At 42.2% G+C, this 288,358-nt stretch overlaps 5 protein-coding genes, 1 non-coding gene and 2 pseudogenes across 9 annotated transcripts; 5 read left to right on the top strand and 3 right to left on the bottom strand.

Moving 5' to 3' along the window:
* Positions 1–1,519: 1,519 nt before the first annotated feature.
* On the top strand, positions 1,520–27,332 carry Lca5l (lebercilin LCA5 like). Its single transcript, XM_071615024.1, has 7 exons — positions 1,520–1,850; positions 7,174–7,682; positions 9,598–9,735; positions 19,364–19,448; positions 20,863–20,969; positions 23,446–23,563; positions 26,500–27,332. Exons 1-7 carry the CDS (start codon positions 1,577–1,579, stop codon positions 27,231–27,233), a joined length of 1,965 nt encoding a protein of 654 aa, XP_071471125.1. The 5' UTR covers positions 1,520–1,576; the 3' UTR covers positions 27,234–27,332.
* A 6,224-nt stretch (positions 27,333–33,556) lies between these two features.
* On the bottom strand, positions 33,557–45,958 carry Get1 (guided entry of tail-anchored proteins factor 1). The gene is made up of 5 exons (XM_027929217.2): positions 45,804–45,958; positions 38,818–38,983; positions 37,795–37,862; positions 36,291–36,405; positions 33,557–34,579 (listed from the first exon to the last, which is right to left on the bottom strand). Exons 1-5 carry the CDS (start codon positions 45,903–45,905, stop codon positions 34,506–34,508), a joined length of 525 nt encoding a protein of 174 aa, XP_027785018.1. The 5' UTR covers positions 45,906–45,958; the 3' UTR covers positions 33,557–34,505.
* Positions 45,959–60,401: 14,443 nt separating this feature from the next.
* Positions 60,402–65,919, top strand: Hmgn1 (high mobility group nucleosome binding domain 1). The gene is made up of 6 exons (XM_027929248.2): positions 60,402–60,602; positions 60,881–60,913; positions 60,986–61,015; positions 61,095–61,145; positions 63,776–63,901; positions 65,532–65,919. Exons 1-6 carry the CDS (start codon positions 60,588–60,590, stop codon positions 65,577–65,579), a joined length of 303 nt encoding a protein of 100 aa, XP_027785049.1. The 5' UTR covers positions 60,402–60,587; the 3' UTR covers positions 65,580–65,919.
* A 24,351-nt stretch (positions 65,920–90,270) lies between these two features.
* Brwd1 (bromodomain and WD repeat domain containing 1) lies at positions 90,271–206,809 on the top strand. 3 transcript variants are annotated; one of them, XM_071615025.1, is made up of 42 exons: positions 90,271–90,686; positions 90,761–90,819; positions 90,896–90,925; positions 91,040–91,099; positions 98,226–98,376; positions 100,410–100,508; positions 101,049–101,209; positions 102,511–102,732; positions 109,488–109,588; positions 110,599–110,669; positions 111,610–111,710; positions 113,677–113,717; positions 114,762–114,860; positions 117,998–118,148; positions 118,391–118,525; positions 121,000–121,128; positions 121,292–121,517; positions 126,248–126,433; positions 130,138–130,321; positions 135,381–135,474; positions 143,953–144,084; positions 152,933–153,027; positions 155,385–155,574; positions 156,799–156,924; positions 157,024–157,131; positions 162,013–162,137; positions 162,749–162,831; positions 163,618–163,729; positions 164,681–164,742; positions 171,956–172,111; positions 172,296–172,416; positions 173,615–173,740; positions 175,145–175,217; positions 176,097–176,138; positions 177,716–177,862; positions 178,450–178,602; positions 181,131–181,297; positions 187,927–188,153; positions 190,831–190,998; positions 191,226–192,110; positions 192,914–193,828; positions 203,485–206,409. In XM_071615025.1, the coding sequence occupies exons 1-42, from the start codon at positions 90,638–90,640 to the stop codon at positions 203,874–203,876; spliced, it is 6,954 nt and encodes a 2,317-aa protein (XP_071471126.1). In that variant the 5' UTR covers positions 90,271–90,637; the 3' UTR covers positions 203,877–206,409. The 3 variants fall into 3 exon arrangements, with proteins under 3 accessions (XP_071471126.1, XP_071471127.1, XP_071471128.1); XM_071615027.1 differs by lacking the exon at positions 203,485–206,409 and adding an exon at positions 206,492–206,809 and having other exon boundaries at positions 90,272–90,686; XM_071615026.1 differs by lacking the exon at positions 176,097–176,138.
* Positions 115,148–115,221, top strand: Trnaa-cgc (transfer RNA alanine (anticodon CGC)). Its single transcript has one exon. It is a non-coding gene; the product is annotated as a tRNA-Ala (tRNA).
* LOC114087706 (U6 snRNA-associated Sm-like protein LSm8) lies at positions 166,832–167,124 on the bottom strand (annotated as a pseudogene).
* Positions 185,073–185,385, bottom strand: LOC114087704 (cytochrome c, somatic pseudogene; annotated as a pseudogene).
* Positions 206,810–207,087: 278 nt separating the features above from the next.
* Positions 207,088–215,891, top strand: Psmg1 (proteasome assembly chaperone 1). 2 transcript variants are annotated; one of them, XM_027929271.2, is made up of 7 exons: positions 207,088–207,244; positions 208,221–208,327; positions 209,170–209,321; positions 209,998–210,060; positions 212,847–213,045; positions 213,888–214,024; positions 215,647–215,891. In XM_027929271.2, exons 1-7 carry the CDS (start codon positions 207,108–207,110, stop codon positions 215,719–215,721), a joined length of 870 nt encoding a protein of 289 aa, XP_027785072.2. In that variant the 5' UTR covers positions 207,088–207,107; the 3' UTR covers positions 215,722–215,891. The 2 variants fall into 2 exon arrangements, with proteins under 2 accessions (XP_027785072.2, XP_071471129.1); XM_071615028.1 differs by lacking the exon at positions 208,221–208,327 and having other exon boundaries at positions 207,181–207,244.
* Positions 215,892–288,358: the final 72,467 nt, after the last annotated feature.

Raw genomic sequence — 288,358 nt, forward strand, 5'->3', positions numbered from 1 at the left:
GTCCTTTAGTCCCAGCAATGAAAAAGCTGACTAAAACACTGTGTTTAAACCACTTTAAAATGTACTCGATTTGAAATGAATCCACCCTAAGTGAAAGAAGCAGGACGGCAGGTAGGTCTGAATTGATTTTTTAGTCATGGCCTTTGGTTACAGGGACCTTTAACTATGTGGTAACATATGCTCCTTATTAAACCATCAAATTTTATTCATTTTTATCTGTTAGACATTTTTCTTTGAAGTCTACTTTACTATTTAATTCTCAAATTAGATTTTGAGTTTTCACATAAAAAGTTCATTTTGATTTTCCCAAACCCATTATTTATATAAGCTTGGTTTTTGGTGCAGATGAAAACATGCTCAGTTCTTTATGTTGTTGTTTTTTTGTTTTGTTTTTTGGTATGGGGATTGAACTCAGGGGCACTTGACCACTGAGCCACATCCCCATCCCTATTTTGTATTTTATTTAGAGACAGGGTCTCACCTAGTTGCTTAGTGCCTTGCTTTTGCTGAGGCTGGTTTTGAACTTGAGATCCTCCTGCCTCATCCTCCTGAGCTGCGGGGATGATAGGCGTAGGCTACTGCTGCGCCCAGCACTCTCAGTCCCATGTTAGAGAAAGGTCGTTTTCCATTTGTGCACTTCCAGAAGTTCTAACTCCTAGAGGATCTTCCCCTGAAGAGCTGCATGTTTTCCTGAATTGCTTTCTTTGTCATTTTGTGGTATATAATCATGGAAATCATATTCATGCTATGATAGTTAAATTAGGCACAGAAAGAAAAGCAAATTTCCTGAATTAAAACATATAATCTTATGATCAGTAGATAAAGTTTATGTCACTGGAACACTATCACTCTTGATTTTATAACAAATACTAGCTCTATAAAACTAGAAGATTAGTTACATTGTGCTCTACATGTTTAATCTCAAAACTATGTGATCTTATCATTATTAAATGAAAGTGAACATCTTCATGAATATGTCCGAATGTCATGAGCTACATTTCAAACCAGTTAGCCAAACTTACTGAGAACTGTCATTTTCTTCAGTTCTAATGAAGGCAAAAATACCCAACAAATAACCAGCCTTTAGAAATAAGGATGTCATCCACTAATTCATAAACAATTGTCAATATTATTACCCAGTATGATTCTATCTCATATCACTTGTATATGGTACCAAAGCTTGGTCTCAGGGCTGGGGTTGTGGCTCAGTAGCAGAGAGCTTGCCTTGCATATGTGAGGAACTGGGTTTGATCCTAAGCACCACATAAAAATTAATAAACAAAATAAAGATATTTTGTTCTTGTAAAACTTAAAAAAAAAACAAAGCTTGGTCTCAGCAATCTTATATTTTATGTAGAAATAACATGAAAACTAAACTGAAATTCTTCTGGAAAATACTTCAGAATAATGCCTTGTTTCATGTTCATAATTACTCATGTAGTCACAGAAAACATAGTAAAGCATGGTTCATCTGAAAGTCAATAGTCAAATTCAAAAACACCTTTCTATTACTAGGTTGCCTACTGTGTCTCTGGCTGGTACAACAAAAGTGCATACAGAAGAGCACCTCGCCAGCATGGCCCTGGAAGACAGCAGGAGGCCTGCAGAATGCAGAAGCCCAAGCCCCGACGGCTTGTCAAGGAACAGCACGGCTTCCAATGGGAGTGTCGACTACAGCGGGTCTCAGTGCTCCTGCAGGAGCCTGAGCTCCCACTATGACTATTCAGAAGACTTTGTCTCTGAATGTTCAGAAGTAGCTGCTAGCAGGAATTTTTTAGGGCAACCTATGGCAACAGAAAAGAAAGAAGAGAATAAAAAGTATACTGCTTCTAAAACTGCCCAGCCTGCAGGTAAGAGGCAAGATTTCTCAGCCAAGGCTGGATTCCTGGTTATAATGATGTTATTATTTAACAAACTAGTATTTTGAAGCAGTCCATGTTGTGTTTTGCTAACTTTCCATATTATAAATTTGTATTGTAGGTAAACTTTTATGGAAGGAAATGGGAAGCGAAGAATTAAGGATAATTACAAAATAATAGAAAGTTTTAGCCTGGCACAGTGGTGCATGCCTGTAATCCCAGCAGCTGGGAGGGTGAGGCAGGAAGATGGCAAGTTCAAAGCCAGCCTTAGCAACTTAGGCCCTAAGCAACTTAGCGAGACCCTATCTCAAAATTAAAAAAAAAAAAAAAAAGAAGAAGGGGTCAGTGGTTAACCACCCTCTGGATTCAATTCCTGATATCAAATAATAATAATAATAATAATAATAATAATAATGTTTAAAACATGAAGTCTACTCCTCACATGGCTTACCCAAATGGAGCCACCTAGTGAGGCTGGTTCCATTTTCAGTTAACAGGTGGCCTTGTTACAGAGTACCACAGTACTTGGATTTCACTGGCTTCTTGCCTTTCATCTCAGCTGAAGAACCAAGGTTTGAACTGCCAATGAAATACAAATGCCTGTCTCAACACCCCAAGAGGACGGTCGCCAAGACTGGTGAGGCATATTGGCGAGGCAATCTTTTGAACCAGAAAGGTTCAAAAGGCTGTTGTTAATAACTACCAAGTCCACCAACTCCTGCCTGTCCCAGTTGGAGTCAGCCTTGTGACTGACCCCTCCCTCCTGCATCCCTGTCCCAGCTTGCATTCCTCCTGTAGGAGCAGCTGGGACTTTGTCACTCTGGCCATCAGTGCACCCTGGCCAACAGCTGGAAATGCTTGAGAGCCTACCCTTGGGGGGCTCACCTGCCCCTGCCTCGCTTACCCAGGGCCTTTCCTCCCCAGCTGCTATGACCAGGTGTGTCCTGGATCCTCTGAGCTACTTCTGGGACATCCAGACTGTTCAGTCTGGAGACCCTGGCTCCAAATAAAGATCATCCTTCTTCCTAGCTGCAGAGCAGAGGTTCTTCAATGATCTTTTTTTTTTTTTTTTAAATCTTCGGGCATTTGTTGTCTTTTATAGGGAGAAGTGTTTCTCCAGACACCCAAGAGGTTAAAAGTCCCTTTCTAAGATGAGGGAATGGGCCTTCAAGGCCCATCACAAGGCTCTGGGCAGAAGAGGAAAAGTCTTCTTCCCTCTCATGGTGTGGCTCTGTCCAAGAAGTCTGCTATGGCATTTGGAAAAGAGAGCACAACAGAACACCTGCTGGGTCCTGCCATTACACAACCCTTATCCACATCCGAAATTTCAAATCTCTAAAAACCCAACCTCTAGAAAAAATATTTATTTGGAAAAAAAATTGATTTGAATTTACATGAAAGTGATCTTCATTTATCTTATTTGGTGAATAGTTATATATTTTGCCATAAAAAAAATTGTTTGAGCTAAGCATGGTGGCAGTTGTCTGTAATCCCAGCCATTCAGGAGGCTGACAGGATAGCAAGTTTGAGGCCAGCCTCAACAGTTTAGCAAGACCCTGTCTCAAAATAAAAAATAAAAAAGGATTGATGATATAGCTCAGTGGTAGAGCACACTTGGGTTCAAGCCCTAGTACCAAAAAATAAGATAGATAGAGCAAGCCCAGGAGTTAGGGACCACCCGTGCAACACAGTGAGACCCTGTCTCAAAAAAAAAAAAAAGATCTAAAACAGCCTGTCCCAAGGGCTTATGATAAGGGATCCTAGATATATACATTATATTTTACATCAATTCTAAGCTTTTAAGGAACTATTTAAGAATGCAGTTGGCATCCATAAGACTATTTCTATAAGAAACTGCACCTTATAATTTAGCTTTTTGAAACTGGTTTCTTGTTTATTTATTCTACAAATATCTATTGAGTACATTATGCTCAAGATACCAACTCATAAACTGAAAGCAACCCGAATTAATTCAGTCACTTCTCAGGAGACGAGAGTCGTAAATTCCATTATCCAGAAGAGCAAAAGATTGACTCGTACTTGGGCATCATTGCATGTTTATTTGATATTCAGTTATTATTTTAAACAAATCTTGTGTGCATCTTGAGGACCCTTGCACCAGTATATAAAGAACTTGAAACACTAATTGTAACTTAAAGTTTTGTCAGAGTGATAAATTATTTTTTGGTGGTTTCTTTTATTTTTCTATTCCCATACAGCTTGTGTTTTACAACTGTTTGCTGAAGTAACTTAAATAGCAAGTAATTTGTTCCACTCTAGGGTAATACAATTCTAACCGAAAGCAAAGAGAGGCTTAATGTGTTATTAGTCAATGTGGTCTCTTCCCCAGTGAATTTTCAGTGTCTTTTAAGTTTTCTGATATTAAAAGTAGATCTCTGAGTCTTGAGGGGTGGTAACATAGGATTAGAATCATCAATATAGACCCAGGATTCACTAAAGAATAGTAACATTAGAGAGAAGTTTCAATTCCCAAATAAGAAAATTGAGAAAAGCAAATTTCATGGTATAAAAACCATTTCTTAGATAAAATCTTGAGAATGAAGCGAGGATTTCAGTTTGATAGGATTTTTGCTTTGGTCAAACACTAGAGATTTACTTAAATGATTGTAATAGCAAGAAACATATTTCCACAGTTTGCTATTCAAAAACTGTTTCCTTCTTTTGTAGAGAAATATACTTTCAAAATGTATTCAATTAACATATCCTGTTAATTAGAATATTGCTTCCTTTGATATATGTCCTTGTCAAGACAGTGCCAAAATGTGTGATTGTCATTCAAATCATTGGTGTGCCACAAAAGGGACTACTGCACTAAATTGCTCAAGACCCCTTTGCTGTGGTCCTTGGCCAGGCAGAGTGGAAGACCACGATCTGTGGGAAAGACACCCTCTCTCAGACTGAACACAGAACTGCAGAGGCCCTCCCTTTGAACCTCTCCATCCCGGGTCCACGGAGGAAGTGGATCCATCCTTTTGTAAGGGGAAATACAGTGTAGATCAGGAAGAGGGAGAGAAGAGCCTAAATAAGGCCCCAGCCAGCCCAGGAGAATGGGAATGTGATTCAAGATACCAGAACAGCAAAGGTGTGGGGACCAAGGGGCTGCAGGGGGACACTGTGACAAAAGGGAGAGGGACCAAGGAAGACAAAAGAGTGGCCCCACAGAGTACAGGAGGACAGCAGCACTTTACAAAGAGGGGCTGGGCCAGGCGACCCAAGGAAGGGGCTTGGGAAAGAGGCCGGCAAGAACAGAGAGGGAGCTTGGGGGCAAGGTGTTGGAGCCCATTGTAAGTAACGTGAAGTGCCTTTGGGCTAATGTATGTATTTTTGTGCATTAAGTTAATCTGAGTGAGTGTTTTAGCTCAGCGGTTTAAGAATTAGTTATCCTAAGAGAAATATATTTGGTTCAATCTGCCTCATTGTGTGAAATAGGATCAAAACTATGTATCAGGGCTGGAGTGTGGCTCAGCGGTAGAGAGCTTGTCTCACATGCGTGAGGCATGGGTTCTATCCTCAGCACCACATAAATAAATAAAAGAATTGTACCATCTACAACTAAAAAAAAAAAAAAAAAAAGTCTTAAAAAGAAACTGGGCTAGGGATATAGCTCAGTTGGTAGAGTGCTTGCCTCTTGTGCACAAGGCCGTGGGTTCAAACCTCAGCACCACAAAAAACAAACAAAACTATATATCAAACCATTCTTATTATGTATAGTTAATAATAATTCGATATAAAACCATTAAGGATTAAACCCTATTCCAGTTTTCCATAACCTCTGTAGTCAACAAGTGTGTGCCATGTATATACAGTATGAACTTGCTGTATACCACCAAATGCCAGTGGTACCTGAGGGCCGCTGACAGACAGGAGCACATGGGGAAGGCAGGGCCTCTGGTCTGCCGTCTTCGTCACTGACCCTGTGCTCTTCAGAGCACCCACACCTCTGTGCACATCTTGACTCCTGGGGCCTGGGCCGCAGTCCCCATGGCCGTGGGGAGCAGTCTCCAGGCACTCTCACATTCTTCTTCTACCCTCCAGTCATTAAGGTGGCGTGGAAGGGGGCACGAACCCCCATGCCCACAGAGTGCACTGCCCACCTCCTCGTCTCAGGGATTCCTCTCGCTGCCCAAGAAGTGGAAGACATGACAAGCTGCTGGCAATGGCACAGGATGTGTCGCCCCGTCCATCCCTGTTTTAATCCAGCCTGATCCACACTGCCTTGGTCTGGGACTCCCCTTGTCTCTGCCCAGGGTACTAAAGCATGTGGCCTCCACACAAGCACAGACACCATCCTCCTAGCCGGGTCCCAGAGGCTGCCTGTGCTCTTTTCTACTTTTTAATGTGCTCTAAATCGACTCTAAAACACTCAAATATTCAGCCACAGCCGCTTCCCAGTGAGAAAACAGGTGCCTCAAAGGCACTGCTGCAGACAGTCCATCAGTTATTGACAGGATATCAATGCTGTGATTGCTGTGAATCTCCTCAGAAAGCAGGCTTTGTGTCTGCCAGTTGACTTCCATCACGGGCAGAACTGTCCGTCCCACCACCCAGGCCAAACACAGTAACCATGTCTCAGTGTGTCCCTGTGTGTGCCAGTAGCTTCAGGTTAGGACTCATGACCCCGGCCACTAAGTACCCTTCCCTCTCCAGAATGAGGACCAGGTTATCTTAGATTTTAGAATCCATTTCCAATTTCCCTTCTTCAGAATATGAATATGTTTACAGGTATACAAATGAAAACATATTTACATATACAGGGGCACTTGGACGCATACACATATAGCATACAAGTCCACATGCCCCTGGGGCAGAAGCATGGGCATGTAGACTGTGGGTTCTCACCACAGTGCTGAGCAACTCAGTGAGACCCTGTCTCCAAATAAAAAATAAAAAGAACTAGGGACAAAATTGCATTAATGATTTGGCAGGGGGAGGTGCCAGGGACTGAACTCAGGGACACTCAGCCACTGAGCCACATCCCCAGTCCTATTGTATTTTATTTAGAGACAGTGTCTCACTGAGTTGCTCAGCACCTCACATTTGCTGAGGCTGGCTTTGAACTTGTGATCCTCCTGCCTCAGCCTCCTGAGCTGGGGCCTGGGCCATTAATGATACTCACACACACACACACACACACATACATAGCCTAAAAGCATATATATTTATTAGATATTAGCTCTTTCCCCTTCTAGCTATGCTTATGTTTGTGCATGTATATTGTGGGGGGTACACATATGTATATATTTGCATATCTACATATATTACTAGTAATAAACTGGATTGTCTGCTTACACAGGCCGGAAGGAAATCTCAGTCGAAAAAAAGCACAATTCATCTGTTTTTAATTCTCAAGTCAATATGATTGGCCAGAGAAGAGATGCCATTGCCCATCGAATACTCTCAGCCAGGCTTCACAAGATTAAAGAGCTAAAAAATGAATTAGCTGATATGCATCGGAAATTGGAAGCCATCATTATAGAAAATCATTTTTTGAAACAACTTCAGCTTAGGCACTTGAAAGCTATAGGAAAATATGAGAATTCACAAAACAATCTGCCTCAACTCACAATCAAACACCAGAATGAAGTAAGAAATTTAAGGCAATTACTTAGGAAATCCCAGGAGAAGGAAAGAGCTGTATCCAGGAAACTCAGAGAAACGGATGGCGAGTTATTAAAGACCAGAGATACCTTGCAGGCGCTACAGAAACTTTCCGAAGACAAAAATCTTGCAGAAAGGGAAGAACTGACTCAAAGATTATCTGCTCTTACGACAAAAATGGAGGCAAATGACAAAAAAATACAGGTCTGTATTTCAGAAGCCTAGAAATGTTAGGTCCTCACAATTAATACAGAGAGCACCCATTGATCACGTTGGCCCCTGTTACAGAGCATCACCAACTGCTCAGCATGGCATGCTGCAGATGGTGTCTGGTGGAGGCCAGGGCAAGGGAGAGGCTTAAAGAGAAACAGGAAAAGCTCTGATTGGAGAGGTCTGCTGCCCCATTGCAGGGAACGCGAGTTCACTCTGGAGCTAGACTGATATAACTGAAAACCAGGCTGCCCCCATGCAGGAGGAAGACTTGGCGAGTGTGGAAAGGCTGACCCGCCTTGTGCAAAACCTCCCTTTCAAATCAACCCTTTATGAACTGTTATTAAAAGCCTGCCCCACCAAAATCTGAACGCGGCACCCGTTCAGCCCATTTTCTTGTCTTCTCCCTCATCAGTTTGGCCCATCATTACCAAATAGACATTTTTAGTTGTTTTTTTAAATAGGAACTTTTCCCAGAATTCTCCCTGGAACAGGAAAGAAAAAGGAATTAAAATAACTGATGAGTGAATTGACTTCTTCAACAGCCCTAAGTTGTCAGAAGGCTGGGTACATTAGAAGGAAAGAGTTGGGAGAGGGCCCTGATCATGTAGAGAAGTGTCCTGCCATATTGCATTGAAGGAAGTTTGGGTTTCTATGGACATAAGTGGAATTCATTTACTGCTTAATTCTTTGATATTTGATGGCAAGAGACAAATATTTTCCATGATCTTGAAATAAGTAAATATCAAATTCATTCCATCCATGTTTTTTTTAATCTCAGTTATTTCTTCCTTTTTAAAATTCTCTACTTCCAAAGAGAATTGTCTCAATAAAATGGATGTACAAGGTATAATAACTAGTGAGAAACCTCTGTTTCACTATTGTATACCAAAGTCATATATTTTGCCTTTTGGCTAATATTAGATCCATCTTAGCATATGTCTTTCATGTAAAAGTAAATGTATTTTTATCTTATCTATGTATTTTATATATAAACATTTAAGTAGGTTATTTTTATACCTATAGACAAAAGCAAAGCAAACTTCAGAATTAGCTACTTCTTGGCTATCAGAAGCACATGATAATGTGGGAAATTTTGGTTTGGTCACAGGGCATTTAGTGGAGGAGAAATTTCTGTGAATCAAAACATGTAGGTATTTTTTAAGTATCAGTATTTTAGAGAGTGGGATTTTTAGTGTGATTTCATCTTTTGAGCTTTCTGTTTTCCACTCTTCTTTAATGGAAAAGTATCATTGTCATAATGGGAGGACCCCATTTCATGTAAAAAAGAAAAAGCCCTTTGGCCAAGCCTTCTATCAAAAGTTCAGAACAGTTCTCTATTAAAACAGTGGCAGGAAGCCCGTGAATCCACGTGTAGATGATGACCAGGTTACCTTGCTGTTATCCATCTGTGTGGACACACAGTGAGTCCCCCTTACACCTTGTAGCATCTGGTTTCTGTGAATGGCTGAGACCGACAGTCTGTGCTGAGCTGATCCCCCTGTAAGAAGGGTAGAGAGGTTCTGAAAGAGGACCCCATGCAGAGTTGGCAGAGTAGTTCAGTTAGGCAGCACTACTTAGGTTTTTATCTAAAGTATGACATGATATTTATTGATTTTTCAGGGTATGTCCAAATTTTTGCCAAATTCCAGAATGGTTAAAAAAAAAAAAAAAAACCACTGGGACATCAAACTTAAAGCATGATATTTATTCTCTAGAAATAAGATCTGAGAATTTGGAGGAGGGCCAGGGTGATAATTAATTTTAATCTGTGCCTGCTAAGCAAGCCATTTGCTAAATTGTATTAAAAATTTGCAACTTCTTGTAAATGTACTTAGTTCCATTGTAATTGAAGTTTTTCATAATGCCAAATTGGTTACAGAATAGTTGAAATATATACTGCTTTCAGAGCTTGGAAAAACAGCTGAGGTTGAACAATCGAACCTTCAATCGGCAGCTGGCTATCGAAAATCGGAAGACTTTAGCCGCTTTTGCAGCCACAAAGACTCTGCAGATGGAAGTCAAACGCCTGCAGCAAAAACTCAAGGTATGTCTTTCAAAACAACACATTAGAACACTGTGAAATTCTGTGTCCCAAAATATCAGAGCCATTTGTATCTATTATGTCTTCAGATTGTTTAATATCATGTGTTTCCTAAGATATTTCTTTCTTTCTTTTTTGGTACCAGGGATTGAGCCCATATCCCCAACTACTTTTTTATATTTTATTTAGAGACAGGACCTCCCTAAGTTGCTGAGTCTGGCTTTGAACTCACAATCATACTCATGAAGTATTACAGGTGTGCACCATTGCGCTCAGCCTTAAGATCTTGGTCAGACAGATCTACAGCTGTTAGAATGAGCTCACATCCTGGTGAATATGTACTGCAATTAGAAAAATTAAAGCCCTGTTCCATTCACTCATAAGACTTCTTGTTATCATTTTCATTTCATCACATTAAGTAATATTATTGCATTTTGTTAACATTTTAATGTAGTTCAAAATAAGTCTTTAAATTTAAAAAAATAACTTATAATATCATAGTATTAAGGGTACATGTTAATGGTCCATAAATTTATTTAAGGTCTCACTTGCAAAGACCTTTGCAAAACTGTCTTTTGAAGTCTGCACAATGCTTTAAAAATAAGATTTAAAAAAAAATTTTTTTCCTGGGTTGGGGATCAAACACAGAGCCTCACACATGCTAGTCAAGTGCTCTACCACTAAACTACATCTGCGGCTAGCCTCAAGAATTTTTAAAATATTTCTTTTTACAGTTTGCTATCTTTCTGCCTTGAAGATTTCTAAAATGTCCAAAGATTTGGAAAAGCTAGAGAAGACAATGAAGAAATAACCTATTTTGAACCTCCACTAATAAAAGTTAAGCTTCACTCTTTGGGACAAGGATGTTTGGCCTTTATAGGCAAGTAGGGAATTTTGACTTCCTGGGAGCCTTAGGTGGGAACACCCAGAGACAGGGAAGGAAGAGGGCTTGTAGACATAAATTCTCCTTTGTAAAGTAGAGAAGAGTTTTTCTGCTCTTTTTTTTTTTTTTTTCTGTAGTTTCAGGAAACTTAAGAAAGAATGTGCCAGAAAATGGGCATGGCTGAAACAACTAGCTTAGAAGTCTGACAGAGAGGCTTCAGGACCCACTGGTCAAGGCAAACATACATGTGGAGACATAATCAGGGGATTTTTAAATAAATTGTGTGCTTCCTTATACAGTATATGAATATAAACAGTATGCACTAAAAACCCTTTCTGACAGGAGAAATGCTTAGTACTTACTGAGATGCTTAGTGAAAAGAAAACCACAAAATTCTATATAATAAGATCCAAATTAATATTTAAAAAGGAAAGTAAATGTACCCTGCATAATGTATTTCAATGCATCTGTGAAAAGGAAGAGGTTTGGGAATGTAGCACAGTGGTAAGAACTTGCCTAGAATACCCAAGGTCCTAGGTTTGATCCCCAGCACTGCCAAAAAAAAAAGAAGAAGAATCTTTATGTACTATTATGAAGTAATCTCCAGGGTATATGGGTAAATAAAAAAAGGAGGAAAGGGGCTGGGGATGTGGCTCAAGCGGTAGCGCGCTCGCCTGGCATGCGTGCGGCCCGGGTTTGATCCTCAGCACCACATACAAACAAAGATGTTGTATCCACCAAAAAATAAAAAATAAATATTAAAAATCTCTCTCTCTCTCTCTCTCTCTCTCTCTCTCTCTCTCTCTCTCTCTCTTTAAAAAAAAAAAAAAAGGAGGAATGTTGCAGTATGCTACCATTATGGTTTGGATGTGAGGTGTCCCCAAAAAAACTCATATTTGAGACAATGCAAGATGATTTAGAGGAGAAATTATTGGGTTATGAGACCCTTAACCTAATCAGTTAATTAATCCCATTATGGGATTAACTGTTGGTAACAGAAAGTAGGCAAGGTATGGCCAGGGGAGGTGGGTCAGTGGGGGCATGCATGCCTTTGGGGCATATATTTTGTATCTGGCAAGGGGTCTCTCTGCTTTCTGATCGCCATGTCCTGAGCTGCTTCCCTCCACCACACTGCCATGATGTTCTGCCTCACCTCAGGCCCAGATCAATGGAGCTGGTTATCTATGAACTGAGACTTCTGAAACTATGAGCCCCCAAATAAACTTTTCCTCCTTTAAAATTGTTCTTATCAGGTCTGTTAGTCACAGCAGTGAAAAATTGACTAAAACAGAAATTGGTACCAGAAGTGGGGTTGATGCAGTGACTAATCTGATCACATGGTTCAGAAGCTTTTGGAGCTTTATGGAATTTGCAGGAGGAGTTTTGAGATGCTTAGTCATTCAACTGGAAATGCTTTAGATTGCTGTAAATTGAGCTTAATGGCAGATTCTGGTGGGAGCTCAGAAGACCAGAATGTCAATAGGACTGCAGACAGTGAAGACAGGGCTCCAGAAGGTTCAGAGAAGGACTTTATTGGAAATTGGACTAGAGGCCATTCATGTTATGTTCTGGCTGAGATGTTGTCTGCATTTTCCCCATATCCTGAGACTTTCTATGAGGCTGATTTTGAAGTAACGGACTTCTTAATCTGGAAGGAGAAATTTCTAGGCAACATAGCATTCAGGCAGTGCCATGAATGATGCTGGTGGCTTTTAACCAAGTTTATTGTGTTATTCAGGAGTAGAAAGACTTGAAAAACTTGGACTTCAAAGGTGGGAGCAATACTGGGGCTAAGGAAATTGCAATTATTAAAGACATTATTGCCACTAAAGAAATTCTAAAGACTTTGCCCAGAAGCAATAAGAAAGATGGCTTGAGGCCATCTCAGGAGCTGGCAAGACCATACCCATCTCAAACTCAAGGGAGTAAAGGTGAACATTTTCTTGAAAAGAGACCAGTAGGGTACCCTTCTCACACAAGGGGGCCTATGAAGGTTTTTCAACATGCTCAGCTACCCAGGCACTCAGAGGCTGCTGCATCTAGTATCCCTAGAGGCTTGGCTACTGCTGGAGATGGCAGCAGACCTTGACATAAACCATGTGGTACTAGTTCTTCAGGAAGGAAGGGTGCTGGGGGCTTCCACCATGATTTCAAAGGAAGTCCTGGGAAGTCAGGCAAAGTGCAGCAGGGTCAGAGTCCCTGCAGGTACCCCCCTGAGAGGGCAGTCGTGGAGATGTGAAGAGGAAGCTGAAGTTGCAATGGAGACCCCAAAATTAAGAAATGCCAGTAATGTAGGACATCATCCTAGGAAAGCTACAGCAATTGGGCAGAGACAAGCCAACATAGAGGCCAAGTGGGCTGCAACCAACAAGGCCACAGGGACAGATCTATACAAGCCCTTTGGACAGAACATCATGATGCCATGAGCTCCGGATGCCAGTGAGCTACAGGACTTGTCTGCCCAGCTGGGTTTTGCTCTGTTTTGGTCTCAGCATCCTTCTTTCTATGCCCCCATTCTTCTGAATGGAAATGTTTACTCTGTATCTTCACAACTGGATACTTGTAAATTGTTTTTGATTTTTACAGAACTCACAGCTGAGTTTGCCCTTAGTCCCGAGGAAACTCTGGACTTGAACTTTGGGGCAATCTTGGAACTGTTTGGGGATCTTGGAATGGACTAAATGTATTTTGCATTGTGAGAAGGTCACGAGCTTTTGGAGGTAAAATGTGATGGCTTGAATTTGAGGTGTCCCCCAAAAGCTTTTATGTGAAACAACGCAAGGTTTAGAGGAGACATGATTGGGTTATGAGAGCCCAAACCAAATCCGTACATTAATCCTCTGCTGGATTAACTGAGGGATAATTGAAGGCGTGTTGGGTGTGACTGGAGGAGGTGGGCACTGGGGTGGGTGTATATTTTGTATCTGGTAAGTGGAGACTTTCTGATCATCACATAAGCCACTCCCTCCACCACACTCTTCTGCTAGAATGTTCCTTCAAGTCCCAAGGAATGGAGCCTGCTATCTGTGGACTAGGACCTCTAAAGACGTGGACCCCAAAATAAACTTTTCCTCCTCTAAAATTGTTCTTGTTGGGTCTTTTAGTCACAGAAGCAAAAAAAGCTGACTAAAACAGCTACCACTTTAGAAAGGGAAGGCAATACAGATTTCCCATATATTTGCTTATATTTAAAGAAGAAAAAGAATGATAAGAATAGAAAAGGCAGAGAGGATGGGATAGAAGAAACAGTCATAGAATCTAGATTTCTTGAATATATTTTTGGTAAATTTGACTTTACAACCATACTAATATTTTGCAAAATTATAAAGCAGAACTAAATGTTAAAAAAAAAAAAAAACTAAAAACCTATCCCCCAAATCCAAAGTAAAATGAAAAAATAAAATGAACTCAAATTTATATTCCTTTGATGGCATAATGTCATAGAGTAAAACAATTCCAAGTGATTTCATTTATTGTATGTATACTGTATTACATACATACATGAATTGTTTTATATTACAATCAAACATTGTATTATATATTGTATGTGATTTATTGCATGCAATTAAATATACTGAGATGCACTGTAAGGTAAAAAAAATCACTGTTCTTAGTAGTGATAGTGTTGATATTGTTATTTTGAGAATGTAGTATTAATCCCTATGGAGCATGATGAATTATGTTGGTATCATTGAGAACTAGGATTTGGGGATGTAAGAAAGAAAACACAAAAGCAAGAAAAGGTAAACTAAATTAACTAAGGTTAATTGTTTTTGACCTTTCCTATATTGAACTCTTCCTCTCTCTCACCTGACAAAGTTCCAAAGTTCTAATCAGAGACAGATCCCATCCACAAGAACTTCCCATTTAGAACTCTGTATAGGCCCCGCCCTGGAAGTGCATCAGTCTAGTCTGTGCAGACAAAACTCCAATGAACAGCCATGGCCCTTCCATCCTGCTTTGCACTGGTGAGAAGGGAAGCTGAGAGCCATCCCAAACAGCTTCGAACCCAGACACTCCACTGGCAGCTTGGCAAGTGACACAAGAGGAGGAAAGGTTTGCCAATCCCCAGCTCTTGCTCTAAGGGGTACACAGCCCAAGAAGAGACTCTGGCATAGACTTTGAATACCCACCACTGTCCATGCTTTCAGCTACCTCAGTGGAGACAACACTTTTATTTATTTTTTTTAATAATTTTTATTGTAGATGGACCCAATACTTATTTATGTATTTATATGTGGTGCTGAGGATCGACTCCAGGGCCTCATGCATGCTAGGCAAGTGCTCTACCACTGAGCCACAACCCCAGCCCCACTTTCAATTTTCTTTAAAAATTTTTTGTTGGGGGGCTGGGGATGTGGCTCAAGCGGTAGCGCGCTCGCCTGGCATGCGCGGGGCGCTGGGTTCGATCCTCAGCACCACATACAAATAAAGATGTTGTGTCCGCGAAAACTAAAAAATAAATATTTAAAAAAAATTCTCTCTCTCTCTCTCTCTCTCTCTCTCTCTCTCTCTCTCTCTCTTTAAAACAAAAAAAAAAAGTAAAAAAATAAAGGTCCATTGACAACTAAAAAAACAAAAAATAAAAAAGGCTGCTTTTTATCCCTTCCTGCCAAAGCTCTATGGAAATCACAGAAAATTTATTTTTAAAGTAGTGATTCACCCCAAAAAGGATACCATGATTGTACCAGAGCCACCAAAGAACTTCAAGATGATAAAAAACAGGTGTTTTCAGATTGATGGAGACGCCAGACAGACAATGCCAACCTAAAATGCACATAGCTAGAATCCTAAAGAAGTGACAACAGGACATGGAAAGAAACCCCAAACAGAACCCACAGAGTGAATGAAAGCACTAAGTGGAGCTCAGCAAGGCTCTGGGGAGGAAGTCCACTGCCCGCCTGCCCCACCCCTCTGCCATCAGGCCCTCAGGTGGCCCCTGGGCATCAGCAGCCTTCCTGCAGTGGGGCGTCCTGAGAGCTACTGGCCTCGCAGCAGGCAGGTGTGGAGGACAAGAGTGAGAACGTGCAGGTGGGTGACCTGCACAGCCGCCTCTACAGCCTGCACAGCCTGGAGCAGCAGTCACCAGCGGCAGAGTGCTGAGGAGTGAGTACACTGCTCCACAAGAAATGGGGTACTGGCAGAAACTTGGGTCCCAGCGAAGTCCTTCACGACTGGAGTCTGGAATCCAGGAGGAACTCAGTGAATGAGTCACCTCACAGTGAGGCCTGTCAGTCAGCACCTTCCTTCCCATTCAGAAAGAAGCCTCAGAAGCACGTTGCCACACAGCCCAGCAGGACATAAGATAGCCCAGGCCCACACTCTCACCTGTGTTCAGGCCAGCAGATCTCTAGGAGGAGCAGCGCGTGAAAGAAAGCACAGGAAAACAAGCAGGGCAGCGACCTGGAGTCCAGTTTAACACCCTGGGAGAGAACATGATAAAATCTACGTAAAACATGACGTTCCCACAATGGAACAATAGGAGATGAGTAAAACTTCAACTATGCAGGATGCGAAAGTCAGCAGAAGAGCTAGGAAACAAACAAACCTAACAATATTGAGAAAATCTCCCTAAAAAGAACCAGAGGTCAAAGAGATAAAAAATACCCAGAAGAAAATAAAAGCCAGGTTTGATAACACAAACCTATGAATTCCCAGTGACCCCTCTGAGGCGGAGGATCATAAATTCAAGGCCAGCCTGTGCAACTTGGGGAGGCCCTTTCTGAAAATCAATAGGGCTGGGTGTAGCTCAGTGAGGGAGCGCTTGCCTAGATGTGTGAGGCCCTGGGTTCAGTCCCCAGAAGCACAAAGAAAAAAGCAACACACGCAGAGAATATGTTGCACAAAATAATTTTTTAAAAATTCATTCATACCTCACTTCTCATACTTCACTCATTAAACCCCTAGCCTGTCACCTGGGGTTTCTTCCTGCAGTCAGGATACACTCCCACCTCCCACCAATGCTATCCACTGGAAAACTAAGGTTGTCCTGTAGGCCTCTCCAAGGTCATTGCTAGCAGTAATCCAAGTAGGGAGAAATAGAAACTTTCTGGATGTTTTAGAATCTATTCCTGTTATAATGCTGCATTGAAATTACTCCAAAACGTAAATAACTTCAGAAATGACACTGATTTTGGTCACAAATCTACAGTTTAGGACCGCTGGTCTCTGCCCCTCTCATCCTCAGCTCTGACGGTAGAAAGAGGCTGGAATTATCTGGAGTCTTACTCATCGCTGCAGTTGGTGCAAGCTGACAGCTGAGGGCTTAGCTGGGTTATTGGCTAGAATCCCACCCTTGGCCTATCCAAGGGGTGTGAGCTTCCCCTTAACTTGGTGGCAGCATTCCAAGGGCAGGGATGGGGAGAGAGGGAAGAGGGAGGGCTCTGCAGCAGCCATGTTGCCCCTATGGCCTAGCCTCGCCAGTCATGCAGCATCATCTCCTCCTCGCTCCGCGTGCCAGGCAGCCCAAAGCAGGAGACTGCACCTCCTGTGGAGCCACAGGTTCTGTTAGAGCACAGAGAACAGAAATAATATTGTAACGATTTTAAGAAAATACAACCTGCCACATTAACATGAGCCATTATTGTTTGAGCTTGGGAGGGTCCCGTCCCAAAGATCGAAATATCTATCTCTATACCTTGAAACTCATTTTCAAAGTCATCCTTTACCAAGTCTAGGCCCACTTTGGGAGTATGGGCCGAAGTAAGAAGACAGATGTCAGCCTTACTCAGCTCCCAAATGAGGCACTGCAGCCCAGCTTACACGCTGACTACCATCTTACTCCTGGCCAAGGGATGGTGTCTACTGAAACATTGCTTCCTGTCTGATTTTTGTAAGCCATTTACACGAACCTTACCATGGTCCCACACCATGACCTAACTTCCCTTTTAAGTCCAACCTGATGATATCCTTTGAACTTGTGAATAGTCTTTCCTATGGGCATTCCACAAGAATCCATGAGCATTCCTAACTATGGGTTTTCTTTCTTATTCACTTAATTAATGAATTGAACAACCATCCAAGTATTCTGGATTGCGTACCAAACCTGTTGTTTTAGATTTTTGGTCCAGCTCTGTAGTAGGTAGCTGACTTGAACCTCTGTTCCAGTCCTGAATGACTGTCCTTCATATAGCTTCCTAATGACCCCCACCATCCCTGTACTGATTCCATCAGAAACAGTCCTTGACCTGCTCCTTCCTGCTCTCTGCCACTGAACCACGTACTACTCCTGAGTGCCAGACCAAACCAAAATATGCATGTGAATTTTCCAGATAATCAAAACTTGACCCTCTAAATGTCAAAATCTTTGTCTTAACCAGCATGAGTGAAAAATCATTCTGAAAATCCTTGTACTGTATCCCTCCTCTTTAACATAATATCCAGAAGATCCTCGATCAGCTTTTCACCATGCGGAACTGTCAATATTTCCCATCTTTGAGCAAAATATCACTACAATTAGAAGGAAGTAAAAGGGAGAAGACTGCAGCATTTTTGCTTCTAGAAACTTAAATTTTAGAATAGATTAGTATTCTTATGTTTTATCCATGTATGCACATCTCATAATAAACTAATTTTAATATTAAAATAAGAGCCAAGAGGCTGGGGTTATGGCTCAGTGGTACAGCACTCACCTCACAATACAAGGCCCTGGGTTCGATCCTCAGCATATAAATAAATAAAGTTATTGTGTCTAACTACAACTACAAAAAATAAATATTTAAAAAATAAATAAAAGGTATCTTCAAAATAAGAACCAAGCCTGTATTCTACAATTCATATGTACAGATGTATATAATGTTCTTTATTTTCTATAACTGAATTACTCTTCCTTATGAACCCCATTCCTACAAATTAAAGTGGGAATGGAGGTGGACAAATGGACAAAAACTTAACTCAGTCTCCTCCAATTAAAATCAGTCTCCTTGCTGGGCGCGGTGATGCCCGCCTGTAATCCCAGCAACTCAGGAGGCTGAGGCAGGAGGATTGCGAGTACAAAGCCAACCTCAGCAAAAGTGAGGCACTAAGCACTCAGTGAGACCTGTCTGTAAATAAAATACAGAGTGCCCGGCTCTTCAATATTCAGATTTAAAACTTAACATTGATGTTCTTGTTCTAGGCTCCACCAACCCTGCCCTTGTATCAACGCAGCTGTCTGATGGAACTTACTGGGGTGATGGGACTGTTCTATCACTGCAGCTCACTTGTGGTCACGAGTCACAAACAGCTGAGCACCTGAAATAGGGGTCGTGTGGCTGAGGAGTGAATCTTAGATTTTAATCAATTTAAATCACAATATGTGACCAGTGTGTACTAGAGTGGGCAGTGAGTGCAGAGGAACAATAAACAATAAACTTCAGGCACAGAAAGAAGACAGGGAAAGAAGTTCACTTGCAAGGTTCTTCAAAAATATGGTCCCCATTGCCATAATGCGCCACTTCGTCAAAAAGGAGTGCTTTTTGCTGTCTAGAATGGGATATATGGCCCATTTGTTTCTTCTAGGACCTATACATTTTGTTCAGAGCTGACAAACCTCATTATTTTTTAGAAGAAATCAAAGTTAATAAAATCAAATGGTTGGGGCTGAGGTTGTAGCTCAGTGGTAGAGCACTTGCCTAGCACATGTGCGACACTGGGTTCGATCCTCAGCACCCCATAAAAATAAAGGATTTGTGTCCACCTAAGACTAAAAATATCTTCTTACAAAAGCAGATGGGTCATAGAAAAAAATGGTATTGTGATTCTTTTTAGGAGAAGGATCGTGAGCTTGAAATTAAAAACATCTATACCAATCGAATACTTAAAAATTTACATGAATTAGACGATTACCCAAAAGGTATGCTTTATTAAACTTTTCTCAAAATATATTTTAACTATAGTTATATTTTTCTAATTTACATAACCAAAATAATGGATTTGTGTGTGTGTTTGTGTGTGTGTGTGTTGCTGGGGATTGCACCTGGGGCCTTGTGTGTACTAGGCAAGTGATCTATCACTGAGCCACATTCCAGTCCCCAAATAATGGACATGTTAAAAAGCATCTTATTAGTTACTGAAAACCATTTTGTGATTTTGGAATAAAAAAACTGTGATATTGTTGAGCTAAAAAAAAAAAAAAAATGAAAATGCCTTCCTGTTTTCTCATTTTCAGCTCAGTATTTTATGTCTTAAGGTGGAAGAAAAGGATAACTTTTCAGCTTGAAGCAAAATCTGCCAAAACCCGAACTTTCTACATCTGTTAGTCAGTGTATGGTCTCTGACAATTAACTTTTATTGAGGTATACTCTACATCAATAAAATGCACCTGTTGTAGCTTCTCAGCTCAGTGCATTTGGGCAGATGCTCATACCCACGTAGCCACACCCTGATCAAGATCCCATCTCCCCAGGAAGCTTCCTCAGGCCCCTCTGCAGTCAGCAGTCCTCACCCCTGGCCCAAGCCACCTTCCATCTCCCTCTGTCACAATAGCTAGTTTGCCTGTTCTAGAATTTCACACCAGTAGAATCTCAGAGCATGTATGTTCTCCTCTGAATCTGGCTTCTCCTGTTCAGCATAGCGTATCTGAGATTCATCCATGTTGACGCTACTATCATGAGCTTGTACCTTTGTATTGCTGAGTAGTATTTTTCCTTGACGAAAGTACATACTCACCCTCCCACCACCATCTCCCAGCATAAGATTCTGCTCAAGGGAGGTTCAACAGGAACATGCACCTCTATTTTGGCAGAAAAAGTAACTTCACATTTACTTTCAAAGGCAGCACCTACGAATTCCTTGCCTCTCTTTGTTTGTTCTGGTTTATAATCCAGAATAACAGCCCCCAGAAAAGACGATGAACAGCCAGGGAGCGGAGATGAGAAAGCGTCTAGGTCTAGGTACTCCAGCACGGGCAGTGCACCCGCGCACAGGCCCTCCCGCAGGAGGCTGCAGGGGCTGGGCCACTCCAGTGCGCAATGCGCGTCCGCAGTTCTGAACCCCTCCCACCAGGGCCAGCGTGCTCTCTTACCCCAGCACTGACCTGTTTTCACTCCACACCATGATGCCTGTGACCCCTGTCACCCAAAATAAGACAAAATGAGCGAAATGGCAGGAAAAAGAAGAGGAAATTAGTAAATGTTATACTTCAATTGAATGTTTAGAAAATACCTAATATACTGTGATTTATTATTACATTGCATATTTCAGTGGTATTTTATGTTTAAATCAATATTGCCTCCAAATGTAAAGTATGTGTCTTACCTATCCTATAGTTTCTTCAACAAAATCAGTTCAAGCAGACAGAAAAAGTGTGTCATTTACATGTATGCGTCACCAGGAAACCCAAAAATCAGAAGATGTTCAGTCTTTGAAAACTAAGGTACAGCAAATTTGTATTACAGTGTCCTTTTTTTCTGTATTTTTTAATTTTCTCACTTGGGGATTAGAATTTTTAAGAGTTCTTTTTAGATACACACGATAGTAGAATGTATTTTGATATATTACACATACATGGAGCATAATTTCCCATTCTTGTGGTTGTACGTGATGTGGAGTTCCACTGGTCATGTATTCATATATGAACATAGAAGTTATGATGGACTCATTCCACTGTCTTTCCTATTTTCATCCCCTTCCCTTCCCTTAATTCCCCTTTGTCTAATCCAATGAACTTCTGTTCTTCCCACATAGAACTTATTGTGTGTTAGCATCCACATGTCAGAGAGAACATTTGAACTTTGGATTTTGGTGGATTGGCTTATTTCACTTAGCATGATAGTCTCCAGATCCATACATTTACCAGAAAATGTCATTCTTTTTATGGCTGAGTAACATTCCATTGTGTATATATACCACGTTTTCTTTGTCCATTCATCTGTTGAAGGACACCTAGGTTGGTTCCATAGCCTAGCTATTGTAAACTGAGCTACTGTAAACATTGATGGGACTGCATCACCATAGTATGCTAATTTTAATTCCTTTAGATATATACCAAGGGGCTGGGATATAGCTCAGTTGGTAGAGTGCTTGCCTTACATGCACAAAGCCTTGGGTTCAATCCCCAGCACCACACACACACACACACACACACACACACACACAAAGATATATACCAAGGATTGGTATAACTGGATCAAATGGTGGTTCCATTCTAAGTTTTCTGAGGAATGTCCATACGGCTTTCCAGAATGGTTGCACAAATTTGCAATCCCACCAGCAACGTATGGGTGTACCTTTTACCCACATCCTCAGAAACATTTATTGTTACTTGTATTTTTGATTGTTGCCATTCTGACTGGAGTGAGATGAAATATCAGTGTAGTTTTAATTTACATTTCTCTAATTTCTAGAGATGTTGAACATTTTTTAATATATCTGTTCACCATTAGTATTTCTTCTGTTAAGCGACTGTTCAGTTCCTTATGGATTAGGTTATTTGGTTTTTAGTGTTTTTTTGAGTTCTTTATATATCCTGGAGATTAATGCTCTAAATGGCAGGTGGCAAAGATTTTCTTCGATTCTGTAGGCTCTCTCTTTACACTCTTGATTCTTTCCTTTGCAGTGAAAAAGCTTTTTAGTTTGATACCATCCCACTTACTGATTTTTTTTAAGTTGTCAATGGACATTTATTTATTTAGATATATACCAAGGGGCTGGGATATAGCTCAGTTGGTAGAGTGCTTGCCTTACATGCACAAGGCTGAGAATCGAACCTAGTACCTCACACATGCCAGGCAAGTGTACTACCACTGAGCCACAACCCCACTGATTGATTCTTGATTTTACTTCTTGCATTTTAGAAGTCTTGTTGAGGAAGTTGGTCCCTAAGTCGACATGATGGAGAGTTGGAACTACATTTTCTTCTAGGGGCTTAGGGTCTCTGGTCTAACGCCTAGGTCCTTGATCCACTTTGAGTTGAGTATTGTGCAGGGTGAGGGAGATTGTGATGCCTCCTCTTTCACTTTTCTCTCTGAGGATTGCTTTGTCTATTCTGCCATTTTATTTTTCCAAATGAATTTTATGACTGCTTTTTCTATTTTTATTTTTATTTTTTTGTAATTGTAGATGGATAGCATGCCCTTATTTTGTTTGCTTTTTTTTTTTTTCTTTAATGTGGTGCTAAGGATCTAACCCAGTGCCTCACACATGCAAGGTAAGTGCTCTGCCACTGAGCTACAGCCCCAGCCCTGCTTATTCTATTTTTATGGAGAAATCATTGGAATTTTAATAGGAATTGCATTAAATCTGTATAGGGATTTTGGTAGTTTGGCCATATATGTTATACATGGACACAATGTCTTTATTTTGTTTATTTATTTTTGTGTGGTGCTGAGGATTGAACCCAGTGCCTCCCATGTGTGAGGCAAGCTCTGCTACTGAGCCACAACCCCAGCCCCAGTGTGGCCATTTTGACTATACTAATCCTACCTTACCCAAGAACATGGGAGGTCTTTCCATCATGTATGGGAGGTCTTCTTCAACTTATTTCTTTAGTGTTTTGTAATTTCCATTGTAGAGGTCTTTCACCTCTTTTGTTAGATTGATTTCCAAGTATAATATTATTATTTTTTAGTATAATATTATTTTGAGGCTATTGTGAATGGGGTAGTTTTTCTAATTTATCTTTCAGCCAATTCATCATTGGTGTATAGGAATGCAATTGATTTACGGGTGTTGATTTTTTTTTATTCTGTTACTTTTACACTATTTTAATAAAACGTCTTAATAAAAAGCACAGGAAGCTACAAAATAGACACTTGTTCTATACAAAAGTACTTGTATTCTTTAGAATAAAATACAATTCAAAATTATCTAGACTCCCAAAACTGTATTTTTGATGTTTTTTGAAATTGTAGGGTAAAATGGCAACAGGAAACATCAGTCATAAAGAAAAATCAGTTGAAATAAACCATGAGATTGCTCACCATATTAATAAACTACCAAAGCAAGAAGATTCTAAGAGGAAAAATGAAGGTAATTTTAACAACTTTAGCAGGTCCTGCTTAGGGCTGTGGGTCTAGCTCAGTGGTAGAGTACTTGCTTGCCCAGCATAAGTGAGGCCCTGGGTTTAATGATACCAAGAACTAAAAATAAAAGTCTCCTTTATTCTTACTTGTTTTTGAACTGTGAATTACTAAGATGTGTATAGAGGCATACACACAACAAAAAGAGTTTACAGAATCAATCCAAGGAGCACCTTATACTCAGTACATTGGTTAAGTGTAGAAGAGGGTTGGGAGAATATAGCTTGGTGGTAAAAGGTATGCCACGAGGCCTTGGGTTCAAGTCACAGCACCAAAAAAAAGAAAGAAAAGAGAACATTGGCACTTCTTAGAACACCCACGGGCCCTTCACAACCTAAGCCCTTGCCCGCCCACCACAAAGGACCGCCATCTTGGGTCATTTCCTTGCAATCTCTCTCAGCTCCCTGTGCTGCTTGTGTCTGTTAATCCACTTGGGTTGCCAGAGAAAGCACCATCAACTGGTGGCTTGAACAACAGACATTTATTTCTCACAGTTCTCGAGGCTAAGAAATCCAAACGGAAAGTTCTGACCACTTGGTTCCTGGCCTGCAGAGCCATCTTCTCACCACATCTCCATATGTTCTCTGCTCAGCGCCTGACTGGAGGAGGAGGCCAGGAAGAGTGCCAAGGCCCTGGGCTTCTTCTTAGGTCATAATCCCGACACCAGGCCTGCCCCATCCTTAGTACTTTTTTAATCTTAATTATTCCTTAAAAGCCCCCTCAGGGCTGGGGATGCAGCTCAATGGAGGTGTGCTTGCCTAGTATGTATCACACCCCAGTCTTGGGGGAAGGGGTGGGCAGGGAGCTCCACGTCAGATACAGTCCTACTAGAGGTTGGGGCTGCAGCGTATGAAATTGGTGGATAAGGGGAAATATAATCATCAACCCATAACAATATATCCTTCCAAACAAAGTGTTCAGCTTTGAACAACTGAGTCCCAATCTAGCTGATTAAAGGGCAATATTTCCAGGAAAAGATGAGCTAAACAGAGCCCCAGCTTCAGCTCCCCAGAATGAACAGGGGCTCCATAAGCAGGCGAGGGCATGAATCGTTCTTGGAGACAGACAGGAAGAGCCTCTGCCAGGACAGGTGAGGTGAAAGCCATGGGGCGATGTCCTCTAACCTGGACAGGTAAGGGCCAGAGGGGCGAGAGAATGGGCTGCTCAGAGCGTCCAGCCCTAAGATCACCAAAGCTTACCTCCAGCTTTCAGGAGGCGGCCAAAGGAGAATGCTTCTGTGGGTGCAAGGAGAGGCCGCAGGCTGCAGGGGACAGTGGCAAGTGCAGCACGCATCAGCCATGGACGAGGCAGGCCAAGACCCTGACGTACCTGGCACTGGGCCCTGGGGACAGCATGGAGCGGGGTCCTGGTCTATCTCTGCCTCTGGGTGCATGGCTGGGATCTCCATGATTTCCTGCAGGCTTCTGTCACCACCTTCTCTACTAGATCTTCTGTTTCTCAAACCAGGTCCTCCTCCTCCTCAGTGAACCCCATTGTGTGTTAAAGAGCACAGCCCAGCCTCCACGAGCTCCTGGAGAATGGGTGGGTGGAAGGTAAACCTGTTCCTTTCATCAGGAAATGTCATTATTCCATGAGTATATTTGATTAATAATCACTTGGAAAGAACATTCCAGGCTGGAGATCATTTTCTTTTTGAATTTTGAAAACATTACTCCCTTGCTTTTGCTTTACATCACTGCTAACATGCTATCTGGCTGAAATTCTGCAAGGTTGGGCAAAAATAATTTCTGGGGAAAGAACAGTGAACTATTTGCAGAGACCACTCGGGGCTCCCTCAGAGTGGAGAGCCCTTGCTCAACACATCAGGCACTCCGCAGACCCTGCAAGGCCCACACCTTAGTTGTGGGGCTAAAGAAGGTTTAAATCACACAGTTTGTCAGTCCCTGTCTGCAGTGTGGTGGACACTGATCGTCATCTGCACTTTCACTGTGGTCACTGCTCTACTAAAGTCTTGCGTTTATTTTTTTAATTTATGTGTGTAATTCATATTGTCCTAGAAAGTTTATTCATTCAATTGACAGATTCTATTTGGGCCTATAGTACGCACCTAGCACTGGTCCAGCCACTGGGAAGAGAGCAGTGAACAAATGCAAAAGACCCAGCACCAGGCTAGCGGTGCAGGCTAGCGGTGCAGGCCAGCGGTGCAGCCGGTGCTGAGTGCGCAGGGAGCCCTGGGTGCAACACCCAGCACCCAAAGGAGAAAAAGATAAACACACTGCCCTGCGGTGCTCGCACTGTGGCGTGGGAACCACTTTCCCTGTCAGCTCACATCACCGCCTCATTCTTCACAGTAGCCCAGAATCCACAGACGCATGACAGGCTTGATTAACCACCACTCCTCTGACAAGTCTCTAAACCGCGTCGCAGTCAACATCTCTCTACCTACTTTTGTGCATTTCTGTAGGCTTGGTCCTAGAAGTGAGGTGGTCAGGCCTATGAGTATGTGCACTAGGAATGTCACTGGTCACTGCCAAGTTGCTGTCCAGTGAAGCTCTACCAATGACACCCCCGCCAACTGGAAATCACATGTAACTGGATGTGTGAAAAGTGTTCTCCTTGTTTAAACTGGCACCGCTTCCAGCTAGTATTGTCAAACATCTGTTAGTAACTTGTCAGCAAATTTTGTCTATGAATATCATTTTTATTTTGGTTTCATGATTTCCATTTATTTGGGATCTCATAGGAAAGTAAGACTTTTCAAGGGGGTCAATAGAAGACACCCCTTTCTGTGTTGTAGGATCTGTTTTCTTCCCTCTGCCGTGGTGCCAATGTGCTTGTCAGGAAGGGTCAGCGCACCAACACGCATCTTGAAAAAAGAATCCACTGATTTTAAAGGGCACTGCCTTGTCTGCTTTCCCAATACAGATTTACCAAAGGAAGAGGAACATTTGGAAATACAAGCGCCTCTGGAGAATACTGGAAGACAGAAAGAGAAAAAGGAGGATCAAGAAAAGAAAACCATTTTGCAAGAACAAGAATTACCAACAAAAAGAATCCCAGTAATTCACCCTGAAAGAGAAAGCAGTCCGGGAGGTGAGCCGGTGAAGGACAAGTTCAAAGACAGCGTGCAGACGCAGGACAGCGAGCAAACGGCCGACAAGTGCGCCCCTCCCAGCTCCAAGCTGGCCTGCAGACAGCGGAAGCACTACTCCTTCACCGAGGCCACCGAAAACCTGCACCAGGGGCTGCCCGCGGCGGGTGGGCACGCGGACACGGGCAGCACGCGGTGCGGGCACAGCTCCAGCAGACACCAGGGCAGCACAGAGGACGGGAAGCTCGTGAGCAGGTACGAGCCCTCCTTCGGAAAGTCCTCCAGAGCGAAAGCCAAAGACACGAGCTTCAAAGAGAAGAAGAGCAACCTCATGGAAGAGCTCTTTGGGTCAGGCTGTGTCTTAAAAAATGACCAGATCAGTCCAGCTGCTGTGGACAGATCCCAGGAGGCTCTGAAAAATAAGGCGGCACACCACGTGCCTCCCGGTCAGGCCTCCGCAGGCAACACTTTCGGAGATTCTAACCTGACTGTAGTCGATTCTATCCAGTCATCTTCACCTACAGAAGGAAAAAGAAAAGTAATTAAGTATAATCAATCAATATCCTGATACATGCTTATGTCATATACTGCTGCTCATGTGCTTCTAATCTCACCATTCCTAACAGGAGAGGTTGTGTGTGTTAGTTCTTAAATTGACCTTAGATAAGTAGGCTGTTGCTTTCTTGCTAATTTTTAAAATCCATTGTATATTATCCAATGGTAACATTTTAAATACAAATTTACATCTTTTTTCTAAATTATTTTTTGAAGACGGGTTTATTACACAGCTTTAGTATCCCATGGACTCCTGGCTGCGGCCCTCTAGTCATTGTGTGAGTACAGAAAGTTATAAGGAAACATTAGAATGCTACTTTTAATCTCCGAGGAATAAAATTGTGGCCAACTTTAAATTTTTTTTTTAGTGTTTTCTACTTTGACTTTCTTTCATATGTTTTCTGTCATGAATAAAACTTTACAGTCAAGAAAAAAAATGATTTTTTAAATAAAAACAGATTCATCACCTGAGGATGCATATCTACCTTCTGATAGAGAAGGTACTTGGACACTCTCACTGTAAAAGAAAAAGAAAAAAAGGGGGGGGGGGAAGAAGAAGCTAAAGATGCAGTACAACCAAATCCACAGAAGAGGCCAGAAGTCAACGGGTCAGCCGCAGACAGGTGGGGGCGAACACCAAGCAGGGAGGGGAGGGAGGCTCTGCAGCCAGCGTCCACCAAAACCCGAGAACCTGAGCATCAGGCAGACATCCAGGGCCCACCTGGGCAGCCAAATCGGGTCCCTTCCCCACCTAATCCTGACACTCCCTCCAGAGGGTCTGCAGCCTCAGCAAACTACAACCCTGTGTGTATAAAGATGCTGAGATTTTGTGGCCAAAGTCATCCCTCATCTTCTGGGACAGCTTGAAACTGGATCACCCCAGGATCTGTATACCTAGAACTGCAGGCTGGCAGGACCCCATGGCAATAGAAATGCAAATCCTCTCTGGAGGAACCTAGGCCTTAGGAAATCCTAGAGCTCTGGGGCTTGCCGGGTGGGCACTAGGGTGGTGGGTGAGAGAGAGAAATGGATCCCAAGCTCACGACACGCAAAAATCAATTCCAGGTGGATTAAAGGCTCGACTCTGGCCAGGTGTGGTGGCACACACCTGTAATTCCAGTGACCTGGAAGGCTAAGGCAGGAGGATCATGAGTTCAAAGCCAGCCTCAGCAACTTATCAGACCCTGTCTCAAAATAGAAACACACTGGGGCTGGGGCTGTAGCTCAGTGGCAGAGTGTTGGCCTAGCATGTGTGAGGCACTGGGTTTGATCCTTAGCACCACGCAAAAATAAAGGCATGTTGTCCATCTACAACTATAAAAAAAAATAGTTATTTTTTAGTTGTAGTTGGACACAATACCTTTATTTTATTCATTTGTTTTTATGTGGTGCTGAGGATAGAACCCAGGGTCTTGTACATGCGAAGCAAGTGCTCTACCACTGAGCCCCACCCCAGCCCACAAAAAAAAAAAAAAAAAAATTAATAAAAAAAGTTAATGGGGCTGGGGCTGGGGCTCAGCGGTAGAGCGCTCGCCTACCACATGCCAGACACTGAGTCCGATCCTCAGCACCACATAAAAATAAGAGCATTGTGTTGAACTACAACTAAAACAAACCAAAAAAAGTTACAAAATAAAACATACAAAAAAAGGGCTGGAGGGGCTGTGGCTGTGGCTCAGTGGTAGAGCACTTCCCTGATAGGCGTGAGAAACTAGGTTCGATCCTGGCACCACATACAATAAACAAATAAAATAAAGATATTATGTCCATCTACAACTACAAAAATATTTTTAAAAAAGGGGGGGGGGGCTGGGGATGTGGCTCAGTGATTAAACGCCCCTTTAAAAAAAAAAAAAAACTGCGCAGTTTCCCCATTTAAAGTCACTCTTTTTTCTCTGTGTATAAGTATTTTATGGAGAGGTCATGAGACAATGCAAATAGCTTGCTGGTACATTTCCATCCATACATTGTAGCATACCATTTGGCCATCCTTCCTTCTACATTCATTAATTGAAATCTTTAGCAGGGGGGGAAAGGTTCCCTTTTTTTCTCCTTATTTATACTAACATGAACTTTTAGGTATTTTATTTTATGAATTATAATCCTTACTTATTTTGTTCTCAAGTTGTTCCAGACTAGGCCATTGGGAGCTTTTTCTTTTTCTTTTTTTTGAGAGAGAACTTTAACATTTATTTTTCAGTTATTGGCGGTCTCAACATCTTTGTTTGTACATGGTGCTGAGGATTGAACCCGGGCCGCACGCCTGCCAGGTGAGCACGCTACCGCTTGAGCTACATCCCCAGCCCCCATTGGGAGCTTTTTCAAGTGGGTTCCCAAGACCTTTCAACAGGCCCCCATCATTAACCAAGTAATCAACGTTAACATCATTACCACTGTGAGATACATCGATGTACTGCATTAGCAAGGTGGTGGTCTTGTCAAAATGCCTAACCTGAATTCAATTGTAAATGCACATCAAACCACTTCAAATTGAGGTTTTTCTATAAAATAACTAGCCAGCAATCTTCAAAACTGCCAAAAATCTTGCAGGAAAAAGACTGAAAACCTATCCCAGGTTGGAAGAGATTCAGGAGACATAAGCAGCAAATGTAATGTGGATTCCTGGACTGGATCCTGGATCACAAAAGACTTGTGGGGCAATGCACACAATTCAGTAAGACCTAGAGGTTAGTTCTATTTTATCTCCTGATTTGATAGTGGCTTTATAGTTAAGCTGTTAAAACATTTGTGGAAACTAGATGAAGGCTATGCAAGAATTATTTGTGCTATTTTTGTAAACCTGAAATCATATTAAAATGAAAAGTTTGCTTTGAATGTAACTATGAAAAGTCAAATAGTACTAATTTTACAAGACACATAGGGAAAAGATCACTTTATGATCTTTGGCTAGGTCAAGATCCTGAAGATACAAAAGTATGAATCACAAAGGAAAAGTATAGGTTATGAATGATATCTGTTCAACAGATGATCTATAAACAAAGAGAAAAGAGAAGACCCAAACGTGCAGAAGACTTGCTTCACACTAGTGAATACAGCTTAGTATTCAGAATATATAAGGAATTAAATCAGTAAGAAAGGTCTAAGAAACGGGCAACCAGGATCAGGAATTTCAAGAACAGGACTAGACAATATATCTTGTTAGTAGTCAGTAAACACGAATAAAACCTCTCAAAAAGTGAAAAAGGAGGGGCTGGGCATGGTGGTGCTCCCCTGTAATCCCAGCAGCTTGGGAAGCTGAGGCAGGAGGATCGTGATTTCAAAGGCAGCCTCAGCAAAAGTGAGGCACTAAGCAACTCAGTGAGACCCCATCTCTAAATAAAACACAAAATGGGGCCAGGATGTGGCTTAGTGGTTGAGTGCCCCTGAGTTCAATCCCTGGTAACCCCCCTCAAAAAAAAAAAAAAAAGTGAAAAAGGAGGCCAGTATCAAGCCTTGGCAACAGTATGGATCAAGTGGAATTTTTTTGTACACCAACAGGAGAGCATATATATTGGTTCCCCCACTTTGGAAAACATTTTGGCATTACTTAGCAAAATTAAATAGACCTATAACCTATGAGCCAGCAATTTGAGTCCTGGGCATATGCCCTGGAGAGGCTCTAGCATAACACCTGCCACAAGACCTGGCTGAGAACGCTATGACAGCACTGTCTGTAATGACAAAAAGCCACAAACAGGGGGCTGGGGATGTGGCTCAGTGGTAGAACACCCCTGGGTTCAATCACCAGTACCATGAGGAAAAAAAAAAAAAATCAGGAAGAAAATTTAGTGAACATGAAATAATAGAGTCCAATGTCTTTAACTACAATATTCATTCATGACTGAACTCCTTGGAGAAGACAGCGCCGTCAAGGTTGAGAGAGGAAGCATTAGGCCCCAAACATGCAAGCAGAAAATCTGTCCCACAAATACCCACACCCCCAAAGGCAGCAGGAATGGCCTGGCCTGGGGGTTGCCTCAAACGTCGCACCCTGGAAAATTCTGACAGTTAACTGGTATCACCTCAACTATGAAGAAAACACACTTTTTTATGTCTTATGGTCCTGGTAGAAAATCACTGCATGATTTTTTTTTTTCTTTCAGTTATTCCTGACCTAAATATGATGGGAGGGCCAACACAGTCTAAGCAACTATCTCTAGCCCTGAGGGCACGTAGGGCATCACTAGAAAGGAAATCTTTTATAGGCTGGAGCTGTGGCTGAGAGGTAGAGTGCTCACCTAGCATGCGTGAGGCACTGGGTTCCATCCTCAGCACCACATAAAAAAATAAAGATATTGTGTCCACCTATAACTAAAAAATATTTTTTTTAAAAAAAGAAAGTAGACATTACCAAAAAAACAGGATCTAAAACATAAGCAACAAAAGTGCACAACAACAGACATCATCGGTTAACACAAAACCACACAGATCTCAGATGTCAGGGAGCAGGAGAAGTCTCGTCTCAGGTGGTCAGAAGCAGCTCCCTGGTGTTTCAAGTCCAGGCTGGGGGCAGTGGGTTCCCACAGCCCCCGACACACACACCCAGCACAGGAAAAACCACGCAAGGCCAGAGCCCAAAAGCGCAGGGAAGGGAAATCAGGTCCCACCAGCTCTGTCCCTTGTGGTGGCAAGAGAGGAACCACAGGAGAGTGACTGTCGGTTTGTCATGCAGAGGTTTCCCAGCTGGTATACCACAAGTTTATGACCAAACTGGTAAGAAGAGAGTTTGAAGTATATTTTGAAGCAGAGGTGTCTGTTTTTATGTAAAGCTGTTTTAAAATATGTAATTTTAATAAACACTTTGTGTATATTTCCAAATATATACAAAATATTTTGAATAAAAACCCCATAAATATGATACACACCACAAATAGGAAAAAGCAAAATTCAGCAATCCTAGTCCCATGGAACCAGAGGCTGTGCTTTCTCACTCTTTTTCTGTACTTTCCAAGTTAGATTTTTAAAGATAAACAGGGATGGGGTTGTGGTATAGAGCACTTGCCTAGCGTGTGTGAGGCCCTGGGTTCGATTCTCAGCACCATATATAAATAAAAAAAATAAAGGTCCATTGACAAAAATAAATAAATAAAATGAATAAATAAAACAAGAATTATTTTCTTTTCAGGTTTTACTTTTATAACTTAAAAAAGTTACTTTACAAGCACATACATCAGTATTCATAAACACATGGATATCTTGGAGAAACCATAAGAAACTGATAACATGAGAACTCTGAGAAATTGCTTTACAAGATGGTATCCCTTTCTGTTATCTTTTTAATTCAACCCCATACTTATTATTTACTTAAAAACAAAAATACTTTTTGAAAAAAAAAAAAAAATGATGTGCAACATAAAGGACGTTTCTATTTCCCTACATAATCTCCCCAGACCCTTCATGAACTCTCAGTCTTTCCTCAGTGAGACTCGCCACAATTCCGGCAGCATCAACTGGAAGGCAGAGGGTCTTGCTGGGGCACTTCACACTGATTGGTGGTCCGCGGACGCCCTGGGGTGCTGCACCTGGCTGCCCACTGATTTCCGTATGACCATCACTTGAGGCTGTAGCTTGCTGGGAAGGGGAGGGAGGCAGGAGCCTCCCTGTGCTAAACTCCGTGGAGGCTGCCGCACTCTGGGCGGCCTCCTGGGCCACTCTGTGCTCCTCTCCTGTGGGCTCCTCCTCCTTTACAGCCGAAGCATCTCCTGTGTGGTGTGAGACTCCAGAGCTGCCATCAGGTCCTCCTGATCCTATCTGCTATGAGCACTGCTGAGTTTCCAGGTCTGCACGCGTCATGAAGTAAGGTGGGTACTGGGAAAGTCTGCAGTGTCTTGTGAGTTTAAGTTAGTGGAACCTCAAACCCACCCTGGTGGGCCTCAATATGACAATAAACTAAAGGACCAAAGCACTTTGTCTTTTCACAGTGTAATCAACTAAAATAATAATGATCTACTTATTAGATCATGAGAAACACAAGAATTAAGAATATGATCTTTGGGCAGGGGGCAGTGGTGCACACCTATAATTCCAGCAGCTTGGGAGGCTGAGACAGGAAGATTGCGAGTTCAAAGCAGCCTCAGCAACGGAGAGGCAGTCAGCCACTCAGTGAGACCCTGTCTCTAAATAAAATACAAAATAGGGCTGGGATGTGGCTCAGTGGTCAAGTGCCCCTGAGTTCAATCCCCAGTACCCACCCCACTAAAAAAGAATATGATCTTCTGAAAACCAGTGAGAGAATTTAGCTGTACTGTGCTATAGTTACACACCAAGTTAACAGCCAAGCCTCTCACCACTTGTCAGTTACAAATCGTTTACAGCAAGTAAGTGGTGACAAGGAAGTAAGTAACGCCAGCACTTGCAAATATTTTAATTAGAAAATGTGCCTCAAAAAATAGATTTAGCAGAATTATACTTTAGAGGTCAAAAAGTATCAGTTCAGATTAATTTAATCAGACTCCCTACTTTGTGTTTTAACTTTGTTCCATTCTACTAAGCATAAATATTAAATGCTTACAAAACATACTTAATTTGAAATGCTTAAATACAAAACAATTCATTATGGTCTCATCAGTACATTTATAAAGCACTGTAATGAAAACTAACAGCTCCAAATAAGTAGATAATATACACTATGCAAATGTTTATCCAACAAACAACATTTAGACATAGAAAAAGAACAAGCAATGTCAATTAGTGTTATTCTTTCAGTTATACTACATGAGGCAAAAAAAACAAATGTTCAAGTTCTAGTAGTGATAATAAGATTAAGCTACTTTCTAAACTGAATTAAAAAGTACTTAAATTGTTAGAAAATTTTGACTTTCCAGTTGGCAACAAAATAATGTGCCAAGAGACCAAATCAGTGTTTTAAAGCCAGCGTTAGGTGGTTGATGCACACGTCCCCAACTGCAGAACACTGGGATTCTCACAAGAATCTCACAAAAAGCCCAAGAACATATTCAACAAAAAAACTACCCTGTGTACTCTGGGGTTTTTTTTTTTGTTGTTGTTGTTGTTTTTGTTTTTTTAAGTGGCAATCAGACTTTTAACCTAATAAGAGAACTATTTTTGTAAGTCATACAGCTAGGCCAGGTGTGGTGGGGCACACTTGTAATCCCAGCAACTCGGGAAGGCAGAGGCAGGAGTTTGAGGTCAGCCTGGGCAACTTAGCGAGACCCTGTCTCAAAATTAAAAATAAAAAAGGCTGGAGTTGGGGCTCAGTGGTAAGGAGCCCTGAGTTCAATTCCCAGGACAACAAAACAGTCCCCCAGCAGTGTTCATCTCCTCTTCAGCTGAAAGGGTGAAGTACAATCGCCACAACCTTGTTACAAACTAAAATCCAACAGGTAATTCCAACACCACCTGAAAATAAAGAAATTGAACATGAGAGCACGCAGACAGGCTCGCCACACTTCCTGCCTGTCACCTTCAACTTAATTAGAAGAAATTACAGGACTGCAATTCCTTCTGAGCAGTGCAGGGTGAAGAAAGGCTAAGTTCATGGGTTGAACTCTGTCAGACTTACACAGATCCACAGGGCAACATCATTACTAAGCAGAAATTACACTGAACACAGGCCCTGGTTTGAGTTCCCTTTCCTGCCAGAAAGATGCATTACTATGTATTATAACAACAGACTGGAAGAACTCTGCTTAGTAAAGAAAATTCACTAGTAAAAAGTGAATTGATACAGCGCCATGATCTACATGCTTGTACCGCCCAAACCACATGCTGAAACCCTAACTCCAGTGACAGTGTAGGAAGGAGGGCCTTTGGGGTTCTGAGACCTGAGAACTCATTCTTGCATTCATAACAACACCTGAGAACAGGCAAGAAGGAGCCACCTATGAACCAGAAAATGCACCCTCAAGCCAGGCACAGTGGTGCACACCTATAATCCCAGCAGCTCGGGAGGCTGAGACAGGAGGATTTCGAGCTCAAAGCCAGCCTCAGCAATGGCAAGGCTCTGGGCAACTCAGTGAGACACTGCCTCTAATAAATAAAACACAAAATAGGGCTGGGGATGTGGCTCAGTGTTGAGTGTCCCTGAGTTCAATCCCCAGGAAAAAAAAAGCACTCTCATCAGACACAGAACCTGAAGCACCTTGACCTTGGACTTCCAGCCTCCAGGAAACAGAACAGTAGGATGATATGTACCAGATGTTCTTAACTACATCAGATACATGGAAAAAATATACTTCTATAAGAGGTGTTATCAATAACTAACGGGTTGTTTGGCTGTTTTTGTTTGGTTGGTTTTTTGGGGGTACCAGGGACAGAACCCCAGTCGCTGGGATTACAGGTGCATACTACAATGACCAGCTTGGGTTTTCAATTGTTCTTATATTTCTTTTTCTTTCTTTCTTTTTTTTTTAAAATAAATTAACTCCTGTATTAGGACTACTTAGGAAACAATGTATTCAGTAACACAAATACTGATAATTGCAGATGACTGATTTGGAAGATCATTCAATTTTTTGTACATCATCAGTGTTCCTGTATTTCTAATCATTCTTCAATAACATGTACTATTTTTTAAATTTCTTTTTAATATTTAGTTGTAGATGGACACAATACCTTTATTTTATTTATTTATGTGGTGCTGAGGATCGAACCTAGTGCTCCACGCGTGAGAGGCAAGTGCTCCACCACTGAGCCCCAGCCCAGCCCAGACATGTACTACTTTTAACATCCAATAGAGGTTATCTTTCAAAAGTAAAAGAAGGGTTGACAGCAGCAAGTGTGCAGAAAGGCCAATCTTACTACAGACTGAAAAGACAGAACTTGGGAACAAGAGGTAGTGTTTAATGAAGGGTGCATCAGAATCCCCAAGTTGGGCCTGGTTCCTAGAAGCAGACCCCAGCTGATTCGAGTCTGTTCTTTAACACTGCAGTGACCATGGACAAGTCAAAGAGCTTCTCTGGACTTCAGTTTCTTGTCTGCAAGCCTTGTACAAAGCTGAGACAAACCACAGATCGCCAACAGATGGTGAGTGAGGACGATGTCAGGTAACTCAATCTCCCACCACACACCTCTGCAGGGTCTTCCACTGTGTTTTCCAAAAAGTTCTTACCTGCTACTCTGGTAGGGAAGGCTACCAGGCGGTCTAGCGGTGTTATCCATTTACTTGGCACAACAGCCACGGGGACAGAATAATACTTCCAAATGAGCGAGATCATCAAGGCTGCCTGGAAAGACACTTCCAGTGAGTAAAGAACACGTGCCATCACACAGATAATCACAGGGAAGAAGGCGGAAATGTAATGAACACTGAGACACTGACAGCCCCAAGCTCTGTCAACCCAGTCCTCAAAGCCAACAGAACAGACATACCAGCTCTGCTGTCCAGGGCTGCAGCCTCGAGAAGGAACATCTAGCTGAGGAGAGTTCATAAGCACATCCAGAATATGCTGCCAACAAGCAGCTGAGCGCTCTCCCGGGAACTGGCATCTTACTATTTCGTTATGAATCCACATATACACTATGTAAGTTAGCTGATAAGCTAACCAAGTCCTCGCTTAAGACAGGTGTTCTGTTCCCACTGCCTGTCTCTGACTAGATGAACTACAGCTGAATACAACAGAGAAAGACAGAAGCACACCCTTGCCTCTAAGACCCTTGAAAAATGAGCTAATGCCCCCAACAGCTGTGTCAGTGTAGGAGTGCACAAGTGAACCCCAAGTTTCAAAGTTGAGTGGAAAACTGAAGAGTGGCTTTCTGTCCCATTCATGATCTTGAATATGCCATGAAAATGAACAGACTTAAAAGGGGCACTGGGGTAACTCCTGTGTCTCTGAATCAATGTGGCATCAAATACAGTGCCTCAGATCATTTCACTTCAGTGTACCCCAAAACCTGGACTTTGCAAGGTAGGTTTTCGAATACTTCAGCTCAGTAAAGACCATACATAATGTTAAACTCCTCTCAAGCAGCCAGAGGCCTGCCCTGTCAGCACACAGCCACAGCCTCATACAAGCAGCAACAGAGGTGGCAGCCCCAAGGGAAGCCTCACAGCAGAAGTCTGCAGCTAAGAAGCTGGGGCCTCGGAGTGCTGTCTGTGCACACCAGGGAACAAGCACTATCCAAAATGACTGCAGATATTAGAAAATACAAGTTTTGTAAACTTCTTACAACATCCCCGGGCCCTTAAAACTGTACTGGAACAGAGGCAAGGTGGGAACTCCCAAGAGGTCACTTCAGGGTTCATTTGCCAAAGTCCCAACCTCTAACAACTCGGCCCCAGAGAAAGGCTCTCTATCAGTGTAATTAAAAATTCACAGGTGGGGCTGGGGATGTGGCTCAAGTGGTAGCATGCTCGCCTGGCATGCGCGCAGCGCTAGGTTCGATCCTCAGCCCCACATACAAATAAAGATGTTGTGTCCGCCGAAAACTAAAAAATAAATATTAAAAAATTCTCTCTCTCTCTCTCAAAAAAAAAAAAGAAAAGAAATTCACAGGTGTCAGAGTCACATGCTGGAGGACCCCATGACATGGCAGCTTAGTGTTCTTAGGCCCAAGTTCCACAGGCCACAGCATCTGGAGACAAGTCACAAAGGCCCTGGTGACAGTACACTTACTTGCAATATGTAGAAAGCAACACTCATCACCCATTTTATCTTGGCTAGTTGAGCTGTCCGTGCTTTCACTGAAAGGAAAAAGAGAAGCAGGATGAACCGTGATGCAGTCCTGACAACAGGAGAAGACACTTCGACCACAGACACTCTGCCTCAGGAAGTACCTCCAGGTAGAGACAAGAACGATCACCCGAGACATTTAGAAATATAAGACAGAACTTCTTAAAAGTCACTCAGATTGTGAGGTCAGGACAGCTTCACTTTTGAGAACCCTCAACATTATTCACCTCCACCAGAGGTTCTTTTTATAATGCCTTGTCAACAGTAATAAATTCTCTTCCCTACTTCCTGGTCTACATCACACAGAAACCCCAAGCAGGAGTCTAGATGGTCCCCAGCCTAAAGATGTGCTTTCCGTACCTTGAAGACAGCTCTCTCACCACGCACAGGCCAGCAGGGCCTTCGGCACATGGCTGTCCTTCACTCAGATCACGACAGTTTTGGGCATTTTCCAGAAAGCAAAACAACCCTACAATATGTTTTTCTAGGATTCCTTTCTGAGAACCCACTACAATATCTTTTTCTAGGATTCCTTCAGAAAAATGCTGAATTTGAAAATGAAACCCTAGGGCTGGGGTCATGGCTCAGCTGTAGAGCACTCGCCTAGCATGTGCAAGGCCCGGGGTTTGATCCTCAGCACCACATAAAAATAAATAAAGGTATTGTGTCCAACTACAACTAAAAAATAAATATTTAAAAAAGAAAATGAAAACCTACAAAGATACATTGACTCCAAAGAAAATCTAAAAGGATTCTTAAATGTTTCTGTGTTTAGAATGCAAAGCTTCACCAGCAAATCAGGAGAAAGTAATATTTATTACTGGGTTTCTTCCAGACAACATAAAAAATTTCTATCAACATTTAGAATGCCTAAGAAGCAAAGCCTGTGTCCTACAAATCCATATATAGAGAATTCTCTATTAACCAGCTCTCGCGACACTTTCCAGGTGCCACTCACTGCAATACCATGAGTCTTGAGCTTGTCCGTCATCTTGTTGATCTTCCTTTCCAGCCTGGCGTATCTGGCAAACTCGTCCATCATGTTGACCGTGGAGAGCTCTTGCTTCATATCCTGGATCTCTGCCCTCATCTGCGACTCCTGCTCTGCATCCTTCTGCAGCACCCTGGACATCTGGCAGGGTGGAAGGCCGAGATCAGTATCTTCCCATGTGGGGTAGAGAACGGCTCCACAGCCCTCCCCTTTCCTTATATGTTCTGACTGAGAAACACAGTGTGCTTTCTACTGTGACCCAGCCAGCTGCCTATTTTCCTTGCAGGCTTGAACCCAAGATGTGGCTTTGAACATTCCCAGATCCTTACATGGGTCAGGCTATTGCTGGAAAACACTGGGTGATTAGCTTTGTTGCTCAACATGTAGAAACCAGCCACCCTCAGAAAAGCCGCTCACGCTCAAACACCCACATAATGGGGGCTGGGGCTGTGGCTCAGTGGTAGAGAGCTCGCCTAGCATTCATGAGGCACTGGGTTTGATCCTCAGCACCACATAAAAACAAAATAATATGTCCATCTAAAACAAAAGATACATAAATCAATAAATATTTTTTTAAAAACACCCACATAAACTCTGTAATCCAACCCCCTTGTGGAGGACATACCTAGGAAAAACATATCTTATTTCTTTCTCACTGTCTGTCACAAGGATGGCTATGTTAATTCCCCTGAGAAAAGCTCTGCACAGATTATCCCAGTGTTTAGAGCTTCTTTCTTTGGAATCCCACCCAGCCCTGTCTTCAGATGGTTTGGAACAGCCTCTTGAGGGAACCCCCCTGCCAAGGCTTTTGAGGTGACTCTGGCCATGTTTGGCTGCACAGGACAAACCAACATCATATTGCTGTGCCTTTCAAGCTGCCCATGACCTACATGGCCAGGCTGTGGCATTTTCCTAGCCTTTCCAACAGCACAAAGAAAGCCCAAAACTCTGAGCTGAGGTTGACACTCAGTGGCAGAGCACTTACCTCTCACGCGTGAGGCCCTGGGTTCTATCCTCAGCACCACATAAAAATAAATAAAAATAAAGACATGTGTCCATCTACAACTAGGAAAAAAATTTAAAAAAAGAGAAAGCCCCAAATTCCCTTGAATTTGAATGACTATACAAATGACATTTTTCCTTCTGCAGATATGCCATAGATTACTACAGTACAAATGTGTGTATTTTTTACTTATAAGAATCCAATTAGCATCATAAAATAAAAATCAATTCCATCATCACAGCAGCCATTTAAGTGACAGGGAACATAATCCTGTTCCCGTCCTGAAGAACTGAGTCCTACATTAGATGGGGCTGAGAAGGTGGGGGTGCAGGGCATCAGTGATGAGGTAGAGGCCTAGAGCAGGGTGTCAGAGCCCAGTGGGGAGGGTCTTCCCACACAGGGGCACCTGATCAAGGCAGATCAGGGCCAAGCATAGTGATAGAGGACCCCCAAGACAGCGCTGCCAGACAGGGAGTCAGAATCTGAACAGCTGAGGAATACAGATGGCAAATCATAAAACAGGAACCCCACCAAACATGGCATCAGAAGCCAAGCAGGAATGAAGCAGCCATCCACACTGGGTACAGGTGACAGAGGAGATGGGAGATTATGGGCAAGGACATCACATAAGCATTAAAGGTAAGGAGAGTCGGTCTTCTGTCAGAAAAAGACAGAAATGGGTATTGGGAGAGAACTAGAACTTAGAACTGGAAATATGGATATGAACTCGTGGTTTGAGAAAAAGTACTCTCCCCAGCAAGACCCAGAGGACTCCACGGGCAGAGGAATCCTGTATGGAACTGTAGCCCACCTAGACTGACTGCCACCCAAAGGCCTCTCCCCCTCCCATATACCTATGCCAGTGGGCCAGGAACATGAGGATGAGATGACAGTGGCCGCCAGGTGGCGCCCACCAACTGTTCAAGATGGGCCTGGGTCAGAGCACTGCAAGGGCACACTGAGGCAGAGAGGTCCTAGTGGGGGAGCGCTGGCCTCCAGCAACCTGCCCGGCGTAATGAGCAAACACCCCAAAATGGAAGTCCTGTGCCAGTGGACGAGAAGCAATGAAAACACAGCACCCCTCCTGAGAGAGCCAGGCCAACACTGAACAAAACCAGCAAGCATGGCCCTGATGCTCAGTCAAGGCCAGCCCCATCTGAAAATCAGCTGGTGGGAGGATGACACAAGCTGCCTGGCTCCTCCCTCCAGGACTTCTGGGGACAAGCATGGGAACATCCCTGGACACAGGATGGATGTTCTTCCATCTAGGGAAGGGACCAAGGCCCCTACAGAGCTCCAGACCCTGAAAAGCCCAGATGCCACTCTCCGCCAGGGCCAGCACCACCAGCTGGAACCTGAGCACTAGCAGAGCTCCAGGCCTGCAGCTGCTCCTCCTCCTAGGACACTGGTCCCCTCATAAGAGCACCCCAGACAGCTGTATACTGTTCTCCACCCCAGGGACCCCAGGCAGGTCCTGTGAGTCGGCTGTGTCCTAACGCTTGGAGACTCACGGCAGGGACTCGCTGAGAGCCTGACTGCTTTGGAAAGGAGATGTCTAAGAAACATGCCACTTGGGCTGGGGATGTGGCTCAAGCGGTAGCGCGCTCGCCTGGCATGTGTGCGGTTCAATCCTCAGCACCACTACAAAGATGTTGTGTCCACTGAAAACTAAAAAGTAAATATTAAAATTCCCAAAAAAAAAGAAAAAGAAAAAGAAAGAAAGAAACATGCCACCCACACAGATCCTGCAGTGTCCACCTCTCCCTCAATCCTCTAGTGCAAAGGGAGATGGCCGCGTTTTCCAGCAAAAAGTGAAGGATGATTTTGAAAATGCTAGGGCTATAAAACAGTGGTAGGCCCCACAAACCTAACCCAGAGGCGGCCTGCACCATACCCAACTGTCCGCAAAGCTAGGTATCCAGGACGAGCTGCTGGCGGCACCTACACAGTACCTGTGGCTCGCCAGGACCCTCACCCCAGCCTCTGCCACACCAGGCCCCAGGAGCTACCCGTAGTATGAGTCTCTTGCACCTACACAGCAAATCAACAAAGTGGACTAAAAGGGCAAAAGACTTGCCCAGACAGCCTCCAAAGAAAATATGCAGCTGTGAGGGTAGAGATAAAGATGGTTTCTCTTACTGCACCCTCACAATGCAGGTACGGCTGTTGATACCAAAATGCACAGGGACTTCCGACCAGCAAGTAGCAATCAACTCCATACCAGCGAGGTGTCCTCTAATTCATTCAACTCTGACACTATCTACCAAGAAACAGTGTCAGATCCCACAGGTATAAGGCTTAGTCCCACAGGACAATCCTCACCTCAAACACTGGTTACAAGTTCCAGCCTCTGGAATTTCTGGCAGACAACTACAAATTAGAGTTTCCATGAGTCGCTCTTTAGGTTCCATTAATTTGCTAGACCAAGGCCTGGGAGTGTAGCTCAATGGTAGAGGACTTGCCTAGCATGCAAGAGGCCCTGAGCTCAAGCCCCAGCACTGCAAAAAGAAAAAAAAAAAAAAAACTTGCTAGCCCAGCTGGCAGAACTCAGGGAAACACTTGCCGATTTTACAAAGGATATGTTAAAGGATACAGATAAGCAGCCAAGAGGTATGAAAAGGGAGGTCTGGAAGAATCTAAGCATGGGCACCCCATCCCCAGTTGAGGAGGACCCTCTCAGCACATAGATGAGTTCCTGTTCACTCTCCTGTGAGAACTTCACATGTTAGGCTGGCCAGAAGGTGCCACACCTTTCCTTTGGGAGATCTCACTACACAGGCATAACTGATGAATGGACAGCCACACAGGAATGAGAGTGGACATAAAGAGTAAGGCCTACTGCTAATGAGCTGAGAAATTTCTTTGTGCTCAGCTCTAGACAGAAAAGTGGAAGAAGATTATATTTTTGGTTTCTATGACCTGTCTCAGGAAAGAGAATCTTGATTCCTATGGCCTGCCTTGGGGAGAAAAGACAGGTGAAAGGAGGATGGGAGAAAATTGAGAGACACAGAATTTGCTTTCTGAGGCCTACAGTGCCCCCAAATTATTTAAAATTAAAAAAAAAAAAAAGGTCTTTAATCTTCATTGCTCTGAAGCCATTCCAAAATAACATTCGTGGATGTTATGAGCCAGGAGCCACAAACAAAAAAACAAAATAAATGAATCATAATGCCACAGACTTCCATAAGCACATGGAGAGATGCTGGGAAATGCAAGTCAAAACTACAGTGACAGACCACTCATCTATCAGGATGGCAACTGGTTAAAAACAACAATAACAAAAAATAACAAGTGCACTGAGTGGGAATGCAAATGGCCTGGCCACTGCGAAACCAGTGTGGCAGCTTCTCAGCAAAACTAACCAAACAGAATTCCCATCTGATCCAGCAATTCCACTTTTACCGGGGATTGAAAGCAGGGGCACTCTGCCACTGAGCCACACTCTCTCAGCCCCCCCTTTTTTAATCTGGAGACATGTTCTCACTAAACTGCCAAGGCTTGCATGGAAATTGCAATCTCCCTGCCTCAGCTCCCTGGGATTACAAGCGCGCACCACCATGCCCAGCTCTAGCGATTTCACTTGTGATTATACCCAAAAGAGTTGAAAGCAACTGGGGTTAGGGTTGGGGTTCAAGTGGTGGAGTGCTCGACTAGCACACGTGAGGCACTGGGTTCGATCCTCAGCACCACATAAAAATAAAATAAAGATATTGTATCCACCTAAAACTAAAAAAAAATTAAATATTAAAAAAAAGAATAGAAAGCAAGAACTCAAACACAGATTAATACATCCACTTCTAATAGCTTCACTTATAATAGCCAAAAGGAAGAAATAACCCAAGTGTCTATAAACAGATGAAAGGATAAATAAACAGGTGCACGCATGTAATCCCAGCAACTCAGGAGGCTCAGCACTTTAGCAAGGCCCTAAGCAACTAAGACCTAAGCAAGTGAGACCCTGTCTCAAAATAAAAAATAAAAAGAACTGGGGATGTGGCTTAGTGGTAGAGCACCCCAGGGTTCAATTCCTAGTACCAAAAAAAAAAAAAAAAAGATAAATGGATAAACAAAATGTGGTACCAATATACAGCGGAATATTATTCAGTCTTTAAAAAGGAAGGAAATTCTGACATATGCTACAACATGGATGAGATAGTATGCTAAGTGAAATAAGACAAAAGAAAAAAAGCTGTGGTTCCATTTACATGAGGCTCCTAGAGTAGCCAAACTGAGACAGCAGAATGATGATTGTCAGGGACTGGGGGAAAAGAATAGAGCTATTTTGTAATAGGCAAGAGTTTCAGCTAAAGGCTGATAAAAGATTCTGGGATAGGGATAGAGTAGTCTGCAAAACAATGAGAATGTCCTCCTGCCACTGGACTGTACAGCTAAAGATGACGAGGATGATGATGATGAATTCTATGTTATGTGTACTTTACAACGAAAAGAAAAAAGACAAATGTTTTAGTCAGTTTTTTCACTGCTGTGACCAAAAACCTGACAAGAACAATTTCAGATGACGAAAAGTTGGTTTGGGGCTCACAGTTTCAGAGGTCTCAGTCCATAGATGGCCAACTCCATTGCTCTGGGCCTAAGATGAGGCAGACCATCATGGCCAAAGAAAGCAGCTCAGGACATGGCAATTAGGAAACAAAGAGCTCTGTTCACGGGGGACAAAATACATACTCCAAAGGCATAACCCCAGGGACCCACTCTTCCAGTCACACCCTACCTGCCTGCAACTATCACCCACTTAATCCTTCCAGTGTATAAGGCGCTGATTAGGTAAAGGTTCTCAACACCCGATCATTTTACCTCTAAACTTTCTTGCATCATCTCACACATGAGCTAAACCATAACAAAAAGGAAAAGACAGCTCTTCAGCAGTCTTTCGTGCAAGGTTTAGAACCTAGGATATTCTCTTAATCATCAGGTGGCATCAGGAAAGATTCTGAAGGGGAGCAGGGGTTAACAGAAAATCCTCTATACTTCAGGGTAAGGGGTTAAGGCCCTAGAATACAGTTTTGCCCCAAACAGACACTCAACCAATCCTAGTAGAATAAAGCAAAGAAGCAGAAGTCCTGCCTAGTCTTAAATATGCCACCACCACCAATTTTTATTAGGAGAGAAAGAGCTGTTTCTAGTCTGAAGTCTCAGTCTGAGTCAGACAGCCCCTCACTTTTGCTGTGAGCAAAGAGAGGGTGCCCCGCTCCCCGAGCCCCTGCCCTACAAATCCCTTACTATGCTCCGGTAGGCAGGAGTGCAGAACTGGAAGAAGCACAAGGCAAGGCTCCAACCTCCACCCAGTAGTCACTAGGTGGATGACTTAGTGCAACTACTACACTTTTATCGGGTCTCCTCCCCCGGGAGGTGAGAGTCGTTGAGGACATCCCCCCCTCACAGCAGCCGGGACACCTGGCCGCCAGGCTGAGGCACTCACTGCCGGGCGACACGTCGCGTTGCCCCCTCGGACCCCAAAAGCATCACACTGTACTAGGATTCTCTCTTCACCAGTCTCCCCGCCCCGCTCGTCCCAAAATGCGGGCCCCTGCAGCTGGGCTCCGTCGCTCCGGGACCCGGCACGCGGACCATGCAGCGAGGCCTCGGGAGGCCCCGTCCCTGCAGCCAGGGCCGCTCCAGGCCAGGGACCAGGGCTAACCGGACGGCGGGGCTGGCAGCCGCGCGCCGGGCACCTTCTCCGGTCGCCGCCGCCACCCACGGCGGGAAGGCTCCGGCCACGTGAAAGCCGACCAGGACTGCGGCGCCTCCCCGCTCGGGAACCGGCTGCGGAGGGAAGACTCTGCGCCTTCAGATGCTGGGAACCAAAAACCAAATCACCTCACGACGGCGGCCGGCACGGCGCTGCGGCCCCCGGGCGGCCGGCCTGGGACCCCCGAGCGCGCCAGGGGGCCCTGCGGCGGCATCCCCACCGGCCCGGGAAAGGCAGGCAGCACTTACGAAGGAGGACAAGGACGGAAGGAGGATCCGCAGGACATTGCACCCAAACACGAAACAGAGCACCAGCAGCCACGCCCAGCGGTCGGCCTCGGCCGCGCTCATCCCGAACGCTCCCCGCCGCGCCAGCACCGCTACGGAAGCTCCATAGGGACCAAGCTGGCTGGCGCGCCCGCGCCTGCGCAATGTGTCCCACCGGCCGTGCTGCGGCGTGTCCGTACGCCTGCGCACTGCACCGCCTTGGGGAAGAGGCGGGGTCGACTTTTCCTCCCAGTCCCGGTGGAGCGCAGGATATGCTGACCTTCCCCTGGCCTTCCTGGGTTCCGTAGTGGTGTCCTACCCATCCCGCTACCTGGGGTAACCAGTCTTCCAAAATTCCTGTTGGGTCATCGTCGCAACTGCAATTTGGTCATATATACAAACCATTTGTGTTATCAATACTTTATTTAAATTGACCCACTTTTGTTCCTAAGTAAACTTACTTTAAAACAAAATAAGCCTTTGGTTAAACAAAAACTACCTTATGGTGACAGGTAACTAAAAAATGTTTTCTCAGCAGTTTTTCTATGTAAAATGTCTTGAGTGCACATTTCAGAAACTAAACACTAATAAATTTAAATGACGTATAAAATTGCACGCTTGAAAAATAAGTTCATGAATCAGAAGACAATGTTCAGACACTGGAGACGTATTCAGTGGTAGGGGCTTGCCTAGCAGGCACCATGCCCTGGGTTCAATCTCCAGCACCAAAACAAAATCATTTACAACCAATCTAATAATAAAATTTAGGTGAAGATCAGGTTTTGCAACAAAAGAATCACAACTCATGTCTGTGTAGTGTATAAAGCAAAAGATCTTTTGTTGTCTTTTCTGTCATGGTTAGATTCTGAGAACTAATTCCTATCCAAAATAATGCAAGGATCTGTGATTCTACACATTTGTTTCCAGAAAACACGTGAAGCACAGCTATTCAATAGCAGTAGAATGAATTATTTTCACGAAAAAGCATATTAAGTTGATAGGTGACTGCTAAACTAACCAAAACAAAACAAGCTTGGGGCCTCTCCCCATAACCTTCCCCTCCAGCTGGACCCCCCAAAACGGCAGCTAGGCTCCAGGGTCCCCCAATCCCATGAGACTTCAATCCACACGGAAAAGGAGAAGCTGTCTGCTGAATAGTATGGCCATGCCTCCCCCTCCTTCAATCAACCCCAGCTGAACACCTAGGAATTAGTAGAAATCGGGTTTACTGGCTGCAGCTAGGTCCAGAGGAAGGCTTTTGCCTAAATCAATTCATTCCTCCGATCCCCAAGTTCAGAAATGTTTAGAATTTTATGCGCAGTGTGTATGCGCAGTGTGTAGGGGAGAGGGCACTAAGAAGCTCACCATCTGCAGAAGTCCACATAAAAGTAGGTTTCTTTTTTTTTTCCTACTGTTCTGGACAATCAATCCAGACCTGGAAAATAAATCAAGGACACTCTCTAAGAAAATCAGTGCCCGGGAAAGGGAAATTTACCTTCCCCTCATTTGTACCATTTACTCCTATCTTTGGGACTGTAAGGACTTTCCCTAGGATCCAACTACTGTCCTTTGAAAAGCAAACGATTCTGTGAAGGCTCAGGCCAACTAGAGGCCTTGAGTTAGTCTCCCTTATCGCAGTCTGCTTCTGTAAACATATTTCCCACCTGAAAACTTTTTTTTTTTTTTACAAAAATTCTTGCTCATAGTCTAAGAACAGTTTGGTGAGAGTCTTTGGAAAAGCTTAATTAAGATTTTCTGTGGAAGAGAGGTGCCATAACACAACTTCTGCTTTTCAGGCTGAAGAGGAAAGCATCTGATGTTCCCCACCCCTACCCACAGCCCATGCTGCTGTCACATATTCCCAGGAGAAAGACCCCTCCATTCCTAGTGAACAAAAATTCTGAGAAAAGAACACTGGAGAATGCCCCTAGACTGATGCAGCAGAGGTGGGAGAGACCCAGTGCTGCATGGCCTTCAGAGGTGACTCAATTTTAAAACCTCGGCTCTGCTGTTACTTCATTTGGGCAACTTTAAAAAAAAAAAAAAAAAGCAGTAGCAATAAAAGTTTGAATTCTACTAATTTGTGGAAAGAAAGTAGAAAAGCGGGCACATCTCAATATGAATCTGAATCAGTCAGTCTAGATCTGGTACAGGTTACAGTGGTTACAGAGGCTCATAGAATGACTGTTAGTTTTTTGATTCTGCAATCACAAGCTACCACAAAATTAGTAGCTTAAAATGCATACATTTATTATCTGACAATTCAGAAATCTGAAATGCATCTCACTGGGCTAAAATAATGTTCTTGAGTGTCATGAGCCGTCCATGGGCTGTGTGTGGACTACGTTGCGTGTCATAGCCTCACGAGGGGATAGTCTGGCATTGGGAACCTCCCATTGGACCCCTACAGTGATTGACCACCTGATGCAAGTGAACTTCCCCCTCAAACTCTGCCAAAGATCCCACACAGCACCTGAGATGGGTATGACCTGAGAAGATGCCAATCAACCTGCTGACTGCAAGACACCAGGAAGCAAGACTCCGCCCTTGAAACTTTATCCCTGCCTTTGAGGCACCCCCTTAAATAAACCACCAGAGCCATCTTATCTTTGTCTAGTTCCAGTGCCCAAGTGGACTAGGTATATCAGGGACTTTGCTTCTGTAAATATATTTCTGGCTATTTGTGTTTTGTCATTCACTAATTATTTGAGACTTTAAGTTTTAGGATGGCTTACATCCTCCTGGGCAGGAAGAAGTGAGATGCTGGCCATCGCCCCTGTTACATGAGGACATTATGGCAAACAAAATAAACCAGTCACAAAAACACAAATCATGCATGAGGGCTGGGGCTGTGTCTTATGGTGGAGTGCTTTCCTAGCATGTGTGAGGCATTGGGTTCCATTCTCAGCACCACATAAAAATAAATAAAGGTTCATCCACAACTAAGTGTGTGTGTGTGTGTGTGTGTGTATATGTATATATATATGTATATATATGTATATGTATATATATATGTATATATATATACATATATATATATATACATATATATATACACAAATAATGCTCGATTCCACTCCCATTAGATCTCTAAAGTAGTCAAACCCTCCAAAACATGGACTAGAGGGAGGGGGAGACAGGTAGTCATTGTTAAGTGGGTGCTGAGTTTCAAGTTTGCAAGGTGAAAAAGTTCTGAAGACCTGGTGCACAACAATGCAAACATACATGACACTACTGAACAATACACTATAAAATATTTACAATAGCCGGGCATGGTGGCCCACACCTGTAATCCCAGTGGCTTATGAGGCTGAAACAGGAGGATCGAAAGTTCTAATCCGGCCCCAGCAAAAAAGTAAGGTGCTAAGCAACTCAGTGAGACTCTGTCTCTAAATAAAATACAAAATAGGGCAGGGAATGTGGTTCAGTGGTTGAGTGCCCCTCAGTTCAATCCCCAGTCCCCCCGCCCAAAAAAAAAAAAAAAAAAAACTACAATGGCAAATTCTATTACCAACATCTGTGAACATCTGTGCCTCCCATCTTCATCATTGGACTTGACAATGAATAAATTTACATCAGCAGTTTGCATCTAGCATTTATGCAGTATAATAAAAATTTTTGTTGTTTCAGAGGTTTTCCTTGTTTTGTCTTTCAATGAAGAGGCTTGGAAAAAAAATTAGGGATGGGAGGAGCACTAAGGATTGAACCCAGAGGTGCTTTACCACTGAGTTACATACCCAATTCTTTTTATTTATTTTTAAAATTATTTTATTAGTTGTTGAAGGATATTTATTTATTTATATGTGGTACTGAGAATCGAACCCAGTGCCTCACACATGCTAGGCAAGTGCTCTACCACTGAGCCACAAACTCAGCCTCCTTTTTTATTTTTTTATTTTGAGACAGGGTCTTGCAAATCACTGAGAATCTTGCCAAGTCACTGAGGCTGGCCTTGAAATTGGATCTGTCTGTCTCAGGCTCCCAAGTCACTGGGATTACAGGCGTGCACCACCACATCCAGCAAAAGGAAGAATATTTTTAAATGGACAATGGACCGTCTCACATATGTCAGATAAATAAGTTTAATAAGATTAGTAATACACATTTGGCTCACCTTTTAATTTAATGAAATCAAAATTTCAAACTGGAGAAAAATTATACCATAAATTTGCCATATATGAATTTTTTTACCAGAAATTTAAAAAAAATGGGGGGCTGGGGATGTGGCTCAAGCAGTAGTGCGCTTGCCCGGCATGTGTGGGGCACTGGGTTCGATCCTCAACACCATATAAAAATAAAAATAAAGATATTGTGTCCACCTAAAAAACTAAAAATAAATATTTTTTTAAAATTTGCAGGCAGGGAGCTCTTAGGGATTGAACCCAGGGCATAGCACATGCAAGACAAATGCTCTACTACCAAGCTACATCCCAAACCCTTTCTTATATTATTTCGATACAGGTTTTTGCTAAATTGCTGAAGCTGGCCTCAAACTTGTGATCCTCCTTCCTTAGACTCCCAAGTGGCTGGAATTACAGGCAAATGCCATCATGCCCAGAAAAAAAAAAAAAAAAAAAAAAAAAAAATATATATATATATATATATATATATATATATATATATATATATACACACATACATATATATATTTTAAAGGTATTAAATTATTCTGTGTATCAGATATTTTACCACCTGCAGATAAAATATGATGATGAGCCGAGCACACATCTGTAATCCCAGAGGCTCAGGGAGCTGAGGCAGGATCATGAATTCAATGCCAGCCTCAGCAACTTAGCAAGGCCCTAAGCAACTCAGTAAGATCCTGTCTCTCAATAAAATAAAAAAAAAGGGGGTCTGAGGATGTGGCTCACTGGTTCAGTAGTTAAGCTCCCCTGGGTTTAATCCCCAGTATCAAAAAAAAAAAAAAAAAATATATATATATATATACACACACACACACACACACACACACACACACACATAGATGATGATGATGAATCAAATGCTTCCAGTCCTTGTTCACTTGGAGCTTAACTAAACAAATAACTGTAAGTCCTGTAAATAATTACCAGCATGCAAAGTGTTCTGAAAGGATACATAGGTTTAAGTAGGTAATTGTCTGTCCTGGTTCCACGTTGTAGGCTTGTGGGTGCTCATTACGTTGTTGTCAGTAAATAATATAATATGAAGGAGGACTGTGAATGAAATAAGGGTGGTTGCATCATTTAAGATATTTTCCCCCAAAAAAAGTATGGGTCACTATAAAATATAGGAGGCCTTATCTAAAGTGAGGGTTGAGCATGAGGGTCAACAAGGATTTCCTATACTTCATTCTTTTCACCTCACTCTCATGGAAAAGTACACTGCACTAATTCAATGGTCCTATGTTAGAAAATTCGAATAGAAAACAAGAAAATCAACTTTCTGATCGTCTTGCATCCCACAGGACCAGAACTCACTAGTGACACACTGAAGAGGCAATTCTCTGTTCCCTTGAGGTTGGATCAGAAATGAGAAAGAACACCGGACTGTTTCACACCAAGTTTCACAAAGAATCTGAACATACTCAAGACCAACAAGTGAAACAGATGAATCTACAAGTGTGAGATCTGTCATCTCACTTTGAGCTATTAAGGAAAAAGTAACTTTGCAGGCCCAAAGTTATTCATTTAGATAATAAGAAAGCCCATTTTAGCTCAAACATAAATGTCTGATATTCCATACACAGTTAAGAACAATGAGCTGACCACATAGCATGATGCCATTGAAAGAACATTTTGCAATGTGTGAAAATATCACTATAAACAGCAGGAAGACATTGAAGAACCACGTGATAATAAAGATTTTAAATCACAAATTAAACTACATTGTAGTTATGTTCAAGAAACAGGGAAAAATATATCTGACTCATCAATTTTTGTCAAGCTGCGTTTGATTTCTCTGAAAAGAGAAAATGACACTCAGATAGAAATAATATTTTATATTATTTGATTATAATGAAAGGTCACATTGTTTTTTTTTCCTGTTTTGTCCTTAAGAAAGTTAAATGACATCTTCATTAGTTACAATGCTTTTAAGAATTCAGAAAAGAATCTTTTTTTATTTTAAAAAGACTATTTAAAAAGAGTTACTCTTAAAAAAAGAGTAACATAAAGAGATCATTTTTTTTCAATTTTGATAGTTACTCTCACCAACACTGCAAACTACAGATGTGGGTTAATCAAACCTAAGATTATATCCTCCTCTAGGTTTATGAACCGGTTTGCCTCAAGACATGTCAGGTAAACACTTCTATGCCATTGCCTCTGATTTTAGGATCCACATAAGCTGGGAAATCTTTAACTTCTTAATGTGATCTCAACAGTCAGAACAAGTGCCCTTTTTCAATGCAGTAAATATTTTTAAAACATATTTTTAGTTGTAGATGGGCACAATACCTTTATTTTATTTATTTATTTTTATGTGGTGCTGCGGATCAAAACCCATGCCTCACACATGAGGCAAGCGCTCTCCCCTGAGCTACAACCCCAGCCCTCAATGCAGTAAATACCTTTTATTCAATTCTTGTCTATTAAGTAGTTGTCCCTTGAGAGAGGACTTCTTACCTGAAGTACAGTAGCTGAGCAATCTGGAGGAGAAACAAGCAGTCCTTTCTTTTGATGTTTGGAAAGCCATGATTCACTCCCACGCATGAGAATGATCTGACCAATCTCTGGCTGGCTTGGTGTTCTTTCTAAAATAACAATCAATGCTATGGACTCCTAGAGGGGAAAGCTTGTAATAATAGAAATCCCAGTGATTTTATTATTGGCAATTAATTTTATAGTCATATACCCATAAAATTTTGAGATGATTAGAAATATGCTGCATGTTGAGTTCTGCGTCTGTTGCTCATGCCTGGGCTCTTCCTCTGCATTCTGGTGTTTCCAGGCAACTCATTCATCATAGTGGCAGCAGACAGCTCCTGTACTTTCCCTTGTTTGCATCCCTTGCTCCTCATGCTTCGGAAACAGTGCAGATACCAGATGCAGCAGTGAACTAAGTATTCAAGTGCTCTGACTGTCATGCCCCCATACCTTCTCTTTCACTCACAGCCTTGTACCACACCTACCCTCATTTATCTCCCATCTTCACCACGGGACAAACTGGCTCAGAGGCTGGGCTTTAGGGGACACTGTATCATACAGCACAGCACAGCAGTCTAGAATTGTTTCCATTTCTTCCCTTCCTCTCTGACTTTGGTCTGGATTCTGCCCTGCCACTCACTGAAATTGCTTTCAGTATATGGGTCATGGGCATGTTACAATCCTACTTGACTATCCACATCTGGGCTTTCAACTCTCACCTGCACAATCTCTTCTTTGAAATATGTCAAATGTATTTTTCTGCAGCTATTGAGATAATTACACAACTTTTATCCTCCATTCTGTTGATGTCTTATATCACAGTTGATTTGAATATATCAAACCATCCTTGTGTCTCAGGGATAAATCCCACTTGATCATAGTGTATGATTCCTGTAATGTGCTGTTAAAATTTGTTAGAATTTTTTTTTTAAAGAGAGAGTTTTAATATTTATTTTTTGGCGGATACAACATCTTTATTTTGTATGTGGTGCTGAGGATCGAACCCAGGCCGCACGCATGCCAGGCGAGTGTGCTATCGCTTGAGCCACATCCCCAGCCCCTTTGTTGAAATTTTTGCACCTATGTTCATCAGACACACTAGCATGTATGTATGTATGTATGTGTGTGTATATATATATATATATATATATATATATATATATATATATATATAAATACATTTCTTGTAGTGTCCTTGTCTTGCTCTGGCATCAGGATATACTGGCCTTATAAAATTAGTTTGGAAGTGTTTCCTTTTCAAATTTTTAGAAGTTTTTTTTTTTTCTTTTTTTAATTACTGATCCAATCTCCTTACTAATATTGATCTCTTTAGATTTTCTATTTGTTCTTGGTATGTTTTTTGTATCTAGGAATTTATCCATTTCTTCTAAGTTATCCAATTTTTGGCATATTCTTGTTCACACTAGACTCTTATGATCCTTTGTACTTCTGTAGCACATGTTTTATTGCCTCTTCTTTCATTTATTTTTATTTATTCTAAATAAAGTTTTGTCAATTTTGCTTTTTTTTTTTCTTCTTATACCAGGGATCGAACCCAGGGGCACTTAACCACTGAGCCACATCACCAGCCCTTATTTATTATTTTGAGACAAGTTGCTTAGAGCCTCACAAAGTTGTTGAAGCTGGCTTTTTTTCCTTCCTTTTTATTGGCGCATTATAATTATGCATAACAGTGGGATTTGTTATATTCATACATGCACACAATAAAACAGTATAATTTGATCAATTTCACAGCCCAATATCTCCCCTGACCCCCTTCTTCTATTCTACTGGTATTCCTTCTATTTTTTTTTCAATTTGTTCAAATTAGTTATACATGACAGTAGAATGCATTTAGACATATTGTATACAAATGGAGCATGACTTCTCCTTCCTCTGGCTGTACATGGTTTAGAGTCATACCAGTAGGGTAATAATGTCTCTTTCTACCATCCTTCCCATACCCACAGCTCCACCCCTCCCCTCACTCAAACCAGAGTTCCTTCATTCTTCCCTATCCCACCCCCCCAGCAGAGGTTGGCTTTGAACGTGCAATTATCTCCTGATTTGCTAGAATTGTTTTTAAAAACCAACTCAGTTTCATCTGTCTGTTGTATTTTCTATTCTCTATTTATTTAAGTTCTAATATTTCTGTCACCCTCACTGCTAATTTGGGCTTAGTTTGTTCTTCCATTTCTTGTTCTCTGATGTATAAACTTAGGTTGTTTGAGGTCTTCTTTTTTTTTCCCACTTACTGCTACTTTAGTTCCTCTTATAACTGCTGTTACTGCATCCCATAAATTTTGGTATGTTGAGTTTCCACTTAATCATTTGTCTTAAGATCTCTCTCTCTCTGAGGCAGGGTCTATCTAAGTGGCCCAGGCTGTCCTCATACTTGCCTTCCTCCTGGCTCAGCCTCTCAAGTCACTGGGATGATAGGCATGTGTCATTGTGCCCAGCTTAAGATTTTTACTTTGATTTCTTGGTTGTTCACAAGTGTGCTCCTTAATTTTCACAAATTTGTGATTTTTTCTCCTGTTATTGATTTCTAGCTTCTCCCATTGTATTTGGAAAAGATACTTGGAATTATTTTAATCTTCCTAAATTTGTTAAACCTTGCTTTGTGGCCTGATACGTGATCTATCCCAAAGAATGTTCCCCGTGTACTTCAGAAGAATGTGTATGGAATGCCCTGTTTGTCAGGTCCTTTTGGTTTATGGTGTTGTTCAAGTCTGCTCTTCCTTATTGATCTTTTAAAAAAGATATTTATGTATTTTAGTTGTAGATGGACACAATACTTTTTTTATTTTTATGTGGTACTGGGGATCGAATCCAGTGCCTCACGCATGCTAGGCAAGTGTTCTACTACCACAGAGCCACAACCCCGACTCCCCTTATTGATCTTTTGTCTGTATGCTCTGTTCATTATGGTAAGTGGGTACTGAACATCCAGACTATTGTTTTATCACTATTTCTCCCTTCATTCTGTATTCACTTTTATATTTAGATCATTGATGTTGGGTGCTATATCCATAGTTTTCATATCCTCTTAATGAATCACAACCCCTTTGTAAAATTTTCTCCTTAGTTTCTTGTGACTATTTTTGACACAAGAAACATATTTCGCTAATAAAAGTATAACCACCCCTACTCCCTTTTGGTTACTTTTGTATGGACTATCTTTTCTCACCTCTTCATTTACAACCACAATGTGGACAGGTGTAAATGCAGAGGTGGAGAAAAGATATCCATGCAAAAGTGAGCATACCGTAAGCAGCATATAGGTGCATGTTCTTTTTTAATCCAGGCATTCTCTGCTTTTTGACTTATTTAAATTGTTGTTTAAGGATTTATTACTGCCTTGTTGTTAACTGTTTTGTTTTGTAGTTTCTTTGCTTCCTTCATCCTCTCTTGCTACATTCTTTGTGGTGTTATGTTTTGGGTACATATATTTTGGTAGTACGTTTTTATTCCTGTATTCACTTATATATTTGCTACAGGTCTTTTTAAATTTCCATATGCACATCTTATCATCATGAGAGTCTGACAGCTTAGTTTCAGTTGCACATAAAAACTGCACTTATACTTATGCCTCCCATTTATGCTATGGCTATCACAGTTTACATCTTTTTTTTTTAAGAGAGAGTGAGAGAGAGAATTTTTAATATCTATTTTTTAGTTTTCGGCAGACACAACATCTTTGTTTGTATGTGGTGCTGAGGATCGAACTGGGCTGCACGCATGCCAGGCGAGCGCGCAACCGCTTGAGCCACATCCCCAGCCCCACAGTTTTGAATCATTAAGTCATTAACAAAGTATTCATACCTTTGTGTTTTATGTTTATACTAAAGTGATTTACATACCACATCACAGTGTTATTCTGATTTTTATTATGTACTCACCTTTACCAGTGAGTTTTATACCTTTGTAAGTCATTTGCTAATGTCCTTTCATTTCAGCTCAAAGAATCCCTCTAGCATTTCCTGAAAAGCAGATCTAATGGTGATAAACTCCTCAGCTTGTTTTTCTGGAAAAGTCTATCCCTCTTTCATTTCTGAAGAACAACTTGGATAGGTGTAGTGTTCATGGTTGGCACTCTTTCCTTCAGCACTTGGAATGCGCCATGCTACTCCCTCCTGGCCTGCAAGCTTCCCACTGGGAAATCCACTCATACAGTAGGATAATGGCAGCTCTCCTGGAATTGAGTGGCGATTTTTTTCTTACTGCTTTCAGAATTCCCTATATTTAATGACTTTTGACAATTTGATTACAACCTGTATCAGTGAAGATCTCTTTATGGTCAACTGAGTTCTTTAAGCATTATGGATCTGGATATTTCTCTTTTCATATTTGAGTAGGCTTATCATTCTTTCTTTAAATAAGCTGTTTCTTTCCATGCTCCTTTTAGAACACACAAAATATGACTGATGGTGTCCTATAAGTTCCATAAGCTTCTTTTACTTTTTTCATTCTTTTTTTCTATACATTAAAGATGGCAAGATGGCTAATATGTTTTACTACAAGCTTTAAACAATAGTACATCTCTACAATGGAATGCAATGCAGTCAACAAAAAAGAAGGACGGGTCTTTTAAGGACTGATAGGAAACACTCTCCTCTGTTAAGAAAGGAAACATTCAAACAGTGTGCGAAATAGGGGGGGAGAAAAGAATAGAACAAAATCTATGACCTGCTTCCTAAAGTTCTCTATTGCTCTCTCCTCCAGTCACTACCTCCCTACCTCATGCCAGTCAAGAATCTCTACCCTGACTCTTCTATTTTTTTTTAGCTGTAGATGGACACAATACTATTGTTAGTTCTTTTTAATGTGGTGCTGGGGATAGAACCCAGTGCCTCATACATGCTAGGAAGCGCTCTACATTGAGCCACAAACCCAGCCCTCTTTTTTTTACTTTTTTAGTTTTCGGTGGACAGAACATATTTTATTTTTATGTGGTTGTGAGGATCGAACCCAGCGCACCCCACGCATGCCAGGCAAGCGTGCTATGGCTTGAGCCACATCCCCAGCCCCCAGCCCTCTGACTCTTAAGAGACTAGTTCACATGGTATGTACTCTTAGACCTGGTGTCTTTCTCCTTATATTGTATGTGTAAGATGCATCCATGTTGTTGAGTGTGGTTGCACATGGCTCATTCTCAATGCCAATAGAGTTCCATTTGTTTATCCATCTTTCTGTTGACAGGTATTTAGGTTGCTCTGTTTGGGCTTCTGACAAATAGTTCAGCTATGAATATGGTACCTTCATGTTTTGTGGTGAAAGGGTATAAGCATATTTATTGAGTACATTTCAAGGAGTTGAATTAGGGTCACAGAGTGTTTACCTTTGAAAGGCACTGCCAAATGGTTTTTAAACTAACTTCTAGTGGCTCCAAGTGCTTCTTGTTGACAACTCCAAAAGCAAAACAAAACAAAACCAACCTGGGCCAAAACCAACAATCATGGGCTGCCGGTTGTCATCTCTGGCCTACTGCATCTTCAGCTTATAGAAGAGAAGAGCTTCATGAGGTAAGTTTAAATTTCAGCATGGCATGCCCTTAATCCTTTGCAACATCCCCAATTCCAGGATAATATCAAACTCCTTACTCCTTTCACAGGCAGCCTTCCTCTTTTGTCCCTTTCCTGAATTGTCTTGTTTTTGTGGCACTGGGAATTGAACATAGTCTCATACATGCTACGCAAGCACCTTATCCCTGAGTTACATCCTCAGCCTTTTCCTGATCTTTTTTCTTTTTCTTTTTTTTTTTTTTTTGACACCAGGAATTGAATTCAGGGGCACTCAACCACTGACCCACATCCCCAGCCCTATTTTCTATTTTATTTAGAGACAGGATCTCACTGAGTTGCTTAGTGCCTAAGTTGCTGAGGCTGGCTTTGAACTTGTGATCCTGCTGTCTCAGCCTCCTGTGCCACTGAGATTACATGCATGCACCACTGCGCTTGGCCTTTTCCTGATCTAAATGTGGATATTTTCCACACCATTCCTGCCATTTTGAAGGTTCTGGAAAGCTGCCAGGCTCTAGCTAATTTGCATGCACTGAAAAATGCTGTCACCCCTGCCTGTGACTTCCCTTTCCTCAATCCTTGGTAAATTACAAGCCCCAGTGATAAGATACAGGGCTGACACAGAGCAAGTGCTCGGACCAAATTTGTGCAAACTCAGGCACTCTTTGATGCTCAATTTTTTTTTTAAGGTAATGGGAGAAAGCGCCATTAGACAAAAGAAAAGGTACATTTTATTTCCACCTTCCCCAGAATAACTGATACCACTTTCTTTGAATATATGAGGAGTGTGTATTTGTATGCCCCACTGCACCCCACCCCAGCGCCCCCAAAGGCTGAGAATAAATGGTGAGTAGCAGGAAAGGCCCACTAACAAGTTAATATCCTGCAAAGATGAAGTTAGGGAACCTCTGAGGCATTGCATTCCAGATAGAAAGAGGGCAGGTGATAATGCCTGGAAGCAGGGAGTGCCTGGCCATTTGGAGGGGCAGAAGGTGGAAGAGGTGAGCAGGGATCAAAGTTGTGGACTTAAGCTGGATGAAACTGCAAGAGCTTTTATAAACTACTCTTGAGAAATGTAGTCTCGTGAAAAAGCGAGGTATAGGGCTGGGGTTATGGCTCGGTGGTAGAGCACTTGCTTAGCCTAGGTGAGGCACTGGGTTCAATTTTCAGCACTGCATATAATAAAAACATTAAAAAAAAAAAAAAAAAGCAAGAGTTTTTGACCAGGAATCAAAAGGTCTAACTTATGGTTTTAAAAATCCACTTCGGGGTTGGGGTTGTGGCTCAGTGGTGGAGTGCCTGCCTTGCCAAAAATTTGTGTCCACCAATAACTAAAAAAAATTTTTAAAAATCCACTTCAGAGGAGCTCTGCCCCTCTTTCTTTTTGCAGTTGCTGAGAAGGCGCGATAGCTTACCTAATTGCTACCAAATGATGGACATTTAGCATACTTCCAATATTTTACTCAAAAGCACTTCTAAGTATTTTCCCTTCCAAAAATTCCAGCTGAGAATTTTCAATTAAATTTCCCCCCCCCCCTACGGTAAACCAACTAAACCAGGCCTCTTAAATGTCTTCATTAAAAAAAAAAAAAAAACAGTAGCGTGCAATCCAGGGTTACCAGCTCAGACGCCAGGCCTAAAGCCATTTTCGCTTAAAACTGAGCTTAGGCAAGCACCGAGTTTAAAAGAGACGGCGTGCTCCTTCAGCACAGATGGAACAGCTAGGACGGGTTCTCAAAAGCTAGATCCCTAGAACTATCCGGCTCCAGACCCAGAACCCACGCTATTATAGCAGTAGGCACCGGAGGACCGAAGATTCAGTATTAAATATTCAATATTAAACAGAAAATCAGACCAAAGCAACCACGCAGGGAGGGGAGAAGCACGGGGTACGCGCCGGGTAAGTCTTCCCACGACCCGCGCCAGCGCCTGCGCACTACGCCCACCCCGTAGGCCTGATTAGCCTTTCTTGCCGACTAACGTAGGGAACAGTTGCTCGTTCGTGAAACCGTTTTCCCTCTGCCTTTCCAGTCTAGGAGACCACTTATGAAATTCCGAATCGAGCTACACAGAAAGCGAAGGCTCCACGCTCGTGGATTTCAGGACCTGCAAACCTCAGGTGTCCAGGGGCATGGTGGGTGGGGGCACCCGCAGCCACGTGACAAGCTTCCGCTAATCGGGGCGAAGACCGCACTTTGCGGCTTGGCTTCAAACGAACTACCGCAAGGCCGAGCGGCCTCTGGGTCCTCCCCCCTCCGTCTGGGTCTGGGGCCCCGCGAGACGCCGGCCGGGGTGGGGGCGCCGGGGGCGGGGGCGGGGCGGCGGGGTCGAGTGACGACCGGCCTCACCTATTCCCGGCGCGGGCCGAGGCGCGCGCGCGGTGCGATAGGCGTCGCAGCCAATGGGGGTGGGGGGCGGCCCGGCCGGCGGGGGCGCGGGGGGAGGAGGGGGCGGGCTCCCAATCCGGTTCCATCCGGTTCTCCCACCGCCCCCTCCGCGGGTCGCAGCAGCTCCGGCGGCCCGAGCAACAGCAGCAGCAGCAGCTAGGCAGCGCAGCTTCGGAAGGCTTCCGCGCTCCGCGGCTCGCAGCACTCGCACGTGCTCCGCGCGCCGCCACGATGCCCAAGAGGAAGGTGAGCGCGGCTGCGGCGCGCCGAGCCCCAGACGCCCCGCCGGCTGCGCCAGGCCCCGGCCCGGCCCCGCCGCACCCACGGCGGCCGCGCCGGGCCGGGCCGGGCGGCGCGCGGACGGGCGCGCAAGGCCTGGGGGGCGTCCTGGAGGGTTTTGTGGTGGGGGGGGCGCGGCCGCGGCGGCGGGAGCGCTGACGTCACGCGGCCGGGCATTGTTCTCTGTCGCGGGGCGCGGGCGCAGGCGCGGCGGGCGGCGCCCACTCGGTGTGCTTCCTCCACAGGTCAGCTCGGCCGAAGGCGCGGCGAAGGAGGAGGTGAGCGCGCGCCCGGGGCGGGGGGCGGGGTCGCGCGCCGCCGCGCTCGCTGACGCCCTTTCTCTCCCACAGCCCAAGCGGAGGTCGGCCCGCCTGTCGGCAGTAAGTATGGCCCGCCCCGAGGCCGTGGGGTGGCCGCGGCTTGCGCGGCCGCCGGCTGAGCGCTGCTTTTGCCTTTCAGAAGCCTGCTCCTGCCAAGGCGGACGCCAAGCCTCGGAAGGCGGCGGGCAAGGTGGGTGCGGCGCCTGCGCTGTGGGCCTCCGGTCGATGGTGGGGCTGCGCGTGGATCTTCGCGCGGGGTAAGGGGAGTGGCGCGTCCCATTAAGGCCGCCAGCACTTAGGAAGTCTGAGCTGGAGGAGCGTTGGCTTCAGGTTCAGAGGAAAGCTGGGCGGTGCGGTAGGTACTGGTTCGCTCCTGCACCCCACGTTCCCACTCCCAGGGACACGGCCTGGTAGGGACACGGCCAGCTAGGCACTCCGGCCGGCAGGAAGGACGGGTAGGTTTGTGCACGGTTTCCAAGCCGAGATCCCCTCTTTTCACCCTGGATGCGGGCAGATCAGAAGTGTGTGTTCCCTGAGAAGTATTTTATTGCCAGTGCAGTTGCTGTCCTAACAGCCTTTGGGTCAACGGGATGATTTATTGCTCCAGAATAAATTTATGACGCACCATTCAGATTGTGGTTTGCAAGTTTTCAGAATACAGGTTATTCTTAGGTGTATGTAAATCTGATGACTTTTAAGTTAAAAGCAAAATATATGGAAGTCATTCATAAACTTTCACATTTGGGCATATCGTTGAAAACCATCCTCTGCAAGGCTCTACCTGTATCTCATGATGGGAGTGATGGTGGGGAGTGTTTGAAAATAACGCCTACGTTCCATTCCCAAAAGTGTAGATGGAAGGTTGGCACTGCATGATTGTCAGAAGAGGCAAGCTGGTTGGTTTTTTGGGCTTTGAGTTTTTTCAAGCATTGTATAGAATTGAATGTAAAAATAAAAGGCATGTTTTTGTAATCTTTTTAAAGATAAATGTGCAAGGAAGTAATAAGTATAATACATCACTCCAGCAGGCAATTAAGTAGTTCTCCATTCACACAGTACCATAGAAACTTTTCATGAGTACCTGAAAAAAAGTGAATGTTGTTATAAAATGTTGGTATAAGTATCGTTATTACCCATCTTTTTGATTATCCACTTTTTAAACAGGTTAGCTAAAATACTTGCTTGTTTCACTCTTTTTTTTTTTCTTCCCTTTGTTTATCTATATCTTGATTTACCTGTAAAATATTTTAGATGCAAACAGTTTTACCCCCAGTGGGTTTGGGACAGCAGATGTAATCTTTCCCCCCCCTTCTCAAGGTAAGTCTAACTATCCCTATTTGAGGAAAAAACTTGCGATTAAGTTTTCTCAAAGGAAAAATGGGAGAAGAGTTTCTTTGTTTTTATATTTAGTTTTAATAAGCCTTTGTCTTAGTCTTTGAATACAGTCCAGTTCTATTCGGTAATGTGGAGTAAGCACTACTTCGTGCATTGATTATCAAACTGTATAATGCATACACTTTTTCAAGTTACTTCTAGTGTGAGCTTCTGACTTGTATCATTTCTTTAGGAGTAAATATTTCAAAAGCTGAAACATCATACTTAGGAAAATTTGATTTTTGGTACTGGGGTTTGGACCCAGAGCCTTCTCATTGCTAGGCAAGCTCTCTGCTCTCTCCCTATTCCCCACTTAGCTATCAATGGTTACAAACATTATTATTTCAAGTCAATGATAATGTGTATTTTACTTCACTTTTTTTAGCTTTATATTTGTACATTATTGGGACAGTGGTTCTGAAATTAATGACATTTATAGAAATCAGGTTACAAAGAAGTTCCTAAGTATAGAAGTAATTATAACACTTCATGGTAACAATGTACAGCCATGTTATTCCACATGTATCTGTTTATAAATATATTTGTAGGATTAATAGTCATCATGGTGTCATATATGAAAGGCCACCACTGGCACAGAATACCTTGCAGTAATTTTTTCCCCCACTTAGTTTTGAAGATGTGAAATCTGCATGCATGTCTTGTGGCCATTTAACTTAAGTAATTGGTCAGTACTCATAGGAATCTTTTATACAACCTACTGGTGACCTAACTTAACTATTATTACAGTCTTTATTTACAGGGAACTGTGTGAAGTTTTTATAAGCTGCTGCTTCCTCATTGGTAGATGATATCCAAAAATACTGTTTTATATTGCTTTAAACTAGTATTTCGGTTTACAATATCATACTAATACCTGTGCTTTTCAGATTCTTCAAACACCTAAATGAAAAAGATAAAATTGATCCTTTTATAGCTACTCATTAAAAGATATCAAGGGATTAACTGTAGCAGAATAGTCAACATGACCATACAACATGGTGCTTTTTCCAGGTGAATGGTCTTCGTGTGAGGGTAACAGTCTTGTCAGGACAGTGATTATCTACCAGATGGATTATTATTCAGGCTTAAAAGAAAATTGTGGGTTGGTAGGGTTATACTGGGAAGACATTCTTAAAGCTCTTCTGCTTGTTTTGTCATGTAGAACTTAAAAGAGGGTAGGGGTAATGGTGGCTGAAAAAGTGAAGCACAGGCTCTAGTTTTAATCCTATGGCTAATGAGACTTGATGCGCAAACGCTCTTATAAATCTCCTTAGCATATTATGTCTTCATTACTGGGGGTGGATCTTAAGTTACCTTGTGGATGAGGTAACTCAGGTTGATGTGTGCTTAGCATTGTTATAGTGGTTACCATGGATGTAATCCATATTGAGTCAGACAGTGGAAGTATGAAGTTTATACTTAGAATATTCTCCTAATCTGTTTTAGGATAAATCATCAGACAAAAAAGTTCAAAAAGGGAAAAGGGGAGCAAAGGGAAAACAGGCTGAAGTGGCTAACCAGGAAACTAAAGAAGATTTACCTGCAGAAAATGGAGAAACGAAAAATGAGGAGGTCAGAAGTGTTGTGTTTGGCATTGATTTTTTACTCTGAATAATAGGTTTTCTTTATAAATTTATAAATAAATTTGAAAGTATATATATATAAACAAGTGAACACAAAATTTTAAAGTACTCAGTATCATCAGTACTGTGTCTGTCCACCATCTAAGTCATACAGAGAATTCATTCATAATTCTTGGTATAAAAAATTTTAGGAAAGAATTTACAAAATGCTATGCAGCTTAATTTCTTTCCACATGAACATGTACCTTATGTAGGTATGCAGTTTCTTGTTTTAAAATTGTGTACAGATCTGTCATATTGACTAGGACATGCTTGAATCTTGGGTATTTGTTGATTGGGCTGTCCTCAATTTCTTGAGTCCTCCTACCTCTTTTTTTTTAGGGGAGGTTGTACTGAGGATTGAGCTCAGGGTACTCCACCACTGAGCTACATCCCCAGCCCTATTTTGTATTTTATTTATTTATAAACAGGGTCTCACTGAGTTGCTTAGGGCCTTGCCATTGCTGAGATTGCTAAGGCTGGCTTTGAACTTGTGATCCTCCTCAGCCTCACAAATTGCTGGGATTACCAACATGTGCCACTATACCGGGCTCCTGCCTTATCTTCCCTAATAGCTGGAAGTAGTATATCAGACATGCCACTGTCCCCAGCTTTGGTTTGGTTTTGTTGTTCTTGCGACATGCTAGGCAAGCACTCCCTAAACTACATTGCCAGCAACTGTTTTTGTTTGTTTTGTTTTGTTTTAGTACTATGGACATTGCTTGAAGTTTTTTTTTTTTTAAAGTGAAGTATTTTGATTTTAGTATGCCTTTATGTTAGTTACATTGGCTAAACTGGAAAAAGTAAATTACTGCCGGGCGTGGTGGTGCATGCCTGTAATCCTAGTGGCTCTGGAGTCTGAGACAGGAGAATTGCCAGCAAAGTCGGCCTCAGCAATGGCCAGGCAGGAGCCAAGCAACCCAGGGAGTCCTTGTCTCTAAATAAAATACAAAATAGGGCTGGGAATGTGGCTCAGTGGTCAAGTGCCCCTGAGTTCAATCCCTGGTACCAAAAAAAGGTAAATTATTTAGTTACCAGCTTTTAGACTGATTTTTTACAGATAAATTCTTAGTGATCAAATATTTCTAAATTAGCTGGGTTTTAGTTTTTTTAACTTCCTGATTCTAACCACATGTCAAATATTACATGAAAATCTCATTGTTAATTACATTTAAAAGGAATAAAGTTGACCTTCTGGTACGTGTTACCAAGTATAGTTAATTCTCCTTATTTTTAGTATTTGTTTTATTAAGTTTTCTCAAATGCCAGACCATCACACCTGGGGAAATACAGGGTTAGGTTCCTGAAATTGTAGTTGCAATTGTAGAATTGCAACATTTTTTCAACTGATGTGTACATTACTTTGTTTTGTGTGTATTATATATTATAAGTCATGCCTGGATGGTGAAGCTATCCACACCTTTTCTCTGTAAGGCACATCACAGCCTTCTCGGATTTAGCAACACTAACTAGACATCACTTAGACAAAGTAATGGTTAATTTAAAACCTATGTGTTAAATTCTGAAGATCAAAGATGCCCTGGAAATCAGATGTTTAATTGCTTTTCTTTGATTTACAGAGTCCAGCTTCTGATGAAGCAGAAGAGAAAGAAGCCAAGTCTGATTAATCATACACCATGTCTTTTCAGTGGTCCCGTCTCCCTTCTTGTACAATCCAGAGGAATATTTTTATCAACTATTTTGTAAATGCAAGTTTTTTAGTAGCTCTAGAAACATTTTTAAAAAGGAGGGAATCCCACCTCATCCCATTTTTTAAGTGTAAATGATTTTTTTTTAGAAGTGAAATCATTTGCTGGTTGTTTATTTTTGGGTACAACCAGAAAATAGTGGGATATTGAATTATGGGAGGCTTGGACTGTCTTTGGTATCAGCTTAACATTCCATAGGTGGGGGGTTAGTTTTATATCCTACAATACAAAGCATATTAAATGGCAGTTTGGAGTCACAGTATTGCATTTAATGTCTTGAATATTTTAAATTACTTCTATTCCTGTGTTTTTTAGTAGAATTGTTTCCTAAAGAAGACCACTACTGGATCATTGCTGTCAGAATCGTATGTACTCTGTAACATCTTTGGTTGTGGAAGTCTAGTTTTCCTAATATTTTTAATGTGCTGTGAAAGATGAAAAATTTGAGTATGTTGTGTGTGACAAAGTTTTGAATTAGTGGGACCTAAGTAATAACATTCAAAGATACTGGTACTTGATATTCTATTAAGGAAAAAAATGCCTCCAAATTAAAAGCTGGAAAGTCACTGGAATAACTGAAAAAGAATCACAGTATAAAGCTTTTTAGATTTCCGGTACGTGTGTTAAGAATTGTGTACAAAGTGAAATGTCTGTGTACTGATTCTCAATACAGCCAATAAAATCTCAAACACGAAAATGTTTTGAATTTTATTTGGAGAATTTGAACATCTGTGTACTTAGAAGATATTTGACTTTTAAATGTCTTTAGGGGTAGATGGACACAATAACATTATTTTCATGTGGTGCTGAGGATCAAACCCACTTCTTCAAACGTGCAAGGCAAGCACTGTGCCACTGAGCTACAACCCCAGCCTAAGATGTTTCTTTTAAATTAATAATGGTAAACAGTCCAGAGTTGTTAATTCCTCCTTCACATAAGGCAGGATTATAAGTACAGAACAGGCTCCAACTAAGTATAATAAGGTTTCTATTGTTCATTTTTTTAAAGACCACTTCTTCATGTTTTTCATGCGGGGCTCAAGTGATATTACTGCCTCAGCCTTCTGGTTGGCTGGGACTGTAGGCCTCTTCCTCACACTTGTTAACTTTCTCCCAATGTCAGTGAATACCCTTCTGTAGCATTTACCAGTGCTGGGTAGTATTTATTTCAATAACATGATATAGCAGACATTTAGACCCCCCACACACACACACACAAACAAGTATAGTGGTTCAATCCCTGCACCTCATTCTTTTAATCCACAGCCAAAGATGTATCACAATCTCCACTTTGTGGATTTACAAAAAAAAGAGGTAGTTGAAAGTTACTAAACAGAAGTAGCTCAGTAACAACTGGTTTTATTTTAAGAAAATTAAAATTAGGATTACATTTTTTAAAAAGGACTGAAAAATACAAATAAGTGTTTATGTTTAAAGTTTTTTTAATTGCAAAACTTTTTAATACTTGACTAATAGTTTATTATGTGACTACCAGGTATGGTGGCACAACACCTGTCAAGGACTTGGGAGGTAAGGCAGGAGGATCACAAATTCAAGGCCAGCCTCCGCAACTTTGCAAACCCCTAAGCAACATCCTTAACATATAAGTGCAAATTATACTAATCTTAAATTTTTTATCACTGAAAGCATTTATTTACCTTTGGAAAATTACAGTTAAGCAAGGTGCCATGGCACATGCCTGTAATCCCAGCGATTTGGAAGGCTGAGGCAAGAGGGATTGCCAAATTAAGAGCCAGCCTCAGGGCTGGGATTGTGGCTCAGTGGTAGAGCGCTCGCCTAGCACAAGTAGGACCTGGGTTCAATCCTCAGCACCAGATAAAAAACAAAGGCATTGTATTGTGTCCATCTACACCTAAAAAATGTTTAAAAAGCCAACCTCAGCAACTTGGAGAGACCCCCCCCCTCCTTTTTTTTTATATATGTGGTGCTGAGGATGGAACCCAGGGCCTCATGTACAAAGCAAGCGCCTGATTGCTGAGCCACATTCCCAGCCAGAGTCTTAGAATAAATAACCCAGTGGTTGGGGTTGCTGAACCTGGAGGATTGGGAATTCAAAGCCAGCTTCAGCAATTGCAAGGTGCTAAACAACTCGGAGCCTGTCTCTAAAAAAAAACAAAATAGGGCTGGGGTTGTGGCTCAGTGATTGAGTACCCCTGAGTTCAATCCCTGGTGCCAAAACCAAAAAAGTTAAACTAATGACAGTAAGTTCAACTTACTTATGAGAACTTAAAAAATACACTACTAATCTGTTATGCATGATTGATAGAGAAGAAAAGTTGGAAGCCCTGCATGCTTGGATGCATGTTAAAATGTGCAAGACTCATTTCCACTGATGCTGATTTGGGTTTTCAGAAACAATTTTTTTTTTTTTTTTTTTTTTTTTTTGACACATACCTTTGTTTTCTTTATTTTCATGTGGTGCTGAGTATCGAACCCAGGGTCTCACACGTACTAGGCAAGCACTCTACCACTGAGCCACAATCCCAACAGGGAAACAAAATATTTAAATAAAGACAGCTGTTGCATGAATTCTCACTTTCTACTTCTTATTTTGTTTATCTGAAACCATTGTGAAGTAGGAATTCAACAGATTTATTTGAGCTGATAAGCCTGGTACTCTGGTGAAGGAGTGCATGCTGTCTCCCTTATGCAGGTCTCAACATAGTTCTTGGTCACCATCAAAAATGAGCATTTATCTCTATAAAGAAAAACTATGATTAGAATCTTTGACACAAAAGAAGATCTGAGTAAATGAGATGCACACAACATTTCTAGGAAGAATCACTAAGGGGTCAGTTCTACCTAAAAAAGTAATGCAGCGAGCTGCAGGGTTGCACACCTGTAGTCCCAGCGACTGGAGACTTGATGCAAGAGGATCATAAAGAACAAGAAGGAAAAAGCCAAATATTTGACCTAATAATATCTTCTCCCCACAAAAGAATCCATTGTCATAGGTCCATATATCTATCTGTAAAGCTGTCTGAAGCCACTTTTGCAGTGGGTAGCCACGGCTATTCCCAGGGTAGGAAGGGAATTTAAGCTTTTTAATACATTTATGTCTGCATGCTTTGAGTTTTTTTTTTTTAAAACAAGCATATAATCATTTCAAAATTTTGAAAACAGGGCTGGGGATGTGACTTAGTGGTAGAGCATTTGCCTAGCATCTGTGAGCCTCTGATTTCAATCCCTTGGGCATCAAAACTACAGGAAGAAAAAAATTCAGGTTGGGATCAGCTTATGTCTGTTTATAGTTGAGCTAGAGATTCTTAAGGGACTTCCCAGGGAACATCCCTCAGTGGTTAGAGCACTTGCCTGACATGCTCAAGGTCATGGATTTGATCCCCAGAGTTTAGAGTTGCCCTGTGAGGGCAACTTGAACACACCCCTTAGTGTGCAAGGCCCTGAACAAATCTGAAGTTTGGAGCTTCTCTGAGGTAATCTGAACCCTCCCCAGTAACTTTAATCCCCAAGCATGCCAAGAATCAGAGGCTAAGTAGTAGGATCCCCAACTTGGAACTCTTGCATGCAGTTCCGGAGTATGCAGGGGCATGGATAATCTATTGAAAAGGTTCTGGAAAACATCTTGCAGTCTGCTCTCGATGATCCATGCCGTGGCAGCAAAGGAACAGCATGTCAAAACAGTACACGGGCAAAGGGCACACAAGATGCACTCTGCATCTGAGTAGAGACAACTCACCCTGTGCTTTGTCAGCCAAGCCCCTCTGGGAGGGTCTTCCCACATCTGCCACCTTGGGAGGGGTCAGGTGAGTGAGGGCTTTGGAGGAGACAGAGTGCCTCTAGGAGAGGCTCCTTCTACCTTTTCACTGTCTTATGCTCTCCCTCTTTACTTCTGGGAAGAAATGTTTCCAGAGAGGACTTTGTCCACTTGGGGTGATCAGAGTGGGGAAGGATTTAGCCTGACTGAGGAGGTGGTAAGGTCTTTGAGTTGTCTTGTTGTTTTTCTCAATCTTCAGTTGCATTATGTAGGGAAGATAATTTGGATGGGGGTCCTGGTTTTTAGTTCAATACTGGCTTTGGGGTTTCTTGTACAATTTTTTTTAGGGGAGTGATAATAGGGGTTGAACCCAAGGTGCTGTACCTCTGAACTATACCCCCAACCCTTATTTTTTGGAGACAGAGTTTTGCCAAGTTGTTCCAGGCTGGCCTCCAATCTGTGATTATGATTACAGGTGTGTACGGCTGTTCTGTGGCTTTGGCTTTGGGACTCCTTGCTGGTTTATCCTCAGGTTCTCCAGGAAGCACAGGAAATAAAAGCAACCTGATATGCCTGACTCTCCAGTTCCCCCTCGCATTGCATGAACAAGGTTTATATGTGGGGGTTCTATCAACAACTGATGTGGGTATCAGGGGTAAATACAGAGTCTGACTGTTCGTTCACTCATTCAGGTGTTAAGATAGCCCATGGGGCATACTCAATTTGCCTGGCAGTCTCCCTGTGGGGTCCCAGTGCACAGACCTTTTCTTCATCTTGAGAAACAAACTTGAGAGGCCCCTCCTTTCACCAAACCTGCCTACATGTCCTCACTTTTGTTTCAAGGCCTTCAGCTTTTTCTCCCTCTGGGAGTGCTTTCAATTTCTTCTGTCTAAACTGTTTTAAAATGACATCTCTTGCTGGGCATGGTGGCGCACGCCTGTAATCCCAGTGGATCGGGAGCCTGAGTCAGAAGGATTGCAAGTTCAAAGCTAGCCTCAGCAATTTAACGAGGGCCTGTTACTAAGAGACTCTGTTACTAAGAGACCCTGTCTCTAAATAAAATAGAGAAAAGGGCTGGCGATGTGGCTCAGTGGTTAAGTGTCCCTGAGTTCAATCCCCAGTAACAAAAATATAAAATGACACCTCTTCCATGAAGCTTCCTTAGATTTTCTTGGTTCACACCCAGGTGTACTGCTGAATTCCTCTCTCATTATAGTCACTAAGAGTTTGAAAGCTCCCCTTCCTTGCTCACCTGTTATGTTCCCAGTAGGCCACAGGCTCCTTAAAAAATAGATCACCTCATTTGAGTGTCAGATAATCCTACTAGAGAAGAAGCATCTTCATGTTGTACATGGAAAAATGGTAGCAAACTCGGACTGACCAACAGAAAGCCACATGTCTAGAATCGGAACTTGATTTTATCTGGCCAAATATTTTCAGTAAAAGGTTAGTCAAGTTTCTACAATTTGTGTTACTAGTTTCATTTTGTGTCTTTTTTTGTTTCATTGTTGTTTTATGGGGATTGAACCCAGCTGCACTTGATCATTGAGCTACACCCCCAGCCATTTTTATCTTTTTTTTTTTTTAAGACAGAGAAAAAAATTTTTTTTAATATTTATTTTTTAGTTTTTCGGTGGACACAACATCTTTGTTTGTATGTGGTGCTGAGGATCAAACCTGGGCCGCACGCATGCTTGAGCCACATCCCCAGCCCTGCCATTTTTATCTTGAGACAGGGTCTTGCTAAGTTGTTGAAGCTAGCTTCGAACTTTTCGATCCTCCCATGTCTGGGGTTGTAAGCTTGAGCCACTGCAGTTGGTCTTTCTATCCATCCGCTCCTTCCCCCACCCATCATCAATCCTAGTTTGGTTTTTGGTTATTTCAAATTAAATGACAAGCTTCAGTACACTCCCCCCAAAACTTCAGCACACCTGTTATTGAGGTGTTGAATATTTGTATATAATTCTATTTTTTTCCCTTTGGAGGTAAAATTTGCATCTGATGAGATGTACAAAGTTCAAGCTTCCTGTCTGATGATACACACCTGTGTCCCCCAAGCCCCATTCAGACAACAGAAAATCACCCTCACCCCAGAGGGTCCTCATGCCCACTTACATTCAGTCCCCGCTTCCTACTGGCTTTCGTTTTTCCACCATAGGTCAGTTTGCCTGTTTTAGAGCATCATATAAACATAATCAGAGCATGCACTCTTTTCAGAGTAAGGTTTTTGAGATTCATCCACACTCCTGCACACATTCCCTGTTCATTCCCTCTCATTGTTGAGTGGGACTCCTGTATGGACATACCACAATTTGTTCTTTTACAGCTGGACACCCAGGCCATTGCCATCCCCCCACCTTTTTTTTTTTTTTTTTTGCTACTAGGACTAAAGCTTCATGAATATTCTGGTGCAAAGTTTTGTATTTTGTAAACATGCTTTTATTTATCTCTGATAAAGATGGTTACAATTTTGAGCTTCTGGGATTCTCTTATCATGGACTATATTGAAGATGATATTTTTAGACAGTTAACAAGTTTGCTTCTACTGATGGGAAAACTATTTGTTACAACCAGTGAACCAAGAAAGGCTATGTTGTTCCCAGTAATATCAGTGTGAATACAGGCGTGCTGGAATTGTGGGGTGTGCTGGAATTGTGTTGTGGATCATGCCCCAGAGAGGGACACATCTCCAAAAGCAAGAGTGCTTTTTTAACGTATATTTTTAGTTGTTGATGGGTCTTTATTTTATTTATTCATCTATTTATGTGCAGTGCTGAGAATCAAACCCAAGTGCCTCACACAGGCGAGGCAAGTGCTCTGCCACTGACCATGGCCACCGCTCCACATCAGCTGGCAGTCTGAATTGTGCCCAGCCAGACTGCGGCAGCTCCGGGAGCACAGGCTCTGAGCCAGTCCGGCGAGCTCTTTCCACCTCTTCATCCTCAGGGCGTCAGAGCTCCAGCACCTAAGGGGTGTTCAGAGATGTGGCCTGAATCGCACCTCCAGGCTACCTGCCCAAGCATGCTCTTAGAGCTTCTGGGAAATGAGCTCTTGGGCTCTTGTGGCGACAGTTTTGGAAGTTTTAAGAATTAACAGAGGAATTTGCTGGTACCTATTCAGTTCAAATGTAGTATTTTCCATGTCCTTGCAGTGCATTTTCCAGCACCTATCCTAAAGAAGTCCAAAATGGCACAAAGAGATGGAGACAAAAATGTTAATGACAGAATTGTTTGTAATGGTGGAAACTGAAAGAAGTCTAACCATCTCAACAATTAACAAATGAAATTAGTTTGAAATTAACATTATCAAATTCTTAGTCCTGCTAGGCACAGTGGCAGGCACAGCTTGGGAGGCTGAGACAGGAGAATCATGAATTCAAAACCAGTCTCTGCAAAAAGCGATGTTACCGCTGTTGACCGGTGACAAGTTCTTGCTTCCCCAATGTTGAAGAATAACACCAAAGAAGCACGCCGAGGCAAGGTCAGTAGAAATTAGAAGTTTATTAAAGGACAGCAGAAAAGACTTCTCCCGGAGGAAGAAGGGGACCCAAGAGGTGGAATCCGTGGAAGGGATGTTGTCTCCCCTTTTTATAGTTCTTTCAGTGATGGAATGTAGGTGGGAAGGACCGAGGGGTGGGACACAGGTGGGCCAAAGAAGTAATCTGGTCAGGAAGGACTTCTGAGTCAGCACCTTTTTGCTGGGGGCTGTTCATTAACCTTTCTTTGAGGTGGACTTTGGCCTAGGGCCTTTTCGGGACTTCATTAACATTCCATGAGTTGTCCTGTGTTTTCCCTGAGTCATTCTCCGCACGGCCTCCATTTTAGATTTCACTGATATTAGACCCATATTAGACCCGATTTACCTAACTACACTGACTACCTAACTTTAAATCTGGCTTCAGTGAGACGCTAAGCAACTCAGTGAGGCCCTGTCTCTAAGAACAAATACCCTGTCTGTAAAATAAAAAATAAGGCTGGGGATGTGGCTTAGTGGTCAAGTGCCCCTGAGTTCAATCCCTGGAACGCCCCCCTCAAAAATTGTTAGGCCCAAAACCTTTAATGTTTTGGTATACCTTTAATGTTACTAACCATTAGTAAGTTAATGGTTTGGTTCACATTTGGGGGAAAAAAACATGAACATAAGAACTTGTATCCTCATTCTCAATAAATACCATTAAGATTTTTTTTTTTTTTTTTTTTTTTTGCTATTAGGGATAGAAACTTGGAGCACTCTACCACAGAGCTATATCCCTAGCCTTTTTTTACTTTTTACTATGAGACAAGTTCTAAGTTGCTGAAGACCTCACTAAGTTGTTGACACTGGTTTCAAACTTGGAATCCTTCTGCCTCAATCTCCTGGGTCCCTGGGATTGCTGGCATGCATCACCACACCCAGCTTCCACTAACAACTGTGGGCCCCTTTTCTTAAATAAATGAAACTGTGGCAAATGAAACATATTATAGACATAAAATTTGCAGGAGAAATCTTAATTATGCCAGCTAAATTCTTCAATCTCACTATTTCAAGATCAGTGATAGCCTGAGTGCCACTGAATTGTATGCTAAAAGTGGTCAAAAGGGTAAATTTTATGTTCTGCATATTTTACCACATGGAAAACTTACTAGTGAATCCCATCTGGAGCGAGGCAAGGTGACCAAGGTGGGTCAGTGCTGGCCAGGAAAGGTCATAAAAAGCATAGGACATCTCGCACCATGGTATGATGGTGGGGTGCAGGCCAGCCTGGCACCTCAGCAAGAGCCTGTCTCTCAATAGATGATAAAAAGGACTGGGAATGCAGCTTGATGGTAAAGGTAAAGAGTGCCTGGGTTCAATCCCTGAAACTATTTTTTTTTTTTTCTTTAAAAAAGGAAGAAAAACAGTTTAGCAGTTTTAAGTTAAACAGACCCTTACTCAAGTGCAGGGTAGGATTGCTCAGCTCTCCCATATTCCCCAGGTCTGCATGGCTGGCCCTTGGTCCAGCTTCTGAGACAGCCCCTGAGACCTTGGAGTCTCCTGACAGCAAAGGTATACTGGCTGCTTCTTTGGAGCTAGCATCTGAGGAATGCTGCAGGCATGCATAATAGACCACCCAGTAAAAATCTTGGGCATGAGAACTCAGGTGGGCACCTTGTTGGCCACATCGGGAGGAATGAGGGCTGCCTGCAAGACTCCACTGGGAAAGGATAGCTGGGAGCCTGAGCCTTGTGTCTTTCAGACTCCACTTGACAGATTTTCCCTTTGCTGATGTTAATCTGCACCATTCACTATAATAAACCATAAGCATGAGATTGACAGGTCTTCTGAATGCTGTGAGTCCTTCTGGCAAATCATCAAGCCTGAGGAAACATCTCAGGTGTCTTGGGAACCACCTAAACTCCTTGGGACCACCAGAAGAGTGGACCCATATTTCATGACTAGATGGAAATATATCTTCTAACAAAAAAACTATATATGTAAATATGTATAAGGATCTTTGTCATGAAATAATTAAAGAATGGGAACATCCCAAGTGTCCCTCAACTTGCAAATAGATAAAGAAATTGTGGTTCATTCACGTAACACAATACTGCTCCATAATAAAAAGGAAAGAACTGATGATATTCACAAAATGGATGAAGTATTGTGCTAAGAGAAAAAAAGCCAGATATGAGAGGCTACATATTTGATGATTCTATATATGGTATGTTTTTACAAAGGCACAATTATAAGGACAGAGAACAGATCAGTGGCTGCCAGGGGCTAAGAAGAGGATGACCACAAAGTGGTAAAGTTGCCTAAAGCTCTGTCCTTGTCTCTGATTCAAAGCATAAAGTGGACCACTGTTCCCGTCAGGGAACTTTCAGGATCTGATTGAAATATTCTGTCTCCATTGTGATGACATGGCTGGAATGTGTTTGTCAAGATGACTTCAGCTGAGCCGGACATGTTGGCACATGCCTGTAATCCCAGGGGCTCAGAGGCTGAGGCAGGAGGATCGCAACCCGCCAGCCTAGGCAACTTAGTGAGGCCCTAAGCAATTCAGCAAGATCTTGTCTCAAAATAAAATACAAAAGGGCTGGGGATGTAGTCGAGTGGTAGAGCGCCCCTGGGCTCAATTTCCAGTACCAGAAAAATAAATAAATGGGTAAATAAGTAAGTTCTAAGTGGAGGAGAAAAGCAAAGCCACATGGAAAGCTCTCCGACTCCCAAAGACACTGTCAGTCTGTGCTTCGCTCTTGCTAAAATAGCCATGTCATTTATTTGGAATCTTGAAATAAGCATTTACAAAAATGTTGATTCTTTTGCTGAGGTATCTAAATTTGGATTGCAGGGCTGGGGATGTGGCTCAAGTGGTAGCGCGCTCGCCTGGCATGCGTGCGGCCCGGGTTCGATCCTCAGCACCACATACAAACAAAGATGTTGTGTTCACCGAAAAATAAATAAATAAATATTTAAAAATAAATAAATAAATTTGGATTGCAGAGTAGCTGTGGAGAAATATTTGCCCCTGGAATCAGACGTTTAAAAGACAGAGCTTGGGGCTGGGGATGTGGCTCAAGCGGTAGCGCACTTGCCTGGTGTGCGTGCGGCCCAGGTTCGATCCTCAGCACCACATACAAACAAAGATGTTGTGTCCGCCGAAAAAAAAAATATTAAAATTCTCTCTCTCTCTAAAAAATAAATAAATATTAAAAAGCTAGAAGAACATGTTCCTGTGCTGATCTTATTTGGATTTCACAGAACAACTGCTCAGAACGTTTGTCATTTACCGAAGAGGAGTTAGGGCAGAGGAGGAATGGAGGAGTATGGGGGCCAAGAATATGGAATATGGAAAGAAGAGAACAAAGGACAGAGGGGGTGAGACCAGTATTTTGTTTGGGGAACAGAGAGACAGGATGTGATTAAATATTTGTTCATCCACAAAGGAGTAGAATGAGGACTTTGAATGGAGTCAGGGAATGAGCCTGTTAGGCCAGGGTGCAGCTTGGGCTATGAGGCCTGCCTAGCATATATGAGCATGTAATAATAATGGTCCTTTGACTTAGCCGTGTTGCTCTACTCCTGCAACTGATTTTTAAAATGGACGTGTTTCTCCCCCGCCCTCCCTAACCTCTCTCCCTCCCTAACCTCCCTCCTCCCTAATCTCAAGGGGGACGGGTCACCTTTCTTCCCCACCCTAAACAGAATTATCTGTCCCTGAACACACACCCACCATAGGAATGTAGTAATCCAGACTTCAGGGATGGCACCAGAAGATCTCAGAAATGACTTATCTCCCAAATTAACAAGTGATTACAACTCCAACAGAGAACACGAGGAATGTAGCCCTTGAGTCACTTCTTGAAAACCACCCTGCTCCTGCTGATAGGCAGAATCACAGACTCTTGGACAAGAGTCCCTGTGCTTCTCCTTTGCTAGCAAAGCAATAAAACTTCTCTTTTTTCTCAAAACTGTGTCCTTGTTACTGATTTAGCATCGGGGACAAGGACCGAGCTTTGGACAATAAAACCATGAGTCTAAGAAACCTTTCCTCTTTTACAGTTAATGATTTTCTCTCAGTGACGGAGCACTGACCAACATAGTAGATAATTTTGAAGACACAGAACAGCACAAAAGAATATAACCCACCTGACCTCCCACCAAGCAGGCTAGCCATGTCTGTACATACTTCTAGGTTGTTTTTGACTCACTGCTTAAAAAAATGGCAACAAGTAAACATTTGTTGTGTACTTACCACATGTTAGCACATGACAGGTTCCTTTGTTGGTTTTTTTTTTTTTTTTTTTGGTACTGGGAATAGCCCCCAGGACACTTTTTATTGTTTATTTTGAGGGAGAATCTAAGTTGCTTAGTGCCTTACTAAATTGCTGAGGCTGGTCTGGGACTTGCGGTCCTCCTGCCTCAGCCTCCCAAGTCATTAGGATTACAGGCCTGCATCATAGTGCCTACCTGACAGGTTCTATTTTAAACAGTCACTCAGATTTTCTCAGTAGATACTCATGCCAAATTCTGGTGGTAAGAACCGTCACTCTCCTCTTTTATTAAATAAAACAGTTGCTGTGTTCTTCTAATTTGCACATATCACTAGCACAGGTAAAGCCCAGAGAGAAACCCAGGTGTTTGATCAGGGGGCCATTTTGTATAAAATAATTTTTACAAAAATGGAACCACATTTTGAATTCTACTTTGTAACCTTTTTTTTTTTTTTTTAAATGTGGATGTGTAACCGAGAGAATTTTTTCTTCTTTTAATATTTATTTTTAGTTCTCAGCCAGCGGACACAACATCTTTGTATGTGGTGCTGAGGATGGAACCTGGGCCACACGCATGCCAGGCGAGCGCACTACCGCTTGAGCCACATCCCCAGGCCCTATAACCTGCTTTTTAAAAAGCAGTTATGAGAAGATGAAATTTAAGTATGGGAACTTATAGCATCAAGCTTTTTGATCTACAGAAATGGATAAAAGATTTATAATTTTATTACTTGATCCTAGATTTTCATGTAATTATTCTTAACATTTTGTAAAGTCCTTGCTTAGCATCTGGATGGCCATCTTAAGTGGCAGGCGCCATTTTAAGAAAAATTTTGCTTTCCCACCCAAGGGCATTTCTGAGAAAGGCTCACCACTGTCTCTTAACAACTCTACCCTTAACTGCCAGAATTAAGGCCTACCCGGCTCTAATCCCTAAGTCTGCCCCATAAAAGTCCCTAACCCCAAACTGGTCTTGCCTCTCATTATCTAGGGAGAGATGTGCCTTTATTTGTCATTTCTGACAAATAAACTCTCCTGTGTATCTCTGCCTGGTCTCCATCTTTCATTTCTCCCGGTTCCTCTCTTTCCTTTCACATTTTAAAGGACTAATGATCTTTGTTGAGTTCAAACCAAACGCACATTCTTTTTTTTGGACACAATAGCATTATTTTATTTATTTATTTTTATGTGGTGCTGAAGATCGAACCCAGTGCCTTGCACATGCCAGGCAAGTGCTCTACCACTGAGCCACAACCACAGCCCAAAAAAGCACATTTTTTTTTTTTAATATTTATTTTTTAGCTGTAGTTGTCAATACCTTTATTTTTTTTATTTATTTTTATGTGGTGCAGAGTGTTAGGTAGGTGGTGGCGTCTTGGTGGCAACTTAAAACAAAGCAGCCCATGGGGAAAGGAACATGCGGAAATGCCTGTCAATCAGCAGGACTCCCCGGCCAATCCTGGAGTTAGCCACCTCCCCTGACCAACTCCAATGGGACAAGGGACCCTAAGAACACCTTTTCCTGTCCCAAGCCCTTCCCTTCCTGCTGTGAGCCCCATAAAAGTCCAGTCTGGTCAAGCTCCCATGTGGTTTCTCCTCAGATCCTCCTCCTGTCCACTCTGTTGGGCTGATTGAGTTCCGCCTGGGAGTGAGTCTCAAATAAAGCCTCGTTCAGCTGTCTTTTTAAATCTGCCTCCTTTGGTCGCTACCTGCCTCACCTGATCTGACACTGAGGATCGAACCCAGGGCCTCGCACAGGCTAGGCGAGCGCTCTACCGCTGAGCCCCAGCCCCAGCTCCAGCCCACCCAAAAAGCACATTCTTGATCATCTAATTTAGTAAAGGAATCAACTCACTCAACAAAATTAGAGTGTTATATTCTAGGCTAGAACACATTATTTCATTTAATTCTCCTGTCCTTTCATAGGTGATTGTCATTCACATTTCAAATGAGATGAAGGAAGGTGCCTAGCTAATAAGCCAGGTAGAGGATCTGCGAGGTGTCAGCTTGTGAGCTGGTTCCGCCACACTTTCTGCACTGTTGGGAAGGCAGAAGAGAAGCAAGAAGCAGACTGCTCTCCTCTGTTCAGCATCCCAAGGCAAGGCCCTGGCACTAGTGGATACCAAGGGCACATTTGTCAGGTGGCTCACATCGGCCTGGGCCAGCAGCTGGCCTGAAGCTTCCCTGCGTTCGTTCCTCTTCCTCTCCAAGATTTCCTGAGGTGTCTGACTTCCTGGCTAGGTGTGATTTAGCTCTTTGACAAAGGATACTAGCTTCTCCTGCAGCAGGACACCCCCAGTCTCAAAGGCCAAGTAGTAACTGGGCCTGCCTTTAATTCCAGTGACTGAGGAGGCTGAGACAGAAGGAGCACAAGTTTGAGGCCAGCTTCAGCAATTCAGCATTATCTCAAAATAAAAATGAACAAATAACAAATAAAAAATGGCCAGGTGCCGTGGCCCATGCCTGTAATCCTACTGGCTTGGAAGGCTGAGGCAGGAGGATCTTGAGTTCAAAGCTAGCCTCAGCAAAAGTGAGGCACTAACCAACTCAGTGAGACCCTGTCTCTAAATAAAATACAAAATAGGGCGGGCGGGGTGTGGCTCAGTGGTGGAGTGCCCCTGAGTTCAATCCCCAATACCCCCCCCCCAAAATAAAAAATTATTATGACTGGGGATGTAAGTGGGTAGTAGAAAACTCCTAGTTCAAATCCCCAGTACTGGATAATATAATATTATTTCATGAATGTTATTGACACACCCTTGCTCCACTCCCATGGGAAGGTTGCTCATGTCCTGGCTTCCAGCTCTGCAGACCACTCGGAACCACTTGAACCTTGAGCGCCACAGCATGCACCCTTCTGGATCTAGCATTTTTTTGCTCAATTATTTTGCTCATGAAAGTGTCTGTGCACCTTCGTTCCTACTGATCTCCCTGTGATGGGCATGTGGTAAATTCCAGTTTGGGGCTTACTGCGGTCTGAAAATGGTTTGTCACCCCAGAACCTCATTTTGAGGTGGTGTTCCCCACCCCCACCCAGTACTGGGGATTGAACTCAGGGCATTCTTACCACTAAACCACTTCCCAGCCCTTTTTAATTTAAGACAAGTTCATGCTAAATTGCCAAGGCTGGCCCCAGTCTCCTTGCCCAGCCTCCAGAGGAGCTGGCTAGCCTCCCAGCTTTCTTGTTGAATTGTAATCCCAGCAATGAGTTATTAAGAGGGCTGAAATTTAATCCACCTGTGGTATCTGGAGATGGGACCTTTGAGAGAGAAGGTTAGAAGAAGTCAGTGGAGAGGCCCCGGGATGGCATTAGCAGCTTTATTAGAAGAGGGAGAGAGACGCAGCTTATTGTTTTGCTAGATGACACCCTGTGCCACCTTGGGACTCTGGAGAGTCTCTATCACTAAGAAGGCCTTGCCAGATGAGTCTCCTCAACTTTGGAACTCCAGAACCTTAAGTCCAATAAACCTGTTTTAAAAATATTTTATCTGGTCCAGGAATAGTGGCTCACTCCTGTAATCCCAGTGACTCTGACTCGGGAGGCTGAGGCTGGATGATTCAAGTTTCAGGTCAGCCTCAACAATTTACTGAAGCCCTAAGCAACTTAGGGCTTATTTTGAGACCCTGTCTCAAAATAAAACACAAAGAAGGGCTGGGGATGTGGCTCAGTGGTAAAGTACCCCTGGGTTCAATCTTTTTTCTTTCTTTTTTTTTTAACCCAGTCTGTTGTATTCTTTTATCAGTAACAGAAAGTGGACCAAGTGCGAGTGTCATCTGTGCACATCACCTAGGGAACAGAGGCAGTGGATGCAGGGCTGCCAAGTGCGCTTCCTGGACCACAGAGGATGCACTTAGTTAGCTACTGTAGGAACTTCCCAGCAGTGTTCCTAAGGGACCCTGACTCAGTGAAAAGCAGGCACCCAAGCAAACAAAAAGGAAATTGGGGAGAACCAAAGCTCTTCTTTACAGTAGAAGCACAGAAGAAATGATGCAAGTGTATTCAGCACAAGCACTGCTGAAACTACATGTGGAGTTTTTAACAGTTGGGGGTATGGGGTACTTTCTGCTAGTTCCGCCCAACCCCATACTGGGAATCAAACCCAGGGTGCTATACCCCTGAGCTACATCCCCAAACCTTTTATTTTGAGACAGATTGAGGGTTAGGGTTAGCTTGCCAAATTGCCAAAGCTGGCCTCAAAATTACAATCCTCCTGCTTTAGTCTCCTGAGTCAGTGGGATTAGGGACATGGGCTACCATACCTGGCCTCTTTCTGCTGTTCTTTTTTAATATTTATTTTTTAGTTATAGGTGGACACAATGTCTTTATTTTATTTTTATGTGGTGCTAAGGATCGAACCCAGTGCCTCACGCATGCCAGGTGAGCACGTTACCGCTTGAGCCACATCCCCAGCCCCTCTCTTTCTGCTATTCTTGAATCGACTTTTTTTTTAGTTTAAAATTATTTTAAAATTCAAAATTGAAAAAAAAAATTATATGATGATTACTAATCAGCAGAGCAGCTGGGGCTGTAACTCAGTGGTAGATCACTTGTTTAGAGTGTATAAACCTTGTGTTTAATTCCCAGCACCAAAGAGAGGTGGGAAGACAGGGAAAGGCGTGGAGGAGAACAAAGACAGAAAGGGAGGAAGAAAGCAGAAGCTTTGTGAGGTAGGCCATTCAAGGGACAAAGGGCTTCTCAGAAAAAGCACAGTGGTAGAATGATGCATACCCTTTCTGTGTAAATTGACAAACACAGGTGTCCTTTTATAGGAGATCTACCTGCCAGGTGAATGCATCTCAGATTAAGAAACAGAACAGGGCTGGGGGTGTGGCTCAGTGGTAGAGCACCCGCCTAGCACAAGTGAGGCGCTGGGTTCGATTCTCAGCATCACATACAAATAAATAAATAAAATGGAGGTATTGTGTCCAACTACAACTAAAAAATATTTTAAAAAAGTAAAATAAATAAAATAAAGATATTGTGTTCAACTACAACTAAAAAAGAAAAAAACAAAAAAAGAAACAGCACACAACCAGAACTCCGCCAACCCCACCCTATCCCCATCTGGGGGTAATACTGTCCTGCTCCAGGATCATCCCTGTCATTTGATACCTTCCCTTTATCCTTGTCCCCATCTCTTGGTTATCACTACCCCTGAGTGAGTGGTATATTCTACAGCCTGGGGGGGTCTTGCAAGGAATTCAGGAGACTCTGGAAAATGGTTTGATTGGGAACAAGTGGGTGGATTGTCTGCCTCCTGCTTATGTAGCTGTCTGTGTTCTAGGCAGCTGGAGAAGATTCATAATTACCTGTCAATCCATCCCTCTTTTGTTCAGACAACCATGCAACTGGAATCCTTGAAACATTGTAAGATCGTAGATAACTCAAAGTAGTGGGCTGGTCATTACTCTTTGCTAGAGAGATAAAAAAGAATGTTGAAAAACTTGTATTTTGAAATTCTGAAAATATTAATGAGAAAACATGAGCCTTGTGGGACCAGGATGTAATTCAGGGCAAGTCTGTGTATACTCATTTCTTTTTGAGCATGAAACAGAGTTTCTGATTTGTTTATTTACTGCAAAGAACAAAATGTTCTATTGTAGTAATCTGTTCTTTGCAAAGGCTTTATAATTAAATTCTGTGGAATGTGTAACCTTCTTGAGGTTAGATTTTGGCAAAGCTTGTCTTGTAGGATTGTATTAGGAAATTATATCATTAAGTTGTATGGAAAAATTAACCTACTCAAAAATGTTAATGAAAAAACCCATTTGTTGATGATTCTCAGCTACCTCTGATTGCATGAATTTTGTTCTTTTATTTCCTTTGTTTAATATGAATATATAGGCTGATCAATGTGCTGGATTCTGCGGTCTTGAAAATCTATTGAAAACCAACCAACCCATATCTAACCATATGCAAAGTCTAGTGCTTCCGGAGCAGAGGTGGGGCTTTGTGAGGAGAGGTTCATCTCAAGTGTTTTGCTTTCATGCATCTGAAAAGACAAATGTGGGGCACAAGAACCAGGCCTCTAGAAGTCCTAGCCTTGACAGCGATGGGGCTCTCAAGCCTGGGGTGCACATACCAGCTGTTGAGATGTTGCCATTTCTGGGTGGTTTTGGTCAGTCTTCAGAGACTGCATGACCTGAACAAATAATTGTTTACGCATGGAGTCTAGCTCACAAGGAAATAGGCTCAGGTTGATGAAGAACTTTCTGCAGCCAGTATCTTCTATGCATGTATTGCCATTGAAGACCTTTGCTGCAAAGTGGGTAGTTAAAGACAATATTTGAGATTCTGGATTCTGCAGTCAAAAATCATCTCAACCTCATTTCATACTAATATTCATATCTTACATCTTTGGAAGGTTTGGTTCTTCAATACTAAAGTGATTTGGGGTTAGACTGTGTGGTTTTTTACCCTGCTCTAGGCCAGAAGTACCCTGTAAGTAAAAAGAGGGACCAGGAATCTTTCTCCAGTTACCAAGTGGAGAGTTATTCCTGCAAATAAACATCATCAAAGGCTCAAATAAGCTGGGAGACTTATCCTAGTGTATGCCTGTCATCCCAGCGTCTAGGGAGGCTAAGGCAAGGAGGATCACAAGTTCAAAGTCAGCCTTAGCAAATTAGTGAGGCCATAAGCAACTCAGCAAGTCCCTGTCTCTAAATAAAAATTAAAGGGCTGGGGATGAGGCTCAGCGGTTAAGCAGCGCCCCTGGGTTCAATCCCTGGTAAAAACAACAACAACAAAACTCAAATAAACATCTTCAAAGGTTCCACAGTATTCAGTGGTCACCACCAGCATACAGACAAGCCTTCTAGCAACAATTCATGATGATCCCTCCAGCCTCTCCACTTAGCTCTTCCTTCCCTCTTCTGTTCTTCCCTCTTTAGACTTGCTGGGATTCTCCCTCCCCTCACTGCAACTCCAAAGGCTCACCTTTGGGGCAGACAAGGCCAGATTCCTGTCTCCTAAGCTTTAGGGTCAGTGGCCCCTGGGGAAACCAGAGGGCACTATGTCTGCTTAGGGGAGAGACTGGGGTGATGGAGCCTGGGAGGTTGGAAGCCTATGAAAGAGGCAGCTAGCAGTGGAGGTGAAGCAAGGTTGTCAGGAGGAGGCAGGAATGTTGTGTGCCAGGAGGCCAGGCCCAGTCCCTGGGAAATGCACTGACAGACTGCCTGTCCTCATAGCACTGAAATCCTCTCCCCCAGGCAGCTTCTGTTACTGCTCCTGAAAATGCTCCCTGGTTTCATGGTAGCAATGGAGATTCCTGTGGGGCAAGGTCACCAGGTATATTGGGGGCTCAGGTTTTTGTGGGCTGTCTTCGAATCTAACCACTACACTGGTGGCCAGGAGGCTGGCGAGTGAAGCTGAGAGCTGACTACCTCACATTTGAGGACTGTCCAGACGAGTGATTTTCATTAAGTATCCAGTACATTTCTATCATGTGCCTACTATATGTCAGGCTTTACAGCAGCTCTGGAGATGTACTGGTGAGCAAAACAGGCACAAACCCCAGCCTGCCTTCATAGAGTGGGAGGGGATATGCAATAAGTGAGAGGTGAGCAAATTTTACAGTGGGTGAGGTCAAAGGTGCTATGGAGGAAAAGAAAGCAGGAAGGAGAAAAGGGAAGTGGGGATGCAGAGTGACAGGGAGGGTTAGTTTTATTGAAGGTAGGAAAGATCTCGCTGAAAAGTGAACTTTGGGCCAAGACTTGAAGCAGGGAGGGACGGAACCACGTGGGATTCCTAGGGGAAGGAGCATTCCTGTGCAAGAGCAGTAAGTGCAAAGTCCCCGAGGCAACTGCATTCCAGATGTGCCTGGAGCATAGCATGAGAGGGAGAAAAGTGGGAGAGGGGTCTGGGGAGTGAGAGGCCATATCATGGGGCTCTTTGTGGGGCCTGGGCTCACTTGGGAGCCATTGGTGAATTTTGAGAGAGGAGGGACTGAGCTGACCTAGGTTTCAACAGGCTCCCTGCAGCTGCCTTTTGAGAACAGATAGGAACAGGATAAAGGTAGAAGCAGAGTGACCAGTAGGAGGTTGTACTCAGGGTGGTGAGAAGCAGTTAGACACAGACACACACACAGTCTTTTTTTCTTTGCAATGTTGGGGATGGAACTCAGGATCTTGCACTTGCTAGGCAAGGGCTCTACCATGAGTTACAGCTTCACCCTAGCCCCTTAGACACATTTTGAAGGTAGCCTCATCGGAAGTATTATTGATGGCTTGCATGTGTAAAATGGAGACAGCATTAAGATTTTCAAAGAGCTGGGCATGGTGGTGCATGGCTGTAGTCCCAGCAGTTTGGGAGGCGGAAGCAGAGGATCACAAGTTCGAGACCAGTCTCAGCAATTTAGTAAGGCCCTGAGCAACTAAGAGAGATAGATGCTGTATCAAAAATGTAAATAGGGCTGGGGATGTGGCTCAAGCGGTAGCGCGCTCACCTGGCATGCGTGCAGCCTGGGTTCGATCCTCAGCACCACATACAAACAAAGATGTTGTGTCCGCCAAAAACTAAAAAATAAATATAAAAAATTCTCTGTCTGTCTCTCTCTCTCACCTCTCTCTTTAAAAAAAAATTTTTAAAATGTAAAAAGACTGGGGGGATGTGGCTCAGTGGTAAAGTGCTCTGGGTTTAATCTTCAGTAGACACACACACGTAAAGTAGTGACAGGACTGGCTTTGAGGCTTGAGGGCCTAAACTAAGTGGAAATGCATGGGAAAAATTATTTTCATATAAATGCTTCATGTTGAGAGTTAGGCATCAAAGAGCTTCACAGGCACCCTCTGGAAATGCTCACAACCTGTGTATTCTAGCCATCTCATGAGCACCACAGATGGCTTAGCAGTGTCCATGACATGAAAACATTCCACAAATGTTATCTGTCAGTGTTCTCCTCACTTTAAAGATTATTCCTGGGCCACGGAGGTTGCTGAACTCTGCCATCTGAGCGCAGACGTTCTGGACCCAGCCCCCACATTCCCCAGATGGTCTCCAACCGCACTGTGCTCCTGGTGTTGTGAGAAGAATTTCAAAGTGAGAACTGGTAAGACTTGGAGACAGATATGGGCAGATGCCTGCAAGCCAGGAACAAACAGGGACAGACGCCAGTGACAGGGAGAGGCAGAATTTGGAGAGGGAGCAGATAAATGTGGAAACAATTTGCTGAGGGAGGCAGGGACAAGTCAGTAAGGGGACAGCTGGCTGGGACAGACTTAAAGGGGAGAAAAGATCCCGAGGGAAAGATGACACCCATAGCGGGTGGAAAGGGGCCTCAGGAATTAGAGACAAGATCTGCAAGTGACAAAGGGGCCAGGCCAGAGATCAGAGGCCTCATGGTCCCTTCTCAGTTCTCTGTAAACCTGTCAGGAAGTTAACTAGGGGACTTATCCCAGGGGAACTCAGAGCAGGCCTTCAGTTCTGTTGAATGAAAGAAATGGTCAGAGTTTTCTGTGCACTCGTTTCTCCCCACGTGCGGACTCCTGTTTGTGCTACAAAGGCTCCATAGGTAGGTTCAGCATCACATCTACTTCATGTCTCTAGAAGCTCTGCTGATGTGATGCAGAATCATCAGTGCCTCCTGAATAAACCTGAATTCAGCTAACATAAGGCCACATCAGCACATCATTAGACTTTGGTGGGGTTCTTTTTTTTTTTCCTTTGGTCTTTTTTGGAACTGGGGGTTGAACCCAGGGCTTTGTGAATGCAAGGAAGATGCTTTGCCACTGAGCTACATCCCAGCCTAGACTTTGAATTATCTAATTTCTTTGTGAGGTCTGCACTGCTTGTGGATTTGCTCATCTCTGCCTTTCTGCAGTGCTGGCATTGGATCCCAGGCCCTCACACATGCTGGGCAAGTGCTCTACCACTGAGCTACACCCTACCCTTTTTAGAGACATGGTATCTCTTGCTAAATTGCCCAGGTTGGCCCTGACCTTGTGATCCTGCCTCAGCCTCCAGAGTAGCTGGGATTACAGGCTTGTGCCACTTTGCCTGGCCTTACCCCATTCTTCAGTCTTTCACAATTGCCCTAATCCACATTTTTGCCTAAGTCCTCATTTCTGACCATCCTTGGAGCCAGACTGGTTTGTGCATCATTTTCCACATAAGCTTTTCACACTTCAACTTTGGGTCCTAAGAGGAAGGCCTGTTTTTTTTTTTGTTGTTGTTGTTGCTAAGTTTTCCATTCTTAGGCAAATTCTTTCTAAAAACTTTCTAAACCTCAATTTCTTCATCCTTAAAATGAGAAGAACCAGAACTAAGAGTTGTTTGTGATACATTACCTCATGTGCGTACTTATCACATGGATTTTCAAATTCCAGCTCTCCCAGGTACTGGCTGTGCAACCTTGTGTCAATCTCTTACTTTCCAGGTCTGGTTTCCCTCCTTTGTGAAACAGCAAGGGGAGAAAGACTTTTGTAGTGCTTGTGTTCTAAGGCAGGGCTGTCATACCCAGACTTCAGCTGGGGGCTGTTTACTAGCTATGTGCCCTCAGGCCTTTCTCAGTTTCACTGGGCTTCTACTGAAGTGAGCACTGTAGATAACCAAGAGCTACTTTCAGGACAAATAAATTTATTTAGGAGAGGAATTGCTGGCCAAAAGCTTAATCACAGTGTTTTTTCCTTTAAGATGTAACCCTATAGTGGAGAGGGATGACCATATTATAGCTTAACATCACCAGTTAAGATTTTCTGACCCTTGTTTACTAACCGGTTTTCTTCTTTTTTTGAGGTGCTGGGGATTGAACCCACAGCCTTGTGCATGCGAGGCAAGTACTCTACCAACTGAACTATACCCCCAGTCCCTACCAACCAAATTTCTGATAATTTAGTTCTCTATGTAATTTCAAGTTATTTCCACTTACTCAAAAACAAACTTTAGCATGCACATTTAGGACAGCTGTTACTCAAATGTATGCGAGTTACATACCTGAGTCCAGCCTTATTTGGAGGGCACTTCCGGCAGGCACCCATTACCTAGTTGCTGGTGGACAGTGTGTTCCCCTTTCTTCTTCTTGGTAGGCCTATATGAGTCCTATCTGAGTCTCTGACACTTGGGAGTTGAATGGGGAGGTTATGCCTCTTTGAGTGTAATCCTGGATGAGCATTTGTGACAGGTGTCAGACTAAGCTGTAAAAGGACTACCAGGGCTCTTGCAAAGATTCATGCCATCATTTCTGATCTCACATTAACACAATGCTGCCCACTCCAGACAATGACAGGCATTTGGGATATAAACTCCTGTAATATTTTTTTTGGGAGGTTGCATTAGACCACACTGTCCCACAGGGACAGTTGTAATTTCAAGTTCTTCCAAGAAGTTATACTTCTTAACAATTTAGCTACAGCTTGAATGCCCCATTGCAGTTGGTGGCACAACTTTAACCCACCAAACCCTAAACTCTAGATTTTTGCGATTATGCCCCCACTACAGGGGACTGAACCCAGGGCCTCTTGCATGCTAAGCAAGTGTGCTAACACTGAGCTGCACTCCTAAGCCCAGGACTCTTTTCTTTTCATTCCACCTCAATACTGCCATCTTTTCCTATCCTTATAACCACTATTAAGATGCTTGTGGCCACATCCCACCTTTTTTTTTTTTTTTTTTTTTAAAATTTTAGAGACAGGGTCTCACTAAATTGCTGAGGCTGACTTTGAATTTACAATCCCCCTGCTTTAGCCTCTGGGATTACAGGCGTGGGCCATTGGGACGACTAAAATGCTATTTGTCTTGTCCTGTTGTTGTTCATATGCCTATAATCCTTTCCCACAAATTGTAGTTTGGATGACCCAAACTTTCCCATTTCCTCTAGCTCAGGCAAGAACAGGTCTCTTCTACCTTTGCCCCAAACCTTGTCGTTATTTGCTCACATTTTCCCTAATATGCTAAAAAATATTTGTAATAGCAAAATGTGGTTTTTCTTCTTTTTTAACCCATGATTTGATTGTGTTTGCTGCATTAATTGAGCACCACCCTGAACATGTTTGGATTGTTAGAAAAGAACTCCAGCTACTTAATGTTAATAACACAAGTCAGCTGGGCATGGTTGCACTGGCCTGGAATCCCAGTTACTCAGTAGGCTGAGGCAGGAGGATCAAAGTTCCAGGTTTGTCTGGGCAATTTAGTGAGAACCAGTCTCAAAATAAAAAAGGGATGGGGAAATAACGCAATGGTAGCTTATGCCTGAGTTCAATCCCTAGCATGGGGTTGTTAGCTCCAATATGGTGCCTACTATGTGCTAGAAACTCTATCAACTCACAGGCCTATGCTCATAGGCCTATGATGTAAACAAAAATACTAGCTACTGTTTACAGGTGAGGAAAATTGAGACCCAAAGATTCTGCGTCTTGCTCAAGGGACACAACTAAAAGCTGGTGGAACCAGGGAGCGGTCCAGGTGAGTCCAGGTCTGATCCTATACTGTGCAGGTTCTCTCCCTGAGCAGGAAAGAGAATGGTAACTCACACTCACTGCTGTACTAATGACTAAAAGGGCACACTGAACGTGCTAAAGGCACGAATCCATGTAGGTCAGAAGCCCAGCACAATTAAGGGCTTTCCTGGCCCTTGTCCACCTCTCCGACCTCAAATCCTATCAGTGTTTTCCCAGAGGATACAAATGATCCTCTATCCCGTTTCCTGATCCTCCTCCTCGGAACGGGCTGCTACTTGCACGGCCCTTCCCCCGTCCAGCCGTCCTTTGAGAATCCGGCTAAGTCATCGCCACCCGGCCGCCTCCCCACGCGGACACCCTCCGCGGCGCGCTGCATCTTATTAACCTCCCCGCGGGACAGCAGGCGGGGGACTGCGGCTGGGTCTTATTGATTCTTCCTTCTGCAGCGCCGCTCGTGGTGACGCAGACTGGGAGCTGTTTGCCACGCGCTGCGGCCAAGAGGGACAGCGTTCGGGGACCCCGGTCGGGCAAAGCTTCGCGTCCTTCGAGCGATGGCTCTCTGGCGGGGGGCAGACACGCTGGCCTCGGGTGACCGCCCGTGACTCGTCCCTTCCGAGCGGCGACCAGCAGAGTGGGCGGCAGCGTCTGCCGCGCAGCCCCGCCCCTCCCGCGCCCCGCCCACGCCCGTCCGCCCGCAGCCCGACCTCCGCCCCCGGCTCCCGCCCTCCAGCAGCCGGGCCGCCGCCGCAGCCGCCGCACAAAGGCCGGCGCCGCCTCACCGCGCAGGGATCCGGGGCCACGCGCGCGCCCCGCCCGGCCCGGTCCAGGCCCCTGCCTGCCGCCCCCGTCCGCGCCCCCCAGCCGCAGGAAGCCATAAGAGGCAGGCGCGCTCCCTCGGCGCGGCCCCGAGGCTCGCGTCGCTTAGCCTCCGGAGGGACTACTTTGCGTCCCCGCGGCGGGGCTACTTCCTCCCCCGCGGAGGCGTCGGGCGCTGGCGGCGCGCACGGCATGGCGGCGGCGGCGCGCGCCTGAGGAGAGGGGACGCCGGCGCGGTGAGGCCTCGGCGCGGCCTACACGCTTCGCAAGCCCGCTCGCTCCCCGCCCCGCGCCCGGCCATGGCGGAGCCCGCGCCCGCCCGACGTCCGGTGCCGCTCATCGAGTCGGGTAAGACGCGGCGCCGCGCCCCCCGGGCCCCGCGCCCAGCGCCGCCCTGACCGACTCCCGTCTTCCCTCCGCAGAACTGTACTTCCTCATCGCTCGGTACCTATCGGCCGGCCCGTGCCGCAGAGCCGCCCAGGTGAGCGCGGGCGGCCGCGGGGGGCGGGGGGTGGCGGAGCGCCGGGCCCGCCACTGACGGTGCGTCTCTGCCGCAGGTGCTGGTGCAGGAGCTGGAGCAGTACCAGGTCGGTGCCGCCGTCCCCGCGCGTCCCGCCCCCGGCCCCGGGAGGGCCCCGCCCGCGCCCCCGCGGCCCCGCGCCGGAGCGGTGGTCACGCGGGCGCGTTTCGTGTCTTTCCAGCTGTTGCCGAAGAGGTTGGACTGGGAGGGCAACGAGCACAACAGGAGCTACGAGGAATTGGTGAGCACCGGACGTTTCCGCCCGCGACCTCTGCGCCGCCCCTGCCCTCGCCCCGGCTCTCCGCGACCGGAGCGCTGGGCGTGCGGCCGGGACGGAGGGCCTGTCCCCGGCCAGGGTTTGTTTTGCTTTGGAGGCGGCGGGGTTTGTTTTGGCAGGAAGCGGCCTCCGGGGGCGGTGGAGGGGGTGCCGCGAGCTCGGGGCTGGGCCGAGCCTCCAGGTGCGGCTGCCTTCGGGGGCGGCGTGCGCCCGCCAGCCACTCAGTGGGGCGCTCTCATCGCCTGCTACCTTGGCCCGGCGCGTAAGGCGAGCTCTGATTGGTCGCTGCTCCTCTGCCCCGCCCAGGTCTTCCGACCACTTGTTCCCTAGGAATAGAGTCTTGGTCTCCGAAGGTGGCGAAAGGTTTCCTTGGAGGTTTTTTTTTTTTCCTCTTTGCAACGTGAGAAAAGTATTGCTGATGCGTGAATATTTCACTCCAATGCTTTTGCTGTTCTGAACAGTACAATTTTTGAATGCCTTAGGAAGTTGATCTACTTAATTTTATAGTTGATCTCGCTGTGTATAAAAAACAGGCTTAGAATTAGTAAATTTTTTATTTTTCAAGCATTGTTAACGTGAATACATTTATACTTTATAATTTTTTTTTTCTATTATTAAGTTATAATTAGGTTTTCTCCAGTTACAGTAATGCAAGGATTCATTTGTCCTTGGTGGAATAAACATTTTCCTGGGAAATATTTTTGGAAATTTGTATATTGGGGTAAAACATGTTTTTGGTTACCAGGCCATGTTCAGTATCATGAGTAAGGAAAATAATGGGGGAAAAAGAAACGTCTTAATTTCTATCACGGTTCTAAGCAGAAGGTGGTGAAATCTTAACATTCTTGTATTAAAAGTAAAAGGGGGGACTGGGGTTGTGGCTCAGCGGTAGAGCCCTCCTCTAGCACGCGCAGGGCACTGAGTTCCATCCTCAGCAACACATAAAAAATAAAAGTATTGTCCCATTACAACTAAAAATAAATGATAAAAAATAAAAAATGTAAAAGAATTAGCCAGGGGATTTGTTATATGCATGTATGAACAGTAAGTATTAAATGTATGTTTTATACATGTATGTTTTGGGGGGTTGGAATTTGTAAAATGGCTTTATCCGTGAAGCAGAAAAGCATTGTTGATATGACACTAGGGTCATGCTTTTGGAAAGAAAATTACTTGTGAAATAATTATAGTGCTGTAACTATTGGGAAAATTACTTTTAAAAAACAGGTTTAAGTTTAAACAGAAACAAGTTTTCTTTTTTTTTTTTCCAAAAAAAAAAAAAACAAAAACGCTTAAAACCCTCCTTGATATAATTCTGTTTAAAATTATTTAAGATATCTATCTGGTTTTGGAAGATTTCATCTCATCTGGGTGGTTTACTGATTAGAGGGTATCCTCTTCTTTTATCTCTGTCCCCCACCCACCAAGTGGTGGACAGCATACCACCTATGTACTTTTTTTTTTTAATCAAATATATTAAATTTAATATAATTTAAATTAAAATTATAAAAAATGTGTAGGTTGTAGATCTCTGAAGTCTTCATTTTTTTTTTAAAATAAATAATGCATGTTTATTTGGCTCACAGCCCTGGAGGCTGTGAAGTCCAAAACACAGGGGCTATAAGAAGTCTTCATTCTTTAATATTTTTATTTTTATTTTTTTTGGTACTGGGGATTAAACCCAGGAGTACTTAACCACAAAGCCATATCCCCAGCTCTTTTTTGTGTTTAGACAGGGTCTTGATGGGTTGCTTAGAGCCTGGCTGAGTTGCTGAGGCTGTCTTGGAACTCTCATCTTCCTGCCTCAAGCCTCCCAAGCTGCTGGGATTATAGGCATGACTGCACCTGGCTCTTTAATATTTTTTTTTAAAAAATTAAGTAATTCAAATGTACCTAAATGAGAATGTAATGATCCCCTATATACCATTAACAGATTTGAATTTGTTGCCAATTTGCTGTTTACTTTGGTTTCTACTTGAGGTAGTCATTTTTAATATAAAGTATTAATTAAATAAAAAAAAAATAGAATAGTGGGCTATGGTGGCACATTCCTGTAGTTTCAGTAACTTAGGAGACCGAGGCTGGAGGATTGAAAGTTTGAGGTCAGCCTGGGCAAACTTCTTAAAAGAGGTAGGGATGTTACTAGGTGGTAAGACGCACCTGAGGTTCAGTCGCTAGTAACAAAATAAATAAGCAAATAAATAAGAAACCCACCACCAGGTACCCTTTATCCAGCCTTAGTGATTAATCAAAAAATGTTGCATCTGCTAATCTCTGCCTCACCGTGTTGTTTTTAAGCAGATTCCAGATAGCCATTCATTTTTTTTTCTTGTTTATTTTTTTTGCAGTACTGGGGACTGAACCCAGGTCCTTAGCATGATAGGCAAGCATTCTGTTACTGAGTTACATCCCCAGCCCCTTAAACATTTTAATTTTGACCCAGGGTCTTGCTAGCTCAGGCTAGCTTCAAGCTTTCAATCCTTCTGCCTAAGCTTTCTGGGTAGGTGGGATTAACAGGCATGTGCCACTGTGCCTGGCTTCAGATAGCCATTTATTTCAATGGTTAATATGCTGGAGTATTTTAAAGCAAATTGTTTGGACTACATCTCTATAAAGGCCTATTCAGTGGTAGAGCATGTACTTAGCATGCACAGTACAAGACACTGGATTGGATCTCTAGGACCACAATGAAAAAAGGATCCTTTCTTTTTTGAACTGTGGATGGAACCCAGGGGCACTTAACTATTGAGCCACATCCCCAGCCCTTTTTATTTCAGACAGGGTATCCCTAAGTTTCTTAGGGCCTCCTCAGCCTCCTGAATTGCTGGGATTATAGATGTGCTCCATCACATCTGGCTTCACTGAGTGTCTTTATGTTTAGTTCAAATTCAGGTCCATGCCAGGTGTGAGGCACTCCTGAAATCTCAGTGTCTCTGGAGCCTGAAACAGAAGGATCACAAGTTCAAGGCAAACTTTAGAAGTTCAGCAAGGCCCTAAACAACTTAGGAAGACCTTGTCTCAAAAAAATACAAAGGGATGTGGCTCAATGATTAAGTGCCCTTGGGTTCAGTCCCCAGTACAGGGGGAAAAAATGGCATTGATTATATAAAATTGTGAATCATCATTTTCCTACGCTATTACTGAAGAGACAGATATTTGTCTTATTCTGGATATGTCATTGTTTCTTCTTGAAGTTATTCCATTTTCTCAATGGTTCTGAAATTTTGGTTAGAGTTATCTAGGAGCTTTGTATGTTCCAGATGTCCAAACCAGTTAAATCAGTCTTTATGGTGGGACTGGGCATCAATTTTTTCCCCATGGTGAAATGCAAGAAAAAAACCCAAAACTTTTAATGGAGGATATAGCTGTATTGGAAAGGCACAGTGAAATCTAGTGTTTTAATCTTGTCTTCCTGAGTGTTAGTGGCACTTTTGATTTAAAGAGAGGAAGATCATGCACCAGTTGCTCTTTAAATTCTTTTTTTTTTTTGGTCCTGGGGTTTGAATCCAGAGGCATGCAACCACTGAGCCGCATCCCCAGCTCTTTTTATTTTATTTCTTAATTTTGAGAGCAGATCTCACCAAGTTGCTCAGGGCCTTGCTAAGTTGCTGAGGCTGGCTTTGATCTTGGGGTCTTCCTAAGTGTCCCAACTTGTTGAGATTATAGGTGTGTACCGCCACTATGCCTGACTTTGATTGACAGATTCTTAAGCCTGTGATTTTTCTTGATTCTGTTGGAATTACTTTTCTAGCTCCACTCCTGTTCCTGTGTGCTGTGCTGATTACTTGCAGCAGTGTTTGGGAGGTTAGGTACTGACATTTGAAGCACAAAGTGCTAATTACTATTACGAAGCTTCTGAGGTCTACCTGGTTTTGATACTTTTCAGTTTTGTGTTGGTATATCTGCCAGGAGGTGGGGAACATGAGTCCAATTGGGAAATCAAAGGTATTTTATCAAGCTCTTGTTGTCACCAGGGCTGATGAATAAAAACTTTTATATTGAGCCCAGGATTATTTTATATTTGGATTAATGATGAAGAACAAATAGTGACAAAAGTGATCTCAAAAGTGCTTTTTTTTTTTTAGTGGTGCTGGGGATTGAACCCAGACCCTTGTGCATGTAAGGCAAGCACTCTACCAACTGAGCTAAATCCTCAGCCCTAAAAAGTGATCTTTACCAATAGTTCGATACAAGGTTATAACTATGGTATAGATCTATAATTATGTGTTTGAGATTTTCTTTAGAGCAGTGTTTCTCAGTTTGAAACATGGAGCATGTTGATGTTGCAGTGCCTTGGAAGTGCTGCTGACATTAGTGGATGGGGGCTGAGGACACTGTAGGTCTGCATGTGTGGGTTAGTCCTGCACAGTGATGTTTTCTCAATTTTCAATTTTTGAAAAGTTGGACCAGTTGTGATTAATGTCTTTAATATTGTATAATTCTACATTGAAAAATTAACACTTATTTGGCATTAAATAGTACTTGAAAAAAGATCTGGTTTTATGGCCCGTTGTTACTAATCATTTGTGGTAGATCTCTTTAAAGGTCCAGCCCTTAGTCATCCCTTGAATGCTGGTGATGTTATGATTGAGATCCCTTAGGGATGCACCATTAAATTTTATGCCAGTTACATTCATATCAGGTAACACTGTACATACATGAGTTAAAATTACATACTTTACTGTTTTTGTGGTTTATTTTTCTTATGTATAATTAACATAAAATGCACATGAACTAAAATTTTAGAGTGTTCTGATAAATACTGGCATATGTTACAGCCATGAACCCATCACAGTAGTGAAGATGGTGAGCATGTCTCACTTCCAGAAATCTCCTTTCACTCCTTGGAAATTCCTCCCTGTACTCTGGCACTACCTTGTCATCCAGCCTTTTGATATGTCCTCTGTGACTATATGTAGTTTGTATTTTCTAGAGGTTAATGTAAGGGAAATTATGCAGTTATATATTTGTTTCCTGGCTTTCAAGATAGAACACAACAGATGAATTTTTGAACTATCAGTTCATTTCTTTTTATTGCCTAATTGTATTCTATTGTGCAGATACATCACAGTGTATTATTCATTTATTCATCAGTTAGTGGACATTTTTGTTGTATTCTTTTTTTCTATTGGAGAGAAAGCTGCTAACATTAATACGCAAACCTTTACGTGTCTGAGTTTTTTTCCCCCCATGCTTAAATACCTGGAACTTAGCTTGGTATCACATACCTGTAATCCTAGTGACCCTGGAGGCTGAAGCAGGAGGATCTCAAGTTCAAGGCCAGACTCAGAAATTTAGTGGGACTCTAAGCAGCTTAGCAAGACCCTGTTTCAAAATAAAAAAGGACAGGGGATGTATCTCAGTGATAAAGTGCCCTTGGACTCAATCCCGAGTATTAAAAAAAAAAAATCAAGTCTAGAAATGAAATAGCTGGATTATATGACAGGGATGTATGTGTACTTTTTTTGGTGGGGGGGATACTGAGGATTGAACACGAGGATTTTACCTCAGAGGTATATCCCCAGTCTTTATTTTTATTTAAATTTAAGTTACCTACATTGGCCTCACACTGGATGTGTTCTTGCCTCAATCTCCTGAGTGGCTGAGATTACAGGTGTATGTCCCTGTGCTCAGCTTATGTGTAATTTTTTTTTTAATCTTATTTTTTTTTGGTGGGGTTCTTTTTTTTTTTTTTTTGTATTTTTTGGAACTGGGGGTTGAACCCAGGGCTTTGCAAATGCAAGGCAGACGCTTTGCCACTGAGCTGCATCCCAGCCCTTATGTGTAATTTTTAAAGAAACTGTTAAACTATTTTCAGAATTTGTGGTAGTGTTGTATATTTCCATCAGCAGTTTCTCCACATTCTTGCAACGTTTGGGCTGGTCAGTCCTTTTAATTTTAGCCATCCTCACAGGTGTGTGGTAGTATCTCCTTAAAATCTTTTTTTTTTTTTTTTTTAAAGAGAGAGAGAGAGAGAATTTTTTAATATTTATTTTTTAGTTTTCGGCAGACACAGCATCTTTGTATGTGGTGCTGAGGATCGAACCCGGGCCGCACGCATGCCAGGCAAGCGCGCTACCGCTTGAGCCACATCCCCAGCCCCTCCTTAAAATCTTAATGTGTATTTTACTAAATAATGTCAGTCACCTTCACATGTTGACTTGCTATTTGTATTACCTTCTTTGGTGACAGGTCTGTTCAAACTTTTTACTCTATTTAAAATGGGTTGTTACTGTTGAATTTTGAATGTCGAGTATTGTTGAGTTGAATATTGTTGGGAACTCAAAAAGAGTTCTTTATTCTGGATATAGGTCCATCGTGAGATACATGCTTTGCAAATATTTTCCTTCAGTCTTTAGCAATCAACATTGCTTTTGAAGAAAGGAAGATGTTTTGATGAAATCTGATTTATCATTTTTGTTATTTATGGTTTGTGCTTTTTAGGTGTCACATTAGAAATCATTAGCTGGGCACAGTGGCAGCCTGTAAGCCCAGCAGCTTTGGAGGCTGAGGCAGGAGGATGGCAAGTTCAAAGTCAACCATTAGCAAATTAGCAAGGCACTCGGCAACTCAGTGAGACCCTCCTGTCTAAATAAAATACAGAATAGGTCTGGGGATGTGGCTCAGTGGCTGAGTGCCCCTGGGTTCAATCCCTAGTTTAAAAAAAAAAAAAATCAGTGGTCTAAGTATACATAAGTCTTGTTTTGGACAATTTGTTCCATTGATCTCTTTATATACCAAGAATACCAGACTGTTTTGATTTCTGTGGTTTTATAACAAGCCTTGGAAGCCAATGTTGTTAGCACTGCCACTTTGTTCTTTTTCAAAGCTGCTTTGGATTTTTTGTGTTATTTTCATACAGATTTAAGAACAATACTGTTGATTTCTATAAAAACAAATTCTTGCTTGAATTTTGGTTGGGATTGGTTTGAATAGGTAGTTTAGTTTATTGTTTTCAGCTGTCTTTTATTTCTTCCAGCATATTTTGTAGTTTTCATTGTGTTTCATATGTGTTGTCAAATTTATCCCTAAACATTTATTGTTTTTTTTGGTATTATTTAGTGTTATTAAAACTTAACTTTCCAACCAGGTCTTGTCCAATAAGCATGTGGCTCCTGATCATCTGTTGCAAATCTGCCAGCGCATCGGCCCTATGTTGGATAAAGAAATTCCACCCAGTATTTCAAGAGTCACTTCTTTACTTGGTGCAGGAAGGCAGTCTTTGCTACGTACAGCAAAAGGTACCTTAATTTGAAGAAGTGTTCTGCTTTGTATTAATAGCTTAATAATTACTATAATTGTGACGTAATGTAAGTATTGTGGAAGAAAGGTGATATGTAACTAAATCATGCTGTGGACTATAAAATTCTCTGCATTTAGCATAGAACATTGAATCCTATTACCTAAGTGTTTAATGGGTTTTTCTGCATTTAAAAAATTGCTCAAGATACAGATGTTAAGCTAAAAAGCTTGAATTTATTATGAGATGTGTTTGAGGTTTTATCAATGTGAGTTTTTTATTTTTTCATTTTGTAGCTCACTCGTAACTTATTGAATGTAATTGTATGTGTCTAATAAACTCTTAAAATGCTAGAAGTATTTCCTTTGCTATTTAGATTCCAAGAGCCCTTTGTTACCAGGGGAAGTGATTTTCTAAGGTTGGTAGCGGTTTGAAAACAAGCACCAAAAATGTAAAATTGCATGGTTCTTTTTTTTTACACTATTTTTTTGGCAAATTATGTGCTAGTAAAATGTTTGAAATTGCTATTTTTCTGTTAGCTTGGTACAAATGACTTAGACTTAAGTATATGTATGTGATACGATCTATGTATAATGTGGCTAAACTGCTAATGGGCAAGATGGTTGGTTCCTCCCATCCTGAGGCTCCTCCCTTGACTCTCTAAGAGCAGTCGCTGGGATGCTCCCTCTTTAGAGGCACCATGAGGATAAAGCTTGACTGAGGAAGAACAGCCTCCCTCTTGGTTCGCTGCCAGACTGGTTTGTCCAGGTAGCTGTTTCCTAGTGCTCTGTAGCCATGCCACATGTTGGCTCTAATCAGGAAACTGTTGGTATTCTTCCTCTTCTGTGTTCCTATTCACTTGTAATTACTCTGTTGTAGGCTGTTACTTAGTAGTTACTTGGGCAGCATGTTTTCCTCTGTTTTCTGTGTCAAGCTCAATGTTGTTCTGTGATGAGCACTGTTTTAGAATTGGCAGACCTTGGAAGAGACTTGGTCAAGTGCATAGGGTAGGGCCCTGTTTCTCTATTGTTTTGTACTGGTGCCATGAGAGGATGCCTGGTAACTGCTCTTTGGTCATGATAGTGGTAATGGATCCATTCATGTAAAACTCTATATGCCTGTTAGTTTGGGGCACCCGAGGCTCATGGAGGTTAAGTATGCTGCCATCCCTCCTTTGTCTTTGAGTTGTGAGGTAGCTAAACTTGAGCACAGCAGACTGCCCATGACTTGTGTTCTGCTGCTGTCTCCTAGGAGGAAAGACATTTTTTCTTCAGTTCTTTTCTTGTAGGTCAGGGAGGGATGGGGCTTTTTGAGTTCAGACTCACAGATCCTACTTATATGCCCTTCTGTAAAGGATTATCTGTGATCCTAAAATAAAGGGAAAGCTATTTAATGTGTCAGTACTTCCTAAAGAGACCAAAGTCATGGCAGTATTGGCCAAATTAATTTTAAGACTAAACATAGGACTTTTATATGTGAAAGAAATTAAAATTTTTCTCAATTTTCAATTTTTGAAAAGTTGGACCAGTTGTGATTAAGGTCTTTAATCTTTAATATTGTATAGTATAATTCTACATTGAAAAATTAACACTTATTTGGCATTAAATGGGACTTGAAAAAAGATCTGGTTTTATGGCCCGTTGTTACTAATCATTTGCGGTGGATCTCTTTAAAGGTCCTGAAATCTTTGAGCCTCAGTTACCTCACTTGTAAATTGGCGAAAATACCTACCTCACAGGGTTGTTGTGAGGGTTTAATGAGATCATGTATGTGGAAAGCACTTTGTGAACTGTAAAGTGCTACACAAATGTTAGTTGTTGTTGCTGCTGTATCTGAGATGTCCTAAGTTTTTTTTTTTTTTTTTTTCTCCCTTCAGAAATAGTCTAATAAACCTCCAGGGCTTTTCTGTTAAAGTATATTATAGTTGGTAAAACTTTGAATAAACAGTTTATTACAATATACGTAAGTATTCTATAAAATCTTTCTTGGGGTTAACTTTCAAGATTTTATGTGTATCTAAAATTCATTTTAAAGACTGCAGGCACACAGTGTGGAAGGGCTCTGCCTTTGCTGCTCTTCATAGAGGAAGACCTCCTGAAATGCCCGTGAACTACGGCTCTCCTCCAAATCTTGGTAAGTGAGGTGGGCCTTGGTGATGCCTAAAGTTCTTTTAATTTCTTGATAAAATTTGTAAATGTCAAATTTAAAAAGGAAATACCGGCAAGGTTGTTTTTTAAGTAGTAACACATAACAAATTTCAAACTACTGTTTTCTTAAAATAATTAATAAAATTAATGAAAACAATCATTATATTAAGAAGTCTGAGCTGGGCAAGGTGGTGCACATCTATAATCCCAGCAGCTTGGTAGGCTGAGGCAGGAGGATCCCAAGTACAAAGTCAGCCTCAGCAATTGCCTAAGCACCTCAGCGAGACCTTGTCTCTAAATAAAATATAAAAAAGGGCTGGGGATGTGGCTCAGTGGTTAAGTGCCCTTGGGTTCGACCCTTGGTACTGGGGGCGAAAAAAAAAACAAAAACGCCTGCATTAGTGATTATGGTAGAACAGAATTGGAAAGAAATTTGTGTCCTTAGGATTTCCCAAACAAATTTATTTAGTTTTTCACAAAAATATTTGCTTTCCTCTTAACCATTTTCATTGTTTTTATTTCCTAGTGGAGATACATCGAGGAAAACAGCTCACAGGGTGTTCCACTTTTAGCACAGCATTTCCAGGAGCTATGTATCAGCATATAAAAATGCACAGAAGGATTCTCGGACATCTATCTGCTGTTTACTGTGTAGCATTTGATAGGACAGGACATAGAATCTTTACAGTGAGTTAACATTTTCTACTAAATTGGGTACTGCCTGCAGCACTTCAGTGTGCTTCAGCATCATTTAGGAAATCTTATAAAATTTGTAGGTTCTTTATTTCCAATCTTCAGAGATTTCAACCAAGTAGGTCTGGTGTGGGGCCCATGAATTTGTATTTTAAATAAGTACCTCAAGTGATTTAGGGACAAATAGTCCTATGTGCTGTTTTGAGAGATAATGACTTAGAGCAGTGGTTCTTAAGCATGATCATTAAGGATGGTTGAAATTTATGCCTGTGTAGGCTGGTATAGTGGCCTGTAATGCCTGCTACTTGGGAGGCTGAGGCAGAAGGATTGCAAGTTCAAAGCCAGTTTCAGCATGGCTGTAAGTAACTTATTGAGATCCTGTTTCTGAATTAAAAAAAAAATGTGAACAAAAGAACAAAAACAGGCTGGGGATGTGGTTCAGTGCCCCTTAGTTCAATCTCTAGTACCAAAAAAAAAAAAAAAAAAAACCAAATACACATCTAATACTTCAGTTCATTTTGAACTTATTGAATTGTCACTCTGTACTTAATCTAAATGTAAGCACCAAATCCAGAAACAAATCTCCAAGCTGTTAGAAATATTCATACATTGATTAATCGTTAATTCTGGAAAATGGATTGATTATAGATAGCATTTCTGTGTTCAAGTAGTTATTGAAAAGCTGTACAGTAATATTTGGAATTTAACATTTTTAATGTTTTTAAGGGAAGATTAGAATGGGTGAGAAGCTTAACTTAATTGCAGGTGTGAGATTCAGAGTACATAATCATTGTGTGATGAATGATGGATATTGTGTATTTGAGACTTTGTTGTTTGGTTATTTGAAATAAGGATGCTTTTCCCACTTTTTGGGGGGTGGTGGTGGCAGAATTGTCACTTAGTCTTGTTCAGGCTAAGAAGTCTAGATCTGTCTTAACATTTATTGTCTTATTTAAGTTGGTGAGCTGATCTAATACTTAGCCATTGTTAACTAATACAGTTGAGAAGGAACTTCTAGTTGGGTGTATTGGTAGAGAATTTTGGGGTAAGTAGTATTTATAATGTGATCTGACTCATAGAAATGGTAAGTTCACAGTATCTTTAGGCTTTTCCTTCGAAGAAAAATACATTTCCTTATGTGTTTTGACTGTAAGAACCATGACGGAGTATTCTACAATTGGAAGGAAGGGAGGAAGAGTCAGATATTTGATTTGTGCAGTATGTAAAAAGTACTCTAATAAATGATTCAGAAGATTTGCTGAACTGATATATGTGTTTGGTGTATTTTTTCTTAGGGTTCAGATGATTGTTTGGTAAAGATTTGGTCAACACATAATGGCCGCCTGTTATCCACATTAAGAGGTCATTCTGCAGAAATTTCAGATATGGCAGTGAACTATGAGAACACTATGATTGCTGCAGGGAGCTGTGATAAAATCATCAGAGTGTGGTGCTTGAGAACCTGTGCTCCTGTTGCAGTGCTCCAAGGACACACAGGATCAATTACATCTTTACAGGTAAACTAACTCCCTGAACATGTGGATGTTACCGCCTTTACCTTCAAAACTTTCTCTTTGGAATAGAAAAATATGAAGGTGCTTCGTGATTATATAGTGTGGGTTTTTTTTTTTTTTTTTTTTTTTTTTTTTGTGGTGCTGCGTTTTAAACCCGGGGCCTTTTGCATTTGAGGCAAGCACTCTTCCAACTGAGCTATATCCCCAGCTCCATGATGTGTTTTAAAGTTAGGTAATCAAGAGAAAATTATCATTTTTATTTCAACTAATCATGGAAGGAGTAAGATAAAAAACAAATGTAGCAGAACTGTAGCAGAAAGCTTCATGGGTGACTTATTGCCTCTTTGAAGCTGATTATTGATCTGGATGAATGTCAATTAAAAACTGATGTACAATGAATCAAAATGCATTTTGCTGTCATATATACCTAATTAAAAAAAAAAAAGGATGGATTCTCTGGTTTTGGTGGTACTGAGAATTGAACCCATGGCCTAAAAGGCATGTTGGGCAAGTGCTGTACCATTGAGCTGCATCCCCTGCCCTCTTTATTTTTTATTTTATTTTCAGTACTGGAGATGGAATCCAGGGGATTTTTACTACTGAGCTACATCCCAGCCCTTTTTATTTTTTTGAGACAGTCTTGCTAAGTTACCTAGGTTGAACTCGTAACAAGTACGTGGGATTAAAGGCATGTGCCACTGCATGCAATTTTTTTTTTTTTTTTTTTAAAGCCTGGGTTTCTTTCTTTTTCTTTCTTTTTTTTTTTTTAAATAATATTTATTTTTTGGTGTAGATGGACACAACACAATGCATTTTATTTTTATGTGGTGCTGAGGATTGAACCCAGGTCCCGCCTGTGCTAGGTGAGTTAGTTTTTAAGGTAAAAAGGCATTTTTTGTCAAACTCAAGACTAACAGCTAAAAGAATAGTAAGAGAATGTGTAATCCAAGTGTGGTGGTACATGCTTGTAATCCCAATAGCTCAGGAGGCTGAGGCAGGAGGATCACAAGTTCAAGGCCAGCAATTTAGCTTTTTTGTGGCTCAGTGGTAAAGTGCCTATGGGTTCAATCCCCTGTACCCCCCAAAAAACGAAAGTGTAAACTACTAAGCTACCAGAGACTGGAAATAAGTCTTGTAAAAAAGAAAGCAAGAAAAAAGGAAAGAGCTGGGCATGATATAGTGCATGCCTGTAATCCCAGAGGCTTGGGAGGTTGAGACAGGAGGATTGTGAGTTCAAAGCAAAAGCAAGGTGCTTAGCAACTCAGTGAGACCTGTCTTTAAATAAAATACAATATAGAGCTGGGAATGTGGCTCAGTGGTTGAGTGCCCCTGAGTTCAATCCCCGGTACCACCCCACCCCCCGCAAAAAAAAAAAAAAAAAAAAGGCAATGTATGGGAGAGAAAGTATACAAGGAGGTCATTAAATGTCAGTATGAGTATAATTCCATTAGTAGTAAATGAATTAAATGGTCCACATAAGAGGCAGAGACTTCAGACTTGGTTAAAAAATGAAATCCAACTATATGTCTTACCTTCAATATAAGAATATACAAGGTCAGAAGTAAAAGATGGGAGAAATTGTTTTTGCATACATAAAGAGCGATAATCAATTGTGATCAAACACTGGGGCTAGGAATATAGCTCAGTTGGTAGACTGCCTCACATGCAGAAGGCTCTGGGGTTCAATTCCCAGCACCACAAAAACAAAACAAAGTGATAGTGATTAAGCTTTTTATTAAATAAGAGTTCTTAATTTGTAGTATATCCTCAAAATACATAAAGCAAAAATAGATCCTCAGCGAGAAATTGACCTTCATAATTATAACGGAAATTTGAATACCTTTGTCTGTTAGTAAAAGAAAGAATCTTTCGTTAAGAATATAGATTTGAGGGCTGGGGATGTGGCTCAAGCGGTAGCACGCTCGCCTGGCATGCGTGCGGCCCGGGTTCGATCCTCAGCACCACATACAAACAAAGATGTTGTGTCTGCCGAAAACTAAAAAATAAATATTAAAAAAAAAAAATTCTCTCTCTCTCTCTCTCTCTCTCTCTCATAAAAAAAATATATATATATAGATTTGAGGGCTGGGGCTGTGGCTCAGTGGCAGAGTGCTTGCCTAGCATGTGTGAGGCACTGGGTTCAATCCTTTGCACTGCATACAAAAATAAATAAAGGCATGCTGTCTACAACTACAAAAAAATAAAATTAGATCTGACTATGCAAGTAAGAGGCTTGTACCATTACACATTTAGAACCTTTCATTTAATATTTATACCACAACTTTTTGGTCACAAATAGGGTGTTTATTATGTAAATATTGTCCCCATTTTTTGAGCAGCAAATGTCAGTCTCAACAGATTTAAAAATACTGTCATAATTATATTGTTGTCAGAAGATATCGATAATTAAGACAAATTACCAACAACCGGAATTGTTAATAGAGCAATCTTTAATTTTATAAATTAAGTAATAAAATGACTCAAACACCAATGAAGAAATCACAGTACACATTTAAGAATGTTTTGAACTGGCTAGTAATGAAAATATTACAAATTAAAACTAGCAAGAGGTACTGTTTGGGAACCAACCTGCAAATTGTGTTACTTTGTGATTGTTGCCTCTAGTTCTCAGCCCTCAATGTATTTCCCCTATTGAGTAGGATTGACCTATGTTACTTAAAGGGTATTGGCAAAATAATGTAGTATGACTTTTGTTTTTGGTATTGGGGATTGAACTAAGGGGAACTTGACCACTGAGCCACATCCCCAGCCCTATTTTGTATTTTATGTAGAGCCCGGGTCTCACTGAGTTGCTTATCGCCCTACTTTTGCTGAGCGTGACTTTGAACTCACGATCTTCTACCTCAGCCTCCCGAATATCTGGGATTACAGGTGTGCGCCACTATGCCTACTGTAGTGTGACTTTTAGTGCTGGGTAGTACAGACATGACAGTGTCTGTACTATGGAGACTCACTCATTTTTAGTAGCCTTATGTGAAGATTTTTGGGTAGAAGCTGAAGTCTCCCACTCAGTCATGTGAGCAAGCCATTTTGGAAGCAGATCCTCTGTCCCAGGTAAGTTTTATTGTCACTGTAGCCAGGTCAATGTATTGACTACAGCCTTCAAGCTGAGCCAGAGATAGCTGACTGAACTCCTAATAATAGATATTGTTGTTTTGGGCAGTTTAATTTTGGGTTGATTTGCTATATCTTGGTATATATTTAATACACAGCTGAAGTTGTGCTGAAAAAGATTTATAGCACTCGATGCATATATGTTGAAAAAGAAGGAGAAAAGCCAGGCCCACTGTTCCAGGCCTAGTCCCTGCTACTCCGAAGACTGAAGCAGGAGGATCACTTGAGACCAGGAGTTTGAGAGCAGCTTGGGCAGCAGAGACTTGTTTCTTTAAAGTTGAAATTTAGTGATCCAAGTGTATTTTTTTTAATATTTTTATTTTTTAGTTGTAGTTGGACACAATACTTTTGTTCCATTCATTTATTTTTATGTGGTGCTGAGGATTGAACCCAGGGTCCCGCATGTGCTAGGCGAGTGCTCTACCACTGAACCACAATCCCAGCCCCCAAGTGTATTTTTGAGAAATTAGAAGACAAGAAATAGAGAAATAAGGATTTATGAAGAGAAGTACAGGTACTAAGAATGGAAAGAAGGTATCAGTAGAAAGGATCAACAGAGTTGAATGGTTTTTGGAAAAACTATGCTGGTGAAATAATTAGATTAACCTGGGTGTGGGGATGGAAAATTCCAAGCCAGCCTTAGCAAAATCGAGGCACAAAGCTACTCATTGAGATTCTGTCTAATAAAATACACAATAGGGCTTGGGGGGTGGCCCAGTGGTCGAGTTCCCCTGAGTTCAATTCCTGGTACCCCCTACACTCCACCCCCCAATTAGATTAATTATGGGACCAAAAAGAATTGTTAAAAGTAATTAGATTTGAAAAACAGGTATTACTACATATCCTTCAAATAATAGAGGGTATTGTAAATAACTTGGTAAAAATGGAAGCTAAATACTCAGAAAAACAACTTATAAAGCTGTACACAGTGGTGCACACCTGTAATCCCAGTGCCTTGGGAGGCTGAGGCAGGAGAATCCCAAGTTCAAAGCCAGCCTCAGCAATTTAGTGAGACCTTAAGCAAATTGGTGAGACGATTTCTCAAAACAAAAAGGGCTGGGGATGTGGCTCAGTGGTTAAATGCTTCTGAATTCTGTCACTGGTACCAAGAAAAAGGAAAAGTAAACAAAATCTGAATAGATTTGTAACTATTAAAAAGCATTGACTATCTAGTTAAAATTCTTTTTATCTCCTTAATGTTTCTGTCAAAAATGTTTCACTGGGCTGGGGTTGTGGCTCAGTGGTAGTGCGCTTGCCTCTCATGTGTGAGGCACTGGGTTTGATTCTCAGCACTGCATATAAATAAATGATTAAAATAAAGGTCCATCAAAAACTAAAATAAAAATAAAAGTTTCACTGAATCTCATATGGGAGCCATAAAACAAATCAAAAACTGAGGAAAATTTGTGGCCAGTGTAACAAATTATTTATTTATTTATTTATTTTTTAGAGAGAGAGAATTTTAATATTTACTTTTTCGTTTTCGGCGGACACAATATCTTTGTGGTGCTGAGGATCGAACCTGGGCCCCACGCATGCCAGGCGAGCGTGTTACCGCTTGAGCCACATCCCCAGCCCCCAGTGTAACAAATTTATATCCTTCAAAGTTTAGTTTCAAGAAATACCAAAAAAACCCCCAAAACAAACAAAACCCAAAACAAAAAAACCTAAGAAGCCCCAGGAAAGTATAAAATGTAAATGCAGTGTGTGAGCCTAGATTTGGTTTTAGAGAAAATCCCCAAAGTACATTATGAGAAACTAGGAAATTTGAATGTGGATTTTGTGTGTGTGTATTTTTTTTTTTTTTTTTGTGGTGCTGTGGATTGAACCCAGGGCCTTGTGCGTGCGAGGCAAGCACTCTACCAACTAAGCTATGTCCCCAGCCCCCTGGAGTGTATATTAATAAATTAAATTTCTCATGTGTTTTATAACTGTATTATGTAGGAGAATGTCATTGTTCTTTGGAGATAAAATTAGGGTTTCAGTGAGGTGATAGGATGTCTGAGTTTAGATTCTGATGGTTCATCAAGAGGCAGGTATGGCCAAGTGTTAACCATTGGTGAAACTTGATGACTGATAACGAGTGCTCATTGTACTTTTCTCATGACTTTAATGCAGATTAAAAATATTACAGGGGCTGGGATTGTAGCTCAGGGGTAGAGTGCTTGCCTTGCAAGTGTGAGGCACTGGGTTGGATCCTCAACACCATGTAAATAAATAAAGGTATTGTGTCCATCTACAACTAAAACTGAAAAACAAACAAACAAACAAAAAAACAACAACCCCAAAACCAAAAAAACAGAATTAAATGGAGAAAATTAACACTATACCATTGCTGCAGCCTCTTCAGCACTCTTAGCAGGGAAAAAAGAACAAAAACCTGTAATTATTGGAAAGGAAGAGATAAAAATTCTAATTTTTCAAGTTTGCTTACTTAGGAAATCCATTGAACTTGCCTCCTCGACAGGTTCCATTTATCTCAGGAAACAAAAGCCATGGTCCTAAGTAGTGGTGATGGCCCAACAGCTTTATGAATATAGGTTAATTCCTCTGAATTTTGCTGACTTTCAAGTGGTTAATGTGGTGAGAATTATATTAGGTGAATTTAACTTATCTTCACCTGGTTGGTGCACACTGGTAGTCCTAGCTGCAGGAGAGGCTGAGGCAGGAGGATCATGTGTTCAAAGCCAGCCCCAGCAAAAAGCAAGGTGCTAAGCAACTCAGTGAGACCCTGTCTCTAAATAAAATACAAAAGGGTTGGGCATGTGGCTCAGTGCCCCTGAGTTTAATCCCTGGTACCCCCAAAAAACCTAACAAACCCCAAAAAACTCCTTCCCCCAACACATAGTAGTAGCTCAGTCTGAAACTAAAACTAAAAAATATTTTAAAGAAAAAGAATTCAATTGAGGTTAACTTTGGAAAACTTAATTTTTTAAAAATATTTTTTATTTAAATACATGACAGTGGAATGCATTACAATTCTTATTACACATATAGAGCACAGTTTTTCATATCTTTGTATAAAAGTATGTTGACACCAATTCATGTCTTCATACATGTACTTTGGATAATGATGTCTATCACATTCCACCATCATTGCTAACCCCCTGCCCCCCTCATTCCCCTCCTACCCCTATGCCCTATCTAGAGTTTGTCTATTCCTCCCATGCTCCCACTCCTTATCCCATTATGAGTCAGTCACTTTATATCAGAGAAAACATTTGGCATTTGTTTTTTTGGGATTGGCTAACTCTCTTAGCATTATTTTCTCTAACACCATCCATTTACCTGCAAATGCCATGGATTTTATTCTTTTATTGCTGAGTAATATTCCATTGTGTATATATGCCACATTTTTTTAATCCATCTACTGAGGATCATCTAGGTTGGTTCCACAGTTTAGCTATTGTGAATTGTGCTGCTATAAACATTGATGTGACTGTGTCCCTGTAGTATGCTGTTTTTTAAGTCCTTTGGGTATAGACGGAGGAGAGGGATAGCTGGGTCAAATGGTGGTTCCATTCCCAGTTTTCCAAGGAATCTCCATACTGCTTGGAAAACTTAATTGTAAGTTTAAAACTGTAGAAGCTTTTGAGACTGATGTATATATTATTTCTTTTTAGTTTAGCCCTATGGCCAAAGGCTCTCAAAGGTATATGGTTTCCACTGGTGCTGATGGAACAGTTTGCTTTTGGCAGTGGGATTTAGAATCTCTGAAATTCAGGTAAGCAACTTTATGTAAAGTTTTATTTTTAAATGCAGTTAATATTTGGCTCAATGGAATAAAATTTGATTCTGAGGAGAAATTATATTTTATGATTGCCCTTTTACTTTTAAATATAATTTTATTTAATATAGCAAATGTGTCATTCACTACTTACTGTACAGTTGATTTTTTTGATAGTTGGATATGTTAAAGAACCCTACCTTTTGTCTTCATGAACACACTTTTGTGAAATTGAAGTGAAGTAATATGTATGTGAAACATTTATCAGAAATACACAATTTTGTATATAATCAAATACAGGCAGGAACATTTGCGGATCATAAGAACTAGGGTATGGACCAGTACTGTCCAGTTTGGTAGCACATAGCTACCATACTGACTTGAACGCTTCAAATGTGGCTGGTATCTAAAGTATTTATTGAAAATTATATTGATATTGATAATATGTTGACATATTTTGTATGTATTGGGTTAAATCCAATTTATAAAACTTTGTCTCTTCTGTTTTTTTGGGGGATGGAGTCTCTGTATGTTGCCCGGGCTGGCTTTGCACTCCTGGGTTCAGTGGATACTCCTGCCTCCCAGGTTCAAGTGATAATCCTGCCTGAGCCTTAAGAGTAGCTGGGACCACGGGCCTGTGCCACTGTGTCTAGCTTTTTATTTTCCAAAAATATGGCTACTTAGACTGGCTTGCATTCCATTTCTTTTGCCCCGTGCTATAATATGGTGTTACTGTATTCTTCTTTGCAGCCTTGATAAAAGATTCACTTACACTCTTTGAGATCTACTCACCTCACCTAAGAATGTTTAAACCTGGATGTTTAAACCTTTATGTTTTTATTTTAGGTGATATGGTTTTAGCTACGGGTAGTAGTAATGTTTGGCCTATGAGAAGGTACTACAGATATAAGATTATGATATTTATATATGCCAGATTGAACTAGTATTTCAGATGTGCTAATGTGTTCAACTAATGTATTTTAAAGCAACATCTTATTCTTTTTAAGTCCACGCCCCCTGAAGTTCACTGAAAAGCCTCGGCCAGGTGTTCAAATGCTTTGTTCTTCTTTTAGTGTTGGTAAGGTAACTTGTTTGGTAATCTTTTTCTTAGTTTTACTTTAGCCTTTATTAGAATTCTGCATTATTGCTAAGAATTTTTATTCAGATAGGTGGTAAATGACATCTGATGTCCTTTCATTAGGTTTAATTTGTGATGTTTATTTAATCAGCCTTTTTTTGCATGTTCCTCTGTGTGATTCAGCAGTTCTGATTGCTAATAGTAATGAGAGTGACAATGAGGAGCGCTTAGGTGTTCATTGTGATCTAGTCCTGTGTTGTGTCCTCTATGGGTGATATGCCTAAATTTCTGATTTTCTTTTTTTTTTTATGTTTATTTTTCAGTTTTCGATGGACACAACATCTTTATTTTATTTTTATGTGGTGCTGAGGATTGAACCCAGTGCCCCGCGCATGCCAGGCAAGCGTGTTATCGCTTGAGCCACATCCCCAACCTTGTGATTTTCTATTAACGGTTTTACTGTATATTTTTGTTTAAATTTGGTTCCCACACATGTATCTTGGTGAAATTTTCCCCCCTTTTCTTGCACCATGAACTTTTGTGGTAGGTTTTTTTTTCAGGTTAGGTTAAAGATTTTTCCAGCCGAAGTATGAAAATTTCATAAACATCAAGAAGGAAACTTATATTCCAGAGCTAGGTATGGCGGTGCTCTACTGGTACACTACTGTCCCAGTAGTGTAGAGCACTGGTGCTGACGTGGCCCTGGCCTTGCCTCCACACCCAGTATAGAGGGATACTGGACATTTCCAGATTGGGTTCACTTTGTATGTTAAAGTTGCAAATAAGAGTTTAATAAGCTATTTATACAATGAGTTACAAAATAAATGTAGTGAGATAAATTAGTTTTGTAATAAAAGATCTTGCCTTTTAATGTAGAAGTTAGATTTGTTCAGATATTTTTTATAAGTTGGATGTTTAAACTTTTATGTTTTTATTTCAGGTGGTATGTTTTTAGCTACAGGTAGTACTGATCATGTAATCAGAATGTACTTTTTGGGTTTTGAAGCACCTGAAAAAATTGCAGAACTTGAAAGCCACACTGTAAGCATTTGTGTTTTAAAATCGTATAGAGTAATTGTTAATAGCATTCCTATTATTGATAAGGGGAATTGTTAGTGTTCTAATTTTTTCTTTTTTTGGGAACTGTCATTGAACCATGGGGCTTGGGCATGCTTAGCAAGTACTGGGCCTCTGAGCTGCATTTTCAGCCCTGTTTTTTAAATCTTAGACATGGTTTCACTAAGTTGTTCAGTTTGACCTTGAAATTAGGTTCCTCATACCTCAGCCTCCTATGTAGCTGCGATTACAGGCACATGCCACTTTGCCCAACTATTTTAAAGAGTTTTATTTCGGTTGTATAAAATTTTAAAATATGAAATCATAGTTGTATTTGATATAATTCATTGATGTAATATTCTTAGAAAGGTTTTTTTTTGGGGGGTGGGTATTGGGGATTGAACTTGGAAACACTCAACCACTGAGCCACATCCCCAGCCCTATTTTATATTTTATTTATTTATTTAAAAAAATATTTATTGTTTTAGTTGTAGTTGGACACCATACCTTTATTTATATGTGGTGCTGAGGTTTGAATCCCCAGCCTCACATGTGCTAGGCGAGCGTTCTACTGCTGTGCCACGACCCCAGCCATATTTTATATTTTATTTAGAGACAGAGTCTCACTGTGTTGCTTAGTGCCTTGCTTTTACTGAGGCTGATTTTGAACTTGCTTTCCCCCACCTCAGCCTCCTGAGCCACTGGAATTACAGCCGTGCACCACTGCGCCTGGTCTTAGAAAATTTTTGCTGAGTGCTATTGAACTGTGAAAATATTAAAATTTAGAGATTTTTGTTTGATTTATGTATTGCAGTGCTGGGCATCAAACCAAGCACCTCATGCATGCAAGGCAATTTCTCTTCCACTGAACTATATCCCCTAGAGTTTTTTATCTTTTATATAATAAAGAAAATGTTCAGGTATAAGATGGTTTTTGTGAATTCTGTGAATTCTAAACTTAGGCGTAGGGATCGCATAAACAGAAGAGATCTCATTGGCAACTCCTTTTAGCTCCTTGAGAGGGGTGTTATTTTAAAGTGGTTATTTTGGCTTTTAGCCTAAAATCTTGATTATGACAGTTGGTCTGGATGGGCTACTTTCAGAGGGGCTCACTTGTCCTGACAAGCTCATGAAGTTATGAATATGTAGTAAGATAACTCAGTTTTCTGAGCTGAGGTCATCTTTTGTACTAAAGGAAGTTTTGGGGAGGATAATCCTCATCCAGAGATTTTTTGATATAGATTTTTATTGCTTTAAGAGAAAAATTTTTTTCTCTACATAAAGTGAAATGCCTTGTTTTCATCTGTTTCAAGGTCTTATTATATTGATGAATTTCCACACATGCCTTTTCATTTTCACATAAGTCTTTTTTTTTTTTTTTTTCCTTTTTGAACTTGGAGACACTCAACCACTGAGTTGAACCCAGGGCCCCTTGCATGCTGGGCAAGCACTCTACTACTGAGCTACATTCCCAGCTCCACATTTTATTTTTGAATACAGGGTTGCTTAACCACTGAGCTACATCTTCAGCCCTTTTTTAACAATTTTTTATTTTGAGACAGGGTCTTACTAAGTTGCTTAGGGCTTTGCTTACTGAGGCTGGCTTTGAACTTTCAGGCCTCTTGCCTCAGCCTTCTAAGTTACTGGGTTACACACACGCATCACTATGCCTGTCCATATAAGTCATTTTAAACAGATATAAAGACAGCACTGTTTTAATGTGCAGGGCTATTTTTCTGTTGGATATGCCTGTCTTAGAGATGAGAACTTTGTCTTTTTAGGTTCCTCCTTCGTCTTTGCATGTAAAAGTGCAATAATTTTGAATGACTGGATTAAGCAGCACAAGTGCGGGTGTCTTGCTTGTAAAACCATATGTGCTTATGTCATTGAAACTGTTTAATTAGCAAACTATGTGGATAATAATTTGTGTATTTGTTTTTTCCCCCTTTAGGATAAAGTAGATAGTATTCAATTTTGCAACAATGGTGATCGGTAAGTATGTTTATGTTTGTGTGTGTTTTAGACAAATACAATGTGTTACATAATTGTATAGAGATATATAACTTCATATTTCCCCCTTTATATTATAATTTTAAATTTATTTTTAATTGATACTATAATTGTATATATTTATGGGGTACAATATGATGCTTTCATGTTGGCCTCATTGAGTGATTAACTCAAGCTAATAAGCATTCACCACCTCATATACTTATTTTTTTCCTGGAGATTAGATTTAAAATCTATTCTTAGCAATTTTTAAATAATACATTATTAACTGTAGTAATGTCACTTTGTTTATTACAGATACTCATATACAGCAAATATATTAACTGGGTAAAAAGTGTTTGTGATTGGAGAAAACACATGACATTAAAATTTTAGAATTGTAGTGTTCATTGCCTTCTGTGACCAAGAGTAGTTCTTTAGCTACATGTCCAATATGCTGGTGTGAAAAAAAAATTCAGTGATGACATTCCTTCTTTGAGTAGTATGAAGTTTGTTTTCTCATTAGTCACTGCAAATGCACTGAAAGTATTTTTATTTTTTGCATTGAAATTATTACCTAAATTATATCCTTACTGTCACCTGCTGTGTGCCAGGTTCCTTTCCTAAATTGCAGTCTTTGCACCTTCATTTGTTAATATATTATTTTTTTACAGTGTCAAGCATGAATTATTTAGAGCTTAGTATTACAATGCTTAAAATTAGTTTTTGCTCTTATTAAATTTTTCCATGCTCTTAATTTTCCCCTCTATCCAGATACTGCTTTTACATTATGGAAACTCAATCTGTTTGAAAAGCTGTTGGTTGAATTTATAATTTTTGTTTCAGAGAGCCCAGCAACTCGATTTGTTCTCTCACTCGTATGCCCTAAATAACTTGTTTTTTGAATTAACACTTGTAGATTAACCTTTTATCAGGGCATATTTTCCCCTTTATATTTGTTAGGGAAGCTACATTACAGTTTTCTTTGCTTGGTGATTTAATAGTAGCAAGTATGTCTGTAGAAGATATTTTTCTGAATATTTTAAGGTTCCTAAGTGGTAGCAGAGATGGAACAGCACGAATTTGGAGATTTGAGCAGTTAGAATGGAGAAGTATTTTATTGGATATGGCTACCAGAATCTCGGGGTAAGTTGAGATGTTCATAAAGTGTGTCATAGGTGCCTCCTTCCCCTTCTCTGTTCATCTTCTGTGGTGCCCCTCCCCCGCCATATTTATTATTTTGTTGAGATTTTAACCACCTATAAAGAGCTATAGTCTAAGTGAATAACATGTCTAATAAACACTTAAATCCCATATATCTAGGTTAATATAGGAAAGTACATATGAGTTTATTATTGCATTGACTTCCTTAGGTTTTACATTTAGATTAAAATCTCCTATTTAAATAACAGAAAATTATATAATTGAGGACTGGTGATATAGCTCAGTTGGTAGAGTGCTTGCCTCGCATGCACAAGGCCCTGGGTTCGATCCCCAGCACCACACAAAATAAATTATAAAATGAATTCAGAGTATGTCAAGTGTGGAAAAATTACTTTTCTCTAGAAATTTTAAATTTTAACTAGGAGCTATGCTTGAGACTAACGAAGACAAATGTACTTTATTGTTGAAATAAAAATGAAGGACTGGGGATATAGCTCAGTTGGTAGAGAGCTTGTTTTGCATGCACAAGGCCCTGCGTTCAATCCCTAGCACAACACACACACACACACAGAAACAGTTCTAATGGGGCATGCTAAAATGTTGGCTGTTTTTGAAGGCTTGTTTATTAGTCCTTGCCCCCACCAAAGTTTTAGACATAGTTTGAACATCTTTGAGACAAATAGCACTTTCCGAGATGAATATTGCATAGTTGAAAGCTTTTTTGGTTTGCATATATTTGAAGAAGGCAGTTTGGATGGTGGAAGTAACATATATTTTGTAGTCAGACCTTGGCTCAGATACCACTCATAACTGTTTTGAGAAAGTCATTTAACGTTTTGAAATCTCTTTTGGGGGGGGTGCTGGGGATGTGGCTCAAGCGGTAGCACGCTCGCCTGGCATGCGTGCGGCCCAGGTTCGATCCTCAGCACCACATACAAACAAAGATGTTGTGTCCACCGAAAATTAAAAAAATAAATAAATAAAAATTCTCTCTCTCTCTCTCAAAAAAAAAGAAAAAAAAGAAATCTCTTTCGGTATCTGGGAAAGGAGGCCTCATTTTTTGAAGCATTATTGGGAAATTAAAGTGCTACCCCAAAAGTTTGTATTACGCTGCCTGGCCTGCAGTGTATATTGGATGTTCTTTTGTCTCTTGTAAATACCTTTGTATTGTAGGTACGCTGTAATAGAAGTCTGGTCATAAATATTATTTTTCAAGTTGTTTCTAAAGTTTATCTTTACAGTTTTTTTTTTTTAAATATCTGGGAAATGTTGTCTTACAGTTTTGTCTTTTGGAAAATCATCATGTTTAGCTAGATGCCATGGTGCATCACAGCAATCTCAGAGACTCGGGAAGCTAAGGTGGAAAGATCACACACGAGTTTGAGGCCAGCCTTGGTAACTTAGTGAGACGCCATGTCAAAATAAAAAATAAAAAGTCCTGGGGGTGTAACTTAGTGGTAGAATGCCCCTGAGTCTAGTCCCGGGGTTGGGGGGAGGTATCATGTCTTGTTTTATTTTTAATAATAAAAAATGACTTGCAATGTCTTCTGGTAGTCCAAAGATTTGTGTTGTGCATTCAAAATAAATTTGATCTTAATATTGTTGTGAAATTATCTGTGGTGGATGGTGGAAAGAATAAATAGTGGAACTAGACAACTTTTGCTCAGAAATTAAAAAATTTTTTTAATTTTTTAAAATTATTTTTGTTATAATGTTAAAATCTTTCATCCATTTGCAAACAGTTGAAATACTGTCAGTCCTTGGTTAATATAAAATGAAGGAGAATGGGAGTGAAGATAATTTGAAATCATAGTGACCCCTGAATAGTTATTTGTTAGACACAATACGAACATAAATGTTAAAACTTGAATAAAACCTTCTATTTTAATGAGAATGAAAACTGCTTAGTTTTCTGGCTGTCAGACTCCATTTATGGAGTGAACTTGTTAAGTCCCTTTGTGATGGTAATATATAAATTCTGCTTTTTCTTGAAAAGCAGAATCTTCTGTAAGAATTAATTGAGTAATTATTTTAGTGTTCTGATCTTGGCTAATCAGTCTACCTTGTGAAATGGAACTTGTTTGTTAGTAAATTCATGGTAGTTAATTGGGAAAGTTTTGATTTCAAAGAGTCTTAGCATCTTTGTTTTACCTCCAGTATTATTTTTTCCCATGACCAATCTGCTTAGACTTACTCTTTTGTGTGTTTCATCATGCTTACTTAGGTAGCTGTTATGTAGCACTTACTCCTTGCTCTTGTAGATGCTCTCTTAATTGAAATGTTAGATGCTTATGATTTTTAGAATGTTAATGATTTCAGAATCAGTTAGGCCTTTCCCCTCCCTCCCGTTGTATCCAACTATAGTTTACAGAGAAACCCCATATACCACTTTAATAAAGGCTGAAAAACATGCAGATGTTTATGCAAGACCATTTTTACCAAGAGACGTGTAAAAACAGGGAAATGTAAAGGGAAGAGTGTAGTCTGATTCCTGTTGGAGCATTTGTGTCTCTGCCTCTGCTAGTTTGCTGGAATTTGGGGATGTGAAGGTAAATTTTCTTACCTAAACTTGTTTCTCTGGAGAAGCAGTTGAAAGCAAGAATGAACAATAGGCTTGGGTGTTAAGAGAAGGAAATAATTGAAAAACGGCAGGGAAAAGGTACTTTGCTCCAGGTACAACAGTGGTGTCCAGCTATGTGCTTTTTTTCGTTTTGAACTGCTTCTAAGTTACTCCTTAACCCTCAGGTTTTGTCCTAATCTGTTTCTAGACAATGATTGTAGTTAGATATGATGAACTTTCTATAGGACTGATAAAATAAGCACATTTAATTGCTGCTTGTTTTTTTTTTTTTTTTGATGCAGTGTGGAGGATTGAACCCACAGATGTTTTATCACATCTACATCCCCAGCCCTTTTTATTTTTTGAGGGACAGTTTTGCTAATTTTGCCAAGGCTGGCCTTGAATTTAGGATCTTCCTGCCTCGGCCTCTCCAGTAGCTGGAATGACAGACTTGTATCAGTGCATTTTTTTAGTTATTATATTGATGAAGATTGTGTAAATTGTATAATCTGCCACCCAAATAAGCTTATACATTGTGTATGTGTATATATATTTTTAGAGACTTATCTTCAGAAGAAGAAAGGTTTATGAAACCCAAGGTAACAATGATAGCTTGGAATCAAAATGATAGCATTGTTGTTACAGCTGTGAATGATCATGTCCTCAAAGTCTGGAATTCTTATACTGGACAACTGCTTCATAATTTACTGGTAGGTAGTTCTTATAAATATGACAAATCAAAATTCTTCAAGTCTTATGTTTGAAACTCTAGTAGTATACTGAATAAGTTCTGTTTGTCAAGTGATTGGGAATTTTTTATGCTTAACAATATAAATATTGTCTTTAGTACAGTTTTAAAATCCCTTATTAATATGACAGGATGTATTTTTTAAAAAATTTGCAACTTGTGACTTGTAAACCCTCATTAATGTTATGATTTTGTTGAATAAAGGGACATGCTGATGAAGTATTTGTCTTGGAGACACACCCCTTTGATTCCAGAATTATGTTATCTGCAGGACATGATGGCAGCATATTTATATGGGATATTACAAAAGGTACCAAGATGAAGCATTATTTTAATATGGTAAGTGAAATGAGGTACACCTTTATGCATACTTGCATTTGTTTAGAGTATTTAGATTATGAGAGTTAACCAGAAATAGATTTCAGCATTTTGGCGATTCTTTTTTCTAGAAATTAGGATAGGGGCTGGGATTGTGGCTCAGCAGTAGAGCGCTCCCCTAGCACAGGCGGGACCCAGATTCGATCCTTAGCACCACATAAAAATAAAAGGCATTGTGTTGTGTCCATCTACACCTAAAAAATAAATATTTAAAAAAAATAGAAATTAGGGTATGTAAAAACCTATAAATATCTGACAGCTGTATATGAATATACACATGAAATTCTCTGTATAACTGATTTGTACAAGGGAAAAGTTTCAAAAGTTATTTGTTTAGCTTTTTGTGTATGAAGTGTGTCAGTATGTTTTAATTGGCAAATTTATGATCATTATACATTAATATTTAAAATACTGTCCTAGATGTTTCAATTGTTCAAGCATCATTAGATTTTTCCTCATCTTTTTTCTGTTTGCATATATATGTTATATTCTAGAACCAAATGAGAATTCTTTTACATTGGTAAAAATAGCATTACTTAATCCAGAGCTATAATTTTGTCAGTTGGTTCAGGAATGCCATTAAACCAGCTATATTTTGTTTCTTAGGATCCAACTAAAGATCATATATTTCAATAAGTGGTTTTATCTCTCTAGTTTTATTTAATCATTAATAGCCCTCTAGTGTTTTTATTTTATCCTCGTCTTAAGTGTTTGAGTATACAGTTTTTTTATAGAACATCTTTCAGCTTTGACTGATAGTCTTCATGTTACACATTTTTTCGATGAAATTAAATAATGATCTTGTACCCTCTGTCCATCCCTTGGAGTCATGTGATATTTATTTATGCTGCTATTGGTGGTGACAATTTTAAATATGAAGTTAACGTGGCTTCTGTGAGATTTTTCCACTAAAAAATATTTTTTTTCTTTTTGTAAGTGTAAAACTAATGTAGCCCCCCACCCCACCCCTTTTTTTCCTTGTAGTACTGCTGATTGAACTCAGGTGCTCACATATGCTAGGCAAGTGCTCTAATATTTCAAGCTTTATTTCCACCCCTTTTAATTTTCACTGATTCAGGGTTTTGATAAGTTGCCCAGGCTGGCCTTGAACTTGTGATCTTGCCATCTCAGCCTCCAGGGTTTACAGGTGTTCATCACTCTACTCAATTTAAAGGAGCTATTTTGAGACTCCAAATGCCTTTTTCTCATCAGATTTCATATACAAACATTCACATTCATTGAGTATTTTCAAATGGTATCATTTCTTCTGTTAGTTGATATCCTTGGACATAGTTCTTAAACTTAAAAGAACTTTTAAAATTAATTTTATGTGAATACCTTATTTGAAAGCCTTAAATATTTTTCAGTCTGTCTCAGAAGAAAATAGCTTACTCAGTTATTTTTCTTTTGTTGGGGGTTTAAGTGATTTCTAAAATGTTGTGTGTCAAAAACACTTTGAATATCTTTGCACATGATTATTAGGATAAATTTTGAGTTACTGTGTAAAAAGGTCCTAATTGATGTTAAACTGATACAATTTACAGTTGGAATGGAAGAATTAAAGATAGTTTAAAAATAATGTATATAGCTGTGCATGTTGGGGAATGCTTGTAATTCCAGCAACTCTATAGGGGCTGTGGCAGGAGGAACACAAATTCAAGGCCAGCCTCTGCGATTTAGTGAGATCACCTGTCAAAAAGAGGACTGGGGATGTGGCTTGGTGGTAAAGCACCCATGTCTTCAATCCCCAGTACTGCTTTAAAAAAAAAAAAAAGAAGTAAACTATGATACACTTCAAGTATTCTTCCTGAAGTCTGTGGTTTAAGGAGTTACAGGCATTTTAACATGTGTTCTTGAGACTTTATAGCATTGCCCAGTTTTGTATGGTTGTCAATCATTTTAGTAGTGAGTTGAGGTAAAGTCCTCCTTAAATTCCAGAAAAGTGTTGATTTTTAGTTCACAACACATAAAACTTTGTTAATCTATAATCATTTTCCTAGCAGGTTATTTGCTTTTATTGTATATTTTAATAAAAGTTTATTTAAATTGCCATTCATTGGTAGAAGTTTGGATTAGTTTACAAGTGCTCATTTGATCATTTGGACAACTAATACTTAGAATATCTTTGGATTTTTTTTCCCCCTAGGTTAGTATTATCTAAAACGAATCTGATAATATATTAATTGATGTATGTGTTTAATGCAAAATTGTATAAATTATTTTTTTGAAGATGCTAGGGATTATACTCAATGGTAGGGTGCTTGTCCAGCATGTGCAAGGCCTGAGCTCAATCCCCAGCTCTTGGGCTTGGTGGGTGAGGGTGGAATTCCATAAGGGATGTATTGCAGCAGATTATTCACATTAAATAAGGTTACATACTAAAAGTGCTGGTGTAGAATTGGTCATAAAACTTTTTCCCCTTCTGGGTTTTCTAGATTGAAGGACAAGGACATGGAGCTGTGTTTGACTGTAAGTTTTCACAGGATGGACAGCATTTTGCCTGTACAGATTCTCATGGGCACCTACTCATTTTTGGATTTGGATGCAGCAAACCATATGAAAAGGTCATTTTTAATGCTTTCTTATGGCATATAGAAAGTTATAAGAGATTAGAAATAGTTTAGCTATACTTATTTGATCCTTATGCTTTTAATTAACTGTTGAATATTTGTTTTCTTTAGCATACATGCACTTCAAAATGTCATCCTGTGAACTTTACTTTTCTAGATACCTGATCAGATGTTCTTCCATACTGACTACCGACCACTGATCAGAGATTCTAATAATTATGTCTTAGATGAGCAAACTCAGCAGGCTCCTCATCTTATGCCTCCACCATTCTTGGTAGATGTAGATGGAAATCCTCATCCAACTAAGTATCAGAGATTAGTACCAGGTCGAGAAAATTCTGCAGATGAACATTTGGTTCCACAACTAGGCTATGTGGCCACAAGTAAGTAGAAAAGTCTTTTTCTTTCCTTTTGAAAGATTTCCTTACTGAGTTTTTTATTTGAAAAATTTTAAGAATAATGAACTCCCATACCTTTAAGTTCAGTAGTCATTAAGTTCAGTAGTCATTAATATATTTTGTAAAATTTGGTGTATTTTCTCTTTGTGTATATATTACTTTGAACTATTTGAATCTTAAGTTCTGGATATTTTATGCCCATTACCCTTAAATATTTTAATTTGTATTTTAGGGTAATAATCTCCTATGTAACCATAGACATCTATCAAAATTAGGACATTTAACCCTCAATGTTATTATCAAATTGATAGTTTGTAATTAAATTTTGCCAGTTACTGTAATAATGCCTGTTGAAACTTTTTTATTTTTCCCTGGTTCCAATTTGGCACTGTACATAAAATTGTCATATTTTCTAAATTTCTTTTAATCTGGAGAGGGGTCTTGGCTCTTTTTTTTTTTCTTTTTGATGGACACAATTCCTTTATTTTTATGTGGTGCTGATGATTAAACTAAGTGTCTCCTAGGTGCCAGGCAAGTGCTCTACCACTGAGCTAGAACCCCGGCTGTTGACTTTGATACTGATATATTTGAAGTGTATAGGCCAGGAATTTTGTTGAATGCCTCAGTTTGGGCTTGCCTGTTTGGGGGAGGTCATACACTTTTGACAGAGTACAGCGTAGGTGACCTCTTCCTGGAGCATCACATGTCAGGATGCTTATGATTGTGGTTTGTCCAGTGATTGGTAATATTGCCTTTAACATCTTGTTATGGTGTTGCTTGCTAAGTTTTTCCTAAAGTTACCACTTTTTTCTCTTGTAATTAATACATAGATGATATACAAATTCTCTGTTCTTTGCATACTTCATCCAGGTTTTAGGATCCATTGATGATTTTGCCTGTTACCACTTGTCGTTATGAAGGTTGCAGAATGGTTATTTTCTACCTTCACTTCCATTGTATTCACATTTCATTATGACTGTGTAGCACTCTATTACACGGTGTACTAAGTTTTAGTATGGTTGTATGGGTTGTTATATTTTGGTTATAGTCCATTACTGTTATTATTTTGTTACTCATTATCCTTAGGTTTGACTCTGAGAAGACTTTTCACACTGTCCTTTCCCAAGTCCCCATCATTTTTAAAGCAATTCTTTGCTTTCCTGACACAAGATGTTCCAGGCTCATCTTATACTTACCCTCTCTTAGCCAAGTGCAAAGTCTTTGTAATTGTAATTAATTGTTTATAGTGTAGTGTTTCTCTTTACAGATGTTAGGTGAAAAAGTGCTTCTTCGTTTGGTTGAATATTGATTTACTTAAACTAAATTACTACCTATATTTAAGGTTCAAGCTTGATGTACATCACTGTTTACTCTTTAAAAAATAACTTTTTTATTTGTTTACTGAAGTATACATTATATACAACAAACTTATCAATCTAAGTATATATGATTTAAATGAATTTTGACAAATGTTAATTATGTAAGATTTTTACTGTCACTCTAAGTTCCTTGGGCCCATTTAGAGAGTTTTTTCCCTTTCTCTAGTCCCTTGTTACCACTTTGTCTTTCTTTCTTTTTTTTTTTTTTTTTGGTACTGGGGATTGAACGAAGGGAATCATATCCCCAGCCCTTTTTAAATACTTTTTTTAGAGATGAGGTCTTGGGAGTTGCTGAATTGCTAAGGCTGGCTTTGAACTTGGAATCCCCCAGCCTCAGCCTCCTGAGCCTCTGGAATTACAGGCATGCGTCTCTGCACCTGACTTAACTTTTAACTTTGTCTTTTAAGGGAATTTTTTACATAGTAATTGTATAGTTGTGATTTCACATTCCATGGTTTTAACTATGTGCTATACCTGCAATTCTAAAATATTTAATGGCAAATTTCAGAAATAAAATAATACATGAATTTTAAATTGCATGCCATGTAGTGTGATGAATCTTTTGCCTTTCTCTTCAGGATATAAATTATTCCTTTGACTGCTTTATCTATGTAGTATAAACTGCCCACCTGTTAATTAGTTAGTAGCCCTCTTGATTGTTAGACTAGCTGTCTCAATATTACAGTGGATGTGTTCCGTTAAACTCTACTGTACTTAAAATGGGTCCAACAGAGTGTTATGCTGGCAGTTTAGGTATTTCAAAAATAATTGGTAATGTGCTTTTTGGAGTGAAAAGGAGAAAATTCTGAATATAATAAGGGAAAATTTTGAATGTTGTGATGCTAAGATCTATGGTTAATAATCGACATTCTATCTGTAAAATTTGTTTTGAAGGGAAAATGAATTTTTGCTAGTTTTGCATATCAAACTGTATGTTAATAACCACAGTGTGCAATAATGCTTTAGATTAAGATGGAAAAGGAATTAAACTTGTGTATGTATAGTAGGAAATACACATAGTTTATGTGGAGTTCAGTACTATCCATGCTTTCAGACATCCACTGTGGGGATCTTGGAATTTTTCTCCTGTAGGTAAGGTAGGGGGGGTCTGTTGTAATATTATACGAAGGAATATTGTTAAAAAAAAAAAAAACATACAATATGTAGAATTTTGTGCCTGGCTTCTTTGATTTGGCATGGTGCCAGTTCATTCATGCTATTGCATCTATTTGTAATTTGTTCCTGTTTATTAAGAGATAGTACTTCAGGAAAGTATGCCTATACCATCACTTGTTTATCCCTTCACTGATAGTCAAGGACATTTAGCTTGATTTCCAGTTTAGGGTATTAATGAGGATTGAATGGCAAGAACCTGTTTCAAAATAAAAAAAATAAAAAGGACTGGGCATGTAGTTCAGTGGTAGAGTGTTATAATGTGGATTTTCAATAATGTGGATTTTCCTTATTTCTTCAGTTAGTTTTGACTGAAGAAATAACTTCTGATAGTTTTGATGTTTATATGTTCCACAGTTTGTTTATGAGGTACAGACACACTTTGGATTGTTTGTCCTCTTTTTTAAAATTTTTATTATTATATTTTGTGGCGCTCAGGATTGAAAATAGGAGAGCTCTACCACTGAAATACATCCCCAGCAGTTTTTTTTTGGTACTAGGAATTGAATACCCAGGGGCACTCTACCACTGAACTGCATGCCCAGTCCTTTTTATTTTGAAAGGGGTTCTTGGTGAATTTCCCAAGCTAGCCTTGAACTTGTGACCCTTCTATATAAGCATTCCGAGTCACTGGGATTATGTGTGTTTGCAATCACACCTTGCTTCCCAGGTGCCTATTGCCCAGGATCTGAAAGCCCATGTTTTATAAATATTTTTTCCTAATGTTACAGTTGTTTATCATGGAGGGTCATTTCCTGAAGCACATCATTCTTCATGCTTGGAACCCTCCCTTGATACTTCCGTACTGATTGTACCACATCAAGTAGAAAGTTATTCTGATACTTGAGAAGGTCAACACTTAAGTAATCTGTGCTACCAAAGAAAAGTTTTATAGACCTACGGTTCTTTTGGGGGGTAGGGGGAGGATTAAGACTCTTTTTTTGTTACTATTTTCCCTTTGATCCCATGTTGTAATAGTTTTAACTATAATTTGTTTTGAGAGTGATCAAAAAATTTATTTATTTATTTTTTTAAATTTAAAAGGCAAAATCAATATGAGCTGACATTTAGCTCCTATAAATTCTTCATGGGTTTCCATAGTAAATGATATGTAAGATATGAGTGTATGTATGTGGGTGTGCATGCATGTATATATTTGTATATATGTAAATATAAATATATAAATGAATGCTTGGGGAGTCTGTGTTCCCCCCCTCTTTAATGCTACATGGGATTTTTCAGTTTTTGGATCTGTTACTATGGTGGCAAATTTTATCTGTTCATTTCTTTTAATATTATAATTAATGGGTGGGAAAAGGGGAGAAGTTTTGTATATACTGAGTTCATGTTTCAGTAGAAGCTGCATCTATAATAGGAAGATGATTAAGGGATTTTAGCATGAAAATATTAACATCTAGGCACTTTTCTAAACCATTTTGTAAATCCACAACCATCTAATAATTATTTCCATTAATTCTAATTCTGAACTGATTAAATATCTCTGCAAAGGCACTAAAAAAATCTGATTTTGTGTTTGAAGAATGATGCGTACTGGTTCTGCTAAAAACATACTAAGAGGTATAGTTGTTTATGCTGATAGGTCAGGCATGTGAAACAACCTCCATCAACTGTACCTGTTCTGAGGACTCCTGGGTGTGCTCAGAGACCTATAGTTGTCTCTTGTTGAAGACCTAGAAGTCCTAACCTCTCTGCCTTGTTCCATGAGACAGTACAGAAGACATTGGAGTCACTGCTTTCATCCGCATTAAAATACTATGCATACCTGTTGTTGTCAGGAAGGCTTTAGTAAGTCTTGGTTTCCATGCTTCTTCTGTCTCAGAGGGTCCCAGAGGCTGTGTTGAGGTTTTTGTAGTACTTGGTATTCTAAAAGAGGGGTTTGTTTTGAATTTTTTCTCTGAATTAATTGTGTATATGTAAGGTATCTTTTCTAATTGGTCACTTAGTTATTTGTTTATTTTGAAACAGCAATTCTGGTCTTATTTTTTCTTTTGCAGTGTTGGGGACTGGAGAGCCTAAGGGATTCTAGGCAAGCACTCGACCACTGAGCCATATCCCCAACCCTGTTAATGTATTTCTAATTGTAAGCTACTGAAGTACTTTTTTCCTACTCATATATGTTATGATTCATAATTGAATTTGTAGGTGATGGAGAGGTAATTGAACAAATTATAAGCCTACAAACCAATGATAATGGTGAACGAAGCCCAGAGCCCAGCATCCTTGATGGAATGATAAGGCAGTTGCAGCAGCAGCAAGATCAGAGAACGGGAGCAGATCAGGATATTGTTCCAAGTGGATTTTCAAATGGGGAAGAAACACCTCGAAGAGGTAACAAATATGGAAAGTGTTGTACCTAAATGTAGCGGTATTGAAATTAAAGAGTAAAACTTGGAATAAGCAGTATATTTTTGCAACTTAAGTAGTATTTTGAAGGTATTTTTTAATTTGCTGTAGTTACAAATGGGCATTTGATTTTTTTTAAATGGCTTTATTTATTTATTTATGTGTGTATGTTTATGTGGTGCTGAGGATTGAACCCAGGCCCCGCATGTGCGAGGCTCGCGCTCTACTGCTGAGCCATAACCCCAGCCCCATGATTTTCAAGTATGTTAAATGGTTAATGAAGTTTTTGTCTAAAAACAGCATTTGCAAATTGTATTAAATGATATCTAATAATAAAGTGGTTTTTTGAAGGAAAATTATAGTTTTAGTTTTGCCTTGCTTTAACATTTGTGATTTTTGAAAAACCAAACTGGGTAGAGACTAATTTTTCTTAGTGAATCAGCATTTGTGAGTGAGTTGAAGACTCTCTGACTCTTCATATCATGGTGCTTTATCCTGTTATTTTCAAAGAACCTGGAAGATCCTCTTACATAACCATAATGTAATGGTTACACTGTGCAGACTTTGTTTTTACAATATTGCTGTCTTCTACAAAGTGTCTCATAGTTTTTCAGTTTTAGAAATTTAGGATTAGTTCAGCCTTGCTTGTTGCATTTAATTATTATCTCCTCTTCTTTTTTTTGATGGAAGTGCTGGGACTCTTGCTGAGGGCTTCACACATGCTAGGCCAGCACTGTAACACTGAGCTACACTCCCAGTCTATTATGTCTTTCTTTAATCTAGAAAAAGATTTCTCTTAGCATGGAAGGGTTCAGTCCTGTTTTTTCAGGGTTTCTTGCAGTTTGGATTGTCTGCTCATATCCTGGTACTTGTGTTCTGGTTAAACATGGTTCCTCAGTGCATCATAGAAAGAGGCACAGATATACATGCATTCTTCTTCACCTTTCCCCCTTAACAGTATGTTGTAGGAGTCACCATTTATCACTTCATCAATTGACAGAGTTTCTCCTTATCCTGTTTTATAGCTTCATAGTACTCTGCTACATGGAATAGCAAATCTTTGTAATGTGTTTATGTGTATATAGGTTATTTCTTATGCTTTGCTATTACAAGTAATGTTATGATACATAATCTTGTGCATATTTGCAAATTTTTGGAGAATAACACTATTACTTAAGCAGTTAATATAGAATTTATATTTCTCAGTTCGAGAAATGTTTCTTCAATATATTTTGTTTAATTTTTTTTTTTTTTTGAGAAAAAAGAAAAAGGTTTATTGCTTTACTAGCAGAGGAGAAACACAGGGGATTCCTGTCCTGAAGGCTGTGATTCTGCCCATCAGTGGGAATGGGGGGCTTTTAAAGAGGTGACTCAAAGATTGTATTCCATGTGTTTTCTGTTGGAGTTGTAATTCACTTCTTAATTTGGGAGATAGTTTAGGGATGGTACCAGAATATCTCAAAATCTGCATTACTTCGTTCTTATGGGGGATTGTGTACATATAACTCTGCCAAGGATGAGGAAGAAATTAGGGAAGAGCAGGGAGAGAGGAAGTGAAAGAAACATGCCAGTTTTAAAAATAAGTTGCAAGCTGGGCGTGTTGGCATAGGCCTGTAATCCCAGGGCCTTGGGAGGCTAAGGCAGGAGGATTGTGAATTCAGAGCCATCCTCAGCAATGTTGAGATGCCAAGCGACTCAGTGAGACTCTGTCTCTATATAAAATATGAAATAGGACTGGAATGTGGCTCAGTGGTTGAGTGCCCCTAAGTTCAGTCCTTGGTAACAACAACAACAAAAAGCAGTGGTAGAGCAACAAGGGATAAAGTGGACCACTGTTACATTTCCCCACTGTCAATTTACATGTGCAAAGCCTCTTGGCACCTTTAGCTTTTTTCTACCACTTGCCAGGTTGGGTAGGGTCTGGCTGACCATATGTGGCTTCTTTTGCAAGCATCAGGGACATTTCTGTCTCCAATGACCCTCCTCTTTGCATAATGTGCACTGGTTGGCTTCCTGTTCTCTAGATCTCCCTGATCAACAAATCTGGTGACTCACCAGAATTGCAGGACCCAGAGAGGGGTCCCCTTATTCTCTTGTCCTGGCTGACCATAGAGGGCAAGGGTCAAAATGTTGGCTTTATTTTACTTTTTATTTTTTTACAGTTGGGGATAGAAGGCCTTGCATGTATGAGGCAAGTGCTCTGCTACTGAGCTCCACCTCCTTAGCCCAGTATTTATCTTTTCTTTTCCTTTTCCTCTTCCTCTTTATTTCCTTCCTTCCTTCCTTTTTTAGAGTTACAGATACAGCTTTATTTTAAAATATTATCTACCAATTTAGTGTTTTCTATCAATTTTGGGAGCAGAAACCTTCACAAGCTTCACAGTCTTGTGCTCAGGTGTTGCCTTTGTGGGAGTCTTAGCAGCAGCCTTTCCAACTTCTGGTTTCTGTTTTCTCTTTATCTGCAAGAGATGCACCAGTAATGGCCTTCTGAAATTTTACTGCATATTAGGTTTTCTTCTTTAGAATTTCTTCCATTCGGCCCTGTTGATGTTTTCTTCTGTAGAGGACAGTCCAGTTTATCTGCCAAGGATTCTTCTGGGAAGGAGTGCCAACTTGGATTTTGTATTAATAAATTGGAAAACCTTTGTGTCAGTCCTGGCACAGCGTCTCCCATGTCTGGGGTTTTTTTTTTTGTATTTGCTAAAACTGCACAGCTCAACCTTCCTTGCAGTGGCTGCTGGGAAAAAGGAAAGATTGAGGGGGCCGGGGGACTCTATCCCAATATATTTCATATAAATGTTTTATTGGTAGGTGAAGTGTAGTGTGTTTTATAGCACAGACTGTTCACATGATTGATAAATAGAATGTGGTACATAGAAGAATGAAGAAGTGGTGTTCACTTGTGGTTTTGCCAAGGCAGGGAGTACAGGCACAGGAACCCTCGCACCTTATTTTAAGAAAATGATCACTTGGCTGGGTGTAGAGGTAGAATAATCCCAAGTTCAAGGCTAACCATAGAAACTTAGTAAAACCCCCTCAAAATAAAAAGGACTGGGGATATAGCTCTGTGATAAAGCGCCCCTGGATTCGATCCTCAGCCCCCCTCTCCCTCAATCAAAATGCCTCAGACTTCCTCCTTAAGGCCAGCCTCTGTGGGTTCTGGCTCCTGGGATGTGGTCCTGTTCCCTGGTTCGGCTTAATTGCAGCCGGTGGGCTCAGACTGTACTGTCCTCTGGGTTGTGGCATTAATACTCTTCACTACTAGTGCTGCCAGCATTTCCTAACACAAGCTGATATATGCTGTGGAGGCTCCTTTCTGGTGGTTTCCATTGTCTCCTGAGGGTCTCGATTGATGGTGTGACTAGGTTTATTATAAAGCCATCTTGATTTGAGGAGGCTGTTTTCAGTAGATTATTGTGCAGATTTACAGAAAGCAGAATTTTTAGAGAGGCAAACATGAAAAATATTTGCATATTTAAAAATTTCAGTCTAATAAAATTTTAAATTGAGGCTTAGCAGTTAATGTTTGCTCAGCATTCTACATTTTGATCTTAATCATACAAGTTTTCTCATTTCACTTTGATCTCTTTTTTTGGTATATCTCTTAGGAGAAATGTGTGCTTGTTACATATCAAATGTATTTTAATTTGAAACTATTTTGGAATAATTTTTTAATGATTTTTCGCTAGGTTTTAGAAGATTAAGTTTAGATATGCAATCACCTCCAAATATTGGTCTGCGTCGTAGTGGACAAGTTGAAGGTGTTCGTCAGATGCATCAAAATGCTCCACGGAGTCAGATTGCTACAGAGCGTGACCTACAGGCTTGGAAACGAAGAGTGGTTGTACCAGAGGTACCACTAGGCATATTTAGGTTTGTTTTAGGATATCTATTTATATTGTTTCTCTGTGAAAATATATTCATGTGGTTATTTACACATCCTTAATTACATTAGTTGTGTAAATAATCATGTAAATATATTTTAGTAATGGTTGGAAATCTGTTTTAATTGGGAGAAAAATGTCAAAATTACTTTATTGGAAAGTTTTTCATAGCCTGTATTGTTTTATCTGTATGAACACCCATTTTTATCCTGTCAGAATCATTTTTTTAAAAAACTCCAGACATGTTTTCTTTTTTTTTTTTTAAGGAGAGAGAGAGAAAAGAGAGAGAGAATTTTAATATTTATTTTTTAGTTTTTGGTGGACACAACATCTTTGTTTGTAAGTGGTGCTGAGGATCGAACCCGGGCCGCATGCATGCCAGGCGAGTGTGCTACCGCTTGAGCCACATCCCCAGCCCCTTCTCTAAGTTTTTTAGTATGTGTTTCTGAAAGGTGAACCACAAGGCTGTCGTGACACGTGCAACATTTCCTCAGTTTCCTGAACTAGGGAAGGTGAGATGATTGGAAATAAAGACAAACACAAATATAGAAAAGCTGGCCACGGTGGATCACCAGAGCTCCTGAAGGGAGAATGCTGGCTGACCATGCGGATGCTCTGCATGCTTATGAATGGGTTAAAAATCCAAAGAATTTACTGTGATAAAGCTTCTTCAAGATAAACAAAAGTGAGGGTGTGAGGAAAATAACCCCATTGGGGCTTGGCTTGTCACCTTGCACTGATATTTCTTCCTCCTTCTGGTAGCTGACGTTTGAACCTAAGGCTATTTGAACCAATAAAATCTGTGAGATATAAACTCTAAACAGTGAGTCACCAGCCACTGAACAGTCTCTAATTAGGGAGATAACCACCAAGAGTTCTCAGAAGGGCATTGCCTCTGCCTTGAGAGGGTTCAAACCTGTAATTGGTTTGCCGTTCTCAACAAAATGCTAGTACCATAACTTAAAAAAAGTTTTTTTATTGCAGTCAGACACCCAGGCAGTGTTTTAAATTTTCAATTGTCTCAAATGTCATAAATTATGTCTTATTTTTTTGCAAGTATTTCATGTCATTCTTTCATAATGCACACGTAATATCTAGTATTTTTTGTTATGTTAGCACCCATTGATGCTTAATGCCTAGTTTATTAATTCATTAGATGTTTCAATTCTTTTTTTTAAAAAAACAATTTTTGTAGTTATAGATGGATAGAATAGAATGCCTTTATTTGTTTATGTTTATGTGGTGCTAAGAATCAAACCCAGTGCCTCACATGTGCTAGGCAAGCACTTTGCCATTGAGCTAAGCCCTAGCCTGATGTTAATCAGGTGTTCCATTTATTTCTCAGATATTTCTTTTGTTTTGTTGTACTGGGAATTGAACCCATGGGTACTCTATCATTGAGAAATACTTATCCCTGTTTAATTTTTATTTTGGGATAGGATCTCCCTAAATGGCTCAGCCCTCCTTGTGCTTGTGATCCTTTTGCCTCAGACTCCTGAGTTGCTGGGATTAGAGGTGTGCACCACTATACCTGGCTGCTGGGATACTACTATAAGGAAATTTGCCCAAGGATACTTGATTATCCAGTAGTAAAATTTAATATATAAGAGGCAGGATAGATGGTTCTTCTTTATTGACATATTCTGTCATATTTGGGTTTCATGAAAAATATCATCATGGATAGTTTTGTAAAAGTGTTTCCTTCATGTGTGTAGCCAGAAGAGTTTTAGTGATGAAAGAGTAATATTAGAGTACATATAGTAGTACTTACTGTGCAGTGAATACAAGGAGGTTTTATAAGTACACAATAGCGAAATGAAAGATCTCTAACTGTGATGGGAAATACTGAAAATTACTACTATTTATATAATATTGTATAATTATACTTAAATTTGTGTCTGAGTTTCATGGCCATGAGAACCAAAAATGTTATTTTGGGATAATTTTCCTTGTCAAAACCAGGGGAAACAAACATGTATTTGGAGTGAAAGACCTGAAGGACTAGTTCTTTTTTTGTTTAACCTTTTTTTAAAATTATTGATTGACCTTTATTTACTTAAATGTGGTGCTGAGAATTGAACCCAGTGCCTCATACATGCTATGCAAGCACTTTATCAACTGAGCCACAACCCCAGCCCCAGAACTAGTTCTTTTTTTTTCTTTCTTTCTTTCTTTCTTTTTTTTTTTTTTTTTAATATTTTTAGTTGTCAATGGACCTTTATGTGGTGCTGAGAATCGAACCCAGTGCCTCACACATGCTAGGCAAGCGCTCTACCACTGAGCTACAACCCCAGCCCCAGGACTAGTTCTTTAAACACATAAGCACTTACTGTTTTCCTTAAAGGAAGATTAGAAATAGTTTAAGGCCATATGTGGAATCCCCTAGGTAGTCAAGGACTCGGGCACCTGATTTTGATCTCCTTTATGGGACATTGCTTCCATTTTTTTTAAGTTCACTTCCAGTCCAAGGTAACTGCTGAAGCTCTAGCCATCATATATCACTATCTGTGATATAGTCTGAGATTTAGGACAGAAGTAGGAAAAGGCCCAGAAAGATAAAAGGACATTTCTAGTCAAACTTATTTAAATAGTCACAATGTATTTCTGCTCATAACTCATTGAGAAGATTGTCATTTGGCCATACTAAGCTAACAGCAAGATAAAGTAATGGAGTTTCTAAGTAAGGCAGCAAAGAACCTAGGTAAAAATTGGGATTCTTTTTCTAAGGAAGAAAAGGAGAATAGATTTTGGAGTTAGCTTCTGTCTGCCATAGTACAACTTTTACAAAGAAGAGTTTACATGTTTTTAGCATTGTATTCTAAAAAAGCACACAAGGAGCGGGGTCGGGGAAACTGGGGTTGTGGCTCAGTGATAGAGCACTTGCCTAGCATGTGTGAGGCACTGGGTTTAATTCTCAGCATCACATATAAATAAATTAATTAATAAAATAAAGGTCCATTGACAATTTAAAAAATATTTTTAAAAAGCACATGGTATTTTATAAAGGAAATACTAAATAAGTTAGTAGTGATAAGTGTTGTTGGCATCAATCCCTATAGTGTAATCTGTAGGTACTATGAATTTAGTAATTCTGCATAATTTTTTATTAGGGTTTCATTTGAGAAGGTTTAAGAGAATTAACATTGGTTTCTGACTATAAAAGTATTATGTGCATTGTTGAAATACTAATGGATCCTACTATGCAGAACTATGAGCACATAATGTAGCTTCTAGTAGGCAATTCTGTTTGGGGCCTAGGGTTCAGGCATGTGGTTTGCTTGACCTCACAATAGTAGAAATTTTATTTATATTAAATGAACTATGGATTCTAAATGAATTCCAATGAACAGATTGCGCATATGGTGATCTTTTGTAATACCACTTTCTTAGCTGACCTCATCATTAAAAGTAGAATTTTGCACAGTTGAAAAGGATCCTCAGGAGGGCCTCCAGTGTTCCTTTGCTTCACTGAGAATGAATTATATACAGGAACAAAATACGTACATGTATTGTTTCTTGTCAAAACAAAAGGAAGCATACAGATACTAGTAGCAGTGTCATTTTGGCTGGGAGGGAAAAACCTCATTTGTGTGTGTGTGTGTGTGTGTGTGTGTGTGTGTGTATATATATATATATATATATATATATATATTTTTTTTTAAGTGAGTGTGAGAGAGTGAGAGAGAATTTTTTAATATTAATTTTTGGTTTTGGGTGGCACAACATCTTTGTTTGTATGTGGTGCTGAGGATCGAACCTGGGCTGCACGCATGCCAGGTGAGCGCACTACCGCTTGAGCCACATCCCCAGCCCAGTATATTTTTTTAAACACATATAAAAGTGATCAAATTGGAAACTTCTTGTGAAGGGTTGAGTCTGATTCAGAAATCTCTTATAATTATATGAATGTTGCATTGAAATCTGAGTGTGGGCCACAGATGTGCCTTGGGGAAAAAAGTTTCCTTAGGAATAAGCGTTTGTTCTTGCACTTTGTTATATAGAGAGCATGGCCAGAGTCAGTCTGGAAACTTCCCTATTGGAGTATTAAACAGAAACATAAAATCAGTGTATTTTGAGTATTGTGCAAATGTATTTTCCACAGAGAAGAAAAAACATTTTGTATCTTTTTTGTGGTGGCAGGTCCTTATTTTGAAATTGGCCATAGTAAAATTATCTCTTGTATTGTATGAGTGGAACAGAAAAATGAGTAACACTATTATCTTGTTTTCCATAAATTATAAGATACCTAGTTGAATAAGTTTGGAGGAGGATTCATTTTTTTCTTTAGAGAAATGAATTGCAGTCCTGGAAAATCATGGGGACCCTTGAGTAGTTTATATGGGAGATCATGTTTGAGTAGGTCCCATTAGGGCCTATCAGAAAACATGTATATACATATATGCTTCAGATATTTATTATTTTAGTTGTAGTTGGACACAATACCTTTATTTTTTGAGTGTATGGTGCTAAGGATTGAACTCAGGGCCTCTCATGAGCTAGGCGAGTGTTCTGCTGAGCCATAACCTCAGCCTCTCTATTTTTTTCAAATATTTATTTTTTAGGTGTAGTTGGACATTATATATATATATATATATATATATATATATATATATATATTATATATATTATGTAATATATAATACATATATATAATGTATATATTTATATATATTATATATATAAATATGTATATTAAATATATATATAGACACAATACCCCTGTTTTTTATTTATCCATTTCTATGTGGTGCTTAGGATCCAACCTAGCTCATCATACATGCCAGGCGAATGCTCCACTACTGAGCCACAACCCAGGCCCAGAAAACAGATATTGTTGTGTTAAATATGAAAAATAGAATCTTTTAGCTGCTTCTGACATTTTATTTATATTCATATTAAATTGTTAACATGTTTTTAAATTAAAATTTTTTGTATAAACTTAAAGATTACATAAAATTATGATTCTTAGAATGAGAATGAATTCTTAGAATGAAATGATCTTTATATCAATTCAATAATTAGTATAACTGGGTATTTTAATTTTGTAGGAAATTGGAAGACTTTCGAATAGAGAAAGGTGAGGAGGAAAGAAATCTTTATATAATAGGAAGAAAAAAGAAGACTCTCCAGCTCTCACAAAAGGTAATACATTGTTCTTAGGAATAAGCACATTAAAAATTAAATTGAAAAAAAAAATTAAATTGAAATTTAGAGTTTTCTTTTTGATTTAAAAATATTAGTAACTTTCTGTTGAAGTATAATTTTTTTACTTAAGGCCTTCTGTTTGAGATTTAAAATATGGAACTCAGATTGCACAGCTATGGGAAGCAATGGCCTGAAATCCTGAGGAATGTTGCCTGGTGTCTTAGAGGGCTAAAATATTATAGAGAATTATGTGGTCAAGAATGATCCATCCATCAGCACACGTAGAGCGCTGGGAGAGTCGGCTCTCTGATGGTGTGGTGAAATTTACTTTTGGCTCATGGTTTGAGGTTTCAGTTTATAGTCACTTGGCTCCGTTGTTTCTGGACCTGTGGTGAGACACAGCATCATGGCAGAAGGGCATGGCATAGCAAAGCCAAAGGCCTCACCTCATAGTAGCCAGTTCCCACTGAGGGGACCAGGGACAAAATATATCCTTCAATGACACTAGTCCAGTGACTCACCTCTTCTAGCGTGGCCTCAACTCCTAAAGATTCTATCCCTTCCCAGTAGCACCCCCAGCTGGGAACCAAGCCTTTAATACCAATACGTGAGCCTTTGGGAGACATTCAGATCCAAACAGTAATAAGAATTTTTTGTATCAACTACTGTGTCCTTTCTTCCTTGGGTCACCAATTATGTTTACTATTTCTGTTTTTTAAAAATATTTTTTAGTTATAAATGGATACAATATTTTTATTTATTTTTATGGGCTGTTGAGGATCAAACCCAGTGCTTCACATGTGAGAGGCAGGCTCTCCACCACTGAGCTACAACCCCAGGTCAGCTATGTTTACGTCTAAGACTGTCAGTTGGCTTTGACCTTTGAGGCCATCCAGCCTCAGCAACTTAGTGAGACCCTGTCTCAAAAATCAAATAGAAAACTCTGGGGTTGTGGCTCAATGATGAAGTGCCCCTCAGTTCAATACCTAGTATGGGGGAGGAGGGGAGGAATACATTCATGAGCACTGTGAAAAAACTGTAGTGGAAGGTAGTTGTGATTTGAGGAGTTTTGAGTGCTCTGTCTTAAAGTCACATTGTGAGAAGCAGCTTATGTGTACATTTTCATTGAGGGTCCTGTTGGAGCATGATGGTCTGCGCTTTGAAAATTAAATAAAAATAGGGGCGGGATGTAGCTTAGTGGTGCCACATACCCCTAGCATTCACAAGCCACTGCATATACACAAAAAAGCAAGTGTTTAGGGATATGAATATATCTATCTGTGTTGTTGTGTGTGTGTGTGTGTGTACACACACACACACACACACACATATATATATATATATATACACCTGCAGTTTAATTTTAAGGCAACCCAGCTCCTCATTATATGAAATGCTGAAAAGAGAAAAAAAAGTTTACTGTCTCAATATATAATGGCTATAGTTAAGGACATTTTTGTACATCAAACTTTTTTTTTTTTTTTTTGGTACCCAGATTGAACCCAGGGTTGCATAACTAGTGAGCCACAATCCCAACCCTTTTTTCTGTGTTTTATTTTGCGACGGTCTTGCTAATTCATTTGCTGAGGTTATTCTTAAACTTGGGATCCTCCTGCCTCAGCCTCCCTGGGATTATGGGTGTGTGTCACCGCTCCCAGCACAAGCATTTTTTTTTTCTTTTCTCTCTTTTTTAAAGGTGTTTATTCTCATTAATTATACATGATAGTGGAATGCATTACATTGTGCTCTATATGTGCACTATGATTTGCATTCTGCAATTCATAGTGCAATATAGAGCACAATATTTCATATCTCTGGTTGTTCACAAAGTAGAATCACATCCTTCCTGTCTTCATACATGTACTTAGGGTAATGATGTCCATCTCACTCCATCATCTTTCCTACTCCCATGCCCCCTCCCTTCCCCTTGCCCTATCCAAAGTTCCTCCATTCCTCCTATGCTCCCCACCACCCCCATTATTTGGGATCGGCATCCCCATATCAGAGAAGACATTTGGCCTTTGGTTTTTTTGGGATTGGCTTACTTCGCTTAGCATAATATTCTCCAACTCCATCCATTTACCTGCAAATGCCATGATTTTATTCTCTTTCAATGTTGAATAATATTCCATTGTGTATATATACCACAATTTTGTTATCCACTCATATTGAAGGGCATCTAGGTTGGTTCCATAATTTAGCTATTGTGAATTGTGCTCTTATAAACACTGATGTGGCTGCATCACTTTAGTATGCCATTTTTAAGTCCTTTGAGTATATACCAAGGAGTGGGCTAGCTGGGTCAAATGATGGTTCCATTCCAAGTGTAGAGGACACAGAGAAAACCCAGATAAATACAGTTATCTCATACTAGACAAAGGTGCCAAAACCACATATTGGAGAAAAGCTAGCCTCTTCAACAAATGTGCCAGGAAAACTGGAAATCCATTTGCAGCAAAATGAAATTAAGCCCTGTCTCTCACATGCCCAAAACTCAACTTGAAGTGGATCAGAGACCCTGCGCCTAATAGAAGGAAAAAAGTAGGCCCACATCTTCATCATGTTAGATTAGGCCCTGACTTCCTTAAGAAGACTCATATGGTGCTAGAAATAAAATCAGGAATCAAGAAATGATTCAAACTGAAAAGCTTCTCAGCAAAAGAAACAATCAGTGAGGTGAAGAGAGAGCCTACAGAATGGAAGCAAATTTTTACCACACACACATTAGATAGAGTACTAATCTCTAGGAACTGTAAAGAACTCAAACTTAATACCAAAAACAACAACAACAGCAACAACAAAAAACCCAAATAACCCAATCAATAAATGGGCTTAGGGAACTGAACAGACAATTCTCAGATGATGATATACCATCGATCAACAAATATGTGAGAAAATGTTCAAATCTCTGGTTGTTCACTAAGTAGAGTCAAATCCTAGCAATTAGAGAAATGCAAATCAAAACTAAGATTTCATCTTGCTCCAGTCAGAATGGCATTTATTAAGAACACAATAAGTGTTGGAAAGGAGGTGGGGAAAAAGGCACTCATACATTGCTAGTGGAATTGCAAATTGGTGCAAACAATCTGGAAAGCAGATTGGAGATTCCTTGGAAAACTTGGAATGGAACCAGCTCAAGCATTTTTAACAAGTTGACTAAGGTAATTTTTATGAAATTCATATTTTGAAAAAAATATATATTCTTTTTTTGTACCAGGGATTGAATAACTGAGAGGCTCTAACCCTCTGAACTGCATCCTCAGCCCAGTTTTGTATTTAACTTAGAGACAGGGTCTCACTGAGTTGCTTAGTGCCTTGATTTTGCTGAGGCTGGCTTCTAATTCCTGATCCTTCTTGTCTCAGCCTCCTGGCTGCTGGGATTATAGGCGTGCACCATTGTGCCGGGCATATTTTGAATATTTTACTTTTCCTGGAAAAATAAATTTTTGAACTATTTTAAAATACTTCACTACTTTGCTGTTGGATATTTATAAATTTCTAATTTGTACGTGTAATTTGAACATAACAATTTATGTACCTAACTAAATTACACTAATTTATTCAGCATCTGGGTATAAAGTTAAAAATGACTAGCTTCCTCATTTTATTTAAAAAATTAGAAAAAATCTTTTACTGGTCCTAGAAACTAGCCCTTTTTAATTTTAATTTTGAGACACCAGTTTTTGCTAAGTTGGTGAGGCTGGCTTTAAACTTTCTGTCCTCTTACTTTAGCCTTTCAAATCACTGGGATTGTAAGTGTGTAACATTGCACCTGTCTTTTAACTTTTTTAAAAAATATGTTTTAGTTGGACATAATACCTTTATCTTATTTATTTATTTTGTTTTAGGTGGTGCTGAGGATTGAACCCAGGGGCTCACATGTGCTAAGCGAGCACTCTCCCGCTGAGCCACAACCCCAGCCTGGTTTTTAACTTTTAATAAAAGTTTTTAGGGGCTGGGATTAGAGCTCAGTGGTAGAGTGCTTGCCTCGCATGTGGAAGGCACTGGGTTTGATCTTCAGCACTACGTAAAAATTAAATTTAAGGTATCTTGTCCATCTACAATTAAAAAAAAAAATTAAAGAAAAAAAAAATTTGTCATTTTTAATCCTATGTTGAGTGAAGAGGCTTAAGAGTTCTTAAATTTTTGTAGCACTGATCTTTAAAGTGAAATAAAAATTCATAGAACAGGAAAAGTCTGAATTATTTTCTATACTGTGGTGAGAATATTGGGAAACAATGATATAAATGGAATTAGGAAATATGTAATCTTTTACGTCTCGCTTGAGTCAATAAGTCTTGTGGGATTTATTTGTATTATGAGTAGTTGTGGATCCTTTGTTTTCATTGTTTTATAGTAATTATTTTGGAACTTAGTCTATTGTGAAAGGACATTTAGCTGTTTTTTATATTTTTTCTGTTAGGAATAATACTAGTTTCGGGCATGGGTTTGTGGCTCAGGGGTAGAGTGCTTGCCCCATGTGTGTGAGGCACTGGGGTTGATACTGAGCACTGCATGAGTAAATAAAATAAATCAATAACTAAAAAAAATATATTAAAAGAAATTGATGCAGACTTAAACTTTGTTTTAAAAAATACTACTAATCAATATTTTTGTACATGTCTTTCTCTTGGTATACTAAAAGTATTTTATTTATTTATTTATTTTTTATAGATGGACACAATGTATTTTTATGTAGCGCTGAGGATTGAACCCAGTGCCTCACGCGTGCTAGGCAGGTTCTCTACCACTCCCACTGAGCTACAGCCCTAGCCTGTACATGTATTTCTTTGAGAGATAAGCCTTGAAGTTGTTGGTTCAGAAGGATTTTATTTGTGTGTGTGTGTGTGTGTATTTAATTGTAGTTGGACACAATACCTTTATTTACCTTTTTTTTTTTTAAAGAGAGAATTTTAATATTTATTTTTTAGTTTTCGGTGGACACAACATCTTTGTTTGTATGTGGTGCTGAGGATCAAACCCGGGCCGCACGCATGCCAGGCGAGCGCGCTACCGCTTGAGCCACATCCCCAGCCCCCTTTATTTACTTTTATATGGTGCTGAGGATTGAGTGAACCCAGGGTCTAGGCAAGCACTCTACCACTGAGCCACAACCCCAGCCCCAGGATCATATATATTTAATCTTACTCATTAATGCCACACATGATTTCAAAATGTTGAATTGCTTCCCATAGTGAGATATGTGACAAAAAAATGTGTGTAGATATTTCTCTTGCTACTTGTCGCTTGTTTTTTAATTTTTTGCTTCATTGATTTCAAGACATGTTATTGGTGCCTACCAGGGCTTTTCTTTTCCTACTGCCTTGTGAATTATCACTTTCCCTCTAATGTTTTTTCTTTTAATCCTTTTATAGTAATATAACTATGCTACCTTTCTTTGGCTAGTGTGTGCATCGTATGTTTTCATCTTGACTTTCTTTCCCTTCTTTCCAGTTACACATATATTAGATATTTACTGTTCATTCCTTTTTTTTTTGAAATGCTGATTTATAGAGATATGCACAATCCACTGTTAAACCTCTTGAGTTCTTAATTTTAGTTACTATATTTTTTAGCTCTGAATTTCCATCTGGTTCTTGTTTTAGAGTTTTTTTTTTTTTGCCAAAGTACTCATTGTTTTAATATCTGGAAAGTCATTATTTCAATAATTTGCTTCCCTTAGGGCCAATTCCCACTGTATGTTGATTTTTCTCAATTTTTACAATGGGGTTACTGTTGCAGCTGTGGGTCATCTGTAAACTTAGGTATAGCCTTAAGACAACAGTCTAAGCTTGGGGGATTCCCCTGCATTTAGGAGGCTGTGAAGTGTAATTTTTACTATCTTAATTTAAGGGTTTGTCTGTCAGTTTTTTGTTGTTTACTTGCTAAGCTTTTCAGCTTCCTCCTTTAGAGTGAAATTCTAGAATATAGGAAAAAAGATTTTTTCCCCTTGTCTATAAACTTTCATAGCCTTTTTATAGTTAGCTGGTGCCTTCATGGTTGGTTGCCTTCATGAAAACTGAAGGGACATCAGTAAAGGAAAGGCACCAGGGGAAAAATGAGGGAGGAAAAGGGAAAATAGTGAAGAAGGATGTTATCCAAAATATATTGTGAGCCAAATGCATGGCGCACATCTATAAAAAGTTTTCACCAGATTTTCTTGGTTTTGTTAGTGAAGGTTCTGGCTCACTTGTTTTTATCTGTTATCAGTCATGGAACTCATTAGTAGTTTTGGCTTTAACAAAAGTCTGCACTGACATATTAAGGAAAACACAGTTTAAGAGCAGTTCCTGTTAATATTGAAATTCTACAACAGATCAGTGTCCATCAGACGGCTCCTGTGTGAAAATTGATCTGTGCTTTAAGTTCAAGGAATAGGTGCTTTCATTGAGTATTTTTTTCCTGTATTTTTTATTGGTGTCATGATAGTTTTATATAATGGTGGGTTTCGTTGTTACATATTCATACATGCACACGATATCACAATATTTATCTATCTATCTATTTATTTATTTAGTTAGTCATGGTGCCACACCCCCAGCCCTGTCAGCCCTGTTTTGTATTTTATTTAGAGACAGGGCCTCACTGAGTTGCTTAGCACCTCACCTTTGCTGAGGCTGGCTTTGAACTTGTGATCCTTATGTCTCAGCCTCCCGAGCTGCTAGGATTATAGGTGTGCGCCATGCATCTGGCTCACAATATAATTTGGATAATATCCTTCTTCACTATTTTCCCTTTTCTTCCCTCATTTTTCTACCCTGGTCCCTTTCCTTTACTGATGTCCCTTCAAGTTTTATAAGACTCAAATCCTACTTTTCCTTTTTCCTCTCTAGTTTCCACATTAGAGAAAACATACGACCCTTGACCTTCTGAGTTTGGTAATTGCTTAACATAATCTCAATTTCCATCTATTTTCCTGCAAATGACATTCTTTTTTATGTTGAATAAAACTCCATGTGTATACATCTCATTTTCTTTAACACTCATCCATTGCTTGTCTTGTAGGCTGATCCCTTAGTTTGGCTGTTGTGAATTATGGGCATGCATGTATCACTGTCGTATGATGACTTTAATTCTTTTTTTTTTTTTAAAGAGAGACGGTTTTTTAATATTTATTTTTTAGTTTTCGGTGGACACAACCTCTTTATTTTAATGTGATGCTGAGGATCGAACCCAGCACCCTGTGCATGCCAGGCGAGCACGCTACCGCTTGAGCCACATCCCCAGCCCCTGACTTTAATTCTTTAGGGTAAATACCAAGAAGTGGTATAGTTCATTGAGTAATTTTATATTTGACTTTGGTATTTGGGAAGTGGCATGCCTTTTTTTAAAATTAAAATCAGTAGTTTTTATTTATTTATTTTATTTTATTTTTTTAGTTTATTTTTTAAAGTAGACTCTTAAAAAAATTTTATTGGTTCTTTTTAACTATACATGACAGAATTTATTTTGACATAATTGTACAAGAATGAAATATATCTTGTTCTAATTCAGACCCCAGTACCTCTCCTTCCCCTTCCCCACTTCTTGCTCCCTTGATCTTTCTGCCATTTACCCATAGTTTTTTTTTTTTTTTTTTTTTTTAAATTTATTTGTTGTGGATGTATATGATGGTGATATTCACTGTGGTGTATTCATGTATGTATGTAGGAGAGTTAAGTCAGATTCATTCCACTCTTTCCTTTTCCTATCCTCCCTTTATTCCCCTTTGTCTAGTCCACTGAACTTCAATTCCCTGTCCCCCTTGTTGTGGGTTAGGTTCCACGTATCAGAGAAAACATTCAACCTCTGTGCTTTTTTTTTTTTTGAGGAGGAAAATGGCTTACTTCATTTAGCATGATAGTCTCCAGATCTGTCCATTTACTGGCAAATGTCATAAAGTCATTCCTCTTTATGGCTAATACTCCATTGTGTATAGTAGTTGTTTTATTTGGCAGATTTTGAAAAATTATTATTTTTTTGATAGAAATATGATTTTAACATTTTTCACCAGAATTAAAAAGCTCTAACAACAATTCTTCTAAAAACTGAAAATCTGTAAATAATTATAGCCAGTGCTTGAGAATTATTTCAAATATTTGTCTGTATCTAGGTATACAAATAGTGATACATTTCCTTAAGTTTGATTATTGCATCATGTAAATATTTTTGTAATTTCTGAGATACGTGTAAGTGACTTCCCTTTTGAGTTGTTACTTTAACCCATTATAAATCGGTGAATTACAGCATAGTTTGAAAAATGCTGATCTCAGGTGCTTTTCCTCATGTCTTCTAAAGCCCTTGAAAGTTAAAAAAAAAAGAGTGCCAAGTTTAAGTTAATGGTATGTAGGAAATCTGTTATTTAAGATTGTGTACCTTTTTAAGCTTTTATTTTTGCCTTAAGTAATTTTGGGAACTTGATAGGATTATATATTGCTGACACTCTTCCTTATTTAAATAGGTGTTGATTTTCTTCTGTATGTTTCTTTGTTTCAGTTGGATTCAATGGTTTCGGTATCACAGTCTAGACAGAGGACGTGTAGGCGTAAATATTCAACTTATGGTAGAAGAAATGTTGGCCGGTGTGAGTTATCCTCTGGAAATGAGTCTTCAGGTTCTGGAAGACAGGTAAGTGGATTAACTTTAAAATACATAAGATAATCCTAAGTATATTTGCCTCAGTTCTTTGACTCTATGCTGGATTTATGTGAAAATACAATATCCTTAAGGAATTAAGATGAAATTTCATGGTTTGATAGTTGGGGAGGAAGCAGTGGGGTCTTCCTATACTGCCCAGGCTGGCCTTGAGCTCTTGGTCTCCAGTGATGGTTTTCTTTTTTCTCCTTGACTGTCTCTCCCAAGTACCTTTGGCCTCATGCCATCACACCAGGCTTGAATTTTGTTTTATTTATTTTTTTAATTGAAAGTTTCTAAAAACATGAAATATGTGTATGATCCAATGGTTTCAGTATTCTATAGCATTATCACCATTACTTAATTTCTAAACATTTTTATCACTTTTAATGAAACATATGCCATTTATAGTTTCTCAACTTCCTGTCTTACTCCCAAATTCTTGGTAACTACTAATATTCTTCCTGTCTGTAGATTTGCCTATTTTGGACATTTCATATAAGTGGAATTGTGCAGTTAGTTTTTGTGTCTCATAGTGTGACTGGCATCTTTCATATAACGTAACGTTTTTAAGATTAAGCCATGTGAAAAAAAAAAAAAGATTAAGCCATGTGTAGCATGTATCAATTTTATTCTTTTTTTAATATTTATTTTTTAGATGTAGATGGACACAACACAATGCCTTTGTTTTTATGTGGTGCTGAGGATCTACTGCTGAGCCACAATCCCAGCCTCTCAATTTTATTCTTTATTACCCAGTAATATTCAGTTGTATGCATGTATGCCACAGTTTTTTTTAATTCATTCACTAGCTTCTGGACATTTGTGTTCCTGTGTTGACAGTGCTGCCTGTCAACATTTATTTGTGGGTTTCTGTTTGCATATATGTCTTCATTTCTTGGGTGTATACCTAAGAGCTGATTTGCTGGGTCATTGGAAAATCTCTTTAACTTTTTGAGGACTTGTCAGACTGTTTTCCAAATTGGCTGTATTATTTTATATTTCCATCAGTAATGTATGAGAGTTCCAGTTCTCTCTGTCCTTACACTTGTTCATTCTCTTTTTCATTTAAGCTACCTAGTTAAGTGGCATATTCTGGTTTCAATTTGAATTTCTCAAACAACTAAGAATGTTGAACATGTTTTCATGTGGTTATTTGGAGAAATTTCTATTTGAATTGGTAACCCATTTTTCAACTTGGATTTGTGTCTTCATTGCTATAGGAGTTGTGTGTATGTATATATAGTCTAGATATAAGTCCTTTAGCAGACATATGACTTACAAATATTTGTAGGTTATTATTTTCTTCTTTTTTTAATATTATAAGCATTTAAAAACTATATATATATATGTTTTTATGTGGACATAACACAATGCCTTTATTTTTGTGTGGTGCTGAGGATTGAACCCGGGTCCCGCTTGTGCTAGGCGAGTGCTCTACCGCTGAGCCAAATCCCAGCACTCCCCCTCCTTTTTTTTTTTTTTTTGTGGTGCTAGGGATTGAACCCAGGGCATTGTGCATGCAAGGCAAGCACTCTCCCAAGTGAGCTGTGTCCCCAGCTCTCATTTTAATTATCTATCTATCTGGTACCAGGGATTGACCTCAGGGAAACAACCACTAAGCCACGTCCGCAACCCTATTTTGTATTTTATTTAGAGACAGGTCCTGGTGTATTGCTCAGGACCTCACTAAGTTGCTGAGGCTGGCTTTGAACTTTTATCCTCCTACCTCAGCCTCCTGAGCCACCGGGATTTCAGGCATGCACCACTGTGCCCAGCTCCTCAGTTTTATTTTTTAATTTTTTTGGGGAACCAATTTTTCATGAAGAGTGTTTAACGTTAGTGTTTTCTGATTCAGTAACATTTTGGGCAATAAGATGTTCCACATGGTCCATCCATTCACTTAGAGCTCCTTTTATAAAGCAGTAGGATAGTAGTCATGCATGCGTTCGGAGTTAAATATAATAGAAATTCCACTAATTAGGCAAGTTTCTTAGTCTTTATGTGCCTGTTCCTGTTATAGGAGGTTCCTCAAATGGGTTGTGAAGGTAAATGTAGATCATAATGTCCCAGGATTAAAATAGTGCCTAATATACAGTGATGTTTCCTGCTCTTGTCATCAAAATTTCATTTATAATGATTTTATTATATGTAGTTTTTATAGTATTTCTTAATTGTAGTGTTTTGAGCACATTTTAACTATTTTTGGGTCATTTATGATAACACTTACCAGCACCTTGAAATAGCATGAGGTATATGTTACTTCATTGTCTCCAGTGGGGGTATCAGTTAGACTTGGAGTCAGTGCTAGTAGCTCATTATCTGAAAGTTCAGTCTCATCGTAGGTTGTTACTTTCTATCTCAGCCCCTAGGGCTCATCTGGTGGGGTGCTCTTCAGTTTGGTAGAAAGCCATATGACCCCCGAGTGTTCTATAAACTAACACTCAGGTGGCTGCTGTGTCTTATGCTGTCCAGTTGCTTCTAGCAAATACTGACACTTAGTTGTATTCTGTGTTAGTGGTATCGTGTACTTCTCAAAGCATTTCTTCAGACCTATCCAAAGATATTTTCTACAGTAGATTTTGTATTGGGATTTGAAGTTGAGCAGTTAAAATGAACTAATCCTGTTATGAATGAAATTCTCTGTGTGTCTTTCTAAAGCCCCAGGACACAAATTGCCTGTCCTTCCTTCTACACTGTGGCTGACTTCTACCATCAAGTCATTATTTGCCTCCTTTCTGGTCTTTCACAGGATACCTATGAATTTGCTCATTTCTATATTCTGTTTAAGGCACACTTTGATTTTAGAGCTTTTATAATGTGAGCCTTATTGATTGATCTACTTGACATTTGGTTACTAGGGCTTACTGGAAAAAGCATGAAATTAAGGGTAGAAACCTGGTCTTTGTTGACTCTGAATGCTGTAATCTGCTATCAGAGTTTTTTTTTTGTTTTTAAATCTCTGAACCTTTTCACAATCTTGAAGAGGAAACAATATTATTTTCCTTCCAGGGACATTGTGCATTTATTGAGAACTTAGGTGAAACTTGTGAAATATTTTATAGGTGCATAAAACATTCACCATAGTTTTCAGAAGCATCTCCATTTTATTTCATCCAAAATTTATCTGATGTTTGTGGCCTATCCTTCTGGCCGGCTAACATCGCCTTACCTTGTACAGATGAGCAGAAGGAAAACCACAAGGGCTTATGTGGCCTTCCACAAGCAGGAAGTGCTAGGTGGGAACCATAAGTCCGTGGTCCGATTGTTTCTAATATAACATTATTTCTTCTGAGGTCTGATTTGTCTCTCTGTGACATGGCTACATGTGATTTTAATCTTTTAGTTAGTTATTTTCTGCTGTCTTTATGTTGGATGATTGTTTTTCCCCTTTTTCTGCATGTACACTAGTTCTAAAACTTGTATAAAGTATAAAGTATGATATATGGAATTGAATCACCAGATTATTCCCATTGTTTCAAATGAGGACTTATACAGTTTCGGATTGGTAGGAGGTCGCACCCTCGTGAGTAGAGCACATGTATTGGAAACAACTGTTTTACTGTCAGCTGTGTTCTAGCACTTCCACTCAGGTTTCAAGAGTTTGTATGACATGGTGGATGTTGTGGGAGGTTACCTTTGGGAAGCATGGGACTCCTGCGTAGAAGCCTGTATGTAAGCCTCTAGAGAGGCTTGTGTGGTACAGTATGATTATCGGGGTTGGCATGGAAGTACAAGAATTACCATTATTATTGGGTTTAACTATGACAATTGCTACAGAACGGGAACAAACATTAATGCATTTTATTATGCTAGTCACACTGTTCTAAGTATTGTAAATAATATATAATTTCATCCTTCCAGCAAGTAGGAATTAAGGTACTCCAACAGTTTGTTTTTTACAAACAGGTATAGGTATGAGATTTCTTTAACTTTCCCACACTGATGTAAAAATACACCATGGAGGTGGGGGGCAGTGGTGCCATACCTGACATCCCAGTATCTTAGAGGCTGAGGCAGGAACATCGAAAGTTCCAGGGCAGCCTTAGCAAAGTAGTGAGATCTGTCCTCTCAAGAAATTAGAAAGGACTGAGGATGCAGTGTAGTGGTAGAACACCCCTGGGCTCAATCCCCAGAAGAAAAGAAACATGCAAGGCCACTGTGAACTTAGAACGTGGCCTCTGCCTTCCTGTAGCATCAGTTTATTTGAGGATTTGGGCAAATTAAACTTCTCATTGTAAACAAATTTTCAGATATAAGGAAAGTTCTAAGAAAGTTCCTCTATTTCTTTACCCTTAAAGGTGTCATTCTTGTATTTATATGAATTTTCCCCCTAACCATTTTTTATTTGTTCTAATTAGTTATACATGACAACAGAATGCACTTCAACTTACTGTACACAAATGAAGCACAACTTTTCATTTCTCTGGTTGTACACAATGCAGAATCATACCATTTGTTCAGTCATACATGTACATATATAGGGTAACAATGTCCATCTCATTCCACAATCTTTCCCATCTCCATACGCCCTCCCCCATCTGCCCAATCCAACGTTCCACAATTCTTCCCTTGTCCCCTAATATTTTTTTTAGTTGTTGATGGACCTTTAGTTAAGTATTAATTAATATGTGGTTCTGGGAGCCGAACCCACTGCTTCACACATGCTAGGTGAGCACTCTACCACTGAGCCACAGCCTTCCCCTAATCATTTTGACAGTGAATTGTCATGTGCTTTTCCACACCTGCATATTTCCTTGTGTGTTTCCAAATAAGGATATTGTTTAACATTTTCCTTGATATAATTACCCAAATCAGGAAATGTTAATACATTACTGTTAGCATCAGTTCTACAGCTGTTTGTCACATTTTGTTACTGGTACCTAAATCTTTTTTTTTTTAAAGAGAGAATTTTTTAATAATTATTTTTTAGTTTTCGGTGGACACAACATCTTTATTTTTATGTGGTGCTGAGAATCGAATCAAGCGCCCTGCGCATGCCAGGTGAGTGCGCTACCACTTTATCCACATCCCTAGCCCAACATTTATTTTTTAGTTGAACCCAGTACCTTTATTTTTATTTATTTTTATGTGGTACTGAGGATCGAACCCAGGGCCTCGCACAAGCTAGGCAAGTGCTATACCATGAGCCACAACCCCAGCCTGGTACCTATAATCTTGATAACAAAAGAAAACCAAAAGTCATGTGTTAGTAGTCAGTTCATCTGTTCAGTTGCCTTCACCCTAGTATAGTTTCTCAGTTTTTGTCTTAATGCTTACATTTCTGACCAGTAGCTTTTATGAGTGCGCGTTTTTTGCAGTAGTGCCACAGGTGGCCATGTATTCTTCTCAGCACCTGGCATCAGATGATGTGCGATTTGTTTTGTCCCATTATTGACCACTTGGGTTAAGGTAGTGTCTGCTAGGTTTAGCTATCTTAAAATTACCTTCTTTCTCCTTTTTAATTAAGGAATTCTCTTGTAATTTTCAGCGTGGGCTCAGGTTTGGCAGCCATTGGTGATTCTAGTTTGAATTTGTTGCTATGATACCTGTAAATGGTAAATTTTTTCCACCCGTAGTTCCTTTAACATTTACTAGTTGGCATTCTACTACGTGGAAGAACTTCTGTCTTTTTGGCATTAATTATTTAATGTCTTAGGGCTTGTTGCTCATTGGATCATTGGGTTGCTCTTGTCCACTGCTTTTTGTGATGAAGTTATCTTTGGTCAGTGGAGATTCTAATCAAGCTTTTTTTTTTTTTTTTTTTAAACCATTTTCCATTATTCTTTGAGCAGTTACTCTTTCAGAACAAGATTTTTTTTTTTTAGGCTCTATAGAGTTGCCTTTTTTTCAGAATATCATGTGATTGGAGTCATAATGCATGTAGCCTTTGCCAAGATTAACTTCTTTCATTTATCAGTGTGCACTTAAAAGTGTTCTGTAGGTCTTTTCATGGCTTGATAGCTGTTTACTTTTTAACAAAATATAATTAATATGCTATTGCCTGGATGTAACAGCTTTTTTATTCACTTCCTGAGGTATATACTTGGTTGCTTCCAGGTTTTGTCAATTATGAATAAAGTTGGTAAAAATCTATGTGCAGGTTTTTTTTTTTTTTGGTGGGGGGACTGGGGATTGAACCCAGGGATGCTTAACCACTGAGCCACTTCCCTATCCCCCCCACTTTTAAAAAATATTTATTTTTTTAGCTTTAGGTGGACACAATATCTTAAAATAAAGATATTTTATGTGGTGCTGAGGATCGAACTCAGTGCCTCAAGCATGCTAAGCAAACACTCCACCACTGAGCCACAACCCCAGCCCCCTAGCCCCTTTTTATATTTTATTTAGAGACAGGGTCTCTCTGAGTTGCTCAGGGCTTTTCTAAGTTGCTGAGGCTGGCTTTGAACTCGAGATCCTCCTGCCTCAGCCTCCCAAGCCTCTGGGATTACAAATGTGAGCCACTGTGCCTTGCCCATGTGCAGATTTTTATGTGGACATAATCTTTTAGCTCATTTGGGTATACCAAGGAGTGTGATTGCTGGATCATGTGATAAGACTCTGTTTAGCTTTGTAAAAAATTGCCAAGTTGTTTTCCAAAGTAGTCGTACTGTTTACATTTTCATCGCTTGTGAGTGAGTTCCTGTTGACTCACATTCTTTTGAAGATGTTAGTTTTCTCTAGCATCATGTAATGGATTCAATAGAATCCCAGTCAAAATCCCAAAAAGTTATTTTTGTGAATATTGACAGTTGATTTTTTTCTTTTATTTTTTACTTTTTAATTAGATAAAAAAATGAACAATGAAACCACACAGGCATACCATTTATGTAGAAACACCAGATAAGAGCATGTACAAATAAATGTTTAAGCCACTACATTCTTTATAATATTTTGAGTAGCATTGTCACATCATTTATAATGGCATATATTTATAAAAGATGTTTTAAGACTGATTGGTAAATATAGTTTTATCTTTATTTTCTTTTAAAATAATACGAGAAGAATTATGCATTTACACAGTATTTCTGGATGATACGTTGACTGTAAATTTGAAAGCTATATACAACATCAGTCCTGTAGATGACAAATATAAACCTAACTTATTTAATCCTATGCGTTAACATTTTTCAGTAGCACCCTTATTTTTTTTTAAAGTTGAATACTACAAATGGTTCTTGCAAGGCTATTGTGGACATTGTATAGTGGTTAGGGGCTGATTTTACATGACTATCCAATTCAGAGTCCAATTTAGAGCTAAAAATCAAATGTATTACAAAAAAAGATAGTCACATGCAGCATAATCAGATTTTCAGACAACAGTTTCTAAAGCTCTCATCATTCTACTTCCCCCCTCCTTTTGCTTTCACTTAATATATCCCTTTGTTTTCAAGAAGCAAAAAAAAAAAAAAAAAAAAAAAAGTTCACCAAAATTCTGATTGTCACAGTGTGCACAGCACTGAATGAGAATAGCTTTGGCATTTAGTATTACAAAGTCATTTTCATCACAGATGTTTTCTTCATTAACCAGATTAATGTGCATGAGCATGTTGCAAAGCTGTCTTCTGCTGGGCTGTAATATGCTGCTGCTCTGCATGATCCCAGAAGTCCTTATCAAGAGCAGGTCTGGGTAGTGCAATGCTTATCCTGAAGGATTTGCTGCCATCTTCCTGTTTTCTGTTTCAATTATATTCAGAAATAACTGATTAGCACTTTATAGTCACCCGGGATGCCAGGGCACTGTGGAGGCCTCACTGCTGGTTGCAGCTGTCAAGGTGGAACACACCACCTAGAGATAGGCAAAACCTCCGCAATGTGCCGAACTATCTGATTTTTCAAGTTTATGTGGAGCCAGGAAAAGACTTAGGATAACTGACACTCACTAAGAACAAATTAAAGGACTGGTGTACTGACTCCCATCAAGAGTTACTGTGAAACTACACCAATAACCATGGTTTTTGGTGGAAGAATAGACAAATAGATAATTGAAACAATGTAAGGAGTTCAGAAATAAGTCAACTCAAATACAGGTAGCTGATCTATGGCAAAGGAGCAGAGACAACTCTCTACAAAGCATAGTCTCCAGTGAGTGGTGTTGGAATAACTGAAAAGTGAGTGTATGCACTGACTTTTCACAAAAATTAACACAGGATGGATCATAAATTTAATATAAATGTAAAATGCGAGGCTACAAGGCTTCTTTCTAGAAGATAACCAGGAATAAAATCTAGATATTCTTGGATAATTTGGGTTCCATTGAAATTAAAAACTGTTCTGGGAAAGATAACTGCTAGAGAATGAAAAGACAAACCACAATTGAGAGAAAATATTTGCAGAACTCAAATCTGATAAAAGACTTGTATTGCAAATATACAGAGTTTTGTTAAAATTGTATCAGTAAGGAAACAACCCAATTTCAAAATGGGCAAAAGATCTAATGCACATTACCATGGTGGTGAATAACTATATGAAATGATGCTGTCACACATCTCAGGGGATCAAAAAGAGCGTAGCAGTCAGATGCCACTGCTCACCTTCGAGCAGAGCTGAAGCCAGACCCCTGAGACATCCTCAAGAACTGCTGACTTCCCCCAGGGTGGCCTTGTACCACTACCTTTCCTGATGGCGGCAGTGTTCAATCTCCTAAATATTCTTTTTGTGTATGCCTTGATAAGCATCAGGATGCAGTAAAAAAAGTTTTAAAATTTATTTAATTTTTCTTTTAAAACCAGTTGTTATAGTCATTAAATGATTTAATCCTTCTGATGACTGTTCAGTTTTTTAAAATATGTGTTATTTAACTTAAAGGGATTAAGACTTTTTTCCTCTCCTCTCAAATTAGGAGACTTCCTGTGATCAAAGTGAAGGTTCTTATTCGTCAGAAGAAGATGAATGGAAGAGTGATAGAAAAAGTGAAAGCTATACTGAAAGTTCAAGGTATTGTTCTTAATTATTTTGATCTTTGAAGCATATTAGTCATAGTCTTGGATGTAAGGTAATTTGAAGACATTCAAGGAGCAACAGTTAACAACTCTGGAACAGATTAACATTTAGCTTTTCATAGGTTTAAAAGAATACTGGATTAACAGCTTCTATAGAAATATTCTGAGCATGTTTAACTGACAGTAGCATTTGGCCCAGCAGTTTATGTGTGGTAAAACCATTAGTATTTTTTTTATTAATGCATGTTATGTTTTATTTAATTTGGGGATTCAAATTTTGTAGGTCTAGATTGTCAACCTTGATTTCTTATCTTGGTAAATGTCATGTTCTTCTTGTTAGCTGATCAAGGCAGAAATCTGGATATTATTAAAAAAAAAAAAAAGTCCTCCTCTCTTCTCTCTCTATACAACCTAACCATAACCATGTCTAGAAAATTCGCCCACCAAAATATGACTCAGACTAAAGACTTTTGTTATCTCTTTTTATTGATATTTCCTTTGTCCAAACCATAGACTTATACTCTCTCCCTCTTGGCTTACTTTACTTCATTGTGGTTAGAAGCTGGAACAGTGTTTTAGATGATGTTTTTTTTTTTTTGTACTGGGGATTGAATGCAAGGGGACTTAACCACTTAGTCACATTCCCAGCCCTTTTTAATATTTATTTAGAGACAGGGTTTTGCTCAGTTGCTTAGGGTCTTGCTAAGTTGCTGAGGCTGCCTTTGAATTTGGGATCTTCCTGCCTTAGCCTCCCTAGCTGCTGGGATTATAGGTGTGTCATACCACACCTGGCCTGGAGCAGTGTTTTAGAACATAAATATTATTTACTTTTTAATTTTTTTCTTTTAATGTTGATGAAATATACAGAACATGAAGATATTATCTTGGGTTGGGATGGGGCTCATTGGTATATGTGGAGTCCTGGGTTCAGTCTCCACCAAAATAAGCAAAATCTAACCATACTAAATATGTAGTTCAGTAATGTTAACTTCTTTAAAATTCTTTTATTTAATATTTATTTTTTAGTTGCAGTTGGACACAATACCTTTATTTTATTTATTTTTATGTGGTACTGCGGATCATACCCAGGGCCTTGCATGTGCTAGGCGCGCACTCTAGTGCTGAGCCACAACTCTAGCCCCAGTAATGTTGACTTTCACTCTGTTGTGCAACTAATCTCCAGAATCCTGTAATCTTGAAGCACTGAAAACTACCTATGAACTGCAGTACTTCACATTACCCCACTGCCAACCACTGTTCTGTTTGTCTTTATTCATTCTTTTATTCCAGTTTTACTTGATTTGTTCTATAAATCAGATGCTCTTAAAATTTTTATAAACAATTAGTTTATACTATATAACTTTGAGAAATGTGCTTTTGAGTGTGTGTTTTATAGATTGAAAGGTGCGTGGTTGAAATGGTGCCAAATGATGGCCCAGGGGAGGGAGATGTTATTCTTTTCTGTATTTGGTGAAGCTAATTGTGGGCCAAGGGCTAGTTTTTGTATTTCTAGTTCCTCTTTGATTTGGTTTGTCTTCCAGGGTGTGGTTAAGATTATTAATTCCTTTCTTGGGTTTCTGTCATGTCAGTGAGAGTTCCACACTTGGCAAGAAACTAACCACTTAAAGCCTTTTGTCTGATGAGGCTATGAATTCCTGGGTTTCTCAGTGTATACTTTGATAGCTTGTGATGCCAGTTAAAATTACTAGCCTGTACCACATGCCTCAGCCTCCTACAGCGTTGGGCTGGGGCTTCTCTTAGGTTTTTTTGTGGTTGTTGTTTGTTTTTGTACTAGGGTTTGAACCAGGGAAAATTAACCCCTGAGCCCCTTTTTATTTTTCATTTCAAGACAGGGTCTCCCTAAGTTGCTTAAGGCCTTGCTAAGTTGCTGAGGGTGACCTCAAACTTGTGTTTCTCCTGCCTCAGTCTCATGAGTCACTGAGATTCCAGATGTGTGTTATTGCACCCAGCTCATAGGTTTTTGTACAATCTCTACTCTTCCCATTTTACCTTTTTCTCTCCTCCTTTTTCCAGGAAGGCATTTGTTGGCAACAGAAGTTGTCTTCCACTAGCTGTCATCTATAGTATACTTAAACAAAACAAAACAAAACCCCCCCCCAAAACCTTAAAAACCCTCAGGTTTACATTCCTTTTTCTAGTTTCCAGTGTCAGTGAAGGTTTCTTTGTCATGACCTTTGTCCATTGCAGTCTTTCTTTGTCGGCAGGATGTTCATTCAGTTACATCTTATGAGGTCTTCCTTTCCTCTCTACCTGCTCTCTCTTCCCTTTAGTGATACCTTGCTGTTAGTTTTTAGATTCTGGTCTATGCAACTTAACATTCTCTTCTGCCAGTGACTCTTCATCTAGATACTCTGATTGGACAGCTGATGCAGGAATCAACTTGCAACCTCCTTTGCGAACATCATGCCGTCGACGAATTACCCGATTTTGTAGTAGTTCTGAGGATGAAATATCTGCTGAGAATTTATCTCCTCCAAAAAGAAGACGGAAGAGAAAGAAGGAAAGCAAACCTAAAAAAGAGGTAAGAAGGGGGCTGGGGTCATGGCTCAGTGGTAGAGCAGGTACCCAGTGTCTGAGAGGCACTGGGTTCAATTCTCAGCTCTGCATATAAATAAAATAAAATAAGGTCCATCAACAACTTTAAAAAAAAAAAAAGGTAAGAAAAATGTATTTAAAAGTAACATCTATGTTTTTTTCTTAAAATTTTTTAGTTGTATTCGGACACAGTATCTTTATTTTACTTATTCATTTTTATGTGGTTGTGAGGATTGAACCCAGGGCCTTGCCCGTGCTAGGTGAGCACTCTACTGCTGAGCCACAACCCCAATCCCCCCCCCCCCCCCCCCCCCCGCTAAAATATATTTTTAGTTGTTGATGCACCTTTATTTTATTCATTTATTTATATGCAGTGTTGAGAATCAAACACAGTGCCTCACACATGCTAGGCAAGTGCTCTACCACTGAGCCACAACCCCACCAACTCTATTTTATACAGGGTGGGTTTGTCCTTACGTAATAACCAAAAATCTTTGAGAAATTGGAGCTTTTCTTTCTTTCATTTTTTTTTGCAGTGCGGGGGATAGAATCCAGGGCATTGTGGATGTGAGGCAGACACTCTACAATTTAGCTACTTACTAGCCCTTATTTAGTAAGAGTGTTAGAGGCCAAGAGGAGTAAAATATAAAAGTAAACTTATTTGGGGAAAAGTTGCTTTAGTTATTAATACTTCTCCATCTCTACAGTTTTGAGAAGTAGACTTAATTTTTATGCCTTTCTAAAACTGAAAGAAATTCAGGAGGTGATTTTAGGAAAAAACTAGGTAGGTCTTTAATGCTTTTAGAAGTGATAACATTCTTGTGTGTAGGTTGATGAGGCAAGTACTAGTGCTGTAATTGGGCTGGGCATTATGGTGTATGCTTGTAATCTCAGCAGCTGGGGAGTTTGCGAATTTGAGGCAGGAGGATTGCAAGTTCAAAGCCAGCCTCAGGAAGTTAGTGAGGCCCTAAGCAACTTAGTGAAACTCTTGTCTCAAAATAAAATATAAAAAGGCTTGATTCACATCCACTGATGTGGCTCAGTGTTTAAGTGCCCCTGGATTTGATCCCTAGCACCCCTCCCCGCCCTCCAAAAGTAATCATTAGATGGTGATGCTAAGCAATAATTCTGAATGGTGAAGCTTCTTTGGTTTCTCAATGCATCTTGTCCCCTTCTTTTCCAACATGCTTTGTTCTCTTCCCCTTGGCAGAATTTGCGGAGGATGACTCCAACAGAGCTTGTAAGCATGGAACACTTATATGAATTTCATCCTCCAGTTTGGATAACTGACACCACACTTCGAAAGTCTCCCTTCGTTCCTCAGATGGGTGATGAGGTGAGAATAATAAAATTTAAAAATGTGAATACAGAACATAAAATTTCTATTGCTCTTTAGCTCTCTGCTAATTTTTAAATGTATACTTCTCTTTTGTAGGTAATCTATTTTCGACAGGGTCATGAAGCTTATATTGAAGCTGTCAGAAGAAATAACATCTATGAACTCAACCCTAATAAGGAGCCATGGAGAAAAATGGATCTTAGGGTAAGTTGATGGTATTATTAAATTGCTAACTTAATACACAGTTAAATTTTTATAAATCTACTTAAAAACCTATGGAAGCATACTTCTCTCTCCTTTAAAGCTTTTCTGCTCTTCTGCTCTTGCTTGCCAAGTCTTAAGACCCAGGGAATTGGGCTCGGTTATGCACACCCGTGATCTCAGCTTCCAGGGAGGTCGAGGAAGGAGGATTCACTGCTGCCAGCCAGGGTAACTTAGATTGTCTCAAAATAAAAAAGGCTGATGTTGTAGCTTAGTGGTCCCCCTCCCCTCACTTTAAAAAAGTCGAAGTGCAGGGTGGGGCTGAAAGGTCCTGCCTCGCAAGTATGATACACTGGGTTGAATCCTCAGCACCAAATAAAATAAAAAAATAGAGAGATCCTTCATAACAATAACAACAACACAACAACAACAAAGAATTAAAGTTACAGTGTACAAACGTTAAATACAATAGAGTCTCTCAGAAAGGCAGTGTGTGGCATTATTTGTATTAAAAATACTTGTACTCAACATTTTAGAAAGAAGAAATGCAAGTTTCAAGGGAAGAAATAAAAGTTGGAAATTTTAACTTCATGCATAAATAAGGAAATAGCTTTCACCTTTTCAATACTTAATTAGTTATGTAATTTTTTCTTATTTTAATTAAAAAAATGCTTTATTTCAGTAAGTAGCAAAGATTTTGATTTGATAATGTATTTAAATTGCTGATAGGGTGTGTGGGATGACCTGGGCCTTCCAGAGAGTATTTTGGCAGTAGAAATTGAAGCTGAAAGATTCTAAGACCTGTTAAATTAGTGGTTTTCCTTCTGGTAATTTAGAAAATAAGCAGAAAGATTTATAAATTTATGAAGAATGTTCCATTTCATTGTTTATAAAAATAAAAAATTGGGGAGAAAAATCTACGCTACCATAGTGATTGAAGCAAGTCATGGTGCGTTTGCACATCAACTTCTTGCAGTCAAAGCTTGTAAGGTATTTGAATTTTCACAAAGGATTAAGAGGAGAATCCTAATGTTAAGTGATGTTTTGTGGTAATTTAAGTAAGATTTCATAGTTGATTACATTTCTAACGAAAAGAAAAAACATCAGAATGTTAGTGATTATCTGTGGAGCAGCGTTATGGGCATTTAAAAATATGTTCATGTTTGATATGCAAAAACTATTTTATGAAGATGGCTGTTCTCACAGTTTTACTCATCATAGCAGTCCTATTCCTATACATTTGGCTTTTAAATGCATATGGAGGCTTAAGTCCGTTTCACTGCATCAGTCCTCATTATTCATGGACTTGGTATTTGCAAATAACATACTTGCTGTGCTATTTAGAACTCTAAAATCAATATTCATGGAGCTCTTTAGTCATTCCTGGATGTGTTAAGAGTGGCAAAAAATTTGAATTGCCTGATGAATATAACATTCCTGGATGAGGTTGAACAAGGTAATCCTCTGCCATCTTGTTTCAGTTCTTGTGCTACAAGCACAAATCCATGTCATGGTGTGTTTACTGCCACATGTTTCTCGTGTTTTATAATCCTTTTGGGAGACGGGGCAATAATTTTGCTATTTATTTATTATTATTTTTTAAAATATTTTAGTTTTAGGTGGACACAATATCTTTATTTCATTTTTATGTGGTGGTGAGGATCGAACCCAGCGCCAGGCGAGTGTGCCACTGCTTGAGCCACAACCCCAGTCCTTGATTTTGCTATTTATAAGGTCCCCTGAGCATGGTGTTTAAGTGATGGCAGGTGTTCCTAGTGCCGGAAGACTATGGTGTAACATAGGGCGAACATATGTATTAGCCCGGTGTCATTCTGATGATGTGAGTTTTAGTGTTCCATGTGAGTTCAGTGTTGAGGAATCAACCTTGTGTGTGTGTGTAAGATATGCCTTTAAATACAAACATATAAAGTGGTACTGTGTTCAGTAGTTCACTGCAGTATGGTGTGTGTGTGTGTTTTTGAAGATCTGCCTTTAAATACAAACACATAAAAAAGTGGTGCTGTGTTCTGTAGTTCACTACAGTTTGGTGACCCCAGTTTCCTGGGAGTCTAACATGGGCTTGCCTTTGGAACTCTGATCCAGTTTCCTTCCATTCCAGTATAAGACACTTCATGGAATGTAACTGCTGCAAAAGAGAATTCACTGTGTTTAATACTTTGTTTGGGGGGATGTGGGGATGGCAAAGATAGTAGAATGAAACAGACATTATTACAGACATTATTTATGTATATATTCGACTGCAGGACTAATATGATTCTACAACATGTACACTCAGAAAAATTAGAAGTTATATTCCATCTATGTACGATATATCAAAGTGAATAAATGTATTCTACTGTCATGTATAGCTAATTAAAACAAATTTTAAAACATAAAAAAAAAAATACTTTGTTTGGTATAACAATCACATCTGATATTTCATTTTTCCCCATTAAAAAAAAAAGAATAAAATTACATTAATGAGGTACCAGTGGTGTTTCAATACATACATACATACATACAGTGGATAACATTGAAATCAGGGTAAACATATCTGTCTCCTCAAACATTTATTATTTCTTTCTGGTGTGAACATTCAAAATGCTTTCTTCTAGCTGTCTAGCTACTGTGTAATACATCACTAGAACTTACTTCTCCTGTCTACCTAAGTTGGTATCCATTTGTCAACCTTTTCCCCTTTTCTTCTGCTTCTGGTAACCACTGCTGTACTCTGAACTACTATGAGATATGCCTTTTAGTTTCCACAGAAGAATTGTAACATGTAGTATGTCTCATTGTACCTTGCTTATTTCACTTAATGTCCTCCCGTTCTATATATAACTGTTGCAAATGACAGGATTTCATCCATTTTTATGACTGGATATTATTCCATTGGAATCTATATTACTTTTTCAAAAATCCATCCAGCATTGTTGAACATAAGTTGTTTCTGTTTCTTGGCTACTGTTGAATAAATAGTACGATGATAAACATAGACGTGCAGCTCTCTCTTCACTTGATTCTTCTTGTTTGGGATTTGTATCCAGTAGAATTGTGAGATCATTTGACTGCTTATGTACATTTCCACCAACAGTGTGTAAGAATTTCCTTTTCTCCATGTTGGCAAGTACTCATTATCTTTTGTTTTTTTATAATAGCTATTTTTATTGGGATGAGATGATATCTCATTACAGTTTTGGTTCATATTCCCTGATTCTTAGTTGATACTGAACATTTTTTTGTATACATATTGACCATTTGTCATCTTTTGAGAAATGTCTGTTTAGGTTTATTTCCTGTCTTACTGCTGTTGAGTTTCTTAGGTATTCTGATTATTAACTTATGACAGATGGACATTTGGCAAATATTTTCATCTATTCTGCAGGTTCTCATTGCTCCCTTGATTTGTTTCCTTTGCTGTGCAGAAGCTTTATTGTTTCTAATTGTGTTTGTCTATTTTTACATCTGTTTCCTGCGCTTTGGGGGTTATCTCCTAGATGTCTTTGCCCATTCCAGTGTCCTGAAGTGTTAACCCCTGTGTTTCTTCCTAGTAGTTTCATGCCTTATATTTAAATCTTTAATCCACTTTGAGTTCAATTTTTTTTTAATTGTCAGTGAGATAATCTATTTTTATTCTTCGGTATGTGAAAAACCAGTTTTCCCAGCACCATTTATCGACAAGATTGTTTTTTCTCCAGTATAGGTTCTTTTTTTTTTGGGGGGGGGGGGGGTTACTGGTGATTGAACTCAGAGGCACTCAACCACTGAGCCACATCCCCATCCTTATTTTGTATTTTATTAGGGACAGGGTCTCACTGAGTTGCTTAGTGCCTCAGTAAATTGCTGAGGCTGGCTTTGAACTCAGGATCCTCCTGCCTCTGCCTCCCGAGCAGCTGGGATTACAGGCATGTGGCACCGTGCTGTCCCAAAGCCAGTTTTTTTTTTTTTTTTAATTGTCATTGGACCTTTATTTATGTGTATGCTGAGAATTGAACCCAGTGCCTCACACATGCTAGGCAGTGCTCTACCACTGAGTCACAACCTCAGCCCCCTCCAGTTTATGTTCTTAACACATTTCTTGAAGATCAGTTGGCTGGATGTGTTTTCACCTCTAGGTTCTCTATGGAATCATTGGTCTGTGTGTCTGTTTTTATACTAATACCAAGCCGCTTTGCTTATGATAGCTTTGACCTCAGGTAGTTCTTTTCTATTCTTTTTGCTCAAGAATGCTTTTGCTATTCAGAGGTTCTTTTTTTTTTTTTTTTGTACTGGGGATTGAACCCAGGGGCACTCAACCACTGAGCCACATCCCCTGATCATCTTGTATTTTATTTAGAGATAGGATCTCACTGGGTTGCTAGTGTTTCGATAAGTTGCTGAGGCTGGCTTTGAATTCATGATCCTGAGCCACTGGGATTACAGGTGTGCACCACCACACCCAGAGGTGGTTTTAAAAAATTAATTATATGCATTTTAGTATTTTTCCCCCTAGTTTGGTGAAAAATGTCTAGTACAAAATTTATGTTAGAAAATCTGTGTATAAGGAGAAGAAAGCCAAAAGGAAATGAGTCCTGTTAACAGTGACTGTCTTTAAATGCTAAGCTGATTGGTAATTTGTGCTTTTATTCTTGTACTTTCATGTTATATTTTCTAGAGTGACTATACTTACTTTTTAAAGTTCTTATATTTGAAATGTATAAAATATCTTGTATTGTGGATATTAGCAAAAATGATTGTAATTTATTAATTTATTTTCTCCAGAGGCAGAGATAGGTTTATTTAGGAAAACAGAGGCATGTTCAAGGGAGAATGTGGGCCATCTCCAGAGGAAGAAAGAGCTGCTTTATTTTAACCACTTTTTTTTTTTTTAAATGTCTGTTATAGGATCAAGAATTGGTTAAAATAGTTGGAATACGATATGAGGTTGGGCCTCCTACACTCTGTTGCCTCAAACTAGCATTTATAGATCCAGCAACTGGAAGACTTACGGATAAATCATTCTCTATAAGGTATGTACTATTTTTAATGGAATTGTTTGAATTTAGGTTTCTCTATTTTGCTAATGAGCATATCCTTTCCCTTTATTGCATGATCCCTAGTAGAACCTATGGCTAGCTCAGATGGGGGTGAAGGAACCATTGGTAGTCATGTGGGTCTTTCAGCAGCTGGGCAGCAGCAGTTTTTTTTAAAAAAAAAACAAAAAAACATTCACTTGCCCGAGTGGAGAATTCGGATCTGTCCAGAAATTGCCTTTATTCTTTGAGATAATTTTAGGATAAACCCTCTGTTATACCTACGCTGTTCATGAAAGGCACTAATCATTTAGCATTTGAACACTTAAATGTGGCTGATTTGAATTGTTTACACTGCATTTTGATCAAAGACTTGGGAGTGAAGAAAAAGAATGTAAAATATCTCTTTACATATTGTAATAGTATTTTAGGTATGTTGGGTGAAATATAATACACTATTGAAAACTCATTGCTTTTTGTTTTTACTTTTATGGCCTGGGAAAAAGTTTAAATTACATATATAGCTACTGTTATGTTTCTTTTGCACAGTGTTGCTTTCAGCTGTAATCTATTGTGTAGACAGTGTGATAATTTTTATTTCTGTTTAGATATCATGATATGCCAGATGTTATTGATTTTCTTGTATTGCGTCAATTTTATGATGAAGCAAGACAGAGAAATTGGCAGTCCTGTAAGTCTATCCTACTCAATTTTATATAGCCTCAAAGATTAATATTTCATTGTTCTACCTTTTTAGTTGTAGCACTCTTAATTATGTTATATATAAACATATGAGCTCTTGATAGAAACATAAATGACCTGTACATATATGTTGCCGAGGACTTAGTACTAACTGGTACTGATCCTGTGTAGACTTTTTTAAAGCCAATCAGTTTTTCTCCTATTTTTAAGGTTTGTTTGTGGTGTTGGGAGAAGATTATTTTTACACATTGACAGTAGATTAGACTTATTATTTCCTTTCTGACTTCTCCATAATATATTACATCTTTTTATCTTTAATGGGATACTGATATAATTATTAGTATGTTTTTAAAATAATTTATTCTAATAAATTATTTATCCTAATAAATAATTTATTCTAAATCATTTACATTATTGTCGTAGGATCTCAAATGATCCAGAGATTGAAAATAATTTCAGATTTTACACTGAAAGTGTTCTGTATGTGAAAAAATATTTTGCCTTTGCTATAATAATCTATAATAACCTAGTTTTAAATGCAGTGTCTTGAGGAAAACAGACCTTTTAAAAAATCTATTTATCTAAATATTTTTTTTAAATTGTAGATGGACACAATACCTTTATTTTATTTTTATGTGGTGCTAGAGATTGAACCCAGTGCCTCACTCATGCTAGGCAAGTGCTCTACCACTGAGCCAGAACACAGCCTTAAATATAATATTTTATAGAGAAAAAATGTTAATAGATGCCTCAGACTAGATCTTTTCTCTTACAGGTGACAGGTTCCGATCTATAATTGATGATGCTTGGTGGTTTGGAACAGTGTTAAGTCAAGAGCCATATCAACCACAGTATCCTGATAGTCATTTCCAGTGTTACATTGTTAGGTTTGTATACTGATGAAAACCAACCATCTAAATATTTACTGTGGCAGGTTGTTGTATGACTAATGTATTTCTGGTTAAATATAATTTTGTCCTTTTAATATTTTTTTTTTTTTAGTTGTCAATGGACTTTTAAAAAAAATAATTATTGGTATGTTTTTAAAATCATTTATTCTAATTTGTTATACATGATGGCAGAATGCAGTTCATTTCATATTACACATATAAGAGCATAATTTTCAAATCACTGTACAAACAGTATTTTCACAGCACTTGTGTCTTCATACATGTACTTAGAGTAATGGTGTCTAACTCATTCCACCATCATTCCTGTCAGTGGACTTTTATTTATTTACATGCACTGCTGAGAATCACCCAGGGCCTCACACATGCTAGGCAAGTGCTCTACCACTGAGCCACAATCCTAGCCCTGTTCCTAAGTCTTTATCAATCTGACCTCCAAAATGTCTCTGACGGGCACCTGTTTGTTTCCAATAAAATTCCTGTTGGTTTAGGTTCTGCTTACTTCCCTGAGACAGTTTCTGTAGCCACCTGATATTTTCTTTTTACCTAATATTGTCAGTTAAATATGTTCAGAAATACATATAATTAATCTTCGTAAAAACATCTTTGCATTTCAATTGGCTGTGGCATGAAGACTGTTCGGTTGTGGTACCAAGTTTATCCTGTGAATCCTGACTCTGATTTATCCTTTACTTAATTCTGGGTATGGGCCACAGAGGATATCTGGATTTCTTAAACCTGACATACTTTTTTACTCTATTCATAATGTGTCCTTCTACAAAATTTCATGTTAGTATTTAAAATCTTTTTGATGCAGTGTGGTTAATTTTCATATTTTGTATTCTTTTGGTTACTTTATAACAGTTGTTATTATGTAATCAGTTTGTTTTCATTAAAAGGCTAACCAGAGTTTTGTTGTTTTTTAAACAGGTGGGACAATACTGAAATTGAAAAATTAAGCCCATGGGACATGGAACCAATTCCTGATAATGGTATATATATAAATGAAAACATTTTCATTATCTTTATATTGTTTGCAATTTATCTTGCCGTTGCACATACTAGATAGAGCATGACTATATTTTTTTGTAAGTATGTTCAAATTATCACTCAAAACATAGTACTAAGACAATAGAATTAACATATATCTCTCTCATTCTTTTTTAAAAACACATTGATGAACCTTTATTTTATTCATTTATTTATATGTGGTGCTGAGAATAGAACCCAGTGCCTCGCACATCTAGGCAAGTGCTTTACCACTGAGCTACCACTGCAGCCCCTCTCTCATTCAGTCTTGATCTCGGATTCCAGCTTGACTCTTAGTAGCCTGCTATCGCTGCATACACCACCATGCTTTAAACTCTTCGAGACTTCTTTCATGTGTCCTCCACTTCCTTTTCTTCATTCTTATTCTGTCAAGTGAAAGATCAGAGTTGATTTCCCTGTGTCTTCTGCTTTCCCTCTACCTTCCTATGGATTGTGTGTTCTTTGTGAAAGCTTACCCTTCCTCCAGAGTGTGCTGTTCCACAACTGCCACCTTTTGAAGGACCTGGTATTTATTCTTAGCTCATTTCCTTCAGTAATTTTAATTTCCTTCTTCATTTCTCTTTTCAGGTTTGACTATGTCTCTTGAACTTTTCATTTGGCTTTATTGAACATTTAAGCTGGTGAATTTTTTCTTTCTTGCTTAATCTTTTGAAAGGGGTGCTGTATTTCTCTTACCTAATGTTCACTACTAAGCTTTCTTTTATCATTAGTGTTTACTAAACTTGGGGGGTGGGGAATAAAAAGGCTTGTCTTTCCATCCCGGGAGTGGTGGTGCACACCTGTAATCCCAGCAAGTCTGGGGCCAAGGCAAGAGATTGTTGGTTTAACAACCACAAAAAACCAACACTCCTGTCCTTCTGTAACCCATTGCTTGGAGATGCATGAACTCTTTCCTCCATGAGATTCTTGCTGTTTCTGTCCCAGGGCCAACCCTTTTCCTTTGTGCTTTTATTCTACTATATCTCCATCAACCTTTGTCCACTTTATTTTGGAAATATGGAGTTTTTCAAATAGTTTTTTCTAATAACTGCACTGTTGAAGATACCAGTGACTTTAGATTTTCTTTTGAGCTTAGTAACTTAAAAATGGTGCTTAGTTGAAGACATAATGTGTGAGCATATAGTAGACAAGTAAGACCCAGCCTTTTTGGGGCAGTACTAGGGATTGAACCCAAGGGCACTTTACCACAGAGCTGCATTGCAGTCCTTTTCATTTTTTAAAAATTTGATATAGGTTCTTGCTGAGTTGTTGAGGCTTGCCTCAAACTTTGTGATCCTTTTACCACAGCCTCTCACATCGGTGGGATTATAGGTAATGTGCTAATGAACCCTGCAAACCCAACCTCTTTTGATTTCTTACTCTGCTAAGAACTTCATCTTATCAATTGACTTAATCTTACTCTGAGGTTGATGCTTTATTTTACAGAGGTAATTAAGGCAGAATCTCGTGCGCCACCCCTGTTGGCATCTTCCCTATGACCCCCAAATTGATCTTGGGCCTCACTCGTGCTGGGCAAGCACTCTACCACTGTGCTACATGCCCAGCCCATGGCTCAGTTTTACATAACTTGCCTAAAGTCAAACATCTAGGAAGGGTAAGAACTTGGATTCTTACTCACACTATCTGGCTCTAACTTGTACTTTTAACTGCTGCTTGTTTGCAGCTGCTTCATTTTTTTTTTTTTTTAAGCTTGCATTATTAAGGATATTTGTGTGCACAATTTATATAATGCAAACATTTCTCTTTTCAAGTAGTTTTCCATAAATATTAAAATATCAGTACCAGTTTTTCTACATTTTAAAAATCATTAGATTTTCACATCATTTAAAAGAAAAATAAAACCAAGCTACCATACTGATATTTAGGCAAAAATATTTTTTCAGTAAAAATGTAGAAATATTTTTATTTATATATTACAGTGAATCAATATGAAGTCAGAATTCACTATTACTCATTCCTAAAAATTTTATATATCTTCCTCAGAATAATTGGTTTCTGTGTAAGCTTTAGATGCCTAATGTATTAGTTTTCTCAGTGTGCTACAGAGTTTAGAGATTCTGCTGGAATATTCCAAAAGTCAAATGTAGAATCTCTCTGATCAGCAGTGTCTCCAATTACTACAACATTGTCACTTCTTAGAATATATGTCCTAGTACCAGTGTTCTACTCCCTGTGAAGAGCTCAGTGAATACTTATTCATGGCTTTCATCCAAAATCAAATTAATGATCTGGTCAAAGCCTTTCAGTGTTCCCACAATCATTCTCCCATCAGAAGTAATAACAGCAACAGTGCAGTTGATGTAGTTCTCCACAGTGGGCGTCATGCTACTTGGCCCAAAGGTTGCCGGCAATGAAGTAGTGCAGTTGACAGAGATAAAGGCTTGGCTGCTTCATTTTAAAGGATATTACAGATCAGTGAAAACACTCCATAACTTCTATAAAAAACTCCCATGTATAAATGAGGCCAATACGCATTTAAAATTGTCAAAAGACATGAGAAGGCAAAAAAACAAGGAGCATATGAACACCTCACATATCAATATTGTTATGGAAATGCCTAATAAAATGACAAAGTATCATTTCCATTTAAAGAATTATGGATTATAAATTTATCTCAGATACGAAGGTTGCAAGTTGGAGGCCATCTGGGCAACTTAGACCCCATGTCAAAATAAAAAGAGCTGGTTGTGTAATTCAGTAGTAAAGCACCCCTGCTTTCAATCTCTAGAATCCCGCCCCCCCAAAAAAAGCTTTTCACTTTATTGCACTTTAAAAAACTGTTCATTTAAAAAAAATTCATTATAAAATATTACAAAAATTGGGCAGAAAATTTCTTGATACCTGGATTTCCCATCTTACGTAGTCAACATGTACAATGAATTATTGTTCATCAATAAGAAGAAATACCTTGGTTTTTATAAATACCATTCACCAACAAAGTGGAGCATACCTTCATGGAATAATGGCCGACTCCACAACTAGAACAAGGAAAGTACAAGGTGAGACTTAGAATACCTCCTTGTGTCAGAAAGTAAAGAAATGCTCAAAAACGACAAAACAATGATCAAAAGACATAGGAGCCAATTTGAAGGGGCTCCAAATGGTCAAATATAATAGCATAAAAGAGTGTAGCCGCTAAATATTAAGTTATGTTACTTTATGAAAATTTGAGACATTCTAGTATAAATACATAGAAGGTTTTACTAAAAACCAGGAAATTATCTACTTGGTGCTACCATGTGATCTATAGAGTTTATTTAAATTTTATTTTTGTTTCACTGTCTTTTTACATGTTGGATTTAATTGTCATGTCAGTTCCCTTTTATGAGATCCCTTATTCTTCCACCATCTTACATGACCTTGATGTCTTTGAAGAGTACTGAGTAATTTTAAGAACATCCCTTAGTTCAGTTTGGTCTGATTCTGTTTAATGAAATCCAGCTTTTGGATCTTTAGCAAAAGTTTCAGACAAGTGATAGTATCCTTTTTATTTTTAGTGCATTATTTTGGGAGGCACGTTCTATCTGTTGTATGATTGGATGAGCTAGCTTTAACAATTGATTTAGGTTATGTCTGTAAGGTTTGTAATTAATGTCTCCTGGGGATATATTTATGTGCTATAAACAAGGTATTCTCATCCTTCATCCACTCCCTAATTTTAGCATCCATTATTGATTCTTGCCTGAAGTAATTATGATGGTCTTTGCCAAGCAGTGATTTTGTTTTCATTATTTCTTTTACATAATAGTAGTTGAAATTCTAAGATACATCTTCTCCTTCCTTGTTTATTTATACTAGTATATAGTTTTTTTTTTTTAATAAGTTTTATTCAGTTGCTGTCCTTTATTTAGGTCGTTACCACACTGTAAAAGTTTTGACCATTGGGTGACCCTTCAAGTTGGCTCCAATGTCTTTTGACCTTTGTTTTTGAGCATTTTTTTACTTTCTGACACAAGTGTTTAAGACTCAAAACATACTTTCCTTGTTCTAGCTGTGGAGTAGCTATTATTCCATGAAGCCGTGGTTCATTTTATTGGAGAATGGTATTTAGAAGCCAAGATACTACATTTTGTTGATATTCAAATAACATTCATTGTATGGACATACCACAATTTTATTTATCCATTCTTCAGCTGAAGAAATCTGGGTTGTTTCTACTTTGGGTTATAAATAAGTTGCTATAAATATCATGTACAAGTTCTTATGACTCCTGGGAATGGCATTACTGAGTCATGTGGCATTTAACCTTTTGATGAACTGCCAAGATGTTTTCCAAAGCAGTTGTGCCATCTTATATTCCCAACAGTAGTATATGTGGTTCCAATTTCTCTACATCCTGGGCAGTCCTTTTTTCCTCCTTTCCTTAAATTCCTTCAATTTCCCTTCCTAATGAGTATGAGGTGTTACTACAGTCTTGACTTGCATTTCTTTGATGTCTAAAGATACTGCTATCCTTATGTTTGCTTGTTGGTCATTTCTGTTATTCGTTACTTTTTTTCAGGTCATGGTTTCTTCTGTTTCTTTTATATAGTGTCTGTGGGATTTATTTATTTTTTCCCTACTGTGTTGTCTTTTTACTGTTTATTTTGGATAGTTTCTATTGCTGTATCTTCAAGTTTACAAATGTTTTCTTATTTTATTACCATCCCATATAGTTTGCATGTCATATTATGTTCATCTCTGGAAGTTGGACTTTGGTGATTCTCCCCCCCATACTTTCCAGATACTATTTTTTTCCTATGAACATGAAAAATATCACAGTGTTCATGCTTATTCTTTTTTTTTTAAATGTTTATTTATTTATTTATTTATTTTTATTTATTTTTTTTTTAAAATTTTTTATTGTGGGTTGTTCAAAACATTACAAATTTCTTGACATATCATATCATGCTTATTCTTTATCATGTTTATTTTTGACAGTTCCTGTTGGTTAAAACAGATTGTAAAATATCATAATGGATATTTCCTGATTATTTTTTATGCCTTATAATTTTTTAATTTGATCCCAAACATTTTGAATTTTACATTGTTAGGTTGAGTGTTTTTGTATTCCTAAAAATATACTTTGTTCTCTGACAGTTTTGTTGAAAAAATTTTCATACTTATATTTGTTAGGTGAGATTGGAGCAGTGCTCTACCTGGAACTAATTATTTCCCACTACTGACCTGGCTCTGTTATGTAGTCAGTCCATGGTTCTGAATCCTGAAGTTTTCTAGTCTAGCTTGTGAGAAACAGGTGTGGTTTCTGGCCATTTTGAGCATTTTGAGTGCCTTGTCTCATTATTTCTTATTCTTTCATTTGTTTCTTTTTATGTCCCCGTCCCCTCCCCGCATTTCCTCTCTATGCATACACAGGCTGATCACTAGTAAAAGGAACACTTGTCATGGAGCCCTTTGCAGCTCTGTCCTCACCAAGCTGTGTTCTGTGAACTCTCAGTTCTGTCTGTTGGCTACAGATACTCCTCTGGCCCTACCTTCATTCTTGCTCCTTGTACCATGGCCTGGTTCTTCTCCCTAGGCAGGATGGTGTGTGGTAGGGCTTACCTCCTTTGTTTTATTTTCTGTGATATTCCTGTCCTTTGTCTAATGTTCTTTGTCTTGAAAACCATTGTTTTAATAACTTGGGTTTTTGTTTTGTTTTAGCATGTATGATATATGCAGTCCTTGTTATGTCATTTTCCAGAAACAAACTAAAAACATCGTAGCTAACTCCTGAGCACCTGCTCCATTTGGGGCATTGTGCTGAATAAGACTGTGAGGTAGTAACTTTTTGCTATCCCCGTTTAGCAAGTGGGTAAATCAGGACAAAAGTTAAACACTTGACCAGTATCGTGGTTTTTGGGTAGTTTAGATGTGTTTCAAATTCAGATTCTGGCTTTGGTAAATCAGTGTTTTTTGAGCACTTTGTTTCTTGCTCATATAGCCTCTTTAGCTTTCTTTTTGAATAGATAAAATATTGAATAGGTAAAATATTATTTCCTTTTGAATAGATAAAATATTATTCTGGAATAGATTGTAAAATACAAAAATTTTGGCCTAGAGCACTGGAATATCCTTTCTATCCTGTTTCTTAGTCCTGCAGAAAATAAAAACAAATAATTTTTCTTTGTAATAGGAATTATTTATAAATTTTGCGTCCCATCATTACACTAGTAAGAAAATATAAAAGTTCTCATAGATCAAAACTTTGAAGTGAAGAATATTAACAAAAAATGAAGCAACTGGTGCTGTACAAAATGTGTTTGTAGGGCTTTTAACTGATGTGTTTCTAGAAGACCTCCTGTAACATTCTGCCTACTGTGTGGTTTGAAAGCCACTGTCCCAGAGACCCTGCCTGCCGTAGAACAGTGCTCTGAGTAACTCTAGTGATTGCTCCCAGTAGAGGGTGCTCCTTGGCTGTGGTGGAACCCGTGTTTAGTAAGCTGACTAGAAGTTTAAAAAAAAAAAATCAAAAAACAAAAACAACAACACCCTTTCTGCTTCATTTGTATTCCTTTAAATTAAGAAATTTAGCCATTTGTCATATTGAAATTGTTTTACCCTATTTGCCTTTTAAAAAATTCATTCATTGTTTAACATTTAAGATGAATTGGATGTTTGTTTATACCTTTTTTTGTCTCGTTTTTGAAAATCACATTTCGACTAAGCTTTTTTTTAAAGATTTATTTATTTATTTAATGTGGTGCTGAGGATCGAACCCAGGGCCTCGCACATGCTAGGCACGCACTCTAGCTTGAGCCACAACCTCAGCCCCTTGACTAAGTTTTGAAACTTAATGTTTCTGTTTTCAGTGATCTCTAGGTTAGTTTCTCCCTGAAGAAAGACTGAGACTGTGATGGTAGCCCTCTATTTTAAATTTTACTAGGGTGGGTAGGTTGTACTTATACAGCTTTCTTGTCTCAATAAGTTTTAAAAAGTTGAACTAGTTTTAAAAATTTTTATGGGTGCATAATAGCTATAAATTTATTTTAATTATAAATGAATGAGTATAATTTGTACTAGTTATGCCCCCAGTACTTACCCTTTGCACTCTATTTTTGACTGTGGAAGTAATCTGATTTATGAACTTTGAAAATTGAATTCAATATGGCATGCGTACATTTTTTTGGATGATTTCTAATCCCCACCCCTTTCTCTTTTAAATGGGTTTCATAGTTGATCCACCTGAAGAATTAGGAGCAAGTATTTCAGTCACAGCAGATGAGCTAGAGAAATTGCTGTATAAACCACAAGATGGAGAATGGGGTCAGAAATCGAGAGATGAAGAATGTGACCGGATTATTAGTGGTATAGATCAACTTTTGAATCTTGGTAAGTTTTTTGTGGGGTGGTAGTTTCCTTTTCAAGTTGTTCATAAAAGTGTTTCAAAATAGTAACCTAACCGAAGTTATGTTCTTAAACTAGTTTCTGTTGTTCTTAAACTTGTTGGTTTGTAGAAAAATATTATTTAGAGGTAATGGACTTCATAATAAAACTCGTCTGCCTTCCCTAACAGATATAGCAGCAGCTTTTGCAGGCCCAGTTGATCTGTGTACATATCCGAAGTACTGCACTGTAATAGCTTATCCAACTGATCTTTACACAATCCGAATGAGACTTGTTAATCGATTTTACAGGTTAGTTGAAAATTACTTTAAAAAGTCTTTTGGGGCTGGGGACGTGGCTCAAGAGGTAACGCGCTCGTCTGGCATGCGCGGGGCGCTGGGTTCCATCCTCAGCACCACATAAAAATAAAATAAAGATGTTGTGTCCACCGAAAACTAAAAAATAAATATTAAATCTCTCTCTCTCTCTCTCTCCCTCTCTCTCCCTCTCTCTCCCTCTCTCTCCCTCTCTCTCTCTCCCTCCCCCTCCCTCCCCCACTCTATCTCTCTCTCCCCCTCCCCCTCCCTCCCCCCCCTTAAACAAAAAAAAAAAGAAGGTCTTTAGCCACAGTGAGGTTAAGATAAAAGATAGTGGATAGTTGAAGATGACTTGTTTGGTTAGTTTTGGGAGCTGATTAACATGATTTTGTTTCATTCTCCTCTTTGACTAAGAGATTGCCTTTGGACAGCTGTGGGTAGAGCCAGGCATTAGATGAAACACCACGTTTCCTTCAATCATCAGTTGTGTTTTTATTAGAAATAGTTAAGTAGCTAGATATTGTATATTTAAATTCCTACTTGACTGCTTCATTTAAAAATGTAGTCATTAGACTTTGATCTTTGAAGCATTTATCTTTGACTTGTAGAACATGATAATTGTAAGATTTTCTCTTTATCATGATTTTTATAGCAATTGATGGTATTTTATTTTTTTATGATTCCAAAAATCTTCTTTTGAGAAATTACCATTGCACAAAAGTCATCTTGAGCCCACTGTGTGTGTGTGTGTGTGTGTGTGTATGTATGTATGTATGTATGTATTTATTTATTTCTGTAGTCATATACTGGAATGTGGTTTCAGACGAGTCAGAAACCACTTTATCCAGTTTATAGCGAAACCAAGGCTGTCAGTGTTCTTTAACACATTTTCTGCATTGACTTTTAACAGCTTCAAAAGGTAACTAGGCATTGTGAAAAGAGGTTGCTGTGTTGGTTTTCTGTCTGTGATTAAATGGTCTGTTAGGATTTTGGTCCTTAAATTACTTTCAATATATTGTCCAATATAATTCCTTATGACAGCGATCAAATTGGTAATATTAGAAGGTTATTCATTATAAATTTTCATTTAATGATTTCATTAATATGCCATATTAATTTAATATGCTAATTTTTAAAAACTGGATTTTTGTCTTCATTTTCTAAGCCCTAAATTGACTATTTTATTTTGAAGGAGGCTATCTGCATTAATTTGGGAAGTCCGATATATAGAACATAATGCCAGAACATTTAATGAACCTGAAAGTGTGATTGCAAGATCAGCTAAGAAGATAACTGACCAACTTTTAAAATTTATTAAGTAAGTGATCTCATATGTTGTGTAAAAGTAACTGCAGGGTATGATCTTGTAACCATCTCGTTTTTAACTTTTTAAAGGTCTGAAATATTCTTCTCTAGTGTTTTGTTTTAGATGACATTTCTTCATATATTCATTATAATTTCAGTAAAGGAACAAGAAATGGAACAGTTTTTTTTTTTACTTTTTATATTGCAGAGATACCATATACCCTTCATCTAGTATGTCTTTGTTAACATTTTACTCAATTATGGTATGCTTATAAAATATTAAAGTTAACCATGGTACAATAGTATTGATAAAATGTAGAATTTACTTGGATTTTACTTATTTTTACACCAATATTCTTGTTAATTTTTCACGAGCCAACTTGGACTCCCCATTACATTGTGTTTTCTTACTTTTCTGCCTGTTCCTCATTCTTCCCTTTTGTCTCATGATCTCATCATTTTTATAAATGTTCATTACTTACTTTAATACTTAGAGTATACTTAATTTGTTGTTTTTTTTTAATGATTAGTTTGGATTATGTCCTGTGAAAGTATTTGTACATATGTGAATATTCCATACATTTTATTCCACTGGGAAGTCAGTTTGGAATGAAAGAATGAAAAGTGAAATAGACATTGAGACTCAGGTTCTAATGTTTTTCTGTGCATTCTTTCATACATTGGACAAACAAGTCAGCATCATTGTTCTTATGATTTAAATCATAAATTATAATTCTTCATGTAGCTATGACAATACTTTCTAAGAATCAGATATTGGAGAAAATAATTTATAGACAGTGTCATCATTTTCAACATCTAGCTAAATGCTAGAGGATAATGGACTGCTTTCAGTTTCCTTTGGTTAATTGTGTCCTGAGTCTTGGGCACCCAGACTCATGTAACTCTTCTCAGGATCACCTTTACTGCTTAAGGAAAATCACATACCCATTTTTATCATCTTTATACCTAGACCTAACCATACTTTAACATCTGTTCTTCTGACTCCCCCCCGCCCAAGCTATTATATTGTTTTATTTTCTACTTCCTCTTTCCTTAGCTTTGATCTCAAATCACCTATATGTATTCCTGTACTGTATGAATATCTCTAGTGCTGATACTTAGAAAAACTCATCTATGCAGTCAGCCAAGTGAGGCCATGCATATGTTGTTTCTGGATTACCAGCTTAATTTATGTACACATTTAAATGGAAAAAGAGAAACAATTCTAAATTAGGATTTAAAGATGGCCAGTTTTTCCCCCCACAGAGGATTGGGTCAAAATCTGGTATTATTATTGTTGAAATTAGGTATAAATAAGTTGGACCTGTTTTTATTTTAATATATAGTGTGAAACTAGATTTGCATACCATTAATATGAATTTCTTTTCTTTCTTTCTTTTTTTTTTTTTTTTTAAAGGAATCAAGACTGTACAAACATCTCAGAACTATCTAACACATCTGAAAATGATGAGCAAAATGCTGAGGATTTGGTATGAAGTGTGTTAATTTTACAATTGCTTTTATTAGTTTCAAATGATAATTTAAAAATGAGGAAAGTAGAAGATGTTGGTTACCTAATATTGATTTTTTTCCTGTATTTCAATAAACTATGAATGTAGGGCATTTGATTAAAATTTTTTAAATTATCATCTAGTGGATTAGTTGATGTAATTTTGTTAGCCAATGAGTGATATACAAGACAAAATATTTCCCTTTCCAAATTTTAGCTAGTTAAAGGTATATTGTTAAAAATACCTTGGGGGCCAGGGATATAGCTCAGTTGGTAGAGTGCTTGCCTCGAATGCACAGGGTCATAGGTGCAATCCCCAGCACCACCAAAAAACCAACCAACCAACCAACCAAACAAACAAAAAACCTTGAAAGTCTTTTTGTTGTTGTTTTTATAAGACCATTATCTAAGCATTGAGTTTAATCATAATTAAAAACCAATGGCCTGCTCAAGAGTGCCTGTATATCGCTTCCCCAAAGTGGTAGGACATAGCAACAAATAGCAACAGTGGGTGTACTTTCACTTCATAATATATTTCAGTTTTGGAATGGAGTTGCAGAAAGGATGTTGTTCTTTAAAGCTATTATAATGTTAATTTTACACAAACTCTTATGGTTTACTGTAACATAATAAAAACGGATGTACTAATAAGTGATTTAGGGAATAAGAAAACTCATGAAACGCAAAATGCAGGAACTATAGGAAGCTATGTGTTTCTGGGTAGAGATAAAAATGCAAAGGTGAAGCTGCTTTGTGCATTTGTTGGTTAGGAAATGCAATAAAGTGACGTTTTACTGCAGTGTTTGTATATTTTTAATTAGAATCAAAAACACTTAGGGTGCTCTGATTTTGTTTCTAGGATGATAGTGATCTTCCTAAAACATCTGCTGGACGAAGGAGAGTAAGTTACTCTTTGTGATTGACTTTTTGTGGTGTTCTTTGTTTAAAATCGAATTTTTGCCTTCAGATTTTAGGTTTTGTCTTTCAAAAGTTGTAGTTAGGAAATGTTTAGTGTGAGAGTTGTCATTTGAGCTGTGTTCTCAGAGTGAGATGAGGACAATCAGAAGCATGGTGGATACCTGATCAAAGACAGAAACTGGGAAATGTGCACATTCATGGGCATGCTTACACGACATAGAGGTGGAATGCGGGCATGAGTAAGGTGACCGGATGCCCATTAGGTTAGGAGCAGATAAGGGCTATACTGAAACCCAAGGATTTTATTTAAATTTAAAGCAAGGAAGTGATTGCATAGCCTAAACGGATGAGTAGAATTTGAAGGTTAAGAAGATAGGTATTAAAGGAGATGAGTTAGTTCATTTTGAGAATGTAGCATGAAGCATGGGAACCTAGACGGTTCTTGGAATGGAAAAAGGAAGATGATGAGGCCTTTAAATTTTTTTTTTTTTTAAATAATTATAGATGGACAGCATGCCTTTATTTGTTTAGTTTTTTATGCAGTGCTAAGGATGGAACCCAGTGCCTCACACATGCTAGGTGCAAGTGCTCTGCCACTGAGCCACAGCCCCAGCCTAGATGATGAGGCCTTTTAAGGGAAAAATTCACCAGGATTTGGTGACTGAATCATTTTTTAAACTTCAGGATTTGTGGCAGGTGCAGTTCTACATGTCTATCATATCAGCTACTGGGAGGCTAAGCCAGTAGGCTTGTGAGTTTGAGCCCAGCATGGACAACTTGGTGAGACCCAGTCTCAAAATAAAATGAAGTTTAGTCAGGTGTGAGGCCCTGAGTTTAATCTCTAGCAACACACACACACAATCTTAATTTGTTGGGAAGGAGAGATTAAGGAAATGGAAAAGAAGGTATGAAAATAAGTTTAGGAAATTAGGTGAGTATAATTGGATGTCAATATAGCTCTTAAATTCTGCTGTGACAGGTTAATTAAAATAAGTCATTCATAAAAAGTGATTAAAACATCTTAACCTCATCATTTTAAATTTTAAGTGCTCCTTAAATTGAAGTTTCTTTAAGTCAAATGTTACTTTGTTTTACAGTATGCTTTTTTCAAATAATTTTGAGAAGTGAGACCTGTCAGTCTCATCTGATTTGTCATTTTCATATAGTTTAATTTCTAAGTAGACTCCCAAACTTTTAGTAGCTAGTACTTATTTTGTACTTTTTATTTACAAAATTTTATTATTTCCATTACTGAAGATTTAACCCGGGGGCACTCTGCCACTGAGCTACATCCTCAGTTTTTTTTTTTTTTTAATTTTGAGATAGGGCCTTGTTAAATTGCTGAGGCTAGCCTTGAACTTGGAATCTTCTTGCCTGAGACCCCCAGGTCTCTGGGATTGCAGGTGTGCAGTGCACTTCTGCACCTGTTTTAAGGCAGCCACAGTTCTTATGATGCAATATAGAAAATAATAAACAGCACAATTGGATTTTTATCACAGTCATGCCATAGTGTAATGATTATTTTCCTAAGAAAATTTAGTATTATAAATGTATTTTTAGGTCCATGGTTGGAAAGTAAGGAGCAACACAGCTACCAGTTATGTTGAAAGCAACTGGAAGAAACAGTGTAAAGAACTGGTGAACTTAATTTTTCAGTGTGAAGATTCTGAACCATTTAGACAACCTGTTGATTTGGTCGAGTATCCAGTAAGTTTTCATTGTTTGAATGTTTGGGTTTTTCTTGTTTTGGGAAAGAGGGGGTTTGAATAGGGTATTTAAATTAAACCTTAAAGAGTATGAGGTCTAGGCTTTATGTTAACATTTTCTCTTACCATTAGCTGTAGAGGTACTCTTGTTTCTCATTTAAGGATTTAGACTTAGTTATCTAGTATTACATAGTAATAAGAGATCCCTGTGTGCTTATCTATTATGTTTATCTATTATCTAAGGAGGCACAGAAGCCCAAGGAAAACTTAGATAAAATTTTACTCTATACACATAGGAAAGATGACCTAAAAACAAACAAACAAATAAATAAATAAAAGATCACAACAACAAATTTACTGTAGAAAGGTTGGAAATTATAGAAGTATTAAAGTAGGACATGAAACCATCCCATGTCCTACTACGAAAATAATCTATATTTTGATCTATTTGTACCTTGTCTTTGTGTCTGGACCTTTTTTAAACAGTCATGAATTCTGAAGATGCTTCTACCCCCCAGCTCCTATCATTTTGAATATTCTTGAGATCTGATAAAGTACATCTGTGAACTAACTATTTTTAAAACCTAGGACTACCGAGATATTATAGATACTCCGATGGATTTTGGAACCGTAAGGGAAACCCTGGAAGCCGGAAATTACGATAGCCCTTTGGAATTTTGCAAAGACATCCGATTGATATTTAGCAATGCAAAAGCATATACACCAAACAAAAGATCAAAGGTAAATTTTAAAATGGTTTATTAAAAAATCATTCATGGTCTGTGTTTTCCCACTCATTGGGTAGAGGTTGCAATATTACAAGTAAGTGAATAAAGTAAGACTACTCTGAAGAGCAGAGCTGTGCTGCTGCCCAAAGAGCTTCAGTTCTTTTCCTTTTAACAATTGATATTTGTCATAATCTCTTAAAGTTTACTGAATAAATGAAGATTGGTGAGAATTAAGGTACCAGTAGAAAATGAAAAAATTAGATTGTAGAATGATTCTGTTTTATTGCTCTTAATAATCTTCTAGTCTTTGTCAACACTACTAGTCTATTAAAAGTTTATAAAAATTCTCTGAATTAACTACTGCATTTCATCACGTAATTGCTGCCACTGCATTAAAGTGTATTCATGAGTGTTCCATGCAGCCCAATCTTGCAGCAGAAACCATTCAATCATAAATGATTTTTAAGTAATACTGGCATAGTTTTTTTTTTTTTTTAAAGGTTCACATAAAGGTTGTATCTTGGGGCTGGGGATGTGGCTCAAGCAGTAGCACGCTCGCCTGGCATGCGTGCGGGCCCGGGTTCGATTCTCAGCACCACATACAAACAAAGATGTTGTGTCTGCCAATAACTAAAAATAAATAAATAAATAAATATTAAAATTCTCTCTTTAAATAAAAAAAAAGGTTGTATCTTACTTTTTTTGTGAAAAAATTTGGCATGAAAACTGTGATTATGTGGTGAAATCCAGTTGTCAGGATGTTCATATAAACGTCATTGCTTGTACTGTTTCTGTCCCTTTGTGTCCAGCTGATTTCACGTATCATAATGTCTTAAAGACTTGTAGCATGTGTCTGATCTTTATTCCTTTTGTGGCCAAATAAAACTTTGATGTATGGGGATAACACATCTTATTCTTTCATCTGCTAATGGGCAGTTGGGCTGATTTTACTTTTTGGCCACTTTGAATAATACTGCGACAAATATCTGTCTTGAGTACCTGCTTTCAGTTCACTTGGGTGTATATGTAAGAGTAGCCTTGATAGGTCACGGGATGATTCTGTGACCTGTCAGTAACCACTAGGCTGTTTCCTGTAATGGCTTCACCATTTTTTCTGTTCCCACCAAGAATGAGAGCATGCTAATTTTTCCAAATTCTTACCAGTGCTTGCTATTTAGGGAGTTTGTTTTATATTAAATAGCCATACTTCATCTTATGTATGAAGTATAATTTGACTGTAGCTTTGATTCTCTTATGATTTATTATGTTAAAAATTGCACCCAGGACTTGTTTTATAAGGAATGAGTTGGAGATGCAGAATGATTTTCATGAGGATGTTTATACTCACAAATCCCTAGAAACATACCACGCAGGTCCTGGAGGAAGATCAGGAGGCAGAGGAGAGTCCTTGCTCAGGAGGCGCAGGGTAGGGCAGATCAAGCAGTCTAGGAATGGCTAGTTGTAATCAGGATTTCAGCACAATTTGGGACCTTAGAGATGTTCTCTAATTTTTTGATAACACATTTTGAGGTGCTTTAAGACATGGGTCTTTTTTTTTTTTAATTTTTTTTTTTTTGCAGTTGTAGATGGACAAAATGCCTTTGTTTCTTTTTATGTGGTGGTAAGGATTGAAGCCAGTGCTTCTCACATGCTAGGCAAGTGCTTTACCACTGAACTATAGCCCCAGCCAGTTATATTGACTTCTTATGTAAAAGTTTGATTGAGGAGATGGGTGGGGGTGTGAAGCCTCTATTATGCATCAAAAAATATACTTGCAGAGGGATCATTTGCTATCTCTAAGCATTGAGGAGGTAGAATCATCCTAAAAAACAGAGAATTAACAATACAAAACATGAGAAAATGTAGTTAGTAAGCTAATGGTGTTAAGTATCTGTTCTTTTGCTTATTGGCTTATTGCCTGTTTATGTACCATCATCTGAGAACTGTCTATTTCAGGTCTTGTTCATGTTTAAATTGTATCTCCTTTTGATGAGAGAGAGATGATTTCCAAATATTTTCTCCCATTTTGTAGGTTGTCTTTTCACTTAGTTTGATAATGTCTTTTGATTCACAAAAACTTTCAATTTTGGTGAAGTAAAGTTTTTTTTTTTTTTTAATTTTCTAAATGCTTTTTTGCTTTCATATCTTAAGAAACCATTGCCAAATCCAACACTCTATAAAGATTTGTCTGATGTGCTCTTATAGTTAGTTGCTTGATTTAAAACTTTCTCCGGCTGGGGTTGTGGCTCAGTGATAGAGTGCTCACCTGAGGTGCTGGGTTCAGTCCTCAGCACCACATAAAAACAACTCAAGTGTTTTGTGTCCAACTACAACTAAAAAACAAAACAAAACAGAACAACTTTCTCATTATCTGAGAAGTATATATTTGATGTTTCCTGTTTCTTTTGGATGTCATGGAACAGCAGATGGAAAAATACGCCATTATCTATAATTAGTGATATTACAAATAGCTTTAATAATAATTAAAGAAAAAAATTAAAAATACTTTATAATTCTAGTTTTGCTTTCATATCCTTGCAGATTTATAGTATGACCCTGAGGTTGTCGGCCTTATTTGAAGAAAAAATGAAGAAAATCTCTTCTGATTTTAAAATTGGTCAAAAGTTCAATGAAAAACTTCGACGAAGCCAGAGGTTCAAGCAAAGGCAAAATTCTAATGGTGTCATTCAAGCTAACAAGAGTATCAGGTGAATTAGTTATGAGAAGCTTTGAAGGCAGTTAATTTTTTTAAAAAAATTGTTTATTGGTACCAGGGATTGAACTCAGGGGTGCTTAACCACAGAGATTCATCCCCAACACTCACCCCGCCCCGTTTAAAAAAAAAATTGTTATTATAGGCGTTTGTTGCTATGCCTGGCTGCAATTTATTTTTAATTTAGAGTTGTGATATTTCTTTGACTTAACTATGCTAAAAGAATTAATTTTTTAGAGTTCTATATATTCAGAAAGGACTAGTCAAAAATTTTTGTAACTTGAAAGCATGTCTGTGAATATGCAGTTGTCACACTGATGTGTAATTGTGTGCATTTTTAAGCATTTAATGAAAATGTCATTTAAAACAATCTTATCAAAGATTATTTAATGTATGGTTGTCTTTTGCATGAGAAATGGCTTTTTAAGATAAAGTGATTGTTACTGCCTTTGAACATTAGATTATATAAGGGAAAATATTTGCTGGACATTGCACCTCGTTATTAGGGAGAATTAATTGTAAAGGAATGAAATGGGGTCATATTCTTTTTGTCAGTAATTTTATATTTGGTGTTCTTGGACTAGTGCCTGCATTAAGATCAGATTTCAGGTACTTTAAGCTACTGCAGTATGAAAATTGAGTTGTGCAGTGTTTAGTTTGCTTCCCTGCATTTTTTGAATGCAGTATACCCTTGATGGGATTTCTTTGTGATTGATTTGAGGAATCACTGTACTTCTCAATTCAGAATGATCCTATTTCAAAATAATATTGCTTTTAATCCCAGTACCTATAGAATCTTTGCTCTAATACAGCACTCATCCATCCCTCCTCCCTCCATTGTGCTATTATGGTCATACAAATTACAATTTTATATCACGTTTATGCAGTTTTCTTTTAAGAATAAAATATCATTTCTATTGCTTTTGTAGTAATCCATGTCATTACCCTTCCCACATATATGTATAGATTGAAGGACTTTAAAAATTTCTTATAAGGTGGGTGTGCTAGCATTGAATTATCTCAGCCTTCTCATGTCTGGCAGTGTCTCAATTTCACCTTCATTATTGAAGAAAAGTTTTGGTGCATATAGAATTTTTGACATTTTACTGTAAGCATGTTAAAATTTTCATTTCACTGCCTGATGGCCTCTGTTGTTTCTGAAAAACAAGTCAGCTAGTAATCTTACTGAGGTTTTCTCTTCTGTACATATTGAAATGTTTTTCTCTTCTCACTTTCTGTTTTTTTTTTGCTTTAGTATTTATTTGGTATGATAGAATATATTTTGACATATTATGTCAGTATTATCTCTTTGTCTTTATCTTTTTTTAAAATTAATTTCTTAGTTGTAGATGGATACAATATCTTTCTTTATTTATTTTTGTGTTGCGCTGAGTTTTGAACCTAGTGCCTCACGCATGCAAGGCAAGTGATCTACCACTGAGCTACAACCCTGGTCCCTCTTTGTCCTTATCTTTAAACTGATCATGATATGTATAGGTTCAGATTTCTTTGAGTTTCTTGTACTTGGAATTTGTCTAGCTTTGTGGATGTATGTTGTTTTTAATTTAATTGAGGGTTTTCCAGCCAGTATTTCTTTTCGGTACTGCAGATTGAACCCAGATGTCCTTTCCCACTGAGCTATGTCCCCAACCCTTTTTATTTATTTAGAGACAGGGCCTCACTAAGTTGCTTAGGTTATCTTCAAACTTGTGATCCTCCTGCCTTAGCTTCCTGAGTTGCTGGGATTACAGGTGTGTGCCACAGCGCCAGGCTCTGATCAGTATTTCTTTAAGTATATTTTTCTGCCTATTTCTTTTTGCTCCTTTGGTAGTCCTATTACAAATATGCTGGTATCCTGCATGTCTCCAAGGCTCTCTTCATTTTTTTTCTTCTTTTTTCTCTGTTCTTCAGACTGGATAATCTGTAATTATGTGTCTTCAAGGGCACTGATGGCTTCTGCCAGTTCAAATCTGAGTATTTATTTCATTTATTTATTGCACTTTTCAACTCTGGGATTTCCATTTGGTTTGTTTTTATGTTTGTCTCTTCTTTATTCTGTATTTGATGAATCATTGTTACAATTTACTTCTGTAAACATGATTTCCTTTAGTCCTTTGAATATTTTTATAGTAATTGACTTAAATATTAGTATTTGTTAAACTAAGCGATATCTGGGTTGTCTCAGGGTTATTTTCTATTGAATGCTTCCCTTGTGAATGGGCTGTCCTTTCCTGTTTCTTTGAATATCTCATAATTTTTTGTTAAACTGGGCATATCAAATGAGGTTTTTGTTAAACTGGGCATATCAAGTGAGGCAGTTCTGGAAAACTGTTTTTACTGTTGCTGACAGATTATAGTGATGATAGTTTTGCGGTTTTGTTCAGTGACTTGCCTGGACTTATCCTGGAGAGTCTGTCCTCCCTGCAGGACACAGCCACTGAAGTGGTTGCCTGCCCTGCTGTCCCCACTGTTTTGAGATTTTTGTTTTCATTTTTTGAGTTTGTCTTCCTAGGGTCAGTGAGCTTAGCTTAGTGGTCAGAAAATTTTCCATATATATTCTGAGGTCCTTGTGCTTAGTGAGAGGGCAAACCTCACAGGTCAGCCAAGGTGGCCTGGCTTTCACTTTCTGTTTATGTTTTTTCAGACTAGAATTTCAAGAGCAGTCAACATGAGTAAATAAACTGGGGTTATTGGATATGTTATTCTTCCAGGTCCTATTGGGGAATGAGGGAGCTTTTTAAAGACTCTTCTGCATCTCATTCCCTAGATCTTCCTTTTATTTTTACTTTTCTGTAGTGCTGGGGAGGGAACCCAGGGCCTCTTATGCTGGCAAGCAGCTGTTCTTAGATCTCCCCTTTGTATGTGGCTGAATTCTTGCTGGCTTCTACATTGTCACAGCCTAAGGCAGAGTGCTATTGTCCCTGCGGATTGTCCTTAGTCCTGAGTGTTTTCAGTGTCCTCAGGTGTATGGCTGTTTTGTAGAGACACCAGATCAGACCAGTGCCTTTCTTACTGGTCCTCATAGCCATCATCCCCAGAGAATTGGAGTGTGTTTGTCTTTTTGTCTGGGAGCAGCCCCAAGTTGGTGCTGCAGATCCCCATGCTCTCATCTAAATTCAGGATTTTTTGTGAGCATGTGCTTTGTTTTATGCCTTCACTTAATTTCCTGAGCCTGAAATGGTTGATAGTTCAGCCATTTATGAAATTTTATTTTCGTGAGAATTGTTAAATATTTTTGATTTAATATTACACACAAACCACATTAAAATGCCTTTCCATAAGGAAATACAGCATTTAAATACAGGGAAGTCTAATTAAATTGGCATGGTAACATAACCAAATTATAAAGTAGACCCTGCTTCCTTCAGCCATTGCCTTTAGTAGGTTAATAAACACAAATTGAAACACATGTGAACCTTGCTTGGTTTTGAGATAGTGAAGGTATGTCCCACAAAACATATTCATATAATGTTACATAAACCTAAATATAAAATCAGTTTTGAGATGACATTCACCATCTTTGTAGAATATTGACCATTACTAATGAAGTCCAATTATAAATTTTAAAAAGGGGAAAAACATTTATAGAACTTAATGAACTGGGATTATAACCAAAATATTATTTTAACTATGTCAGTTTTACTTAAGGCAGGACTGTCCAACAGAAATATTCTGTCATTCATGATCTGAATTCTGATGTATCACATCAATTAAATGGTGCATACAAACAAGGTATGAGATTTATGTGGTAATAAATAAGGCAGTGGCCATTATTCATTAGTAGCTATTTTGAGGTGTGCTATGAAGTTTGCCCTTTCCCACTTCTTAATGCCATTGAAGATCATTTTTGTTTCAGGGATGTACTTTTTGGGATTCTCCAAATACTCTATCAGTGTATCCTCTTGCCAGGTGCTGCCTTTGTTTTGTTGGCATCTGTGTAAGAGAATCCAGCAGCCTTGACCTGTCTTCCACCCAGATAATCCATGGAGATTTGGCCAGTCTTGTGCTTGCCTCCTTTTCCACAGTGTGGCATTGAGCACACTTTGGAACAAAACTCTTATTGTCTTTCTCCACATTACCCATTTAAAAAAAAAATCTTTATTTTTATTTATTTACTTTTATGTGGTGCGGAGGATCAAACCCAGGTCTTCATGCATGAGAGGTAAGCACTCTACCACTGAGCCACAACCCCAGCCCCTCATTACCCATTTTTAATTCATTCTTTTTTCACTATGCAATGAAGGTTCATGTTCAGAAGTTAAGATATCCCACTCTCAGCCATTTTATTTTTACTTTTTGAGTGAGAGGATTTGGTGACATAAACTGTGACCCTCCATGCTTCAAATTACAGAACACATTGGGACACATACACATGCCCACTAGGTAAATGACTCAGTTCTTGTTCAGCTGCTTTGCAACTTGTAATTCATAACACACATTCTATCTGGAGTACCATGTGAATCTTCACTCATCTGTTTTTTTTTTTTTTTTTTTAATTTAAACTTTTCATTTTGAAATAATTACAGAATTATAGAGAAATTGCATGAATAATTCAAAGAGGTTCTATATATTCCTAGACTCACCAGTTCACATTATGCCACATTTGCTTTATTTTTGGTTTAATACAGTTGTGCTTTGCTTGACTATAGGATCCATTCTGAGAAACGCATCATCGGATGATTTTTGTCATTTTACAGTGTGCTTACACAGACTAAGATGGTCGTGACAGCGTTTAGGTAATACGGGATCACCATTGTGTATGTGACCCATTGTGGACTAGAATGTCATTGTGCAGTGCTGTATTTTCTCTATTATGTATGTGTATTTTTTCTTTTGAATCATTAAAAAAAATACTTTTTAACATATTCCTTTACCTGTTAGTACTTACTGTGTATTTGCTAAGAATTACATTTAAAATACTTCATCTTCCTACAGTTGACTCAATAATGTCATTAGGGCAGTCACCCCTCGATCCCATTCCACTCCAGGTCCACTCCAAGAGCATGCATCACATTTAGGTGCTGTATGTGTTTGGTGTGTTTTAGTCTGGATTATTGTTTTCAGTCATTTCTTTATTTTCTTGATAGGTATTTGTGAAGAGTCATCCATTTATAAAGTGAATCTCAATTTGGATTTGATTGTTTTGTACATATTTTTAATATTTTTGTTTTCATTGAAAAAGCCTCTTCTGATTTTTCTACACTAAAGAAAGGTTCAGAAGGACGTAAGATCAAACAGGGAAAGCAAACTTTTACTCTTGGAGGCATTACTACTTTGTCTTAGATTTTTTGTTAAGTTTTAGTTAGGGCCTGGTGATATAGCTCAGTTGGTAGAGTGCTTGCCTTGCACACACAAGGTTCTGGGTTCAATCCCCAGCACCGCGCGCGTGTGCGCACACACACACACAAACGGTGGGCATGGTGATGCATACTTGTAATTCTAATGACTTTGGGAAACTGAAGCAATAGAATTGCAAGTTTGAGGCCAGCCTCAGCAATTTAGCAAGGCCTCAGCAACTTGGCAAGATTGCTCTTAAATAAAAAGTAAGAGCGCTGTGCACAGCTCAGTAGTTAAACACCACTGTGTTTAATCCTCAATACCAAACAAAACATAGGCTTATAATGTCTTTATTATCATATAAATGGTGCTTTAAAGAATTGAAAGGGCTGGAGTTGTGACTCAGTGATAGAGCACTTGCCCAGCATTTGTGAGGCACTGGGTTCGATTCTCAACACTGCACACAAATAAATGAACAAATAAAGGTCTAACAACATCTAAAGTTAAAGTGATTATCTATAAGTTCACCTATTTAGATTTTCCCTTAGAAGATTGTTTTGTTTTAAAGAAAATAAGACTATCTGAACATGAATATTACTCAGTTTTGTAACTTGTCTTAAACTTTACTCTTCCCCATGATTCATGGCCTAGGAGGCAGTCTGGTGAACCGGTGCTCAGGTTGGAAACAGATTTGTCTTGGAAATAAAAACACAGCTTGGTCTGATCTTTTATTTTTTATTTTTTCCATCTATTTGGATTTGGTTAGCTTCTGCTCTTCTTTTATATGGTCCTTAGGAACATGTGATAAGACAGAAGGTTGTGTCTTGTTTTTAGGCTCTATTTCATAGTTATAGCCAGGTGCAACGATGCACCCCTATAGTTTCCAGAGATTTGGGAGGCTGAGGCAGGAGGAACTCAATTTAGCAAGACCCTCTTTCAAAATAAAAAGGGCTGGGGAAGTAACTTAGTGGGAGAGTGCCCCTGGGTTCAATCCCCAGTGCTGCCACAAATACAAAACGGGATTTATAGTATAAATGAATGCCTGTTGTTACGTAAATGTTGGTATGTGTGAGCATTTTATCCAAATAACTTAAGGTATTCATTATATAACTGTTACTTGGATCATTTGTTCATTGCTACTCATTTAAATACAACTTGTCAGAGTAAGGACATAATAATATAATTCATGCCAGAATAAGATGTTAGTAGTAAACATTTTAATATCTTGATCATAAAATTATTTTCAGATTAACAAATAATATACTTTTATATTTATAAATACATTTTTTGAACCAGTTACCTTTATGATTTATTAATATTACTTCTTTTCTTTGTATCTTTCACCAGAAATGTCAAGCGGAAGCAGTTAAAGTCTCAGACAAAAGTAATTCCGGAGTTGGTAGGTTCTCCTGCCCAGTCTACCTCAAGTAGGGCAGCTTACTCTGCAGCTCACAAGGCAAGTGCTGGCGTATCTTCAGGTCTCACTTCTGGAGACTCTTCAGATTCAGCAGGATCATCGGAAAGAATGAGGAGAAGTAGACCTATATCTCTAAGAAACGATTCTGTGCTATCTGGTAAGAAACAAAACATCACATTGTTTCCTGCTGATCATCCTAGGTAACATTGCCAGTCACTGCAGGTTTAGAGGAGAGTGTAATGAAAGCATGATCCTGAAACTGAAGGTACTTAACAGTTTAGTAGTCGAAACAGAAGTAATAAATGGAATAGTTTTGCAAATGATGCAGCAACATTTTATGCAAATTTGAATCCTCCAAATTTTAAATATTACAGTATAAATATTTACACTTTGTGTTCAGAATTTGACTTTACCATTGAGCCATATCTCCAGCACTTTTGATATTTTATTTAGAGACAGGGTCTCGATAAATTGTTGAGAGTGGCTTTGAATTCAGGATCCTCCTGCCTCAGCCTCCCAAGCTGCTAGGATTACAGGCTTGTGCCTTTGCACCTGGCCCCCAGATTGACATATTTGTGTCTTTAATTAAAAAAAAAAAACAAAAACAAAAAACAAACTTGTTGGTAATCATGCAGTTGCAAAGCTGGCCTAGTAAATTTTAACCTTTATGCCATTGCCATTTGTTAGCCGTAACTATAACTAATGCCAGTGCTTTAGTAGCATTGTGTAAAGACCAAGTGAGTCGTGTGTTTTCTCTTGTATGTGGAAACTAAAGAGTAAAAGGGAAAAGAAAGGTCTGTGTGGGAGAATCTCATGAAAATCAAAGGGAGACCAGTAGATGAAGGATAGGAAAGGGGAAATACTTCGGTATGATATTTGCCAAATTATATTATTGTGTGCATGTATGAATATGTACAACAAATCTCACCATTATACAATTATTATAGTGTGCCAAATAAAAAATATGGGGAAAAAGAGCAATGTGTAAATGAGGTTGTGGTGTTCATGTCCTTTGTGTTGTAGTGGGTGATTGTGGTGAATTATGATACCATTATAATTTAATGCTTTTTGTGTGTGTTATTATCCAATATTTCATTAAGTGGTATTGAAAAAATTATAGCTACAGATAAAATTTTGGAATGAAAGTGAGCTGTGGTAAAATTCTATGGATTAACAAACTTGGCAGTGATATTTGGGGAGGAGGTCAGGTAAACAAGCTGATGTATACCATGTGTATCTACACAGTATCTTAAGGGATACATACATACATTGTATATGTGTGTGTGTATCTTAAGGGATACACATATATATGTATTTTAAGGGATTATATATGTGTGTGTGTGTGTATATATATATATATAATTTTTTTTTTTTGGTACTGGGGATTGAACTTAGGGGCACTTGACCACTGAGCCACATCCCCAGCCCTTTTTTGTATTTTATTTAGAGACAGGGTCTCACTGAGTTGCTTAATGCCTTGCTTTTTGCTGAGACTGGCTTTGAACTCATGATCCTCCTGCCTCCTCCTCCCGAGCCGCTGGGATTACAGGTGTGCGCCATGGCACCGGCTTTACTGGATACATTTAGATAACAGTGTTCAATCAGAGTGTGCTGGGTTAACTGAGAATGGGACGAAGAATAAGGGTACGCTTTTCAATCAGAGAGCAGTTAGGAGGAAAACGTCGGGAAAAGAGGAGGCAGTTTGCACACGAACAGACTACATTTTGGGAAATAGTAGAAAGTAGAACTAAATAGGTGGGATGCACACACATTATAGATACTTCAGTTCTTACTCATTGGATCCCTTGTAAGTGAGGAATTCCAGGAAGATTCCCAGTTTGGAAAGGGCAAGAGTCTGGAAATAGGAGGCAGATGGTGTTGGTGGAGCTGAGGAGAAACAGCAGTTTCACAATTTAGTGACTGATATCCTTCTGACAGCCACTTTCTTCTCTGAAATAGAGTTGGACTAATTATGGACCAAAACACTCTTTTTTAACCATGTGTTTCTGCTAATTGATGAAATGTTTATTTCATTAAAGAAATGAGTGGCAGAAGGAACAGGAAATTGGGGGTTTCTGTCTTGTGCTCACACTGGTTGTGTACTTAATGAAGTAGACTAGTGGCAAAAACTGCCCATGCTGCCTAAAGTATTTCTTTATCTTGATCCCTACCTTGTGTTGAGCGTATAAAAACCACCTTTTTGGATCTGAGAGATGTGTGGTGCAGCCATGTTGTCAGGAAGGGTTGTTAGAACGTAAAATTATACTTTCTTTTAAAACTCTTCATAAAGGTACTACAGAAAGAAGTACTAATTAGGCTATTAAATTAAATTTTATTTATAAGTCTTATGAAGAAATTTCTTAAATTAGTACAATTAGTATTGTCTTTTAGAAATACAAGTCCAGACTTGACTTGGATATTGATTTTTTTTATTTTTATTTTTATTTTTTTTAGTTGTAGCTGGACACAGTACCTTTATTTTATTTATTTATTTTTATGTGATGCTGAGGATAGAACCCAGCAGCTTGGTTGTGGTAGGCGAGCACTCTATTGTGAGCCACAACCCCAGCCCTGGATACTGATTTTTAAGAACTGTTTAAAAAGAAATTTAAAAAAAATATATTTTTTAGCTGTCATGGGACCTTTATTTATGTAGTGCTTTTATTTATATGTTGCTGAGAATCAAACTCGGTGCTATCAAGAATTTTATCAGCTTTTCTTTGAAATAGTTCTTAAAATATATTGAGTTTTTAGTAATGTTAGGAAATAATGGTTGGCTTATATGTGTATGAAGAGAATATACGTAATTAATGATTTACACTTTGTTTTCTTAGAAAGTGAAATGGAAGATTCCTTAGCTACCTCTTCATCCTCTTCAGCTTCAAATAGTTCAGAGGAAAGCAAAGAGAGTTCAGGAGCTCGTGAATCCTCCTTGCGTAGTGGATTGTCCAGAGGCAGCAATCTCAGGGTGACCAGAAATAGAGCTGCTCAGAGAAAATCTGGTAAGAGATTTACCACATTTGCACAGTGGATGCATTATTGATTATTTAATTCACCTGCTTGTAAATGTCCATTGGGTTTTTTGGATTTGGAAAGGAAATCAACTTTGGCATTTAAAAAAAAAAAAAAAACCAAAAAAACAAAACAAGGAAAATCACTGAAATAATAGTCACTTAAAAATGTTGAAATATGAAAACCCTTTCTAATGTTGTTATTGATTTATTTCTAGGTCCTGTTTATTTAGAAAATGGATGTGGCAGAAAAGCCACTCGAAAGAGAGTTTATTTGAGTGATTCTGATAACAATTCATTAGAGACCAGTGAAATTCTTAAAGCGAGAGCTGGAAGTAACCGAAAAGTCCTACGGAAGTGTGCTGCTGTGGCTGCCAATAAGATAAAGCTAATGAGTGACGTAGAAGAAAACTCTAGTTCTGAAAGTGTGTGCTCTGGTCGGAAGCTGCCTCACCGCAATGCTTCTGCTGTAGCTAGAAAAAAGTTACTGCATAATTCTGATGATGATCAGAGCCTCAAGTCAGAAATTGAAGAGGAGGACCTAAAAGATCAAGAACAGCCATTACAAGCAACCAGTTCTCATGCTGCCCAGAACACTGTCAATGACTCTGAAAATGGAGATTCAGAATCAGAAAGTGACTTGCGGGTAGCCCGGAAAAATTGGCACGCTAATGGTTATAAGTCCTATACTCTAGCGACTTCTAAAACAAAATTTCTTAAAATAGAGTCTTCTGAGGAAGATTCTAAAAGTCATGATTCAGATGATGGACATAACAGAACTGCTTGCCCTTTAGAGTGTGGGCGGAAACTTCAGGCAGAGAGTATCTCAGAGGAAGCCGACTCTGAACCAGGAAACAATACATTTCGCAAGAATGCAAATTTCTTTAAGAAAGCAAAGATTTTAAGTGATTCCGAAGACTCAGAATCTGAAGAAAAAGATAGGGAAGATGGCAGATGTCACAAAATGGAAATGAGTTCAGTTTCAGGAAACTTGAAGTGTGAACCTCTTGGTGTGCCTCAGTGTTTGTCCGATCATGTATCTGAAACTGATTTAGATTCCGATGATGACAAAGTAAAGGAAAAGGCAAACACTGTCATGAATGGTAATTAAGAACATTTTTTTGGTTCACTGATTTAATTCAGTTTTCATTCCGTGTTAGATTTCTCAATTATTTTTCTCTTGAAACTTCTCTGTTGATCTTTTACAGTCTCATGTGTGTGCGCAGTTGTTTTGCATACCTATTAAGATTTCACCGTTGCTGTTGATGATGGGATATTGTGGAAAAGGGCTTGAGAATATACACATGATAGCTTTTGAGAAAATCAGAAGCTATCCTGTATATAAGCCATGGTAGGGACAGCTTCAGAGGAGGAAGAAAAGGAGTAGGACTGGTTGAACTGTTAAGTAGTAATGATTGCAACTAACAGAAAGTTACTGGGTTTTTCTATCAGGTTTTCCTAAGAACTTCTCAATATTAAACTAAAAAATGTTTAGCACTTCTATCTTTTATGAGGTAGGTACTATTATCATTGTCCATTTTATAGATAATAACTGCGATAGTAGCACAATGACTGTTGAATATAAAGATCATACTCCTAGAGAATGGGGATTGATAAAGTAAAAACAGAAGACAGCTGAAGCTAAGGTTAAGGTAGTAGGATTGAAACCTGTGTAGTGTTCACAGGAGTTTAGTCTGTATTAGTCTGCACTGCAGTTTCAAGGTCATGGGATTTGCTGTGTTTGTGAATGGGCTGAGCCTGAAAAAGTCACTTTAAAGTATTAAGATTTATGGGCCATTCCTTTCACTGACACTCCCATCCAAGTTAATAAGAATGCTGGATTTGTTTCAAATATTAGAATTGTTCACTCTTACTAAGATTAAATGAATACTCTTTTAATTTTTAGATTCAGCACCACAAGACAGTGGGCAAAGCAGAAAAGTTTCCAGGAAAAGGGTCTGCTCCAGTGATTCGGAGACCAACTCAAGGGAGATTAAGAAGTCATCCAGAGCCCGAACAGATTCTCTGAGGATCACCCGAAGTACTTCGGCTATGGCTACCAGTACTGTCAGGCTCAGGGGTAATGTAGAAAATATCAGTTCAGAAAGTGTATGCACCAGAAGCAAACGGGGAAGGAAACAACCCTCTCGTCCAGCTTGTACCACAGCTAGGAAGATACTGAGTGATTGTGAGGAAGATGTACACTGTGAAGTGCCAAATGAGCAGTGTGCTTGTGACGGTGAGCCATCTGAACCTGATGCAGAAAGGAGTGCAGGAAACTTTAGTCGGTCTTTAAATGGAGACTCGGACTCTGAAGGCATTTGGAATTCAGAACACAACAGTCATATCAATAATCACAACACAAATGTACCTTCTAAGACAAAGAATTCCTCTGTTGGGTCTTCAGAAGAGGATTCAAAAAACCACGTTCCAGGGAGTGAGAACAGTAGAAAATTTTCTTCTGAGTCAACTTTTGTGCAAAAAGCAACCACAGAAAGTAATTTTGAAGAAGAATTGAATTATGGGCTACGCAGATGGAATGGCAGAAGACTCAGAACATATGGAAAGGCACCTTTCAGTAAGACGAAAGTGATTCGTGATTCACAAGCAACAGCAGAGACAGAAATAAAAAGGAAGAGACTGCATCCTGAACTGGAAAATGTGAAAAGAGTTGAAGCAACTGGGAGTACAAAGTGCAGACCTGACACCAGTCCCAAATCGACAGATCTGGGATCTCTAACGGAATCAGATGTTGACTGTAGTGATAATACAAAAACCAAAAGGAGGAAAGCGAAAGGAAAAGCAAAAGTAGTTAGAAAAGGTAAAACTTTTACAACTAACGTATCTAAAACCGTAAGACGGCAAAGACAAAGCAAACGCCCTAGGTTAAATGTGGATGATAATGACTGGGAGGATTTGGACTATGCAAAATCTAAAAGAGTTCTTCGACGTTCAAAAATAAAAACGAGAAATCAGGGTAGAAGGACCGTGAGATACCACGATGGGGATGATGATAAAAGCTTAGAAAATGTGTTAGAGTACAATGATCGCACCTTATGACCTTGAGGGAGAGCCAGTTCATTTAAGGAGGAAATGGACTGGAATTGATGGTGAAAGCTGGCTGTTGAAATTATTTTTTTTGTCTTACAATTCAGGGAATATATTTATATTTTTCTATGAAAAGTTATGAATGTGACTAAATCATGACTGTTATTTTTGTTTGCACTTGCTGGTCTTTGTAGCAGCATTTAGCACAGGTGCCAAAATATGCTTCATTTTGGGGGCAGATCTACTTTGACAGTATTTGACTACATATAGCAAGAGTTTGAAATATGTTAAACACTAGACGTCCTGGTTATCAAAACCGATGAGCATTACTTTCATGGTAGCAAGTGTCAATGCAATTATTTTCTGAATTTGTCCAGAGGTGGTAGTTTCTATTCCCTGTCCTATAGTAGAGAACAATTTCACATGACCTATGTTTACAGATTCTTCGTAAATATTATGTGCATACTGACATTATAATCATGGAAAGTGTAACCATGATTAGTAGGCAAGGTACCTACCACCGCCACCGCCCCCCCCCCCCCCCTTTCTCGCTTTCTCTGGCTACTTGAGTAGAATGCATTATACCAGATTTGGTCATTTTCATTGAAATGGTTTCCAGTTTTCTTTTTAAATTCTTTTGGGTCTTTTTTTCTTTTTAAGGAAAGTATAATCACTTTTATTTTATAAACTTGAATTTATAAAGTGCTGGTAAATTATTTTTTAATGTTTTGAGTGCATATTTTAAACCTCTAAGGCCAGAGCATAGTCATTACATTTTCTTTTAAATTGTGCACTAACAAAATGTTATGTAATTTGTCTTCTGTTGGTTTCCATCGTAAGGGATTTAACCAAAATCTTGCTCTTCCATAATCTTACTCTGAAATAGAGGAGTTTGTGTGCCTTAGATTTAGGGAAAGTATGTTCTTTAGCAATGTACAGAGCTGAAAGAGTATTTAAGTTCTATGGAGATTTCCCCATCTATATTAAAATTTTAGAGCTGAGTTTTGCTGAGTGCTGTTGCAGATGGTGTCTGTGTAAGAACAGAAGTGCTGTTCTCCAGCTCTGTTGTAGCTGACTGCTGTTAGGTGCCACCCTGTGGGTTCTTCTCTGGAGCAACTAAGTCTCTATAGTGACCTCTAGTCTACATATAAGAAACTGTCATGTTTTGTGAGAAAATGATTTTTGAATGCATTTAAAGTTGAAACTTTATCACATCATCCCAGATACCATAGTACACTTATTTTCAAGCCAAATACTTTTACTTGATAGGTTATGCTACTCCAGACAGTGTAAGCAACCATTCCTAGAGTGTTTGTGCCTGAAATGGTTTACATTTTTAGTAGTTAAAAGGTCTGTTACAGTATTGTACCTTTTAAATGACTTATTGGCACTAATTGTGTTTGGTTTTAGACAAAATTAATCCTTTTTTTCTATGTTTCCTTGAGGTGGCAGACAGGAAAAATATCTGACTCTGGTATCAATATTAGAGAATGTTCTTAAAGTGTTCCTAATTCTTAGTTGTCCTATTCCATTTGACATAGTAGGAGGTATTTTTCTTTCTAATCTGATGCAAGGGAAGGATGATTTTGGACATTATATATATTTGTCCTATAGTAGAGAACATTTGCCTCTCATTTGGTTTAGAGACCTCTGTCACCAAAAGGATAATACTTTTCTTCAGAGCTCCTGTTAACTGTGCAGGAGAAGACAGGATGATTTTCTTTGTTGACCTGAAAAATGTAGTGGGATGCCATTTGTATCCCTAACTTTAAGAACTGGTGATAGTCATCAGATCCATTCATTTATTTAAACTCTTCCAAAGCTTCTCTGTTTTATATCTGTTCTCAGGGTTATAACTCCATGTTTACCATCATCTGCAAAAGGGTACCAAAAGATCCATAAATAAATATGAAATATTCATATGTACATAAATTCTTTTGTCACAACAATACATTGACAGTTTCAGCATCATTAATAGAACTGTTTTTGTTCTTTGAATTAACTGATCATTCAATGGCTGGTCAGTTAAAGTAATTTTTCTTTTTGGCCAAAATGGTTAGACCCGTGGGTATAGATTTAGTATTTTGGTTTAATAGTATTTTGTTTTATCAGAAAAGGCAGAATGATACCTGGTGACTTTAAAAGGGAGGTTGACAATGGTGGCTTCTCAACTTCTGAAGTAAATCCAAGGGCTTAAGGAGAAAAGCGTTCTTACGGGGTGTTTGGTTATGGTGCTATTCCTAAGGTTAACTTTAAATACGTAACACACTCCTAAGTACCTTTAAGGAAAATTAATAAATAATAGTTAAAATGTTTACATTGAGCACTAGAACATGTTTGACTTTTTTCTACTTTATGCAGAATGCGCAGGGACTTAATGCACAGATGTACTTTAATGTTTAGGATTGGTCTTTATTTCTCTTGAGGAAGAGACAAAGGTGACAGCGAATGTGAACTGGTCCAGGAAGAAGTGCTGTAGCTTTCCATTATTGCACTTGAAGTAATTTGATGGTGTATGTGAAAAAATAACTTAAAAATCTGGTTGTGTATGTCCAAAGGCCTATACGATTTTATTCATTTATGGATTTTTTTTAAAAAAAGGGTTTTGAAGTATTCAGGTTTGGTTTTTACTTCCTTTGAAAGATTAATTATACCAAGCATATTAAGAAAAAAAAGATTGCAAACATTTAAAGGTGAGGTTTAAAGGTGTTCCCCCCCATATTCTACTTATTTCAAAAGGGCGTGTTGACAATGTGTAGTAACTTATGAATAAAAGGAAAATTTATCCCGTTTTCAGATAATTCCCAGGGTGGTCGTTCTATTTTTTTTTTTTTTTTTGTATAAGTGAAAAATCTCTTATTAAATCTTTTGTTTAATGTAGTAATCCTCAGCATGATATTACAGTTATTTCACAAGATGAAAAATTATGACAAATATATTTTCCAAATAGTAGAGAGTTGTACCTAAAAAAGGAAATTGGTTTTTAATAAGAAAATGGAGGAAAAGACTTAGTTTTAGGGAAAACAAACTTGAAAACCTACAAGCACAAATGGGAAAAGGGGTTATGAAACAAACCAATGAAAATACTGAGGGCAGCACTGTCCAGACATTAAGTGTACCACAAAGCCCTCTAGACTTGGTGACATTTCACCTAGGATAACACTGGGTGCACACAACATTCCTGATCCCTCTTCTAGCTTTTATTTTCTCTCTAGAATAATTAGAACACTGTTTATTAACTCTACTGGTATTGAAAACTCTTAGGATTTTAATATCTTTTGTCAGTATAAGTTGAATTTGTGTCAACTGAAAAAAAGTAGATGTTTATTAGGAGAATGCAAAAGCATTGTTAAAGGTACTTGCAACATTTTTGTTTTCCTTTCTACTCCACTGTTTTTTTTTTTCCAAGTGACTTTTTTGAATGGCTAGAAAATGGTCTTTTTGCTTTGCCCTTTTATAACAAATAACAAGCTCCATACTTCCCATCAATAGTTGGTATACTTTTCAAATTTTTGTATAGAAATTACAGTTCAATTATTCTAGTATGATGGAGCACAACAACATTGTGGAATAACTTGCTAATTATTATTTAAACTATGCTGCTAAACTGCTGTTGGATATCAGGAAATAATAAAGCAGAAACCCGTTGAGTTTAAAAGTCTGTCTCTTATCTTAGTATTGGAGAATTTAAGGACCAAACCAAATAAACTGTCAAGACTAGGGAGAAAATGGAGCAATCTGAAACAAATGTAGAATCCAACTAGATTAGTAAATATTAATCCTACTTGTAGCTCAAATTGTGAATTAGGACTGAAGAGTAAAGAATATAATGGTGAGGGCTCTGTTGTCTTCTCATATTTTAAGAAATTTAAAGCTCTTGCAAATGCTGCTTAAGGATACAAGGGTATTCTCAAAATGGAGACTTTTACTAGGCTCATAATCTACAAGCTGTTTTCTAATATATTGTCAACCTGGTATCAAAATATCAAGATTCATAATTGGTGTCTTTTCAAGGATTGTTTTTCTGGATTTGATGGTGGGTTGCGGGGAGGCAAAATATTTGGATCCTACAAATCTGCATCATTGTCTTTAAGCATGTAAGTAACCATAGACAACTTCTTTCTCAAGTATGACAAGACTGGTAGTTCATTGAACTTATTTACCAGTGCTTCAGTATACTTCCCGGTCATACTTTAAATTTTAATTTTAAGGTAAGCTGTATCATTTATTAAAACTTTTATATGGGAATCCATACTGCCAAAGGAAGAGTTAATATCATGGACTAAAGCAGCCTTATACTTTGGTTCCTTATACTTTTGGTACTTATAAATGGTTTAGAAATTACCTTTTCTGATCAGTGATTAAAAGTTGAAAGGATCTTTGATTTTTTTTTTTTTTTTTTAAAGTATGTTCTAAGTATGGATCAGTGCTTGGGCTGCACCAACTCAGTTTACCTGAAAAACCCACTCCCACCCCCCTGTACTGAGGATTGAACCTAACAGTGTTTTACCAAATGTACACCTCCAGGGCACCATCCTCTCCCCCTTTCCTTTTTGAGATAGAGCCTTGCTCATTTCCTCTGGCTGGCCTGGAACTTGGTTGGGTTCCTCCAAGTTGAGCCTCCCCAGGCTCTGGGATTACAGGTGTGTGCCACTGTGCCTGGCTTCACCTGCAGAATTTGACCCATTTTATTATAAAAGCCTATTGAAAAAGCAAATCTTCAATTTTCACTCATAAGATTGTAGTGTTCTAAAGTAATCCATCTAAAGCAATTCATTCTAAAGTCGTTGAATTTTTAGTTGACCACTAAAATGGTAAAAAGCATAACAAATGTAGCTGCCATAGTAACAAAACGGGTAGATTTTATTTTTTTTAATCCTCTCCAAGCCAAGTGGGTCTGCAGATAGTGTAGTCAATTTTCCCTGAAGCTTATGTTTGTCTTTCGTACTAAGTTGTGCCCCAATTTTGTCCACGGGTGATTTTGTCTTGTTAATGCAGATAAAACACACCTGCAAATTGTAGGTTTCAGCCAAGGGAACTTGAGGGGAGTGAGGAACCATGCTTGAGAGGAATTTGGTGTGGGCTTGTTTGCAACCCTGCTGCTTTGCTTTAGGAAGTGACGTGGACTGAACACAGTTATTTACTTTTTGATAGTTTCTCCTGCCTACATGTAGTTTAAAATATTGAGATATTCTAAAAAGTTAAGCAGGTAAATATAAGGCACCTGAACATAAAGTTTAAAAGATTTAGATGATAGTTACAGTTACAGTAGCCACCACAAATCTTATGGGAGTCATGACTAGTGTTGACCAATTAACTATTTCTGAGTAACGAGAGAAAACTGCTTTGTGATGTGCTATAATTATCCGTGATGAGGTGAGTAAAGTTGAAGGTTGTGTGGTACCTGTGCCCCCATTGAGTGAATTGCACGCTAACAGTGACTAAACTGGTAAGGAACCATTCGGATTAACAGAATTATTTCTGAGCCTGGACCTGACACTGCCATAATGTAGAAGTTAATATTGCAGTATTAAACCGTCTCCTAGGAAACAAATTGTTTGAAAACACTTGCTTCCACAACCATTGTCTAAAAGACTTGAGTTTACGGCATCCTTTGGAAACTTGTGTTATGGAAAGGATGAAGGTCATTGGTAAATGCTATTTGCCTTTGAGTTTTGGGTAATTTCATTGCTTTACAAATAGAGGGCAAAGAAGAAAGCACACTTCCAGCTGGTTCTGATACAAGGCTGGCTTGGGGGAAACCGTGATTGGAACTGAAAGGTTTACCATTGTTTTGCTTTGAGAATGTCAGTGCTGTGGAAAAGTATATTTGGAAATAGGCGAGTATAGTTTTGAGTCGGGCATTTTTTTTAAACCCCCGCTTTTCACCCTCAAATTTGTTTTAAATGTTCCAATTAGAAAATGCTGATCGGGCAGGGCATGTTGGTGCATACCTGTAATCCTAGCTACTTGAGAGGCTGGGGAAGGAAGATGCCAAATTCAAGGCCAACCTGAGCAACCTTGTGAGTCTCTGTCTCAAAATAATAAAAAGGCCTGGGGATGTGGCTCAGTGGTTGAGCATCCTTGGGTTCAGTTTCATCCTTGGGTCGCAGTAACAGAGAAACCCAACCAAAACAAAACTCCGAATAAACATTTTAAATGTTTCTTTAGTAATCTTTGAACACTCACTTTGGGCTTATGAAAACAATTTTATCTGATTAAACATAATTGGAACATAAATATTTAAAATGTGGAAACTAAGGTTAATGTTTTGAATCAGACTGTCAGGTCTATCTCCATTTCATCACAGGACCATCTTAGAACACAAGGCTGAGCATTGTCACTTAGAAAGGAGTGTCCTGGTAAAACATAGATCCTTCTGCAGACGCTGTTCACAGTACTACTGTGCTTTGGCCCTCCCCAGACAGGAAGCCATGATTAGGAGAACAGCAAGATCTCAGGCACTCAAGACAGTCCTGACGTGGGACTGACAGGAAAACACAGGCAGCAGGACCTGTCGTACTGCCTTGTGCCAGATGACACTGCTACAAATGGGGTGGGTGTTCAAGCAGCATCCTCAGAAGTCTTTAAGCTTGTACCCTGGGCTGAGGATATAGCTCAGTTGGTAGAGTGCTTGCCTCACATGTACAAGGCTCTGGGTTCAATCCCCAGCACAATCACAAAAAAAAAAAAAAAAAAAATTGCTTGTATCCTAACACAAATGTGACTTCTCTTTAGCCTACATTATTCTGTATATATTTCTAAAAATATTTTTCTCAAGGAGAATAAAGCACTTTATTCTCAGTAATAGAATTAACACAAGTATATTTCGGGGAAAAATTCCTCACATGGTTACTTTTCTGTCTCATGTTTTTATTATTTCATGAAACTCCCATTTTATCATCTCAGTCTTTAGAGCTACAACTTTATCAAATTGTAGTTGGTTTATACAATACAATTCATACCTTATATACCCTTTGGCATAGTTTTTCATTTCAAGTTCAAATTTCCTTCAAGTATTTTTTTTAAAACTAATTTTAGCTTTTCCTTGAAGAATCTAAATTTTTCACTTTTGTGGATATGAAATAAACATTAAAGTAATTAGCATTTATCATGTTCCTAAATTGTCAGTATAGATGTTTCATCACCCGTCAAAAAAGAAAGCAAGTCGGGAGCGTGGTGCAGATCTGCAATCCCAGAGGCTCACGAAGCTGAGGCAGGAGGATCACAAATTCAAAGCCCACTTCAGTGAGGCCCTAAGCAACTTAGGGAGGCCCTGTCTCTAAAGTTTAAAAAAGGGGTGTGAGTGTCTGGGGATGTGGCTCAGTGGTTAAGTGCCCTTGGGTTCAATTCCTGGTACCAAATTTTTTTTTTTTTAAACAGGATTTTATGCTATTTAACTGAATATATTGTTGGGAATGAACCAATAAGCCAGTTGTCAACATGCAAATGGGTGCAGGTAGTTGAGTGACATTAGTACATCTTTATCCTGTTAAACTACACATTTCACCTGAATTTTGCTATACATATTTTAAACCTTTTATGGCCCGTTTACATTGTAGCATTTAACTGATGCTTACGTTAAGAATTCATTTTGAATATAGGGTTGATTTACTGGAATAACAACAGTTCATAATCTAGACATTTCTAAAAGTTGCTCAAAGGTTGAAAACACTGCACTTTATTTTCCTGCAGAGTCACCTAGAGGCGGTGAGAATGGCATGCTTGTTCAGAGAATGTCGACTACCTGCTAACAGGCCATTTAGGTGCCTGGGGCCTTACACTGAACAAAACATGCTGTCTTTAAAAATGAAATTACACTGAAAAAGCATGAGAACCACTCATTTCATGAGTAAAAGGGATGAGTGAGTGAGTGTGTGTGTGTGTGTGTGTGTGTGTCTGTCTGTCTGTCTGTCTCAAGGTTGCTGTGAGTGAAATATCTCTAAACCCAATGTGGGAGAACTCCTCAGGGTCTTAGAGAAAGCACAATAGTAAGACCCATTTCACACACAGTAAATGGAAGCATTTTTGCTGTAAGGGCAAAGGGCCTGTTCCTCATGATGTTTGCTATGGGAACATGGCAATTCAGAGCAAAAGATTTTACCTGTACTCATCTGCCCTTTCTTCAGCTTGTTGACATGAGGGCAAATGTCTCCATAAGAGGAAAAACTAAGGAAGTTGGTAGGTAGTATTCACTTCTACAGAATAATAGTGTTACTTGATATTACCTGACCAAACAGCTCTTATTTTCTAGACTTAGTAGTGAAGAGAAAAATACCGTAGAGCCTTACAGAAGTTTTGTGGGTGTAAGATAGTTGTGTTATTTTAGTGATTTAAAGCCTGTCCTTATTGACTGCTCAAGGCCTGGAAACTTCACTAGCTTGCCAACATATAAGGCCTAAAATTCAGAGGCTAATATCAGATTCACATAAGATATGCCAAAGGAACACTAATGCCCTAGAAAAATATTAGACTAGTTTTTAAAGTATGAGAAATCAAAATTTGAGACCCCAGCAAAAATAAGATTTGAGCTCACCTCAGTTTGCTATGTGTGGAGTAGCAAATACGATCTGCAGCCACCCTCTGCACACCTCTGGGGTCTGGGTGAGGGGCTGCCCTCTCCAGGGAGCTTGGCTTTTTTGGGGTATGGCCAATTCCTTCACAAGTTATAGCTCGTTTATAATAGCATTTCCTCAAAAAGGAAGCCTTCCACTGTCCCTTAAACTTGGTGAGGTTTCATAGCACCCTGCACTGGTAAGTTCCTTAAAGCAATTATATGTATGTAATTATTTTTAGGATCTTTATCATAACCTTCTGGAACATATCTAGGTCAGAAAATATTTGAATTACTGAAGATTTAATTCCAGCTATGTAAAATGTTGCAATATTTGAAAAATCTAGGGTTAAAGCCACACTTCAGTTACATAAAATTAGTGTAAGATTTTTTTCATCCACCATTTACCAATTTTAACAATTTTTGGAGTAAATTCTGATCTGCAAGGAGAACCTTAAGGACCTTGACCACAGAACTGATGTGTTGCTGTCATATATATAGTTACGACGGCTTTTCTTGTTTAGATTCTAGGGAAATTATTTCTATTGAGTATTTTAAAGTAGTTTAATGGAGAATTAGAAATGATAGCAAAAAAAAAAAAATTAAACACATGGTCTTATTTTTTTAAATCTGGATTTTAAAGAGGGTTTTTATGTGAGTGGCTTTATGATGCTAAATGTATTATTAACCTCTTGCAAGTCTGCTATTGTATTGACAGTCTCCTTAGATGCAGAGAAGGAAAATATAAAGTTATATTTGTCAAAATTGGAAGTCTTAAAATTCATTGTTTAGGAACGTAAGTGTTGAGGAATGTAGTAGTAAAATCTTGTGTTACAAGATTTTTGCATTTACATGACCTTTCACTCATTTTTCAGAATCTGTTCCTAGAGACAGAGAACCCCAAACAAAAATGCGAACATGTATGCATAATCAGAAGGATGCAGTGCAAATGCCTAGTGAAACTCTGAAAGCAAAAATGGTACCTGAGAAAGTTCCCCGCAGATGTGCTACTGTTGCTGCAAATAAAATAAAGATAATGAGTAATCTAAAGGAAACGATTTCAGGACCAGAAAATATCTGGATTAGGAAGAGTAGCAGAAAACTGCCCCATCGAAATGCTTCTGCTGCGGCTAAGAAAAAGTTACTGAATGTTTATAAAGAGGATGATACAACCATAAATTCTGAAAGTGAAAAAGAGCTAGAAGATACTAATAGCAAAGTGATTTTTTTTAGGCGGTTCAGATCTTGGAAAGAAAAAGCACAATAGTGACTGAGAATGTAGAAGTGGTATCTGAAAACAAGCAGGGGCCTCCCTGAAGCCGGCAGTTGCATTCTGCTCTAAGCCCTAAAGCTAATCCCTTCTTGGCATCTTTTGAGGAATTTCCTAAAAGCCATACTCCAGTGGGCGGAGTGGGAGGAAGGTTTCCTTCCAGCCAGCCCTTGAACTAACACATTATACAGGGGGGTCTGATGAGGAAGCAGATTGTGGAGTCTGTAGTTTGAGAGGTGGAAAGAAAAGGCAATGGGCCTGCCTTAAGAGTGAGGCTCCTTAACAGAGAACAAGGTCCTTAAAACCTGACTCCTTGAAGGAAGAAAATGGGAAGTGGACAGGATATGTAGGAAGGATGGAAAATAAATTTTTCAACACCTCAACCTGACGCTAATTTTAAGATTTTTTTTTTCATTTGAATATAAAAATTCTGGCCACCATGATTATGGTGTCATTACTGAAACTGGAAAAATATAGAGGTTCATTTTCAAAGTAAAGTGCTGGTGAGCCTATTTGTCTTTTGAGTGAAGCAAAAACTTCAACTAGATCTAATTCCTAAATTTCACATCCAAAGGTCAAAAACAAAAGTTGCAGAAGGGGATTTAATGCTGGAGTTCTGAAGCAGCGTTGGAAATAGGCAGATAGAGGAAATCCATTGATGTCTTATTTTGTTTAAAACTTTGGGATTCATACTGAATGATGACCACTTGGTATGACTAATTCAGGGAATATATATTTTTCTATGAAAGCTCTGAAGTGACTATCACTTTTCCTTGTTTCATGTAGCAGCAAAAATTAAGAGGCAGGCTTGGTTTTAATCAGAAAATAGTAGAGCTTAAGATCAAAGCAGTCATATTTTTAGATTATAGAGTGAAATATCACCTTTATCCTCAGCAACTTAAGAGTTGGAAGTTGAACAATGGGAAAACTTATTACAATCTCATCACAAACTTTTATGGCAGCATGTCTGGCTTATATCTTTGTGGCCTTTGCTAGGATTAGAAAATCTGATCATGGTACTACAAAAATTTTATTTGTAATGGGGCTTAATTTATTAATAGGTATTTGATCACTGGATTAAATGAATGTACTGTCAAATCTTTTTAACTTAGATGTTGTTTTCTCATTTAAAAATATCTGTGAATATCAGTATATAATTTGCATGTGTAATTGAAAAAAGTAAAATGTAGAAATCTAGGAGTTTCTATTTTTAAGACTAATGCTTATTTTATTTATTTGGTTATACAGATCGACAGAGTGTTTAGATTACTTGAGAAATTTGTGGCTGCATGTCTGTTTTTAAAAAGGCTTTGGGTTTTTCAGTGTAAGCCAGAATATTCTAACCTACAATGTGTCCTTTGTTCTTTTTCTAGTATACTTTAATTTTAAATACTGAGCTCCAAAATCTTGTTATTTAAAATAGTGAGAAAGGGAAGAATGCCTAATAAACTGCTATTTTTAGGTGCATGGGATTTAACTTTTGAGCTTTAATGAAATGTTAAAACTTATTTCCCAGTCCAAAATTTACATTAATTTCAAATTTCTTATTTGGTATATTATATCCTCAAAAAGTGCCATAAAATGAAAATATTTAAGTCTTAGTGAAGACTATTATGCAAAATTTTTAACAATTCAAATGTGAGAATTAAGTTTTGAGTTTGTAATCTTCTCTGGTTTTTGTCAGTATCTGAGATTGTATGGTCATCCTTTCATAATGGAATTCCTTTTCCAATTTAGTATTTAATTTAAACATATATTTGCCTTTTTATAAGTGCTTGGTCTGTTTATTGTAATTGCATGAAATAAGCATTTGTTTGAAACTTAACATTCTTGTAAAACTTTGAGATGTATGCAGAATTTAAATCATAGCCAAATGTGTTATCATTATTCTATAATAACTTTAGTCAGATTGTCAGAAAAGATTTCTTCATAATGTAATATCAAATGATGAAAAATCAAGTTGAATATCTTACTTGTAAAATGACAATTACTTAACAAAAGGACTAAGAAAGTGATGCCCAAACAACCTTTTTATCTGCAATTCACTCATACTAGACCGACTAATGCAGGAGTCCTCATGTTTTAAAATGTTATATTGGTAATCTTGTATATTCTTTCTCATAGATGATACCCAAGGTTTCCTAAGCTTGCGGCTAGCAGCTTGGTCTGTTTACTCTTAAGTGTTCACATATTTTATTTCCCCCTTGATGTGTAAAATTGCTGTAGACATTTTATGTAAGTGATCTTTTTGTTTTCCCACATCTTAAGATGTTTCTGGCAACTTGGAGATATTTTGGGCCAATCTCAAAAGACTCCCCCAATGTATCACCATTGTGACTATTCACTGAAAAAGTTCCAAGATGCAGGCAGTGACATCCATTTCAACACAACTAAATCCAGGATCTGTCTTTTGCGTTTCATTGTAGTAATGGATTCAGCCAAGAGTTGTCCCCTTTTCTCTCGCTTGGAACAGTGCTCTGTGAGCTTTGTCTTCCAGCACAAGCTAATAAAGAACCAATTCAATACCTAACAGTGAAAGGCTATTTAAGATGAAAAAAATAGGAGGCCAAGTTTTAAAAACTATTTTTGCATTCTCATAAAATGTTTTTTAGGTCGGTTTGACAGTCATCAGCTTTTGAATGCGAATTCCTAAGCCAGAGTAAAGGTCACATTTCTACAACACCACGAAGCACTGTATTTCTTCCTGCCCGCTGTCCCGGGCCTCCTCGCCGCTGCCCGCTGGGGCGACCAGGTGTGGAGCAGAGCTCAGTAAGCCGTTTCACTCCACCGCTCTTACTGGAGGGGAAGGAGAAGGCCCTGGAGGAAGGAAAAGCATGCGGGCCAGGATCTTGCTGAAGCACTTCCCGCAGAGGACGGAACCGTTACCTGTGTGACCGGAGACCCTCCGCGGGCTCCGCCGACGGGCTCACTTCCTGCCCCTCTAGCCCGCCGTCCTCCAGACTCTCGGTCTCCCCGCGTGGTTAAGGCAGTGGAAGGAAAACGCTCGGGGCTTCCGCTGCCAGCGGGTACTAAGTGGTGCGCGTGGGCGGTACAGGGGGCGTGGCTACGTGCACGGGCGGTACGAAGGCGTGGCTGAGCGGGGAGGGGGGCCGCCGCGCTAGGGGTGTGCCCACGCGTAGAGCAGTGCGGGGGGCGTGGTCGCGCGGAGGTGCGCGTGCGCCGTCCCTCGGCGCCGCGGTTGTGCGGACGGTCGGTTCCTTGGAGGCCATGGCAGCCACTTTCTTTGGAGAGGTGGTGAAGGCGCCGTGCCGAGCCGGGACGGAGGAGGAGGAGGAGGAGGAGGAGGCGGGACGGAGGGAGAACCCCGAGGACCGGGAGGTCCGGCGGCAGCTGGCGCGGAAGAGGTGAGGCGGCGGCGCGGGCGGCGCGGGGGTGGGGAGCGCGGTGGCCAGCGCCGCGAGGGGCCGGCGAGGCGCGGCCGGCTGCCCGGCCCGCTGCCCGGCCCGCTGCCCGGCCCGCTGAGCCTGCGAGCGCCCCGGGGGCTTTTCCTCCTCCCACGCTCCAGCCGGCCTTGCGTGGGTGGCAGGTGCGCTCTCTTTTCAACCATTATTCCCCACATGGAGATGGGAGAACGCGAAGGACCCCGGAGGCCCGCACTCAGGTCAGCTCAGCGCCCACAGAGACTTCCCCTCCTGCCGCCCCCGGCGGGAGCACGGCCCGGGTACGGCCTGCACCCTGCAGAATGCGTCTCAAAATAGAGACTTAGGTCTCTTATAGTCTGCAGTTAGTAGTGGTGTTCCATATCGTCTCATATACCTAGTTCGGTCAGACTGAGATTTTCCGGTGGGTTTGGGTACATCGGTCTCCTGACCAGGTCCACGCCTTACACTTAGAGGGCTCATTTCGTTTGGAGCGGTCCACCTTCCCTTTTACTCCTGTGGAGAGCTCTGGATTTGTCTGGTTGCTCCTCCTGGAGGCATTTCACACGTGTGCTCATCACCTGCATCTCCTGCAAAAGAATGTTCATTTTGGAACTTGGATCAGATAGATTCACATTCTTTAGCGAGAGTGCTTTGAAGTGGTGCGGTGGTACTTTCTGTTTCTTGTTGCATACTGCCCAGTTTTTTCACTTTTAGGGATGCCAAGATTGATCAGGGGGTCAGATGGACATGAAGCTTGCTTGCAGTAGTTTTGTCTTGTTGATTATCAGTGCCTGAATCTGCTCTTTCTTTAGGATTCTAATTATATTCTTTATAGATTGCAAGTGTCAATTTTACCGGTTAGTAAAGGCACTTCAATCATACATATAATGTTGTTTTTTCAAAGTAGAATACTGACTGTGTTTAAGCTGTTTTGGTTTCATCTTGTTTCTTGTGTTAGGGAGGTGCGGCTTCTTCGAAGACAGACAAAAACATCCCTGGAAGTTTCTCTGCTAGAAAAATATCCTTGTTCCAAGTTTATAATTGCTATAGGAAATAATGCAGTAGGTAAGTGAAAAATGCAGAAGACTAGAGGTTTTGTTGAAAGAAAAAATACAAAGTTACTTCTTTCCATTCTAAAAGACTTCAAAGGTTAGTTACTTAAAAGAGAAAAGTCTTGGTAGAGTAACTTTGTTTCTGAGAGGGGATAAATACATCACCTGTTCATGTGTACTGTCTTCTAAAAATGGAAATAAAAAATAAGATTTAAAGGAAATATTTGTGTCTTCAGGAACTTAAAGCTCAAGGAACTGTTTCTGGTGTGTTGTAGCCAGGTTTACTTAAATGTTTTTGAGTTAACAGGCTTTTGAAAACATAATGAGAACTCTAAAAATAACAGTGATCACTAGCTCTTTTGAGCAATTAAGTTCCAGTGTCTTTGTGTTGATTCACTTGGTGAGTTAAAGGTAGAAAAGTGTAAAGTTCATCTAGAACAGTGTCTGTACAAGACCTGTACACAAAGACCTTTATAATTTTAGGGGAGTTACAGGTATTGGGAGCATTTGGGAACCCCATTAGGATCCCTTGCCATATAATGCATCCCTGGGACTTTCAGAGCATAGTAAGTACATAGTAAGTGACTCTGACTCATTATATGAAGTTCTGGTCTCACATTTTTAGGGGAGTGTTACCCTGGGAGTCTGTGTGTAAGCCTGTCTTGTCCCTTCCTGGCTGTAGTCTTGTCTTACTCAGTGTGGCCTTTCGTGAAGCCCTGGCTGCCTCCTGCAGAGTGGTGGCATTAGATGGTCTTGAGGACTTTTTCAGCTCTGAAATTCTAGAGTAATCTCAGCTTTTTAGAGAATACAGCATGCAGGGCTAAGCACTAACTTGTGTGAATTGTTCTCTTACAGCATTTTTGTCATCGTTTGTTATGAATTCAGGCGTCTGGGAAGAAGTTGGTTGTGCTAAACTCTGGAATGAATGGTGTAGAACAGTGGACACCACACACCTGTCCCCTTCAGAGTCTTTTTGTGTGTTTTATCACCTAAAATCAAATCCCTTGGTATGTGGGACTTAACTTGTATGTTTAAAAGTTAGTTATTTAAGCATCACAGAGTCTTTGCTGTTAGTGTACCCCAGAATCTAACAGGCATGTCACTGAACTGCTCTCTAAGTGCATTCTTTATTCTGATACCAGTTATTAGTAATGGCTTAACTCTTATTAAATTTTAGAGAAGTAAATGGGCCAGTAGTAGAGTCAGGAAGATAAGTGTTTGTGTTATCTTTCTGTCACTGTAACAAACATGTGAGATCTATCAGCGGGGGTTTTGGAGTTCCAGTACATGATCAGACAGACACATTCCTTTAAGACCTCTGACTGGGGGACAGTACATCATGGTAGGAGCACCACGCATAGCAAAGCTGCTTACCTCATGACCAGGAAGCAAAAGAGAAGAGGGGGAAGACCAAGTGTCACCTTCAAGGCTACCCCCATGACCTGAAGACCTCCTACTAGGCCCCCCTCTCTTCAGGTTTCCACCACCTCCCAGTAGTGCCAAGCTGATGCAGACTTTGGCAGATGTAGAAACTTTAGGAAACACATGGGTCTTTCGCAGACATTCCACATCCAGAGTACAGCAGTGTTCCGTTGGTATTCACATGATATGTATATGGTGGCAGTTTGGGTGTGTATAAAATGTATTTATCTTGAAAAAAAAACTTTGAATTTTGTTTTTCAGGTCTTTGTCTGTCAGTGTAGTTGCTATGTTGCTGAAGATCAGCAGTATCAGTGGCTGGAAAAGGTAAGAGAGAAATGAGACCTGTGAATTTTTAGACTACAGAAGTTGCTGTTTTTTAAGGTTCAATGTCTTTTCATTTAAACTTATGCAGGAAAGGATTTTGTGTGTATTTTCTCAAATAAAAAACACTCTCTCCAGGCTCAAATATGACATCTGTTTTTCTAAGCATTAGATGTGAATAAATTTGTCTTCATTTTGCTGGAAAATTGTGCACATAGTTTTTGAGTGAAGAGTTGAACTCATCTAGAAATTTTAGAGGAAACCATAATTTTTGGCAATTACATTTTATAGTCCGAATACCCCTTATCTAAAATGTTTGGGACAGAAGGGAGGGGATTCAGGTCTAAACATATATTTATTAATGTTTCAAATACATCTTATATGCATAGTCTGAAGATAACTATACAGTGTTTTTTTATAACTTTCAGTATGAAACAAATTCTTGGTGTAGAATTTTCCTCTTATTTTATGTAGGTGCTCAAAAGTTTTTGGATTTTGAAGCATTTCAGATTTTAGATTTAGGAATGCTCAATGAATGTATATATATTTTTCATATATGTATCTTTATCTGTTTGTTTATTTTATGTACCAGGGATTGAACCCAAGGGTGCTTTACCACTGAGCCACATCCCCAGCCTCCCCACTTCTTTCTTTTTAAATATTTTATTAGTTGTTGGTAGACCTTTATTTATTTTTATGTGCTGAGAATCAAACCCAGTGCCTCACACATGCCAGGCAAGCACTCTACCACTGAGCCACAACCCCAGCCTCTCCCCACCCCTTTTTTATATTTCATTTAGAGACAAAATATTGCTAAGTTGTTTAGGGCCTTGCTAAGTTGCTGAGGCTAACTTTGAATTCCTGATCCTCATGCCTCAGTCTCTATGCTGCTGGGATTACAGGCATACGTCGCCATACACAGCATGTATCTTTATTTTGTGTGTTGTATATGTGTGTGATACTGAGAATTGAACCTAGGAGCTCTCTCTCTCTCTCTCTCTTTGTTTTTTTTTTTTTTTTAAATGTTTATTATCACGTGTAGTTAGTTTCCTTTTTTTTTTTTTTTTTAATTTAAGAACCTAGGAGCTCTGTATCACTGAGTTACATCTCCAGCCCTAGTGAGCCAGGGGTTTCTCTAGGTTGCCGAGGCTAGCCTTGAACTTGCCATCCTCTAGCCTTAGATTGTTGAGTAACTGGGGTTGTAGGGGTGCACCACCATACCCAGCTTATTTTTATTTTTAATAGACACAAAATAGTACTTATTAATGGGCTGCACTGTGATATTTCAGTACAGGTGTATTGACCAGATGAGGGTCAGTGGGATGTCTTCATCCTCATCATTCATCATTTCTTTTTTTCACCTGTATTTGTAAATAAAGTAGGCCCTTCAGTCCTTATGTGAAATTCTTAGCAACATCTCAGCTTAAATCTCAGTGTATTTAACACTGGTATTAAAATTAAATAGAAATAAGAATTTCATTTTCTACTTTAAACCAGCTGGCTTACTTAGAGAAGCTTTTGCTTTAAGTTAGTAAATGCATTTTATTAGAAGAAAAGTTGTTTAAAAAGATCTGTGAACTATCTTATATTCAGTGTACATATGTGTATCTTTCTGGGTAAGAGGGTCAGAGCTTAGAATATTAGGAAATTAGTGTTTTATTTATATTTTTTAATTATGTAGGGTGATTATTATTTCAAAAATACTTAATTTTTACACGGTGACAGATGAACATTCTAGACTTGAAAAAACATAAAAATTATGCATTTCTAAAACAAATTTTTTTTCCTTAGGGGTATTCTTTGGGTCACTTTGTTATTTTGGTCAAATCATCCTGATAATAAAACAGTTCATAAGTATTTTAGGCTCAGACTTTTAAGTATTCTATGAAGGAAAATAAATTGGGCCTGTGAATAATGTTATTTTTCTTAAACGGGATGTACCTTGAAACAAACTTACATTGTGTTGACTTTTTTTTGCATTTATTTACAAAGTTGTGATATAATGAAATTAGTTGTATGAATTATGACACTTAATATAAAATCTTCAGTGCTTTTATTACTAATGGAAATAGCTGTTTTTTTCACAGGATATTTTTATTAATATTATTTTTTGTGGTACTAGGGATTGAACCCAGGGCCTTATGCATGCAAAGCAAGCACTCTACCAACTGAGCTATATCCCCAGCCCCACAGAATATTTTTAAACAAGTATGGTAACATAAAAACTACTCTTTTCTTTGAAAAATAGTTGCTTGCTTTGTTTGTGTCACCATAGATTTTATTAGAAGGTAGAAGGATTCTTGTAGATCTAATAGATCTTCTCTTCAAATCATGGAAGAGGACTTTGAGTTCTAGAGCCCTTGAAACTCTCCCCAATTCTAGTAACTGAAAAGTGAATTTAGTAAGAGCCATTTTCCAGGTGTTATTGGGAGTAGGTGAGGGACGGGCTGGCTGTGGGATATGCTCTTGGGACCGGCTTGCTCAGGTGGTGGTCCTGTGGCAGCTGCTCCGGCATTGTCCATTCATGGTTGTTTACTACGCATCGGTCTCTTAAGTAGGTGATACTGCCCTGAGTTAAGGGACAGGAAAGTGCCATGAGGAGGAGTGCCAACCAGAGTGCCCAGAGCAAACCCAGGCTGGGGCAGGGAAGCCTGTTCTGTTACCCAGGGCGCAGTGCGCCCCTGCTAGATGTGCAGCTGCCGCCCGCACTGCTGGGAGAGTAGCTGGAGCAGTGTTTCCAATCCCTCACACAGTTACCCTTGTTTAATTTTAAATCAATTTTGTGTCAGGTTTTTGGCTCTTGTCCAAGGAGGAACATGCAGGTAACTATTCTCACATGTCGACATGTTACTGACTATAAAACCTCAGAATCTACTGGCAGCCTTCCTTCTCCTTTCCTGAAAGCACTAAAAACACAGAATTTCAAGGACACTGCCTGTTGCTCACTGCTAGAACAGCCGAACATCATCCATGATCTTCCTGCCGCAGGTGATACCAAAATCCATATTTACATTTCATCTTACTGCTAATTATTATTTTCACTATTAGAAATCTTTATGAGGTTAATTTTTTGATGATCAAAATCAATATATTGCTATTAATCCTCAGTGTCTGTACTTGTTAGTATACTTGGTTTGCGTTTTAAAATTTTCTAGACACACTTATGAGAGCAGCTCAGATGGCTTAATTGCTCTGCCTCAGCTTTAGTTTCTTTTTAGTCTTTGGCGACTCAGAATGCAAGCCAATGTTAGTTGTAAATTGTATGAAAATTTGGTAAAGTACATTTTAATTATCAAAATAGAAAGAGAAGTTTGATAGTTACTTTAATGTGTGTTGCTTAATATTTTTATCACTGTAATTATATTTTGCTGTCTTAAGAAATAGATTGCCATTTACTTTTCAGTAGTGTATCTTTTATTGTATGTTACTAATTGTTCTTTGTTAAGTATATTGAATAAAGGAAAAACATTTTTTCCCCCTTGTTAAGTTTATTAGAGTGAAGAGGACTAACTTGGTAGTAGTATGCATCATGGTATTCGTTTGTTACATGTAACTTGCTTTGTTTATTATAGTGACTGAAATTTCAACCTTTTAACTACTTAAAATTGAGCAGTATGTTTAGGAAATGCAAAATAAAGATAATATTTGCAAAAGCAAAAGATTATTAAGAAAATAAGTTGATTTTTGAAAGAAAATATCCATTAGAATTGATTTAGTAGAGCAGTAAATGTCTTGATTCAAAGACTTTTTAAAGCAGCCTTTATTATTTAATGGTGGTTAATTTTAAAACTATATACTAGAAAACTTAAGTGGTTTTCCTTTGTTCACAGTCCTCAGTTACTGTCAGGTGTGGAAAATCCCTGCCATTCTGTATTTGTGTTACACTGAGGTGATGACATTAGACCTCATTACCGTGGAAGCTTTCAAGCCCATACTTTCTTCCAAAAGCTTGAAAGGCCTGGCTAAGGTAAGTGTCACTCACCTGACCACCAGCTGACACACTAGCTGAGTGTAGGGGCAGTGCAGACCCGGGGCAGTACTCAGAGAGCCTATCTTCCCGCTCTGGCCACCTTCTCTTCTGGATTTACTTCTATAACTTGAAGAGCATTTTGCTCTTATATATAGACCAGTGCGTTGCCCTTACATCCTACGTGTCTCTGGGGCTGGAGAAGTCTCTGTAACTCATTTGGAAGGTTGTAATTTTAAGTATAGTATCAATAGTATTCACCTGATTTTGAGGGGATGGGATATGTGAAGATGTTAGAATTATTAATGAACCTTTGTCCCCCCCCTTAGGTCTGTGGGCTCATTTACTGGAAAAATACATATCAGAACACGTACACAGCAACATTTGTCTAGCATTTCAGGCAGCTTTGGGCCTCCCCAGCGTTCTCTTCAGGGATTTATGGAGAGCCACAGTGTCTGGTTTAAGAAGTACTTCAAGGGAGAGGGGTTGTCCCAGCATCGTTGGTGGCCTGTTTTGTTCTGAGTAGCCATCAGGGCTCCACTCACGGCAGGTTATGCTGGAGTGGCCGTCTCAGCTCTCCTAAGTTAGTGTCCTCCTCAGCAGCTTGTGGTACGGGAGCACGTTTTTCCATTTTGGCGTCCCTGGGTTGCCACATACCTGGCCTGTAGAAGGAAGCCCTCAATGACCCCCTGTTGATTGGTGGAGAGTCAAGCTGCAGAGCCCTGACTTGGTCTACTTCAAGCACATCTTCCCAGTTAGTGGAGTCAGGGTTAAGTTTTCAGACAAGTTGAATTCTTCTGGGTTTCGTGTCTTTCCAAGGGCGTGCCGGTCCTCGTGCTGGCTGCTGTGGTTTGTGACCGGCTCTGCCCACTTGTTTAGAGAGCAGTTCTCTGGGGCTGTTTTGTTCCCTGCTAGGGACTCTGCTCCCCATACAGGAGCTTAACATAAATGTGCGGATTTGTTCTGAGCAGCGTAAGTCATCTGTCAAATAGGATTGAGGAGTACAATTTGAAGGGGAAATTTAAAGACCTTTTTAACATTTCCTGTCTTCCTTTGAAGATACCAGTCTGGGGAAGGTCAGGTGGTCGCTGTGAAGAGTACTCCTACCAACGACCCATGAGGTCGCCTGAGTTAGTGCATGGTTTCTGCTGTCCACTCCCAGTGGGGTTTGTTCAACAGTTGTTAACGGGTTAGCTACAGCCCCCACTCTCTGGCACCACTGTAGGGCTTTAGAGCTGAGGCAGCTCCCGGCCGCGAGGGGTGCTGGTCAGGAGTACTGGGAAAGCCTCTCACGGAGGAAGTGGCCCCACAGTTGGCTATGAAAGCTGGATGGGCCTTAGTGGGGAGCAGTGGGGTGTGGGAAGAGGACAGGTTGGGTGCCAGAGGGCTGTGGTGGACAGGGAGAGTGGTGGGGTGAAGAGGCCCGGTATGCTTCGAGGCCTGGGCCAGGGAAGGACTCTCTAGGCTTTCGCCTTCTCGAGCACTGTCCCTGGGGGAGAGGTGCTGGAAGGCACTGCTTCTGCTGCACAGCACCTTCTCACGACTTCTCGAGAGCGTCAGGCTGGGTGTGCATGTTGCCTCTCACTGAAAAGCTGTCTTGACATCTTTTTCTCTTCTTCCAGAACATTCCACAGGGCACAGAGATACTGAAGAAATTGATGACAACAAATGAGATTCAGAGTAACATTTATACGTGATCCCAAAGATCGTTCTGTGATGTCTCCCACGTTGTCTCTATCTATAGCCCACCCCAGGGTCCAGAAGCATCCATTCCTTCCAGGGGAGCAGCGAGCACTGCTTTGAGGGCTGCTCTGGGGGTGCTGTATTTTGAGGGTGTTAAAACAGAATAAACTTTAAAAAAAGTTAATTGTAGTTTTAATTTCTTCTTTATGGTGATACTGTTCAAAACTAAAATAAATAGACATTCTTCTTTATCCACTAGGTGGGAGTATTGTTTTACTTGAAACTTTAATGGCAGAGTTTTGAAAAGCTGCAGAAAGCAGGTTCTATTAATATGAGCATGTAGTTAGGTACAAAAAATCTGAAAGTTGATGAATCGCTGGTGACGATTTGCTGGGGAGGCGGGTACTGGGGATTGAACCCAGAGGATCTTTACCACTGAGTTACATACCCGCCCTTTTTAAAATTAAAAAAATATTTAAGACAGGTCTCACTAAGTTGCTTAGGGCCTCACTTAGTTGCTGGGGCTGGCCTCAAACTTGCCATCCTTCTGCCTCAGCCTCCTGAGCTGCTGGGATTATAGGAGTGTGCCACAGTGCCTGCTGGTGATTCTTCTTCTTCTTTTTTTTTTTTTTTAAAGTATATATTAGTTATTAATAGACCTTTATTTTATTTATTTAAATGTGGTGCTGAGAATTCGAACCCAGTGCCTCACACATGCCAGGCAAGTGCACTACCGCTGAGCCCCAGCCCCTGGTGATTCTTAACATATGGAAACTTTCTGGATATTTTATGAGATCTAGGTTTTTTGTTTTTGTTTTGTTTTGTGGATCGCAATTGGTGATAAGGTAATGAAGTCACATTTATTCAAAAGGAAACAGATTCATGTGTGCTTTCTTCAATATTGCTTGACAGATTGCTTCTTCACCCAGACTTTCCCAGGGCTCTTTGCAGGCTTGGTCTTTTGAACATCACTGGCTCTAACACATTTCGTGGTACATTAGGCATGTGAATTTATTTGTGAACCTGAAGCAGCTACACTGCTTCACAAGACCACAAGCTAAGCTGTGGTGTCAACCAGCTTCTCTCCCTAGCCACTTCTGTTGTGAACACAGGCCAGGGTAGCAGGGATGGGGCTCTGCATGCACAAGGCCACATGGACTTCAGTCACCAAGGATGTCCTGATTACGGCTGTCTCCAAGCGCTCGGTCTACCAGCAGCAGAGACTAGCACTGAGCCACAGTGGCCCGTGGTCATGAATTCAGTTTTCATGATGGCCCACTTGCAGGGCAAGAGCTTTCCTTGAAAAGGAGAGTAATCCATGGATGATGGCAGGCCCTCGCTCCAAAATCCCAGGAGACTCTTACAGGGGCTGCCCCAGGCTCCAGGCAGCATGCAAGGGCTGTTTTCAAGCATCTGCATTGCTTGCTGCAGTCCCCACAGGCAAAGTAGGTCACATGGTCCCCTCCAGAGGCAGCGGGGGAAGGTGCCATGAAAGGTGTGGTATGGGAAACATGGTAGTTCAGTGCCACTAAAAGGTTTTAATGGTAGCTTTCTGCTACCTCTGTCACCCCCACATGCAAAATGTGCTGGTCGGGTGGCCCAGGTATCATCCGGTCATGAGGCTTGCAGCCCAGGGTCTGGTCATCTGCATCAGGCTCAGATGCAGCTTCTGTTGATACAGAAACCTACAAAGGAAAAAGACCAGTTTCCTATTGTCTACATACCTGGTATGGCATTGTGAGATTGGGGCAGGTCACACTGGAGTACACACTGATGGGAAGGAGACTAGGATGGACAGCTACCCCTGGGCTGTCACAATTCTGCAATTGCATTGAGCATACGTTGCTAGCCCCTTCTGGGAGTAAGAAATAGTCCTTGATTGACTAGGCACAGTATTTTATCTCTGGCTGGCTCTTCTTGCCTTTGTCCAGTTTTATCATATCTTACCCACTTCCAAAGAAATGGCCTTTGTTAACAGCTGGGTAGTTTTTCTAATCCACAGAAAAGAGCGTGAAAGTACCCTTAACACCGTGGTTTTCATATGTCTCTAACCGTAGCCCACCCCAGGCTCCAGGAGCATATTGTCAAGAACTGAAGGGTCTGGGGTTTTATTGATTCAAAAACTGACAGGTAAGCCAGGTGATGCAACCTGTACTCCCTGTGACTCAGGAGGCTGAGGGAAGATCACAAATTTGAGACCAGCCTTGGCAATTTAGCGAAGCACTGAACAATTTAGTGAGCCCCTGTCTCAAAAAATTAAAAAAAAAAAAAAAGGGCTGGGGATGTGGCTCAGTGGTCAAGCACCCCTGGGATCAATCCCTGGTGTCAAAACAAAAACGTGGTAGATTATCTTCCAAGGCTTTCGAATATACGAACAACCTTGAAAAGACAATCTCTGCTCTCAAGAAGTACAAAAATGTGGGAGGCCTAGGAAGAATCATCTCCCAATAACATTCACTGCATCTGCGCCACTTTATTGCCACTGAAATAAATCTGACCAATAGGATTTGCTTACAGCTCTGATGGAGGAGAGGAGCCCGGGATGAATCTCAGATCTGTGGTCTGAGCAACTAGAGTTATATGTGCTGAGAAAGGGGATGCCGAAGGCAGAGAGAAACCAAGGCCATGTCAATTCTGAGATGTCAACTACACATTCAAGCAGAGTTACTGAGTAGGCAGTCAGATACAGCCTGGCCTCTGGGAGGTAAAGGTGGGAGTCGTTTGCAGAGAGACTGTATTTAGTGCCGTTGGGCTTGGGTGAGCTCACCAGGCACTGAGTACAGATGGAAAGCAAGGAGGACTGAAGGGGGATGCTGTCTGAGTCCCGGCAAGCACCCGTGGTGGAGGGGCGGGGAGTGTAAAGCATGGGTGCATGGTTTCCTGGGCACCAGAAGAAGGAAGTGCATGAGCAGAAGCGATGGCCTATCTGGGTTTAACGATGCTCATACACCAGGAAAATGAGGCCCAGCACTGATCATCCCAGCTGGCACGCGTTGCTGGTTGGTTGGATGGCATGTTGCCTACCTGTGCTGAGATTAAGAGCATCAGGTCAGTGATTATGTGGAAACATAGAACTTGTAATTATATTTATGCCAGTGGATTACTAATTTGAATGCTGGTCCTTTCTGAAGAAAAGTAACCAAAAGAACTCAAATGGGGATGTGGTTTGAGTGTTTGTCCTTCCCAAAACTCATGTGGGATTTAACTGCCATTGTGATGGTATTAAGAGCAGAACAGAAGACTCAGAGAGGAACCCACAAGACACAGTCATCTGGTCCTTGACGAACGGCCTTCAGACAAGTGGTTCTGGGAACACTTATGTAGAACTCTTATCTATTCTCATTCTTCTACGTGAGAATGAGAGTAGATCCTGCTCATCCTTCACAAATGACTCAAAAACCTGGGAAGTGAGAGAGATTGCAACCCTTAGAAGGAAACACAGGGTTAATAGGGCAACACAGAGGTGCAGGGGATAACTTCCTCAACAGGACTCCTAAAGCTCAGGAAAGAATACCAAGAATTAATAAACGGGAATTAGAAAGCTTCTGCAAAGCAAAGGAAATAGTTAAGAATGTGAAGAGGGAACCTCTAGAAAGGGAGAAAACTCTTTGTCAGCTCCTCTTCTGACAGAGCATTAATATCCAGAATATAGGAAGAATTTTAAAAATTACCCCCCCCAAAAGCCACCAAATAATAAATGGGGGGCTGGGGATGTGGCTCAAGCGGTAGCGCGTTCACCTGGCATGCGTGCGGCCTGGGTTCGATCCTCAGCACCACATACAAACAAAGATGTTGTGTCCGCCGAAAACTAAAAAATAGATATTAAAAAATTCTCTCTCTCTCTTTAAAAAAAAATAAATGGATAAATGAACAAAAGAGATGCTTCTCAAGAAATACGAATGGCCAATGATTACGTGAAAAAATGTTCAACATCTTTGACAGAGAAATTGAGATCAAAACTACACTGAGATTTCATCTCATACCAATCGTAAGGGAAACCATCAAGAAAACACACAATAAGGGCTGGGACTGTGGCTCAGTGGTGGAGCACTTACCTAGCATAGGCTCTGGGACCCGGGTTCGATCCTCAGCACCACATAAAAATAAAGGCATTGTGTTGTGTCCATCTACACCTAAAAAAATAATATTTTTTTTTAATAAAAAGATTTCTCTAAATCCTTAAAAAAATACACACAATAAAACAAAATAACCTAATTAGTAAATGGGCTAAGGAACTCAACAGTCACTTCACAGAAGAAGAAATACAATTGATCAACAAATTCATGAAAAAAGTGTTCAACATCTCTAACAATTAGAGAGATGCAAATCGAAACCACTCTAAGATTTCATCTCCTGTCAGAATGGCAATCATCAAGAATACAGGTAACAATAAATGTTGGTGAGGATGTGGGGGAAAGGGTACACTCATATGTTGCTGGTGGGACTGCAGATTGGTGCAATCACTATGGAAAACAGTATGGAGATTCCTCAGAAAACTTGGAATGGAATCACCATTTGACCCAGCTATCCCATTCCTTGGTTTATACCCAAAGAACTTAAAATCAGCATACTATAGTGACGTAGCCACATCAATGTTTAAAGCAGCTGAATTCACAAAAACTAGACTATGGAACCAACCTAGGTATCCCTCAATAGATGAATAGATAAAGATGGAATGTGATATATAACTATATATATAACTATATATATATATAGTTATAGTTATACTCAATGGAATATTTATTCAGGTTTAAAGAAGAGAGAAATTATGGCATTTGCCAGTAAATGGATGGAGTTGGAGAATATCATGCTAAGTGAAATAAGTCAATCCCCCCAAACCAAAGACCGAATGTTTTCCTCTAATATGTGGATTCTAATTCACAATAAGGGCACTAGAGAAGAATAGCGTTACCTTAGATTCAGTAGAGAGAAGTAAAGAGAGGGGAGGGGAGGGGATGTGGGGATAGGAAAGATAGTAGAATGAAACACACTTTATTACTTTATGTATATATGTGATTGCATGACCAATTATGATTCTGCAACATGTACACTCAGAAAAATGAGCAATTGTATCCTATCTATGTATGATATAGTAAAATGCATAAATTCATTCTACTGTCATGTATACAACTAAGTAAAACAAAAAATAAAAAAAGAATACACCCAATAATAAATACTGGAGAGGATGTAGGGTGAAAAAAAAGGAAAAATATTACACTGTTGGTGGGATTGTAAATTAGTATAACCCCTGTGGAAATCAGTATGAGGCTCCTTAAAAGATTAGGCATGGAACCACCACAGGACCCAGTATCAGCACTCCTCAGTATTTATTCTCAATAATTAGAGACATCATGCTATAGCAGTTCATGACCCATGTTTGCAACGGCACAATTCAGAATAGCCACACTGTGACACTAGCCTAGGCGTCCATCAGTGGGTGAGTGAATGAAGAAATGTGGTCTATATAAACAGTGGAGTTTGGTTTAGTCATAGAGAAGAATGAAACTATGTCATTTGCAGGAAGATGGATGGAACTTGAGAGCATTATGATTAAGCAAAATACACCAAACACAGAAAGCCAAGGGTCATATGCTTTCTCTCACGTGGAAGCTGGAGAGGAACAGGGAAGAGAAGGGCTGGGGCTGGGCTCAGGGGAGAGCGCTTGCCTGGCATGTGTGAGGCACTGGGTTCGATTCTCAGCACCACATCAAATAAACAAACAGACAGACAAAAAAAGGGGGAAAGGTGGAGAGGAGGATTTCATGAAAATGGAAAGGAGACCAGAGGGAGGGAGGAGGGGAGGGAAAAGGGAAATGCTGGGTGATGATATTGCCCAAATTGTATTGTTACTTACATTGTGTGTTCGTAGGAATACGTAACAACAGTGAATGCCGTTATTATATAGGGTTATCATGCACCAATAAAAGGGTGCAAAAAAGGAGGTAGGTTCTTTTAGAGGTGATTAAGCCATGAGAGCTGTATGTACCCTTTAGGTGGAGTTAATGTGGATTTGGTCCCCTCTTCTGCCACGTGAGGAGCAGTGTTCCTCCTCTCTGGAGGTTGCTGTGTTTGAGGCGCCATCTTGGAAGTGGAGACAGCTTTCACCAGATGCCAAACCTGCTGGTGTCTTGACCTTGAACTTCCCAGGCTCCAAAACCGTGAACCAGTGAATTTCTCTTTGTTATGATTCACCCAGTCTCAGGTATTCTGTTATAACAGCACAAAACAAGTGGAGATTTTAAGTTTTGATGTCTTTTTCATGCTAAGGAGACTCATTTCCCAATTGCGTTCAAGAAGAAGGATGTAGAGAAAGATGAAAGGAGAACGTGTTGGAGTGCCTTGGTAACTCCCCAGAATTCCAGTTTTACAGGGACGAGGGAGGGACTCCTAATTGGGATTCTCTGAATAGATCAAGGCTTCACGAAAAGCTCAGATTAGACTGGGTCAGGGGCCCCTGATGAGAGAAGGAGCCCATTTCCATGCCATCTCACCTGTTCGGAGTAGCTTCTCCTTTAGTAACCCAGCTTTAGAAAACCTCCGGGTTCTGCAGTCTGAGGTCCATGTCCATCACGTTAAAAACGGTTACCACAAATGCTTCTAGATATGAAAGATGTCACCATCCCTATCTGGTGACCTATTTCACTCAAGAATTCTCTGAAACTGCTTAAATAAACTCCTTTACAACCACAAATAGAAGGCTCATCTCAGCATTTTCTCTGAAAATTATATTTTATTTTTGGTGATACTTCAGGGGGGCGAGCGGGATCGTTGGAGTCTTGTTGACACATCTCACAGAAGCAGGCTGGAGTTACCTGCAGATTGGACCTGGTTGCCCCTGGGTTCTCTCCAACAGATTAGGAGAGAGGGGAAGGAAGAGGTCTTTAATAAAGCCGACCAGTGTAGTTACTAGTACGGAATGAAACTTCAGAACCCAGGAGTGCCTCTCTGGCTCTTTTGGAAAAGGGACAAATGATATGAATAAAACCTCCTCCTCCCTCCTTCGTCTTCATGGCCCTGTCCATGTTGGCTCCTTTCACCTGTACCCATTCTGAAGAGGCCACTGCGGTGCACCAGAGAAGGAGACCCTTTCTGTCAACCCTGCAGAGTGCCAGACGCGGTGTCCAGAGCTTGATTTGTCGCCTTGACATATAGGGGAAGCAAAACTTAGCTCTGTCCTCTTGGGGACCTTGGCTGGGCCTGGAAATGAAAATGGCCTAAGAAGGATCCCCAGGAAGAAAGCAGAGAGTTTTACATGTGCCTGGGCATTTCCCCGTGGGAGAGTGAGACCCAGAGAGGTGGCAAGACCCCAGCGCTCATATCCCAGGCTGACCAGAGAGAGGCGGTTGTGGAAGAGGAACGAAAAGATAGTTGGGCAGTGTTATGGTTTGGAGGAGTGTCCCCCAAGGGCCCGTGAGTTGAAGGTTTGTCCCCAGCCTGTGCTGCTACTGGGAGGTGACTGAAACTTCCCGGGAAGGAAACTAGGTCACGGGTGACGTGTCCTGGAAGAGGATATTGGGACCCTGGCCGCTTCCTCCCTCCCTTGACTTCTCAGTGGCCATGAGGGGAAGGACCTTTTCCACCGTGTGCTTCCCCCAGGGCCCACTGTGCCACTTCAGGCCCAAGAGCAAGGGGTGCTGGCCGTGGCTGGAGCCTCCACAATACACCTCCCTGCTTTCAAGTTGATTGATCTCAGGTATTATTTGCAGAAGTAGAAAAATGACTGTATGGTTTACATCTAGAATGTCCCCCAGAGACTCATGTGTGGAAGGCTGGTCCCCATGCAGCCGTGTCCAGAGGAAGGGCTTTGGGAGCTATCGGATCGCAGGGCTCAGGCCTCACAGTGGATTAGTCCCCTGAGGGCTGAATGGGCTCCTAGGAGTGGTGGAGGCTGGGTAGCAGGACCTGGCTGAGCGGAGTAGGCCACTGGGATGTGCCCCGGGAGGGAGTCTCTTCCCGGCCACCATGAGCTGGGCAGCTCTCCACACGCCCTTCCACCACGAAGCTAGGCCTCACTGAGGCCCAAGGTAATGGAGCCAGCCTGTGGCGGCCTGGGACCTCTAAGACCATGAGCCCAAATAAACCTTTGCTCCTCTAGGTTCTTCTTCTCAGGAGTTTGTCACCGTGACGAAAAGTTGACTAATACCTGACTGACGCCGTGGGACTAGAGGAAGTTGTGAGTTATTTTAACAAAATCTGTGCAGAAGCCTCTCCACCTTGGTGCCCCCGCCCCCGTCTCCTCCCTGCACAGGAGGCCCCTTTCCTGAGGTGGAGGTGGTGGGTGCATGGGGTGGGGAGGAGGTGTCTGTCAGTGTCTTCTTGGCTCCTGCTGCTTGTGAAAAGACCTTTAGCTCCACATAGTCAGGCAAGGTGGATGTGGGGCAGCGTCTGCCGTCCTTCAGTGTCATTGTTAAAACAGGTTCACAAACAAGGCCAGTTTTCCCCGCGAGGACACTGAGGCTCACAGACGGACAACGGTGTTCGGCTGCCGTTGAGAAGTGAACGTGGACTCCGTGCCACCTCTGCTCTGCCTGTGAGCTGGCGGGCCTTGCTGGTGGATTGACCTTGCCTCAGGCTGCGCTGACCTTGAAGCAGCACCCCAGAAGCTGGCTTGGAGGACCTTTTGTGCATACAGAGTCGGCTTGGGCATCCCAGCGGTGCCAAGGTTCTGAGGCCCTCAAAACTGGAATCACCCAGAAAGGTAGGAAACCCTGGGGCCTCTGGAGACTGGTGCAGCCTCCCAAGGAAGAAGGTGGCCCCAAACCCAGTTCAGCTGCTTCGGTAGGTCTCTGCACTGCATCTCGGCATCTGGGGTCACAGCGAGGGGGCGCGGCACTGAGGGCCACTTGGGCCAGGCCAACTCAAACACCAGCAGGTTTGGCATCTGTCCAGAGCCTGTTTCCTGCTGTGTGGACTCCACAGCTGTGGGCAAGAGACCTGGCAGAGCAAGCTGCAAGGTTCCACCTTCAGGCCATCCTGGGAGGGAGGTTTGAGGGCCTGGGTGAGGCTCAGAAGAGTGGCAGAGGAGGATCTGGGCAGATGTTTCCTTAAGAGGAAGACTGCGAGTTGGAGGCCTGGCCGTGCGACTGCCTTAGATGGCAAGGTGGCACTTGAGAGCCGTCTTCGCACAGGGTCACCCAGGAGTGGCGGAGAGCCAGGGCGGTGGTTCTAGGGCCCGTGATGTGCACATGCCACGATGGTTAGAATCCAGCCCCGTCACCTGCCAGGCCTGGCTGGTAACCCAGGGCCAGCAGCCCACCCAGCTAAGAAAACCCTGCCCTTAGGCAGGCCTGGCTTCTGGGCTCACCCCAGGAGAGGCTGAGTTCCTCTCTTTGGTCCCAGAATGCCTCCAACCTCTGGAGACACTGGGCCTGGGTAGAGGCCCCATAGTGAGTGGATACCCCTGCTCACCCTGTTGTGAGAATCAAGGCCCAGGATTCTGGCCTGTGGGCCGGTGGACCAGCAGGGTATGGTGCACCTCCACGTCTCCCCTAGGGCTAGTCTCAAAGTGCCTGTAGATGGGTCTGGCTTTACAAGTGTCTCCACGGGGTGAAAGGTGGGGCAGGGATATTAATGACAAGCAATCTGTTTCCCGGTAGCTCCTGGCTGCCAGATGGCTGCCTGTGGCTCCAGAGTACTCAGGAATTCCAGGGCATGTTCCCCAATGCAGGAGTGCTGGAGTGTGACACGTGGGTCAGTAATCCTGTCCAATCTCTCAATATTAAAATGTGAGATTGTTCATACATTTTTGTGGATATATCACAAGACCAATTCGATGCAGGATGGATGCCAGAATAGCTCAAAGTGGATTTATTTAAAAAGAAATACACCCATTTATATTTGAATGCTTCAAGTTGCTGTGAGCTCTAAAGACTGTCAGAGAAAAGCAGTGGAGGGGATACGAGTATTGTCTCAAGTTCAAGGAAATATTTGGACTTTCAAGAGATGAAGTGGTTATTGAAGGGAAAGCGAGGAGTGAGAGATGGTGAGTGAGAAGTTAAAGACGGAGGCCAGGCAGAGACACACATGAGAGTTTATTTGTCAGAGCTGACAAATAAAGGCCACCTCTCTCTATATATATAGGAGAGAGAGCAAAACAGGATTGAGTTCTGGGACTTTATGGGGAGGTTCAGGGATCGGAGCTGGGATGGTCCTAGAGCCAGTGGATAAGGGTTGGGTTGGTGTGAGGGAGTGGTGAGCCTTTCTCAGAAAGGCCCTTGGTCGGGAAAGGAAACTTTTCCTTAAAATGGCAGTTGTCACTTAAGATGTCCATGCAGATGCTAAGCAAGGACCTTATAGTTATTACTTACAAAATTTTAAGTGTTATTTACAAACCGAATAGCTCATCTGCTTCTTGATTTAGGAGCTCTTTAGATTGCTGAGTAAGAGCCTTAATTCGGTTTCTCTCCGGTGGATCCTGTGCCTCATCAGCCAGCATACTCCTCTCTCCTGTTCTAGAAATCTCCGGCCCACCTAGCCCTGCTGCCCCTGAAGCTGCTGGCCCATCTCTGGAGGGCTCCTCTGCACCCCTGGGGGATATCCATAGGGGTGCCCACTGCAGTTCAGCTCACTGGAGTCTGGCTCCTCCTAGATTAGCAGCGTCCTGGATATCAGGTCTCAGGTGGGCAGAGGCTGGTCCCTCCCCTCCGTGGTTTCTCTCCTTGTTTCCTGACCTCTTCAGGCACATGGATCTTGTCATCAGCCTCAGAGCCTGTCTTCCCCTGTCCCCTCCCTCTTTGTTGTGTGCCGGGTTTCTGTTCATGACTAAAGGCTCAGGGGTCACTCTAGTTAAACTGGGCTGACTGGGCTGTGCAAAATAACCACACAAGAGACACAAATACTTTTTTCTTTGGGGTCGCTGTGACGGCTCCTCTGATCTTAAGGGTCCGCAGGAAGACAGAGAGCAAGAGCACGCGCTGACCCCTTTTATTGAGGAGAAGCTATTCAAATGAGGCAAGGGGTCAGGTTTCAGGGGGCTGAGTCTATCTTCATGATGTCCACTGTCAGCAGGTTGACTGACGCCTGGGTAGGCCACACCCAAGGGCACAGTAAGAGAAGGGGACACACACAAGGCACTTTCATGGAAGATTCTATCAGGGCAAGGGGTTATATTACAAAGGAACAGGTGAGCATAGCTTCACCCATGGGGCTGTAGCAAGACACACCCATGCATGAGACACCAACCACATTTCTGTGACTGAGCGCCTCAGCACCCAGCCAGGGAGTGTGACCCAGTCACATGTAAGGTTGGTCTCCCACAGCTGTGCTGTCAAAGGACTCTCACCAAAAGAGCAGGGTGATTCTGCGATTCCTGATACTTGTCAGATAAACTCTTGTGAAAGTTTTCAGAATCAAAATGGAGCCACTGATGCCAACCCTGAGTCAGGAGACCATACAGAAAGGGCTCTCAGGCACCTGACTGTGAAAAGCTCTCGTGAGGGACTCTGAAACCCACAGTGGCCTTCACAGTGCTCCTGCGAGGATGTGGGCCCAGCAACTGTCTCTTCAGCCTTCCCCCTGGCGGATGCCACCCTTGTTACTGATCCTGGCAGCCAAGGATAATGGTCTCAACAACTCACGCAGCCTCCTCATTTCATCTTTAAGAACCTTGGCTTCCTCTGCCTCCTGTAACATGCCAACGTCCACTACAACACACATGGTCCAAACTGTCCTTCTCAACTCATTCCTGAATAATTCACTTAAAAAACATTTTAGAGAACCCCTGATCCTGCAAACATCCATTCCCACACGCAGGCCCCGATGTCCAGGTCTAATCTCTCCATCCACCGGATCTCCCTCCTTTCTTCAATACCAGCCACACAGCCCAAGCCAACATGTTCTGTGCTTGGATTTTCACAGGTCTACATGTGCGTGTCCACATAGAATCAGCCCTTGACAGACACTGGTGATATCCACACAGAGTGGCCTCAAAGGACGTGGCTGGTGCATGATCAGGATTTTGGAGCTGTCACTGGGCAGGGGCAAGGGTGTCTATAAGGGTCCCAGGAGTAACACTCAGCCCTGGAGACTCTGCCTTGATCCTGGACCAAACAAACACAGAAATCTCTGGAACTGTGAGTTCCTGCAGTGTGGAAGCCCAACTTCAGCCACAGGATCATCTCCTGCTTGTCCTGAGCAGGAATCAGGAATAGCAGAGCACACGGCAGGTGCGCACCGGGCCATCGTTGGAAAGAACAGCCGTCCTGCGTAGGTACAAAGCAGCAGGTGCAGCTCTCGGCCACCAAACCTGGTGGTCATTATTAGATATGGAAAATGACAAACCCCAAAAGTAGTGAGACCCAGGGAAAGGGGAGTGAGCAGGAAAGCCATACATTGAGAGCACTGATCCTTTCCCAGTACTGTGGGAGACCAACCTTGCACGTGACTGAGTCACACTTCCTGGCTGGGTGCTGAGGCACTTAGTCACAGAAATGTGGCAGAGCTTTCCCCACCCTTCTTGGGTGCGAGGGTCAGTGTCTTGTGCATGGGTGTGTCTTGCTACGGCCCCATGGGTGAAGCTATGCTCACCTGTTCCTTTGTAAAATAACCCCTTGCCCTGTTTAGGACAGAATCTTCCATGGAAGTGCCTTGTGTGTGTCCCCTTCTCTTACTGTGCCCTGGGGTGTGGCCTACCCAGGTGTCAGTCAACCTGCTGACAGTGGACATCATGAAGATAGACTCAGCCCCCTGAACCTGACCCCTTGCCTCATTTGAATAGCTTCTCCTCGATTAAAGGGGTCGGGGCGTGCTCTCCTTCTCTCTCTCTTCCTGCGGACCCTTAAGGTCAGAGGAGCCGACACAGCGACCCCAAAGAAAAAGGTATTTGTGTCTCTTGTGTGGTTATTTTGCACAGCCCAGTCAGCCCAGTTCAACTGGAGTAACTCCTGAGCCTTTTAGTCATGAACAGAAACCCGGCATGGTACATTCTTTCCGGTGATAAAACAAACCCGAGGAAGTGGTGTCCAGCAAACCTGGAAAGGCCGTCTCTGGGAAGAGGCCGAAGCATCAACCCTTCTGTAAACAAACCCTTGCCAGATACCAACCACTGACCCCAGGCCCTCCCTCCAGTACAACAAATTCCAGAAACTGACCACTGACCCTAGACTGCCTCCCATTTCACCCTGTAAAACAAACCCCAAATTCTTAAGCACTAAAACTGACTCCTTCACTGATAGAACAGACTCCAAATTCCGGGGTGCCCAAAGAAAGTCGAAATGCTCTAGACCACCTCTCAGAGAAACCTAGATGAGCCCAGGCCCTTTCTTTATTCGAGGGCTCATTTTTCATCAGGAAAGTGGGTCCCACCTTGGCTCGTTTGGCCCCTGCATCCCTGCTCCTGGGTAAAACTTCATTCCTGAATAAAGCGCTGAGCTGATTTGTGGTTTGCGCTCGTCCTGGTCTTTTTGCGCTAACAGCCGGCTTCTTTTTTCTTCCGTTTCTCCTCTCTTCTGACCCACATTCTGAGGGCTGGCCTTGGGGCCTGCTAGGGCCACGGCAGCACACAGGCTGTGTTCAGATCCGGGACCGTGCGTGTGGCTCAGGGTCAGGGCCTGGCACACAGAGGTACGTCCTCTGCCACAACCTATTTTTTTTTTTTTAAAGAAGCATCTTTTTTTTTTTTAATATTTATTTTTTAGTTTTTCGGCAGACATAACATCTTTGTTTGTATGTGGTGCTGAGGATCGAACCCGGGCCGCATGCATGCCAGGTGAGCGCGCTACCGCTTGAGCCACATCCCCAGCCCCAACCTATTTTTTTTTTAATCTTTATTTTTTAGTTGTAGTTGTACAAATACCTTTATTTTGTTTATTTATTTTTACGTGGTGCTGAGGATTGAACCCAGGGCCTCGCACGTGCTAGGCGAGCGCTCTGCCACGGAGCCCCAGCCCCAGCCCACACAACCTATTTTTTCATGGTCACTGCCAAGCATGTGTGGGGCACAGCAGCTGGCTTGCTGGGTCCTACCCTGGGGATGCCCCCTTCAGCCTCCCTCTGCCTGGCCCTGGCCTCAGGAGGAGCACGCTCAGGGACTCGTGCACCTAGGCTCTGCCTCCCCCTTCTTGTCCAGTTGCCCCTTCACCTCGTCTCTGGGGCAGCAGAAGTGACTCCGGCTGATCTTGGGTTCCCATCTTTTTGTTTAGACTGAGACGGAACCTTTTGCACTCTGACTGCCCAGGTTCTGGTCCTGTTCTCTAGGCTTTGGGGCGTCACCCCTTCCCCGAGGCACAAAGCAGGGCAGGCCAGAGGGAGGCCTGGGGTGCCAGGATCGGCAAGGCAAAGGGACCGAGTCACCATTGAAAAAGTGGTGGACAAAACCACTGAAGGATATTAGTTTGAATTTTAGTCATTATGTTCAGGCGGCGGGGAACTCATTGGACAGAGCAAAAACCGGCAGTAAAAAGTCAAAAGATTAAAAAAAAAAAACAAAAAAAAACCTGGTATATTTTTGCTTCTACTTTTTTTGCAGTGCTGGGGTGGAACCCAGGTCCTCTGGCCTGCTGGGCAAGTGCTCTACCCCGCGCCACACCCCAGCCTGTGCTCTTCGACTCTCAACACTGAGCATGAATCACTGCTGTAGATGGGGGAAAATCCCCCAGACACAGAATTATAAAGAAACCCTCTTTGGTTTCATTCTCCAGTGCGTCCACTTTGGATTTCACTTTAGAGTGCATCCGCTGGGCCCGTCTCATCAAGTCGTCCTTAATCTTCATAAGGACTCACACTGAAGAACTCATTCTGAGGTGGACCATCCGTTTGTGTGTCCACTCTTCAGTGGGCTCACTTCCAGGCACTGGGACTCAGCGATGGGCAGGGCATTGCAGTTTCTGTCTATAACCTGGTCGATGCCCGGATCCCAGTCCCGAGCACAGGCGGGTGCAGCAGCTGACACCTGTTCTTTACAGGCTCGTTTTGGTCCAGACTGCTACATGTTAGCAGAGAAGCACAACTAATCCTCCTTGTTTAAGGCTTCCATGTTTGTGAACTGGTCTATTTGCTAAGATGTCCTTGTGTCTTTCAGTCCCCAGAATACTGGGGGACTCTGTTCATTTGTATGAATATGCACTGAGTAGCAAAAAGCTGGAATCCCCTGATGCTCACGTTCCTGTATGAGCTTGAACAAGGCCACACTTGAACAGCTCCACACAGAGAGGGCCAGTGGATGGACAGGGCCATGTAGTGTGAGAGGCCCTGGCTCTGGGCCATATGGACACTGCAGTTCCAAACCCACGTCGGTGCCCTGAGAGCAGGGTGGCTTTGGGTGAATATTCAACCCTCCCAAATCTGTTTTCCTCTATTACTATTATTATTATTATTATATTTATATATTACAATGGAATGCATTATAATTCTTATTACACACATAGAGCACGATTTTTCATATTTCTGGTTGTATACAAAGTATATTCACACCAATTCATATCTCCAAACATGTACTTTGGATAATAATGTCTATCACATTCCACCATCATTACTAACCCCCTGCCCTCTCCCTTCCCGTCCCACCCCTCTGCCCTATCTAGAGTTTATCTATTCCTCCATGTTCCCCCTCCCTACCCCCACTATGAATCAGCCTCCTTATATCAGAGAAAACATTTGGCATTTGATTTTTTGGGATTGGCTAACTTCACTTAGCATTATCTTCTCTAACTCCATTCATTTACCTGCAAATCCCATGATTTTATTCTCTTTTATTGCTGAGTAATATTCCATTGGGTATATATACCACATTTTTTTTTATCCATTCACCTATTGAAGGGCATCTAGGTTGGTTCCACAGTTTAGCTATTGTGAATTGTGCTGCTATAAACATTGATGTGGCTGTGTCCCTGTAGTATGCTGCTTTTAAGTCCTTTGGGTATAGACCGAGGAGAGGGATAGCAGGGTCAAATGGTGGTTCCATTCCCAATTTTCCAAGGAATCTCCATACTGCTTTCCATGTTGGCTGCACCAATTTGCAGTCCCACCAGCAATGTGTGAGTGTGCCTTTTCCCCACATCCTCGCCAACACTTACTGTTTGTATGCATAATAGCTGCCATTCTGACTGGAGTGAGATGATATCTTGGAGTAGTTTTGATTTGCATTTCTCTAATTGCTAGCGATGATGAACTTTTTTTTCATATATTTTTTGATGGATTGTACATCATCTTTTGAGAAGTGTCTGTTCAGTTCCTTGGCCCATTAGTTGATTGGGTTATTTGTTTTTTTGGTGCTTAGCTTTTTGAGTTCTTTGTATACCCTAGAGATTAGTGCTCTATCTGATGTGTGAGGGGTAAAGATTTGCTCCCAAGTTGTAGGCTCTCTGTTCACCTCACTGATTGTGTCTTTGGCTGAGAATCAATTTTCTTCTTTTATTTTTTTAAATTTATGTTTTTAATATTTATTTTTTAGTGGTAGTTGGACACAATACCTTTATTTCACTTATTTATTTTTATGTGGTGCCGAGGATCTAACCCAGGCTCTTGCATGTGCGAGGCGAGTGCTCTATCGCTGAGCCACGACCCCAGCCCAGTTTTCCTCTTTTACAATAAAGAAAATATTTCCCAAGCTACTTGGATGAGTTGTTTTCAGGATTTAAGGTTTTAATCTGCGTGAGGTCTATATATCACACACTCACACACACACACACACACACACACACACACACACACCCTTTTCCTTGAACAGCGGCTCTGTGTTCACTAACTCACACGGTGACATTATAGGATGTAACTACGGCGGATAATGGCATCTACTATGTTTGGCTTGTGGGCCTCCAGCCAGAGAGCTTCCTTGAGAAGAAATCTCTTAGGGTGACCATCAGCCTCTGGCTCTGGGAGATAGGACGGAGAGGAGCTGAGGAGGGGCTATGGTCGAGAGCAGGTCTTGTGAGGGGACTTCTGGGTGGTGGTGGTGGTGGGGCGTCCTGCCTCCAGTCCTGGGAAGAAGGGGAAGGGGTGTGCAGCTGCTGGGCCCCATTGCTGTGGTGGAGAAGCGCCTTGGGCGGCCCCTCCAGCTCAGCGTGCCCGGGTTAGATATGGGGTGGGGTTTGGACTCGGTTTTATTTTTCATTTCCAGTGGTCGTTTCCCCCAACTGGTGGTTGCTTTGGAACTTAAAAGCAGAGTTCCTGGGACATGGTCGCTGCACTGGGGTCACAGCTGCCACCTGCGCTCCCAGTCCCTCCATTCCCACGACTCCCACTGCAGCTGAGTGGGCTATTTCAGAGACTGCTGGATCTGGGGGCTCCCCTTCCTATTCCCGCCCCCACCCCCAGCCTGACGGGACCTGAGGACAGGTGAAGAGGCAGGTAAGCCAGGTGAGAGGTGCGGCCCCCGTCCAGGAGGACCCACGTCCTCCAGGATGAGGAACAGACCCCAGAGGTCTCCTCCACACACGCCCAGAGCAAGGGCCACAGGAGGACGCAGCCAGAGGTGCCACCTACCGTCAAGCAGAGAGGCTCCCCAGAGACCAGCCTTGCCACGCTTTGACCTTGGGCTTGCTGCCTCCGGAGCTGTGAGAAGTGACCTTCCTCCACCCGCGTCTCCCCCAGGCTGCTGTTCCGTTGTAGCCGCCCGAGCCAACCTGACCATCTGCTGGTGAAGGAGACCCGTACCACTCCAGGGCCCTGGAGCTGGCCTCAGCCCCCAGACCTTCCCTTTCTAAGAAGTTCCCAGACGGGGGCGGGGGGTCTGGGTGGGAGCAACCCTGACCAGTCTGAGCCAATGGCTCATGAACTCCCTGGGCGCAGGAATCAGCTCAGGATCAGGCAGAGTGGCCCAGTCAGCGGGCGTCTGCAGGAGGGTTAGAGTCGTCCCAAGCCAGGGGAGGGACCAGAGAAAGGCAGCTCCCCAGAAGGTCCCTCAGGACAGCTGCTACCCCACTGGGTAGAAATGGCCCCACGGTGAGAAGCCATCCACAGTTGACCCTCGTCCAGGTTCCCGATGGCCCCTCCATCTCTTGGTGATGGGAGTGTCTTTTCTTTTCTTTTTTTGTATATATCTATTTCATTATTTATTTATTTTTTAGTCATACATGACAGCAGGATGAATTTTGACATATAATACATACATGGAATGTGCATACATCAATCATGTTGTCTATTCTATTCTGCTGCCCTTTCTATCCCCCCTACTCCTCCCCTGTTCTCCCATCCTTTCTCTCTATCCAATCTCATGTGACACACTTTTTTTTTCTTTTTCTCATCACAACATTAAACATATATTCTGTATAACAATGAGGTTCTCCTTCCATCTTCCGTGCAACTCCCCTTCTCCCTCCTTTTCCCTCCCACCTCTCTACCCTATTTAGTGGTAGTCTTCTTCTCATGCTCTTCTTCCCTATCCCATTTTGAGTTACCCCCCTTATATCAGAGAAGACATTCGGCATTTGTTTTTTAGGGATTGGCTAACTTCACTTAGCATTATCTGCTCTAATGCCATCCATTTGCCTGCAAATCCATGATCTTGTTATTTTTTAGTGCTGAGTAATATTCCATTGTGTATAAATGCAACATTTTTAATCCATTCATCTATTGAAGGGCATCTCGGTTGGTTCCACATTCTAGCTATTGTGAACTGTGCTGCTATAAACATTGATGTGGCTGTGTCCCTGTAGTATGCTCTTTTTAGGTCTTTTGGGTATAGTCCAAGAAGGGGAATAGCTGGGTTAAATGGTGGTTCCATTCCCAGCTTTCCAAGGAATCTCCATACTGCTTTCCAAATTGGCTGCACTAATTTGCAGTCCCACCAGCAATGTATGAGTGTACCTTTTTCCCCACATCCTCGCCAGCACTTATTGTTGTTTGACTTCATAATGGCTGCCATTCTTATTGGCGTGAGATGGTATCTTAGAGTAGTTTTAATTTGCATTTCTCTGATTGCTAGAGATGGTGAGCATTTTTTCATGTATTTGTTAATTGATTGTATGTCCTCTTCTGAGAAGTTTCTGTTCAAGTCCTTGGCCCATTTGTTGATTGGGTTATTTGCTTTTTTGTTGTTTAACTTTTTGAGTTCTTTGTATACTCTAGAGATTAGAGCTCTATCTGATGTTTGAGGGGTAAAAATTTGTTCCCAGGATGTAGGGACCTATTCACCTCACATATTATTTCTCTTGCTGAGAAAAAACTTTTTAGTTTGAATTCGTCCCATTTGTTGATTCTTGGTCTTAATTCTTGTGCTATAGGTGTCCTATTAAGGAATTTGGAGCCCGACCCCATGTGATGAAGATTAGGGCCAACTTTATCTTCTATTAGACACAGAGTCTCTGGTCTGATTCCTAGCTCCTTGATCCATTTTGAGTGGACTTTTGTGCATGGTGAGAGAAAGGGATTCAATTTCATTTTGTTGCATGTGGATTTCCAGTTCTCCCAGCACCATTTGTTGAAGATGCTATCCTTTCTCCATTGCATGGTTTTAGCACCTTTGTCTAATATAAGGTAGTTGTAATTTTGTGGATTTGTCTCTGTGTCCTCTATTTTGTACCATTGGTCTACCAGCTGTTTTGGTGCCAGTACCATGCTGTTTTTGTTACTATTGCTCTATAGTATAGTTTAAAATCTGGAATCGCGATACCACCAATTTCACTCTTCCTGCTTAGAATTACTTTAGCTATTCTGGGTCTCTTATTTTTCCAGATGAATTTCATGATTGCTTTTTCTATTTCTGCAAGGAATGTCATTGGGATTTTGATGGGAATTGCATTGAATCTGTAAAGTGCTTTTGGTAATATGGCCATCTTAATAATGTTAATTCTACCAATCCATGAGCAAGGTAAATCCTTCCATCTTCTAAGGTCTTCTTCTATTGCTTTCTTCAGGGTTCTGTAGTTTTCATTGTATAGATCTTTCACCTCTTTTGTTAGGTTGATTCCCAGGTATTTTATTTTTTTTGAGGATATTTTGAATGGAGTAGTTGTCCTCATTTCTATTTCAGAGAATTTGTCACTGATATACAGGAATGCCTTTGATTTATTGGTATTGATTTTATATCCTGTCACTTTGTTGAATTCATTTACTAGTTCTAGAAGTTTCTTGGTTGAATTTTTTGGGTCTGCTAGGTATAAGATCATGTCATCAGCAAATAGTGCTAGTTTAAGTTCTTCTTTTCCTATATTTATGCCTTTAATTTCTTTCATCTGTCTAATTGCTCTGGCTAGTGTTTCAAGAACTATGTTGAATAGAAGTGGTGAGAGAGGGCATCCCTGTCTTGTTCCAGATTTTAAAAGGAATGCCTTCAATTTTTCTCTATTTAGAATGATGCTGGCCTGAGGCTTAGCGTATATAGCTTTTACCATGTTGAGGTGATTTCCTGTTATCCCTGATTTTTCTAGAGTTTTGAACATAAAGCGATGCTGTATTTTGTCGAATGCTTTTTCAGCATCTATCGAGATGATCATATGGTTCTTATCTTTAAGTTTATTGATGTGGTGAATTTCATTTATTGATTTCCATATATTGAACCAGCCTTGCATCCCAGGGATGAAGCCCACTTGATCATGATGCACGATCTTTTGGATATGTTTTTGTATCCGATTTGCCAGAATTTTATTGAGGATTTTTGCATCTAAATTCATTAGGGATATTGGTCTGTAGTTTTCTTTCTTTGAAGTGTCTTTGTCTGGTTTTGGAATCAGGGTGATGTTGGCCTCATAGAATGAATTTGGAAGTACTCCCTCTTTTTCTATCTCTTGAAATAGATTGTAGAGTATTGGTATTAATTCTTCTTTAAAGTTCTTGTAAAACTCTGCTGTATATCCATCCGGTCCTGGGCTTTTCTTGGTTGGTAGTCTTTTGATGGCTTCTTCTATTTCCTCACTTGATATTGGTCTGTTTAGGTTGTTTATATCATCCTGACTCAATCTGGGTAGCTCATATACCTTAAGGAATTTATCGATGCCTTCACTATCCTCTATTTTATTAGAGTATAGGGTTTCAAAGTAATTTCTAATTATCTTCTGTATTTCTGAAGTGTCTGTTGTGATGTTGCCTTTTTCATCCCCTAAGCTAGTAATTTGGGTTCTCTCTCTTCTTCTCTTTATTAGCGTGGCTAGTGGTCTATCAATCTTATTTATTTTTTCAAAGAACCAACTTTCAGTTTTGTCAATTTTTTCGATTGTTTCTTTTGTTTCGATTTCATTGATTTCAGCTCTGATTTTAATTATTTCTTGCCTTCTACTGTATTTGCTGCTGATTTGTTCTTCTTTTTCTAAGGCTTCAAGGTGTAGTGTAAGGTCATTTATTTGTTGGCTTTTCCTTCTTTTAAGGAATGAACTCCATGAAATGAATTTTCCTCTTAGTACTGCTTTCATAGTATCCCAGAGATTTCAATATGTTGTGTCTGAGTTTTCATTTACCTCTAAGAATTTTTCAATTTCCTCTTTGATGTCTTCTGTAACCCTTTGTTCATTTAGTAGCATATTGTTTATTCTCCATGTGATGTAGGATTTTTTCTTTCTTATTTCATTATTGATTTCCATTTCATTCCATTATGATCAGATAAAATGCATGGTAGTATCTCTACTCCTTTGTAATTGCTAAGATTTGCCCTGTGACATAATATATGGTCTATTTTTGAGAAGGATCCATGTGCTGCTGAGAAGAAAATGCATCTGCTTGATGTTGGGTGGTATATTCTGTATATGCCAATTAAGTCTAAGTTATTAATTGTATTATTGAGCTCTATGGTTTCTTTATTCAACTTTTGTTTGGAAGATCTGTCCAGTGGTGAGAGAGGTGTGTTAAAATCTCCCATGATTATTGTGTTGTGGTCTATTTGACTCTTGAACTTGAGAAGAGTTTGTTTGATGAACATAGCTGCTCCATTGTTTGGGGCATATATATTTATGATTGTTATGTCTTGTTGGTGTATGGTTCCCTTGAGTAGTATGTAGTGTCCTTGTTTATCCTTTTTGATTAACTTCGGCTTGAAGTCTACTTTATTTGATACAAGTATGGACACCCGTGCTTGCTTCCGAGGTCCATATGAGTGATATGATTTTTCCCAACCTTTCACCTTCAGTCTGTGTATGTCTTTTCCTATCAGATGAGTCTCCTGTAGGCAGCATATTGTTGGATCTTTTTTTAAAAAAAATCCAGTCTACTAGCCTATGTCTTTTGATTGGTGCATTTAAGCCATTAATATTTAGGGTTACTATTGAGATATGGTTTGTACTTCCAGCCATATTTGGTTATTTATGTTACTTAACATAATTTTTTTCTCTTAGATTAGTTTTTCCTTTACTGTACTACCTCCCGCTGTTGGTTTTCATTGTTATTTTCCATTTCCTCTTCCTGTAATGTTTTGCCAAGGATATTTTGAAGAGCTGGTTTTCTAGCTGCAAATTCTTTTAACTTTTGTTTATCGTGGAAGATTTTTATTGCATCTGCAATCCTGAAGCTTAATTTCACTGGATACATGATTCTTGGTTGGAACCCTTTTTCTTTCAGCGTTTGAAATATGTTGTTCTAGGATCTTCTAGCTTTCAGAGTCTGTGTTGAAAGATCAGCAGTTATCCTGATTGGTTTACCCCTAAATGTAATCTGCTTCCTTTCTCTTGTAGCTTTTAAAATTCTCTCCTTATTCTGTATGTTGGGCATCTTCATTATTATGGGTCTTGGTGTGGATCTCTTATGATTTTGTACATTTGGCATCCTGTAGGCTTCTAGTATTTGGATTTCTTTTTCATTCTTTAAGTCTGGGAAGTTTTCTAGTATTATTTCATTGAATAGTTGCTCATTCCTTTGGTTTGGACCTCTATACCTTCTTGTATCCCCATAACTCTTTTTTTTTTTAATATTTATTTTTTAGTTTTTGGTGGACACAACATCTTTGTTTGTATGTGGTGCTGAGGATCGAACGGGCCACACGCATGCCAGGCGAGCGCGCTACCGCTTGAGCCACATCCCCAGCCCCCCAGTAACTCTTAGGTTTGGTTTCTTTATATTATCCCAAAATTCTTGGATGTTCTGCTCATGATTTCTTTTTTTTTTGTGGTGGATTTTTAAAAAAATTTTTTTATTGTTGGTTGTTCAAAACAATACATAGTTCTTGATATATCATATTTCACACTTTGATTCAAGTGGGTTATGAACTCCCATTTTTACCCCGTATACAAATTGCAGAATCATATCAGTTACACATCCATTGATTTACATATTGCCATACTAGTGTCTGTTGTATTCTGCTGCCTTTCCTATCCTCTACTATCCCCCATCCCCTCCCCTCTGCTCATGATTTCTTAACATTCTCGCTGAACTGTCTATGTTCTTTTCAAGTTGAAAAACTTTGTCTTCGTTTTCTGATGTTCTATCTTCTAAGTGTTCTACTCTGCTGGTAATACTCTCATTTGAGTTTTTAATTTGGTTTATTGTTTCCTGCATTTCCAGGATTTCTGCTTTTTAAAAAATTTTTATATCCTCTATCTCCTTGTAGAGTTGATCTTTTGCTTCTTGGATTTGTTTATGTAATTCATTGTCGAAATGATCTTTCATTGTCTGAATTTGCTGTGTAATGTCTTCCTTGAGACTCCAGATCATCTGAAGCATGTATATCCTGAACTCTTTATCTGACATTCCATCTGCTGCAGATATTATCTCTTCTAATGTTGAATTGACCTGCATTATTTGTGGTCCTTTCTTTCCTTGTCTTTTCATACTGCTCATGTTTCTTTCTAGCTTTGTGAAACTGTTGTGTTAATGGTTTTCCCCTTATATATTTATATTGTTTTGTATAGCTCCAAAATCCATTTTTTTTGTGTAGAAAGACAATGTTAACAGTTCCCAATATCAACAGTACATCATCTAAGCACAAGTTTTCATTATCAATACATTTATAGCTAGAATCTAAGTCTACAGATATTGGTTTCAATTATTATTTTAAAATATAGTCATTAGTTTCATAAAAGGCATACCGTATCTGGTGGCATATAGAAAACTGAATTTCAGACGAAGGAAGTTATAGTTAGTGGGAAAGGAGTGAGGGTATGAGGTTAAACTAACTTAGCAACTTTGGAGAACTCTAACCAATAGACTGGTAATTTATGGAAGAATGTATAGACTCAACCTCCTATCTGCATTCTGATGAGGTGACTCCTGGCTTCAGGATAGGGGCTGGTCACCAAAAGACCACGCCGGGATCAGACACTTGGAAATTTCTGGGCCACATCCTTCCTCAGGGAAGGACAGAGGAACGAGGATCCAGTTAATAAGCCACCATGCCTAAGGGAGCCCCCATAAAAATACCCAGAGCATGGGTTTGGAGGACTTGCGGAGGTGGATCCGTGGAGGAGCTGGCAGGAGGAGCACTGGCGAGGCCGTGGGTGCTCTGGGCCCTCTCCCACTCCTTGCCCTGTGCTTCTCTTCCACCTGGTGTTCTGAGTTGTATCCTTTATAATAAATGTTGGTTATAATAAAAGCTGTTTTGTGAATTGGCCTAAGAAGGGGATGGTGGGGACCCCTGCTCTGCAGCCAGTTGCTCACAAGTTCTGGAGACCTGCACTTGTGGGTGATGTCTGAAGGGGTCATATGGGGCTGAACCCTCACCCTTGGGTTCTACACTAGCTCCAGGCAGCAGTTAGCATTGGGACTGAGTTATATCGCAGGACAGAGAGTTGGTGTCCACCAAGAATTGGAAACTTTGTTCATGTGGGAAAAATGCCCACATACTCAGTGTCAGAAGTACTTGGAGTCTGAGAAAATAGACTCTGTTTTTCTTTGGTCTTTCAATCCTACCATTTGGGTAGTGAAAATCTGCAGCTTTATCAGCTAGACACAGCAGACGTGATTGAGGGAGAGTCACAGAGCAGGTAGCTATGGGAGGAGATTTTGAAAGGAGAGAGTCAAGGAAGGGAGGATCGGTGAGCTCCCCACAGAGCCCAGCTCTGTGTTTGGTGTTTGCTGAGTGTCCTCATTTTTCCTGTCTCTAGTAAACAGTATGCAACTGGATTTTAAAAAAATGGACCTTTACCTTTGAAGTGAAGCATTTGGTCCGTTTATACTTGTTACAGTTGTTGTATTTGGGTTAATTTCTACCATCTTATTTTGTGCTGCCCATGTTTATTTTTGGAATCTACTCTGTTGTTCCCTCTGTTGTCATTTCATTCCCCCACCTCAGTCACACAGTTGCAGTTACGCCATCTGTTTTCATCCTTCTAGTGGTTACTTTAGAAGTTAAAACATACAAAACTGTCCTGTTAATTGAAACCCTTGCCCTCCTCTTGGACAATACCCAGATCTTGGAGAACGTTCAGTCTGTTCCTCTCTCCTGCCTTGTACGATCAAGGACTGGGACTTCAGGTCAATCTGTAAACATCCAAAGCCCAGCAGACATTCTCATCACCACCTCCTCTGCCCGCCCACTTCCCAGTTCCTCTTGCACTCCTCGCTGCCTCTCCCAGACCTTCTGTCTGAACCACTTTCTTTCTGCATGATGTGTATTTCTAGGAACTCCCTAGGATGAGGGTCTGCTGGGGAGGAAGCCGTCTGCACCTGCTCTGTTCCCTCAGCTGGATGCCCATCCCTCGGCTTCGATCCGCTTTCGCTTTCGACCATCTTTTGTTTTCATTTAATTGATTAGTTTTTCTTCCTTTTTTGGTTTGTTTTTGAGATGGGTCTTGCTCTCGCCCAGGCTGGCCTCTAACTCCTGGCTTAAGCTATTCTCCTGCCTCAGCCTCCGAGCAGCTGGGATTACAGGTGTGCGCTACGCTGCCAGCGTTTTGCTTTGGCTTTAACGCATTCTTAGGAGGGAGGGAAAAAGCGCACGCTCAGTCCCCATCTTGTTTTCTACCTGACTCCGGGACTTATTTCCTCATACCTGTTTTTTTTCTTTATTTTATACAGAACTTTCTGTATCATCCACAAATATTTAAATACTGTTGTCATGAAGAGATTTATACAGAAGAAGACATCACCTTAGCTGCATCTAGGTGCCATTCAACACAGCGTTGTTGAATGAAGAAATGAGGAAAGCAAAGTCTCTTGGGAAAACTTCAGGAAATGCCCATTGAACAAGTTCTCAGAAAGGCTTCAATTTGGAGGAGAAAAAAAAAAGAAAATATGTAGTGTTTACTACAACTTCCCCACTATTTTTAGTTAATCAGATGGCTCTATTTCATATGCTTGTTTTACTTAAGTGTACATTGTGTGGTAAGAAAACATACTATTGAAGTTTTATGAATTCCAGAATGTTTTTAAAGACATTTTCCATAACAACCCACCCAGGGATGCAGCCATTATTCTTGGCCTTATGGTACAGGTCACCGAGTCACAGTTTCCATGGGACTTGAAGGACGGGCACCACAGTGGGCTGAGCCAGGCCTTCCACTCTTGGCTCAAAGCCTTTCCAAGATGCTGCTCTTCTTTCAGCCCATCTCTTCAGCTTACTTTTGGTATTCTACATGGATTTTCGTTTTTGTTATGGGGATTGAATCCAGGGGTGCTCTACCACTGCTACATCTCCAGCCTTTCTAATTTTGAGACAAGGTCTTGAAAGGCAGTCCACAAACTTGGGATCCTCCAGCCTCAGCCTTCCAAGTCACTGGGATTATGGGTGGGGCGTGCATTCACTCACAGTTTCTGCAGGTGGGCCCCGTATTGTTTAATAATAATAGAGAGGGGCTGGAGTTGTGGCTCAGCAGTAGAACACTTACCTAGCACATGCGAGGTGCTGGGTTGGATCCTCAGCAGCACATAATAATAATAATAATAATAATAATAATAATAATAATAGTCTTGAGTTCAACAACAACTAACTATATATATTTATATATACCCTCTTAGATAGTGCCAATATGCCACCAAGGTTGAGAACCAATGGGAACATGTTAGACATGCATGTTTGGGGGCCTCATTTGGATCCAGGGTGTCAGACCCTCCAGGTGGGGCACAGCAATATGTGTTTTAACAACCCCACCAGGTGAATCTGGGAACCACTGCAGAACTTCCCAGCTTTTAATGCACATCATGTGGGAATTTGTTAAAATGCAGATTCAAACCCTTTGGGTCTGGAGTGGGGCTGAGATCTGCATTTCTAACAAGTCTCAGGTGCAGCTGCTGCTGGGGAGAGTACCCTGTTGAACAGCCAATTCTGAGAGTTCCCAGCCTGCCACTTGGCATATAGTAGGTACTTAATAAGTGCTGTTGAATTGGATAAATATTCAGCAAATGTGAGGATTAGAGCAATGTGAGATGAAGAAGGAATGACCCACCAACAGGGGAAAAATGACCTGTGCGAACGACTCTATAAATAGTCTCTAGAGACACTGGATGTGCTTTCAACAGATTCTCTTGTTACTGCAAAAAAAAAACCCCAGCAGGTAAGTTACAGGGGCTGGAGGGAATTGGCACTTTAACTGACTTGAACTGCAGTTCACTGTCTCCTGGGGAAGAGCAAAACCTGAGATGGCCCGGAGCAATCTTCACATCCACCAGTCACACTTTTCTTTCTTAAGTGCTACTGTGAACTGCATCATGACTATTTGATGACAGTGTTCTTAAATCAGATTCCTCCTCACTTAGAAGTGGAATTGTATGTGCATGTTCCCTTCAGAAACGCAGAAGTGTTAAGGGTGCAAAATACCCAAGTCACATATTTTTGCAGAACCATCAGGCAGCTTGTAATTAGGGTGTCTAATGGGCAAGTAGGAATTGGCCACGAGGGGGCAGTGTTGCTCCACAAAGACGCGGAGGCTGGGACCCTGGAGGAGGGGTTTCTTGCTAAGTGCGCTTGTGCGTAGACGGCGTCTCACTTTTTCCTGCCAAGTTGTTAACACACCGTGGAAATCTGCGTGCGTGCGCCCTTTTAAAATGTTTGGGGACTGTTTTTAAACACATCTTTAAAGGACTTCTTTTTTTTCCCCCTCCCACAGTTTTTATAAGACCCTGACTAGTTATTGCCACAGATAAGAAGGTGATCCTTTCCTGGAAGAGGCTGCTTTCTATCAGCTGTGCTGGAACATTCCGCCCTGGAGATGGGCATGTTCCCCAGATCCAGGAGATTTGTTCTCGGAGGGGAAATTGCTTGTGGGAGGCCTGTGGAATTAGGAATTCAGGGCTGCTGCTTTGGTTTCTTCTGGGTGGGGTGTCATGTTAGAGGGACTGCTCAGGGCTCTTTGAGGTCCGTGGCCACCGGAGGCCTGGGTGGGTCTGAAGGAGCCTGTCACTTGTCGCGCTGATGGGCCGGGGCCGTGTGGGTTTCCGGGCTCTCTTTAGGGCGTCTCACCTGGGGCTGTGGCGTGCGGAGGTCCCTCGCCTGAGCTCTGGTCTGCCTGGTGCCCTGCAGGGAAGTTGCCTTCGTGAGGGAGCAGCTGGAGCTGTCCTGCTTCCCCTCCCCAGAAATGGGGTCCAGATGTGACCCCACCCCGCCAGCCGCCTTGGAAGGCCTGGCCTCCGCCCCCTGCCTGGGCCCTTCCCTCTCTAGCACCTGTGGACTTCCTTCAGGCCCTTCTCCTCTTCTGCGGGGCCCAGTCGACAGAGGGCTGGCCTAGGGCACGTCATGGCCGTGGCAAGGAAGATGACAGCCCAGGGCTGTCTCTGGTGTCCCTTTAGTCTGTGGCACCTGGTTCTTGGGGCTGAAGCTACAAGCCTGCCTTTGTTCCTGTGGATGGCTGTGAGCTGGATTCCAGGAGAGACTGGATGTAGTGTCCACAAAAGGGTGGTTGGAGTCAAGGTGCCAGGAGGAGAAGGGGAAGAGGTCACTGGGCTTCCTGCTGTTTCTTGGGATTTCCTTTTAACACACGCTGCAGGAGTTCCCACGAGGGGGCCAGGCTCAATGCCATGCCCCAAGGCCCTCAGAGGCGTCCTGGACTGCCCTCCAGATGGACTGCCCCATAACCAGCCCCAGACAACCTGGTGCACCGCGTGGGGGTTGGAGTGGGGGGTTCAGAGGTGGCGACCATGTGGCTTGGAGAGGAGAGAGCCAGGTCTCTTGGGCTCACCTGGGAGCCACGTGCCTCTCATGGGCTCTGTTCCTGATTCAGCATGAGGCCCCGAGTCCTCCTGTGTCCCCTGCCGGTGTGGGTGCTTGTGGCCCAGGTGCCCTGCGTTCTGGACCTCTAACTGGCCGGGAACCGCACCGCTGATTCCAGGGCCACTGAGAGCTGCCACAGGAAGGCAGAGAGCAGGGCATGTCACCAGAGGCGCACGCTCTGCCAGCGTCAGCCATTTGAGGACAGAGGTGGGAACGACAGGGATATGAAGCTTAAACTAAGACTTACTTATTAATTTGAGTAGTGCTGGGCGCACAGCAGGACCAAGTGGAAGGCATGGAGACTCTGTACCCACGGCTCCTACACAGTACAGCCTCCTACTGTCACTGTCCCCACCAGGGTGTCTGCTTGTCACCATCGACCCACACTGATGCATTGTTGTCCCCAGGAGTGCACAGTCTGCATTAGGGTTCGCTCTGGGTGTGGGACAGTCTGCCCGTAGGACAGATGTGAGAGGACGTGTATCCTCCACTGAGTGTCGTGCAGAGGGGCTTCGCTGCCTACAGATGCTTTGTGCTACATTATTTACCCCCCATACCCCGAACCCCTGGTCAAACTGTTCCGCAGTTTCACCTTTTCTGGAACGTCTGGTAGTTGGAATCCTGCAGAGTGTGATATTCTCCCAATGGCGGGTCTCACTAAGCAATGTGCACTTCAGTTTCCTCCAGGTATTCTCGTGCTTGGTAGCTCATTTCTTTTTTTAGCGTTGAATACTCAGTAGTCCTATTTCTCAGAAAGGCCAGAGCAGGACAGGCCTGGGCCCAGGAGGGCCATCAGGTTCTAGGTTCGGTGGCTCCTGCGGCCCACCGCCTCCCCACGGAGCATTGGGCAGCCCGACACCCAGGTTAGATCCAGCAGGGGGAGGGCAAGATGTTGCATCCAAAGCTGCAGAAAAGCTAAAGGTTTCCTAAAAGGTCCCCACAGGGAAAGTTCCAGTGGCCAGGATGGAGTCATGTGGTCATGGCAGAGTGGGAGGAATGACCACTCCTTCTGGACCCTTTGTGGCTCCCTCCCTCTGTGGAGGGATCCACCCCTGACTGCCTTGGGACACAGGCAGGTCTTTTAGCAGAGAAGTGTGAGAAGTGTGTGTGTGAGTGTGCCAATGTGGCGTTGTACAGGAGTTGGGTAGATGACAGAAGGTGGCCATCGCCCACGAAGCTCAATACAAAGATCATTTTCGCTGTTGAGAGAGGATCTGGCTGGTCAGGAAAGGTGGGACCTGCCGCCCAGGGCATCTGGGCAGAGGTGGGTGTGGCCACAGATCACCCAGGGCTCAGTCTGGGCAGGAGACCAGCTGAGGTTACTTGCCACCTGGGTGTGTGGAGCGGGAAGGTGCCACGTGAGCCCTCAGAAGTGATGGCGGAGGACGCATGTGCCTGGGCATTGAAGTGGGTGGAATTTTTTTTTAGTCCTTGTTTTATTATCTAAGAGCATCCAAGATGGCTAATGGTCCCTCAGTACCCCTCGTCTTCACCGCAGTGGCAGTCCCAGGTTTGGGCTGCATGGCCCGCCTTTCCCAGCTTCCCTTGCAGCTGGTGCGGGGGAGAGGGGTGCAGGGGGTCCCTGTGGCTTGGGGGTGTAGCCACAGTGGGGGGCAGGGCCTGAACCCAGACTGGATGTGACTCTTGTGGTTTGGTTAGAGCTTTGGTCATATGAGCCTGTATTGTCACTAATCTGCTTCGAGTGTCCCTGAAGGCCCTTTAATCACAGCGCTTGAAACCAAATCAGTGCTCACCTGCCCTGGTGCCCAGGAGGCTGGGCGTGGCCTCCTTTCCTAAAGGCATTTCTGGGTGTTATGATTGGATCCGATTTGCTTCTGGAATCTGGATCTCCCTGTTGCCTGCCAGTCTATGTGACAGGGAGGAGAGCATTTGGAAACATTAATTAATTCTGTGTGGTAGGATGGCATTTGGCGATATTAATTAAATATCAATTCTACGTGTGGTTGGAGAGTATTTGGAAATCTGATGCTTTTTGTCCTCTGAGGCTGCCCTTAGGTAGGTTTTTGTGGCTCCTGAACTTCCTCATTCTGAGAATGAAAGCTGCCTGCTGTCCTGGAGAGAGGCCTGCTGTGCTCTGGCCAGCACAGTCTAGCTGAGTGTGCACTGGAGCATCTCCGGCCTGTTTCTGGAGGTTGTAGCGGCTTCCTGGGACCTGCAGGGAGAGCTGATCCAGCTGCTTCTCCCCAGTTTGAGCAAACTGCTTACAGGTCATTTTCCTGGTTACTTGGTGCTGGCCACAGTCTAAGGGAAGAGAAGGCGTGGCTGAAAGAGAACAGTGGCGTCAGTGCTGGCTTTGGTTTTCAGTTGGGGGTGTAGCTGCCACGGGCCCTGGCAGGTGTCAGGGCAATGTTGGGTTGAGGTCACGCCACAGAGGCCGTCCTGGATACATCCTCAGTCCTCCCAGCATCGGGCCCTCGAGAGCTCAGCTGTGCCGGGTGGGGTTGGACCAAACTGTGGTTTCTGCTGTCGAAGGAAGGTAGAAATGAAGGCGAGCTGTGGAGGAACTGGCAGAGATCCGTCTCTCACATGTGGCCTCTGTTGACGGATTTGTCTCTACTACTCAGAACTGTGAACGTCACCCCCAGGCCTGGCAGCACACAGGGGCCACTGTTGTGCACATTCACGACACCCACGACGGGTGGCTTCAGGAAAAGCTGCAGGTGCAAAGATACGGGAGGTCCATTCTTCTTCCTTCCTGTAGCCTCTGGTCCTACCACCGGGGCCCCAGGTGACTGTGTTGGCAGGTCCTGATGCTGGTTGTCCGAGGGTTGTGGGACTCTTCCAGTATTACCACAAATGCAGGATCTGTAGAGTGAAACACGGTGACCTTTACCGTATGCATATGATTTCCAAAGTGCCTTTTGCTAGCAGCTGTCCAGGTGCAGACAGTGCTGTCCCCAGAGTAGGGGATGCACTGAATCTTGACTGGGGAAGCATCCTAGGCTTCCCTGGGATTTCCCGATGACTTAGCGTTTGCTTGCAAGGGGGTGACTTTAAGTGAATGGATTGGTTGGCACAATCACGTTTTCCTATTGGAAGTAAGCATATGGTCAGCATCAGAGAGACCCCGAGGTTAAACACCTGAGACCACAAAATGTTCCCTGTGTGAAAAAGGCCACGAGGGCTGGAATAAGGTGTATCATCCACTACCGGTGAATCATGCTGATTTTGCACCCAAACCCAGCTTTCCATGAAATTTTATTGCTTCTCTTAGAGCCGTGCTAAGAATTGCATATTAAAGGGCGAAAATAAATTGCTGAAATCTCACTTCTTTCCCTTAAAAAGTCACTGATTCGCAAAATTGTGAACAAATAGCTTTCTAGCAAGTCAGCAGCAAAGTAGTTTATATAAACAAACTGCCCTGGAAGTGAGGCAATGTTCTAAAAGATGGGGTGGTTTGCCATCGTAATGCGCGTTATCTCAGGAGACAAAGGGATGGAGTTCTCTGCAAACCTGGCGGGGAGGTCCTTCGCACAGTGCTGTGAGTCACAACAGAACTCAGAGGCGGGAAAGGGAAATTAATAACGCACTTGACTTCACACAAATGTCCAGAATGCCATAAGTCAATTTAAAGTATGAACCTCAAAATGACCATCAGATTTCACCTTCTTCAGCCGACCAATTTTCCACTGAGAAGGAAGGTGCTGTGGGGGAGGCAGGCAGGGGCTGTCCCCTGAAATCTGCTTGCTTTCTTTAACTGCAGTGGACTTCTGGGGGGAACGTGGTAGGACCCGGTGGCCCTCGCAGGCCTGGTGCCCTGGCAGAGTCTCCCCTGAGTGTGGTGAGGCAGGTGGCTTGCTTCCACCCAGTGGTGTTGGCGTGGGCAGCAGGGTGTCCTGGGCGTGGACTGCGATCCTGCACAGACAGACCTGCATCAACCGGAGGGATGATGACTGAACAAGTCTGTTGGAACACTTCCAGCAGCACGTGCTTGCTTGGTGTGTTGGTGTCACAGTTTGGTGATTCTCACAGTATTTAAAGCTTTTTCATTACATTATATTTGACAGTGATCTGTGGTCAAACATCCTTTTTTTTTTTTGGTCCTAGGATTGAACCCAGGAATGCTTTGCCACGGAGCCACATCCCCACATTCCCAGCCCTTTATTGTTATTATTTTGAGTCGTGGTCTCGCTAAGTTGCTTAGGGCCTGGCTAAGTTGCTGAGGCTGGCCTTGAACTTGCAATCCTCCTGCCTCAGCCTCCTGCGCTACTAGGTTAACAGGCATGTGCCAGTGTACCTGGCTGTGGTCAATCAACTTTGATGGTACTGTTGTGATTGCTTTGGGGTGCTGTGGACTGTGCTCATATAAGACCACCAGTGAGCGCAATGCCCAGCGTTGCCTGTGTCCCGACTGCTCCACTGACCGCCCATTCCCCATCTCTCTTCTCTCCTAGGCAAGTTACCCGAGACACAGTGCACGAGGCCAGTAAATGACCCCAGAGTGGCTCTAAGCATTCACGTGTAAGGATCACACACATTTCCTTGAAATCAAAAGCTAGAGATGCCAAGGCCTAGTGAAGAAGGTGAGTGGACAGCCAGACAGCGAGCTGAATGCCAGGCCTCTGTGCACACGGCTCACCACTCTGGGAATGTGGAGGGAAGTTCTTGAAGGAAGGTGAGAGGACTCTGCAGTGGGCATGCAGAGAAAGCCAACAGGTGGCCCTCTTCTCGCTCTGAAGACTCAGGTGAGGAGGTTGAGATCGGGTCGCCCCTGGAGGCTGCTCAGGCGTCTGAGGAAAGGCGGGTTGCGCAGCGTCTCGGCACAGGCGAGGCAGCGAGAGGTGGTGTGGAAGCCGCAGTGCACCGTCCAGGAGACCAGCTGTCGCACTGAACAAGGATTCTCAGTGTGGACACGTAGGCCGCGTTGGAAGAGGCTGCTGAGGACTTCTGTGGCTCAATGGGGTCCATGCCTGCCTTCCAAGCTTCCAAGGACAGGCTGACCCTTATCAAAGGCTGATGTAGTGGGTGGCTCTAAGTCTAGGCCAGTGCTCACTGACCACCTGGAAATCTAGGGCCCGAGGGACAGCATTGGAGTCACCGTGTCTGGTTCTGGGAATGGAGCTTGGGCCTGGATGGCAGCCTGATTCCAACAGGGAAACCTGGTCCCCAAGAGCTCTGGTGGAGAGGGACGCGGGGCCCATGTTGTGTCCAGGCCTGCTGGCCCAGCACCCCCCTGCAGCCGGGGACTGGGAGTCATGCTGACTTCACGACTTCTTGTTTAAGAAGCGTGTTCTGTAGGGCTGTGAGTGCCCTTGGTGATTCCTCCTCTGATCCAGTCAGTTGAAAACCTGGAAGGGTTCCCTTTCCGGATGCCAGTAAGAACATTCATGGTCAGGGGAGGGGGGCAAGATCCCTACACTAACGGGAAGAAGTTGATCCCGACTCTCACGGGGACTTTGGGGGGCTCAGGACGGCCGTGGAGAAGGAACTGCGCAGGCGGTACACGCGGCAAGAGGCCCAGACTGAGAAGTGGAGCCTGAGGACTGTCTGCGCCCCTGGCCAGCACCTTGGTTACACAGAACCTTGCAAAGGCAAGGGTAAGGCATACCGAGCTCTCGATCCACAGAAAGTGCGAGGTAAGGAATGTTGAGCTTTGAGCCACTGAGTTAGGCAGGACCTATGGCTAGGTATACAGCTGGAGTTAGATGTGGCCGTGGAGTCAGCTCTGATCTGTAGAGTATGAGCAGAGCCAGGCAGGGGTCCTAAGAGGGACCCAGCCAGCTGCTCTCCCCCTCGTCACAGCTGGACATGGTGTAACCAGCATGGGTACTGTGGAGGAGGGTGACGTCCTAGGTCATGGCAGGAAACCAGATGGAAGGAACTGGGCACTTGCCTTAGTCCAATCCATTGCTATATGTGAATGCTCCAGACGGGGTAGTGTGGCAAGACAGCAGGTGTGCCCGGGGAGAGCTTGCTTCCTAACGTAGCCACACCTGTAGTGACTCTGTTGTCCATTACCCACAGTGGATTAACCCACTCAGGAAGGCAGAGCCCTCAAGCCCACTTACCTCCCAAAGGTCCCACCTCTTATTATTGGGGACCATGTGTAAGTAGCCTGGCCATCTGTGTGTCCCCAGAACATTCACATTGGACTGTTAACAGGTGAGAGAAGCAACTATATAAATCATTGACTGGAATGGGTGTTGGGGCTTTTTGTTACAGCAGCTAGCCTTACTAATTGATACAGCCATTGTGGAAGACAGAATGGCCATGCTCTCTCCAGCCAGTCCACTGCTGGTACATCTGGCTGTACATTGTTGCAGCATTATTCACCTTGGCCAAAGGGTGGAAGCAACCCGAGTGTGCGTTGAAGCAGGCATGGATGAGCTAAATGCGGGATATATATGCAACGAATATCATTCAGCCTTAAAAAGGCAAGAAAGCCAGGCAGAGGCTGCATCACGGATGACTTCTGAGGACGTCGCGCTAAGTGAAATAAGCCAGGCTCAGAAAGACCCAGTTGTCAGATTCCACTAACATGAGGTGCCTAACCCAGTCAGATTTGTAGAGGTAGAAAGCAGAAGGTTGGTTGCCAGGGGCTGGGAGGGAGGGGCGCGGGGATCATTGTTTAATAGGAATAGAGTTTCAGGTTTGGAAGACAGGAGTTCTGGAGGTGGCTGGTGGCGATGATTGCACAATGATAGGAATGTACTTGGTGTGACTGAGCTGCACACTTACATGGCCAGCATCGTACATTTTATGTTAGGTGTATTCTATCACATTCAAAATATTGAAGGAAACCCCAGCTTACAATAACAACGTGTGTGTAGCACAACTGCCATTTGTACAAATGTGTATGTTTGTTATATGAACAGCCGGCAGCAGGGAGATTGGGAAGTTGGAGGAGAGGGAAGAGACTTTTTCACTGTGTACCTTTGGAACTGGTTGGAATTCTAGTTTATGAGATGCAGATTTTACTTTTTAAATGTCAAGCCAACTCTCAATTGTCTTTCTTCCTGCCTGAATTCCCTAAATCCTCTGGGGCAGCTATTGAGGATTATTGTCAACGGATTCCTTACGTTGGTTTCTGTGAGATGATTTGAGATGTTGGGTTTGGCTTCTCCTATAAAATTTTGTCATTTAAAGGATAATGCTTAATTCTTTAAAAGCAGAATCTCCAGAATAAATTTTAAGATTTGGTTGGATTGAAGTCAGATGACTTAATTTAGTATACAAAGCAGTAAAAAGGTCTTCAGTGCTCCTAAAACAATAGATAGTGCAACAATCTAGAACGTACTCGGCAAAAATGAGTGTAGAGGATTCCTCATTAGTTGGGACTGCGTCTTCTACTTATTTTGTGTTTCCCATGGCATCCAGTGAATTCTAGGCATTTATGCTTAATGACCGTGTTGGGCAGAGTGTGGTTCGGTGAGCAATTTTCACATCCAGGGTGATTTATTGTGCTCCCATGATTGGTTCATTTTGATTGTGTTGACTTTTTGGTCATGAATCTCAGAGTTAAAAATAATTCAATTACCCAATTAGATCACAGGAATGTTAAACAAGACATTGCCTTCAGGAGAGAAAAGAATAAGCAGAAATGTATTTTTGTCTCCTCAAGCGGTTCTGCATAAAAACATCGGCTTTGGATGCTCTCACGAGTCCAAGAAGAGTGGTCAGTGGCTGCTCGTGGAGCGGCTGGTGTTGGCCAGGCAGGGCAGTCCCTGGCTGGTGAAGGGACTGTCACGGGATGTCTGATCTCTTCTTTGCTGTATTTTTTTTTTAAAACCATGTAGCTTTGTTATTTTGAATACATACAGTACAAGTGTCCTTAGAGCCGAGGTCTCCTTTGAAAGAATCTTCTATTCTAAATCTTTAGCTAAAATGCTTGGTTATCTAGAAGTAGGACTGCTCTGTGCCACCAGTCCATCATGGCGCTCTCAGGCAGAGTTTCTCAACATGGCCCCCATTGGCATTTTGGACCAGGCTCTCTAGCTTTCTCATGGGGGCTGTCCTGGGCTCTCTAGGACTCTGAGAAGCTCCAGGCTTCTACCTACTAGATGCCAGTAGCACCTCCTTCCTCAGTTACGCCAGCAAGACGGTGCCAAATGCCCCCTGGAGATGAACCTGTCCCTGGCTGGGTAGGAGAGAGGGCAGGGTGGAGGTGACCGTCCACACCTGCAGTGCCACTGGGCTCTCGGACCTCCCTCCACCCCGTGACCTTCCCCTGCAAGGCCAAGGGCCCAGAGGAGGGGGCTCAGTGATGCTGGCATTCTGGGGAGCACGTGTGATTCAAAGTTGCATTTTCTGATGACTAATGAAGTTTAGCATCTTTTCAAGTGCTTTACTTTCATAACTAGAGGGAAATGAAAGTCTCTATGTGTGTGTGGTGTTAAGGGAGGAGTCATAGGCATTTAAAAAAGGCGGAGCAGCAACATTGCAGAGCGCTGATGTTTGGGGACCTGGCCAGCACCCCAACCGGCTGCCCAGTCTCCCAGGTCATCATAGGAAACGTGGGCACCTTCCTGGTACATCATTGGCCTCGGGACCCTCCCGATTGCCTCAGCAGTAGTATCCTGGAGCAGCCTCTAGGTGGCGCTGGATGTCGAGGTTGTGAGGACACAGGCCCTTCCAGTCCCTACTGCGGCTGTGGCGGGAGGCTGCACTGAGTTCTGCCTGCACCTGGGTCAGAAGTGCTGCTGGAGGTGCCTCAAGGATCGAGGGTGGCAACAGAACTTCTCTGATGACTGTGTGTGGGTGTGTCTTGGGCTGGGTGGGGACGAAGGGCATGGAGTGCCCCCTGCAGGAGCCGGTCCTTGCTGGACATGAGGAAGTTGTACAGGAACTCTTAGAAGACCACAGCTGCCAGCAGGACTCTGACAGAACTTACTGTTCTCAAGTACAAAATCCAAAAGCACAAAGAAGCATACGGTGTAGAAGCAAGGGTCCCTTCAGTCTGTCCCAGCATCTTCCCGTTCTTCCCTGCAGTGGGAATGTTAAAGGCAGAGAAAAAATATGCGCTTGGCATGGGGAGCGAGGGTCCAGGGCTGGGCTCCTTCGGGGCTGCGGGCCTCTCGTGCCAGGCGTGCGGGGATGCTTTCTTCTCACTATGAGAGGGAAGAGAGACTTTCTGCAAGGCCAGGTCCCTTCCTCCCCATACACTTCAGGGCTGTGTGCGCACAATGAGCATTTCCTTTGGCATTTACTCCAGGGCGGGCTATTTACAGATTTGGATGGATTCCTTCAGAAAGGATTCCCTTATACAGTCAAGGCCTCTATTTACAGCTCTGTGCACATATGGGACTTGAGTGGAACAAACTCTCCCAGGAATACAGACCTGGGGGGGTGTGTGCGCGCACACTCAAAGGTCTGATCCCTTTTTTGGGAATGATGCTGAGAATCCAGGCACTGCTGAGGACGGAACCCAGGATCTTGGGCAGACGAGGCAAGCACTCGAGCACTGAGCACCCCAGCCCCTGGCCTTTCGGTCGATGGCGACCCTGACATGACGCAGGCTGAATCCTCAGGCACCTCTTGGAGAGCTCTGTAACTTTGGGCAGGGTCTTGTTTCTCGGATGCCTCCAGCTTTGCCAGACGGATGGATGAACTCACTGAGAACCGCCCACGGGTGCTGGAGACAGGTTGGCTCCACGTTCTTAAAATGGGGGACATGGAGTATTTGTCAATGATTCCCATCTTCCCCACCCACATGGGCCCCTGCCAGGCAGGCTCACCTTCAGCGCTCCTCCAGCTTCTTCATCTCCAACAAGACGATGTGTGACCTTTGATGCAGTGTTGCTGGTAGAGGGATCTGGGGGTCTCACAGTCCCCCTGAACTCAGTGTTACCAAAGTCAAGGGGAGAAGTGGGGTCTTCTCCTCTGAGGCTGCCAGAGGGTCTTGACCCTGAACTTCTCGGCTTCAAAGCTTGGGGCCCTGGGCGCTCACTTAACCCAGGAGCTGAGTGAGTCCTTGTCTTCATCATTCAGATAATAGTGACACTTGCTAGGGCCGCTCTTTTGTAATGGGTCACTTCTGCCTGCCCTGAGAATGTTTGAAGGTGGGTGACAGGACCAAGTGACGCGGCAGGTGACAGGAACCACACATCCTCCACTCTGTTCTTCTCCGGGAGCCTGTAGGAGACCCCACAGCCTTCTAAGGACAAGCCGGCTGCCCACCCAGTGGTCAGCTGAGCAGAGCAGAGGACTGTTGAGTCAGCCCAAGCCATTTTTAAAGATCTCTTCTGAGTGGCAAACTGTTGTCATCAGCCAGGACTCACTGGTGCCATGGTGGCTCCCCGGGGGCAGTGTACAGGCTGAGGGTGGCTGAGGTTGAGCCCCTGACCCTCTGTCTGGGGGCCAGGCCCCCCAAGGTGTCTGCAGAGAAGAAAAGACGGCACAGAAGTTGCCGGCAATTCTGGGCCCTTCAGTGCTGGTCAGCTGCCCCCAGCCCCCACACTTTGGTGTATTGAAAGGAGGGTGTTCTGACCTGGGCCACACTGTCACACTCAGTCAGCTGGCAGGCCTCGCTCGGTCTGAGGAGCCTTAGCTTCAGAGTCTCTCCTGGCATTACTTTCAGTCTTCTTCGGGAGTCCCGCCTTCTTCTGTTCTCATCCCTCAGTGCCATCTTGTTGTCCACTAGCAGCCCGACCACCGAGGGCCGTTTTCAGTGCAGCGTGGAGCAGTGGGTGATGGACGCTTCCCCTGGAGCCTGACCCTCCCCCCCTCCCTGGCCTGCAGGGACCAGCAGGGAACCTTCCGCCCCCCACTTCCCCTGAGGCTGCTGCTCCTTCATGGTGAGGGGTGATGACCCCATCTTCTTTGGGGGTTCAGAGCACACAGATAAAATCAGTGTGCGTGCCGGGCACAGTGGCATGACTGTAATCCCAGCAGCTTGGGAGGCCGGGGCAGGAGGATGATGAGTTCAAAGCCAGTCTCTGCAAAAAGTGAGGCACTAAGCAACTCTGTGAGAAATAAAATAAAAGAAAGGGCTGGGGATGTGGCTCAGTGGTCAAGTGCCCCTGAGTTCAATCCCCAGTACCCCACCCCCCCATAAATAGTGTGTGTGTGATTTATTTTTACCATTTTATTTCTTAAAAAATTTTATTGGTGCAATATAATACATAATAGCAGGATTAATTGTGTCATGTTCCTACATGTGTATAGCCTAATCTGGTCAATCTCATTCCCAGTACCTGCCTCTTCCCTCCCCTCTGACCTCTCCCTGGTAACTTCCTCTACTCTTCTATTTTCATGAGATTTCACCCTCCCCCCTTTTTTCCTAACTATGTGAGAGGAAACATAGGGCCCTCGACTCTCTGAGCTTGACTTATTTCACTTAACACAATGGTCTCATTTTCCTGCAATGACATAAGATGATTCTTTACGGCAGGATAAAATTCCATTGTGTATTTATACCCATTTTCTTTATTCATCCCTGGATGGACACCTAGGCTGGTTCATAGTTCGGTCATTGTGGTTTGTGCTGCTGTAAATGCAGGGTATGGATGTGTCATGTAGAAGATGACTTTAATTCTTCAGGGTTAATACTTAGGAGAGGCAGATCTGGGTCATATGGTGTTCCATGCCTAGTCTGATTTCCTTCCTGGCTGCACTAATTTACAATCCCCCCATAGTGTAAAAAGTGTTCCTTTTTTCTCCACATCCTTTTTGTTATTGTTTGTATTCTAGAAGACCGCCATGCTGACTGGGGTGAGATGAAATCTCAGTGAAGTTTTTATTTGCATTTTCCTAATTGCTAAAGATGTCAAACATTTTTTCACATATTTATTTACCATTTGTATTTGTGAAGTGTCTTATGTAGTTCATTTTCTCATTTGTTGATTGGATTTTTTTTGGTGTGGAAAATTTTTTGAGTTCTTGATATGTTTTGGATATTAATCTCCTATTGTAGGAGCAGTTAGCAAAGATTTTTCTCCCATTTGTAGGTTCTCTCTTCACACTTTATTTTTTTTAATTTTTTAGTTGTTGATAGACACAATATCTTTATTTATTTTCATATGGTGCTGAGGATCAAACCCAGTGCCTCACACATGCTAGGCGAGTGCTCTGCCACTGAGCTATAGCCCCAGCTCCTTCTCTTCACACTTTTAATTGTTCCCTGGGCTGTGCAGAAGCTTTTTAACATGATGCCATCCCATTTATTAATTCTTGGTTTTATTTCCTAAGCTTTGGGGTCCTATTGAGAAAGACCCCCAGCCTGTGCCTGTGTGCTGGAGGGTTGACCCTATGTTTTCTTTTAGGAGCTGCATAGTTTCTTTTCTTTTCTTTTTTTTGTGGTGCTGGGGATTGAACCCAGGGCCTTGTGCATGTGAGGCAAGCCCTCTACCAGCTGAGCTATAACTCCAGCCCACTGGAGTTGCATAGTTTCTGGGCTAATTCCTAAGTCTTTGATTTCTTCTTGAGTTGATTTTTGTGCATTTTGGAAGAGAAAAGTTTTGTCATAATAAATGATCCAGTATTGATTTCATTGCCAACTATAGTCTCCAGTTTGCATAAGGATTCACTCTTAGTGTTGCACCTTCTGTGGTTTTGACAGATGTACAATGATGGGTTTCCACCATTATACACCATGCAGAGGAGAGTCCCTGCTCTGGAAACCAGCTGCTGTGGCATTTCCACAGTCTCCCCCTCTTCTTTGACTACTTCACTGGGGTCTTAGTTGAGGGGTGAACACCTTCATACTTTTCAATACATGTCGCCTCTTTGCTCAAGATCATGTTTATAGTGCTATGCGGGATGTAGAAACATATCCATTCCCCATTGACCTTTTAATGTTTGATTTTATTATTTTAGTTATTGCTGCTAATTTCAGATAAGTTTTTTTTTAAATTTTAGAATAACTTGTAATTACCAAGCAGTTAATGCTTATTTAAAAATCCCAACGATACATGTGTTTATCCATTGAACACATTGAGTGACTGCTGGATACTAGACCCTCTTGTGGGCCTGGAGACTACGGAGAACCAGATGGACATGGCTATTGTCTCTGAGGAGCTCCCACTGGGGAAAGACAGGTTCTCAAGCCACATTAAGCACTGGTGGTAGCATGTGGCTGCTGGCGATGTGTCCACAAGGCCCGGGAAGGGATGGGCCAGTTGGAATCACCCGTGAAGCTCCAAAAACATTTTAGAGCCCCTCTGGCATCAAGGGCACCAGAACCCGGCATGGGTACCAGGAAGGCCACCGGGCCACTCAGAACATGCAGCACGGAGTCCGTGTGGGCTGGGAGTGTGTGGACTTGGTTCAGTTGGGATGGCAAGGAAGTCCTTCTCAGTAAAGTCCATTTACGTGGGGACTCCTAGGAGGGAGCCACTGGGACATGGACGGGCAGCCTGAGCAGGTGGAGGGCTCTGGGAGCTCTGAGGTAGGCGTGGCCTGGCGAGTCACCACCCACCCCCTGCTGCTGCCAGGGACTCGGAACTGCTGGGGCCTGGGCTGAGAGCAGGGAGACCCTTTCCTGATCCTGGAGCTCTCTGTGCACCTGACCTCCCCGTTGGGGCTTGGGGTTGGTTGACCTCAGGCCACAGGTGGGAAAACGAGGGTGAGAGCCCTTGCTGGGGGGTGGTCTTTGAGCCCTGGTCTCCTCTGGTGCCCATCTGCTGCCTTTGGGTTGTCAGAGCTCTGGAGCAGCTGGTGGTGAGTTCCGCCCAGTGTCAGGCCTCCGGAGTGGGAGCGGGACGCTCTGGGCCCTGAGCTGGGCTGGCTGAGGTGAGGCCCCCTCTCCCTGGCCAGCTTGTGATGCCCCATGGCTTAGATAAGCAAACTCCTCGGGTGGAACACAAGGTTGGCTTGATTTTAATATCATCACTGATGTGATGGTGCTATTCCACACACCTGAGTCTTTGGGCCCCTCTCTGACTGCTTTTGGAAGGGGAATTGGTGAATCAGAGTCTGAATACATTTAAGCCTTAGGTCCAGGGCCTGACCACCCCGGACCACAGGGGGAGCACAGGGGGAGCCCGGAGTCCACAGTCCTGTGGGCCTCCTCAGTGGCAGGAGAACCTGGCCCTCTGCCTGCCTCTTGCCTCTCCTTTCCCCGCTTCCCACCCCCAGAACTCACCCTCTCACGGGTTTCATCTGGCGGTGGTTTCCCAGAGAGACCCCATGCACGGGTGCCCATCACGCCCTGCCCCTCCAGCCCTCCATGAGAAGCCCGTCTCAGGCCCTGATCCGGGGAGCTTGACCAAGGCTTGGAAACCTAAAATTTTTGGCTCATTGCTAATTTCGACAATGATTTTTTTGGGGGAATTTTATACAGATCCTTACTTATTTGATCTTTTCCTTGGATTCATTTATTTTCTTCCTGCCAGAGTCAACTTTCCTGGGATTTTCTCAAAGAGGGCTTTGTGGAGCAGGTTCTTTGAAACCGTGTGCGTGAGAATGGCGCTGTTCCTCCCTTGAGTTGGCTGATTTAATTAGCTGTACTGTTTTAGGTTAAACATGCTTTTCTTTCAAAATATTATGCCATTACTTTGCAGTGTCCTGTCCTGCGGCCACTGAGAGGCCTGGGGAAGGCCCTCCTTCCGTTCCTTTGTGGGTGTCGTGGTTGGATGCGTCCCCTGGCAGGTATGCTGTGGATCTAGCCCCGGGTACCGTGAACGTGAGCTGGTTTGGAAGAAGGGGAGTCTCAGATGCCGTGGTCAGGACTGGGGCCGTCCTGGGGCAGGGTGAGCCCTGATCCACATGCCTGGGGCCCTTTAGAGAGGAGATGAGGATGCAGCCACACGAGGGTGGGGTGGGGGAAGGCCGTGCCAGGTGGGGGCTAACTCGAGTGACGGCACTGGGAGTGGAGGGGACCAGCACCTCCTGCCCCCACCTGGACTTGGGACCTCGGTCGACTGTGAGAGGGCAGATTCTGTTGCTGGAACCCCCACCCCACTCGGGCACTGTGCTGTGGCGGCCCTGGGAGACTGGCCATATCTGGTGAGGGCCATATCTATTTCAATGTATGGCAGGAAGCAGCAAGTGGACATGTTTGGAAAAGGCAGGCCACCAGAGACACCCCAACTGTGTAACAATGTGTGCTCCTGGTGACTAACCTAGTTCCTGAGAAAGGCGTCAACCCTTCTTAAGGATCTGAGCACCTCTTAAAGGCCCACGACCACTCGGCAGTCTGTTGACCATATGCCCTGTGTCTCGAAGCGGGCAAGGCAGGTCCAACCACAGCGCCTGTGTAACGGCACTTAATTAAGAAATCTTAATTCAGCTTCTCCAGAAACGCTTGCCATTATTGTTCTTAGACTCTCAGCAAAAATTTCTGCAAAAGGATTTTCAGGCGGGGCGGGGGTGTTTGCAGAAGCAGAGTGTGATAGGAGAGACCAACCCAAGCCTTCACAGAGGACTTTCAAAAGACACTAGTTAGGTCCAGCTGGGGTGGGGGAGCTCTCCCTTCCCCAAGCACTGATTTTCACAGAGAGCGACCTTGGGGGTTATTTTTGTAGAACCTGCCCTGAGTTGGATGCCCAGAAGAGTGGGGAAAAAAAAAAAAACTACTATTATGTGGATTTCTGCAGATTGTGAGCCTCTGAATCCCTCCCCCCAACACTCTGGGTATAAAGTTCCAAAACTTTCTGAACTCTGGGTTCAGAGGGATTGAATGATTGTGGCGAAAGCCTTTTTCCCCTCTGGACCTGGCTGCAGCCAATAAACCTGCTTCCTGCCAATCCCTCGGTGTCCAGCCTGTCTGTCCTGCAACTCCTGGGCTCCAGATTCTGGAACCCCGGGCTTGAGAGCCCAGCACTGGGCTGGTGTCCATGGAAGTCACAGATTCACAGGGGCAGGGGCCCCACCCACAGGGGCCCCACCCACAACCAGCCAGACCAGGTCATCCTTCTGGAAGGTGTAAAGTCCAAGATGGTGTAGCCATATCTGGTGAGGTGTCCCTCAGTGGCCCACACCAAAAAACGAGCTGCAGATGAAGGACAGGCCAGGCGTAGCTCCCTGGACGCCACCCCAGGAGGCCCGGCAGGTCCCACCCCTCCAACATCACCCCCTCCAGGCACTGTTCCCCAGGGGTGGTCCTGGGCCGCATCCCCCCAGCACAATCACACACTCATTGCCTGTGTGGGTGAATGGCTGCTGGCTGTGACAGTCAAGCTGGTGTGTCACCTTGGTTGGGCTGTGGTGAGCAGCCACTTGGTCGAGCACTAGTCTGTGTGCTGCTGTGAAGAGGTGCCTTAGAGGTGACTGACATCGCACCAGTAGACTGTTGGTCAAGCAGGTCAGAGGGGCCAGTCCCTCCAGGAGTCCCCAAGCCTGGCGTCTGGAGTGACGGCTTCCTGGCTGGGGACCGTGTGGACATGGACAAGCTCCTTTCAGACTCACTGGTCAAGAATGTCAGCCCCCAGGAGGGCTGTGCCTCCTGACCACGGGGGTGCTATGTGGGGAGGGGAGAGGGGCCGTGGAAATGACTGCATGGCCCAGCTGGCCTGGGGCCTCCTGGGTTCAGGGCCAACTTGGACGAGCACCCACCTCTGCACGCTGGAGTGCCTCTGGTGGCGTACAGACAGGACGCGGAAGGTCTTGTGTTTTCAGGCTGTATGGCCTGCAGATGGTGCTTACTCACCAGAGCCCTCCACTGCCCAGGGGTCAAGCCAAGCCTCTGGTCTCTGTGTCCCACGGGGGGGCAAAGCTTGGGCTGCGGCTGGTTGGGTGGCAGCAATGGACCAGGCAGATGGCAATAACCTCACGGTATTCTGGGAACTTCTTGCATCTGATGACCCTGAGGGACCCCCGCAGAAGAAATCACGTTCCCCTCAGCACTCTGTGACATGAATAAGACTTCTGTTTTGGTGAACTGTGACTCAGTTCGCAGAGTGTTTGCTGTGACGTTCCCGGGGAGTGAGGCAAGTGTGCCCCAGGCTGTCCCTTCTAGGCCATCCTCCTTGTGCCTGTGGTAATGTGTGAGGTGGTCTGCGCCTCCTTTAGCAGCCATGGTCATTTATGGAGCTGGGGGAGGGAACCGGGGCACGCGAGGCACACACTCTTCCACCCTGTCGCTCCCCCACCTCCTATCATTCCCTACTCAAAAGCCCCTCAGAAATCACCTAGGAGAGCCTGACCTCCAGAGGAACCCTCTTCTACCCACACCGTGCCCGTTTCTAGAAGTCCAAAGTAACCAGAGTGGTTTCCTGTGCGGAACCTCCAGTCCGGTGTCCAGGGAGTGCCTGGCCCAGGCAATTGGCAGGGACATAAACTTCAGATCCTTTAACCAGGTCAGGTGGCACGGTCTAATTATTCAGAGAGAAAAACAACAGACTTGAATCACGGGACCTGGTTTGGGTCCTGCTTCTACCTCCCTGAGCCTCGGTTCTTCATCTCAGGGTGCTCAGGACCTGCCTCCTGGGGGGCACTGGGAGAACCGGCCAAGGACCGTGCGTGTCATGTGTCACCAGACGGAGATGTTGGGAGGGAGGGCACAACTGTGGGGTGACTACCTTCTCTGCTCTCACAGCTCAACTTGCTGGAAGTCGTTCCGTCTGTTGAACGGAGTCAGCTTCCTGGTCCCCGAAGCCCAGTGGTCCTCGTCTTTCTTAGTCTTTATCTTTGGAGCAAAATGCAGTGATCTTTTTCCTGTGGCGACCCTCGTGGAGTCAAGAGCTGTCCTGCACCTGTGTCTGCCCCAGCTCTGTGCTCGGTTCCCTCCACCACCCCAGTACCACGTCATTTCAGCACCGGGCACCCTCTTCACTGGACCGTCTGGGCTGTCTTGAAAGTGAGTGTCCAGAAGGGAAGAGAATATTCCAAACCACCGTCCTGGGGAAGGAGCGCGCTCAGCAGCTCTGGAGCCTGTACCTGCTGCAGGACTAATGCAGAGCCCTTTCTACCTGCTCCCCTGGAATTTTATCTGTGCCTGGTCAGTCTCTCTGCTGGCTGAGTAACCGGTGTTGTGGGCTAGAGCCACAGTCCTCCCAAGATAGCGGTGAGCCAGGCTGGCCTCCCACCAGCTCCCGGCAGCCATCGTGGAATGGTTGGGAATTTCGCCATCGGGTTGTAGGATGGAGAGCTTGCACTCAACGTAGTAGGGATGTGTAACTGTGGAAACTGGCGGACCTCTACCTGAGGAGAGGAGTTTGCTTTTCCTCCTGGAAAGCGGCAGGAGATGAGGAGAACCGGCTGTCAGTCATTCCTCAAGAAAAAGATACAAAGCCATTCTGGGTTCAACACGGGCCACTGTAGATCTCCGTGAACTTGAACTTTGCCTGGAAACTGGACTGAGAAAATAGAAGACTGTGGGCACCCTCAGCCTGACACCACGGTTTCATTTCACTGTGGTCAACTAAGAAGTGGTGGGGAAGGAATGGAAACTCAGTTGACATTCAGGTCTGGGTTTTTAAAAAGAACTTGCCATTTGGGAAGATGATTAAAAAGCCTTGATCTTAAGGCTGGGTTGGATTTGGGCAGAGTTTGAATGTGGCCGATCCCAAGAGTAGGTGCAGAGTTTCTCAAGGAGCAATTCACTTTTTGGAGCGTTTCTTGGGTTCTGAAATTTCAGCAAGCCAATGCGCAACTTTTCCTTGTGGGACAACAATTCTCCTTTGAGAGTCTCCAAGGCTAATGTTGCTGAGATTGACAGATAGGCCAAACATGGAAAGCCTTAATTTTTTTCTTTTCCAAAATATATTTAACTTCAGTAAAACCTTGAGCCAAGCCTCTTGCAGATGGCAGACAGCTTAATTGCTGTGGCAAAGTTGTCTGACGTTTTTTGGAAAACTTTGGGTGCTATGCTAATCCACCAAACCCAGAGAAAACAGATCCCAACCCACACAAAGACACGCATGTGGCCCAGCATCTCAGCTTGGCTGTCCAAGCCGCGTCCAAGGCGCTCTTGCCACCCTTCTCTGTGAGGCTTTTGTACGGCTTGCAAGTCTGGTAGGGATTATTTGGACAGCAAATCCAGAGAGGCCAAGATGAAGTGAATCAGCCTTACTGTTTCTCCTCCACCTCATTCGTCTTCCTGGAAACTCTGAGGTGGCGAATGCAGCAGTTGGCTGTATCCGTGTTTCCTTTATGTATTTACTTAGTTTTCCATTTTGCAGGTGCTTTGTGCCGCCCAGTTGACTCACACCCCCAGTCCTCTGGGTGGCGCTGGTTGAATTGCAATGGGCAGCCTCACACCTTGGTATACATGTGGGCACCGGGGACGGTGGGCTCCCTTTTCTTGGGCAATGCATTAAAAAAAAATTCTAAATAATATAAAGTATTGTTTTTAAATGAATGACTTCTGATTCCACATAGAAGTTATGAGCTGGGGAATGTGAGAAAAATCATTCCTGCAGGTTGCCAATGAATCACTGCAGCTAAGACGGCTGCCATCCTAATGGCGAAGTCAAAGATAAAACCCAGTGGAGAGAATCTTTGTTCATGACCAGGACCTGGGGCCCTGGAGTTTGGTGACCTTTTCTCAACTGTGTTTAAAACCCTAGCAAACATGGAGGCAGCCAGGGTGCTTGTGCCTCCATAGCTCTGTTTAACCAGTTTCCTGCACACACGACGCTGTGCCATGGACGAGTTCTCGGTCTACACAGAGGTTCCTCAACCTGGAAGGGCAACGGTCTCTGGGGAGCTTGAGGGAATACATGGTCTTGGGCCCTTACCTGGGACAGATGGATCAGTCTGTGTGGGGCCAGGAAGTCTGCATTTTAAATGTGTGTCCAGATGGTTCTGGGGGAGCCTGGGCAACTTGCATGCACAATTTTTCTTATATCCCCCAACTTTATATCATTAAGAAACTTTATATTTTAGAGGCAGAACTGCCGCTGCTCACATGGTTCTCTTTATCATGGGGGAAAACTTTTTGAGATCCCTTGCTCTCCCCAGGTTTCTTGCAGCCCACCTGCTTGCTCAGGCAGTGCCCAGCCCTCACCGAAGCGCCCATCCTCCGCAGGCTGAGCATAGGCCACGGTGGGTCCAACCTCAGGCTCATGCAGGTCCAGGCCTCCCAGGGCCTCCCGGCCCTCCCCTCCTTCTCGGCTGAAGGCTTGGGTTCTCCTTGGGGCCTCCTCTCTCTCTGCCTGGGAGAGTAAGCGTCTGGTCCCCTGTCCAGGGCTCTGAGATAGCTTTCTGGATGTTTCCAGAGACTCTGCATCCCAGCCCTTGGGGTGTGGCCCACTAGGAGTCAGGTTCCCGCTGATTCTTGCTCTTTTCTCCTGCCCAGGATCTGCTGGGTCAGAGTCAGGGGCTGGCTGTTCTCCGCTCACCCCTGGAAGGGAGCCTCCTGCCTCCGGGAGGAAGCTCAAGGAGCTGCCACCTCTGCTTGTTCCCAGGTGCTACTGAGCTTAGAAAACCCTTTTCTATGAGGAGCGACATCTTGCTGGGATGCGGAGGAGAATCCACTTCACAGTTGAGGGAAAGCCTGTCATACAGTGAAGCATCTGCAGGAGCAGGCCCTGGCTACAGGGCCGTGGCCAAGAGCTTCCGGTCCTGCCCGAGGCCTGGGCAAGAAGGGCCCTGCCTTGGCCTCTCCTGGGGCAGTAGTCTTGGGGCTAAGAGGGCTAGATGGGGCCTGAGGCCTGGATGCAGGAATTCCCGCCCACATGGTCCCAGGGCTGCTGCTTCCGAGGCTCTGCCTCCTGGGGAAAGACCTGGGCAGACCGTGCACCCCTAGGCCCAGGGCATGGCCATGGGGCACTGTTCATGGAGAGCCCAGTCTGTCCAGGCAATGCTGGACGTCCATAGCATGTGAGGTTCCCCAGAAGGTGGACAGAGCAAGGGGTGGGAAGAGAAAGGTGAAAGTAGGGGCTGGGCTGTGGCCTAGTGGACAGGGTCACCCTACCCCCTGGCATCAGATTCCAGCCGTGTCCTGGGAGCCTCAGACTTCCAAATGCCACGGGTTTTCCAGGTTGTGATAAGGAATATTTATCAAGGCCGAGGGTTACATACAATCTAATGGTTTGTTAACCTGACTCATCACTTATAGATTGTAGGTCTGTAGACCCATTGTTAAGCCTTGCTGGGTCTCCCAGAGCTGGGTGGCCTGCCGGCTGCGTGCTCATCGACAGCCCTCACAGTGCTCACCTGGAGTGCTTATATTCTCTCCAGTGGCCCTCACCGACCTCTTGAAAGAGCCACAGCCCAGGTGCTCCCGCGTTGGGGCGCATCCCTCATGTCATGCAGTGAGCCGTTGGAGGTTCTTTCCTGGAAGAAGAGCAACAGAGACGCTGCGCACACGTGTCCAGTGACGGTCAGTGCTGGGGGACAGTCCACGTGGCAGACCGCACCTGCTGTCCCAGGCAGCCTGGCGGCTCTGTTGCTCCAGACTTGCATTCTCCATGAGCCGTTTACCGTCCTCTTTAAGAAGTGCCACCTCCTAACAAATGTTCCTCGCCTGGCAGAAAGTACCAGTAGAGCTCCCTGGGCCGTCCTGTGCTCAGACGCTGCCAGGTTCTGACAAAGTGGGCAGGGGCAAGACGCCTACCTGCAGGGCAGGGCACAGAGCTGAGGAAGGAGCAGGAACAGGGAGGAGAGGTGGGAGGAGAGGGGAGCGTCAAACTCTCTGGTGCGTGGGAGGGAGGCTAGAGCAGGGTGGGCAGCTGCTCCTGTAGAAGACAGGGGTAGGTGTTTTAGGTTTTGAGGGACACCTGGTCTCTGTACAACATCTGCATTCTGCAGCTGCAGCTTGAAGGCAGTCATGGATGATCTGTAAGTGGCAAGCGTGGGGGTTGTGTGGACTGGTGTGTACCCCCAAATCCATGTTGACGCCTGACTACCAGGGGTGGAAGGCAGGGCCTCAGGGGGGGCGCGTCTGTTTCCATGATAAAATGCCTGAGATAAACAACTTAAAGGAAGAAGGGTTCCTTGTGGCTCCTGGTTTCGGAGGCTTCAGTCCATGGTCAGGGGGCTCTGTGGCTGTGGGCCTGTGCGAGACAGCGCATCATGGTGGAGGGCACAGTGGATCAACAGCTCACTGATGGCAGCTGGGAGGTGAAAGAGAGCAGGAGGGTGCAGGGTCCCCAAATCCCCTTCAAAGTCACACACCCACTGACCTCCCGCTCTTCTACTAGACCCCAGCTCCTACAGGGTCCACCACTCCCAGAAGTGCCACAGGCTGGTAACCAAGCCTTTAACACATGTGCCTTTGGGGGACATTTAAGAGCCAAACTGTGATGGGAGGTTTTCGGGTTAGATGAGGTCACGGGGTGGACTGATGCCTTTGTAGGAGGAGGAAGAGACCTGGGCTCTGCCACGGGAGCACACAAAAGTGGCCATCCATAAACCAGGAAGAGAGCTTCCACCAGAACCCAACCACGCAAGGTACCCTGCTCTCCAGAACCGTGGGAAATAGATGTCTTATAGACATCTATCGTCCTGTGTGGTTTTCTGCTATGTATCCTGGGATGACCAGGGTTTTCCAAAGAACTGTATTTAGGAAGACTGAATTCGAACTTCATGTGATCTTTGCCTGTCACGATACATTGCTTTTCTGTGGCATTTTTCCAACCATTTAAAACTGTAACAAGTATTCTTAGGTTGCTGGCTAGACAAAATCAGGTGATGGGCTGAATTTGGTCCCAGGACTGTAGATGCTAAACCCTGGTCTGGAGCAGCATCTCTGAATTGTTCAGTAGAATAGCCTACTCCTGCCCATGGTCATCAGCGCAGCTGGCTTTCCTGGGCCCCTGGTCTGCAGGGTGGGGAGCAGCAGACCTGCTACTCCCTCTCTGATCACGTACTGTTTTCCCAGTCTACTCAGTGCCACACACAGTGTAAATGTCCTCATGTACTCAGTATACTTAAAACAGCACATGCTTATGACTTACAAATAACGTGTGTGTCTGCACCTGTGTGTGTGTGTGTGTGTGTGTGTGTGCTCGTGCGCGTGCGCGCGCCCGCGCACGCACGCTCAGAGGCAGGGGTGGAGAATTTGGGTTATTTTTGCCAGCAATCTATCACACACACACAATGAAAGTCAGCCTGCCTCCTGGGAACAGCTCGTAATGAGGAAGATATTTAAAACATCTGAAGACATTTGTCAGTTACGAGGCAGGAAGAATTTCAGGGCCAAGGTCTGGGAGAGGAGCGAAACACAGAAAGGAGAGTCAGCCTCTGTAAGCTTGCTCCCCTTGGCGTCTTTTCTCTACAGGGGTGAGAGAGCAGGAGGCCAGCGGAGCTGTGGAAGGCACTGGGTATGGTGGAGCTCCCTGGCATTCCTTCAGGGTCTGCAGGGCACCGAGGCCCCGTGCCCCTTGCCTGGGCTCCCTCGGACCAGCTTGGGAAAAGCCCCCAGGGCGATGGCAGGGGGATGGGGGGTGAGAAAGAGCCTGGTCCTCCCAACAAGTGGACCTGGCTTTGAATGATTCCAGCCTCAGATCTGATCATGGAGATCAGGGTTTGCAGGTGCCCACAGCTGCCTGCTGATGTAATATCTCTGGAAAAAAGACAGCAACGTCCTCCTGGATCTCATACACAACACCTGCCACTCAGTCAGAAGACTGTGCATGAGGAGGACAAGTCGTGGCGGGGGGAGAGAGGGAGAGACGGTTGAAGAGGCAAAAGAAACTTATCAATGGGGAAGCCAAATAGTGGATGTTAAACGAGCATGCGTAACATAGTGAAGAAAACAGCCAGGCGCGGTGGCGCACGCTTGTAATCCCAGAGGCTTGGGTGGCTGGGGCAGGAGGACCAAAAGTTCAAAGCCAGCCTCAGCAACTTAATGAGACCCTGTCTCTAAATAAAAAATAAAAAGTGCTGAGGATGTGGCTCAGTGGCTAAGCACCCCGGGCTCAATCCCCAGCACCAACAAGACCACACAACAACTACAAAATCGTCAAGAAAATAAGCACAAGTTGAGGATTTGGGCAGGGATTAGAAACATAAGAGAACTGGAAGAAGAATTTGGAAATGAACAATGCAATAACGAAAGAAGACCCCGAGGTTTCATGCAGATCAGGCTGAGGAGAAGGGGAAGGCGCTGCAGCAGGAAAAGGCTTCAGAAAGAAGCTCGGAGGAAAGGGCAGAGAGCCAGGGGCAGGACTCGCCCAAGTGGAAGGCTCGGAGGTCCCGGGGGCAGGGAGAGCACAGGACAGAGCAGCGTCTCAAGGGACAGTGGTGGCAACATGCCAGAATGGATGGCGGACTCAGAACACGTTCTGGGGGGACTCTGGGCCCGTCAGGAGCCAGCGTGGCACCAGACCAGAGGGCCTCAGTGGGGTCCCACCCAGGTTCCCAACCGCCCGCCCTCCGGGGGTGACTAGGGCTCTTCCAACCCCAGCTCTGCTGCCTGTGCTCCTCCCGCCCTCTGGCTGGGTGTCCCCATGTCACCTCCAGAGAATTTTCCTGACCACCCTAAGAGCCCCTTGTTTCTCCGCCCGGGGCTCTGACTCTGTCCACGGCATCATTTCCCTCTGCTGCCAGGTGTGCTGCTGTGAGTTATTGGTTTGTGTCACTGAGGTGTGGGTTCCCCGAGGACAGAGAGGTGGCCTTGGGAGTGCCACAAGGAAAGAGGCCATGAGGTGGGGGCGATAGGCATTCTAAGTCACCGTCCTCTAGGACACAGGGCTCCTTGTGTGGCTGAGTCCATCATAGGAGGGGTGGGCAGCCCCCAGAGGCAGGGGCGAAGTCCCCAGGTCACCTGGGAGCAGGGTTCTTTGCAGGGAGCAGGACACTGTGGCTTCCTTTCCCTACAGCAGCGTGACCTAGGATGGCGACTCCGAGAGCCTGGGGAAGTCCGACCTGCTCCAGAGAGCCCCTGCCCGGGCTGGCGGGGCCCGTTCCCTGGGTTGGAGCCCAATTAATCTACTTTAAAAGACCTGCTCAATGCATGGAGACCTTTCCCCCTGAAGATAATTAAGATGAGGCTTGAAGAAATTAAAAAGAATTTTAAAGCCATTGTATTTATTGAACAACTAAAGGTGAAGCCATCGGTTACCTTGACGACCGTCTTGGTGGTGGGGGGAAGCTGTCAAGATGCCAACAACAAGTAAAATGTCCAAGACCTGGAGAGACGCTGTCCCTCACCCTTTCTTGGGTCACTGGGGAGTGAGTGACTCCAACTGTTTGCTAGTGTCATCTGATAGGGTCAGAGGTTAAGTGGCACTCAGGGTTCAGGGCTCTAATGCCTGCTCTGTTAGATGTGTGCTTCCTGGAGACAGAGAGGGGAGGCCCCCGGGGCTGAGGCCAGATTTCCTCCTGGGGTGACTTTTGACCCTGCCCTTTCCTGGGGTAGCTTCCTCACAACACCCTACTCACAGGGGAGCAGAGAGGGTCTCTGTGGGGAAAACCAGGGCTGATGTGGGCCTAATGTGCCGTGTTGGCCCCTAATCCAGAGCTGGCTCTGCCGAGATGACACCCCAAACTGTGACTAGTGTCACCCACATGCTGCGCCTGTGGAGCCCTGGCCACCCTGGCTGCCCTGGCCGGGCGGCTCCCTCCTCTGGAGGATGGGAGGGAAGCGCCTGTCACTGGGTCCTCTCTGATCTTCCTTGCAGCTTTCAGATGGAGACGGGTTTTATGTAGAGGATCATTTTCACTTTGCAAATCAGCGCAGGTTGCTCTGGTGTCGCTGGTGCCAGAGACGCCTGGGGTGGGGGGGGGGTGGGGGGGTGCGCCCGCTTAGGTGGGAGGGAAGATCTCCAGACGAAGCAGCACCGTCAGCACCCACACTGCAATTAGGAGGAGAGCTTATGGTCAGTCGTCCCCTGCGGCTCTGTGCCAGCAAAATGACCAGCCAGCTGCAGTGGGGACAGCGGACACTCTGCTTCTGATGGAAGACAGATGCTTTGTGACTGCGGGAAGGAACCTCGTTACCAGCAGGGGCTCTGCAACGAGGGTCTCAACAGGAAGAGGCAGCTTTACTTGGTTTTGCTTTTATTTTTTTCGCATTTGTAAAAATTGACAGACAATGTTGCAAGTTTTCTCTGAATACAGCTGGATAGAAGTACAGACGCACTGTGGGGGGTTTAATCTAGCTCATGCACAAATGCCCGGTGGCCCAGGGTGATCGCTATTTTTTTTTTTTTTGTGGTGCTGGGAATTGAACCCAGGGCCTTGTGCTTTTTAATAAAATGATGTATCATCAATAACCGTGGGCGCCAAGCTGTAAAACAGATCTCTGACGTATGCTCTCCCTAACTGTAATAATGTGCCCCCTGGGCAGCGCTTGGGCCCCCATCTGCCTGGCCCCCGATAACTGCAATCATCCTCTCTGCTGGTGCAGGGCCAGGCTTTCTAGATCCTACCCGTGAGTGAGGTCACACAGCGTCACCTTCCTACGTGTGGCCTGTTTCACTTAAGGTACAAACTTCGGGGTTCACCCATGTTGCAAATGCTGCAAAGAAAACAATCAGCAGACTGAAGAGACGATCTGTGGGTGGGAGAGAACATCTGTGCATTTGACAAGGGATTGATATCCAGCGTATAGAAGAACTCAACAACAGCAAACTCAGAACAAACACGAAAAACCAAAATAGAAGACAGCCACCCCAAAGCAAATATCCTTGTTTTGTTTTTAACTTATGTTCTTGACATAGGCACAGATTTCTTATCTTTAAAGGTCAGGGTCTGGCTACCTGGCCCAGGCTGTCCTCTGGCCGCAGCTTCCTGGTTCCTGGCTTTGCTGTAAGGTCCTTCTGGCTTCCACATCTGGAAACGCCGGGGGGCCTGTGGGAGAGGCCACCCTCGCAGTGCCCATGTCGAGGCCCCTGGCCAGCTGCGGGGAGCACCGCTGCAGTGCTGTCTTAGCTCTGGGCTGAGGGCTCCTGGTAGTGCTGGTGTGACCTGGGTCACGTGCGCCCTGGGACCATGTGGGGACATCCTGCTGCCTTCAGGCATCCATCCCACAGGAGGCCTGGCCACGGTCACCAGAAGGGAAAGCTTCCTGGTTAAACTCTGAGCCTCAGGAGTCTTGCTCCAGGCCCTCAGAGTTCACTTCTGCTTTGTTGCCGGACTGTGTCTCTCACTTCCCTAATGTTGTGCGGAGGCCCCGGGAAAAGGAACCAAGTCTCTCCTGCCCGCGGTCATCTTCGGAGTGCTCATTTGCCTTTCAGAGACAGCAGGGTTCCTGGCCAGGACAGCCGTGAAGCCCATCTGATGAGCTTTGAGGCTCAAGGGTGCAGGCAGAGGAAACAGGTGCCAGGGAGGCCTCGGAGAGGCCCAGTGTCAAGGAGGCTGGTCCCCAAGGAGCATGCGCAGAGCAGAAGAGTTGGAAGCTGGCACAGGGCAGGATGGCCACTGGGGAGGGAGGGAGGGAAAGGAGAGGAGAGGCTGGGAGCAGGAGACACAAGGGGGAACACGGCACCAGAGTGTAGTCAGTGCGATGGGGGAGGCAGGGCCTTGCCCCACTTCCCCTGGGGGGGACCAAGGGAACCCCAGAGGCCGAGCCTCTTTCTGTTGGCACTCTACTTTAAAGAAATTCCCTTTCACAGCCCCAGGCCTCACAGGGAGGGTGGGCACAGGGGGTAGGCTCCAGGCCTCAGGCTGCCCGTCCATGGCCACCTGCGGTGCCTCCTCCCCTTGGCCTGGCAGATGTGGCTCGGGGTCCCTCTGCCGGCAGTTCTCCCTGGGCTCTCTCCCTCCGTGGCCCCCATGGCCAGCTAACTAAGTTCCTGGTGTGTTCTGGTCATGCCCGTCTCTACAGCCACCACCCAGCGTCTGTGCCATCGCCCCCAAGAACACCATCAGTGTGTCCCCACTCCCCAGGCCCAGCCACAGATCAGAGCTCTGTTCTTTAGGCACCAGACACGGTCTGCCTCCTCCTCTGGAAGCTCTGATGAGCCTGCCTGCACCTGTAGCCGCCTGGTGCCCTTGTCCTGCCCAGCGTCCATCGGCCAGCTTTGTTCCTGGTTCTAGCTGTGCGGACTGCAGGTGCTCACCCAGTGTTATCTGGAGGAATGGATGGGTTTGTGGTGGGATTCTCCTTCAGGTTTTTTAAGACCTCCTCACTTCCCCACCCCAAAGAACTGTCTGGGACATTCATCTGCCACATCAGAAACAGCAGGAACCATAGCATGGCTGGTGGGACCTGGGGGCTGCTGGGCCTCCCCACCCTGCCAGCACAGTCTCTGTTCCCTGGGAACCTGGAGAGATGTCCAGAGGCTTCAAGCCAGCCACCGCCTCCCGCCCGTGGGCTGCACTGAGGACTTGCCCTCAAGTTTCTTTGGGAGAAATTATTAAAAAGCCTGTTTATAAGCATTAATGGAAGGATTTGCCTTCTGCCATCACACAAGTCATTCTTTCCTTGGCCCATATTGGCTCATGGTTATTTATCCGGGCTTCAAATCTTTTGCAACTTAATAATCAACGTCACAGTTTCCCTGTGGGCACTTTTCTCCGTGTCTCCTGAACCTCCCGCTATCCGCCGTCACTCCCTGGCTGGTGGTCCTGTGCCTAGTTACCTCTCCTCTGAGGTTCATGCTGTAATGCGAGGGGATACATTTTTCTTGGCAGTCTCTGCACAGTGTGAGATTTTGAAGGATTTAGATGTGCTCTGAGGGATATGTCACTTGGAGAGGACAGTGACTTCTCTGCCAACCAAGGCTTTGGTTACTTCTTTGCAGTTGGCTTGAACCTCATATCCTCAGGTCTGGCTGGCACCAGGCTCAGGGTGGCTCTTGCTGCACAGCAGGACCCTCCAACTGCACGCCCCCACCCTGCCCTGTCTGGGGAGTGCTTGGATTCTCGATTCTCAACCCAACACCAGACCTTGGGCAGTGTCTTTGCAGTTGGGCCTGTTCCAGCCTGTTCTGTGCTGATGTTGGTCCTCAGCACTTGGGGGCAACTAGCAGTCACAGAGTCCTGACTTGGGCTGGAAAGAACCTTTGGGGTTTTATCTGATCATCTCTCTCAACAACCCAGTGGAAACACCCAGTTGCTGCCCACAGGACAAGCCAGCTGTGTGCCCAGGATGGGCAGAGCTGAGCCTGGGGCCAGGGGGTCGGGCATCCGGGTCTCCACTCCTGACCTGTTCTTCATTCCTACCTCGCCTCTCTCCGAGGGCCCTGCGGGCCCTGAGTTCATCCACTGTTGCTGTTTTTGGAGATGGAGGCCAAGGAAGAAAATGAGAATAGGAAATCGTGTGCCAGAGACTCCAAAGGTCACAGTAGAAAGTTCCCAGCTTTCGGTTTCCAGAGGAGACTCAGGAGGACTGGGGAAGAGTGAAATGTGCCTCTTCTGGCAGAGAGGGAGGGCTTGGGAAAACTTCAAAAGGGCACAGATTTAAAGACTGCCATTACTCTAAGCTCATAAGGACTCAATAAAGTAGGGTCAGAGAGGGGCATCTTTCTTCAGAAGAAAGTATCAGGTACCAGGAGGGCTGTTCGTGGCTCAGTGTGAACTCGGGAGTCGCCCCCTGGTGGTGAGGGGCGGGTGGTGGGCGTTAACACCCAGGGTGGCGGTGCCCACCCTGTGGCTGTGTAGGTGGCCCTTGCTGTGCTTTCCTGGCTTATCCCAACTGGGGCAGAGTTCCATGTCAGCCATGGCGTCTGGACACTGAATTTTTCTGCTAAATATGTTGCTCATCTATTTTTGGGTCAGGTTGAGGTGAGACAAAGAAAGGGGTCCCTCTGTGCAGAATCCTTCATTCACCCAAAGGCTTCTGAAGGTCCAGAACCCCAGAGAGGTGGAGAAAGCTCAGAGCTGGACACTGTCCTCGTGATGTGGTGGGGTGCCACAGGCCCAGGTGACCTTGGACCTTCATCCTGCCATCGATGGTGACTGGGGTCCTCTGTTTCCGTGTCCCAAGCAGCCACCCTGCGGATTCCTTCCAGTGTGTTTCCTGGGGCCACCGAGAGCCTTCTGCCCTTCACGGTGCCTTCGTCCACTGCTGGGCAGGCAGACGTCTCTTTGGAGACACATTCGTGTCTGGACAAGAGAAAAGAAGGACGAGCCGTGGTTTCTCAAGCCTCCCGCAGATGTGACGTGTCCCTGGCGAAGCCTCTTAGCCTCCATTCCATTTGCTCACAGCTGGACTGACACACGTCCAATACCAGGAGAGCAGGAACGCATGTTCCTGAGTGTCCCCAATGAGGAAGTGAACAGACAAGCAGAATGGTTCCTTCCATTCAAGAGAAAGACAGGCCCTGCTTAGAGAGAGGGGGCTTGCACTGCATTAGCCAGCCTGAAAGAAGAACCGTCCTCGCCAGGGCACTTTGAGAAGTTTTTAAAGAATGAAATGATGAAATAATAAGCAATCCTGGTCTCCTCTGGGTAGGGCTTGCTTTGCTTTCTGAGTTTCAAGATGACTATGGGACAAACTCAACTTCTGCTCAAGAGCTGGGGCCAGCCACTGGAAGATGGCCTTTAAAGAGAGGTAGAGCGGTCACTGAAGAGTGGCACGCCTCCGTGTGACTTCTAGTGAGGTTGTGGCTCTGCTCCTGAGCCTTTCAGGACACCAACCTGCCCCGGGCCCTTCCGGGGCCTCCTGGCCAGGCACAGGGCCCTCACTCCCAGAGGCAGGACTCCCAGAGGACGCTGTCCTGTTTCCACACATGGCTACGGGCTGAGACTCAGGGTGAGGTAGGAGCCAGGAGAGGTGGCTCTTTTGTACAGAGTGGTTTCCTGGCACCTGGGAAGCTCCCCAGGACCTCTCAGGGCTCCTGGGACTAAGCTAAGGGAGGGGCAGTGTTTTCTTCAATTTATGTAAAGAGGGTCACTGTTATGGAAGTATTAGTGATTGTTCCTTTTAGAAAGTGTATTTATTAAAAGGGAAAACACCCCCGTCCCTCCCTGGTACTTGAATGTTCTGCTGAGGGTTTGGGGAGGATCTTTCCACACTTGAAGGGACCCTGGTGGGCAGACTGTTCTGGGTCATCACGGGCAGCTTCTCAGCTTCAGTTTTTCTGCCCTATGATGACCATGACCGATTTTTTAATGAGTGGACTTAATTTTTCTCTCCAGCGTGCATGGTCAGCCTCCTGTCGTTCGCCCACTGATTTTCACTGTTGTAAATGACGCCTGTCTGGTGTCCCTGCACCAGTCGTTAGCCCTGGACCAGGCTGGCTCATTTGTCCCTCAATCTGTAAAGAAGGGTTTTGTTTTTGACACCCAGAAATCAAAATCGAACCTTCAGAGGAATCGGTTGGGGCAGCTGCCCATGGAGAAATAATTCAACCCGCTCTTACGGACCCTGCCTGTGGCCTGGGAGGCAGCCAGACTCAAGGAGCTGCCCTCTCCTGGTCCCCCTGGGGCAGGTAGCAGAGGGGAGGACGGGAGGCAGAGGGAAGAGGTCAGGCCCAGAGGCTGGATCTGGGAGCATAGGAGTCAACTTCCCAAATAAGGTAGGTGCCATGAGTGTCGTACAGAGTTCTAGAATCGGGGTGGGGCTTGGCCCTGGCTGCATCTAGCATCAGCGTCAAGTCCCCGGGCGTGAGGTTCCCGTGGCCTTTAACTGAGCAGCTGCTGTGTGGCCCCGGGCCTTGAGCTTCCTGGGGCGGCTTGGTCTTGTCTCCCTGCAGCCTGGAAGGAGAGGTGTTGGTCCTGTTGCAGAGGGAGGCTGAGGCCAAGTGGAACCTCCTGGGCGGAGGCTTTCCTGTTGTGGAATGGAGAGTCTCATCTGTCCTCGAAGACTGTGGCTGGACTGTTCTCAGGGTCCCTCTGACCGCTTTGGTGACGATGCTGAGACTCTGCGGGTCTCTACACACAGCGGGAGAGCACTGGTGCTAGAGCAGTGATCGGTGCAGGAGACCCAGGGTCTGGCTCTTCCAGGGGGCCCCCCAGCCTGTCCCCTTCTTAATTAAGACACCCTCCCCCAGCTGCCAGAAGAGCCTCCTCTGGAGGGTCCCTCTGCCAGGGTACTCACTGGGATCCCACAGCCCCACCGCCACCTCAGGTGCTTCCCCTTCATCTTCATCCCCGAGATGACGTGGTGAGGACGGGAAACCCTCTGCTCCAGGCGCCGGGGACAGAACAGTGGGTCCACAGGCCGTGGCTCACCTGTGGGGAGGAGAGCCTCCCCTGGCTCCAGGGCCACCTGCCTCGGAGGGAGCCACCAGCACCAGAGCCCCGGCATGGGTGTGGCAGGGGAGAGACCCTGTTTCCCTCTGACTCCGACATTAACCTGACGTATGAGGCTGGATGGGCCTCACTTTCTTTTAGCTTTATTTTTCTCAATGCAAAGAGACAACAATCAGCCAAGTGCAGTGGTGCACACCTATAATCCCAGCAGCTCTGGGGGCTGAGGCTGGAGGTCTCAAGTTCAAAGCCAGCCTCAGCAAATTAGAGAGGCCCTAAGAAACTTAGTGAGACCCTGTCTCAAAATGAAAAATAAAAAGGGCTAGAGATGGGGCTCAGTGGTTAAGCACATGAGGGTTCATTCCCCAGTACCCCCCCCCCCCAAAAAAAAGCGCAATAATAACGATACAATTTACGACACGAGGAGCAGATAGTACAGCATATAGAGTACTTAGGGTATGAGTCAGCTAGGGTTGCAGGACAGATGGCCACAGGCACTTAGACAACAACATTGTCATACAGTCTGGGGGACAAGAAGTCCAAGATCAAGTGTGGCAGTGTTGGTCTCGTTATCTATTCTCCCCCCCGGTTCTTGGGACTTACCCATGGGCGCTTTACCACTGAGTCACATCCCCAGCCCTTTTTATTTTTTATTTTGAGACAGGGTCTCACTAAGTTGCTGAGGCTGGCCTTTCATTTGTGATCTTCCTGCCTCAGCCTCCTGAAGCCTCTGTCCTTGGCCTGCAACTGGCCAGGCACGATTGTCCCTCTGTGCACCTCTGTTTTAATGTCCTCTTCTTATTGTGAATAGGGAACACCCAATGACCTCATTTCACCTCAAGTACCTTTTAAAAGTACCAGTGTCTACATACAGTCACGTTTTGAGGTCCTGGGGGTCAGGCGGCCAGCATGCACCTTTTAGGTCCAGGGCACGGTGCCACCCACAACCCCTGGTGTAGGCTGGCTATGGAGATTATCACCGCGGCTCTGCCTACGCCAGGCGCACTGTGTTGGCACTGAAGCTGTCGGCAACGCTGAGAAGCTGGCAAGATGAAGCCGTTTTACAGGTGGGGAGACCGAGGCTCAGAGAGTCTGCAGGGGGTTCAAGGACCCAGAGCTCCCAAGGGCCAGCACGGGAATGTCACTGTGGGTCTGCTGTGGCTGCCTCTCCTACCTGTCTGTGCTCATCCTGCAGTGGTTTCTTCTCCAAGGGCAATGCAGGAAAGACCCTTGCCAGGCTGAAGGGACCATGGAGGCCCTCCAAGCACAGTGTGCGTCCGAGGCCCCCCCCAGGTGACTGGAAACAGAGGGTGGTGGTGAGGCTACCTCCTCATCCCTGCCTCGTCCTGGGCCCCTCTGGAGTCCAGGTGGGGCCCGTGGCCACCTCTCCACAGGAATAACTGAGCATGACCTTCCAAAGCCCTGATTTGGCCACTGTTCAGAGCCCTGGCTGCCTCGGAGCATGTGGGGGCTTTTCAAAACACCCCACAGGGCTCCACGTGGAGCGTGAAATCAGAATGCACAGGGCCCGGCTGGAATTTTACAGAGTGGATCCTCGTGCACAGCCAGGCTTGGGGCCACAGCTCAGGGGGTGTGCACAGGGAGTCCTAGACCCAGATCCAGATGAATCTCCATCTCATTGCACTGGAGGCTACATGTCCTGGTGATCACCTGGGTACCCTGTCCCAGGGCTGCTGTGACAAGCTCCACCAACTGGGAGGCTCAGAACACAGACCTTTACTCTCTCGAGCCAAGGCACAGGCAGGGCTGGATCTGTGGGAGGCTCTGCTCTGTCCTCATCAACCCCCTGGTCACCATCATCCTTGGGGTTCTTGTCCTGTACCACATCACATGGCTCTCTGCCTCTCCTCCATCGCCTTCTCTCTGTCTTTCCGCAGTCTGGCTTGGCACAAAATAACCGGGAGGTCACGAGCCACTTGTAGGTTCAAACAGGAACGAACTTCATTCGAGAACCTACGCAAACTCCACGGGAACTCAACGGGGACTCAACGGGAACTCCGCGAGAACTCAAAAGTAGTGGGCACCCGAGGTAGCAGGAGCTGCCCCACTGCTGGACAGCAGAGGTTCACATACACAACTGAATACACAGCTTGCCCCAATCCAGCATCATCCAGTTACAGCAATCAGTCACCATCCCAGTAATTATACACAGCTTAACTTAATCACCATCATCCCAATGGCTCGCTGGCGTCACCTCCCAACCACTCCTTCTGGCAAAATGCCAGGCGCCATCCCGACTTAGTGTGGCTCTCAACACTGTCTCCTCCTTTGTGTCCTATGAGGACTCTGGTCATTGGATTTAGGGCCCCCGGAATGCAGATTTAAGAGCTGTTTACCTTAGTGATACCTACAGAGACTCATATTCCAAAACAAGTCACAGGGTGGGGAACGCCAGGAACCCACTGCACCTGGGGAGGGTGTAGGCTGTCCCCAGGCCACTTACATGGGCATCTCTGGGTCTGGGAGCCATCAAAGCTCTGGGTGAACACAGTGTGCAGCCGCGATGTGAAGGGAAGGGATTTCTTTGTGTTTTCAGTCACCTTTTATAGTGCTCGGCATAGTCTGTGGTCGGTCTCAAGGCTCTGCGGGTCCTGCTGGCTGGGGGGGTGTGTGTCTTTTTCTGTAAGGAACTCCATGACGGAGCAGCCTGCCCACCCTCCCGGGCTGCAGCGCCGTGTTATTTCTGGCCTTCTCCACCTGCGGCCTTGGCTGCAGCCAGTCCGGGCGGCTGCTGTTTGTGACCTGAGTCTGGTGCTCACACGAGGACTGCACAAAGCTCCTCTTCAGTCCTCCGCGAATTAACGGCTTTCTCATAAGGAGCCACGAAGCCCGTCTTGTTGGGATCGTCAGCTGGGTTTCCAACGAGCGCTTTGATCCACAAAAGGCTTATTCAGCTCCTTCAGTCTTAATTAATTGCAGACCCTGCGGACGGCAGGCCCCGAGGGCCGGGAGCCCCTGTCTGGTTTCCATCCCGCCACAGACCATGCCCCTCCCCGTCAGATCGCTGCCACTACCACTTAGACCCCCACGGACTCGTCACGGGGCAGAATCAAAGCAGATTTGAGCTTCAGACGTTGACTTGGGGATCCATTTCCAAGTGCACAGTTCTGCATCTGGTCCACTTTGGGGGAAAGGGCCCAGCTGGAGCCTTGCGGAGCCGGCTGGCAGGGGCTCCATGCCTCTGCCTGGAGACAGAGCCAGAGTGTCTGAGAGCACGGTCCTTGGCATCAGCCTGGGTTCGGATCTCAGCCTGGAACCCATCTACTTGCTCCGCTGCTCGCTATGACAGCTCACTTCTTCTCTGCAAGGCCTCCCTGGGCTGTCCCCATTCTCCAGGATCCAGACTCACACGCCTCCCAAGGATGAGGAAGCACCCCCCTGGTGGGGTGCAGGATGGGGAGGAACTGGGTGTGCAAGGCCAGAGGAGGGGAGTGACCAATGTCCCGTAGGTTAAGAGTTCTAGTAATGTTGACATAAGTGTGGAGTGGGCCTTGAACACAGGTCTCCTGACCCCAAAGGCCAAGCCCGCTCTATCCCCAACAGGACAGGTGGAAGGGCCCGTGAGAATATCCTTGGAGGCAGGATGACCACGAGGCCTGGTTTCCAGGGGAGGCTATGGCTTCCTGTTTTTGTGAAGGACCTAAAGCTCACTCCAGACTGCAGGACCCATGCCCTGTTGATCCATCCTGAAGGTGTCTGCAGAGCCGGACGGATGTTCCTCAGCAGCAGCGTGATGATGGGCCTCACACTGTACCCCGACAAATCCTCACTGAGCCCCTTCACCGTGAAAACTCTCCTCATGCTGAGCAGCTTAAGGGAATGAAAATACAATCGACCTTGGCCCTGCCCCTCCCCGACAGCACTGTCAGTGGGTAATAAGCAAGAACTCAAGAGGGACCCAAAGGGCCAAATACTCACCCAGGGCAAGAGCTGCTCTGTGTCTGGAGAGCCAGGGCTGGGAGGGAACAGGCAGGGGTGGGCTGGGAACGGTGGTGGCTGAGGGTGGCAGTGTCAGTGAATGATCAGACCGGAACAGAGAGGCGAATGTCCAAGTCACTGTGAAGGGGCCATCTAGGATTGTCTGGTTTTGTCCCAGATAGCACTGTGAGTAGCTCTCTACGAGCCATGGAGCAGTGGACGTGGGCTCTGTGCTTCCAATTCCGCATACTCCTTGACTTGCCATGTGACTGCGTCCTGATAAAGCTGGCGTGCACTGAAAATATCACAAAGGAAAAGTTCTCAGCACACTTAGCCTACCACGTGCCCTAGCTTAGCCACACAGCACCCAGAGCGTCAATGTTTCCCTCCTTTTCACAGGGCTGACTGGGAGCTGCGGGTCACTGCTGCTGCCCAGCGAGCTGAGAGAAGACTGTCTTGTGTATTGCTAGCCTGGGAAAAGATCCAAATTCAAAATTCCAAGTAAGGTTTCTTGCATCTTGACTTTGCAACATCTCAAAGTTGAAAAATGGTAAGATGAACCATCACAAGTTGGGACAGCCAGTAGTAGAGCAAGCACACCTGTCCTCGTGGGACTCAAGCTAAAGGCACAGGCTGTGGGCAGCTGTGGAGAAAGTCAGAGCCTGCAGGAAGTTAGCAAAATAGGGGGTGAGACCTGGGCTTTCCCCACAGCAACCTTCCCTGGAAACACACCTGCCCAAGGGGCTGTATTCTGCTAAAGAGCTGAAGGGAGCAGTGGCCTCCCGTCCTGGGAAAGCAGATTTGCTCTCCGGTGCCTGATGATATGCAGAGGCTCATTGAAACCTGTGCTCCTGATTCTCACTCATCTCACACGAACAAGGCTTGTGCAACCTGCCAGGTTGAGTCATGAGGCCCCCACTGCCCCCACCCCGACACACTCAGGAGATTGACTGATGCTAAACACAGGGAGTTTTCAAAACAGAGTGTAGTTTAAACAGGACCTTGTATCCTAAGAAAAAATGTCCCAGCTCTGCCCCATTTAATTCTGTGACAAGCACTTCCCAGAAATTGGAGGGGGATTTAAGAAGTCAGAGGGTACAAGGCTGTGTTTGCCTTCAGGGTCCTATTTGGGGGGGGGGCGGGTAATCATGCCTGCAGAACATGGCCCCAGCATAATCCAGACTCATCCAGAATGTGCAGGGCCTGGACGCATTCCATCCTACACAGGGCCAAGTGGGGTTATGAGGGCTCAGGACCAGGACCCAGGCAGGGACTCAGCCTACACTGGGGAAATCGTGATTCTGAATCTAAAACGGGAGAAAAAATGTCTTTCCTATCACTGCCATGGGGGATCTGAAGCTGCATCCCCTGGAGACTGACCCTCACCAGGCCTCCAACCTGCTGTCCTCAGCAGTGAGGACCAGAAACCTGAGCCCTCCCTCTCAGGTGCTGGATTTTGATGAGGGACCCAGCTGCAGCAACTACAAGGGCAGAGGCGTCGGGAAACGGAGTGCCTTTGGCTCCTACATGCGTTTCCCCAGCTACCCTGGAGGAAGAGGGTGGCTGCGCGGGTTTCCCTTTTCATTTAGCTAATGCTGTGCCCTCCACCCTGCAGGCATAGACGGTGGGTCGTGCCAAGCTGCGAGGAGAGAGCGACTCCCAGGCCAGCCTGTGCACACTTGTCCCGAGGATCACCAGCACATGCCGTCCCACCCGCCTAAGTTCAACACGCAGGGCTGGGCAGGGGCGGCGGGCCTGGGCAGGTGGCGTGGCCACCCCAGGGCGCATGCGCAGCACACGCAGGTGTGCGCGGCGGGACAGGAGCTGCAGCCCCGCCAGGTGCGGGAATTCAGAAGACAGCCGCGAGGCTTCGCTCTACCACCGGCAGATGGATTGAGTGACTCAGGCAAGGCAATAAGTTTGGGTTTCAGTTTCCTTATTTAAAAAATGACAACACACCCAGCTTGCCAGCCTAGCAGTTCCGGGCTTGTAGCGCGGTGGCGCGCTTACTGTCTGTAAACTGTTACGTGACGATAAAACATATTTATAACCAGCCATCTCCGCTCCGCAGAAAGGCTTTGAGTCAGTTCGGTTATTATAAAGTGTGACTGTGGTGCAGATTTTGATGGATGCCCGAGAAGCAGCCAGCTCCCCGCAGCCTTCCCGGAGTCCGCCTTCAGCTTGCCTGCGACAAGCCGGGTGGCACCGGGGTGACCTGTGTGTCCTCAGCTCTGTGCCTGAGCTTCTGACAGGGCTGGGCTTCTTCCCTTTCTAGCTGCCCTGAGTTCTACAGACTCCAAGTTAGGGTTTCTTTTAAATGCCAATACTCTGGGTCACAAGGGAAGTCAATACTGTTAGAGTTATCAAATACTTTTTGAGAAATGTGTGCTCTTCTTTATAACACTTTGCAGTAAGCTGTACTGACACTTTATAACATACTCTGCAATCAGCTTTATTGACACCTCCAACAGCTAATTTCAAAGTAGTGATGGACAAGCATGCTTTTCTGAGGTCTTGGGAGCAAATGTAACATTTTGTGAAAGACTGGATTTCTAATCAGTGACCAAGTGTTAGGGAGTGTTCTTGCTGCTGTGCGTCCTGTCTATTCCCCAGGAAGGAAATACTAATTTTAGCTAGATATTAATGAGTGTGAAAATGATATCATTTTCCTAAGCAAGTTCCAGGCCCCTTGAATTCTGTCCCCCAAAGAATCTGTGGACACCTGCTTCCAGCCTCTAGCCCCAGAGCCTGCTGGCCAGCACCGTCACCTGGCTTCCCACGAACGGGGCTACACTCTTTTCTTCCTTCCTTTCTTTCCTTGTCCTTCCCCTGCGTTCTTCCCCTCTCCTCTTCCTCCCCTACCTCTTTCCTCCTTCTCTTCCTTCCTCCCTCTGTCTGTCTCTTCCCTGCTACATGCCAGACCTTGAGACAGACAGTGCCTTGTACACAGTAGCCCGGCAGCCGTGGATGAGTTCCTTCAATCTTAGGCTTGGGGTGGAGGCTTCTCTTTTGGGTCCAGTCCTGTGTACAGCGTGGATAAAAAGAACCCCTCCAAGGTGCCTACCTCTACAAACCCTGGCTGGGCTGGCGGGATACATCACCTGTGTGAAGCCGTGTGTGTCCCTGCCTGGCGAGAGCTGGGGCCTAATCACTTCCGGTGTCTCCCCGTGGCTGTCTGCTGTGGGCTGTCCACTTCATTGTGCCTGTGGAAGGACAAATGACCTCCAGGCTGCAGGGACTCTGTCCAGGCCCTGGGAAGGCCCGACAGTCTCTTGGCCCCCAGCATGTGTCTTTGGCCCCCTCCTACCGTGTTCCAAGTTCGTCCCTGATTCCCCACCCCACGGTGGTGCGTTCACTCTGCAAGCTTTGGGTCCCCAAACAGATGCAAGGACTGGGTTTGTTTCACTCTCTTTAATTAATCATGGCTTCCCAGCTTCCAGGACCCACCCCAGGTGTTTGTGACACAAGAGGACAGGTCCCTGGGTGCCCTTGGCTGACCTAGTTATCGCCCTCTCGTTTGCAGTTCTCAGGCAGAGTGTCCTGAGGGTGCTGCCTGCTGCACTAAGGGGGACATTTCTGGAACAATCCGGGCTGTGTCCTCCTTCCTCCTAGAACAGAATGTTCTGCCGTGCTGGAGCCCCGCGGAGGGCAGTGCTGGGGCTCCAGGGTCCCTCAACTGCGCTGAGCCATGGGGCGTGCTCAGACAAGTTGCCATCTGTCCTCTGCAGTTTTCCCGAGCCTTGGGGACTGGCTCACATTCCCTGGTTTTCACATGAAACTCTTCTGGGTTCTGGCTGGCCGCTGGGTTTGTATTAAGTCTCCCCAGCGAGGAGCATGGTGGTGTGTCTTACTGCTGGATGCCAGCGAGGAGCCCGCATGGGACGTGGCCAAGTCCAGACTGGCCCATTAAGGGGTGGTGCTGGTCCACGGCGGGAACTGGTGGTTCTGGGACCTTGGAGTCTATTTAAAGAACAAAACAGGCTACCTCAAGGAGCTCACAGGCCCAGGCCAGAGAAAACCCAGCAGTTAGGGGAGGCCGTTTCTCTGGACATCCTCCTGACAGCTTTCACCCCGAGAGTGCTTGCTGGTAGGGTCAGCGGAGCAGGTGCAAGAGACGGGCCCTTCTGCAGAGGCAGCCGTGGCCAGCAGAGTGTCACCAGTGGGAATCTGGGACTCCATGTTGCCAGGTCTCCTGGTGTTTTTAAAGGAAAAAGAAAATCTTTATTTTCATATCACATCTTCAGCATTTTTAATATTGGCAACAAATTCAAAATTTAAAATTCTACCCGAGCACAGTAGGATACGCTTATAATCCCAGTGACTCAGAAGGCTGAGGCAGGAGGATCATAAGTTCAAGACCAGCTTCAGCAATTTAGTGAGATCTTGTCTCAAAAAATAAAAAGGGCTGGGGGATGCAGCTTGGTGGTTCAGTACCCCTGGGTTCAATCCCAGTATCAAATAAATAAATAAAAATAAAAATACATTTAAATTCTTTCTTTCCAAACAAACTGTGTTTACGGGTCGTGAGTTCTCCTGCCTTCAAATTCACCCAGCAACACCAGAGTGTTGGTGCCAGTTCTGACGACTGCCACCTGCCAAGTGTAGCAGAGGTTTAAAAGGGAAACGTACTTTGTCAGCATGAGTTGTCACATGCCGCCTGTTACAGTGGTGATCTGCTGTGTGCTGGCAGACAGCAGCTAGTCGCTGCCACCATGCTTCAGTCTTGCATAAATATCTGATGTGCACTATGGATGATTGCTGCGCTTTTTTCTACTAGATTATAAGATTCTTGAGGGTGAACGAAAACTATTAGTTTCCAATGGATGCTGTAACGAGTCCCACACAGAGGCTTAAAACAGCACAAACATTTAATCATACAGTTCTGGAGCTCAGAAGTCCGAAATGGGTCTCACTGGGATGTCACAGGGGAGTCAGCGGGACCAGTTCCTCCTTGAGGCTCCGGTAGAGTCCGTTCCCCTGCCTCTCCAGCTTCTGAGTCCACTGCATTCCTTGGCTTGTGGCCCCAGCACTTTGACCTCTGTTCCTGTGGCCACATTTTGGAAGTACAGGGCTGAAGCTGGGAAGTGCTGCGGAGGGCAGGAGGCACGGAGCAGGGGAGTGGAGGGCAGTGTCCTGGGGTCAGAGCTTGGGTTGGAATCCCAGGTCCACTCTCTCTAGCTGGGTGACCTGGGAAAGTGCATTGCACCTTGGTGTCTCTATTCTGTGTCTCAGAGGAGGAGATGATGGCAGTGCTTTCCTGTGGCTAGGGAGAGCAACTGTCCAGATTCCGCCTGAGAGTTCCTTGGATGTGGGGCTTTCAGTGTTAAATCTCAACGGTTCCAGGCAGCTCAGGATGAGTGGGGCTCCCTGCTAAGAGTTCAACAACCTTAATTACCACCGGTTTCTTGGATTTGAGATTCTCTAATTGCCAGAGTGTGGGAGGAAGAGAGGAGAGGGAGAGTTGGTGCTGACAGGGGAGGTCCGAGCCTGACCTTCAAGGGCACAGGGAACCCTGGGTGCCCCTCCTTGTGCCCTGAGACAAATGGCGGGCCTCAGGGGAAGAAAAGAGGAAGACATGAACACCAACCAGGGAACTCCCAACATGATGGGTGGGTGGGGACTGAGCAGGGAGTGCCCACCCAACCTCACTGGACCCCACTGTATAACATACGGGCCAGCGGTGCGCCTGCCTAGAGTTCGGGGCTCAGATATTTTGCTGTGAATGAAGATTATTTGGTGCCTAGAACTTTTTCTTTACAAAGCAAAACGTCCAGGGATCTCTTTGTGAGTTGTGCATGAGGCCTCCGTCCCTGGGCTGATATTCCCCGGGCTGTTGCCGTTTGTACCTCCCCCAGAAGCCATAGCTGTGGAGAGTGCTAGGAGACTCGGCTTCCTGAGCACGTGACTGCTGGAAACGAGGACTTCCCCAGGTAGAGCATGCTTCTAAGTGCTGTGTAGAGGACTGGGATCTTCTAGTGGATGCAAAGGGGTTGGTACCTATGAAAGCCCCTTTCCATATTTTAGAAGTGATGTCGCCAGGATTTAGTGGTTACATTTAGGATCAATTTCGTCCCTGTGTCTCCAGGGAGGAAGTTACCAGCATGCTCCTCTCCAGATGTGAACTGCTGTGGATGGCCACACCTTCTGCTTCTACTGCCCGCCCACTCCCTGCAGGCACAGGGGCCACCAGCCCACCCACAGGCCCTCCCCCCAGGGAGAAGGCATGTGTAAGTGACATGTATATGCTGCAGTTTGGATAAGTGTCCCCATGGCACCATCGGGAGGTAGTGGGACCTGTAGGACGTGGGGCTTAGTGGGAGGAAAGCAGGTCATTGGGGACGTGCCTTTGAAGGGATGTTGGGACCTCGGCCCTTTCCCTCTCTCTGCTTCCTGGGAATCATGAAGTGAGCGGCTTCCTCCACACACTCCCTCAGGCCCCAGCAATGAGACCACCATGAGCCGAAATAAACCTTTCCTCTTGATAAGTTGATGACCTCAGGTATGTTGGTAAGGGAAGGTAGACTAACAGTACTTATCTCTGTCTACCTAAAACTGGAGGTGTGTCACCAAAGCATATGTTTAGCATGCTGACATTTTTGATTCTAGTCCATGTAAATGTGTGTGTGTGTGTGTGTGTGTGTGTGTGTATTTATAATTTCTTATCTAAAATGTCTGAGACCAGCATGTTTCAGATTTCAGACTTTTTTGGATTTTGGGATATTTGCATAAACAAAATGAGACCCAAGTCTGAACATGACATTCATTTATGTCTTCTGTATACCTCACACATGTATCCTGAGAGTGACTTTATATAATATTTTAAGTAATTTTGTGCATGAAACAAAATTCCACGGTGTGAAATTTCCCACCTGTGGTATCATGTTGGTGGTCAAAGTGTTTTGAGCTTTAGATATTTCAGGTTTTCAGTTTTTGCGTTTTTTTGTATCGTAGATGTTTAGGGGTGCTCCTCCTGTGTAACACACACGTACACGTGGCTGAAAACCTTAACGCAATACTTGCCCTATAAATGCTCTGCGCTCTGCCACCTTCTGTCCTGTTTACTTTCGTTCCTGTCACTTACTGGCGGTGACTGCCTAGATTTTGCAACTCATTGGTGGGCTGTGGTCCCTGCAGATGGCAGCGTGCGAACAGGATCTTGCAGGTGCCTGGGCAGGGAGAGGGGAAGCCTGCGTTGTGCCGTTACGTCCTTGGAGGCTCCTGCGGCCAGGGTGGGCCGGGTGGGCCTGCTTCTAGAGGCTTTCGCCTGGCAGCTGCAATTGACCTCCTTCCCTCTCGGTCCTTCCTGACCTCTGCCTGCTTCGTTTCCTACAGACTCTGTTTTTCTCTCTTTTGACCCAATCCCTAGACCCTTTGGCTTCTCTGAGCAGGAGTCTCTGGGCTTCCTGACCCGCCCTGTCTTCTGCTTAGCGGTGGGAGAGGGGCAGGTGGCAAGCCCAGGTGAGTGGTGAGCACCGAGCGGCCACTGGGGATGGTGGATCTCCTGCAGGGGGATGGTGGATCTCCTGCAGGCGCATGGCCGCCCTGTGAGCCGGCACTGCTATCCCCTGCGTGTACAGCCGGAAAACTGCTCCCTGGGGCCTGAGCCCGCGTGAGCAGCACAGCCTGTAGGCCCAGGCCACCTGGGCCACGGCTGTGGGTTGGCTTTGTGCTGTCCCAATTCCCCTGCACCTTTCCTGGGGATGGTGGCTTAGGGGAGATTCCTGTCTCCTCCTTGGTGTGCGAATGTCTTCATGGGAGGCAGCTCCTCACCCTTTGGTTGTTGGCCTAGCCCAGGTCTGGGAACTTTTCAGGGGGTCCTTGAATGTGGAGGGGTGTCGTTTTGCTTTCAAGAATGCCAGGGGGTCAGAGCTGTGGCGGGGGTCAGAGCTGCGGCTGGCGTCCCTGGGCCCGCC

This window comes from Marmota flaviventris, chromosome 8, assembly GCF_047511675.1.
Source record: "Marmota flaviventris isolate mMarFla1 chromosome 8, mMarFla1.hap1, whole genome shotgun sequence".
Taxonomy (NCBI): Eukaryota; Metazoa; Chordata; class Mammalia; order Rodentia; family Sciuridae; genus Marmota; species Marmota flaviventris.

Excerpts from the sequence above, each read along its gene's own strand:
- Hmgn1 (XM_027929248.2), top strand. Across the intron at positions 60,914-60,985 it reads AAGGCGCGGCGAAGGAGGAG|CCCAAGCGGAGGTCGGCCCG; the intron begins GTGAGCGCGCGC and ends TCTCTCCCACAG. Across the intron at positions 63,902-65,531 it reads GAGAAACGAAAAATGAGGAG|AGTCCAGCTTCTGATGAAGC; the intron begins GTCAGAAGTGTT and ends TTTGATTTACAG.
- Brwd1 (XM_071615025.1), top strand. The coding sequence starts at position 90,638 with ATGGCGGAGCCCGCGCCCGCCCGACGTCCGGTGCCGCTCATCGAGTCG. Across the intron at positions 114,861-117,997 it reads ATGGCTACCAGAATCTCGGG|AGACTTATCTTCAGAAGAAG; the intron begins GTAAGTTGAGAT and ends ATATATTTTTAG. Across the intron at positions 178,603-181,130 it reads CACCAAACAAAAGATCAAAG|ATTTATAGTATGACCCTGAG; the intron begins GTAAATTTTAAA and ends ATATCCTTGCAG.
- Lca5l (XM_071615024.1), top strand. The coding sequence starts at position 1,577 with ATGGCCCTGGAAGACAGCAGGAGGCCTGCAGAATGCAGAAGCCCAAGC. Across the intron at positions 19,449-20,862 it reads ATTAGACGATTACCCAAAAG|TTTCTTCAACAAAATCAGTT; the intron begins GTATGCTTTATT and ends CCTATCCTATAG. Across the intron at positions 20,970-23,445 it reads TTCAGTCTTTGAAAACTAAG|GGTAAAATGGCAACAGGAAA; the intron begins GTACAGCAAATT and ends TTGAAATTGTAG.
- Get1 (XM_027929217.2), bottom strand. The coding sequence starts at position 45,905 with ATGAGCGCGGCCGAGGCCGACCGCTGGGCGTGGCTGCTGGTGCTCTGT. Across the intron at positions 38,984-45,803 it reads TTCCGTCCTTGTCCTCCTTC|ATGTCCAGGGTGCTGCAGAA; the intron begins GTAAGTGCTGCC and ends CCACCCTGCCAG. Across the intron at positions 34,580-36,290 it reads CTTCCCTACCAGAGTAGCAG|GTGGTGTTGGAATTACCTGT; the intron begins GTAAGAACTTTT and ends CTTTATTTTCAG.
- Psmg1 (XM_027929271.2), top strand. The coding sequence starts at position 207,108 with ATGGCAGCCACTTTCTTTGGAGAGGTGGTGAAGGCGCCGTGCCGAGCC. Across the intron at positions 208,328-209,169 it reads TATAGGAAATAATGCAGTAG|CATTTTTGTCATCGTTTGTT; the intron begins GTAAGTGAAAAA and ends GTTCTCTTACAG. Across the intron at positions 214,025-215,646 it reads GCTTGAAAGGCCTGGCTAAG|AACATTCCACAGGGCACAGA; the intron begins GTAAGTGTCACT and ends CTCTTCTTCCAG.